The 262,400-nt window shown below is 36.4% G+C and overlaps 7 protein-coding genes and 1 pseudogene across 8 annotated transcripts; 5 read left to right on the plus strand and 3 right to left on the minus strand.

Moving 5' to 3' along the window:
• Positions 1 to 3,901: 3,901 nt before the first annotated feature.
• LOC138316042 (enhancer of mRNA-decapping protein 4-like) lies at positions 3,902 to 69,217 on the minus strand. Its single transcript, XM_069257515.1, has 29 exons — positions 68,978 to 69,217; positions 67,268 to 67,313; positions 66,980 to 67,078; positions 66,618 to 66,753; positions 63,309 to 63,414; positions 62,679 to 62,865; positions 60,651 to 60,816; positions 60,196 to 60,300; positions 57,701 to 57,810; positions 57,381 to 57,464; positions 55,616 to 55,711; positions 54,368 to 54,476; positions 53,841 to 54,018; positions 53,326 to 53,422; positions 51,495 to 51,589; positions 50,109 to 50,126; positions 45,643 to 45,775; positions 43,789 to 44,514; positions 43,284 to 43,472; positions 42,366 to 42,422; positions 39,108 to 39,183; positions 37,946 to 38,198; positions 37,536 to 37,691; positions 33,972 to 34,087; positions 26,427 to 26,592; positions 25,958 to 26,144; positions 25,280 to 25,496; positions 23,764 to 23,927; positions 3,902 to 8,638 (listed from the first exon to the last, which is right to left on the minus strand). The coding sequence occupies exons 1-29, from the start codon at positions 69,069 to 69,071 to the stop codon at positions 8,458 to 8,460; spliced, it is 4,347 nt and encodes a 1,448-aa protein (XP_069113616.1). The 5' UTR covers positions 69,072 to 69,217; the 3' UTR covers positions 3,902 to 8,457.
• A 196-nt stretch (positions 69,218 to 69,413) lies between these two features.
• On the plus strand, positions 69,414 to 104,040 carry LOC138316043 (DNA repair-scaffolding protein-like). Its single transcript, XM_069257516.1, is given in 20 exon segments — positions 69,414 to 69,509; positions 70,056 to 70,266; positions 71,598 to 71,854; positions 75,659 to 75,748; positions 79,649 to 79,845; positions 80,141 to 80,241; positions 80,520 to 80,712; positions 85,274 to 85,464; positions 85,808 to 85,878; positions 86,401 to 86,514; positions 86,517 to 86,617; positions 86,845 to 86,997; positions 89,957 to 90,317; positions 94,481 to 94,537; positions 94,975 to 95,167; positions 97,609 to 97,782; positions 100,700 to 100,787; positions 101,328 to 101,436; positions 101,723 to 101,773; positions 102,575 to 104,040. Coding segments are annotated over 20 exon segments (2,865 nt in total). The 5' UTR covers positions 69,414 to 69,482; the 3' UTR covers positions 102,701 to 104,040.
• A 1,905-nt stretch (positions 104,041 to 105,945) lies between these two features.
• On the minus strand, positions 105,946 to 111,183 carry LOC138316044 (ankyrin and armadillo repeat-containing protein-like). 2 transcript variants are annotated; one of them, XR_011207587.1, is made up of 4 exons: positions 110,997 to 111,183; positions 109,048 to 109,167; positions 106,658 to 108,421; positions 105,946 to 106,337 (listed from the first exon to the last, which is right to left on the minus strand). XR_011207587.1 is itself a non-coding variant. In XM_069257517.1 (3 exons), the coding sequence occupies exons 1-3, from the start codon at positions 111,128 to 111,130 to the stop codon at positions 108,124 to 108,126; spliced, it is 552 nt and encodes a 183-aa protein (XP_069113618.1). In that variant the 5' UTR covers positions 111,131 to 111,183; the 3' UTR covers positions 106,634 to 108,123. The 2 variants fall into 2 exon arrangements, 1 of the variants encoding a protein (XP_069113618.1); XM_069257517.1 differs by lacking the exon at positions 105,946 to 106,337 and having other exon boundaries at positions 106,634 to 108,421.
• A 9,570-nt stretch (positions 111,184 to 120,753) lies between these two features.
• LOC138317030 (uncharacterized) lies at positions 120,754 to 124,789 on the plus strand (annotated as a pseudogene).
• Positions 124,790 to 154,010: 29,221 nt separating this feature from the next.
• LOC138316740 (uncharacterized) lies at positions 154,011 to 155,282 on the minus strand. The gene has a single exon (XM_069258400.1). The coding sequence runs from the start codon at positions 155,280 to 155,282 to the stop codon at positions 154,011 to 154,013; it is 1,272 nt and encodes a 423-aa protein (XP_069114501.1).
• Positions 155,283 to 225,471: 70,189 nt separating this feature from the next.
• On the plus strand, positions 225,472 to 227,736 carry LOC138317032 (probable G-protein coupled receptor 139). The gene has a single exon (XM_069258661.1). It carries the CDS (start codon positions 225,473 to 225,475, stop codon positions 226,715 to 226,717), a length of 1,245 nt encoding a protein of 414 aa, XP_069114762.1. The 5' UTR covers position 225,472; the 3' UTR covers positions 226,718 to 227,736.
• A 21,823-nt stretch (positions 227,737 to 249,559) lies between these two features.
• Positions 249,560 to 251,731, plus strand: LOC138316741 (adhesive plaque matrix protein-like). Its single transcript, XM_069258401.1, has 4 exons — positions 249,560 to 250,081; positions 250,166 to 250,608; positions 250,759 to 250,938; positions 251,245 to 251,731. Exons 1-4 carry the CDS (start codon positions 249,560 to 249,562, stop codon positions 251,729 to 251,731), a joined length of 1,632 nt encoding a protein of 543 aa, XP_069114502.1.
• Positions 251,732 to 253,190: 1,459 nt separating this feature from the next.
• LOC138317033 (probable G-protein coupled receptor 139) lies at positions 253,191 to 254,961 on the plus strand. Its single transcript, XM_069258662.1, has one exon. The coding sequence runs from the start codon at positions 253,258 to 253,260 to the stop codon at positions 254,449 to 254,451; it is 1,194 nt and encodes a 397-aa protein (XP_069114763.1). The 5' UTR covers positions 253,191 to 253,257; the 3' UTR covers positions 254,452 to 254,961.
• The last annotated feature ends 7,439 nt before the right edge of the window (positions 254,962 to 262,400 follow it).

A 262,400-nucleotide genomic window follows, 5' to 3' on the forward strand; every position in this document is an offset into this window, starting at 1 on the left:
AATAAAGAATTTGAATTAACTGCTTAAGCATCCTGTATGATTTACAGCAAATACAGAATTTGAATTAATGTTAGTTTGTTGTTGTTGACCTGTGATTAGGTCTGTATTGTACAGGTCAATGTTGAGATTTTGTTATATTTAAGATAAAATACAGAGTGATGAATTGGTTAGCATGCTTTTCTTTGGCTGCAATACTGTAGCTCAAAAGACTAATAGAAAGACAATGGTGTCGGCTGAAAGGCATATTCGTTCTAGATTTTCTTAGGCCTGAACAAACATGATGTTCTTAGGCCTGAACAAACATGATGGAAATTATTATGAAGTCGTTTGATACGCAGATGAACCTACAAATGGATAAATTCCAGGAGGCAGTGAATGAGATAAAGGCTCAGAGTCAAGAAAATATGTGGTGTCAGAGTGAGGCTTGGGATAAATGGATGCATGAAAACAAAATAACAGCTGAACATCAACGCCAGCAATCAGTGCACAGTTTCGGTGAGGAACTAAGGGTCATCGAGGATAGAGGGAGGAGATACACACCTTCGTTTGGTGGACCGCATAATGTTTAAAATGAAAGTCTATGTGGCATATATGATCTTTGCAAGAAGGATTAAGAAGGAACTATGCCCATCTTAAGGACAGTCTTGTGAAGCGCTTTGGAAGACGGAACCCTCCAACTACAGCCATAAATAAGTTGCACGAACGGCACGTCAAAATAGCTTCAACAATGATGAATTTGGGGAGGTACGTAAGCTTAACCTGGGGTTGACCTCCCATCGAATTGGTGACTGCACAGGAACACAACTTCTGCGCCACTGTTGGAAGAGACAAAGAGGGATGGCGGGAGGACATTCACGGCGCTATGACAGAGGATGAAGAAGTGTTACGTACAATAGAGTCGAGTTGCCTAGCTCCTCCACCGTCCAAGCATTTGAAGCTAGACTTTAAGAACTGGAATCCCTGGTGAAGAATAGTTCTCTGGAATGAAGGTTTCGGATTCAACAATATCAGTAGACTAAATAGTAGAAGTTAGTTCTACGAGGCCTGCAGTGGTCTATTCTTCTGATTTACATGGACGATGTCATCGTTGCTTCTAAATCCTTCTCGGAACACCATTACCATCTTCGACAGGTGTCGTACTCGTTTTCGTTCCCACGGGTTGAAGCTGAAGGCTAAGAAGTGTAGCTTGCTGAAAACGGAAGTAGTTTTCCTTGGTCATGTGATAATTATAGAGGGAATTTCCACCAACCCAAAACAGGTATCGGATGTGATAGACTGGCCAACTCCAACGACAGTGCGCGAACTTTATTCCTTCCTAGGGCTGACAAACTACTACCGAACGTTTTGTTCTTGGTTATGCAGAAATAGCACTCTCCACTTTATGATCTCATGAAAAAGGATGTTCGATTTGAATGGAACAATAGGTAGACTGAAGCTTTCCAAACACTGAAACGACCTAAAACCAGTGCATCTTTCCTTTCGTATCTCACAGAGGATGTTATTTTTATACTTGACACGTATGCGCCCAATCAGAGTATTAGTGCCGATTTGTCTCGAGTTAGAAATGGAAATGAAGTGGTGGTTTCCTACGCAAGTAGACGGCTGACCCCGGCTTAGGAGAAGTACTGTGTGACACGACGAGAGCTCCTAGCTGTTGTAGTCTTCTGCCATAATTTTAAGCATTATCTGCTAGGAAGAACATCCCTTCTTCGGAGGGATCACAGCAGCTTGTCATGGCTCTTCCGCTTTAAGTCCCCATAGGGACAACAAGCTAGGGTGCTTGAAGAACTGAGTCAGTTTTCCTTCACCATACAACATCGGGCAGGAAAACAACACAGTAATGCTGACGCCCTTTCAGGGTGCCCTACAGAGGAATCCTGTGACTGTTACTTTGCTGGAGCATCGGTAGCTTCTTTGTTGTGTGGAGGAAGCTTACATTGTTCTAAACTACATGAGTCGTGGGAAAGGTTTGAGAGCGATGTAGATGACATTCTTCCGATCGCAATACACAATCTGAAGAAACGGTTGAGTGTAATTGGATGGATACGATGAGCCTTCAGGAAATGCAAAATGCTCCGAAGGAGAATGAGGACATTGCTTTACTGCTTGAAGTTATCCAGGGAAATACCACGTTCTCCAAAGATGAAGCTCATGGTCAAAGCCCAGAGTTCCGTCGATATTTGCTGCTCATTTCCCAGATGCGAATAGTCAACGGTGTCCTTTACTACGAATGGGTAGGGGATGCGGGGCAGAAGTCACTGCGACTGCTGGTACCACATAGAGTTAGGAGGAATATCATAGAGTTTTGTCATGAAGCAGCATTCTCAGGGCATCAGGGAGAAGGGCGAACACTTGAGCAGGTAAAACAATGATACTTCTGGCAGCTTGTCGGAAATGTGCAGCTTCCAAGAAGGACTGTCGGACTAAAAGAGCGCCTCTGCAGAACTACACTAGTGCAGTGAGACAGAAAAAGATCTACGACATAAAAATGATTGAATGACAGTACATCGAGGGTGATTTAGTCTTTGTTCGAAATGAAACCTGTAAAGTTGGAGTTTCGCCAAAACAATAGTCAGTCTTGGAATAACGCAAAAGCTTGACCCTGTGGTCTATGAGGTAACTGGGCGGAAACGTGTCGTCATCATTCACCATGATCGCTTGAAGCCATACAAATCCAATGTGATCCCAGGTTTTGTGAAGAAGATCACATAGCCTCACATCCAGGCTTGATTCTCTACTGGAAATCCTGGAGGACAAGGAGCAAGAAGATCCAGAAATAGTCGCAAACAACAAAACAGACAAACAAGAGGCCCAGAGGACCTGTATCGCTCACCTGGTTTGTAATACCAAGTTCTGTTGTGAATATTGGTTCATCATTTCTTTTCTGAAGGAATTTGAATATTTACCTTTAATTCCCCTATTGGGCCCCGCCCCTCCTGCCCCCGGGGAATTTATACAAGTTCTGTTCCCCTTCCCCCAAAGATGTTTGTGGCAAAATTTGGTTACAATCCATGCAGAACTCTATGACTAGTAGCTATTTAAAGGAAATATTGACGGACGGACGGACGACAGACGTCGCGCAAGATATAAGCTTGACCAAATAGCTTAAAATAATCAACCAGATTCTGAAGGAGTTGACAAACCCCCACTCGAGGACGACGATTATGGAGGTTACCCCATAAATGAAGAGATTGGGTTACTGTGACCTTCATCTGGTCATTACGGACGTTTGAGGGAAAAACCAGATCGGCTTGACCTTAGAAGGGACTCAAAGGACCCTAACATTATATTTCACAGTTAAATTGTCATTTCTAGATATTCCAGCTCCGGACCTTTTTTTATGTTGTTTGGTGTATTTCCTTGTTGAGTTTTGCCGCGAATAAACGCAGTTTAGCAGAACTCAATGATTTCTCGTCTCGTTTGAGCTCTGCCAACCATCCTGATACAACAGTATTAATTCATAATCCGCCTGATATCCTGTGACTTAGCCAGTGTAATATTTTGCATATGTCATGAGTGTAATATGACCAAGCGCTGGGCAGGATATCCATTTTGATGACATGATCCGTACTCCACAACGTTAAGACAAAATGTGTGGATTTAGGGTCCTAGGGGAACCTAGAAATGAAATTTGAGAAAGATCTCTTCAGTACTTTCTGAGAAATAGTGGTAACAAGAATTGTTAACGGATGCAGGAAGGATGGACAGACAAAGGACCACGGACGAAAGACGATTTGAATAGCCCACCATATGATGATGGTGGGCTAAAAATGTTAACTGTTCTACTGATCTGAAGATGTTTTAATACAAATAGTTTAGAATGTAAAATGTTGATGATTGCATGATGGGAGTGGAGCCTACCAACCAAACCATGTTTGAATGATAAAGGCCAACACAATAACTGTTTGTATTCTTCACTTGACACCTTGTCAGTATTTTTAATTACTTATTTAGTAAATCAATACACATACTGGGCACAGTTAGCTTATACAACATCCATACTACAGATTTACTACCTAATGCAATATAAAAGTATACCAATACAAAATAATAGTTTTCTTTGCTTTCTTCTTGTTACAAACTTCAGACCCTCAGTCTCACTTTTGTCTCCTGTTGGATATATCAATGCCCCTCTGCTTATCTGTCTTAGCCATCAGTCATAAACAGTTTTATTATGTTCTTAAAACTTTCCGTTTGTCAATGCAAAATTTAAAACAAAATCTAGATTTGCTGTACATGTCAAATTGTATGTAAACATTAATGACTTTTTCTCATTGCTATTTACTGATCAATGCAGAAAATGTGCATGCACATAAAAAAATGGGAAAATCAATTTATAGCATGTACTACCATGCTTCAAAACCTAACAAATCAAATAAACAATACATGTGGCAGTGAAAACTGGAACTCATTACTATAACAATGGTATATCACTTGATTTGATGTAAAGACATCCTTCTACACGACAAACATCTGTCTACACTGTAACCAAATAATGGTCTCACCCCAGCCACAACACATGCTGGTCATTTTATATGTTAACCATATTTAAAATGCTCAGTCTTTTCCCTAATGGAATAAGCAGTCTCACAAACAAAAGCTACATTTTCCAATTGCATCACAAGTATGAGTAATTGAATTGAGTCTGAACAGCTAACAGTTTTATAGAGACTGACGAGAGAAAGTATTCTCTGAGATGACTTACATAATCCATTCATTCAAGGCTTTTGTATTATTAGTTTATATTTTTGAAGAGTCACTCTCAATTATACATACCTAATCTCCTTGGGAAGTAATAGAATATTTACTACTAAGACCTCCCTCTAGCCTTTCTCTAAGACTTCCCTCCAGTATTTTTCTAAGACAGAGACCTCCCTCCAGTATTTCTCTAGACCTCCCTCCAGTCTTTCCCCTAGACCTCCCTCCAGTCTTTCTCTAAGACCTCCATCGAGTATTTCTCTAAGACCTCCCTCCAGTATTTTTCTAAGACAGAGATCTCCCTCCAGTATTTCTCTAAGACCTCTCTCCATTTTAAGACCTCTCTCTAGTCTTTCCCTTAAACCTCTCACCAGTCTTTCTCTAAGACCTCCCTCCAGTATGTCCTTCAGACCTCCCTCCAGTATTTCTCTATGACCTCCCTCCAGTATTTCTCTTTCTCTATGACCTCCCTCCAGTATTTCTCTATGACCTCCCTCCAGTATTTCTCTTTCTCTATGACCTCCCTCCAGTATTTCTCTATGACCTCCCTCCAGTATTTCTCTTTCTCTATGACCTCCCTCCAGTATTTCTCTAAGACCTCCCTCCAGTATTTCTCTATGACCTCCCTCCAGTATTTCTCTTTCTCTATGACCTCCCTCCAGTATTTCTCTAAGACCTCTCTCCAGTATTTCTCTAAGACCTCCCTCCAGTATTTCTCTAAGACCTCCCTCCAGTCTTTCCCTAAGACCTTGTCTGACTCCCTCCAGTCTTCCTGACCTACAAATGTACATGTAAAATAACTGCTTTGTACCCCCCAGGATTTTAGAGACTTTAAGGATCTAAACCCGACTTAAACATTATTTATTTACATTGAGTATCATGACATGCCTTTGTGCTCTTGGAACAATTCAATTTTGATCTGCAGGGATGCAATTATTAAAAGTGCATCAGGTTTAATAATGCATTTGAAACCTAATTTTCATTCTATGTAACACTGTGGAGGAACACTTCGACTAATTATATTTAGGCTTCCATCTGGCAACAGCGACAATAGTTACAGTGATTTACCTCCAAGCGGAGTCTCTCCTTGTGCTAATGATTCTATAGAAATGCTGTGTGGTGACTGTTGCTATCAGATTATCATCATTCTAATGATTTGTGTACAAACGTTAGTAAATTTTCATGCTGAACAATTTGGAAGAGGAAAAAATCAGATATTTTCCACAGATATAATAGATCTATAGTGCACATTCTTAGAAATTAAAAAGATTATCCTTTCTCAAAAATGCCCTAAATGTTTTTTTCCTGCAATGTGCATAATAGCCATAACCACCAATTCCGAAGCCTTGACCACCAAACTCTAAATCCTGTCCACCAAGTCCTCTAAGTCCTAAGTCCTGACCAAGTCCTAAATCCTGACCACCAAGTCCTAAGACCTGACTACCAAGTCCTAAGTCCTTATCACCAAGTCCTAAGCCCTGACCACCAAGTCCTAAGCCCTGACCACAAAGTCCTAAGCCCTGACCACAAAGTCCAAAGCCCTGACCACAAAGTCCTAAGCCCTGACAGCCAAGTCCTAAGCCCTGACCACCAAGTCCTAAGCCCTGACCGCAAAGTCCTAAGCCCTGACTGCCAAGTCCTAAGTCCTGACCACCAAGTCCTAAGTCTTTATCACCAAGTCCTAAGCCCTGACAGCCAAGTCCCAAGCCCTGACTGCCAAGTCCTAAGGCCTGACAGCCAAGTCGCAAGTCCTGATTACCAAGTCCTAAGCCCTGATTACCAAGTCCTAAGCCCTGACAGCAAAGTCCTAAGCCCTGACCAAAAAGTCCTAAGCCCTGACCACCAAGTCCTAAGCCCTGTTAACCACATCCTAAGCCCTGACAACCACGTCCTAAGCCCTGTCAACCAAGTCCTAAACCCTGACCACCAAGTCCTAAGCTCTGACCACCAAGTCCTAAGCTAATCTCCAAAATCATTAACCCATCCTCCAGTATTATCCTAGACTGATTAAACTGACCCTTATACTATTAGTCCTATTTGATGTTCCTTGAGGATAACATGATAGTCACTTAGATATTGTCACTTGGATATCCAGCCTAACCAATACATGATTTTGGACTATAGAAAGGTCAACACTCAGTAATTGGTATACAGACACTAATCTATATTAATGCTTTCTGTACATCATCCTGTTATGCTGACAGCATCATTATATAGACAACCATCTGTTCTGATATTTGATTCCCGACAAGGGTATACGATAATCACCTTGACACGGCGACATGGACAAGGCAGAGAGCTTAACTAATGCAAATATTCTAACGTGTGACACAGTCTCATCCTTTTAGACCTCTAATCCTACATGCAGTATGATGACAGAATTAACATATTTCACTGAGAGGGCAGACAAGACCATAAAGTACATGTATTAACAGGGAACACCATATAATTTATATGACACACAGTCACACACATTTTATCCGGAGAAGAACTTTTTTAATGTCATGTATAGTCCACATGGTGAGTGTAGTCCGTGATTCTCTGTAACATTAATTACAACATGGTGATAGTACACAACATTTTAATCGCAAATTTCTCATGAGACCACTACGATAAGACATGATTAGATGACAGTCTACATCAAACTTCCAAAATCAACATTTTATAATATTATGACAAATTGTATACAACTCCAGAATGGTACAGGGCAAGGTTAATTGATCATATAAGCACCTTTATTAAAGATGGTTAAGTTTTTTAACCAATAGACTTAACCAGAACAAATAAAAGGAAAATATACATAAATGTTTGAAACAGACTAGAGTTACTTTCCCATAAAGTCCTCTAACTTTGTCTTCTGATTTCAAAATGATTCTAATGTGGAGGTATATAATTATCTAACTTGTGAAAACTTTGATTTTATATCATTTGAAGAATTTAGATGCAATGTTTATTGCTTTTACACTTTGAATATGTTTACTTTTTCTATATTTTGATAAGAAAATAAAATAATATGGTTCTCAAATGAAAAATACATTCAGCCAACAGGGCTCCTACGTTAAGACTATCTGGCAGCTCCAGACAATTTTAGGCAGCTCTGGCCTGCCGGGCTACTGTTAGTGTCAATCTCTATGTGTGGTAGTTCTGCATGACCAATCTGAACAAATTCAAGCTACAAGAGACTAAATCTGCAATTTAAAAGAAAACTAATTAAAGAGAACAGAACAAAAATAATTTTCACTCACTAGAAGTTCTTTAAGACATATACGCCCCATCCTCTGTATGGATTTGGGACAGGATTCGACAAGTTATGATGGGACAGGATGGGACGAGACAAATTGCCATGTGTAACACTACTGGTATATGCCTTCAACATTCATGGCTGCGGTATGGAAGAGCAGTAGTGCCCTTATTATATAAGTTAAAGCACTCAAACGGATAGGACATATTTTGATCACATAGTGCACAAAATTGTTGAAAGACCTTTCAAAACATCACTGAAAATACAACACTTGATGACATTTAATAAATTCTCTCTATTCTTGAAGACAAGAGTACACACTTTTCCTGATGAGAGGGGGAGAAATCTGCAGTGCAAAAGGACGACATGTCATGATACTGCAGAGACTGGCGATGACAGGTCCACAGTTTTTGATGACATAGAACACATCTCTCACAGAGACCATTCTCTGTGAAGACTCTCTGTATTAATCATGAATGCCACTGTCTACACACATTTCCTATCACTAATAGCACACTCTATTTCAAGAGAGATTCTGATGCCATCTGCAGCATCTTTAGAGAGCGAGTGGTTTTTGCGTTTGGATGACTTGCTATGTAGGTCTTGAGTTTCTGTATCAGTCCATATAATACTCCCTTTAGGTGTTCTCTAGTTACACTGTTGGACATGTCCAAGTTCATCACCGCCTCCTCTAGGTACCTGGAACACCACAATATACAAAAGTTAACTTTGTGTTTTTAATTCATTAACATACATACAGCAGATGTCATTAAATGCTTTACCACTGTGACCTTGAAAAGAATGTCTCGAGGTCACACATCTAGACACTCCTAGAATGAATATACGTAACCGGCCTACTATACCTTTCTGTCAGGAACAAATTGGTCCCTATGTGTCCTAATAGAGCAGTGCCTCCGAAAATCACTCAGGCACAATTTTCTATACTTGTTTGTAGGTTTCCAATTATTTTTTTGCGTATACAAGCATTTACATTATATTTTTGTCCAAAACAAACATAGCTGCCGTTCTTAATATCTACTGTATCGCTCACAAGAATTCAAGTTCACAATTTGTAGACTTGCTGTATACATTCCCTTCGAAAAGACCTTATATGTATATGTAAAGCAAATAATGTCTCGCTGTGAATTTGATATTTTCTACGGTTCAGTTTTACCTCCTAGTCGGTAAGTGATATAAAACTAGCACGATAAAAAGCATACAAACATGAAATAATGTTTTCCATGATCATTGCTTTGCTCCATCAGCAGTAATAGGCACCAATTGTAGCCCTAAAGACGACACCATTTTCTATCTTAAAGTCTTTTGAGCTACAATACTGCAGCTAGACACTCCACCAACAAAGAATGTTATGTCAGTTGAGCAGTTGCTTGATTAATTCGCATTGTTATTTTTTGGACTCCCAATTGCTTTACACAAAGTTAAGTTTATCATATTGCATGAATTAATTAATTGCATGAATTGCATGAAACACAAAAACATCAAAGAAACAAATATAATGTGGACAGAATCAAATGTGAATTTAAGGTTATTAACCCCCTGGGGAGGTGAGTAACTTAGAGTATATTATGTAAACATGTTGGATACAGACAGTACAAAAGGTATTTAAAAAGAAGAGGGAATGACCGTGAAGCCTGGAATGTCTTGTAGAAATGTGATCAGATTCTACTGCATCATGTAACACAACTTAATCAACTTGGCAGACACACAGTTACACAACTCAAATTCTATCTTAAGTATTTTCCATTTTTGAGGTTGATTACCAAAGATACAGTTTCCAAATAGCAACAAATGAAACTTTACTAGTAAGGCTATTCAAAGTTGATTCTCTGGATTTCAAAATTTCTAAATTGTAGCGAGAAAAATGTTTTCTAAAAGATTTTGTACAATTTCATGTCCACTTCATAGAAATGTCATAATAATTAGTTACGGCAGTGCGAGACATTGAAATAAGAATTTTGTTGGTTTCTAATTGTCTTCATCATTTATAACTTTATCAAAGAATAAAGATGTAGAGAATCAGTTAAATATCAAAGGTGTTTTTTGAATCTTTAAAGATATACTAACATACATTATATTTCCATGCATGGTGCCAATAGTCACTAGCTACATAGGTTTGTTTGTTTGTTTGTTTGATTAATTAACGGCCTATTAACAGCCAGGATCATATAAGGACGGCCTCCTATGTATGCTGTGTGTTGTGTGTATGTGTGCAAGGTGCATGATTTGGGAGACTGCGGCATGTTCTTGTTGTGTTCTCTTGTATAGTGGAACTGTTGCCCTTTTTATAGTGCTATATCACTGAAGCATGCCACCGAAGACACCAAGCAACACACCCCACCCGGTCACATTATACTGACAACGGGCGAACCAGTCATCCCACTCCCTGTATGCTGAGCGCTAAGCAGAAGCAGAAACTACCACTTTTTTAGACTTTGGTGTGTCTCAGCCAGGGGACAGAACCCAGAGTCTTCCTCACAGATGTGACTCGCCTGGTAGTTTAAGCAATTGGCTACTACAATTGGACAGACAGTCTCAAAAGGACCCCTTGTTAATATGGCTAATAAATCAATAAACTTTAATCAAATCCATTTTACCTTACTTTTGGTTTTCTTTTCTTTTCATCCTGACCATCGGGTTCCTATACTGTGATGGTCATTGATAGGTAAGATCACCAATTGAAATACAAAACATGAACTTGACCTTCAGCTTTTGATATGGATGACCTTGACCTCTAATAAAACTATCACTACTATATGCTTAATGCGGTGAAAATTAATTTGTAATACTGATCATGTGATTTTTTTAGCTTATTCTGTCAGAAAACCTTGACCTTCAGCATTTGAAAATCATGAACTTGACATTTTTAAGTGGATTACTACAATCAACTTCTCCATACAGTCATAACAAACCAAAGATAATGAACTACCATCTAATTCTGTACATGTTGGGATTATATCCTACTATTTATCATTGCCAGGTTTAATATTTTATGTAACCATTCTAATTAGTTATATGTATAAGCTTTTTAAGGCCCTGATCAAGTGGATTAAATACCAGATATATATAGGAGCAATAATTGGCAAGAACTGGGCCCCCATAGGAGAGTTCACTGTAGCTAATGGCCTTTACCTAAAGGTTATAAATCCAACATTAGAATATCCATGCCCTTTAACCTACTAGCTTCTATTAGCATAAGTAATTAGCAACAACAAATGAAAAATGCCAGATATAGAATGCCAGGTAAAACGAGAGTACTGTGGTGCACATCTTGTAATCAAACGAAAAGTTGCAGCAGGACAATCAAAGTAAGCTAATTACATTGTAAAGACATTAACCCTTTGGTGTAGAACTTTCACAGGAGTTGGAAATCACAACCTCATGTCATGGTGATTATTATGTCTACCAAGTTTGAAAGGAGTTGGATGATTATTTTCTTTTGCATGAAATCCAAAAGGAAGTTTCTAAACTTGAACCCTGAAATTGTTGCCTTTATTTTTTTCACAATAATTTTTTCTTCAATTCATTTTTAATTTCCAAAATAGGAGTAGTAAATCTGAAACAAAAATTAGTAAGACCCCATGAAGAAACATTTGATGCATAAAACCATACTCCATTTTTTTTTTAAATATACCTTTTTCATATCATTGAAAATATTAGTCATACAATGTGAAACAAGAAACACAGAAATACACCATATACAAATAACCCAGCCTAATAACTTGACCATCATCTAAAGTAATGGCTGAGTTCCTATCAAAGTGTGATGAGGAGAAAGCATTCATTTTATTGATAGCTTTGTTAATTGCTTGCTGGAGTACTGAAACCTTAGATTTGATGAACCCTAGTGAACTTGACCTCTATTCCAACATTTCTTAATGATCAATAAAGACTTCACCTGTTACTAAAATCTGGGACAGGGAAGTAATCTAGATTAATTAAAACAGTCAAGATTCATCGTTAATCTAAACACGAGACCTAGTTCATGTGCAATAAATGAGACCCCAGTTTTAAACTCAAACAGCTAAAACAATTCTTTAATCAAAATCTAGGGCCATTTTCCTTGAACAATATCCTATAACTGTAAAATGTCTATTCAGATGTCTAGTAAATTCTGAATCACATTCATGGTCACAACATAAAGTCTTATTTAATGTTAGGAAATTACAAATCTCATTTTATTACCTTAACTAGAGACACATAGGGCCAGGATTTGTCACATGGCTGGTGGAATACATGTAACAGTTCCAGTTTATACAATCTGCAGCTCACGTACAATTAAGGTTTCTTTAAGGTCATCTGACTACCTTACAACACAAACTCATTCATACAAACATCAGTGCTGCAATGAATACTGAACACTGGAAATAACAAACAATAATTTGTGGCATCATTTGAGCTTATTTAAGCTAAGGGTTATATTAAAGGGCATTTATTTTAACCAAATTGGTTGGAGTTGATGCTAGAATACTACAAAACCCAATATCAGGTCAGAGAGTCTCTTACTTTATGAAAATAAATACATGTAGTTTAAAGATTTAAACCTTTAGTTACCTATGTGACCTTGAATGAAGGTAAAATTCCTTAATTTGAACACACATGGTAGCCCTTCATACAAGCATACTACAGACCTAAAACAATTAATTATAAGGTCTATAAATCCCTACCTACCGCTGAAATATATAGGCCATGGGCTAGGAGGGTCCCACATACACCCCCCAAACCTCCGAACCAATATTTTTCTTAACCCTTATGACCCACTGATCACAAATCAAAATGTTAAAATTGCATAAGTTGGGATGAACAAATTTTACTAAAACATGAAAAATAGTCATAACATTGACATTTTTCAACCGTAGTAGACAAATGAGGTATCAAAATGACCACAATAGAACAACCAATACATATCTGGACCAAATTGGTGATTTGTAAGCAGGAAATGAAAAAAAAAAAAGATTTTAAGCTCAAAAATGGTGATTTTTCAGCAAATTTTTCCTATTTGCCTTGATGCAGCAAAAATGTTTTCCAACAGCAAATTAATACTTCTGATCAGTTTTTGACCACTTATCAATCAGTTCAAACTACAACATCAACAAAAACCAATGTTTACATTGTATAAGTTCAGGTTACGACATTATCAAGATGGCCGCCATCTCGAATTTCACTAAAAAGTGAACAAGAGGCCCAGAGGGCCTGTATCGCTCACATAGTTTTTAATGTCAAGTAATGTTCTGAGTACAGATTCATTGTTCTTTCCTGAAGGAAAATTTAATATTTACGTCTACTTCCCCTATTGGGCACCAACCTTTCTGCCCCCCGGGGGTCAGAGCCAATATTTATACAAAGGGGGTCAGAGCCAATATTTATACAAAGTCTATTCCACTTCCCTTAAGGATGTTTCTGGCCAAATTTGGTTTCAATCCATGCAGAACTCTAGAACTAGTGGCGATTTTGGGATTTCCCTCTATTTCCGATATTGCGCCCCGCCCCTCCTGCCCCCGAGGGGTCAGAGCCAAATTTTATACAAGCTCTGTTCTCCTTCCCCCAAAAATGTTTCTAGCCAAATTTGGTTTCAATCCATGCAGAACTCTAGAACTAGTGGCGGTTTATAGGATGTACCTCTATTTCCCCTATTGCACCCTGCCCCTCCTGCTCCCGTGGGGTCACAGCCAAAATATATTCAAAATCTGTTCCTCTTCCCCCAAGGATGTTTCTGGCCAAATTTGGTTTAAATCCATGCAGAAGTCTAGGACTAGTAGCCATTTATAGGATTTACCTCTATTTCCCCTATTGGGCCCCATCCCTCCTGCCTCTGGTGGTCAGAGCCAAAGTTTACACAAACTCTGTTTCCCTTCCCCAAAGGATGTTTCTTGCCAAATTTGGTTTCAATCCATGCAGAACACTAGAACTAGTAGCGTTTTATAGGGTTTATCTCTTTTTCCCCTATTGGGCCCCACCCCTCCTGCCTCAGGGGGATAAGAGCCAAAATTTATACAAAATCTGTTCTCCTTCCCCAAAGGATGTTTCTGGCCAAAGGAGCAGATACGATAGGACTAGTATTTGGCCTTAATTTTTCAGGCCGAAAAATATTAACTCTGATCCACATCAATTTCACATCAATAAATACTCTCATACTTGCCATTCATCAAAACATAACTTTTTATAACCCTGTACACGATGTGCTCTACCTATGACGTCATCAAATTGATGATTTTCCTCTTCTCGCCAAATTTTGCTAGAAATTCATCATCTTTAGGTTAGAAAAGGCTTGAAATGGATTTGGCCGCCACCTTGGAGCAACTTTATATTTTGCATGGATATGAGTAAATACACGATACACAACGTGTGAAAATCTCTTTCTGCTCCACGAAGGCAGCCACATTCATTTTTAGAGAAAACCACTCAAAAAGTATGATTTTTCAAGGATTTTTGTGAAAAATGGCGGGAAACTGCATGTTGATGACGTCATAGTGAACATAATTGGCACATGCGGGATATTTTCGGGATGTAATGCGTTAGCAAATGTATTCAACCGCTATATGGCAAAATATGTTGTTCTTTACAGGAGAATTAATTTTGCGGCCATATTCGAGTCTTAACGTACCTTCTCCTTTGGTTTCAATCCATGCAGAACTCTAGGACCAGTAGCGATTTATAGGATTTACCTCTAAGTTTATACAAGCTCCGTTTCCCTTCCCCAAAAGATGTTTCTTGCCAAATTTGGTTTCAATCCATGCAGAACTCTAGAATTAGTAGCGATTTTGGGATTTCCCTCTATTTCCCATAATGCGCCCCGCCCCTCCTGCCCCCGAGGGGTCAGAGCCAAAATTTATACAAGCTCTGTTCTCCTTCCCAAAAGATGTTTCTTGCCAAATTTGGTTTCAATCCATGCAGAACTTAAGAACTAGTGGCGATTTATAGGATTTACCTCTATTTCCCCTATAGCAATCCGCCCCTCCTGCCCCCGGGGGGGTCACAGCCAAAATATATTCAAAATCTGTTCCTCTTCCCCCAAGGATGTTTCTGGCCAAATTTGGTTTAAATCCATGCAGAAGTCTAGGACTAGCAGTGATTTATAGGATTTACCTCTATTTCCCCTATTGGGCCCCACCCCTCCTGCCTCTGGGGGTCAGAGCCAAAGTTTACACAAACTCTGTTTCCCTTCCCCAAAGGATGTTTCTTATCAAATTTGGTTTCAATCCATGGAGAACACTAGAACTAGTAGCGTTTTATAGGATTTATCTCTATTTCCCCTATTGGGCCCCACCCCTCCTGCCTCAGGGGGATAAGAGCCAAAATTTATACAAACTCGGTTCCCCTTCCCCCAAGGATGTTTCTGACCAAATTTGGTTTCAACCATGCAGAACTCTAGGACCAGTAGCGATTTATAGGATTTACTTCTATTTCCCATATTGGGCCCCGCCCCTCCTGCCCCTGGGGGGTCAAAGCCAAAGTTTATACAAGCTCTGTTTCCCTTCCCCAAAGGATGTTTCTGGCCAAATTTTGTTTCAATCCATGCGGAACACTAGGACTAGTAGCCATTTATAGGATTTACCTCTATTTCCCCTATTGGGCCCCTCCCCTCCTGCCCCCGGGGGGTCAGAGCCAAAGTTTATACAAACTATGTTTCCCTTCCCAAAAGGATGTTTCTTGCCACGTTTGGTTTCAATCCATGCAGAACACTAGAACTAGTAGTGATTTATAGGATTTACCTCTATTTCCCCTATTGGGCCCCACCCCTCCTGCCCCTGGGGGATCAGAGCCAAAATTTAGACAAACTCTGTTCCCCTTCCCCCAAGGATGTTTCCGGCCAAATTTGGTTTCAATCCATGCAGAACTTAAGAACTAGTGGCGATTTATAGGATTTACCTCTATTTCCCCTATAGCAATCCGCCCCTCCTGCCCCCGGGGGGGTCACAGCCAAAATATATTCAAAATCTGTTCCTCTTCCCCCAAGGATGTTTCTGGCCAAATTTGGTTTAAATCCATGCAGAAGTCTAGGACTAGCAGTGATTTATAGGATTTACCTCTATTTCCCCTATTGGGCCCCACCCCTCCTGCCTCTGGGGGTCAGAGCCAAAGTTTACACAAACTCTGTTTCCCTTCCCCAAAGGATGTTTCTTATCAAATTTGGTTTCAATCCATGGAGAACACTAGAACTAGTAGCGTTTTATAGGATTTATCTCTATTTCCCCTATTGGGCCCCACCCCTCCTGCCTCAGGGGGATAAGAGCCAAAATTTATACAAACTCGGTTCCCCTTCCCCCAAGGATGTTTCTGACCAAATTTGGTTTCAACCATGCAGAACTCTAGGACCAGTAGCGATTTATAGGATTTACTTCTATTTCCCATATTGGGCCCCGCCCCTCCTGCCCCTGGGGGGTCAAAGCCAAAGTTTATACAAGCTCTGTTTCCCTTCCCCAAAGGATGTTTCTGGCCAAATTTTGTTTCAATCCATGCGGAACACTAGGACTAGTAGCCATTTATAGGATTTACCTCTATTTCCCCTATTGGGCCCCTCCCCTCCTGCCCCCGGGGGGTCAGAGCCAAAGTTTATACAAACTATGTTTCCCTTCCCAAAAGGATGTTTCTTGCCACGTTTGGTTTCAATCCATGCAGAACACTAGAACTAGTAGTGATTTATAGGATTTACCTCTATTTCCCCTATTGGGCCCCACCCCTCCTGCCCCTGGGGGATCAGAGCCAAAATTTAGACAAACTCTGTTCCCCTTCCCCCAAGGATGTTTCCGGCCAAATTTGGTTTCAATCCATGCAGAACTCTAGTAGTAGCGATTTATAGGATTTACCTCTATTTCCCCTATTGGGCCCCGCCCATCCTGCCCCCTGGGGGGTCAGAGCCAAAATTTATACAAACTATGTTTCCCTTCCCAAAAGGATGTTTCTGGCAAAATTTGGTTTCAATCCATGCAGAACTCTAGGACTAGTAGCGATTCAAAGGAAATGTTGACGGACAGACGACTGACGCCGCGCCATGACATAAGCTCACCGGCCCTTCGGGCCAGGTGAGCTAAAAATAGTCATAACATTGACATTTTTCAACCGAAGTAGAGAAATGAGATATCAGAATGCCCACAATAGAACAACAAATACGTATCAGGACTAAATAATCCTATATATGTATTGATTTGTACGCAGGAAATGAAACAAGGGGCCCTGTATCACTCACCAGGTTTGTTATGCCAAGAAATGTTCTGAATACAGGTTCATTGTTTCTTTTCTGAAGGAATTTGAATATTTACCTCTAATTCCCCTATTGGACCCCGCCCCTCCTGCCCCTGGGGGGGGGGGGGGGGGGGTCAGAGCCAAAATTTATACACGCTCTGTTCCCCTACCCCCAACAATGTTTGTGGCCAAATTTGGTTACATTCCATGCAGAACTCTAGGACAAGTAGCGATTTATAGGATTTACCTCTATTTCCCCTATTGGGCCCCGCCCCTCCTGCCCCCGGGAAGTCAGAGCCAAAATTTATACAAGTTCTGTTCCCCTTCAACCCAAGGATGTTTTTGGCCAAATTTGGTTACAATCCATGCAGAACTCTATGACTAGTAGCGATTTAAAGGAAATGTTGACGGACGGATGACGGACGCCGTGCCATGACCACAGGTACTTAGCTCGCTGACAAAAAATATATATATATAAGTATATATAAGAGAAAGGTATGGAACTCCGAAATCCGTAAATTTAGGGTATGTCATTTCAAACGACTGTAACATGAAAAATTGTCGTTGTATATCTGAAATCCATCTAGCATCATGAAGATGATGAATTTATCTTTGAAATGAGGTATGAAACAGGTCTGTAGCTCCACGATAAATGTCCGAATGCAACCCCGATTCACAGAAAACATCTGAATATTGGTTGGTCGGACACGAGCTCGTAACACGATTATCTGAACAAGAGGCCCAGAGGGCCTGTATCGCTCACCTGGTTTGTAATGCCAAGTAATGTTCTGAATATAAGTTCATTTTTTCTTTTCTGAAGAAATTTGGATATTTACCTCTAATTCCCCTATTGGGCCCCACTCTTTCTCCTCCAGGGGGGTCAAAGCCAAAATTTATACGAATTCTGTTAACCCCAAGGATGTATCTGGCCAAATTTGGTTACAATCCATGCAGAACTCTAAGACAAGTAGAATTTTTTAGGATTTACCTCTATTTCCCCTATTGGGCCCCACCCTTCCTGCCCCCGGGGGGGTCAATGCCAAAATTTATACAAGTTCTGTTCCCCTTCCCCCAAGGATGTTTCTGGCCAAATTTGGTTACAATCCATGCAGAACTCTAGGACAAGTAGCAATTTATAGGATTTACCTCTATTTCCCCTATTGGGCCCCACCCCTCCTGCCCCCAAGGGGTCAGAGCCAAAATTTATACAAGTTCTGTTCCCCTTCCCCCAAGGATGTTTCTGGCCAAATTTGGTTACAATCCATGCAGAACTCTAGGACAAGTAGCAATTTATAGGATTTACCTCTATTACCCCTATTGGGCCCCGCCCCTCCTGCCCCCAGGGGGTCAGAGCCAAAATTTATACAAGTTCTGTTCCTCTTCCCCCAAGGATGTTTCTGGCCAAATTTGGTTACAATCCATGCAGAACTCTAGGACAAGTAGCGATTTATAGGATTTACCTCTATTACCCCTATTGGGCCCCGCCCCTCCTGCCCCCGAGGGGTCAGAGCCAAAATTTATACAAGTTCTGTTCCCCTTCCCCCAAGGATGTTTCTGGCCAAATTTGGTTACAATCCATGCAGAACTCTAGGACAAGTAGCGATTTATAGGATTTACCTCTATTACCCCTATTGGGCCCCGCCCCTCCTGCCCCCTGGGGGTCAGAGCCAAAATTTATACAAGTTCTGTTCCCCTTCCCCCAAGGATGTTTCTGGCCAAATTTGGTTACAATCCATGCAGAACTCTAGGACAAGTAGCGATTTATAGGATTTACCTCTATTTCCCCTATCGGGCCCCGCCCCTCCTGCCCCAAGGGGGTCAGAGCCAAAATTTATACAAGTTCTGTTCCCCTTCCCCCAAGGATGTTTCTGGCCAAATTTGGTTACAATCCATGCAGAACTCTAGGACAAGTAGCGATTTATAGGATTTACCTCTATTACCCCTATTGGGCCCCGCCCCTCCTGCCCCCTGGGGGTCAGAGCCAAAATTTATACAAGTTCTGTTCCCCTTCCCCCAAGGATGTTTCTGGCCAAATTTGGTTACAATCCATGCAGAACTCTAGGACAAGTAGCGATTTATAGGATTTACCTCTATTACCCCTATCGGGCCCCGCCCCTCCTGCCCCCAGGGGGTCAGAGCCAAAATTTATACAAGTTCTGTTCCCCTTCCCCCAAGGATGTTTCTGGCCAAATCTGGTTACAATCCATGCAGAACTCTAGGACAAGTAGCGATTTATAGGATTTACCTCTATTACCCCTATTGGGCCCCGCCCCTCCTGCCCCCTGGGGGTCAGAGCCAAAATTTATACAAGTTCTGTTCCCCTTCCCCCAAGGATATTTCTGGCCAAATTTGGTTACAATCCATGCAGAACTCTAGGACTAGTAGCGATTTAAAGGAAATGTTGACGGACGGACGACGGACGGACGGACGGACGGACGGACGGACGGACGACGGACGCCGCGCCATGACATAAGCTCACCGGCCCTTCGGGCCAGGTGAGCTAAAAATTACTAATGAGTAGCGATTGTTTCGCAGTACTTACGGTAAAATGTTACCTACTCACAAAAACATGAACAGAAGTTTGGTTATTTTCTTACTTTAGCGACTCCTTGGATATCCCCGTGTTGGTCCTCATAGCGATTATTTGAACTGTAGTAAGTGACCCAAGACAAAACCGGCCATTTTGCATCTCTCGAAGCAAATATGATACGAGCAATATGATTGGTTCTTAAATACATACGGCCTTCAACTTAGGTTTCTTTCGGGAATTCTTGGCGTTTTTTCACGATAGTCATGGTAAAGTCAAGAGCTTTCTAATAATAGCTTTGAAAATGAAAGTAGACTAATGTAAACACATGTGCCGAAGTTAACTTCAATGAAATCACGTCAATCGAGAACGTGTACAAGGAAAGATGATTGCGTTTTCAACACATTGTTATCACTGATTGTATTTGGAACTATAGTTAGATGTGACAACCTCCTTTTATACAGTTCTGTATGCATTATATAGTGATATATAATATACGTATATAGACAAAATAGAAACTTGCTCAAAAATTTAACATGGAAATATGACAAATTAACAGACTCAAAAAAACCCTAAAGGGCCCCAAATTGGTTGTATTATCACGTTCAGCATCCATACACATTAGGAAAATAAAATCATAAACATTTATGATGACTTAAGCTTAAACAATTGACGAAACAGAAACTTGCTCAAAAACTTTAATGTGAAATGGGACGCCAACGCTGACGCCTACGCTGGGTTGACAACATTAGCTCCCCCTATTCTTCGAATAGGCGAGCTAAAAACTGATAAGAAGTAATAGTTTGCTGTTGGAAAACATTTTTGCTGTATCAAGCCAAATATGAAAAATTTGCTGAAAAATCATCATTTTTGAGCTTAAAATCCATTTTTTTTCATTTCCTGCGTACAAATCACTACATATATTGGATTATTTGGTCCTGATATGTATTGGTTGTTCTATTTTGGTCATTTTGATACCTCATTTGTCTACTTTGGTTGAAAAACGTCACATGGAGCACATGGGTTGCATGTGGGACCCTCCTAGCCCATGGCCTATTTCCTTGTTGACCCCTGTGACCTTGAAGGCGAATTCAAAATTAATTCATTAATATAAGTTTGGTAGCTTTTTTACCAGCATTTTACAGATTAAAAAATTAGGGATCTGGACTTTTTTCTTAAAGATGCTCCACCGTCGACAGAGCATGAATGATATTCAACATTTGAACAATAATTGGTGTTTAATTGTGTATATGTATGTCTAATTAACACAAAAAAAATATAAAATAATTTATTTTGCCTTTAGTACATGCACAATCAGTACTTCATTCCTGAAAGGATATAGTGCCACAGAATTTTTTTTGGATGCATTTAATTATTTTTCATATTTTTAATTTAAAAACTCAAACTTTTCAATGGTGGAAATGATGTAAAGTAAGTAACTTTTGTAACTGAAGAAAAATACTAAATTGTCTGCTCCTGTTTTTGATAGTGAAAATACCATTTATCGGCGGTGGAGCATCTTTAATAAGATGATAAATGACATTGTATTAACTGTATAAAGAATATATAATTGTCGCCTATTTGATCCTATGGCCTTGAATAAAAAATGGTCATGATCATCTGCTTGGAAAAAAATTGATGGACAATGAATGAACTTCCACCTGGACGCTGCCCAAAGAAAAACAAGAGGTCCATGGGCCTTAATGGTCACCTGATTTTTTTTAGAATGAAACAAAGACATATAAACATTATATATACTGACCCTTGAAGTCAATCAGTGATTTTATAAATTTGACTTTTAAACTATGAAAAGTATTTGAAATATTATCCACCAAATCTGTGAACTCAGAAGATTTTTTTTTATAATTTTAAGTCATTTTGACCCTGTTTGGCCCCGCCCCTCTGGTCCCCCAAGAGGTCAGTGAGGACTGATATGGATGTTAAAAGATCATATCTCAGGTTAATAATTCTAATAAAGTTTGACTCATTTCCTATAAAATTGAGCAAATAATGTTCATAAATGTGTTTTTCATATATAAATTAATTAAAAGTAAACTTGACCCCCTTCCCAGGGGGAAAAACGTGAGACCCTAGGGGCATATAATTCACAATTTTGTAAAAGACCTTAATACCTTTCCATCTATGAAGAGTATATGATTCTACCATTTCCAGAATTTCAGAAGAAGATTTTTGAAGTCTAAGCCTATTTGCCCCTTTTGGCCCCGCTCCTCTGCCCCTAGGGGGGTCGGCCAGGACCAATATGGATATGATATTAAAATGCTATCTCAGGCTAATAAATATATTTATAACCAAGTTTGACTCATTTCCTATGAAAATTGAGCAAAAAATGCTCATAAATGTGTTTTCCCTTTATAAACTATAGTAAATTGACCCCCTCCCCAGTGGAAAACGTGAGACCCAAGGGTCATATAATTCACAAGTTTTGTAAAGGACCTTAACACCTTTCCATCTATGAAGAGTATTTGATTCCACCACTTCTGTGAGTGGAGAAGAAGATTTTTGAAATTTTAGTCAATTTTACACGTTTTGGCCCCTCCCAGTCCCCTGGGGGGTAGGGACCATATAATTCACAGTTTTGATTGGCCTTATGCCTTAGAAGGTTTGTGCAAAATTTCATTGAAATTGCTTCAGCAGTTTTGGAGAAGAAGTCGAAAATGTAAATTGTTTACGGACATACAACGCACGACGATGGACTAAAGGCGATTAGAATAGGTCACTTGAGACTTCATCTCAGGTGACCTAAATATACCAAAACACTATACACGTAGTCATGTAGTCTGTATATCCTGTTTAGTATCTGTTGCAGTCTATACCACCAAAGAATGTTATCTTAACTGATCATGTCTTTAAAACATAGAAAGGTCTTCATTGCAAAAATGGCCGTCAAAGTGTCTGCTAACTAAAGGTTGTTTTTAATTCTACTAAAATGGTTATATAAGTTTATTTTTGATGATGATCTACACGGGATAATGTACACATCAGGTACAGTAGAATCTTAGATCAAGGGGGAAATTTGGGACTGCTTGTTTCTTTTTCCTCCAAGACTTTGCAGCTTTCTTATAGCTTTTTGCTGAAAATGTTATAGTGTGGTTGGAAGGGAGGCAACTCTCACTGACAAGAGTCAGAATGATTAAAATTATGTGCCTGGTCTGCTACACTCACGTGTAAGATGGAGAATGCATCTATAGACAAAATAGATAGATAGATAGAAAGACATACAGCTGCAATAAAAATGTTCTATATTTCTTACCTGTATACTGTAACACATCTCATTTTTACAGAGAAAGAGAAGGGTTTCAAAAATTGACTTTTTACTTTCCCTTTCCTGATACCACCCTTCAGGCCAGTGGAAACCATGTATCGTAGACTATCTTTGGATAGCAATATAAATGAATACACAAGGAGGGATCAGAGAAATAGAGTCACCTATATACAATGTCTGTACAACAAAAGAATGTAATTAAAACTCTTATAACGACTAGTGATTCAAATCAATCTGACTTTATTTGGCCCCAATTTTCTTGTCCCAGAATGGTTAGAATAAAAATTTATAAACAAGAGATTCCAGAGGGATTTTGTCGTCCACCATAGACCTTTATCTGTCAAATGAAAGATGGATCTTTTCATGCTTTTCCCCTTTTTTACTTTTCTATTAAAACCTTTGATAACATTAGGATTCCACACATATACATATTGCATATACAATTTTGTCAAAACTTCCAGATTAGAGGTATCTGGATTTTTCTTTTCCACCGGGAGGTATTTGCAATGGAGAACCAAGGAAAACCTACAAATGCAATAATGCAGAAAATCTCTGAAGCATTTTTTGAGAAATAGCAGAATAAACTTCAGTTGTTAAAATGGTGCATGATTGAACTCTGCTCCTCTTTCCCCAGGGATTTGTCACCATCTCAACAAATCTGTTCCCCCTCCCTAAAGATGTTTCTGACCAAATTTTGTTAAAATCTATTGAGAACTTTAGGAGCAGTAGTATTTTAAAGGAAATGTTGATAGATATAGGACAACAAATACAGATATTAGATAGAATCTTGCATGCCTTTTTAGTAGTACTTACTTGTGTTTGAGTTCGGTACTGTTGGCCAGATCTGCTGAGAGTTGCTGTATGAGGGACAGAAGGACAGGTTGGTGTAGAGGACACGGTGTTTGGTTAAATACTTGCTGAGGATTTACTGTCTCACAAACAAACATCACTAGGTCCAAATTAGATGCTGAGAGCGCCTGTGACAAAAAAAAACACACAAAATTTGTATTTATTGAGTTAATTATTCAGCACTTCTGTACAAAAATCAATTACCTTACAAACAAGAGGTCCCAGAGGGATCTTAGCGCCCACCAAAGACTCATCTATGTCTGACAATTGATAGATGGATCTTTTCTTTTCTCTACTTTTCAAAGTTCAACATCAAAATCCAATATGGTGGCCTGTTAGTCATCTTGTTGACCGATTGGTCCCAAAATGCACTATGCACAACTAGGGCCCAAGGGGAACCTACATATGTATGTAATTTAAAACAGATCACTGCAGTACTTTCTGTAACAAACTTCAGCTATTAAAATCCCAGATGGCGGCCATCTTGTTGACTAATAAATCCCAACACGCAATATGCACAACTCTGGCACAAGGGGAACCTACATATGAAATTTAAGAACAATCCCTTCAGTACTTTCTGAGAAATAGTGGTAGCAAACTTCAACTGCCAAAATCTAAGATTATTGACCATCTTGTTGACCGATCAGTCCAAAAATGCAATATACACAACTAAGGCCCTCTGGGCACATACCGATGACATTTGAGAATGGTCCCTTCAGTACTTTCTGAGAAATAGCTATAATAAACTTCAATTAACAACATCCAAGATGGCGGCCTGTTGACCCTTGTTTACAGTCCCAAAACGCAATATACACAATAAGGGCCCAAGGAGCACATACATATGAAATTTTAAAATGATCTCTTCAGTACTTTCTGAGAAATAACAGTAACAAACTTCAATATCCAAGATGGCGGCCTGGTGGTCATCTTGTTGACAGGTCAGTCCCTAAATGCTATATGTACAACCAAAGGCCCTTAGGGAACCTACATATGAAATTTGAGAATGATTCCTTTAGAACTTTCTGAGAAATAGCGATAACAAACTTTAACTTTCAAAATCAAAGTTGACCGATCTGTCCCAAAATGCAACATACACAACTAGGGCCCTAGGGTAACCTACAAATGAAATTTGAGAATGATCCCTTCAGTGCTTTCTGAGAAATAGCGATAACAAGAATTGTTGACGGATGGACGGAAGGATGGACGCCAGACCACGGAAAAAAAGCCATTGGAATAGCCTACCATCTGATGATAGTGGACTAATAAAATAAATCAGTGATCATAGTGAAATCATGAAATTGAGAAAAGTCACATTATATTTTCTGACGATGGAAGACCAAACCAGAAATAGCGTAAATTTATCATATAGTGATCCTCCAGTTTTAGAAATATGTAAATATCACGTATCTTGAAGATTGGCTTATGCAAGCAGAATTTTAGCACCTTCCAAAAGCAGTATGTCTAAGTTAAGTTGTTGTACCTCTTGGAAAGCAGCATTCAGTTGACCTTGACGAAGCAGCTGTAGTATTTGTGTCTGGGCCTGGTGAGGGTCAGGGGTCACCTGGATAGGGGTCACAGCCCCTGACCTCATCGCGGTGAGCACACTGTCACTGATGCTGGCGCCCTGCTCTCTAACAGCTATACTAACTTCCTCTTTGACAGCCTGTCGCACAAACTGGACCACTTGATCCTGCAAACTGTAGACAACATGTGTTGTTGAGTCAATAGTGTATGTAAAAGACTTTTCTATTGCTTGACATGTGGGAAGATTTCATGGTAATCATAACAATAGTGGAAAATGTCTTACTAAGAGGAGGCAAGTTCTGTGACAAACAAAGCAAAACAGAAAAGAGTTATGATAAGAGAAGACAACCTGATTGGTCTGTATCTCAGCTTCCCCAAAAACTAAAGCCATAATAACAAGATTATAAATATCTCAGCTTCCCCAAAAACTAAAGCCATAATAACAAGATTATAAATATCTCAGCTTCCCCAAAAACTAAAGCCATAATAACAAGATTATAAATATCTCAGCTTCCCCAAAAACTAAAGCCATAATAACAAGATTATAAATATCTCAGCTTCCCCAAAAACTAAAGCCATAATAACAAGATTATAAATATGGTAAATCACAGTGTTAAATAAGATTTAGATGTACCTGGACATTGATCTCTCCATATCAGTGTGTACTTGGCTCTGTAAGGTGGACAACACAGTACTTTGCATGGACTCGGCTGAGGTCCTGAAGGAGTCGGTCAGCTGTTTTAGCTGCCCTACCACAGGGTCACGGGCCTCTTGGTGTTTCTGTTGGATCTGACCTAAGTGTGTGTCTAAATGTTTCATATCTGAAAGGGATACAAAAGTCTTAATATTGACTCTATAAGTAATTACATACAAACTTCTTCAAACTTCATATCATTTTAGTGCTTCTATTTTATGCAATAGTAGTGAATGAATAGGGTTAATGAAAGTGGAAGTAGAAATATTAACTAAACCTGTTAGGAAGCTCACATTATAAATATTAACGCTTTAAGTGAATGGATAATTTATAATGAATTGTTCCTTGGTCTTTTAACAAAAAGTGTTACCATAAGAAGATATTATTGTTCATCCTAAAAAATATTTACATTCCCGGGATCCTTTCGTGAAAGTCTCGTTGATCTGTTGTAACATGTTCTGTGTGGTACGCTCAAAATTGGGAACGACGATATTCTGGAAAGCTTCTCTATAGGCAACTTGTATCGGAGTTTGTAGAGCATTACCAGCTGCCATACCTATAGCATCTACAGTTTGCTGAAAGCAAAAGAAAACAAAAATCTGAGCTGTGCTTTTAGTTTATGCTTTAAACTGTACACATATAAACGTACATATTTTAGTATTATTATTTTTGTGCTTTTCCTCCTAGAATGCTTCCCATAAAATTGCGGTATCAATCATATTTTCTGAATACCATTCAAATAGCCATAATAGTGATTGCAGGTTTTCATCATTACCCTAATCTATAATAGATTGTTTGTGTACTAAAATATGATTGTTCCAAAATAAATACATTAACAGTAAACAGACAAATGTTAACTAAGCAAATGTATGGTATAAAGGATGTAATGTTGCTACCATTACTTACCCTAGATCACATCATCTTGTATGGTATAAAGGATGTAATGTTACTACCATTACTTACCCTAGATCACACCATCTTGTATGGTATAAAGGATGTAATGTTACTACCATTACTTACCCTAGATCACACCATCTTGTATGGTATAAAGGATGTAATGTTACTACCATTACTTACCCTAGATCACACCATCTTGTATGGTATAAAGGATGTAATGTTACTACCATTACTTACCCTAGATCACACCATCTTGTATGGTATAAAGGATGTAATGTTATTACCACTACTTACCCTTCACCCATAGATCACACCATCTTGTATGGTATAAAGGATGTAATGTTACTACCATTACTTACCCTAGATCACACCATCTTGTATGGTATAAAGGATGTAATGTTATACATTACCTAGATTACCCTAGATATGTTACACACTACATCTTGTATGGTATAAAGGATGTAATGTTACTACCATTACTTACCCTAGATCACACCATCTTGTATGGTATAAAGGATGTAATGTTTACCATTACTTACCCTAGATCACACCATCTTGTATGGTATAAAGGATGTAATGTTACTACCATTACTTACCCTAGATCACACCATCTTGTATGGTATAAAGGATGTAATGTTACTACCATTACTTACCCTAGATCACACCATCTTGTATGGTATAAAGGATGTAATGTTATTACCATTACTTACCCTAGATCACACCATCTTGTATGGTATAAAGGATGTAATGTTACTACCATACTTACCCTAGATCACACCATCTTGTATGGTATAAAGGATGTAATGTTACTACCATTACTTACCCTAGATCACACCATCTTGTATGGTATAAAGGATGTAATGTTATACCATTACTTACCCTAGATCACACCATCTTGTATGGTATAAAGGATGTAATGTTACTACCATTACTTACCCTAGATCACACCATCTTGTATGGTATAAAGGATGTAATGTTACTACCATTACTTACCCTAGATCACACCATCTTGTATGGTATAAAGGATGTAATGTTACTACCATTACTTACCCTAGATCACACCATCTTGTATGGTATAAAGGATGTAATGTTACTACCATTACTTACCCTAGATCACACCATCTTGTATGGTATAAAGGATGTAATGTTATTACCATTACTTACCCTAGATCACACCATCTTGTATGGTATAAAGGATGTAATGTTATTACCATTACTTACCCTAGATCACACCATCTTGTATGGTATAAAGGATGTAATGTTATTACCATTACTTACCCTAGATCTCACCATCTTGTAAGGTATAAAGGATGTAATGTTACTACCATTACTTACCCTAGATCACACCATCTTGTATGGTATAAAGGATGTAATGTTACTACCATTACTTACCCTAGATCACACCATCTTGTATGGTATAAAGGATGTAATGTTACTACCATTACTTACCCTAGATCACACCATCTTGTATGGTATAAAGGATGTAATGTTATTACCATTACTTACCCTAGATCACACCATCTTGTATGGTATAAAGGATGTAATGTTACTACCATTACTTACCCTAGATCACACCATCTTGTATGGTATAAAGGATGTAATGTTACTACCATTACTTACCCTAGATCACACCATCTTGTATGGTATAAAGGATGTAATGTTATTACCATTACTTACCCTAGATCACACCATCTTGTATGGTATAAAGGATGTAATGTTATACCATTACTTACCCTAGATCACACCATCTTGTATGGTATAAAGATGTATGTTACTACCATTACTTACCCTAGATCACACCATCTTGTATGGTATAAAGGATGTAATGTTATTACCATTACTTACCCTAGATCACACCATCTTGTATGGTATAAAGGATGTAATGTTACTACCATTACTTACCCTAGATCACACCATCTTGTATGGTATAAAGGATGTAATGTTACTACCATTACTTACCCTAGATCACACCATCTTGTATGTATAAAGGATGTAATGTTATTACCATTACTTACCCTAGATCACACCATCTTGTATGGTATAAAGGATGTAATGTTACTACCATTACTTACCCTAGATCACACCATCTTGTATGGTATAAAGGATGTAATGTTACTACCATTACTTACCCTAGATCACACCATCTTGTATGGTATAAAGGATGTAATGTTACTACCATTACTTACCCTAGATCACACCATCTTGTATGGTATAAAGGATGTAATGTTACTACCATTACTTACCCTAGATCACACCATCTTGTATGGTATAAAGGATGTAATGTTACTACCATTACTTACCCTAGATCACACCATCTTGTATGGTATAAAGGATGTAATGTTACTACCATTACTTACCCTAGATCTCACCATCTTGTATGGTATAAAGGATGTAATGTTACTACCATTACTTACCCTAGATCACACCATCTTGTATGGTATAAAGGATGTAATGTTATTACCATTACTTACCCTAGATCTCACCATCTTGTATGGTATAAAGGATGTAATGTTACTACCATTACTTACCCTAGATCACACCATCTTGTATGGTATAAAGGATGTAATGTTACTACCATTACTTACCCTAGATCACACCATCTTGTATGGTATAAAGGATGTAATGTTACTACCATTACTTACCCTAGATCACACCATCTTGTATGGTATAAAGGATGTAATGTTACTACCATTACTTACCCTAGATCACACCATCTTGTATGGTATAAAGGATGTAATGTTACTACCATTACTTACCCTAGATCACACCATCTTGTATGGTATAAAGGATGTAATGTTACTACCATTACTTACCCTAGATCACACCATCTTGTATGGTATAAAGGATGTAATGTTATTACCATTACTTACCCTAGATCACACCATCTTGTATGGTATAAAGGATGTAATGTTACTACCATTACTTACCCTAGATCACACCATCTTGTATGGTATAAAGGATGTAATGTTACTACCATTACTTACCCTAGATCACACCATCTTGTATGGTATAAAGGATGTAATGTTACTACCATTACTTACCCTAGATCACACCATCTTGTATGGTATAAAGGATGTAATGTTATTACCATTACTTACCCTAGATCACACCATCTTGTATGGTATAAAGAATGTAATGTTACTACCATTACTTACCCTAGATCACACCATCTTGTATGGTATAAAGGATGTAATGTTACTACCACTACTTACCCTAGATCACACCATCATCTTGTATGGTATAAAGGATGTAATGTTACTACCATTACTTACCCTAGATCACACCATCTTGTATGGTATAAAGGATGTAATGTTACTACCATTACTTACCCTAGATCACACCATCTTGTATGGTATAAAGGATGTAATGTTATTACCATTACTTACCCTAGATCACACCATCTTGTATGGTATAAAGGATGTAATGTTACTACCATTACTTACCCTAGATCACACCATCTTGTATGGTATAAAGAATGTAATGTTACTACCATTACTTACCCTAGATCACACCATCTTGTATGGTATAAAGGATGTAATGTTACTACCATTACTTACCCTAGATCACACCATCTTGTATGGTATAAAGGATGTAATGTTACTACCATTACTTACCCTAGATCACACCATCTTGTATGGTATAAAGGATGTAATGTTACTACCATTACTTACCCTAGATCACACCATCTTGTATGGTATAAAGGATGTAATGTTACTACCATTACTTACCCTAGATCACACCATCTTGTATGGTATAAAGGATGTAATGTTACTACCATTACTTACCCTAGATCACACCATCTTGTATGGTATAAAGGATGTAATGTTACTACCATTACTTACCCTAGATCACACCATCTTGTATGGTATAAAGGATGTAATGTTACTACCATTACTTACCCTAGATCACACCATCTTGTATGGTATAAAGGATGTAATGTTACTACCACTACTTACCCTAGATCACACCATCTTGTATGGTATAAAGGATGTAATGTTACTACCATTACTTACCCTAGATCACACCATCTTGTATGGTATAAAGGATGTAATGTTACTACCATTACTTACCCTAGATCACACCATCTTGTATGGTATAAAGGATGTAATGTTACTACCACTACTTACCCTAGATCACACCATCTTGTATGGTATAAAGGATGTAATGTTACTACCATTACTTACCCTAGATCACACCATCTTGTATGGTATAAAGGATGTAATGTTACTACCATTACTTACCCTAGATCACACCATCTTGTATGGTATAAAGGATGTAATGTTACTACCATTACTTACCCTAGATCACACCATCTTGTATGGTATAAAGGATGTAATGTTACTACCACTACTTACCCTAGATCACACCATCTTGTATGGTATAAAGGATGTAATGTTTACTACCATTACTTACCCTAGATCACACCATCTTGTATGGTATAAAGGATGTAAGTTACTTCTAGATACTTGTGGTAAGAGTATGTTACATTACTTACCCTAGATCACACCATCTTGTATGGTATAAAGGATGTAATGTTACTACCATTACTTACCCTAGATCACACCATCTTGTATGGTATAAAGGATGTAATGTTACTACCATTACTTACCCTAGATCACACCATCTTGTATGGTATAAAGGATGTAATGTTGTTACTTACCACTACTATACCCTAGACTACACACACCATCTTGTATGGTATAAAGGATGTAATGTTACTACCACTACTTACCCTAGATCACACCATCTTGTATGGTATAAAGGATGTAATGTTACTACCATTACTTACCCTAGATCACACCATCTTGTATGGTATAAAGGATGTAATGTTATACCATTACTTACCCTAGATCACAACCATCTTGTATGGTATAAAGGATGTAATGTTATTACCACTACTTACCCTAGATCACACCATCTTGTATGGTATAAAGGATGTAATGTTACTACCATTACTTACCCTAGATCACACCATCTTGTATGGTATAAAGGATGTAATGTTATTACCATACTTACCCTAGATCACACCATCTTGTATGGTATAAAGGATGTAATGTTACTACCATTACTTACCCTAGATCACACCATCTTGTGTATGGTATAAAGGATGTAATGTTATGTTACCACCATTACTTACCCTAGATCACACCATCTTGTATGGTATAAAGGATGTAATGTTATTACCACTACTTACCCTAGATCACACCATCTTGTATGGTATAAAGGATGTAATGTTACTACCATTACTTACCCTAGATCACACCATCTTGTATGGTATAAAGGATGTAATGTTATTACCATTACTTACCCTAGATCACACCATCTTGTATGGTATAAAGGATGTAATGTTATTACCACTACTTACCCTAGATCACACCATCTTGTATGGTATAAAGGATGTAATGTTACTACCACTACTTACCCTAGATCACACCATCTTGTATGGTATAAAGGATGTAATGTTATTACCATTACTTACCCTAGATCACACCATCTTGTATGGTATAAAGGATGTAATGTTATTACTACCATTACTTACCCTAGATCACACCATCTTGTATGGTATAAAGGATGTAATGTTACTACCATTACTTACCCTAGATCACACCATCTTGTATGGTATAAAGGATGTAATGTTATTACCATTACTTACCCTAGATCACACCATCTTGTATGGTATAAAGGATGTAATGTTACTACCATTACTTACCCTAGATCACACCATCTTGTATGGTATAAAGGATGTAATGTTACTACCATTACTTACCCTAGATCACACCATCTTGTATGGTATAAAGGATGTAATGTTACTACCACTACTTACCCTAGATCACACCATCTTGTATGGTATAAAGGATGTAATGTTATTACCATTACTTACCCTAGATCACACCATCTTGTATGGTATAAAGGATGTAATGTTATTACCATTACTTACCCTAGATCACACCATCTTGTATGGTATAAAGGATGTAATGTTACTACCATTACTTACCCTAGATCACACCATCTTGTATGGTATAAAGGATGTAATGTTATTACCATTACTTACCCTAGATCACACCATCTTGTATGGTATAAAGGATGTAATGTTATTACCATTACTTACCCTAGATCACACCATCTTGTATGGTATAAAGGATGTAATGTTACTACCATTACTTACCCTAGATCACACCATCTTGTAAGGTATAAAGGATGTAATGTTACTACCATTACTTACCCTAGATCTCACCATCTTGTAAGGTATAAAGGATGTAATGTTACTACCATTACTTACCCTAGATCACACCATCTTGTAAGGTATAAAGGATGTAATGTTATTACCATTACTTACCCTAGATCACAACATCTTGTATGGTATAAAGGATGTAATGTTACTACCATTACTTACCCTAGATCTCACCATCTTGTATGGTATAAAGGATGTAATGTTACTACCACTACTTACCCTAGATCACACCATCTTGTATGGTATAAAGGATGTAATGTTACTACCATTACTTACCCTAGATCACACCATCTTGTATGGTATAAAGGATGTAATGTTACTACCACTACTTACCCTAGATCACACCATCTTGTATGGTATAAAGGATGTAATGTTATTACCACTACTTACCCTAGATCACACCATCTTGTTAGTATAAAGAATGTAATGTTACTACCACTACTTACCCTAGATCACACCATCTTGTATGGTATAAAGGATGTAATGTTATTACCACTACTTACCCTAGATCACACCATCTTGTTAGTATAAAGAATGTAATGTTACTACCACTACTTACCCTAGATCACACCATCTTGTTATGGTATAAAGAATGTAATGTTACTACCACTACTTACCCTAGATCACACCATCTTGTATGGTATAAAGGATGTAATGTTACTACCACTACTTACCCTAGATCACACCATCTTGTATGGTATAAAGGATGTAATGTTACTACCATTACTTACCCTAGATCACACCATCTTGTATGGTATAAAGGATGTAATGTTATTACCACTACTTGTATGGTATAAAGGATGTAATGTTATTACCACTACTTACCCTAGATCGCACCATCTTGACAATGTTATCCTTTAGGAGTGAGTCTGTAGTCGTGAGTTTCTGTGCTAGTTCCTGTTGTAATTGTTCCTTTAATGGTTCTAACACTTTACTCACGTCTACAAGATACAAACAAATATCATCAGAAAGAAAAGAGCTGTTGGAGAACAGCAAAGCTCGCCTATTCAGAAGAAGTTGATGTTCAAGTATTTACGATTTAAACATGGAAATATGGCAAATTAACAGACTCTAAAACCCCCTAAAGGGCTCCAAATTGGTTGTATTATCACGTTCAGCATCCATACACATTAGGAAAATAAAATCATAAACATTTATGATGACTTATGCTTAAACAATTGACAAAATAGAAACTTGCTCAAAAACTTTAACATGGAAATATGACAAATTATTAAATAACAGACTCAAAAACCCCCTAAAGGGCCCCAAATTGGTTGTATTATCACGTTCAGCATCCATACACATTAGGAAAATAAAATCATAAACATATATGATGACTTAAGCTTAAACAATAGACAAAATAGAAACTTGTTCAAAAACTTTAACATGGATTTTTTTTATGACAAATTAACAGACTCAAAAACAAGAGGCCCGGAGGGCCTGTATCGCTCACCTGGTTTGTAATGCCAAATAATTTTCTGAATACAGGTTCATTGTTTCTTTTCTGAAGGAATTTTAATATTTACCTCTATTTCCCCTATTGGGCCCCACCTCTCCTACCCCCGGGGGATCAGAGCCAAAATTTATACAAGTTCTGTTCCCCTTCCCCCAAGGATATTTCTGGCCAAATTTGGTTACAATCCATGCAGAACTCTATGAGAAGAAGTGATTTAAAGGATTTACCTCTATTTCCCCTATTGGGCCCCACCCCTCCAGCCCCCGGGGGATCAGAGCCAAAATTTATACAAGTTCTGTTCTCCTACCCCCAAGGATGTTTGTGGCCAAATTTAGTTACAATCCATACAAAACTCTTGGACAATTAAGTAGCAATTTAAAGAATTTACCTATAATTCCCCTATTGGGCCCTGCCCCTCCTGCCCCGGGGACCAGAGCCAAAATTTTTACAAACTCAGTTCTTATTCTCCCAAGGATATTTCTGGCCAAATTTGGTTACATTCCATGCAGAACTCTATGACTAGTAGCGAATTATAGGATTTACCTCTATTTCCCCTATTGGGCCCCACCCCTCCTGCCCCCGGGGGACCAGAGCCAAAATTTATACAAGTTCTGTTCCCCTTCCCCCAAGGATGTTTCTGGCCAAATTTGGTTACAATCCATGCAGAACTCTATGAGAAGAAGTGATTTAAAGGATTTACCTCTATTTCCCCTATTGGGCCCCGCCCCTCCTGCCCCCGGGGGGTCAGAGCCAAAATTTATACAAGTTCTGTTCCCCTACCCCCACGGATGTTTGTGGCCAAATTTGGTTACAATCCATGTAGAACTCTAGGACAAGTAGCGATTGATAGAATTTACCTCTATTTCCCCTATTGGGCCCTGCCCCTCCTGCCCCCTGGGGGTCAGAGCCAAAATTTATACAAGTTCTGTTCTCCTACCCCCAAGGATGTTTGTGGCCAAATTTAGTTACAATCCATACAAAACTCTTGGACAATTAAGTAGCAATTTATAGAATTTACCTATAATTCCCCTATTGGGCCCCGCCCCTCCTGCCCCGGGGACCAGAGCCAAAATTTATACAAACTCAGTTCTTATTCTCCCAAGGATATTTCTGGCCAAATTTGGTTACATTCCATGCAGAACTCTATGACTAGTAGCGAATTAAAGGATTTACCTCTATTTCCCCTATTGGGCCCCACCCCTCCAGCCCCCGGGGGGCCAGAGCCAAAATTTATACAAGTTCTGTTCCCCTTCCCCCAAGGATGTTTCTGGCCAAATTTGGTTACAATCCATGCAGAACTCTACGACTAGTAGCAATTTATAGGATTTACCTCTATTTCCCCTATTGGGCCCCGCCCCTCCTGCCCCCGGGGGGTCAGAGCCAAAATTTATACAAGTTCTGTTCCCCTTCCCCCACGGATGTTTGTGGCCAAATTTGGTTACAATCCATGTAGAACTCTATGACAAGTAGCGATTTAAAGGATTTACCTCTATTTCCCATATTGGGCCCCGCCCCTCCTGCCCCCGGGGGGTCAGAGCCAAAATGTATACAAGTTCTGTTCCCCTTCCCCCAAGGATGTTTGTGGCAAAATTTAGTTACAATCGATGTAGAACTCTATGACTAATAGCGAATTAAAGGATTTACCTCTATTTCCCCTATTGGGCCCCACCCCTCCAGCCCCCGGGGGGCAAGAGCCAAAATTTATACAAGTTCTGTTCCCCTTCCCCCAAGGATGTTTGTGGCCAAATTTTGTTACATTCCATTCAGAACTCTATGACAAGTAGCGATTTAAAGGATTTACCTATATTTCCCCTATTGGGCCCCGCCCCTCCAGCCCCCGGGGGGTCAGAGCCAAAATTTATACAAGTTCTATTCCCCTTCCCCAACGGATGTTTGTGGCCAAATTTGGTTACAATCCATGTAGAACTCTATGACAAGTAGCGATTTAAAGGATTTACCTCTATTTCCCCTATTGGGCCCCGCCCCTCCTGCCCCCGGGGGGTCAGAGCCAAAATTTATACAAGTTCTGTTCCCCTTCCCCCAAGGATGTTTGTGGCAAAATTTAGTTACAATCCATGTAGAACTCTATGACTAGTAGCGATTTAAAGGATTTACCTCTATTTCCCCTATTGGGCTCCGCCCCTCCTGCCCCCGGGGGGTCAGAGCCAAAATTTATACAAGTTCTGTTCCCCTTCCCCCAAGGATGTTTGTGGCCAAATTTTGTTACATTCCATTCAGAACTCTATTACAAGTAGCGATTTAAAGGATTTACCTATATTTCCCCTATTGGGCCCCGCCCCTCCTGCCCCCGGGGTGTCAGAGCCAAAATTTATACAAGTTCTGTTCCCCCTCCCCCAAGGATGTTTGTGGCCAAATTTGGTTACAATCCATGCAGAACTCTATGACTAGTAGCGATTTAAAGGAAATGTTGACGGACAGACGGACGGACGGACGGACGGACGGACGGACGACGGACGACGGACGCCGCGCCATGACATAAGCTCACCGGCCCTTCGGGCCAGGTGAGCTAAAAACCCTAAAGGGCCCCATATTGGTTGCATTATCACGTTCAGCATCCATACACATTAGGAAAATAAAATCATAAACATTTATGATGACTTAAGCTTAAACGATTGACGAAACAGAAACTTGCTCAAAAACTTAAACATGAAATTGGACGCCAACGCTGACGCCGGCGCCGACGCCGGGGTGTCAGCCCCAGGGTGACAACATTAGCTCCCCCTATTCTTCGAATAGGCGAGCTAATAATACAATTTTATTTTAGACTTTGGTAAATCAGATGAATTTTTGTTTGTCGTGTGATTATTTTATTTCTGAAATTATGGAGAGCAAAACAATGCAATGATCCATCAATCTTATTGGATTACGGGGATATTGTTAGGATTTTGTATAAAAAACAAAGAAGTCCTTACTAGGCACTACAGTATTCCTTATCTCGGCCTTGACCTGTTTTTCCAGGTTATGATGGACTGCTTGGTTGACAGTCTGTGTGATGGCCTGCTGTAACTTGTCCTGTCGGTGCTGGTCACGACGCTCTGTCTGCTGTAATAAATCCTGTACCCGCTGGTCTAGCACACGATTAAGGAAGGGACAGTCGCAAAATAACTCTAAAATTCTGCTTTGCTCTTATAATATCTTATGAAAATGATCTCATTCAAATTTTAATAGAATATTATTATGTCATTATCTATTAATTATAAATATATTAAGCCAAACTTCATGTGACCAAGAATGAATGGTAATTATAACTATTTAATGACTGGGAGACTTCTCTATAACATTAATAAACATTATAACTATCTAATTTGTTATTAAAGGATACTTTCTTTCATTGCGTGTTGGCTGAACATTCTCTCCACACGTGACGTCACTATAGACTCTAGTTTGCCGAGATGCTCCTCTATGTTTGGTTGGGGTTGCTGTTTGTCCATCTGTCTGAGCTGTTCCATCTCAATCTGCTGTCGCTGTAACTCCGCCTGCTGTTCCTGTTGTTCAGCTAACTGATCCTGTAACCGCTGTATCTGATTGTTCTGAGCCTCCAGGGCCACCAGAATGCTCTGTAAGTTGTCTTGTAACTGTATAGATAAAAGATACAACATTTAAAAGCAAGGGTTCAATGGGCCTGAATCATTTATCACCTGCTACCTGGATTTCAGTCATGCTACTAAAAAAGGCATTTGGTCTTTACATTAAAGGAATCAAGCATACCAAATCTTTGCAAATTTAACTCAAAGTCATGCAAAGGGTTTGATTATATTAACGTCCTATTAACATCCATGGTCTTGTAAGGACGGCCTCCTATGCATGCAGTGTGTAGTGTGTGTGAAGTGTGAGGGGCATGTTTTGGGAGACTGCAGTATGTTTGTGTTGGGTCTTCTTGTATAGTGAAACTGTTGCTTTTTTTATTGTGCTCTATCACTGAAGCATGCCGCCAAAACCACCAAACAACACACCCCACCCGGAGGAGGTGTTTATATGCAAATACCCAATTTGACCCCTTTTGGCCCCACCCCTCAGGCCTCTTGGGGTGGGGGTCAGCCCACCTATTTGTAAAATTTTCATTCAGTAGCCGATAAGGATGCTACCAGTCAAATTTTGTTAAATTCCGGCCAGCGATTATAGAGAAGAAGTCGACTGTTGACAGACGGACGGCCGGACGCCGATGCTATGATATTGCATAAGCTCACTTTGGTCCTTCGGACAAGGTGAGCTAACAACTTGGTAGTCCTTTATCTTAGCATGCTACAAGTCTCTTAGCTATTGGCAAGACATTCTCCGAATAATTTAGCCTATTTGACCTCTGTGACCTTCAATGATGGTCAAGGTCATTTATTTAACAAATTTTGTAGACAAGCACGATACAGGCCCAATTCCAGGTCTCTTCGTTGCTTGATTTCCCATTTAACATCAAAATGTTCACTATTAACAAGTTATCAGGTTTGTAAAATCAAAAAGGTCACAATGTCTCCAGACATAAAGCCTACCTCAGACAAAGCTTTCTTGTCTATGACTTCCCGGATTGTTTCTCTGTGTATTTCTCGTACAGGCACAGGAACATCCCTGTAACCAAATCAAAATAATTGAGATTTTTTTAAATTAAAATAACATATAAACATCTTGGTATTCTTAAAATTAATCAGTATCAATAAGTTTAATATATTTCAGAACAATTATGCCCAATTATATAGTAGAATTCATGGGTAAAAAGCAAAAACATGGGAAACAAGAGGCCCATGGGCCTTAACGGTCACCTGAGTTCAGATACAGAATGAAACAAAGACATGCATATAAACACTATATATTGGCCCATCAGGCCCTTGAAGTCAGTCAGCGATTTTATAAATTTGACTATTTGATCCCTTTTGGCCCCACCCCTCAGGCCCCTGGGGGTCAGTTGTGGAAAAATTGTTAATAGGATTCAATGGCCTTTTCATACTGATAATTCTGACAACATTTGACTTATTTCCTATTACAAATGACCAAATAATGCTCAAAAATGTCTTTTCCCTGTATAAACTATAGTAAACTTGACCCCTTCCCTAGGGGGGAACGTGAGACCCCAGGGTCATATAATTCACAATTTTTGTAAAGGACCTCAAGACCTTTTAATCTATGAAGAGTATTTGATTCTACCATTTCTGGAATTTCAGAAGAAGATTTTTGAAGTTTTAGCCTATTTGACCCCTTTTGGCCCCACCCCTAAGGCCCCTGGGGGGCTGGGACCATATAATTCACAATTTTGGCTGACCTTTGGCTATGGAAGGTTTCTGCAAAATTTCAACAAATTTGGTTCAGTAGGTTTGAAGAAGAAGTCGAAAAAGTAAATTATTTATCACCATTTCATTTTTTGACCAAAGTCAACGAATTTACATCCCCACGAAAATATATATACCTATACCAATGTCATGTAAGTATATGCGTTCATACATTGTAGGATGATTAGTACCTCACAACATGTACATACAAGAGGCCCATGGGCCTTAACGGTCATCTGACTATTAGTATAATACAACATAGTCGTTTAAAGATTTTAGCCTATTTGACCTCTGTGACCTTGATTGAAGGTCAAGGTAATTCATTTGAACAAACTTGGTAGCCCTTCATCCAAGCATGCTACATGCCCAATATCAGTACCCTTGGCCTTCTAGTTCTTGAGAAGAAGTCATTTAAAGATTTTAGCCTATTTGACCCCTGTGACCTTAAATGAAGGTCAAGGTCATTTATTTGAACAAACTTGGTAGCCCTTCATCCCAGCATGCTACATGCCCAATATCAGTACCCTGGGCCTTCTGGTTCTTAAGAAGAAGTCATTTAAAGATTTTAGCCTATTTGACCCCTGTGACCTTGAATGAAGATCAAGGTCATTCATTTGAACAAACTTGGTAGCCCTTTATCCCAGCATGCCACAGGCCTAATATCAGGTCTCTAGGCCTCTTAGTTATTCACAAGAATTTGTTTAAATGATTTTAGCCTATTTGACCCCTGTGACCTTGAATGAAGGTCAAGGTCATTTATTTGAACAAACTTGGTAGCCCTTCATCCCAGCATCCTACAAGCCAAATATCAGTACCCTGGGCCTTCTGGTTCTTGAGAAGAAGTCGTTTAAATATTTTAGCCTTTTTGACCCCCGTGACCTTGAATGAAGGTTAAGGTCATTCATTTGAACAAACTTGGTAGCCCTTCATCGAAGCATGTCACAGGCCCAATATCAGTACCCTGGGCCTTCTGGTTCTTGAGAAGAAGTTGTTTAAAGATTTTAGCCTATTTGACCCTCGTGACCTTGAATGAAGGTCAAGGTCATTCATTTGAACAAACTTGGTAGCCCTTCATCCCAGCATGCCACAGGCCTAATATCAGGTCTCTAGGCCTCTTAGTTATTCACAAGAAGTTGTTTAAAGGATTTTAGCCTATTTGACCCCTGTGACCTTAAATGAAGGTCAAGGTCATTTATTTGAACAAACTTGGTAGCCCTTCATCCCAGCATCCTACAGGCCAAATATCAGTACCCTGGGCCTTCTGGTTCTTGAGAAGAAGTTGTTTAAAGATTTTAGCCTTTTTGACCCTCGTGACCTTGAATGAAGGTCAAGGTCATTTATTTGAACAAATTTGGTAGCCCTTTATCCCAGCATGCCACAGGCCTAATATCAGGTCTCTAGGCCACTTAGTTATTCACAAGAAGTTGTTTAAAGGATTTTAGCCTATTTGACCCCTGTGACCTTGAATGAAGGTCAAGGTCATTTATTTGAACAAACTAAGATTTTAGCCTTTTTTACTCCTGTGACCTTGAATGAAGGTCAAGGTCATTCATTTAAACAAACTTGGTAGTCCTCCATCCCAGTAACCTACAGGCCAAATATGAGTACCCTGGGCCTTCTGGTTATTGAGAAGAAGTCGTTTGAATAAAAAGTTTACGCACGGCGGACGGCGCACGACGACGGACGGTGCATGATGACAATAGGTCATCCTGACCCTTTGGGTCAGATGACCTAAAAATCTATTTCGGGGACAAGCATGACAAGTTCAAAGTTTGAAAATATTGTTCAAACAAAGATAGTTTAAGAATTTCATAGACTTCATCCACATGTACCAACAAATAATTGATTGAGTATATCATGAATCTATCAATGTGACACGATAATTGTTTGTTGGACACATCTGTATAAACACTAGCTGAGTACCGACTCTTATTCTATTATGGCCCTTTCGTGAGGGAACTGTTCTCCTATAGTGTTGTCTGGCGAGGTATAGTCCCCGAGTCGAAGACGAGGGGACTATACCTCGCCAGACAACACTATAGGAGAACTGTTCCCGAGGGAAAGGGCCATAATAGATTTAGTACGTCACATGACATTCATTGGGACGTCATATATTTGGTCGCGTGTTCATTCCCGGGGGACTATACTTTGGTATAGTTCCCGTAGTCAGGTATAGTCTCCCGTAGCCAAGAAGGACAGGGAACTGTCGCAAAATAGACCATGGCTGTTATCCAATCGCATTCCTAGTAATTATCATGTGATGTACTAAAGCTTGTGATTGTAACTGTGTTGTGTGGTAGAGCTTAGTTCCGGTTGAGTGATCACACAGTACATGTGACAGTGTCGACTGTGTATTTTTAACAGTGATGTGTAAATAAGGTCTCCTCCACGAATTTAAGTGCCAACGAAATTGTAAAATTTTAGAATCCACGAAAATTGAGCCCAACGAAAATAAATGATTTCACAGTATTAAAATAACCCTGTTACCTTGGCGATGAAATGCTATGTCGCTCTGCTGCCTTCAGCACTGGCGCTTCCTTGGGGCTACAAAGCAGGAGGATAATTTGAAATCAGTGTAAAGCATCACTTACTAGACCATGTTAGCAAATGTCTCCAAATGTAATAAGAGGCCCATGAGCCCTAAAGGTCACCTGAGTTCGGATACAGAATGAAACAAAGACATATAAGTACTATATATTCGCCAATCAGGCTCTTAAAGTCAATAAGTGATCATATCAATTTTGCCTTTTAATCTACATTTTGTATGAAGAGTATTTGATTCAATTACATGTTACATTGCATATGAAAATTGAGCAAATAATGCTCATAAATGTGTTTTCCCTTTATAAACTATAGTAAATTTGACCCGCTCCCCAGGGGAAAATCTGAGACCCCAGTAATTCATAAATTCTGGAGAGGGCCTTAAGACATTTCAATCTATGAAGAGATTTGGTTCCATAAAATCTGTGAATTTAAAAGAAGATTCTTGAAATTTTAGGCATTATTACCTTTTTGACCCCACCCCTCTGGCCCTTGGGGGTCAGCAAGAACCTATATGGAGATGTTAAAATGATATCTCAGACTAGCAATTCCAAAGTCGTTACGGATTGTAGCCTTATTTGATCCTTGAGAACTTGAATGAAGGTCAAGGTCAATAATATGCAAAAAATTAGTAGCACTTCATCACAGCATGCTATAGCCTCAATATCAGGTCACTAAGTTCTTACTTATTGACAAGAAGCCATTTAAAAAGTTTGACTCCTTCAAAAATCATTCATTTGAACAATCTCTACACCTTTTTAGCTATTGACAAAAAGTTAAAAGATTTTAGCCTGTTTGACCCCTGTGATCTTGAATGAAGTTCACCATCATTCATTTAAACAAATTTAGTAATAGTTATAGTACCTGTTGTGATCTGAATCCCCGGAAGGTCCTTCTATCTGCTCTTCTATTTCCTCACTACTCTCATCCTGCGTTTGATTCTGTGAGTCTCCTTTTCCTTGACGGCTGATTTCAGCTTCCTCTTCTTCTTCCTCACAGATTTCCTCTCCCTCCACCTGGACATCATCGTCTCCTTCTTCTTCATCTCCATAGCTACATTAACACAACATAAACTTGTACAACACAGCTACTCATGCAGCTAGAATAAAACAAACACTGGAAGGAGTCAACCACATTCTGCATGTGTACATTTACTTAACAAATAACATACTGACAAAGAGTGATGCTGAATGACTGATTATTATAATGTAGTAAAACCTGTATTGTTTTGGATAAATTCTGATGCATTCTGATTCTTTTTGCATTCCATAGATCCTAGATCAACAATAAGACCCCAGATGTGTGTCAAACAATGGTAGCATTACCTAAATCCTAAATCAGCCAATGCAACATGTCCCTCTGTACTTACCTCTCCTGTTGGTGTGGCTGGGTCTCAGTGTTGACGTCCGGTGGTCGTGGCCACGCCCTCAGCACTTGTTGACCCTCACTCTCTCCCTGTGAAGATTGTGTACCTTGCTCTACAAACGGCTGAGTACCTTCCATCATCTCCTTCTCATCCTCCTCTTCCTCCTCAATTGTCTCCCCTAGAACCTCTGCAACCTCCTCATCATCCTCATCATATTCCTTAGAACTTGAGTGTTTGGGACCCACAATGTCATTCACATCAAAGCCAGTTGTACTGCTAGTACTGTCGAAGGTCCTCCCAACAATTGGTCTGCCTGAACTATCTTGAGTATCAAACAGATCATCAATACACACATTAGCCAATCTGTTCTCAGCTTTTGGAGTTACCTCCCCTGAAGAATTGAGTGACTCTTTCGACTTTGGAGTTTGTAGCTCCTGTTCCTCTGAGTTGGTAATTGGCGGCAGTGGAACTGAGCCGGGAGTGAGTTCTGGGTTAGCTCGTCCCGGAGTAATCTCACCATTGACTCGTCCAGGGGTAAGTTCACCATTCACTCGGCCAGGTGTAGTATCCTTTGGTGTTTGGGTGGGCGTAATATCAGACTGATCTCCAGAGCTCCGTGGAGACAAAAAGTCATCATTGAGACCAGTGACATGGGTGAAACTGCTGGTACTGGATCCAGCACTGGTTCTGATGGGGTCAAGGATACTGTTGTCAGTGGGGGTGACCTTCCTACAATAGGTTCATATACCAAAATACCACCATTACTTTTTAAGTTACTTACAAATATCAAATACAGAACAAAATCATATTAACATACCAGTAATTAAGGCTGTATTTAATGTGTCATTGAGCTTTTACTCATTCAAGTTATTATGTTCACAAAGTCCAATGAAACTATCATACAACTGTGTAAGTTACTGTAATTTCCATGTTAAAATCTTTTCAAGGTTTTACTGATCTTAGGCTACATACAAAGTTTCATGTTAAGCACATCATGCTCACAATGTTCAACAAGAGGCCCAGAGGGCCTGTATTGCTCACCTGGTTTGTAATGCCATGTTCTGAATACAGGTTTATTGTTTTTTTTTCTAAAGGAATTTAAATATTTACCTTTATTTTCCCTATCAGGCCTCCTGCCACCCGGGGGGTCAGAGCCAAAATTTATATAAACTCTATTCGCCTTCCCCAAAGGATGTTTCTGGCCAAATTTGGTTACAATCCATGCAGAACATTATGACGAGCAGCGATTTTTAAGATTTACTTCTGTTTCCCTTATTGGGCCCTGTCTCTCCTGCCCCCTGGGGGTCAAATTTATGCAAACTGTTACCCTTCCACCAAGGATATCTCTGGCCAAATTTGGTTAAAATTCATGCAGAACTCTATGACTAGTAGCGATTTTAAAATTTCGATGGATGGACAGACGGGCGGATGCCATGTCATGACATTAGTTCACCGGCCATTCACGCCAGGTGAGCTAAAAATGATAATACCATGACAGGCAATAACTCTGTAAGTACTATTGCATAAGTTTGATTAATGGTAACATAATTAATGCATTCTTGCCCTTAAAATGTTTTAAATACAGGTAAAATAGAAGCTTAGGAGCCTATTAGTATACCGCAAAATAAATCAAAGTGAAATTAGGTTGGTTAAAAATATACACTTTGTCTTTAATTACTACGAAAAATTGAATACAATGTACTGATTTACTTTCCATGTGAAGTACTTGTTTTAAATTTGTACAAGTGTACCATTGACAAATTAATATACACTGACTTTGTTTTCAACATTTTCACATAACTTTTGATCCCTATTGACATTTTTCATACCCAGGACTACAATGGTTATTGTTCCTACCTCGGACTTGCTTTAAACACATCAGGAGTTAGCAGGACAGGAGCGGGCTGTCCAGATACGTCTTTACTGCTGTCTATGTCTGTAATACTCATCTCCAGACTGACACTCATGTCTGACAGGCCATCCTGTATACCTAGAACCCAACAACGTTACAGTCAAGGGATAGCTATAGGTCAATCATCCCATAGTAACTATAGTCTTTACAACAAAACCTTCATACCTCAAAAGTGATGGAATAGAAATGATTTCTTATCTGTTATGAAACATGATGATGTCTTAATACAATGGTTGATATGTTAGCTACCTGAAAACACTGGAACAAAATTTCAATGCTGCTGAATTTTATTTTCTAACTGAATGTGCTTACCAGAGCAAGATTTGTTAAGAATAATGATGTTGATCGGCTATTCTGACTAAACCACTTTATTTTGGAGACTTAAAATCACCATTGGTACAACACAACATCGACCAAATAAGCACAACCGAATTTAAGTATCATATACTGTACTCCAAATTAAGCCCCAAATCCCATGAATTGCCTTTTCCCCTTTTTTTTCTGACTAACCAACACTGCAGAAAGCTAGATGTATATCATGCTTATTTTTGTTAAAAGCAGAGTTTCTTTCTTTATCATTTTCTTTTTAAAAAAGGACAGCCTGCAAAGCGATCTGTTTCCGACATTTTGTTAATGCACAGCTGAGAGTATCTATAAACAGGAGAGGATATTAATACAGTAGCAACCTTTTACAAGTTGGTATATCAAATTCCTTGGGAAGGTGTAGGTTTGGATTGGCAAGAATTTACACATATAGTGGTGATCCAAACACACAGACTCTGGTGACAGACGTGACCAATCAGGGATACATAGGTTAGATGGAAGGTTAGGGACCCACAGATATGTTTTATCTATAGTGAGGGGATATGGGGACTTTTTTCTCTTACCCCAAGCAAGGATATCCACAATTTTACCAGTGTGAGATTTTTCTTTCTCATCCTAGGGTAAAGACAAGCTACACGAGATCTTTGCACGTGCTCAACAATTGCATGACGTCACGACAACAGTATTATGACGTCGCAGTAATAGTATCATTATAACGTCACGACAACAATGAAATGATGTCACTAAGACGATGATTCATTGAGGTTAAATCATCCTCGCTTGCATATATAAGTGAAACGTTTATTAAAAAACTTAAAGTGGTACACAGGGTAAGAGAAAAAGAATCATTCACCGGCCGGCCCTCTTTGGGGTGAGACAGGAGATCTCAACCCTCGGGATAGAATTCTTTAGCTGTCAAACACTTGGCAAAGCCTTGTGTTTGACAACTTAAGAATCGTACCCCTCGGGTTGAGATTCTCCTGTCTCACCCCAAAGGGGGTGAAAGATTCTATTAATCTGAATGTCTACAGTGAGGGGACATCGGACATGAGGGGCTTTTATCTGAAAGTCCAAAGTGAGGGGACATCAGATATGGGGACTTTTATCTGAGGGTCTACAGTGAGGGGACATCAAACATGGGGACTTTTATCTGAGGGTCTACAGTGAGGGGACATCGAACATGGGGACTTTTATCTGAGGGTCTACAGTGAGGGGACATCGGACATGGGGACTTTTATCTGAGGGTCTACAGTGAGGGGACATTGGACTTGAGGACTTTTATCTGAGGGTATACAGTGAGGGGACATCAGACATGGGGACTATTATCTGAGGGTCAATAGTGATGGGACATCGGACATGGGGACTTTTATCTGAGGGTCTACAGTGAGGGGACATTGGACTTGAGGACTTTTATCTGAGGGTCTACAGTGAGGGGACATCAGACATGGGGACTTTTATTTGAGGGTCTACAGTGAGGGGACATCAGACATGGGGACTTTTATCTGAGGGTCTACAGTGAGGGGACATCGAACATGGGGACTTTTATCTGAGGGTCTACAGTGAGGGGACATCTAACATGGGGACTTTTATCTGAAAGTCTACAGTGAATAATATCGGACATGGAGACTTTTATCTGAAAGTCTACAGTGAGGTGATATCGGACATGGAGACTTTTATCTGAAAGTCTACAGTGAGGTAATATCGGACATGGGGACTTTTATCTGAGGGTATACAGTGAGGGGACATCAGACATGGAGACTTTTATCTGAAAGTCTACAGTGAATAATATCGGACATGGGGACTTTTATCTGAAAGTCTACAGTGAGGTGATATCGGACATGGAGACTTTTATCTGAAAGTCTACAGTGAGGTAATATCGGACATGGGGACTTTTATCTGAAAGTCTACAGTGAGGTAATATCGGACATGGGGACTTTTATCTGAAAGTCTACAGTGAGGTGATATCGGCCATGGGGACTTTTATCTGAAAGTCTACAGTGAGGTAATATCGGACATGGGGACTTTTATCTGAAAGTCTACAGTGAGGTAATATCGGACATGGGGACTTTTATCTGAAAGTCTACAGTGAAAGGACATCGGACATGGGGACTTTTATCTGAAAGTCTACAGTGAATAATATCGGACATGGGGACTTTTATCTGAAAGTCTACAGTGAAAGGACATCGGACATGGGGACTTTTATCTGAAAGTCTACAGTGAGGGGACATCGGATATGGGGACTTTTATCTGGGAGTCCATAGTGAGGAAAGTGACGAACTTAACTCAGTAAATTCTTATCTAATGGATCACATGTTAATTTCATCTGAGAGTACATTAAGAATTTATCAAGCAAATACTTTGATTTTATGGACATATGAAAAATACATTAGTTCATAAAACATTAAGATGTAGTAACAGCAATGTTTGGAAAAATTCCTGTTGAGGAATTATGCTGTAGAAAAGGTTGAATTGTTGAACCTTGCTGTTTCGTTTATACACAGCTAGAAAAACACTGACTTGCCAGGTCATTTTGAAACAGGATCTCCTTCAATCGGCTGATGGCTATATGCTATCACAACAAAGGCCCATCACATGCTATACTCTGTTGTGTTAATTAGACAACATTAGCGAAGTCGAAGCACAGACCACACTGCCAGTTCATTTTTCACAAATAACACCTCGTGCTTGAATATATTGCAAAAACATAACAGAATTCTATTGGCCTTAGACATTGGTTTTATACTGTTGCATTACCTGAAAAGCTAGAATACCAATGCATTATCTGAAAATCTAAAATATTTCAAACCTTTCTTCAATATGAACAGTATGTAAAGGTATAGGAAGGTCATGTGCAGGGGCAGCAAGGGTGATGTGAAGATGGAGGGATGACAAACACAAAGTTATGTACATCAAAATCCCATGACTTGGACCACTAGAAACCTGTTATATACTGTAGGAGGCAGAAACCTTTTGTGAACTTACACTAGTATAAATTATATGAATGATCAAAATTAGTTGTCGATCGCGAGGATTCAGATGATAACATCTCAATAGAATACATCCTTTTCCTTAAAATTTTGAAGAATTATAAACAAAATGTTGTGATACAAAATGATGAAGAAATGAGAAATGAACAACTTCCATCCTACAACATCACAATGAAGGAGTTTAACAATATTCTTTGTATGTCATTATTATCTTACTGACCATGGCCAATTATAAGTAATGATATATGGGTGAAAATGATTTTGTTTAAAGATGCTCCATCGCCGACGGACCATAAACAATATTCATCATTTGAACTATAATTGGTGTTTAAATCTTGTATATATGATGTCTAATTAACACAAAAAACAATATGAAATAATTTATTTTGCCTTTGGTGCATGCGCAATCAGTACTTTATTCCATATAGGACAGAATGCCACAGAATTTTTTCAGGATGCAATAAATTATTTTTAGTATTTTTATCTTGATATAAAATTAGAAGCTCCAGCTTTTCAATGGTGGTAATGGTGTAAAGCAAGTAACTTTTGTAACTGAAGGAAAATACTAAATTGCCTGCTCCTGTATTTGATAAGAGAAAAAATACCATTTGTCAGTGGTGGAGCATCTTTAAATTAATCGGATCACAATCCTCCAGGGTAGATTTTATAATCTTTTTTTTTTTTTTTTTTTGAGTTGTCAAATTCTGGTTTTGAGTTGTCGAATTCTGGAGGTAATATATTTAGACAATGATGTACGTTCTAAACTACAAATGCACACAGCCTACAATGTATTAGCAACACAAAGCAAGGGCTTTCCTGTCTTAGAGTATTGCCATTTCTGAAGAAAATCAGGTCAAAAAATCATCTTTATGAAAGCTTAAAATCAAATATTAAGTTCTTTTTTAATTTGATTGAAGCTATTTCATAATATGGTTTCTATTATCAAAAAGTTTTCCCCTTATTGCTTACTTTTATTTCATTTTTTGTTTTAGTTTTTTTGTTGAAAAATTTCAGAAAGGAAATACTGACCACATTTTCAAAAATCGGACTAATGAATAGCAGACAGGAAATCCCCTGTATATCTACAAGTGTGAGATTACCCTTCATTCTACGCTTTCCTGTCAAAAAAAGTTCACACAAAAAATGGTATCATGATCATGATCTAGTGAGCTTTTCAAAATTTTCAGCAATTCACAAGTTCCACCTCTAACATTGCAAACTAACGTGAGATATTACTAATATCATAGTTTGTATTTGACTAATGGTAGTATTTATTATTAATTGAAAATTAAATTGATAATCTGTTTGAAACTATTATCCAATCAGTTGTCAGTTAGGGATAATCATAGAATTTTCTTTCACATATTAATTTTAGGTCATAAACAGAATGTAGAAATGACATTAAAATTTGCATTGCCATATTTTGACAACATATGGAGATTCCATCATAGAGTATCATACTACTCTATAGATCGATAATGAAACAACTAAATCAATGATGGGATCAGTTGAGGTAACAAAATTTAATGAGAAAACAATAATAGTAATAGAAATTCTTTGGCTCTACAGTTACTGTTATATCACACTTACTTAGTTTCAGTTTTCTTCTCTATGTCTTTAATCAAACATGTAACAGCATTTTTTTAATTCAAAATCTTGAAACTTCTTAATAGTACAAACAATCTGGTTTATACATTTTCTTTTTTCCCTTTAAATCTATTTAATAGAGTATTAAGACTCTCTCTAATTCAAAACACTTGACACTTTGTTTAGATATGTGACGTCATTATGATACAGCAATAGGAAACAGGTTGACACCTTATTTGGATATGTAAAGTTAATGTAACCAACACAACAAAATGTTGTTTCCATACACTTGTCAATAAATAGAAGTGATAGCTGTTGGAAATTTATCTAAGTTCCCACTGTTATACTACTGTCAGTTAGTCTTACAATGATAGATAATAAAAGTTGACTTGAAATTAAATGTAGATGACAGATGTATCAAATGTATATTATCCATGATAATATAGGTAGAATGGAACATATGAGGTTCCAGGATTTAGTATGGAGTATAGACCTACAAGCAATACAGACAAGCTAGGAAAGAAATGGGTGGCAAAGTTAAGGATATATGCTACATAATTGTGCATTTCGATGTTCTGAGAAATTTCCAATACAATGTAAGGAATTAAAACCAATAAACAAGTTGAAGTTAGTGAGAAAGATTCATTTATCAAAACATTTTTTGAAAATTGACAATTAAATGTATCGTACTCAACGAAACACTGAGTAATGATTTTAAAATTCAAAGGGAGGTAAGTCTTATTATAAAAGCAGCATACAACCTTAATATAAACAAACTGTATATTTTTATGTAGCTAGCCTTAAATCTCTGTAAATAATGCTTTTATCTAAGAAACAGCCAATGATCATGATTGGCTATAGGAAAATCAACTAGCTACACTTTCTGTTATCATGGTTACCTGTGTCGTCATGAGAAATGGTGCTAACTGACGGTGTCGGTAAAGGTGGTGCTGACGATTCTGGGCGAAAGCGGATCTGTAGCTCTTGTAGTGTTCTGGAAACGAAAAGCATACATAACAAGTTTAGATAACATACAAGAGAGATTAGCAATTTTTTGCATTCTGTTGTACAAGTATGAAAAACTTTTTTATATATCATTAAAAAACAAAGTTATAATTTTGGCACATGTTACAGTCACATTCTATGTTTGAATGTGGGTTCCATCTTGGACATTTGGTCCAAAAAATGGGGATGTACAAATATACTACCTAGTTCTTAGGATGAACAGTATACAGATTTATCTGAGTCGGTAAATAAAGACTACCCGGTACATCAGACAATACATACTTAGGGTGTACGGTATACAGTCTTATCTGAGACGGTAAATAAAGACTACCCGGTATATCAGACAATAAGATATACATACTTAGGGTGTACGGTATACAGTCTTATCTGAGTCGGTAAATAAAGACTACCCGGTATATTAGACAATTAGATATACATACTTAGGGTGTACCGTATACAGTCTTATCTGAGTCAGTAAATAAAGACTACCCGGTACATCAGACAATACATACTTTGGGTGTACGGTATACAGTCTTATCTGAGTCAGTAAATAAAGACTACCCGGTACATCAGACAATACATACTTAGGGTGTACGGTATACAGTCTTATCTGAGTCGGTAAATAAAGACTACCCGGTATATCAGACAATAAGATATACATACTTAGGGTGTACGGTATACAGTCTTATCTGAGTCGGTAAATAAAGACTACCCGGTATATCAGACAATAAGATATACATACTTAGGGTGTACGGTATACAGTCTTATCTGAGTCGGTAAATAAAGACTACCCGGTACATCAGACAATAAGATATACATACTTAGGGTGTACGGTATACAGTCTTATCTGAGTCAGTAAATAAAGACTACCCGGTATATTAGACAATAAGATATACATACTTTAGGGTGTACGGTATACAGTCTTATCTGAGTCGGTAAATAAAGACTACCCGGTACATCAGACAATACATACTTAGGGTGTACGGTATACAGTCTTATCTGAGTCGGTAAATAAAGACTACCCGGTATATCAGACAATACATACTTAGGGTGTACGGTATACAGTCTTATCTGAGTCGGTAAATAAAGACTACCCTGTATATCAGACAATACATACTTAGGGTGTACAGTATACAGTCTTATCTGAGTCAGTAAATAAAGACTACCCGGTATATTAGACAATAAGATATACATACTTTAGGGTGTATGGTATACAGTCTTATCTGAGTCGGTAAATAAAGACTACCCGGTACATCAGACAATACATACTTAGGGTGTACGGTATACAGTCTTATCTGAGATGGTAAATAATAAAGACTACCCGGTATATCAGACAATAAGATATACATACTTAGGGTGTACGGTATACAGTCTTATCTGAGTCGGTAAATAAAGACTACCCGGTACATCAGACAATACATACTTAGGGTGTACGGTATACAGTCTTATCTGAGTCGGTAAATAAAGACTACCCGGTACATCAGACAATACATACTTAGGGTGTACGGTATACAGTCTTATCTGAGTCGGTAAATAAAGACTACCCGGTACATCAGACAATACATACTTAGGGTGTACGGTATACAGTCTTATCTGAGATGGTAAATAAAGACTACCCGGTATATCAGACAATAAGATATACATACTTAGGGTGTACGGTATACAGTCTTATCTGAGTCGGTAAATAAAGACTACCCGGTATATTAGACAATCAAATATACATACTTAGGGTGTACAGTATACAGTCTTATCTGTACACCTGATGTAGTACTGCTCTCCACTTTAAAATCCCCATCCTCATTCTCCTCTCTCTCCAGTTCACCTAAAAAACAAAAAACCTTCATTGTATTTATGAACAAAAACATCTCTCCTCAATAACTATCCAAGTCATTAGTCATAGGCAAGGAATCAACAAAATTCTGTATAATCAGAGCTGCTTAAAGATGTGTAAAGGCATGTGACACAAGGTCTAATCATTCAGTCATAAAGGTCCTTTGTCAGTAATGGACAGATAAGATAGGAGTTTCGAAATCCCAAAATGACATTGGTAAAGTATGAATTACGGTCGATTAGTCCCACCTTCCGGCGATTATGACGTCACAAGAATCCCGTAAAAAATCTGACATCACAATCACCAGATGGTGGGACTAATCAAGTGTAAAACGTACTCGCATCGTTTTGGGATCTCGAAGCATCACTAAATGTCTCACAATTAGACTGGGTTTTAATTTCCTGGATACCTGTGGTGATATCGTCCAGGTGAGAATCGTCCTCCTCAATAGATTTCTTGAACTTTTTCTTGCTTGCATCCATAATAGCGAAACTGAGACAAGGTTGAGCTAGCAGGAATTCTGACACAGAACTGACATGAGCCGCATTTGAATCACTTTCCTGATGTATTTGTAACACATACAGCACCTAAAGAACAGAATAGTCTGGTCAAAAGTACAAATACAAAACCATTGAAATCAGTAAAATAATAAGTCTTATCTATCAAAATTCTCACAGACATCAAAATAATTCATGCATTGTCAAGAAGAATTGCCTTCATTTGATGAAGACATAACAGTTTAATCAATTTTGACCCTAAAAACCAGCAACATAATGATGGATCATTGAAGAGAATTGCTTTCTAGCTTTAATATCTGACATAAATAAGTGATATTGTAGACCAACAGCATTGTAGAACTGCCTCATATAAGCTATCATTATATGCATCTCACAAGCTCTTCTTGAGTGGAAGGGGTGTTTATACAGTATAGCCTACCTTTCTCCTGATATCAGATAAGACCAGATACTTGGCACTCAGATCTAATGTAGCTTTCATACAGGGATCCAGTTGGAAATTTGAAGGTAACCCAGGAGGACAGGAAAACCTTGAAAAAGAAGACAATTGAATAAAACAAAAGAAGAATGGTGATCAACATCATAAAGTTACAAATCACCAAATCCAAACATTGTTCTCAAAGCAATTTGTCATATCATAACTTATTTTTAAAGGAAGAGATAATAAAGTGCATGATAAGATGGATTGTCTTTATGACAGTTATTTCTTTATGACATATTTTATATAGGGGACCTTACATGAGTGACTATATATATATGTAATATAAAATTTACCAAACGAGTTCAATAATTTGATAACCCACGAGCCTTAGAGATGCTCCACCGCTGACAAATAGTATTTTTTCACTATCAAAAACAGTAGCATATGATTTGGTATTTTTCTTCAGTTACAAAAGTTACTTACTTTACACCATTACCAACATTGAGAAGTTTCAGCTTCTAATTTTACTTCAAGTTAAAGATATGAAAAATAATTAATTGCATCCCGAAAAAATTCCATGGCACTATATCCTATATGGAATGAAGTACTGATTGCGCCTGCACTAAAGGCAAAATAATCTGTTTTATTTTATTTTTTGTGTTACTTAGACATATATATACATGATTAAACACCAATTATTGTTCAAATGATGAATATCATTTATGTTCTGTTGGCGGTGGAGCATCTTTAAAGTGAGTGGCATATCAGAATATTTAACAATTTTCGTCACAAGTGTATTAAGATTCTATTTATCAAATAACTTTTATAATTAGAAATATATTTTTATTATGTGAAACTTTAAATGTCATTTCTCTATAAAACAGTACATATCCGGCTCGGATGTGACGTTTCTGTCTATGGAGACAATCATGCAACGTCATATATAGATTATGACGTCAAATCTATATGTGACGTCATAATAGTGTTTGACATGGCCATATGACATGGCTGAATGGGCTAGTTATGTGATAAAGTTGTTAAATAGTGTTACATTTTGTATTCACTTGACTGAGCATACAAACTGCTTGTTATAAATCTGATATTGCTCATGTTTATGGTAGATTTATCTGAAGTTGTTCAAGAATGTCTTCTTACATTGATCAACTTTCAAATACATTCAGTCAACTACGACATTTTTTTAACTTCATAACCTGATACATATTTAAGTAACAAAGATGTTAGGTGTACCTGATAGTCTGAAGACAGGTCCAAGATTCACATGTCCAGATCTTTAATTCTTGATTATTCATAGCCCCTGTGACAGCAAACTTCCAGAACTGGGCACTGTAATCAACATAAAGGAAAACATATTAAAGGAGAGTGCAAGCTGCATGGCTGGTGAGGTTTGTGAGAGGCTTGAAAGGGTAGGCGGTATTTAATTTTGTTTTATCTTAGTTAACCTTTTTATATCATTAACTATTACTGTTTCATTAAATTGCACCTTAATACTCTGAATATGCTTTCAAACAAAATTCAAAGCAGTCTTAATTTTTGATTTTAAAATCTGTTGGGGGGGGCAATGAAAATATTCAGAGTTGTATGGAATCCATGTATTTTAATAGTTGATACACATTAAAATTCATGTAAGCAAAACCTTCATGTACAATCTATCTGTAAGAGGTGACACTTTGGGGAATTAATTTCTGTTGACAAGAAAGGAGTTTTCAGGACACTGTTATTCATGATATTTAGATGTAATGGGAATTGGTAATGTGATAATAAAATCATGGTATGGTTGTGTGGTATTACAATGGTTCAATAATATATAACACACACAGAAATTCAGTAAAGAAATGGTGGATGAAAACTCTTATCTGAGACAAAGAATTAAATTTTTGAATCAACACATTTGATAAGAAAATGTTAGGATACAAACTACTTTTCATAAAAAAACATCTTGGCTTTGATGATTTCAAAATATTTCAAAAACATTTTTTTTAAAGATTAGGTAACAGTAATATGTGGCAAATATCAAAATACAATTTGACCTCAAAGCACTGTATTTTAAATATTTCATTGTCATCAACTTTTTGTTTGTGACAAATGTACAGACAATTTGTGTATAAACTTCAAATCAATTTCTATATGACAACTCTAGACACATACTGTAGATAGATATTAAAATTACACTAAAAGCATGGGTACTCAACCTATTAAAATCATATTTTTTGTGTAATTTTGTGTGCATGAACATCCAAACGAAAATTGAATTTTGAATTGTAGTTTAAATGTATAAAATGAAAACAACAAAGTTGATGATTTCACGCGAATGTGACACAATTGAGGATAGCTATCCTACACAACAGAGAACATAAAATGGAGGGAAACACAGGGTGCTTTGTGCAGTTACCACGACTTCTTCAACGGATCAGTTCTGAAAAGTTAACCATATCCTGTCAAAATCCTTAGTTCTATCATAAATATCGGTCCCAAGTTCCTCAAATTAAACTTAGATGATATTTTATCTTTGTTGATACATGGACAAAAAGTTAATAAAATTCTGGTATCACCAGTAAAATATGGAACATTTCTGATCTCAAAAACCTTTCCCTTTAAATTTATTATTACTCAACTTAGAGAAATGAAACTACTTATTTTAAAAGCAACCTTTTCAGTATCTGGCATATGAGCACAATGACAGATTAACTCTGGTATCCTTCATTACTATATTGATACTTTTAAATCAGCCCTTTTTTGAGCGCCAAACCTTACAGTAATAATTAACAACCATTACTAAAGAATTTAAAGTTCAATTTTGATTAACATATCAAATCTAGAAGCCGCAATGCTATGCATAAAAGAAATTTACAGCTATTTAAATCTAACAGAAGTTTGACAAAACTGCTGCTCAGATGTATTAACCAAAGATATTCAGATAGACAGTAGTATGATATCTGGACCTCTCACAGGTAACCAGGACTAGATAACAACCTTATCATCACAGGTGACTTACTCAGCACTGAAGTACTTGTGGTCGTCGAGGAAGAACAAACTAGACAGAGGTTTACCATCATGTGGTTTCCACTGGTGTAGGCATCTGTAATACAAATAACATAAAACATCATATAGAAATGTTGACAGATTTACAACCATGTCAATGTCGTTTTATTCAAACATTGATCTTAAAATATTTGTTTCCTCTATTTATAATCTTATTTCTAACTTTCAAATTACAGTGAATTTGTCTAAACCGGTCCTTGATTGGTAAATCTGGGTTACTGTCTATTCTTGCTTTATAATTGTACGATGTTTTCTTTAAAGTTAATTACTGACCTTGGTGAAGTATTCTCTCCCATGTTCACTTGAAAGAACTTGACTTCTCCATCCAGACTGGCTGTGGCTAAAGCTGTACCGTCAGGTGAAAAGGCAGCATCCATGATAGGCTGTGTATAATTTAAACATAAATAAATACTTTAACAGCATAGGAGTTGAGTGGGGTGGGCTATGATAAAGTTCACATTATCTATGAACACATATAACTTTTTCAATCTAAATACAATTTTGGGGATGACCACTTCTAAGTGACGTCAATCAAGTTTAGGCTAATAGTAGATCAATCAAATATTTAATAGCATGAAGAAACTTCATATAAAGAAATTAATATATCAAGTCAACTATTAGTCATTTATTGAAACTTTGTCCAAATTCAATGACCATCTGTTAGTCGTTTTCTTTTCTTTTTGTACTAAAAAGACCTGAAAGACTAAGCAAACCAATGTTTGCCAACTGTAACATTGATACAAACTTACCTGCTTGTGACTGTCTATCTGGATAAGACCAAACTCCACATCCTCTGCCAATAAAGGACCACTGGAATACTCTTTGGTTACCAGATCCACATTCCAGATCTCCGCCTGTTAAATACCACAGAAGAATCAACATAAACAAAGTAATGGTTGTGAAGGCCAGGCAAAAATGTTAAAATAATGTGTTTGTTGGATCGGTAGCATGGTAAAACGTTCCCAGCTTGTCTAGACAAAGAATTCAGCTAACAATATCAACCTATAATAGTAAAAACCATGGTCTCCTTTATGTTACATAAAAAATTGAAATAGCTTGAAATATATATATACCTATCAAAAAGTACATATCCAGAGAAAACAAAGAACTTATGTAGTTTGGGTATGCTGTTTTCCTGTAAGGCTGTCAACATATAGATTTTTAGGCATGTACTTATGATAGGCGACACAATTAAGTTCAGTACCTTTTCCTTGTGGGTAAGAACGAGGACCCGGGAGGCATCTTGTGTGGAGGACTCGGTCACACTACTGTCATCAGTGTCATCAGGGATAAAGGGGCACCAGATGAGACGATGATACTCTGTGTGGGGGGTATCTTTATCACGAACAACATGAAGGACAAGATTAATTCTGAAAAGGTTAAGGCTTAATTAGCTGTCATTTTGAGTGTTGTTCCAACATCAAAGTTGTAATACAGGATTCTCATACAAATCAAAATACTCTTTTCCATACATGCAAGACCTTGGCCTAAGTAAGATGTAATACTGTATCAATCATTTCTAAGTACTTTCAAATTCTTTAGTACCTATTAAGATTCAATAAGAAACATCAAAGCATTTTTACTGTTAAACAAGAGGCCCAAAGGGCCTTAACGGTCATCTGACTACCTTGACAATAGTAAAATTAATTATATATGGTGTCACATTGTCAGGATCATGTCAGGATCATTTTCAATTTCTTTCAATAAATTTTATTTCAAACAAGAGGCCCAAGGGCCTTTAAATAAAGGAAATTAATTAGATATAGTGTCGTGGTAGTCATCTTCGATTTGGGATCAACCAGAGATGTAACAACACTTTGTCGGGACCATGTCACGATCATTTCATGCAAGTTTCAGCCAAATCGCCTTGGTTTAACTTGAGAAGAAGTTCAAAATGTGTTTTCAAGATGGCGGCTGTGGCGGCCATCTTGGATTTCAGATCGACCAGAAAAATAACAACACTTTGTCGGGACCATCGTCAGGATCATTTCATGCAAGTTTTAGCCAAATCGCACCGGTAGAACTTGAGAAGAAGTTCAAAATGTGTTTTCAAGATGGCGGCTGTGGCGGCCATCTTGGATTTCGGATCCACCCGAAAAATAACAACATTTTGTCGGGACCATGTCAGGATCATTTCATGCAAGTTTCAGCCAAATCGCACCAGTAGAACTTGAGAAGAAGTTCAAAATGTGTTTTCAAGATGGCGGCTGTGGCGGCCATCTTGGATTTCGGTTCGATCCGAAAAATAACAACACTTTGTAAAGACCATGTCAGGATCATTTCATGCACGTTCAGCCAAATCTATTCTCTCCCATATTCACTTGAAAGAACTTGACTTCTCCATCTAGACTGGCTGTGGCTAAAGCTGTACCGTCAGGTGAAAAGGCAGCATCCATGATAGGCTGTGTATAATTTAAACATAAATAAATACTTTAACAGCATAGGAGTTGAGTGGGGTGGGCTATGATAAAGTTCACATTATCTATGAACACATATAACTTTTTCAATCTAAATACAATTTTGGGAATGACCACTTCTAAGTGACGTCAATCAAGTTTAGGCTAATAGTAGATCAATCAAATATTTAATAGCATGAAGAAACTTCATATAAAGAAATTAATATATCAAGTCAACTATTAGTCATTTATTGAAACTTTGTCCAAATTCAATGACCATCTGTTAGTCGTTTTCTTTTCTTTTTGTACTAAAAAGACCTGAAAGACTAAGCAAACCAATGTTTGCCTACTGTAACATTGATACAAACTTACCTGCTTGTGACTGTCTATCTGGATAAGACCAAACTCCACATCCTCTGCCAATAAAGGACCACTGGAATACTCTTTGGTTACCAGATCCACATTCCAGATCTCCGCCTGTTAAATACCACAGAAGAATCAACATAAACAAAGTAATGGTTGTGAAGGCCAGGCAAAAATGTTAAAATAATGTGTTTGTTGGATCGGTAGCATGGTAAAACGTTCCCAGCTTGTCTAGACAAAGAATTCAGCTAACAATATCAACCTATAATAGTAAAAACCATGGTCTCCTTTATGTTACATAAAAAATTGAAATAGCTTGAAATATATATATACCTATCAAAAAGTACATATCCAGAGAAAACAAAGAACTTATGTAGTTTGGGTATGCTGTTTTCCTGTAAGGCTGTCAACATATAGATTTTTAGGCATGTACTTATGATAGGCGACACAATTAAGTTCAGTACCTTTTCCTTGTGGGTAAGAACGAGGACCCGGGAGGCATCTTGTGTGGAGGACTCGGTCACACTACTGTCATCAGTGTCATCAGGGATAAAGGGGCACCAGATGAGACGATGATACTCTGTGTGGGGGGTATCTTTATCACGAACAACATGAAGGACAAGATTAATTCTGAAAAGGTTAAGGCTTAATTAGCTGTCATTTTGAGTGTTGTTCCAACATCAAAGTTGTAATACAGGATTCTCATACAAATCAAAATACTCTTTTCCATGCAAGACCTTGGCCTATGTAAGATGTAATACTGTATCAATCATTTCTAAGTACTTTCAAATTCTTTAGTACCTATTAAGATTCAATAAGAAACATCAAAGCATTTTTACTGTTAAACAAGAGGCCCAAAGGGCCTTAACGGTCATCTGACTACCTTGACAATAGTAAAATTAATTATATATGGTGTCACTTTGTCAGGATCATGTCAGGATCATTTTCAATTTCTTTCAATAAATTTTATTTCAAACAAGAGGCCCAAGGGCCTTTAAATAAAGGAAATTAATTAGATATAGTGTCGTGGTAGTCATCTTCGATTTGGGATCAACCAGAGATGTAACAATACTTTGTCGGGACTATGTCAGGATCATTTCATGCAAGTTTCAGCCAAATCCCTTCGGTAGAACTTGAGAAGAAGTTCAAAATGTGTTTTCAAGATGGCTGCTGTGATGGCCATCTTGGATTTCGGATTGACCCGAAAAATAACAACACTTTGTCGGGACGATGTCAGGATCATTTCATGCAAGTTTCAGCCAAATCGCACCGGTAGAACTTGAGAAGAAGTTCAAAATGTGTTTTCAAGATGGCGGCTGTGGCGGCCATCTTGGATTTCGGATCCACCCGAAAAATAACAACATTTTGTCGGGACCATGTCAGGATCATTTCATGCAAGTTTCAGCCAAATCGCACCAGTAGAACTTGAGAAGAAGTTCAAAATGTGTTTTCAAGATGGCGGCTGTGGCGGCCATCTTGGATTTCGGTTCGATCCTAAAAATAACAACACTTTGTAAAGACCATGTCAGGATCATTTCATGCACGTTCAGCCAAATCGCACCGGTAGAACTTGAGAAGAAGTTCAAAATGTGTTTTCAAGATGGCGGCTGTGGCGGCCATCTTTGATTTCGGATCAACCCGAAAAATAACAACACTTTGTCGGGACCATGTCAGGATCATTTCATGCAAGTTTCAGCCAAATCGCACCGGTAGAACTTGAGAAGAAGTTCAAAATGTGTTTTCAAAATGGCGGCTGTGGCGGCCATCTTGGATTTCGGATCGACCCGAAAAATAACAACACTTTGTCGGGACCATGTCAGGATCATTTCATGCAAGTTTCAGCCAAATCGCACCAGTAGAACTTGAGAAGAAGTTCAAAATGTGTTTTCAAAATGGCGGCTGTGGCGGCCATCTTGGATTTCGGATCGACCCGAAAAATAACAACACTTTGTCGGGACTATGTCAGGATCATTTCATGCAAGTTTCAGCCAATCGCACCTGTAGAACTTGAGAAGAAGTTCAAAATGTGTTTTCAAGATGGCGGCTGTGGCGGCCATCTTGGATTTTGGATCAACCCGAAAAATAACAACACTTTGTCGGGACTATGTCAGGATCATTTCATGCAAGTTTAAGACAAATCGCACCTGTAGAACTTGAGAAGAAGTTCAAAACGTGTTTTCAAAATGGCGGCTGTGGTGGCCATCTTGGATTTCGGATCGACCCGAAAAATAACAACACTTTGTCGGGACCATCTCAGGATCATTTCAGGTAAGTTTCAGCTCAATCCCACTGGTCAAACTTGAGAAGAAGTTCAAAATGTGAAAAGTTAACGCACGGCGGACGGCGCACGACGACGGACGAAACATGATGACTATAGGTCATCCTGACCCTTTGGGTCAGATGACCTAAAAAACTGCATAAAAAATATTCTCCAATAAATAATATTGTCTACATGGTAATTCTAGAATTCTTGACTTAAATACAAAGGATACACAAGTTTATCCTGATCCATTTCCTTTAAACTGTACACAAAAAGATTTCCCATCTCATCAACAGCACCAAAGATGACATCGTCAGTGTGAGCAAAAGCTATGTCTATAACTCTGCCAGTGAAATCCTTTAACAAGACTCGCTCAGCTGTCCTGCGATTTATAATCCGCACAATACCACCAGATTTCCCTGTAAAAATTAAACATAATAGTTTTTATGTGTCTGACTTATTTTCATTTAGAGAAACAATAAATAATGTTTTACATCATTTGTTGAATCAAATGCAGGTTTCCAGAGTGAACATGATTAACCTAGAACCTAGGAGCATGTTTAGTACTGTCAAGTTGCTAATATTCGCAAAGGTTTTAATTGTGCTAAATTTGCAAAAAATCCATCCCAATTCACAAAATTTATCAAAATCATGGTATCAAATATTATAGCCTATCATATGAATGAAGCTTTCAAATGCTACAAAGATAAATTGAGAAAATAAACCCCTGCAAAAAAGTTACAAACAGTAAATCACAAAATTTAACACAGTAGAATGTTCAGTGACTGTCTGTGATTGTTACTGATTTACTGTAAAATCCTTATAATGTAGATAATCCTCCTGAGATCATTAATATTTTTACCTCTGAGAGTGTACGCTGCGTGTAAACTGTTCTTGTGGATGGCCACTAGGTTTCCTATGTAGTGAATTGGTTCCCAATCATACTTTACCACTGGTGTAATCTTCACCTGTAGTACAAAACAACACATAAACTGACGAAATTTAACCACTTCTGTCTTCATGATCTATCACAAGTACACATTATTATCTCATTGAGATAACTTTAAGTGCTACATTGTTATCTAACCAATGCATCACTCCAAATTTCTGTATCTCATTTGTCCTAGTAAAATTCAAAATCACTTACTGCAAACAGTAAAATAGAGACTTTCCCTTATTTGCAAGTTCCTTGATATTTTCAAAAAATATCCACTTCAATTATTGCATCAGAAATTGGATCTCTACCTATGAGATCAATATTTTGTTATAAATCTTTTAATTCTGACTCTGTAGGAGGCTTGCTTCAATTTTTTATTCTAAAACATAAAAAGATCAAAATATGAGAAGGTAGCAAACCCTATAACTTTCAAATCAAAAGATCTTAAGCAAAATATCAGCAAATCTTTCAAAAGGGAAAAAGCATGTTAATTATGTTTATGTTGAACTTCAAACTTCAGATAACATTGTTTGATTATATCTTATTTCAGTATAAAGTTTCGTGCGACTACTCTATTTTGTGGCCTGTGACATACCATATTACTACCTGTCGTGGCCTGTGACATACCTTATTGTCTGTCGTGGCCTGTGACATACTTATTACTATCTGTCATGGCCTGTGACATACCTTATTACTATCTGTCGTGGCCTGTGCTGTTGGCCTGTGACATACCTATACTATCTGTCTGGCCTGTGACATACCTTATTACTATCTGTCGTGGCCTGTGACATACCGTATTACTACTGTCGTGGCCTGTGACTACGTATTATATCTGTCGTGGCCTGTGACATACCTTATTACTACCTGTCGTGGCCTGTGACATACCTTATTACTACCTGTCGTGGCCTGTGACATACCTTATTACTACCTGTCGTGGCCTGTGACATACCTTATTACTACCTGTCGTGGCCTGTGACATACCTTATTACTACCTGTCGTGGCCTGTGACATACCTTATTACTACCTGTCATGGCCTGTGACATACCTTATTACTACCTGTCGTGGCCTGTGACATACCTTATTACTACCTGTCATGGCCTGTGACATACCTTATCTCTACCTGTCGTGGCCTGTGACATACCTTATTACTACCTGTCGTGGCCTATGACTTACCACCTGCTGTGGCCTGTGACATACCTTATTACTACCTGTCGTGGCCTGTGACATACCTTATTACTACCTGTCGTGGCCTGTGACTAACCTTATTACTACCTGTCGTGGCCTGTGACATACCTTATTACTACCTGTCGTGGCCTATGACTTACCACCTGCTGTGGCCTGTGACATACCTTATTACTACCTGTCGTGGCCTGTGACATACCGTATTACTATCTGTCGTGGTCTGTGACATACCGTATTACTATCTGTCGCGGCCTATGACTTACCACCTGCTGTGGCCTGTGACATACCTTATTACTATCTGTCGTGGCCTGTGACATACTTTATTACTACCTGTCGTGGCCTGTGACTTACCACCTGCTGTGGCCTGTGACATACCTTATTACTACCTGTCGTGGCCTGTGACATACCTTATTACTATCTGTCGTGGCCTGTGACATACTTTATTACTATCTGTCGTGGCCTGTGACATACCTTATTACTATCTGTCGTGGCCTGTGACATACCTTATTACTACCTGTCGTGGCCTGTGACATACCTTATTACTACCTGTCGTGGCCTGTGACATACCTTATTACTACCTGTCGTGGCCTGTGACATACCTTATTACTACCTGTCGTGGCCTGTGACTAACCTTATTACTACCTGTCGTGGCCTGTGACATACCTTATTACTACCTGTCGTGGCCTGTGACTAACCTTATTACTACCTGTCGTGGCCTGTGACATACCTTATTACTACCTGTCGTGGCCTGTGACATACCTTATTACTACCTGTCGTGGCCTGTGACATACCTTATTACTACCTGTCGTGGCCTGTGACATACCTTATTACTACCTGTCGTGGCCTGTGACATACCTTATTACTACCTGTCGTGGCCTGTGACATACCTTATTACTATCTGTCGTGGCCTGTGACATACCTTATTACTATCTGTCGTGGCCTGTGACATACCTTATTACTATCTGTCGTGGCCTGTGACATACCTTATTACTACCTGTCGTGGCCTGTGACATACCTTATTACTACCTGTCGTGGCCTGTGACATACCTTATTACTACCTGTCGTGGCCTGTGACATACCTTATTACTACCTGTCGTGGCCTGTGACATACCTTATTACTATCTGTCATGGCCTGTGATATACCTTATTACTATCTGTCGTGGCCTTTGACATACCATATTACTACCTGTCGTGGCCTGTGACATACCTTATTACTACCTGTCGTGGCCTGTGACTAACCTTATTACTTCCTGTCGTGGCCTGTGACATACCTTATTACTATCTGTCGTGGTCTGTGACATACCGTATTACTACCTGTCATGGCCTATGACTTACCACCTGCTGTGGCCTGTGACATACCTTATTACCACCTGTCGTGGCCTGTGACTAACCTTATTACTACCTGTCATGGCCTGTGACATACCTTATTACTATCTGTCGTGGCCTGTGACATACCTTATTACTACCTGTCGTAGCCTGTGACATACCTTATCTCTACCTGTTGTGGCCTGTGACATACCTTATTTCTACCTGTCGTGGCCTGTGACATACCTTATTACCTGTCGTGGCCTGTGACATACCTTATCTCTACCGGTCGTGGCCTGTGACATACCTTATTTCTACCTGTCGTGGCCTGTGACATACCTTATTTCTACCTGTTGTGGCCTGTGACATACCTTATTTCTACCTGTCGTGGCCTGTGACATACGTTATTATTACCTGTCGTAGCCTGTGACATACCTTATCTCTACCTGTCGTGGCCTGTGACATACCTTATTACAAACTGTCGTGGCCTATGACATAACTTATTACTATCTGTTGTGGCCTGTGACATACCTTATTTCTACCTGTCGTGGCCTGTGACATACCTTATTATTACCTGTCATGGCGTGTGACATACCTTATTACTACCTGTTGTGGCCTGTGACATACCTTTTTACTATCTGTCGTGGTCTGTGACATACCGTATTACTACCTGTCATGGCCTATGACTTACCACCTGCTGTGGCCTGTGACATACCTTATTACTACCTGTCGTGGCCTGTGACATACCTTATTACTACCTGTCGTGGCCTGTGACATTACACCTGTACTTGATACAATGCCACTACTGCCCTTGCTTGCCATGATATCCACCTCTCGTCCATACACGCTGAAACTATTCACTGTGTCGGATCCTTGTAAAGTGCTGTGTAAAAAGTATGTGCATAAACAGATGTTAAGAGGCAGTCAAAATAATATATACGTTAGTCAGTAACAATCAGAATGAATCATTTATACTTCATGCGCAGGTAAAATAAAGAAACAAAAGTAGGTTTTTTTTCAAACTTCTAAAATCATTACAAATTAAGAAAAAATATCTCAGTAACAAAACAATGATTCTATAAATAAATAATCTATAAACAAAACCTTACATTAACTGGCGAGGAGCTGGACTGTCATATATGGTCTTCATCAACTCGGTCAAGGTTGGGTTTCCGGTGGTTCCGTCACCAGAGTTACCTGGGTCCACACTGTAACAACAATAATGACAACCTGTTAGGATCATATGAATGTTGTTAAAATGGAAATCTGCTCTTTCAAATTGAAGTATCAAAAATCTGGGTACCACATGAACATATACAATATCTTATAGCAAAGATATAAAAAGTCATATAATGGTAAGAAAATAAAGAAATACTGTTTTTCCTTTCTATAAATACCTTTCGTGAATTTGTAGTGATCCAGTCACATTCCCAGAAGACATAACTGAAAAGAAAAGGAGAATAGATCAATATAAGTACAACTTACAGTCCATATAATATATGTGTACATATACATTGCTTTCTGATGTAATTTAGACAAATTCAGGTGATATCAACAAACAACGAAGAGTGTATATAATATGTTGCATCATATTGCAATATTTCATGTTATACTTTTGGAAAATTTAAATGGCTTTCTTAATTAAAATTATATAACATACTATGTCCATGGTAATTACAGCTTAGTTTCTTATTCAGTGATTTAATGACATAATTCTGAAGCTGTATACACCCTACTAGGGTAAGCAAATGAGGATTTCAAATTTAGGTTAACTATATAAATCTTTGAAATTTATTTAACTTTATTTTGTTTTGAGAAATCAGGACCAACTTCCTATCCATGACACCACAGGGCATCCAGTAGGCCCTTGAGAGCATGTTTTTGACTCCCAAAAATCAGATTTCAAATAAAATCTGTTTAAAGTCAAGGGTCAACTGGATGCCCTGCACCAACTGAGTGAACTGACAGCACGGCATCCACCATATATCATCTACATAATTAATGTACAATGCAGTTAACCATGTAGTCTGTGGCAGTTTTTTTTTTTTTTTTTTTTTAACTATACTGGCAAGTGACCAGTTCTCGTCGAGTACGAATTCTCGCCATGGCATCTGGATCTGTGATTTCCATGCAAATTTAGTCAATAAAGCCTTCTTCTGATAGAAGACACTACCATGCTGGTTTCCACTAAAAATTGTCTCAAAATTCGTCTGAGAGTGTGATCATGCCAGGGATCAATCTAGCTCTGATTTATTACCGTTTATGGGTAAATTTAATTTCCCCTCAAGGAATGAATTCCCCTCTGGCCTAAAATTTCCCTTAAGATTTAAAAAAATACCCATTTGAAGCTAAAAAATGACTGTTTTGTAACACAATTTCCCCTGTGACTTATTTTTCATTAATTTTTTTATACTTTAGTTTGCAAATTTCTTCATTCTTATCATATAGCTACTGCCTATTTTGTGATAAACTCAAATTTTTTATTATCAGGCTTAAAATTTTGCTTTACTAAATCTAAAAATAAAATTAGTTGTTTTACAGTACTTTTTCGTCAAAATGAATATAATTTTGGACATAAATAAGAAGATTCAAATTCCCCTATATTTCGTCAATCTTTTCCCCTATTTTGAAAAAAGGGTAGTTTCCCCCAAAACCAAGATTGATCCCTGCATGCAAGTATATATTTTGCTATGGTGAGAATTGGTTCTCGGTGAGAACTGGTCGCTTGCCAGTACTGTACTATTGTATATTTTAGAAATTTTAATGTATTTTTTTTTTAATCCTCATCAGAAATCAAAGTTGACAAACATAAATAGCAAAATCTCGGATTTGTGTGCAAATAGTTGACTGTAAATAAGACACTTGAGCTTTTTTAAACGCACTCCACTCAATTTTGTACGCCCATAGGAACTTGAGAAACAGAATACACAGAAAGAAGATGCCGCGGGAAAGAGGTCTTTTTGAAAAGTTGCAAAATTTTCCAAACATCAAATTCCGACCAACAAATGTCCAATGAATATGTTCATATACTTATTTTGAAATAAAAATATTTTTAATAAAAATACTCTTCGAAAGCAGTGATTCAATAACCAAAATTTATAACACACCGTGTGATTTTTGCAAGTTTATTAATTCTTGCAAGAGGTGGCCTGTATCCCCAGTTGTCCCCAGCGAGGATGTAGTGCTATCTGCTGGATCCATGGCTTCTTAAGTAGATTTAAATTAAGAATATATAACACACAATAGCTGGCATCAGACCAAATGACATATGGTGTCTAATTATTCCTAAATTCAACGTTTCTTGGGTTGTCTAGAACGCGAACCTGCTCGTCGTCCATCAAAATATGGCGGCTGCCATGCGATATCGCAAGTTCGAGATTTTTTAGTTTGGCAGAATAAATCGACTGTATAGCACATATATAATTAAAATCAAATATGATAGCAAATGAGGTCATATTTTGTGTAAATTATTTAAAATAGAATAAATAAAAATATCTAACATTATTTTGGAAATCTTTCGTGTGTAAGTTAAAAAATGTTATATGTAAAACCGCGGGAACTTAGAAAAAAGCCTGCTACAGCCACATCCCACAGTCACATATTGTCATAAAGATGTCGCAGTATTTAGGAAAACGAAAAGTATATAGATCTAATTATGACATATGGACAATAGTAGATTTAAGAAAACCGAACAGGAAATAAGTGTTAAGACAATCGTATAATACAGCATGGCACATTAATAAATGATTCATTAAGAATCATTAAAGATGCTCCACCGCCGACAGAGCATAAATGATTTTCTTCACTTGAACAATAATTGGTGTTTAATCGTGTATATATATATATATATGTGTCTAATTAACATAAAAAATAATATCAAATAACATGTTTTGCCTTTGGTGCATGAGCAATCAGTACTTCATTCCATATAGGATATAATGCCACGTAAATTTCTTGAGTACTGCACTCATAACTAGAAGTTTTTATGATCACTAGCTGTTAGTTACTGGTTTATCACCTACATGACTGCGGCTGTAGGATACGAATTACTTTAAGTAGTAAATATAGGGCAAAGAAGTAATTCTAACAGTGTGATTGTCAAATTTTCAAGGCAATCTGCTCCTTTGTCAAGACACTTTAATTATAATACTTATGATGGTAGCTGTTTCTATTTAATTTTTTCAGTTAATCTACAGTCCAGAGACAGATGATGGCTGTTCTTATTCACCAAAGACATCAATGCAGGATAAAAGGAAGTCCATTGGTGAATGGCAAAGCTTTGGGGAAGGATTTTCAGGATTCGGTGGAGTTGAAAGTAATAATCCAGCAAAGCGGAAAAGAACACCACTAAACAAAGAAAAGATAGCTAACACATTTAGAATAGACCCTTTCAAAGGTTTGTTTGCAAATCATGTTGGCCAGATGCAGTGATCAATCTACAAATATTTTTCATGGGTCGTTTTTTATCTACATGGCCAAAATAATGGCTCCTAGCTACTGTTTTAAACTAACCAATTTCAAAAAATAATATAGTTTATTTAAAAATTTCTTGAGTACTGCACTCCTAACTAGAAGTTTTTATGATCACTAGCTGTTAGTTACTGGTTTATCACCTACATGACTGCGGCTGCCTATATTGCTAGCTTTTATCTCACCGCCTATAAATTCTGTTAGCGTACTGTCATTTTCAAATATGAATCTTGATCTATATACCTTTAGTTACCACTTTTATATTTATATCAATCGATCATTATCATAAGGTCAGTGTTTTCACCATCCAACACCAGATTTATAATGATGTTGAAATAACTCAAACGGTAAGTTATATAGAGGTTACACAATGAGTTGTTGTTAAATATTGAATTTATTCCACATGTGAGTTATGTTTTAAAAGTCACAAAAGACACAAGCTTTAGCGAGTGTCGTTAGTAACTTTTAAAAAATAATACGAGTGTGGAATAAATTCAATATTCAACAACCACAAGTAGTGTGACCTGCATGTTTCTACCACAATCATATTCGATTTTAGCCGTAAATACGCCAGGGATACGGTAATGTGTATTTACCGAAATATGCAAATAAGGTGTAGTAATATTTTCATCAGCAAAAGGACACTAATTAGTATTCAAAAGTCATCGTTTGATAAAGAACACATTGATATAAAATTCTTCCAATTGTGAACATCTTTAGGGTTAAATTATACTCATTTAACGTCTTATTGAGTTCAAATCTTCATAGTTGCTTCCAGAAAATAAAACTCAATGTCGGACAACATGTATACATGTGAAATCATTTGCACGACACAACACAGCATTTCCCGCCAGATAATCATCAAGCCATTACCATCAAGATCAAGTTCGTTTCATACACGTTAAATCTATGAAACTCATCAGTAAAATTCTTGTCTGTCAATAAGTATTATTAGTACTGAAGGTCAATTTAACATTTATCAAAAATGTCATGTATTTTGACACAACGACCACGACACATACGCTTTCCAACAATAGTTTTGGACATCAAACAGCGATCACAACATAGAATGATGCCTATTGTGGTAGAAATCAAAATAATCCATTATTAAAGTTATACTGCTGATACACCATTTTACCATGTTAAAAGCTCATCCTTAAAATTTCAATTTGTTCACATTCCTACTAATTTAGTCTGTGTGCAGTGCACTGTGTGTGTATATGATAAATCCAGCTTATATAACTTAATGTATTAAAGCAGTTGACGATTCCATTGCTTGGAGCTCCAGTGATGATGAGGATTCCAAACAACCGATAAAGGAAGAAAATCATTTACTGTCGGTTAGAAAATCGGGTCACAGCAAGTATAAGGCAGGTGAACTAAAGAACCTTGGGATAACAGATGTTGTCATCAGTAACGATGAGTCGTCCTCTGAACCCAGCTGGAGTCTCTCTGGGGCGCATAATAAATATATCAGAAGTGACACAGAAAATATAGCAGGAAACCAATCTCAGGTACATGTACTTATCTCACTGCAGTTATACATGGGGTAGTTGAGTTGTCGGTCACCTCTGATCATTATAAAGGGCATCACCTGTGTAATGATCAGATCAACTTTTATATCAACTGATTTTAAGCAAAGGTCTATGATGCTTGTGAAAAATGTACATTTCTTTGATTTTTGCATATACAGTAAAACACAACAAATTCATGGTTAAAACATTTAGGTAGTAATATTCACCCATCAAGGTTCCTATAAGATGTCTGTTAAGTATATGTATAAAAAATTATGCTTATAATGAAGTGATTTTGTTGGTTCTCAGAGATTTTTTAATCGTGTTTTATTGTAAAAGATTTCATTCTGTTAACTTAGACAATGTTTTAGTTTCTTTGATTTAATGAGATACTGATTGATATCTTTGATTTAATGAGAGAGTGTTTGATATCTTTGATTTAATGAGAGAGTGTTTGATATCTTTGATTAATGAGAGAGTGTTTGATATCTTTGATTTAATGAGAGAGTGTTTGATATCTTTGATTTAATGAGAGAGTGTTTGATATCTTTGATTAATGAGAGAGTGTTTGATATCTTTGATTTAATGAGAGAGTGTTTGATATCTTTGATTTAAAGAGAGAGTGTTTGATATCTTTGATTTAATGAGAGAGTGTTTGATATCTTTGATTTAAAGAGAGAGTGTTTGATATCTTTGATTTAATGAGAGAGTGTTTGATATCTTTGATTAATGAGAGAGTGTTTGATATCTTTGATTTAATGTGAGAGTGTTTGATATCTTTGATTAATGAGAGAGTGTTTGATATCTTTGATTTAATGTGAGAGTGTTTGATATCTTTGATTAATGAGAGAGTGTTTGATATCTTTGATTTGAATGTGAGAGTGTTTGATTGATATCTTTGATTTAATGTGAGAGTGTTTGATATCTTTGATTAATGAGAGAGTGTTTGATATCTTTGATTTAATGAGAGAGTGTTTGATATCTTTGATTAATGAGAGAGTGTTTGATATCTTTGATTTAATGAGAGAGTGTTTGATATCTTTGATTTAATGAGAGAGTTTTTGATATCTTTGATTTAGAGAGAGTGTTTGATATCTTTGATTTAATGAGAGAGTGTTTGATATCTTTGATTTAATGAGAGAGTGTTTGATATCTTTGATTTAATGAGATAGTGTTTGATATCTTTGATTTAATGAGAGAGTGTTTGATATCTTTGATTTAATGAGAGAGTGTTTGATATCTTTGATTAATGAGAGAGTGTTTGATATCTTTGATTTAATGAGAGAGTGTTTGATATCTTTGATTTAAAGAGAGTGTTTGATATCTTTGATTTAGAGAGAGTTTTTGATATCTTTGATTTAGAGAGAGTTTTTGATATCTTTGATTTAGAGAGAGTGTTTGATATCTTTGATTTAATGAGAGAGTGTTTGATATCTTTGATTTAATGAGAGAGTGTTTGATATCTTTGATTTAATGAGAGAGTGTTTGATATCTTTGATTTAATGAGAGAGTGTTTGATATCTTTGATTTAATGAGAGAGTGTTTGATATCTTTGATTTAATGAGAGAGTGTTTGATATCTTTGATTTAATGAGAGAGTGTTTGATATCTTTGATTTAATGAGAGAGTGTTTGATATCTTTGATTTAATGAGAGAGTGTTTGATATCTTTGATTTAGAGAGAGTGTTTGATATCTTTGATTTAATGAGAGAGTGTTTGATATCTTTGATTTAATGAGAGAGTGTTTGATATCTTTGATTTAATGAGAGAGTGTTTGATATCTTTGATTTAATGTGAGAGTGTTTGATATCTTTGATTTAATGAGAGAGTGTTTGATATCTTTGATTTAATGAGAGAGTGTTTGATATCTTTGATTAATGAGAGAGTGTTTGATATCTTTGATTTAATGAGAGAGTGTTTGATATCTTTGATTTAATGTGAGAGTGTTTGATATATTTGATTTAATGAGAGAGTGTTTGATATCTTTGATTAATGAGAGAGTGTTTGATATCTTTGATTTAATGTGAGAGTGTTTGATATCTTTGATTTAATGAGAGAGTGTTTGATATCTTTGATTTAGAGAGAGTGTTTGATATCTTTGATTTAATGAGAGAGTGTTTGATATCTTTGATTTAAGGAGAGAGTGTTTGATATCTTTGATTTAATGAGAGAGTGTTTGATATCTTTGATTTAATGAGAGAGTGTTTGATATCTTTGATTTAATGAGAGAGTGTTTGATATCTTTGATTTAATGAGAGAGTGTTTGATATCTTTGATTTAATGAGAGAGTGTTTGATATCTTTGATTTAATGAGAGAGTGTTTGATATCTTTGATTTAATGTGAGAGTGTTTGATATCTTTGATTTAATGAGAGAGTGTTTGATATCTTTGATTTAGAGAGAGTGTTTGATATCTTTGATTTAATGAGAGAGTGTTTGATATCTTTGATTTAATGAGAGAGTGTTTGATATCTTTGATTTAATGAGAGAGTGTTTGATATCTTTGATTTAATGAGAGAGTGTTTGATATCTTTGATTTAATGAGAGAGTGTTTGATATCTTTGATTTAATGAGAGAGTGTTTGATATCTTTGATTTAATGAGAGAGTGTTTGATATCTTTGATTTAATGAGAGAGTGTTTGATATCTTTGATTTAATGAGAGAGTGTTTGATATCTTTGATTTAATGAGAGAGTGTTTGATATCTTTGATTTAATGTGAGAGTGTTTGATATCTTTGATTTAATGAGAGAGTGTTTGATATCTTTGATTTAATGAGAGAGTGTTTTGATATCTTTGATTTAATGAGAGAGTGTTTGATATCTTTGATTTAATGAGAGAGTGTTTGATATCTTTGATTTAATGAGAGAGTGTTTGATATCTTTGATTAATGAGAGAGTGTTTGATATCTTTGATTTAATGTGAGAGTGTTTGATATCTTTGATTTAATGATAGAGTGTTTGATATCTTTGATTTAGAGAGAGTGTTTGATATCTTTGATTTAATGAGAGAGTGTTTGATATCTTTGATTTAATGAGAGAGTGTTTGATATCTTTGATTTAATGAGAGAGTGTTTGATATCTTTGATTTAATGAGAGAGTGTTTGATATCTTTGATTTAGAGAGAGTGTTTGATATCTTTGATTTAATGAGAGAGTGTTTGATATCTTTGATTTAATGTGAGAGTGTTTGATATCTTTGATTTAAAGAGAGAGTGTTTGATATCTTTGATTTAGAGAGAGTATTTGATATCTTTGATTTAGAGAGAGTGTTTGATATCTTTGATTTAAAGAGAGAGTGTTTGATATCTTTGATTTAATGAGAGAGTGTTTGATATCTTTGATTTAATGTGAGAGTGTTTGATATCTTTGATTTAGAGAGAGTGTTTGATATCTTTGATTTAATGAGAGAGTGTTTGATATCTTTGATTTAGAGAGAGTGTTTGATATCTTTGATTTAGAGAGAGTGTTTGATATCTTTGATTTAATGAGAGAGTGTTTGATATCTTTGATTTAATGAGAGAGTGTTTGATATCTTTGATTTAAAGAGAGAGTGTTTGATATCTTTGATTAATGAGAGAGTTTGATATCTTTGATTTAGAGAGAGTGTTTGATATCTTTGATTTAATGAGAGAGTGTTTGATATCTTTGATTTAAAGAGAGAGTGTTTGATATCTTTGATTAATGAGAGAGTTTGATATCTTTGATATAGAGAGAGTGTTTTATATAGTTGATTTAGAGAGAGTGTTTGATACCTTTGATTTGGAAAGAGTTCAAGCTTTTGATATCTTTGATTTTGATATCTTGAAGGTATCTGAGATTACAGCAACCATTTGCAGTTACGAGTCAGAAGAATCAAGACAATCTCATTCACAAAAGAAAACTGATGGTAGAGCACAGGTTAGTTGTATCATTTCAGGTTCGCTGTAACTAAAATTAGATTACAGTCAGGTTCTGTATGACCTTATTACAAGTAATTTATTTTGCTTATACATGTATCTCTGTTATCGGTTATTGATTGATAAAAAAAGAGAGATTTATTTCAATATACAATGATATAGCCTTGAAAAACTACATTATATAAAGAATTCACATCCATTGAAATGCAGTATGATCTTTATTTCTACAGTTTACAGGCCATCTGCCTTTAAATAACAATTTTATTGCTAACCCTATCTTTATGACTATACAGTCGAGACTGTCTTATGTGACTTTCCAAGGGACTATTACAAAATGTCACATAAGACAGGGAGTCACTTAAGACAGTCCAACCGCAACATTACTGTTTGAAAATCTGTAGTTAATTGTCTTCAAATACATTCTTGTTTATTAATATATAAATTAACCAGATTTTCTTTTAAATAAATTAAAAATAATAAGTATAAATTTAAAAAAGATTTTTTTTTTATAAAAAATCAGTTGGCAAAAATAATACATGTAGATGCGCTTTTTTTAAATAAAAAGAAATTAGTTATAAATACAAGCAGATGCACGTACATTGATATTTGGGTTTAAACTGTGTGTAAGAGGAGAATTATATCTGGAGGGGGTGTAATTTTGGATTAAAAACACAATTTATTTTAAAAAAAAATTCTATTTAAACAAATATTTGATAACCATGGTTTAAAAAACACAAGAAAAAAACCACAAAATCATACCTGTCCTAAAATGACCACTACAAAACAATTGCAGATGTTGTGTAGATAAAAAAAAGAGTACTTTTGTAGAGGTAATATTTTAAGACCTGTGCTTTATTTTGCTGAATTTTACAAATATACTGTACACCGCTACCAAATGGCGGCCATTACCGAAGCCCAAGTCGTGTACATTTGTCTTTACAAGACTGACTGGCATTAGGCCTAGGAGAAACGTTTCAAGAAAAGATAGGGTTGCTGACTTCAGGATGGCAGTTATAATGACTTCTTACTCATATCAAGTAGTGAAATTATGTTTGGTCGTAAATGTCACGTACAAAACGAAAAGAGAGTCACCCACGCCAAGCCATAGATGATACGGTAGGCAAAATAAAACATGCCAATTTATTTAACGTGTACCGTTATTTATTGTCAATGTTTACCATTGTTTATTAAGGAGAAATATCTGGATGGTACCTGACCTATTTAATAGTTTTGAAGCCAAATATTGTGGAAAAAACGATCATTCATGATCCGTCAAAACTGGTTACACAGTAATGTACTCTAATCGTAGTCAACAGTCAATGTTTAGCTCGATGTTCACACACCTTTTTATCGATCATAATTAAAGTGTACACGGAATGGAAAATGATATTTAGATATGTTATTCTGTTTGATCTCCTGGCAAGAATGTTGAAAACCGCATCAAAATCGGCCGCTTCAGTACTGAGATACCGCCCTCCGAAGTGCTCAATTTTTACCTGTATATCAACTGCTAATCAGGGAATCGGCCGCTCACGCTGATTTGGGGGATAACCGGATGTGACATCACGAGGACAACGGCAGTGAGGTGTTTGGTCATATATGTATTCCTAAAATGGGATTACGAGAATTTTACAGATATATCTACAGTATACAGTTATGGTGACGATTTGATTATATATAAAATAGGAAATATTGCAACTGAAATCATGCTTAATACATAAGTAGATTAGCGGAAATTATAAGTTATTTATGTTTCTGGTATAAGCCAGGTGTACCTTGTATAAAAACTTTTAAGTAGAGATCTTATCTCTGTTTTAACAGCTTACTAAATTATCAAACCTGGGGAATAATCAACTTTCATATTGTCATATGAAAAGAGACGAATTCGAAAAATGATGGTCATATAATTATCCATTTGAATATGTTTCTGTATAAATAAAAATTCACTTGGCCTATGGATTTCAAGAATCAGCATAACGAAAAGAAAAGGTGTTAACTGTATTTCATAGTTCAATACACGTAAATATCATAGACATAAATTGGGAGGGGGAGTAAATATAAACAATAAACCACTTGAGAAATTGAATTTAAAATACATAATTCATTTATAGCTGTAACGAGTCTATCTTCCTTTTATAGCTACATGTACATGAATGAGAACGTGTTATTTTATATTCAACAGTACATTTATTGGTGATAGATTATCATTATTAGTATTATATAATGATCGATATTGACCAAAATTCACAAAGAATTGGATATCCAAAATCTAGCAGCTACGAACCAGAAATATCAAAATTCTGACATTGTGCATCATGTTTGCATTGTTCTTTCTCGACATGCCATTTGTAAATAATTTTGTAGTTTCTGTTATAAAAATACATATACATATAACTAGAAATATATATACGAGACAAATGTATACATTGGTCATTTTGAAATATACAATTATGTATACATCTAGTGATTTATACACTTGTTGTATGTTATGTTCGAACGATATTTTACTGTAAACTAAGGATTTATAAGTGTAAACAAATATGACATTATACAACAATTAAATGATGGGCCATCGCTAACTTACCTGAGATCTTACTTTTGACACCTGACGTGAGCTAATCAACGAAGCGTGACAGGTCACTAAACACCTTTCTTTCGTAATCTGGCTATTAGCCCCCTCATTAGTCTCGGCTGATCACGCGTTTTAGTTACTGCAGTATACAGGTAAAGAGATAAACGCAGCACGACATTGGCTATTCGGAAGTACAGTTCTGATTTTGTTCTGCACTTGATATCTGCAACTTGGATTAGACATAAACATCTTCAGTCTTTTTTTCATCTGACTCGTGCATGATTTATTTTTTCAATTAAAGACACTAATAAATGAACTTGAGCGAAATATCAACAAGTCGTCGGATGTATTGTATTATATGAAAGCTGAATGTATTTCGTAAAAAAAAATGGATCAATTTCAGATATAACGCAATTAGTAGACGCATTTACATATATGCAAAAAATTCTGTTTAGAATCATAACTTAATTCGTATGGGTAGGTTATATGAAAAAGTCAGAAATTTGTTAAGCGGGTTTGACCAGTACAACGACCCGAGTCGGGTTTTGGATAACATAGTCAAGAATCCTTTACATAATATTCATGTATATGTGGTTCCAAATACTGTAGATTTATAACGTACGTGGATTATTATACACATTATATTGTGTATAATTGTGCAGAAATCGCGCAGAAATGTTCATTTATCTATGACAGGTTCATCAATATATGCATGGTATAAATCCCTATTTTCAAGCGTATTCCAAACTCATATCTGTGATTGAGGATATATTGAATAGGTATGGACATGTACACAGGTACTTGTGTCTGTAAAAATCGATATTTACAAACAGATAGATGGCATCCACAGAAAATCGCCACTCTTTCTTATGCGAGTAGAGTAGGTCCCGTTGTCCTTGTGACGTCACAGGTCAGGGGTCCCGAATCGGGGTCAATGGCTTGGGGCTTCAGGTGTGTTCTAGAGAAAAGTCGCATTATCTCTAATACCGTATTCGCTATGAAACTCGTACTTTCTCCATTCTAAATTTTATACAATGACACATTTATCAAGCCTTATATACCAAACCATTCCGTGTACACTTTAAGGCCGCAGGCGAAGGAAAAGTCGCTCAAGACAGACCTTTTTTAGTTTTGGGGTTGTAAAAACACGGTCGCTTGTCACGTATATAAGACAGGGAGTTGCTGAAAACAGACCAATTATATAGCAAATTACGTTGGGGGGTCTCAAGTAAGGTCACATAAGACAGGGAGTCGCTACATACAGGGGGTCGTTCACACAGTCTCGACTGTACTTTAAGTTTGTCCCATATTTTACCTTGGATATTTAAGGTTTCTTCTGAGGTATCTCAGGATATAGAGAGTATGAAAAGTGAATCTCCTGCTCCCAGCCAAGCATCTTCAAGTTCAAAGGTCAAAGCCAGTGATTGGGTGAAGACTTTGAACTTGAAAACACCTTCTAAAGACTCGCAGTCTAGTGATATTGACGTTTTAGAGGATTCGGCGAAAAAGAAAAAGAAATTTAAAAGGTACTTTAAAATCAATACATGTTTTTAATCAACAAAATCAATAAATTATAGTTTAGACCAAACATAAGATATATTGATTGGAATTTAATGGCCGTCTCTGAGAAATTTTGTCTCCTTGAAATTTTAAGGATATTAATTTTATTTAGCAATTGTTTATTTTTCACTTTCCTGATTTCATTAGAAAACTATTTTTTTAAATCAGCTGTAACCAGCTTAAAGGTAAGATGAATTAATTTTCAAAAAACTTATTTTTGTCTCATATTGCATAATTGATTTGTGTTTGTGTATTTGACAGAGGAGGCTTTGCTGATCAACTTAACAGAGTCCAAAAGAGAGACCGATCATCTTTGAGAATATGGTCCCATCAACAGAACTCTGGAGAGACTGGTGTCCAAAGTAAGTCATCAATTGGGATTGGTTTTTGTTTATGAGAGGCTATTACTTTCTTTAACTCCAGTGTTAAAGTCTGTTTCTTTTGAGATAAAGAAACCAATTGAAACTATTAATCCCAGGTCGTACAGCTCAATAACTCAATTCGTATTTCCATGTTCTTGAGTAAACTTATTATCTCCCCTGCTTTTAAAACCATATGCCAAACTCTATGATACAATGAATGCTAAGATACTTAAAAATTATTAGGATGTTTTCTAAATTTTCTGTTCTATTTTCACCAGAAGCTACATCCACATCGAAGATAGTCACCGTTGAAGTTGTAAGCTTTGAGTTGCTCTACTCTGTCCACCTAGCCCGCTGTGACGTTTTGGCGGGACCAATGGAGACTGGTCAGATTTTAGTGCTATTTTCTACCGCTGTAGTCCAACAACACAGCCTACAGGAGGGCAGTATTGTCCTCATCCATCCACCATGGTAAATTATCCTTGATCATTATCCAGTTTTCATAAAATAATCTACACTGTAGTAAATTTTGTTTGCATCAGCCTGCTTGAAGAGTGACTGGTGTAAATGAAAAGTATTTTATTAGGTCACCTGACCATAGGTCATGGTGACCAATTGCAATAGTCTTTTATCCGTCGTCGTGCGTTGTCCCTTAACCTTACTTTGTAAACACGATAACTTGAGTAAATATAAACTGAGCTTAATGAAACTTTGTATGTGGACTCACATTGGAAAGATGTCGGCTGAGTTAAAAAAATCAGCTTGATTCGATTGTAATTTATGGAGTTATAGCCCTTTGCACTAATGGTTTTTATTAGATCTTTGTTGTGAACATGATAACTTACGTAAATATTCACCAAAATTAACGAAACATTGTAAGTAGACTAACATTAGAAGAAACAAGTATGAGTGTTCGTTAAAACCAACCGATATTGATTGTTAATGGGAATGTTATCACAAAAGAGAGAATCATACGTTTAAAAGGAATGGATTACAGCAAACTTGACTTTGTTACTGCTTATAAACGTATTTTAGTTAGTTAGTAGTTGCGTGAATGTTCTTGGGGATGTTCTCGTCTGCAACCTACATACATGTACGACCGATCGCTTCCGGTTACGTCAAGAATCAAATTATATGGTCTAATTACACGATGATCAGTCGATGCCGGCCATTATATGACATAGTCATTTTCTAAAACAATACATTGCTTCGGCTTCTTCATACAGATAATTTATGTTATCCGACAACTACATATGTAAATAAAAAAAAGTGTGATTTGAATACGAAACTTTCTCTTTAAATCTAGCTCTGCTTGTTTTCCTACAGTAAACAAACCGCGTGCACATGGTAGACCTTCGTTAGATATCTTAACAATAGACATGATTAAATAATCACACCACGATCTCGGGTATAATTACCGTGTACCTATAGCCTTCACATCTGTATACATGCCCCAGGACATGTCATGCAACAACTATGGTACAGGTACGTGTGTATTTCACGGTCGGTTGATCAGACCTCAATTCAATCTATCGGTGTCGCTCAGGTAAGGCCGGTTTTCAGAAGTGTATTTTAGTTACATTTGACTATTCCGATCTCAAAATCGGTCCTGTATTCGGAATTGGGAGGGATCAGTTTTGGGAAGTTTTTATATACTATTAATAAAGAGGAATTCATTCCGTACATGACATCCATGTTCGGTTTCTAGAGGTGATCGGTTTTGAGAAGGTTCGGTTTTCGGAGATTCCACTGTAGTAAATACAATGCTATTTAAAAGAAAATGCGCTATGAAAAGTAGCCCGAAGTTGAGAGAGCCAATCGGAATCAACAGATTTTGGAATTGACCAATCAGAGGCGCCGTAGGTGTTTACACACTGGAGTGTGTAAACATAAACGATAACCAACTGCTATGCAATTTATCACATCAGTTTTCCATTGTGAAACATGCATAGTTATGGGATAAATGTTCTTATTCCATCATAACTGATAGAGTTATTTTCCCTTGAAATAGTAATTATTATTTGAACTTGTGAATATGATAACTTTAGTAAATATTCACTGAACTTAATGACATTTTGTATGCAGACTAGAATACAAAAGATCTTGGGCCAGTTTGAAAATTGGTTTGATTTGATTTTAAGTGAAGGAGTTATTGCCCTTTGCAATAATAATCATTACTGGAAGTTAAAATTACATCCAGTTTCTCATCAGTTTCTCATCAGTCCAACATCCATGGAATGTCTTACAGCTTGTAGTGATGTACAAATGTATTGTAATACATACATATTTACAATAATGGTAAAAAGTTTTAAAAAAAAACCATCCATGATAAATGAATGAATTTTATTTTTATGTTCTTGATTACAATATGTTATGTAAATAGTTTGATGTTCACAAAAAATGTTTCCTATTTGGTGAATTATTTTGTCAAAAGGAACAAAAGACATCAGTTGGTTAGTAAATAACATAACTTAATTTGTATCAAATATCAGGTGACTGTTAAAGGAACAATTCAGTCAGGCTTATTCTGTTACATAACCACTAAGGCATAAATGTAATGTTCTACTTTCCTTATGAAACATTGAACATAAAATATTGACAAATTGCACGTCATTGTTAAGTATTTTAATTGATACCGTTGAAATTCCAAATGGTATAGCAATACGATTAAGAACACAGGGACCTGGCACGAAAATTTTTAACCAATAGTATACATATATAAATATTATAGTATCATTATGAACTCGGCGGTCGAGAAAAACGGACCTATTTTTTTAAAACCGTGATTATTTTAATAAATGGGTTCTATACAACATTAACGGATATCTTACCTAAAAGAGAAATAATTTATCTTTCCGAGAAGCGTTCCGAGAGAACAATGAACATGGCGGTGACGGTTAAAGTAAGTGAGCTATACAATGTTTAAATGGAGTTTCTACAAAGTACGGGTCATGAAACCTCCAAAGGGGATTGTGGATGAACACAGTTATGAGTACTGTTTACCACCACAAGCGTAGATTTTGTGATTTTGGTTTTTTTTTTGAGGTACCCATTAGAGCCGAGACAACATTTCGACCGTACAGGGAAATGTCTACCTAGCATATTTTTCGTAAATTTCCCGATTCATCAAGCCATAACTTCGTCAATACTTGGCCAATTTTGTTCATCAAGCACTCAATGGAAAGATAAATTATTTCTCTTTAAGGTAAGATATCCGTCAATGCTGTACAGAACCCATTTATTAAAATAATCACGGTTTAAAAAAATAGGTCTGTTTTTCTCGACCGCCGAGTTCATACCCTTGATACTATGGTATATATATATGTATACTGTTAGTTTAAAAATATCGTGCCAGGTCCCTGTGATCAAGAAGGTATAATATATACTTGGTACCAATACCCGAGCCAATGTCACCTATGTTAAACAAATGAAATACAGAACCACTGAGGAGTTTGTGAAATGATTTTTAGGCAACGCAATTTACCTAATAATGTAAAAAAAAAAAACACTATTGTAAGAGCGTTTTAAGTAGTTCTAAATGAGCAAGGGCCAGGGTTCGGCATGCAAGACGTCCGACTGCATTGTGTAATGGAGGACAGCGAGCGGGTTTGAACATTTCACATACATTTCACCATAATGGACTTTTCTGGCATATCAAAGTAAAACCAGCTAAACTTATTTCCATTATAATTGGTTTGTTTTGGATGTATGTGCAAATTTCACTGTTCTCTTAGGCTGAAAGGCCCATGGGCGTCTTTTTTATGACAGATTCGTCCTTTCAAGTTTGTGTACAATAAGTGGTTGTGAAGTTTGACCTGTTGTTTTGATAAGTTTTAAAAGTTGCAGAAATTATTAAAAGTCAATGACAAATATGATAAACATTAAAATATAAGATTAAACTTGATTATACAGACTACACACAACGTGACAAAAATTTTTGCTTCTAGAGTTCTATGCTCATATGAAAATGTGGAAGTATTCTATTTTCAGTCACCAACAATAAGCTAGAGCTTGGTTTCACAGCTTTAATGTGTGTACCATTTACTGCACTACAGACATTAAAGATGCTCCACCGCCGACAGAGCATAAATGATATTCTTCATTTGAACAAAAATGGTGTTTAATCGTGTATATATATGCCTAATTAAAACAAAAAATAATATAAAATATTTTATTTCGCCTTTGGTGCATGCGCAATCAGTAGTTCATTCCATATAGGATATAGTGCTACGGAATTTTTTCGGGATGCAATTAATTATTTTTCATATTTTTAACTTGAATTAAAATTAGAAGCTCAAACTTTTTAACTGTGGTAATGGTATAAAGTAAGTAACTTTTGTAACTGAAGAAAAATACTTAATCGTCTGCTCCTGTTTATGATAGTGAAAAAATATCATTTGTCAGCGGTGGAGCATCTTATGCTGCTCCACCGCTGACAGAACTTAAATGATTATTATCATTTGAACAATAATTGGTGTTTAATCGTGTATATATATGTTTAATTAACACAAAAAGTAATATAAAACAATTTATTTCGCCTTTGGTGCATGCGCAATCAGTAGTTCATTCCATTTAGGATATAGTGACACATAATTTTTTCGGGATGCAATTAATTATTTTTCATATTTTTTAACTTGAAGTAAAATTAGAAGCTCAAACTTTTCAATGATTGTAATGGTGTAAAGTAAGTAACTCTTGTAACTGAAGAAAAATACTAAATCGTCTGCTCCTGTTTATGATAATGAAAAAATACCATTTGTCAGCGGTGGAGCATCTTTAATATAATTAATAATACTGCAAATCTCATTATTATGTTTTATTTGTCTTTGGAAAAGTAAAACCTATGCATTGTAATTTTGTAATTCTCAAAATGTGGATAAGATTTGGTTGTAATTAACAAATGTCTAATATAACTTTTAATATCTTGATCTAAAATGTCATTGTGCAAGATATTTGCCAACAATACATGGAGATCAACAGAAGAAAAAGAAAAATGGGTGCTGCAGGCTTTTGTGGCCTTTTGTTTTGATAGGCAGCAGATGGACCTGAAACAGACTCATCAGAAAGTGTTGTTGTGTACAAACTACTGCAAAGTAACCCAAAAAGCTGACCTTCATAGTTTGGAGTCTCCCAAGGTCAGCACACAGTCCAAGGTCAAGGTCAATAAACAGTCACATGATTTTATCAAGGTCAAGGGGCAGTGGAACTGCCCTTGTACAGCAGGTAAGGTTACTTATATAGAGGTTTGATATCTTAAGGTTTCTAAGTTTTTACAAAATTAATATTTTTGTAAGGTCAGTTTAGCATTCAACATTTTTTTTCTCAGTTTTGCAACTTCTATTTTCTTTGTGCTTTCTGTTTCTTTTAAATATTGTTTTGTCAAAATATTCACACATCAATGAACACAACATACATGTAAAGCTATGGTAGCTATAACATCATATAGTATTGTGATAACTTAGTGGTATTGAATTTATTCACCTAGAACATAAGAAGATATTTAATCTTTAGTTATTGGATGTGATCTCTAAATTAATTTAATTTTTTCAAATTTGAAATGTTCCAGACCTAGTGAAGTCCTACCAGTCCTGCCCTGCTCATCTCCTGCCCTGTTTCCCGGCCCTGGCGGTTACCACCGTAATAGTCTTATGTCTTATTTTGTTGCTTGCCTTGAGCTACACTGCTGTAAGATGTACTTGTGACAGATTTGTTTTTCATTTGTCAGGTTTATCACACTTGAACATTCCGAGTTATTTTCTCGTTGCTGATGGCAACCAAGGAAGTAAATCACATCCTATCTACAGGAGATATTTTGTTTAAAAATTTGTTGCTACTGACCATGCAGTCTCTTTCTAAGCTTTTCCAATTAGTATAAAGCCACTTAGAGCCACTTAGCCAGGGGATATGTACTCTTTATTTTCCTTTGCAGTATGCTTTAGTGAGATAAAACCATAAAAAACAGCAATTCCTAAATTGCCTCAACTTAGGACATCAAGTAATACAAGGTCCAACCTTCTCATTGGTATTATGATTACAAGGTCTTCCTACAGGAGAAAAAAAAGGAATTTCTCTATTGATTTCACAGCATGCACACATAACTGTTGTGAGGTACCTGTATAATGTTATAAAATATAATGACATGATAATTTTATTTTCTAGGACACTATATGTAGTGATAAAGAAAGAGCCAGCGACAGCTCAACACTGACAGTGGTAACGTCTACTGAGGCAGTAAAGTCTTCCACAACTGGTACTCCCTCACAAACAATCCTGGAGAGAGTATACACAAACTGGGCTCCAGGCAGGGGGGTCAAGGCCACAGCTTTGTGGGACTGGTACATAGAGTAGTACAGAAACAGATGGAACAGAGGTCAAGGTAATCTGATCAGTATTTTACTTATCACAGCATCTGTTAAAGTTTGATTCATTTGCACCAATTTATATCTTGCAATATGAACTTAGATTCCAGTGCAAATGATAGCAATTTCATATTCAAGCACTACATGTTTCATGTTTCCAATTGCTGCATTTCCTTGCAAAAAGCTGACTACTTTTTGTAATTTATTAATTTTGAAACATCATCCAGCTATTTTGATTTGATAGATGGTGTGTGCTTGTTGAGGATGGCCACGGTACTATGTGTGAAGTGATCCTGCCAAAAGACAGACTCCCAGTGTGCGACGTAGTGTTACAGGGAGAGGGTAAAGTCTTCTCCTTCACAGGACTCACCCTCCACAGTAGGACCAACAGGGAAAGGTAAGTCACAGAGGGGAAAGTAGGTCACACAGGGAAAGGTAGGTCACAGAGGGGAAAGTAGGTCACACAGGGAAAAGTAGGTCACAGAGGGGAAAGTAGGTCACACAGGGAAAAGTAGGTCATAGGGGGAAAGTTGGTCACACAGGGAAAGGTAGGTCACAGAGGGGAAAGTAGGTCACACAGGGAAAGGTAGGTCACAGAGGGGAAAGTAGGTCATACAGGGAAAGGTAGGTCACAGAGGGGAAAGTAGGTCACAGAGGGAAAAGTAGGTCACACAGGGAGAGGGTAAGGTGTTCTCCTTCACAGGACTCACCCTCTACAGTAGGACCTACAGGGAAAGGTAAGTCACAGACGGGAAAGTAGGTCACACAGGGAAAGTTAGGTCACAGAGGGAAAAGTAGGTCACAGAGGGAAAAGTAAGTCACACAGGGAAAGGTAGGTCACAGAGGGGAAAGTAGGTCACAGAGGGAAAAGTAGGTCACACAGGGAGAGGGTAAGGTGTTCTCCTTCACAGGACTCACCCTCTACAGTAGGACCTACAGGGAAAGGTAAGTCACAGACGGGAAAGTAGGTCACACAGGGAAAGTTAGGTCACAGAGGGAAAAGTAGGTCACAGAGGGAAAAGTAAGTCACACAGGGAGAGGGTAAGGTGTTCTCCTTCACAGGACTCACCCTCTACAGTAGGACCAACAGGGAAAGGTAGGTCACAGAGGGGAAAGTAGGTCACACAGGAAAAGGTAAGTCATAGAGGGGAAAGTATGTCACACAGGGAAAAGTAAGTCACAGAGGGGAAAGTAGGTCACACAGAGAAAAGTAGGACATAGAGGGGAAAGTAGGTCACACAGGGACAGGGTAAAGTCTTCTGCTTCACAGGACTCACCCTCCACAGTAGGACAAACAGGGAAAGGTAAGTCACAGAGGGGAAAGTAGATCATAGAGGGGAAAGTATTTCACACAGAGAAAAGTAGGTCTTAGAGGGGAAAGTAGGTCACAGAGGGGAAAGGTAAGTCATAGAGGGGAAAGTATGTCACACAGGGAAAGGTAGGCCATAGAGGGGAAAGTATGTCACACAGGGAAAAGTAAGTCATAGGGGGAAAGTATGTCACACAGGGAAAAGTAGGTCATAGGGGGAAAGTATGTCACACAGGCGAAAAATAGGTCATAGAGGAGAAAGATAGGTCACCTAGGAAAATGTAGGTCCTGCAGGGGAACAGTAGGTGATAGAGGGGAGGAAAGATAGATCACAACGGAAATGTAGGTCACACATAGGAAATATAGGTCACACAGGGGAAATGTAGGTCACAAGGTAGATCTTCGAGGGAAAGATAGGTTATACAGGAAAAATATAGTTTGTACAGAAATGATAGGTCATAGGGGAAATGTAGGTCATAGGAGAAGTATAGGTCAAACAGGTCTAAACTAGGGATGTCACGGTTCATGTTTTTTCAGCTCGGTTCGGTTTCAACTTTTTTTGATCGGTTTTCGGTTTTTTTCGGTTCGGTTCAGGCAAATCTCAATTACACTTTTTAAGTCTATTTTCTATCAAAAGCAAGTTCTGCTTTAGATTTAAAGATGGTATATCACTTAAACAAATGGTTTTTTTTTCTTTATCAAGATTTCACTTCTAATTAAAAACATAATTTATTGCGCCCTGAAAAATAATCCACAGCACTATATCCTATATACATTGAAGTTCTAAAAGTGCATGCAGCAAAGAAATTCATTAATTATTCTATATCATTTTGTGTCTTAATTAGACATATGACACGATTATAATACCAATTTTTGTTCAAATATTGAGTATCATTTATGATCTCTCAGCAGTGGCACATCTTTAAAAAACATAATTGAACATTTTCTTATCTTTTTAACTCTTTCAGTACTATTGACACATTAATCAGTCACAGAGAGATATATGTCCTCGTATCCTTTATGATACATTATTTCGCCACTAAAACTTTTCTCGTATCCTTCATGACGCATTATTATGTGATGATTGACATGTGAAAAATCGTTTTACCGCAAATCAATACATCGGTATTATCCCAGAAAAAGTGTTTTTTAAAAAGTATTATGCATTTGAATTATAATAGAGATAAAACATTATTATGTACCAGGTGCATGTTCAATCGTAAAATGGTTTAATTCACGGAATATTGGCCGCGACGGAAACGCGATTGTTTACAATCGGCAACACAATATGGCGGCTTGATTTAGCTGCCGATATTCTGCGGGATTAATGTTATCGGAAAAATACATAATAAAAAATTATCAATTATAAAATATCAAACATTTAGTGAAATATATCATTTAGATATTATGTATGTGAAAAATCATTGTCCGCAGACAGCAAAAAACGATCTTCTGAATGACTGAACTTGCACACGTGTTACACATATATGTCGGTCAACAGGTGTATTTCTCGGGATTCTGACAAACAACTTCGCCGTATTTTCAATGAAATAATCTGCAATACAGTTTATACACGTAAATTACAGGTATTATAGGACAGTTATTTTTTTAATGAACCGAACCGAAACTTAGAATTATCGTACCGAACCGAACCGTACGGTTGAATTTTTCGGTTAACCGTATTTTCGGTTAACCGTGACACTCCAGGTCTAAACAGGTGTTATACAATAATGAAGTGGGTAGCATAGACATTAAAGATAAAAAAAAAAGTACAAGAATTATTTTAAATCTTCCAATCTTTGAAATGATTTAATGATTTCTCATTAAACTGCCAACAGATGTGTAGTCATCAAACACATGTGGGCAATACAGGCCATTTGGGCACCTTAATTGCTCAGCTAAGATTGCTTGAAAGTGATTAGTGAATACAACACATTTGATAAAGACAGATTAATGCATTTGATAGGTTAACACAACTGGAGTAAATGACTGAGATTAAGTTCTTTGATTTGACTTTTAGACTTCTTATTCTTGTGTTTCTTTACAGGGACTTTGGCCTGTTCAGTTTAATTGATTCAGTTTGGTCTGGTGTTGTGCCAAATTCACAAAGTCAAGAGAGTGAACAAAACTTATCAGAACCGAACATTTACTGTGAAGACAGCGTCCACACAATTTCAAAACCAGCTAGAATTCTAAGTGAAGGAGGCATTCAAACATCCAAAGGAAATGACAGTGATCATCAAGCACTTCCAGGAACCAGTTCAACATGGACAGTGGAGCCACCTGGGTTTTGCTATATAATGAAGGGAAACAACTCTGTTGTTGTTGAATTAATTCCCAGGGAATCCTCTGGCTTGTTGTCTCGGTATCGCCCTGTTACACTCACGAACTTGTCAAACAGTTGTAAGGTAAGTAATACAGGGAAAATTGTGTAAACTAGACCCTCTGCAAACCGGAAACTTATCCATACCGATTAATTTTTCTGGTCACAGCATATCTATTAATAAATTAAAGTACCAAAAACCTGTATAATCTAGAACATGTCTACTCTAAAGACAAACTTATCTTGGTAAAATTTCTCTACTTTTCTTTGCAAAATTAACTTGGACAAACCGGCAACAATGTTTTCACAACACGTAGCAATCAAAACAAAAACTATCTATCCACGCCTTTGATTCAACTACTACCATGAGGCGCCTACAGATATTTACCTATTCTGGTACATGTACGTGAGATTTACCTATTCTGGTACATCTACGGGAGATTTACCTATTCTGGTACATCTATGGGAGATTTACCTATTCTGGTACATCTATGGGAGATTTACCTATTCTGGTACATCTATGGGAGATTGACCTATTTTTGTACATTGTTGGGCAAGACAGCTAGTGAACTTTTCACTTGCACATGTATTTGTGAATAGTTTTCACGTAGAACAGATAATGATACCCTGCCTCCATTCTGTTTCTGACAAGGTCTGTGACAAGTTATACTGTACTGTGAACTTATTGTTAATTGGACATGTCTTTGTTATGTGTCCCGTGAGGTATGGGAGGAGTTGTTTTCCCAGTGTAATTTGGTACCTCCTACATTCAGTAGGACTCATCTGTTAGCATGTATAACTTATAGCAATACAATTGTTATAAATTGATATCAATAAGGATTGCATAAAACTTAAGTTCAAATGTTCCAAACAACCGAGGTGATTAAAAGTTGAATTGTTTGGTCAGTTTAGTTATATTCAAATAAACCACTTCTCTGTAACTAGTGGTAGTATCCTTCTGAGTACAAATAAACCACTTCTCTGTAACTAGTGGTAGTATCCTTCTGAGTACAAATAAACCACTTCTCTGTAACTAGTGGTAGCATCCTTCTGAGTACAAATAAACCACTTCTCTGTAACTAGTGGTAGCATCCTTCTGAGTACAAATAAACCACTTCTCTGTAACTAGTGGTAGCATCCTTCTGAGTACAAATAAACCACTTCTCTGTAACTAGTGGTAGCATCCTTCTGAGTACAAATAAACCACTTCCCTGTAACAAATGGTAGCATCCTTCTGAGTACAAATAAACCACTTCTCTGTAACTAGTGGTAGCATCCTTCTGAGTACAAATAAACCACTTCTCTGTAACTAGTGGTAGCATCCTTCTGAGTACAAATAAACCACTTCCCTGTAACAAATGGTAGCATCCTTCTGAGTACAAATAAACCACTTCTCTGTAACTAGTGGTAGCATCCTTCTGAGTACAAATAAACCACTTCTCTGTAACTAGTGGTAGCATCCTTCTGAGTACAAATAAACCACTTCTCTGTAACTAGTGGTAGCATCCTTCTGAGTACAAATAAACCACTTCTCTGTAACTAGTGGTAGCATCCTTCTGAGTACAAATAAACCATTTCTCTGTAACTAGTGGTAGCATCCTTCTGAGTACAAATAAACCACTTCTCTGTAACTAGTGGTAGCATCCTTCTGAGTACAAATAAACCACTTCTCTGTAACTAGTGGTAGCATCCTTCTGAGTACAAATAAACCACTTCTCTGTAACTAGTGGTAGCATCCTTCTGAGTACAAATAAACCACTTCTCTGTAACTAGTGGTAGCATCCTTCTGAGTACAAATAAACCACTTCTCTGTAACTAGTGGTAGCATCCTTCTGAGTACAAATAAACCACTTCTCTGTAACTTAGTGGTAGCATCCTTCTGAGTACAAATAAACCACTTCTCTGTAACTAGTGGTAGCATCCTTCTGAGTACAAATAAACCACTTCTCTGTAACTAGTGGTAGCATCCTTCTGAGTACAAATAAACCACTTCTCTGTAACTAGTGGTAGCATCCTTCTGAGTACAAATAAACCACTTCTCTGTAACTAGTGGTAGCATCCTTCTGAGTACAAATAAACCACTTCTCTGTAACTAGTGGTAGCATCCTTCTGAGTACAAATAAACCACTTCTCTGTAACTAGTGGTAGCATCCTTCTGAGTACAAATAAACCACTTCTCTGTAACTAGTGGTAGCATCCTTCTGAGTACAAATAAACCACTTCTCTGTAACTAGTGGTAGCATCCTTCTGAGTACAAATAAACCACTTCTCTGTAACTAGTGGTAGCATCCTTCTGAGTACAAATAAACCACTTCTCTGTAACTAGTGGTAGCATCCTTCTGAGTACAAATAAACCACTTCTCTGTAACTAGTGGTAGCATCCTTCTGAGTACAAATAAACCACTTCTCTGTAACTAGTGGTAGCATCCTTCTGAGTACAAATAAACCACTTCTCTGTAACTAGTGGTAGCATCCTTCTGAGTACAAATAAACCACTTCTCTGTAACTAGTGGTAGCATCCTTCTGAGTACAAATAAACCACTTCTCTGTAACTAGTGGTAGCATCCTTCTGAGTACAAATAAACCACTTCTCTGTAACTAGTGGTAGCATCCTTCTGAGTACAAATAAACCACTTCTCTGTAACTAGTGGTAGCATCCTTCTGAGTACAAATAAACCACTTCTCTGTAACTAGTGGTAGCATCCTTCTGAGTACAAATAAACCACTTCTCTGTAACTAGTGGTAGCATCCTTCTGAGTACAAATAAACCACTTCTCTGTAACTAGTGGTAGCATCCTTCTGAGTACAAATAAACCACTTCTCTGTAACTAGTGGTAGCATCCTTCTGAGTACAAATAAACCACTTCTCTGTAACTAGTGGTAGCATCCTTCTGAGTACAAATAAACCACTTCTCTGTAACTAGTGGTAGCATCCTTCTGAGTACAAATAAACCACTTCTCTGTAACTAGTGGTAGCATCCTTCTGAGTACAAATAAACCACTTCTCTGTAACTAGTGGTAGCATCCTTCTGAGTACAAATAAACCACTTCTCTGTAACTAGTGGTAGCATCCTTCTGAGTACAAATAAACCACTTCTCTGTAACTAGTGGTAGATCCTTCTGAGTACAAATAAACCACTTCTCTGTAACTAGTGGTAGCATCCGTCTGAGTACAAATAAACCACTTCTCTGTAACTAGTGGTAGCATCCTTCTGAGTACAAATAAACCACTTCCTCTGTAACAAGTGGTAGCATCCTTCTGAGTACAAATAAACCACTTCTCTGTAACTAGTGGTAGCATCCTTCTGAGTACAAATAAACCACTTCTCTGTAACTAGTGGTAGCATCCTTCTGAGTACAAATAAACCACTTCTCTGTAACTAGTGGTAGCATCCTTCTGAGTACAAATAAACCACTTCTCTGTAACTAGTGGTAGCATCCTTCTGAGTACAAAAAAACCACTTCTCTGTAACTAGTGGTAGCATCCTTCTGAGTACAAATAAACCACTTCTCTGTAACTAGTGGTAGCATCCTTCTGAGTACAAATAAACCACTTCTCTGTAACTAGTGGTAGCATCCTTCTGAGTACAAATAAACCACTTTCTCTGTAACTAGTGGTAGCATCCTTCTGAGTACAAATAAACCACTTCTCTGTAACTAGTGGTAGCATCCTTCTGAGTACAAATAAACCACTTCTCTGTAACTAGTGGTAGCATCCGTCTGAGTACAAATAAACCACTTCTCTGTAACTAGTGGTAGCATCCTTCTGAGTACAAATAAACCACTTCTCTGTAACTAGTGGTAGCATCCTTCTGAGTACAAATAAACCACTTCTCTGTAACTAGTGGTAGCAACATCCTTCTGAGTACAAATAAACCACTTCTCTGTAACTAGTGGTAGCATCCTTCTGAGTACAAATAAACCACTTCTCTGTAACTAGTGGTAGCATCCTTCTGAGTACAAATAAACCACTTCTCTGTAACTAGTGGTAGCATCCTTCTGAGTACAAATAAACCACTTCTCTGTAACTAGTGGTAGCATCCTTCTGAGTACATATAGAAGGAATATGAGGTTTTGTGATAATGAATCAACCAGGCTTGTTTCCTTTCAAGCTCAATAATAAAAGATCAGTAAAAAATGCAATTGACGACTGTTTAACTGTTATACAATCCTGAATTGAAGCATGACATGCAAATGATAGACAAAAACAGAAATGTAAAATTAATATGATTCTATTTTTCTATCCAGAAGCCAGGAGGAAAAAGATTCTGTTTTGTTGCCAAGGTTTTATCTATTCTCAATATGGTAAGTGAAAGCTTTTGACTGAAATATTAATATCAATATAAATAAATAAATGATGATGATGGTGCCATCGTTAGTGATATATATCCCAAATCATGAATGCACTACATTCAATAGTCTGCTTAATTTTATGTTTCTGCCATAAAATGGGATTGAGGATAAGTAGTTGATGTGTTTACCCATGTCCAACTCATTGGTTAAGGATATAGTGCAAGTTTTGTTTGGCTACCGTATTTTCTTAAAACAATTAGCATTGTTAACAAAGTATTGACAGAAAAAGGGTGATATCACTGGATTATTTTCAATATAATAGTAAGTCTCGTAAGCTTATCTCAGGTCTCAAAACACATTATTTATTGAAAAAAACTAGCTTTATTATATTGATCTTAAATAAGTGCCGACATGACAATTTTTAGCTCAAGTTGATTTTTTTTTCACAGCCTTCAGACAATAGAGACGCTGATGGAAGTCAAGTGACGACATCACCCAGGAGACGGCCTCAGTCTTACCTGTATGTTTGGACTGGTGAGGCTATCAATGGTGTGTCTCCTAGTTCAGTCAGGGTGGCCTATGGAGTCTCTGACAGTGTTTCTGGTCAGGTCATGTTCTTCAAGGATGTCTTTTATCATAAAGGTTGGTATCAAAGCATTAAAGAGATCCCTACAATGCATTTGGTCTTTTGTTTTTCCATCTTTTCCTCAACACATGAGCTTCCTCTAGTTTTATTTCTGACACAACTTGTCACTCAAACTTCATTGTAACATTAAATCATGAGATGATCTTGGTAAGGTAGTGTGAAGCATTTAAAAGATATATGTTATATAAATATCAATCTGTTTTCAGGTGGATACGGTGAGTTATCAACCCAAGTAAATGATATATCCTGGGGCAAAAGGCCGAGGGTTATATCATTTTCGAGGGATGATAACTCACCTCATCCAGCTGAAAATCGGTCAATAACTGTTTTATTATATGACATTTACAAGATATTAATACGGGTTTTCAAAAGACTTTACTACAATAAACAGGATGATATTTGCAAATGTTCTTATACAAAAGTAGTTTATCCATTACATGTAGTATATGGTAAATATGCAAAGGCATCGTGCTAATGTTTTAGACTGGTAGAACCGGAATATTTTATCACTGCACAAACTGCATTCTTGAACGTTTTCCATAAATGGAAGTTTGCATTTGATCAATGTTGATCCTAGTAAACTTATATAACGTCACAATAGTTTATTCTGACGTCATTGAATATAGGGAAACTCCCATTACCCTATATTTGGGTACAAATCAATGTCAAAAGTGACTATGACATCACATCTAAAGGGAGTTTCCCTTGATCTATTTTTGACACAGGTTACTGGACTCGCAAGAGGTTTCTAGACCGAGTCCAGTAACCTCGCGTGCTTTTCGCCCCCCGATTTGGGGGTTGATATCACATGTACAGTTGATGAATACTTCTTTGAAATGTATCGGCCAATTAAAATACAGCAAAAACACCAGTCATATAATGAATGTAAATGGCCCTTTGACCTTCTGTACTACCTATTGATAGAACTGGTCATGAGTTCACATTTACACCTTTGGCCACATCAGGAAAAGTTTGTCTTAATTGGCTCCACCTACCAAGCTGGTGGCCACTTCATGGTGGACAGTAATTTGCTGTATTGTCTTGGTTGAAATTTTACCTAGTAGTTTAAAGTAGGATTCAGTGCTGTTGTAAGGCTTCTCTTTGTATGAAGAACGGGAAGGAGTCATTGATATCTATTTTGTTAATAGTACGTGTCAAATATATAGATATACAGTAAAACATGGTTATAACGAAACTCTGGGGACCAATATAATCAATTTGTTATAAGCATAGTTTGTTATAAGCATAGTTTGTTATACACATAATACATAACGTCATTGTACCCAAATTGATACCAATACACGTAGATTTCTCTTATATGACAGTTGTTGCTTGGTGTGCTTCACTTTTTTCTGTTTTGTTTTCAAAAAGAGCATACAAACTTTATTTTGATGCTTTGTTTTTCTTATTACAATGCTTATTTTCATTGTTAGAACGATTTATATCATATGTCTCGAAATTTCTAGCTTTGTTACATAATGTGTACCCAAATTGATACCCAGCCAAAAAATTGTATAAAATTAAGAAAAATCAGTTTATATAGATTTTTGTGATTTTACTTTATAAAGGGGACGTAGTTGCGTTTAGTATAAGGAGTTATACTGAATACAGTTATACATTTTACTGTAAAAAATGTACAAGTGTTTTCACAACGGTACCTGTGCTAATTTGGTACCTGGTAACACCATGTAATGACTTGTGTGATATTTCAATGATTTCATTTCAGTTTTCTGTGGCATTCACCTATGCCTATATAGTTCCAATGGGTGTATATGTCAAAAGACCACTACCGGTATCAATTATTTTTATTGATTGTAAAAAAAATTCAATGTAAAAAAACTACAAACATAATTATAAATCAGTCAAGTTACAAAACACTTGAATCTAGTAACAGTTTTAGTAAAAATTAAGATGGAGAAATAACGCTATACAAAGAGCATTTTGAATGTGACTAAATAAAAAAATAATGTGTGGCAACTATATTTTATCTATTTCTGTTAAGTGTTTATATCTTAAATTTCATTATTTAAGAAAATTTTCTTTAAGGAGGCCTTACGCTTTGAAAAAACACTATAATAGTACAAACAGTAATTGTCGCACGGCCACATTTCTAGGGATTAACACGTTTCAGACCGAGTTATCAATTTCAAAGTTATCTTTCAGAGAAAATAACAGAAATAGTTACATAAAACGAAGTGTAATTATCAATAAATAATGCATCTTTGGTATCACCACTGAGAAATGAAGTAAACTTTAACAACACAAATGTGAAGGTATTTTTTAATAAGGACCTTGGTGGGGAATGAAATTCTCTACATTATAACCACGAATTCGTTATAAACATGTTTTACTGTAATCAGACCAATGAGCATCCAAGCAACAAAGATGAAATTGTAAGAATTGGTTTAAAAGGTTTTTTTATCTATTGATTCCTTAGACCAACTTTGCTGTGATGTCTTCTCACAAATACTGCCTTGTGCATCTGTACCAGAGAGGTGCCTGACTTCTAAGGCAGAACTAACAGAAGCAGAGAGGAGAACTCATCAAGGGGAGATAACTATTCCAAGTTTATCGTGCGAGCTTCCTGAGTTGGCTCTCTGTAAAGTGCTAGGTGAGTTACAGATGAAGTAAGATTTCACAGTACCAGTGGAATTATTTTGTCTCTGCAAAGAATTGAGGAGCTTTAAAGGGTAAATATGGATCACATCCAACTTTAGTAAGTGGATAGGTGATCTCTCACACATTTTAGTTTAATCAGTATAATGTAATGTTGTAAGTAATACATACATTCGTTTTAAGATTTTGCAACATGTCATTTTTTCTCTGGACTTTTCTTGCTTGCCTTACAGAATGATGAAGATACCATTCAATTTTGATATGAAGGAACAGTTACCATGAGAGTATATGAGAGTTGGCATACTCCTGTAATGTTTGTATATGTTTATATTTACATTTACTTGTCACTTCTACTATAAATTAACCAAGGCGAAGTGAAGTATATGACGGTGTAACTGACACCCAAAACGTGACCATTTTAATGTCACAAATGTGGTGACGTCAACTGATCACCGTCCATGGTGCTATCATGCATTATGAAGATTGTATGCAAACCTCTGGCATCTATATAGACCATAGATGCCAAAGGAAGATAGTTTAATGCTTAAATATACACACCTGATATGCCAAAGGGTCAATTGCGCTCCATTGTGCTGCTAAATATTTGTCTAGTTTCATTGTCCCATATTACTGTTCATATCATAGCATATTATGTAATCGTGTTCGTTTTGTTTGTCTTGAGGGAGATCGCCTCGAAAATATGACTTTTTTTGTCTGCACAGTTGGAATTACTTTCCATATATGTTTATATAGATATAAGCCTGTTCTGTTTTGTAGGTACAATAAGTGGAGTAGATGAGAGTTCGGTGTACTCCTGGGATGTGTGTATATAATTATATAGATATGATCTTGTTCTGTTTTGTAGGTAGTGGAGTAGATGAGAGGTCGGCGTACTCCTGGGATGTGTGTATATAGTTATATAGATATGATCTTGTTCTGTGTTTTGTAGGTAGTGGAGTAGATGAGAGGTCGGCGTACTCCTGGGATGTGTGTATATAGTTATATAGATATGATCTTGTTCTGTTTTGAAGGTAGTGGAGTAGATGAGAGGCCGGCGTACTCCTGGGATGTGTGTATATAGTTATATAGATATAATCCTGTTCTGTTTTGAAGGAAGTGGAGTAGATGAGAGTTCGGCGTACTCCTGGGATGTGTGTATATAGTTATATAGATATGATCTTGTTCTGTTTTGAAGGTAGTGAAGTGAGAGGTCAGCGTACAACAAATGTGAAGGTATTTTTTAATAAGGACCTTGGTGGGGAATGAAATTCTCTACATTATAACCACGAATTCGTTATAAACATGTTTTACTGTAATCAGACCAATGAGCATCCAAGCAACAAAGATGAAATTGTAAGAATTGGTTTAAAAGGTTTTTTTATCTATTGATTCCTTAGACCAACTTTGCTGTGATGTCTTCTCACAAATACTGCCTTGTGCATCTGTACCAGAGAGGTGCCTGACTTCTAAGGCAGAACTAACAGAAGCAGAGAGGAGAACTCATCAAGGGGAGATAACTATTCCAAGTTTATCGTGCGAGCTTCCTGAGTTGGCTCTCTGTAAAGTGCTAGGTGAGTTACAGATGAAGTAAGATTTCACAGTACCAGTGGAATTATTTTGTCTCTGCAAAGAATTGAGGAGCTTTAAAGGGTAAATATGGATCACATCCAACTTTAGTAAGTGGATAGGTGATCTCTCACACATTTTAGTTTAATCAGTATAATGTAATGTTGTAAGTAATACATACATTCGTTTTAAGATTTTGCAACATGTCATTTTTTCTCTGGACTTTTCTTGCTTGCCTTACAGAATGATGAAGATACCATTCAATTTTGATATGAAGGAACAGTTACCATGAGAGTATATGAGAGTTGGCATACTCCTGTAATGTTTGTATATGTTTATATTTACATTTACTTGTCACTTCTACTATAAATTAACCAAGGCAAAGTGAAGTATATGACGGTGTAACTGACACCCAAAACGTGACCATTTTAATGTCACAAATGTTGACATGGTGACGTCAACTGATCACCGTCCATGGTGCTATCATGCATTATGAAGATTGTATGCAAACCTCTGGCATCTATATAGACCATAGATGCCAAAGGAAGATAGTTTAATGCTTAAATATACACACCTGATATGCCAAAGGGTCAATTGCGCTCCATTGTGCTGCTAAATATTTGTCTAGTTTCATTGTCCCATATTACTGTTCATATCATAGCATATTATGTAATCGTGTTCGTTTTGTTTGTCTTGAGGGAGATCGCCTCGAAAATATGACTTTTTTTGTCTACACAGTTGGAATTACTTTCCATATATGTTTATATAGATATAAGCCTGTTCTGTTTTGTAGGTACAATAAGTGGAGTAGATGAGAGTTCGGTGTACTCCTGGGATGTGTGTATATATAATTATATAGATATGATCTTGTTCTGTTTGTAGGTTTGTAGGCGGCGTACTCTAGTGGTTATATAGTAGATGAGTAGTTTGGCGTACTCCTGGGATGTGTGTATATAGTTATATAGATATAATCCTGTTCTGTTGGTATTATATGATATTCTGTTTGGTTGGTAGTGGAGTAGATGAGAGGTCAGCGTACTCCTGGGATGTGTGTATATAGTTATATAGATATAATCCTGTTCTGTTTTGTAGGTAGTGGAGTAGATGAGAGTTCGGTGCACTCCTGGGATGTGTGTATATAGTTATATATATATGATCTTGTTTTGTTTTGTAGGTACAATAAGTGGAGTAGATGAGAGTTCGGCGTACTCCTGGGATGTGTGTATATAGTTATATATAGATATAATCCTGTTCTGTTTTGTAGGTAGTGGAGTAGATGAGAGGCCAGCGTACTCCTGGGATGTGTGTATATAGTTATATAGATATAATCTTGTTTTGTTTTGTAGGTAGAATAGTTGGAGTAGATGAGAGTTCGGCGTACTCCTGGGATGTGTGTAGCTACTGTGGAAGTGACAAACTTGTACACCAACAAAGGTGACTTTCTCCGAAACAGTTCTGTAGTAATAACATAACTCTTGTCAAATATTTTTTTGAAAAATCTTTTCTGTTTCTGTAGCAAAATTTATACATGACTGAGTGAGGGCAATCTTGTTGAATCAAATGCATGCAAAAACAAAGCAGACACTTGTTATGATTGAAATTGGCCGTTTATAAATATAAACGACAGACTTAAAAATATTACTTTCAAGCCAATATCAAAACCAATTGACACCACAAGACATCATTTGGATCTGGGGGGGGGGGAGGGGGGTAAAAAACGCTTGTTGTGATGTAAATCTGCTAAATCTTGACCAGAAATAGTGTAATGTCTCAAAATGAAGGACTGTTCATTACAAGTAAACACGGTACAGGAAAATATGAATCTGTGCTTTGTACACATTATGATCAACTTGCAGCTATCTTTTAATAATTTTAAATTGGAACCCAAAAAGGAAAGAAACATTTTTTTACTTCAAATTATTGTTTATTCTCTAATAAGTCAAATAAAAATCATGTGTATAATCACCAATACAGTGAACTGCATTGTCTGGACTGTGGTCAGTCTGTCCTGGAGCCGGTCAACAAGATGACCATGGATGTCCATGTAACATGTGATGGAATGGATATGCCTGTCACAATCAGTGTATGTATATCGGGGTCAATAGGGGATATCAATTTTGTTGGATTATGACAAGATCATAAATTAAAATCAAGGACACAGTGGTCACAACGTTGTCATATTGGTTATTAGAGAGAACCTACAGTGTATAGAGCTAATTGGCTCACATATTTTGTTTTTGAGGTTTAAAAATCACATCCCTGGTATTTAGATAACCTTTGCCATAAAGGACTTGGGCATATTCCTGCCTGATTTTTTCACATCAATTACATTGAACTTGACTGCAACAGGGTTGTTTTGTATTTTTCAGCTCCTTCAGGATTGTATAGAAAAACTGCTACCTGAGGATACAGCTGAAGAGGTGAGAGTAAATTAAATTATATTGTATCAGACTTTATAGCTAACATCTGCCTCTATTTGATTTTGATAGTTAAAGTTTGTTACCTTATTTCTCAGAAAGCACTGAAGGGATCTGTCTCAAATTTGGCTCTAGGGTGTTAGAAATCCCTAGCTATTTACTCTAGGGTGTTAGAAACCCCTAGCTATTTACTCTAGGGTGCTATTTACTCTAGGGTGTTAAGAAACCCCTAGCTATTTACTCTAGGGTGTTAGAAACCCCTAGCTATTTACTCTAGGGTGTTAGAAACCCCTAGCTATTTACTCTAGGGTGTTAGAAACCCCTAGCTATTTACTCTAGGGTGTTAGAAACCCCTAGCTATTTACTCTAGGGTGTTAGAAACCCCTAGCTATTTACTCTAGGGTGTTAGAAACCCCTAGCTATTTACTCTAGGGTGTTAGAAACCCCTAGCTATTTACTCTAGGGTGTTAGAAACCCCTAGCTATTTACTCTAGGGTGTTAGAAACCCCTAGCTATTTACTCTAGGGTGTTAAGAAATCCCTAGCTATTTACTCTAGGGTGTTAGAAACCCCTAGCTATTTACTCTAGGGTGTTAAGAAACCCCTAGCTATTTACTCTAGGGTGTTAGAAACCCCTAGCTATTTATTTACTCTAGGGTGTTAGAAACCCCTAGCTATTTATATATACTCTAGGGTATTAAAAACCCCTAGCTATTTACTCTAGGGTATTAGAAACCCTAGATATTCATGTGAATATGATGTATTATAACATTATGCCATTTTATAAATAACGTTTTTGTTGCAGGGATATGAGATAGAAAGTGTTCTTGGGAAAGATATTGGAACTATCTGCTGTGTTGTATGCTCCAAACCCAACAAGGAAGGGCATTTACAAGGTGTGAAACTACAGCAGGTAGCTGTGGTGTTATAGTGACAGTCTGTTGGTACATTCAGCTTATGTAAGCTACGTACATGTTCATGTTTTCATTTATTTGGCTTCTTCAAAAGCTACAGTTAAAGATGCTCCACCGCCAACAGAGCATGATTGGTGTTTAATCATGTATGGATATGTCTAACTAACACAAAAAGATAAAATAATTTAATTTGCCTTTGGTGCGTGCACAATCAGTACTTCATTTCATATAGGAAATAGCACCACTGAACTTTTTGGGGATGCAGTTAGTTATTTTCAATATTTTTATATTAAAAGTAAAAGTAGAAGCTCAAACTTTTAAATGGTGGTAATGGTGTAAAGTAAGTAACTTTTGTAACTGAAGACAAATACTATTTCGTCTGCTCTTGGTTTTTTTATTGAGAAAAATACTATTTGTCAGCGGTGGAGCATCTTTAAGTATGTAATTATCAAGTTTCTTTAAAACATTTTTATTGACAGCCTGAGGATTAAAGAAAAATGTTAATATAACACTCCTAATTACAATGAGGTTAAGGATTTGTGTTAATGTTTCATTTGTTTGTGATATTTTACCGTCTGTGAGGTTTTGGATGTTTGAAGTAATTTTTTTGTGATATTTTACTGCACACAAGGTTTTGGATGTTTGAGATAGTCATCTTATGTCATGACATGGTATGCGTCCGTCAAGATTTCCATAAATTGCTAATCATCAAGTACTGAATGTATTTTGACCAAATTCCTTTATTCCTTTTGATTGCTATTTAAAGTCGTAATACCCTTGATTGACTTTAACCAAATTTGTTCAGAAATATCCTACGAGAAATGAAATCATTTTTTGCATTTAAAATGATGACTCTGACCCCTTGGGCCGCGCCTAATAAGGAAACAGAAGGAATTCCCTTAAATTTCTACTAATGGTAAAGTACTGAATAATTTTGAACTGAATTTGGTCAGAAATGTCCTTGGCGAAATGGATCATATTTAGCATAAATGGTGACTGAACCTCGTGTAACTTGATGGCCGTGTTTAATAGAGGAATTAAAGCAGTTGTTGAAAATCCTTCTTCCATGTGAAAACACAGAGTCAATCCCAATTGAATGTGAAGCATCCTTGGATGAAGGGGAATCAATTTTGTATAAATTGTGCATCTGACACCTTCAGAAGCCCAGTAGGGAAAATATGTAATCAACTTCATTGAAAAGTTTTTGATGATATATTCAAACACTGTTTGTTGCAAATTAGCATTGAATCAATTGCCCAAAGGAGAAATTTGTCAGAAATAAAATGTCGCTGAGAAACAGATACTAAAATCGAAAAAAAAATTCTAATATATATATATATACCAGTGCTTTTTATATGCAAATCACTGAAAAGCAAGGTGAGCAATACAGCCCCCATTTACCTCTTGTCTGTTTGTGATTTGTTTCTTCAAAAGTAAAAATAAAACAAGATCATGACATGCTTAGATTTTTGTTTTAATGATACGGTATAATGGTACATGATTGTCAAGATAGAGGCAAGTATGCTACATTATCAGACAACATTTTATCTGTACGAGAAAAAAAAATACATATATCACCTGCACAGCCAGAGACAAATACAGTAGAGTTGTGTTTTTTGTGGTAGCTTGTGGCTAACTCTCAAGCTGGAATAAGCCTACTCAGGCAAACAGTAAAGAACAGATTTTGATTTTGATCAAAGTTTCAGAAGGGAACAATTGATATCCATATACATAACATATAACATGATAGCGTTGTGTAATTTTTGGAAGGTGCAATTTACACAGTATACTTTATAATGAAAACAAAATTAAATTTAGAACATGAAACAAAAAATGAAAAAAAAGGAATACAAAAATTGGATTGAAAAAGGAGGTAATTTCAAAGTACATGTACGAGTTTTACATAAACCATGGTAATGCTAAAGAGCTTAAGATTGATAATGAAGCTATATTACTGAATTGCTTAATTGGATGAAAAATAATTCTTTATTGTGTTGTCAAAAATATATCAGTTGATTTAATATCATGTACCTGGTAATTGTTTTGTCATCAAGGATCAGTACAGTGATACTTACAAATGGTAAATATTGCATTACATTTGCTTCAGTGTATTGAGAATGGAGTCTTAGAATATTCAGATGGAAATTCATGTAATCAATGAAATTACTTGATACATATAGATAGAAAATTGATATTTTAAAGTTCAAAACGGGTGGTCTTTTTGTACTGAATTAAAATTAATAAATATAATAATATATAAAAATGTACATAAAGTGAAATTTAAAAAAAATATGCACTATTAAAATTGATATTTTAAAGTTCAAAACGGGTGGTCTTTTTGTACTGAATTAAAATTAATAAATATAATAATATATAAAAATGTACTTAAAGTGAAATTAAAAAAATATATGCACTATTAAAATTTACATAGAGAAAAAAAGTTGAATAACTCATTCATCCCTGAAGACACATTTGAACTCTGATTCAAAGACTGGAACAGTTCATTATGAAGGAGTTAAATAATCAGTATTGAAACAATATAAAAGTAAAAAAAAAAAAAAAAACTACTAATCTATGATGAGAACTATCAATAGTAATAAAAATATTAAATAAAAAATTACAATAAAAAAAACTTTCAAATCAATAATTATGTGCAAATTTACTTAGCACTCACAATTGAAATTATCACAGATTTGTTGTTTCAACATATATGTCTATTATTACGATATTAACATGTACACGTATAATGACGAACATCTACATATCACATTACATTTACAAAATATATTAATTTATTAAGTACAATAATTTAATCATTGGTTCATGTTAACTATGGGCGATGGATAAAAGGTCTCACGCAATTAAATCAGCCAATCAGCACGTGTTTCATACGAAAGTACTCTGGTGAGGAAATGAAGTTCCCTATTTTAAAGTCCACCGCTGACAAATGGTATTTTTTCACTATCAAAAACAGTAGTAGACGATTTAGTATTTTTCTTCAGTTACAAAAGTTACTTACTTTACACCATTACCACCATTGAAAAGTTTAAGCTTCTAATTTACTTCAAGTTAAAAATATGAAAAATAATTAATTGCATCCCGAAAAATCCGTGGCACTATATCCTATATCGAATAGAGTAATGATTGCGCATGCACCAAAGGCGAAATAAATTATTTTATGTTATTTTTTTGTGTTAATTAGGCATATATATACACGATTAAACACAATTATTGTTCAAATGATGAATATCATTTATACTCTGGTGAGGAAATGAAGTTCCCTATTTTAATGGGATTAGAATAAAAGTTTTGGTGTATTGATGTCATTTCTTATATATATTTGTAGTATATATTTAAAACTATCAGAAACTGCTGACTTTGTTATACTGAGATGTTCTTCCTGGCGGATACACACAGGTGTAAAACGACCAGGTTTTTCCCCCAAAATTGCACCGGTTGTGCTTGTAAACATGCAGTTTCACAGCACTGTCACACTTTTAAATGGCTTTGAACCTGTCAGTAATTGGGTTTTATACTGTGTATCAGGTTTGTATCTATGATTCCAGGCATATTTGACATTAGTTAAACTTCAAATTAATTATAGACCCAAATTAATAGTAATAGAATATAGTAGCTGATTTACTTGCGAGAGACCTTAAATCAATATTTCGACAGAGTAGAAATGATATTCATCATTTGAACAATATTTGGTGTTTATTCGTGTAGAAATATGCCTAATTAACACAAAAAAATAATGTTAAATAATTTATTTCGCCTGTGGTGCATGTGCAATCAGTACTTTATTCCATATAGAATATAGTGCCACGGAATTTTTTCGGGATGCAATTAATTATTTTTCATATTTTTAACTTGAAGTAAAAATAGGAGCTCAAACTTTTCATTGGTGGTTATAGTGTAAAGTAAGTAACTTTTGTAACTGAAGAAAAATACTAAATGATTTACTTGCGAGAGACCTTAAATCAATATTTCTATGATTTATGAATTTAATACAACTACAGATTTTTCCTTTCATTGTAACTTACAAAGAAATATTTGTCTTTTGATTAGTTTTCTTGTCGGTAGCATTTACTTGAAAACTAAATGCTTTTTACAAAATTCTTTCATTGTATGATCATATAAATAAGAAAACTGACTAGCAGCACGAGTTTCAAAAGTCTTAACCAAGTGAAAAATGGAATAGATTGCAATATTAAAAGACTTAAAATGAACAATTATTCAACCTTAAATAGAATTGATTAAAAATATACAGACTTGTTAGCAGAGCTTTTCTTGAAGATTTGTAAACTAAAAATGTATTTAAAAATGACAATATAATTTTCAATACTGAAAGTTTACTATCTAAATATTATGATAACTTGATCATTTACCAACACAAGAAAGTAATTTGTAGTACATGTATACAATTTAATTAACACATTAATTAAAATAAGCACTGCACTTTAGGGGCTTATTTTTCCCCACTGACTTGAAACCGAAGCTAAAAATATCTTAACATACACTTTATCAAATTTATCCACCGTTTTGATTTTAGCTTTAGCACTAAACCCAATTAAAAAAAATGTCCTACATTATTATATTATGTATTCATGTCCATCATTTGGCACGGTTATCAAAGTGAATAAAGAAACAAGTGATTTTAGAACATATAAAATCTCTAAACATATTTTTCTGATGTTCATAATTAAACATAAAACAATACACATAATGTAATCAAAAGTCACCATTTTCTTCGTTATTGTCTGACAAATGCAGAAGATATTCATTTTTTCATATTGATGAAAAACCTACAAATGATTTATAAAGCAAAATGATTAATCAGTACCTAGATGATTTTACTTTTCATAGCAATAAAATAAATTCATGCTCCTCTTCAGATTAACCCTGTTTCTCCAGATCATTCTCTACATATTTAAATAGCTAAGGGAATTATCTCCCTTCTTAACATTATTCTTTTATAATTCAATTTTGCTTGTTACGAGCATTTTCATTGGTTTATTTAGAGTACACTCAGATTTTTGTGTTATATCTCCATAACATAAAAAATATATTCAAGTTAATCCTTATATAATTTGAAATATAATAATTATTGCTTTCTATTTAAATACAATAAGTTTCCAAATCAAAATATATGATAAACCAGACAACCTGTAAATTTATCAACAAACTAGATATCATTTTCCTGTGATACAAGGTATTTGTACGTTTTAAGCTCAACAACAGTATCGACAACTGTGTAAATTGGCACCACAGAGTGGGCATGTATACCATGGTCAGGGTATAAAATAACACATATAAACATACAGCGATTCAAATCATTCTCTAAATATCTTCATTATTTCATGCACAGGTTCCGTTAACTCATTGAAAATCTTCCCAAAAAAATTGACTTAAAATACACATTAGATATTCCTCCAAATGACTACTCCGCAGCTAGCACTTCCTGTTGCATTAGAGAGTTACTGGATTTCTGCGAGTCTAGGGACATCTGGCTGGCACTAAGGTTGGCTTCGATTGGCTGTAAAGGTGTGTTGGCCATCCGCGGTGTCGCAGCAGTGTTGGTCATTCTTGATGACCTCCCTGTGACCCCTCCGTCATCTGCCATTAGGTTTGATAAACTCCTCGTGTTGGCATTTGATTCATCCAGACTGAGCATTGTAATTGGACGGTTCTCATTAATACCTTCAGGCTTGAATCCAATCAAACTTGGTCTTCCCTCACTGAAAATAAAGAAAGTTTCAATTATATATAAGCACACCAGGATTATATTCTTATTTGAAATCCATTCATTTAATGTTCCCTCCATTATAGATATCAATTGAGATCTACATGACAATTTGGTTCTTATCCTACGACATGCTACTCGGCTTTTTCCAATGTTCATTTTCATAATTATTTGTTTTGTTAAAAAATCTGTGCTAAATTGACAAATACTTTATATTACATTTAAGATGTACTACAAGTACAATCTAAAACTGATTAGATTGATTCACTTTTGAAGATCCAGTGTATCATGCTACTACATTAGAGAGTTATGGAATTAAGTTATCCAGTAAGAACAAGTTATCTCTTAGTCATCATATACTGTTTAGCCGCATATTTTAGCGGGTATACATATGTAATATTTTCAGATTTCGCGGGACATTGCTATGATCCCAAAAATTTGATCCGCGAAGTACTGAGAAATGGTTGAACATACCCTTAAATCCATATCGCGAAAATTGGATTTTCTCTTTTTAGATCAAATTGCGAAAATTTTGGTTCGCTAAAATAACCAGCTATTCAGTATAAATCTTTTAAGAAATGTATAATGCTGACACACACCACCTAATGACAGACAACTTACGGGATAGGTGGCAGACCAATCTTCTTGTAATGTTTCCAGCTCTCCAGGAAGGCCGGGCTTATCTTACTCTGCTTCGTGTAGTACAAAAGGACTCGGATCAGGTATGGATTGGAGCGACACCTACAGGCAAACACAAAATTTTAGATCAAAACAGCAAAATGTCACTGATACACAGGTAATGAACAGTGCTGATCATCAAAATATGCAGGTAGGAATTATTTTACAGCACCTGTCTTTTTTTTAATGTGATCACATTTGTTTTAGTATTGATCTAATTAGTAGTTTATATTTTGAAATGGGTGCATCAACAACTTCAGATTAGAATAAAGCTACAAAAGCTTGATGTTGTAAGTATATAGTTGGTGATTACTAGTATATAGTTGGTGATTACACCAAATAATGTACTAAATTCTCGTCAAAGAGACATTTTCATTTTCGATATTTTACATGAGACCAATGAAAGAAGATATTCATTAATGGTCTATCACAGTGTATGTGGCAGGGTAATTAATTATGTAATTAATTAAGTTATTAATTAATTATGTAATTAATTAAGTTATTAATTAATTTATGTAATTAGTATTAGTGTAATTATGTATAGTTATAAATTAAGCTGCACCCCTGCACTACATGTATGTGTTGTCCCAGTACTGTCTATATGCCACTGTCTTGTTTATCTGTATACCTTTATATTACCTGGAATGAGAGAGTGCATGGATGGATGAGCACATTCTTTGATTATAGGTGTGGGTAGGTACCAGTCAGGTGACTTACCTGGCTGGTCAGCAGATTGTTTTTATTGATTTTATTGGTTTATAGATATAATAATGTATGTTTTTATTGGTCAAACTTTCCCTCCAAAATTCTATCTTTGGAGAACTTTCCTTTGTCTGTGGGCAGTTCACAGAGAGAGTTAAATGAGAGCAGTTGTGTTTTGGTTTCTCAGATATTTTGTGAAATTTGGATTTGTCTAGGAGGAAATTCTTCTACTTCTGTAAGTCTTCTTTTTCTATTTCTTACTAATATTGTATATCCTGTGCAATGTTCATAAAGTAAATTATTTATATTTATTTGCCTTATTTTGGTAAAATTATCAGAATGTATTAAACTATTTTTGAATAAGTTAAACTGACTTGAAAGTGTAAAAGCTTAAGTATGTATTTTAATTTAAGAGTAATTGTCTATTTATATAGACAATTTGATATAAAGTGATATGTATATATTGATCTCTATTATAACCGTCATAGAGATGGAAAATCAGTGTTTTATATGGAGATATTTTATCAGTTTAGACCTTTTTGTGATATTATGTATTTTATTCATGTATAGGACCCTGGGTCGAAAGATCAAAATGTAACAAAGATCGAAGCCTAATTGTGTATTAGAATATGATGTAAGTAACGCATTGATAGTGTTATATGTTGTAGTGTCTAAGTGGGTAGATTATCTCCCCTTAGACGAGAGTAACTTATTGTATAGTTGTAAAGGGGCGAATTGTCTCCCCCTGATATTATATGGTATAGAGGAGACAGATTGTCTCCCCTGACTTTAGATTATAGAGGGAACAGATTGTCTCCCTTTGCATTGATTATAGATAGCAGAAGCTATTAGTGTAAAGCCTAATTTATAATAGTTGTTCTAGAGTTTATAAATAGATTAACTCTAATGTTATTTATATATATTGTGAATCTGATGTTGATATACTGTAGGCTACACAGGGATCTTGTATGTATGTATGATTAATATGAATGTTATGTTATTATGTATAACTGAAATGTGAACTTGTACTAAATGAGTCTTGTTTAATCTTGTTAAAAACTCTACAGATTGTGTTATTATTTTCTAACAAACTACCCATCTGTAACCACTGGGACCTAACCCAACCCAGCAACATGTACATTGTCAGATAATGATGTTACTAGTTGTACATCCCTGATATTAAGCCTTACTTATTGAGGAGTTGCCTCTCAGCCAAGTGGTTGTAGGAGAGATACCCAAGAGCGATAGCAGCATTGCCTCGAACCTGTTCAGCCTTGTGTTGCAGTAGGGTACTGAGATATTCTACAGCTTGAATTGACACCATAGCCGAAGGTACACCTGTTAATCAGATATTTGAGGTTAATCAACTATTCATTAAAACTTTTCAATTTTATATATTTGTACAGACATCTTAGCAAGACCTATACACTACCAGATGAGAGTTGTTATGTTAGATACAAATTGCTTTATAATACTCCATAATGATGTAATATTGTCTAATTTTATATTTTAGAAAGAAAATTATATTAGCCTCTACACCTTTTTGACTGATGTTTTGAGAATTAAACCCTTGAGTAAGAAATATGTGGAGGCCCACATTTTTGAAAAGTTGTCCACACCTTCTTGACCAGAATGATGTTTTGGGAAACAAGAGTTATTGTGTGAATGTTCATGTGCTAGAAATTTGTTTTTTTTTTACTTGATCCAAATTTGAAGATGGCCGCCATCTCAAAAAACACATTACCCTCCGTATATAATATTGTTCAAAACAATTGCATGAAAAGAAATTCACAAAACCATATTTAAAAAAAAAAAATGGTTCAACCCTTCAAATATGTGTGAACAAGACAGTATTTATTCAGAAATCTAGGAATTTAGAGCCAAATCAAATTATCTAATTCCACCCTAACGTTTACACTAAACAGTTACAAATTGTGTTTGCATGATATAAAAAAAAGGAAAACAAAAGTACATAATTATACACAATAAGAGCTAAAAGACTAAATAAGATATGTGTATACATACTATAATGGAGTACATGGGAGCTGATGACTTATTCTTTTCTATGTTTTGCTTTGCTTTTTATTTCTTCAGAAAATCAATACAAGATGATAATGCTACAGTTATAGCTATAAAACCTAATGTAATTTAAGCTTAAACTTATTTAAATTTAAATATATTCCTCTTTGTCAGTAGGAGTAGGGCATTATTAATGGTAATTACATATTCAGCTTTACGGCTTCAGTGTCTAATTTTCTCTAAATAATGTATAAGGCTGTATTGATTACAGAAAATTAGTAGACACAAACTGACCAATTATTTCCAGACCAGATCTATCTAGGCTTTTTTTTCTGAATTAATGTATTTAAATTAGCATGGTTTCCGATGTATACAACTCCATTATTAATAGTGAATCTCAATTGCATCACGAGCCTGGATTTAATATAACAACAGCCAAAACATTGCTCTTTGCTTAGTTTTACGTTCTTTTAACAGCCATTGTCATGTAGCCAGGTTCGATGGCGGAGGCAATTGAACCGGAGTACCGGTGTCATATAAAATTTTGACCCCCCATTAAATATTGACCCGGGTCAATATTTTATGCATAAAATATTGACCCCCCCTATAAAAATATTGATCCCCCCTAATGCAGTATAATCATTGATAAACTGCACCCCTAAATATATACATTGTAGTCCTGAGAAGTAATATCATCAGTACCTATGGGTTTGCTCAGGTAATACACAAGGTGTCACACTTACCTGTAAGTGTGGGGATGGCACCCTGGGGCTACATGTATATACCTTTATATGACTGGACTCCAGACTGGACACTGTATATCTATATACATGAATAGGCCTGCCCCATGTATCATTAAAGGTGACAAGTTGAAAGTATGGATTAATTATAGTGTTATCATGGGACTATTAATACAGTTTTTGTTGAATTTTTATGTTGTTTTTAAAAAACAAAGTATTTATAAATATACATATTATATACAAAGCATATACATTTTCTGTATAACTGGGATTTACATGTACACTGTGTATTTAACATTGCAGTATAAATGAAATGTGATATTAGGGAAGAAATAATTTTACATGTTATTAAATGATCATAATAATTAAGAAAATGTAAAGCAAAAAACAAAGATTAAATAAAGGTGTTAATTTGTTAAATGAAAACAGAAAACAACATGTTAATTCATGTAAAAGCATTATAAACCTTAATTATGACGACATGTTAATTTTTAAACATATCGACATCCTCGATACTCCATGGATTACTATCACTAACGTTAGTATCAACGTCACTGCTTCTTTTGAATCGAAAACATTGTGATATTGAAACAGAAAAACAACATATTTTAAGAATAATTTTTAAAACTATCGTGGCTTTTTAGCGTGTCAATATTTTCGCGATGTCAGTCTCAAACAGTTCGCGGTGAATAGTAATGTCTACGCTGTGTATCCAAAATCTTCCAAGTCATATTTTAAGATTTGCACGATCGGATGTATTCACGGGAATCAAATTATAGCAAAATAGCGCGACAATTTCAACACCGCAAATAATTTCATTTCTGCAGTAATAGCTAGGCCCAACAATCAAACAATAAACAGTTATATAAATAGCATTTGGATTTGAGAAGGTCTGAAAAAACTCCTAGCATATAGGACGTTGACTTTTTTTTTATCTGGGATTAATTGATTTTGTTAATATTCTTACTTATTAATACGGTCAAAGTTAGTGGCATACTAGTATTTAAAGGCCTGATACCTTTCCGAGACGGCTTTTATTTTTTATATGACTGTAAATAAAACGAGATCGATAATTTTATAGAGTCGCAAAAGTTATTAACTTATCGTTAATACTATACACTTGTCATCACATTCTGAACATTTTATTTCAAATAAATAAAAAAAAAAATCTATAACGCGGGTCGTCTTATGTTTCCTACCGTCGCCCTAAGTACCGCACGGTAGTTGACTATCACACTGCGTCAGACGACAAAAATTGAATACGAAGGAAATCTTGCATATGTTTGGTGTGGTAACCACATCTTAGGTCATTGATATGTATTTTTCTTATGATATTAATGATTTTCAGAAACCTTTACATTTTTGCTCCGGAAAGGTAGTGGCAGTTATGTATACATATGTCAAAAATGTTTTTAAACCGTTTTAATTAACATATTATCTCTGATAAACGTATGTATTTTAATGACATGTATAAATTACGTTAAAAGTGGGTTAAGTGTGTTTACGACATTAATCCGTGTTAATCCGTTAAAGCACGATGTTAATCCGTGATTCCTGTTTGAGATTGTCGGAGCGTTTTGACTCAGATACAAATGTATTAATGGCACTAGTAGTATTTAAGAAAATACATCCGGCATTTGTTTATCCATTGGTATGTAATATTTCTCCAGCTTTTAATTACAGACATGTTAATTAAGTTATGTGTAATTAAAATCGCTGTTTGTTAAAGATCTCTTGTGCAGTAAGTGGAGCGTTGGATTAACCAGATTAATATTAATTTGCATCGTATATAGTTACAGTTTCATATTAACTCTTACAGGTTAAAGTCCTTAGATCATATTCTGACATCATTTTTGCTTTTTTTAGTTCTATATGTGTATGTGGGTGGGATAAGATAATCAAAGCATACCTCAGAGATGGCTTCATCAGCTCATCAGTTCTAAAAACTTGTGCCTAATCTCTTTGTACATATTAGGTCATTGAAACATATTTAAAGTAAAAAAATATGTTTTCGCCGAATTTTTTTTATCTGGATCCTTCAAACGAATGGAGGTTAGGGAGAGGTCCAAATATATGTAAGGTGTTACTAATCCTCAAGTCCCTGTGATCTACACGATATGTATCGGTGCTGTATGGTACAACTGTTACTTATCCTCAAGTCCCTGTGATCTACACGATATGTATCGGTGCTGTATGGTACAACTGTTACTTATCCTCAAGTCCCTGTGATCTACGCGATATGTATCAGTGCTGTATGGTACAACTGTTACATTATCCTCATGTCCCTGTGATCTAAGCGATATGTATAAGTGCTGTAAGGTACAACTTTTACTTATCCTCAAGTCCCTGTGATCTACGCGATATGTATCGGTGCTGTAAGGTACAAACTGTTACTTATCCTCAAGTCCATGTGATCTACGCGATATGTATCGGTGCTGTAAGGTACAACTGTTATACTTATCCTCAAGTCCCTGTGATCTACGCGATATGTATCGGTGCTGTATGGTACAAACTGTTACTTATCCTCAAGTCCCTGTGATCTACGCGCTATGTATCGGTGCTGTATGGTACAACTGTTACTTATCCTCAAGTCCCTGTGATCTACGCGCTATGTATCGGTGCTGTATGGTACAACTGTTACTTATCCTCAGGTCCCTGTGATCTACGCGCTATGTATCGGTGCTGTATGGTACAACTGTTACTTATCCTCAGGGTCCCTGTGATCTACGCGCTATGTATCGGTGCTGTATGGTACAAACTGTTACTTATCCTCAAGTCCCTGTGATCTACGCGCTATGTATCGGTGCTGTATGGTACAACTGTTACTTATCTTCAAGTCCCTGTGATCTACGCGATATGTATCGGTGCTGTATGGTACAACTGTGACTAATCCTCAAGTCCCTGTGATCTACGCGATATGTATCGGTGCTTGTATGGTACAACTGTTACTTATCCTCAAGTCCCTGTGATCTACGCGATATGTATCGGTGCTGTATGGTACAACTGTTACTTATCCTCAAGTCCCTGTGATCTACGCGATATGTATCGGTGCTGTATGGTACAACTGTTACTTATCCTCAAGTCCCTGTGATCTACGCGATATGTATCGGTGCTGTATGGTACAACATGTTCTCTCGTGACATCATGTGAACTTTTAATGCATAGTAATGAGCACGTATGCATGTCTCCAACCTACCCTAATAATATTAGATACATGATATTGAGAAAACTTATGATATGCAATGTCCACGATTCAAAAATGTCTCGTCCCTGTGTCACGCCTTCAACCTTGATTTATAATAAATTCATTACAATGGTTTGAAAAGCATCCTACCAAGTTTTCACTGTTCTGTTATACATATTTGATTCAGACTCTTTTTTTTATTAGTGTAAATGATATTAGAGAGGAAGTAATGTACAAAACGAAGAGAACACAAGCACAAGAGTTATTCCCCTTTAATCACGATATGCTTAAAATATTCGCGCTTTGTGGCAAGACTCGTATACGTCCCTTGTACATATGTAGCCTAGCCACCATATGTTCTGTGCAGGAAGAGAAAGTATATAACATCGCTTGTTTGTTTAATCCCTTTTCAATTTGATTTAATTGAAATAAAATTTTGCTGGAATTAAATCTTATGTAGCATTGTAAATGTTCCTCCTTCGAAACTGTACTTACGATTAATACTAATTTTACTACTGTTTTAATTTAAAAAGAAATATATCTAAAAACTTATTTGACATGATTTGCAGAAAAATGTTAAGAGTTTTCCTAACGCAACAGGCTATTTCAATACACTTGATCCAAAGATCTGTCTTCAAAAAGGTCGGGCGGGAGAAGGGGATTGGGCGTTGAGGTCCAAATAAGCTAAAGCTATATTGTGAATTTAGTAAAATGATAGGAATACACACTTGCAGAAAATACTCCGAATTAGGTTTCCTGTAATTCACGGCACGCACGCCTTTTTCGATATCTTTCAGAATAAGATAGCAGACAAATATCGCCATGAAGCAGCCTTAGATGACCGATAAATGACAGATAGGACCCAGGTGAAATCTAATCCCACGCAGACTAATGAACGAAATCGACATGGAAAATCAGATTTCAGTTTAGGTTACTGATGCCGGAGTGACCGACAAATCTTATTTGCTTACTAATGTCCAGAGAGACATGCTTTGGCCATCAATGATCCACGGACACCTCTTAGAGCTCTCATTGGTCATATATATATAGAAATCTTCCGTCCGTCCGTCCTTCAGAGCTACGTCATCGCAGCTAATATATATGATGTCTGACTGTTATTATTAAGAAGGGAACCGTATTTTGCTAACGTTCAGGATTTGCTCAATCAGGCACATCCAACATCAAGAGTGATGATTGGTAATATTACTTGACGAACAAACAAATTATGAGACATAGGTAAAACGTGCTGGGCACAATTTTATCGTTATTCATCACAGGGGGCACACTCAATGAAAATGGATGTTGTCATAATTTTTTTTTGTATTTGGTGGATGGACTGATGAGTACGGAAGCGTATTAGGCTCACGTACGAAAATATTTTTTAGGATAGCGAAAATGTTTTATTTGGCGGCCGCCAGATAATTAAGTGGCGGCCGCCAAATAATTATCTGGCGGCCGCCACTTAATTGATCTGGCGGCCGCCACTTAATTATCTGGCGGCCGCCACTTAATTTATCTGATAATTTTTTGGCGGCCGCCAGATCAATTAAGTGGCGGCCGCCAGATAATTATATGGCGGCCGCCAGATAAATTATATGGCGGCCGCCAGATAAATTAAGTGGCGGCCGCCAGATAATTAAGTGGCGGCCGCCAAATAAAACATTTTCGTTATCCTGAAAAATATTGTCGTACGTGAGCCTAATACGCTTCCGTAGATGAGTATATATGACAGTAGTGATTTTTTATTTTTTTTTTTTTTTTTAAATACGAGATTTCAAAATATTAAAAATTCTGGATATTTACTATAAAACATTTTATAGTAAAGATCCCGATTTTTTAATAATGTTTTAAATCTCGTATTTTTTGGAAAAAAAATCACACGACTGTCATATATATGCTCACCAGTCCATCCACAAAATACCAAAAAAGTATGACAACATCAGTTTTCATTGAGTTGGCCCCCTGTGTTCTTCATTATGCTTAAAATTCAATTAAGTAAACGATCTTTAATAAAAAGCAAAATTCCTCAAATATTCTACAATTTCAGTAATTCGGGGAGGACAAAGTGGGTTTTTAGTTTTCATATGCATATTGTTATACATCCTTGATACCCCAGGAGTTACTTTCACTGTCGTTTTTTCGCACACAGACCATTCAGCTTTGATAATCTACAACATAGGCCAGGGGTGACTATAACATGGTGAAAGTAACCCCAGAAGTATCGAGGATGATTGTTATAATATCTACATTACATCTATTTATCGACAAAATCTATTTCATTGTAAGATTACCAAATTAATGTTTGTGCTATTCTTCGTCGAGTTTAGAAGTGTAATTTGATTATCTGTGTCTTCAATTCATTGTGTGTGACCTTCACAGACTGCCAAGGTCAAGACTCTGGTTGTATCATTAAGTGATCATTATAATTACTTTACATGAGGCACCGATTTAATTACCAAAAATCAACCATGCTTTTATTGATTCTTCGCATCAATGACGAATTTCTCAAATCTATTTTTCATTCTTGGTTTTAAATTTAAAATTAGATTCCCACTCCTTTCTTGAGGATCGTACATAATTGATGATAACATTTACTGACAGATAGCGAACTCCCCTCGGATCCGAATAAACGAATGATGTATGCGTTTTGCTAAGCGAATTAAAACGGAAGGTATTCTTTTAAAGAAAATTACGCAATCCAGATTTCTTATTGCAGTAAGGCCACGCGCCTGCTAACTGATTTTATCAATTTTGAAAGCCCTTAAATGAAGTCCGGGTCGCCGCCATCTTCCCGCTGAGATGAGGGAGAAATTCACCTCACCACATCCTCAACCATCTGTCAATGTTTTGTTTGATTCCTAAATCGGGATTTTATTATTAGACATGGTGCATGCGCACGCTGCATTTGGTGTCGGGTTACTTTAAAACTTAAGAATAGTGTTTCTTTGCATTTGCTGTGTCTGCATGTAAAATGCTGCACTTTAACAGACCTTCTAAAATGTTGGTAGATTATCTCCTTTGTTTTAAAGCTTGAAACAGGTTCACATATTTAAAATGTCTAAATCATAAATATCAATTTTTGATAATATTTGCATGCTTAAGACTGGCTGCTAATTTAGGAACGAAAAAATGAAGACAGAACCCCAGACCTCCAAACTCTGGCCGGATGCTCAACCAGTTGGGCTACCATGTAGTAGGCTCCATTTTTTTCCAAACAAAAGTGCAGACTTAAGTGAAAACATTTTTTGTCTCCTCATGTAAACAATTTTGAATTAAGTCATTTTTGGCATAAGTTTGTATCAAGAAACCGAGGCCTTGTCGCCGCGATCGTTACGATACACGTTTTTTATTGTAATTATAAATACATGGTTACTTCCATATGTGTATGATTGACCCAGTTCTGTCTGTGTTATTTAGAAGGGAATACCTGTGCATTTGGAAGAAATGTGGTGCCGTGTCCAGGATATGACAGTTTAACGAGTTGGTACTTCAAGTCTATACAACTATGCGTCCGTAAAAACTTACATTGTCACATAAGTACATGTGTTCTTTATTTAGTTCTATATTTATATACTGTATTTATATGACTTTTGTAATGTAAAAACGGTACTGGATTTTACCGGATTTTAAATGCTAGAATGACGGAGAAGGCAACAGTACATTTGGCACTGCGAAATTGCACTAGATTACATGAAATGTGACCGTCGCATGTTGTTCAGTAATGTAGAAATGATCAATTATTATTGGGATTAGGGGCTCTGTTTCAAAATTAGCTGTATACGAAACATGTGTGAAATTTTCAAATTGAAATATCAATTATCGCATCTGTCCAACATACACTCGATTTTCGAGTTTTGAGGGAGATCGTAATTCATACATTAGTTGCTATAACTCATTAAAGAGACAATACACTCAGGCAAATTCTTTTACATAACCAATAAGCAAACTATAGCATAAATGTATTGTTCTACATTTCTTATGAAACATATAACGTAAAAACATTGACAAATTCCACAACATTGTTAAGTATTTTAATTAATATCGTTGAAATATCAAATCGTTGATCAATACGATTAAGCAGGTACAATATTAACTCTGTACCCATACCCGAGCCAAAGTCACGCACGTTAAACAAATGAACTACATAACCACTGAGAAGGTGATAAAATGATTTTTAGGCAAGACAATTCACCTAATAAGGTAAACACACTACTGTCAGAGCGATTTGAGCAGTTCTAGCCAAAAGTTGCATTACTTTACGAGCAAGGGACAGGGTTCGGCATACAAGAAGTTCGACCACAGTGTGTAATGGCGGACAGCGAGCAAGTTTGAATATTTCACACACGTGTCACCACCATAGGCGTTTCAGGCATATCACAGTAAAACTGACTGATGTAATTTCCATTAGAAGTTGTTTTATCTGATATATATATACAAATTTTAATGTTCTCTTAGAATGAATTGTCCCTTTAAGATAATATACAAATATCATCTGTGGATACATATAATTCAATTCTAACTATGTTTACCAATAAATTTTCGTATTAGGGCGAAGCACTATACATCATCGTTATAACTAAAATCACACAATATCCGTATTATCTATATTAGACTCACTGGCGACTTTGTCAAATTACATTAATAAAACAAAATAATAAATGTTTCTTTTTTATAATTATCGATAATCATTCTTACAATAATTAACATTACAATTGTGATAAATCATTACGATGCGCTGAAATATTTTTAAATTCGCGTTATAGATCGGGAAAATTCCTGATATCTTTACATTATTATTTTCAATTATATATTCTCGTAAAATCTGGAATTGTGTTTTTTGATATTGTTTTCGCCCTTCGAAGAATTTTATTTGATTTGTGTGTGTCGTAAAGAAAATTCGGGCGCCATGTCATTTCGTAACGTTTCGTTTATAATTCGCGACCGCCAGCTGTTGGAAAACTATATCAACAAAGGGCATGACGTCATAACTTTGATGACGTCATAGATGCTTCACGCAACAATTAACCCACAATTCTTTCCCTGGCTACCAGAAAAGAACAAAACGAAAATATTTGCTCTATCAACATTCGGTCATATCTTACTCAACGAGAATGATAAACCATCCTGAAAGCAACGAGAAATGCGAGATGACTTCCCTGAAGACCGGAAAAGATGCGCAAGAGAGGAAGTTTGGAAGAAGCATGACTGAGACAGACGAACCAGCTCTCATCACAGCTAAATTACCTTCGTCAGTGATCCTCGGAAATGGCAGGAAACTGACCAGCGCCAACACCCCAGACTCCGTGAACAGATTCGGAGACGTCACTCCATATTGGCACAGTGTTGGTAAGTGTTTTTTTTACTTATAAGATAGTATCAAATACATTGCATCTTTTCTAGATATTTCCTATCATCCGGCCATGTTTCATCAACATTTATAACATAAGGAATACCTTTAAACTTAAACTTCTCCACAGAAATGCATTAAGAACCCTAAGTTAAGGTGCTCTCCTAAAATTTTGTAATCAATGCATTCCTATTGAAAATTTTAAGAAATGCTGATGAAGCTCTGCCCTGGCCGCTTCCTGTTTGTCAAAGATAAAATATGGAACCAGTTTATATTCTTATAAATGACCTTCAAGGCGATAAGGCATCTCCAACGTCACCGCCTTGCAGATCGGAGAAGTAAGACCCATTCCAGTTTGTTGGTTCCAAACAAACAACAAACATCTTGTCCCAATGTTCAGCCATTCTAGACAATCTCGCCAAACCTTCTAAATTATCTCATGTAGAAAATATGTTCTTTATCAAGCTTATGTAAACTGGAATATTATTTTCTCTTTCTCCTTCCGCACCGTAATGTTCCTCTTTTTCTCACGTGTTTCCCATTCATTCTACCTACTACAAGCACAATCACATTATTACATAATGTATTGTGAAATATGTTATCAATCTGTAAAAGCAGAGTACGTAGAACCGTACATCATATTATTTTTATAGAAAGAAGTGGTTCTTGGAAATCAGTCAGCGTCCATGACTTAAGTTCTTTTTGTTCTACTGCAATGGATCTTTGGTCTTATATGGTAAATGTACATTATTAGAGAAAGTACGGTCATGAGTATTGCTTTGTGGGAGAGAGGTTTGGAGGGTAAAGCTATTTGATTCCTGTTGGGTGCCCCGACCAGGAATTCCGGTTTGAAAAACTACGGCTCTGCCGACTGAGCCAAAGAAGCATGCTCTGTTAGCTGAGTGATAGAGGCCGTATTTAACACAATGTACAAACCACTCCGACCCGCTCATTTTACAATACTACAGGCTACATGTCCATGCCAGTCTATTTCATACCGCAAAAAGCTTTTATTGTAATGAGTTTGCTTGCAGAAGTCAATACATGCAATACTTACCAAACCATCCTAAATGTAATGTCATCATGCGTGCATTTTAAGTCCTGTTTCTCAAAACGTTTAGTATGATTCATACCTTCCAAAGTTGAATTCCTTTGATATAGACAATCTACTATGAAATATATTTAGTTGCTTTATTATCCATTAACAGTTGTCAAATAGCATAAATGTCACCGCGGCCTATTTGCACCTTCACGATGCCTCAACATTTCCATGATGTTTCAAAATCCCGATTTACAGCCATGTAAAACTGATCGTCTGTTGAAATGTATCTACTCCATTTTCGTAACAAATATTTTTCGCGAAATTTTATGCCGCGAGGTACGCGTATGTTAACGTTATTTGCACTAAAATTATCTAATTTACAGTATTGCGTGGTCAGTTTTTGTATTTGAAATAAAATATGTATCGAAATTTGTATAGTGACCAACAATGATTTTGTATGTTTCCAGATCTGAGATTGGGAACCAGAAGGCCACCGAACATCAAAGATGACAACTTTCCGCCCGGATATAACGGGATCCTGAATATGGATTTAAGACGAAGGAGTGCGGAAATGGCCGTCAAGCTAAACCTCCACCAAAGAGACTTTCCTCAGAGGCAAACATCCCATAATACCGGCACTGACCAGACAAAGCAAAAAGAACTCACAGAAACTGGGGACGCACTAAAAGAGAAACGCAAGACAAAGACGGTCGCCAAAAGAAGAGAAGAGACACAAAGGCCGAGAAAATTGAAAAGGCAGAGATTTCCGTTTTTATTGAAGACCGCGAACACCTCACTCCTGGATTATTCGCTAAGGGGAAACCAGCACCGGCTGTTTATAGAGAGAACAGACAACCCGAAAGGAAACCGGAAGTTGTCAACGATGGCCAGAAAGCCTGCGCAGACTATGATTTGAAGAAGCACACAGGCGCTACACGTGATGCTGGTGTTAACAAGCTCCTGACAGAAGTTGATCGAAAGAATGAGGAATTCGAGGCTTTCAGAAAGAATGATATCTTCTCAAGAAGATTCGATGGTGACAAGGTTACCATGGATACTAGTCTGGAAGACATAGATTTGGCAACCCAGAAAAAGGATGTCCTTCCTCCAATAAACGGAAATGCTGTTTCTCTCGGCAGAAGGAAAAACAAGATTAATATTATGGTGAACCAGACAAACTGGCACAAAATCGAAAGCAAGGAGACCCCTCTCAGACAAGGAAACGCCATGAAACTGCCACCTATCAGCACTCCAACAAAAGTTGAAAAATCAAGCCTGTTTGGTGTAAACATCGTAAAGGTCAGAGGTCAAACACTGCCCGAGAATCTCTTTATGAATGATAACAAAAAGACCAAAGGTCAAGCAATTCCAGATAATCACTTCATGAATGATAACGAATTCTGGCACAGAACGGAAGTCCCTGCACGGAACAGCGCTGCCATGGCTCTTCCTCTCCGTCACAGCTCCCAACCGACACTTCCGCCCGTGTTAAATGTCAAACTTCCACCAATCACCGGACTTCCGGTCAAACGAGCAACAGACGGAAAGAAGCGCAAATCCAAGAGGTTGGGTTGAAGTATTATATACAATAAGATATCATTTTTATATTGTTCTTTTGGGGATATTGGCAATTCTTGATGACTAATCGGAGCATTCATGTGTGCTACAGCACTTGGATATTTTCTGTGATGATAACCTATGAATGCGCATACGTGATCACTCGGGTTTATTGAAACATTTTTTCTGTGATATGTTATAGAAACATTGAACTTTTTGTATGATTATTACAATTCATGTGAAAGGAGCAGTTAAACATATTTGTGTGGACGCCAAGCTAGCCCTTACCAATTGGAAAATATGTGATATCAAAGAAAATATTATTGCTAGAAAAGTATTTTGAACCAAATGCACATTCCACTTGATGAGAAAAAGACACTTCTATGTCAAACTGCGATTGTTACTTCGGAATACACGTCAGCAAAGCAGAGCGTATTTGCACGAGACACTTCTGTTAAACAATGTGTAAAGATTCGGAAAAAATGGCAATCTGTCAACTTGAGTGAACCATTCGAAAAGGATACGTCTGCCAAACAGAGTGAATCCATTACGAAAATACTGTGCGGCCAGATAAATTTCTGCTTCGGAAAAGATGCATCTGCCAAACAGAGCGAACCCACCCCAAAAATACTATGTGGCCAAATAGATTCCTACTTCGGAAAACACGCATCTGCCAAACAGAGCGAACCATCCACAAAAAATACTATGTGGCCAAATATATTCCTGCTTCGGAAAAGACACATCTGCCAAACAGAGCGTACTCACTCGGAAAATGCACATCGGTCCAAGATGTACCGATTCGAAAATAGACATTTGTCAGGGCATACCGACAAGGAAAATACGGGTGCCGATTCCAAGAGGACAACTATACAAAACAGGGTAAACGAACTAAAAGGAGTATGAGATACTTTCATAGAGCGTATTTATTCGAGAAGACACGTGTGAAAAACAATGCGTATCTATTTGGAAAAGACTTGTGTTAAAAGGGAACGTATTGATTCAAAAAGGAGACGTGTGTCAAAAATGGATTACTGATCTGAGAGGATTAGAAAAGATGCATGTTTGATAGAGCGTACCGAATCGGAGAGTGCCTGTTCTGAGTGCCTGTTCTGATTCAGGAAAGACTAATTTAATTCGATAATATTGTTATTAACCCAGAAAAGAAGAAAATCAAACTGACGTAAACGAATATGTCAAAAAAATAAGCACCCTGGCAAATCGATGTTAAACCTTTTTCACCATTTCATTGCAATTAAATGTTCGCATGTTAAATATGTAAGTGTTGTAGTTTTATCTATATTCTTACATTGATGCTTTGCTGATATGGTTTCGGGAACTTCCGGCGGCGGGAACTTCCGGACGAGTATTTCCGCCGGAAGTTCCTACAACACCTCGAGTCCAAATTATTCTTCCGCTCTATTACATTTATATATCGGCTTTGGGCCAACGAACATTTAAAAAGAAAATCAAAATACGATATATAGAACGGCAGAATAATTCGGACTTATTCGCGCGCGCGTATATCTCCTTGCTATTATAAATTATGGATAAGAAATTTTGTGTGTGCTATCTTAATAAGGAGCGATTGTTGTTGGGTTTTTTTCCAGTACATGCATATCTCAAGAAACCGTCAATTGTTAAACAAAAATATATATCTATCCGTCATTGATAAGTAAAAACAAATGATAAGATATCAAACCAGACATTTTGGGATCCTTCCTTGTGGGTGATCGGTCCAGAATATTTTGCTGGATGTCACTGAAATTCTATTGACATCTTATTTATTTTATTACAAAAGAACTCATGTATATTCAACAGACACCAAATAAGAAAATGCCGATTTGGATGGAACAGTAAAACGCTGGTCTCCTGGGTACACGGAAGTCGGCTCTTGTTAAGTGTTTCAGTGTTAAGTTTGTATTATCTCCTTCGCATGCCAAGATCGCCATGTATCGTAATAATTTCACTGAAGCAATTACGAAGACAAAAATCGATCGTTCGACTAGTGTAACTATACTGCGGAAGCTGAACCACGCGGTACAGAAGCTGAATGAGTTTCTCTCAGTAAGGCCAAATCCCGCCACGGATCACACACGTCCGGTGACACGTGCTAACTCACGAAATGGACGTGCATACCTCGTGATGTATGGACGATTTGAAAGAGTCTTTTTCTGTCATAGCGTGACTGTTTTTGGAGGTTTCTTGTGATATTAGACAAATAATATGACTTTGAAGTCCTGATGGTTACACAACATGTGATGTTTTGGTCGGCTGACGGAGAGAACACCGTAAGTACAGTCAGAGAGTCAGTGCTGAGTGGGGGAATCAATATCAGTATGTTTTCTTATTGGAGCTAAATATCTCCGGTGATATAAAGCGGAATGAAATTAGATTAATCCAGTCTCGTAAAAACTGGATATTTCTGCTCCATTCGTTTTAATAGTCAGAACAGTATATGTATACATACTGTTTGCAAAATCTGTACGCTTCGGCGAGCTTATGAGAATATCCAGTTACAATATTAAGTTATATATAAATCTGTATCGTAATTCAATTCAGTCAATCTGCTTTTATGGCATGCTTTCATAGCAAAATTATTCAAGAAGTCATACCCTGATTTGTTTTCATTTCCGGTGATTTGATCTTTTTGAAACTAGTGTTGCGCCAAACCACACGTCGAACCGATCAATGATTTTATCATATAAACCATTTTTATCGCCACATTGTGTTGTGATGTCAAATAAGTTCGGATTTTTGTCTTAATTGTGGTTTTTAACGGGTACATTCACGAGTTGGGCAGAATATTGGTTGTTTTTTTATACAATGTAATCGTATATGTATTATAGAGGAAAAAAGGCACCGAATCAATTATTTATTACGTTGACTACAGTTAAAATGCTTGCATTATAGAATATACACTTTAATGAATATATTAACTTAGAATTCTCCTAGGAAAGCATTACAGAAGTTCAGGAAAATTCCTTAACGTAATGCTTTTATATTGAATTTTTGTTCTTGTTTCCCATTTGTTTCTGTACACCTTGTATTTGCTCGGTAAATCTTTTTTTTTTAATTCCTTGTGTTCTAACGGAGATGTAGATGTTTGAAAATACCCGTGTGCTTGCGGATCGAGATGTAAGATCGTACCAATCATAGATCGATTTTTGACCGAATTTCCGGAAATGTTCTTGTTTTGGTTCATCTTACTACCGATGACAGGATGTTCCTACGCAGCGTAAGAATATACTCAATCATCAGTTCAATTTACACACCATGATTATAAGAGTGCTTCAGAGATTCGGGGTCTGTAACATAGACAATAGATAAATCCATGTTTTATTTTAAAAAAAAACAAGCGTCCTTGTGAACTTTTCCTTTAATGTTTGCAGTTTACTTGTCAAAACCGGCACTTGTCTAGTCCGGATTCCTGTGTATTCCGGTAGTTGTATGACATTTTCCTATAAATTTTTGGCAATTAAAACCTGTATAATCTGGAATTCTGTCTATAGCGGTCAAGCTATGCTAGAATCGATGGCATCTGCTTTAGACAGGTTACGCTGTATTTCTCTACTAAATGGTCCCTTTCTAACTTAAAATTACTAAGCAATATAGTTAACAATACATGTTTTGTGTTTAAACCCGAAATCTAATATTTAATAATGACATTTGCATGACACCGCTGCAGGCGAATTCGGTGTACCAGTTTCGGGTGTAACCCGGGAATAGCGTTGCTCATAATTGCAAGGTCGACCTTCCAGGTAACGCCTGTTCTCTACGTAACCTCATCGAATGGTGCTGTACAGAGTTAATTTGGTGAGTCATGACACTCTGAGGTAAACTGACCTGGGAAGACAATGCTAATACTTATAAAACTAACGATTTCCGTTCCCGATCGTAATAATAGCGCAAGTATCCGATATGTATCCAACAAAGCAGCTCTTGCTAGAAGACTGGTTAGCTTAACCATAACTCTTGAGAAACACGCATAGAACATGTACGCATTAAGCAAAATGAACAGCTTGTTTTCATAAATGAAAACACAAGTTATGGTGAAAAACATTATATCGTTCATTTCACCCGATTTACCACTGGAGCTTAGTCTAAATCGGCGTGTTGAAGTTAAAGGATTATCTTTTCAAGATGACTAAGCTTTGTGGAGTCGATAGGTGCTTGTTGTTTGCGCTCGAGATTTATTGATATTAGTGATCGAAGTAAGCCTGGTGGAGTAGTAAAGGTATGCGTGGCTGTAGTTTACACGTCATCAGATGGAAACCATACCTAAATGACGGAGTTTAACGATGAATAATTCATAACATGAATCATCTCTTAGCTCGTTAGGTTTTACCTGTAGATTATTGATATTAAAACCTAACAGTTCATCGGCGACAGGTATGAAGATCCCGGAGCCAACATCGTCTGCTTGAACTGCAAAACGATGCATCATTAGTCATGAGCGATCGAATTGTTCCCGTGTGGCCGCACGACAGTTTCCCGCCAATTTGATGGACTCGATCAGCTCACGTGCGACACTGCAAGATCTGCATCAGACATGCACAGATGTGCATCTCGGCTACGTCTCACCGACTTTCCGCCAGAAATCGGACAAGATCACGACCAGAGCATGTGTTAGGTTGGCCCGGGGCACTGGATCTCGTGCCTATCCTACTAAAATCTGTCCCCATCGGGGCTCTGATTCTCCTTCCACATGGATTTTATTGGCAGGTTATAAGATTAGACTGAATGCAACCGGAGCATGCTGGCGTGCATTTCTCTATCTGCAAATGAAATTGCATTACGCTGCTGTAGTTGAAGCATAATTAATTCTAGGAAGTATAAAAAATATAATAAAATCTGCATCTTCTCGCGTAACGCCCAGCAGGAAGTGCGAGAGGTCCGAACAATTCGTCAAGCCAATAACTCGACAAAGGGCGGTAACAATGAAAAATCTGTCTGAACCCATTTCATCACCGGCGCCATATTTTTCATTTAATTACTAACTTTCTTTATTTTTTATATTTCAATTTGTCATTCTATTGTTGAAAAGCGTCATTAAAAAACGAATTTAGTCTAAAAGGCTGATTCTTTAACATGGCTCTCAGCACATCGATCTATATATAGCTGATTGTACAATCATATGTGACAAACATATTTTGATTGATAAGAACTGTTTGTATATATGCGGATTTCATAATGATATTCGAACGCAAAAATGGTAAAACTGATGTCTTACTCTTCAAATGCTGTCAATAAAATTGTTTGAAACTGGAGACGAAAAGCAATAAAAGTGTCAGATTTACTGCATGAAATGCAAGCACGCGCGATATTAATATGCATATTAATACGTTCTACGAATATTGTCAACATTCTCCATTTCTTTCACGCGCTGAACCAATCAACACTTCTGCGAGACCAAATACAAGTGTCCAGTCGCCGCAGCCTCGGGGTCGGAGAACGGTCAAAGCGTCCAAGACTAGAATCTGTTCTGTTGAACTTGACCATTACATTTAATTGCTATATCTGATCTCCTCGGGTCGCTTGCGTCGTACCAAAAACACTTTGGAACCCTTCCTTCCGGTCGAGCACTTGATTAAACGCCATGATTGGAAAGGCAAACTTGTGGTGCTCTCAGACAACACGTCAATTATTAGATGTAGGGCATTGTTGTTCATTGTAATCGTAAATGAAATGGACATGTGTAAATATACTTGTAATCACCACACAATGAAAATGAAAGACTGGCATTTGTGTAAATGATACTAATTTGCCAACCGGTTTAATCACATATGTACAAAAAGCATCTTCGCCAAATCATAAATTTAACTGCAAAAATTATGTCGAAAAAGTTACCGCTATTATGGACACGCAAATCCAATGTGGGGCATTTACCAGAAACTAACCACAGACCGGCTATCTATCACCAGGTACTCTGACTTTCCTCCGCCAACTTATACTCCACATTTTAGATCAAACATGTCAAGCCAAACCCAGATGACATTTATATAAATATATTATAGCGTGGTTTAAATCATTCTAAGGGACAATTACTTCGATTTATCTCCCTGTCTCTGTGAAAACCCTCGTCAGAATTCTTCAAAATATAACGTTTCCATGTTCACAATTTGACATTTCACAACACGATAGCAGGAGTTTGTCTATCCAATGGTACTCTCGTTGACATTAGACGCTGGGAAGACAAATCCCTCCAAAGAGGAGCATGATTGATATTAGGTGTTCACATACGGGCAATCTATATTAACAAATAGGAAAGCTAAATGTCAAATAAGATTTCCCTAATGTCCTGGCACTTGTGATAGTCATGAAAGATGCTCATTTTGCAAAAAACTATACGAAAACTAAGAAGAAATGTAAATGCTCTTTTATTTTTTTTTGATGCAACATCAGTATAATGTTGAAATGTCATTGAATTCCTGGAAGTTAAGCTTCTTCTCAACTATACTTCTGGGAACTTCGACAGAAACTTCGACTATCTGGACCCAAATCAGAGACATCTTAGACCACATAATCATGATGATATTATATCCAATATGCCATTGGTATGCTCTTTTCGAAAAGTTTGACTTTTTGTGTGGGCTGAATTACCTGCCTTAGTATCAATTGTCTCCGCTAGACGGCATTTATTATAATACTGTATTATGTGTTTTCAAAGTGAAGTCCAACGGAGAGTGAAAAAAAAGCAAATCTACTAAACGCGGCATTCTGTCCATCGAAAAACCTCGTCCAATTCTAAACTTTCCAACTCATAGGTTATGTGAATAACAAGAGGCCCATGGGCCTTAACGGTCATCTGACTCATTGCACAAAACAACAAAGTCACAGTATAAAGTATTGGTTAACGATTAATATAAACAATACAAGGAAATCCTTAGTTGAATATGTAAATTTCTGAAATATGTAAATGTCATTTGTTGAACAAACTTGGTAGCCCTTCATCCATGGATTGATATAAGGAGGAGTCAGATTTTAAAGCCAAATTTCAGCAAAGCTTCAATTTTGGATATCCGCCGTACTATCCCCATGGGTCTTAGCTCGGTCCTTTATAAAATATGATTGTCCTCACCTAAAGTTCCCCCTTCTGAATCAATTAAAACCCCTATAGACCAATTTTCCTTGAGATCGGAGACTGAAACCTGAAAACAGGAAGTGGGCCAGCGGCCATCTTGGAATACCAAAATCTTAACGAAAATGTTTGCATGTTGTTTGGCATCAATTTAAACCCCTATAGACCAATTTTCATTGAGATCAGAGACCGAAACCTGAAGTGGGCCAGCTAAAATTAAGAAAATTTGCCCTTTTGGGGCCCCACCCCTCAGCCCCTAGGTGTCGGACCAGGCTCATTTATATAAAATATGATTTTCCATCCCCAATGATGTTTCACACCAAATATGGACGAAATCCATCGAAGGATGAAGGAGGAGTAGGATTTTAAAGCTAAAATTAGGAAAATTTGGGGCCCCACCCCTCAGCCTCTAGGGGTCGGACCAGGCTCATTTATATAAAATATGATTGTCCTTCCCCAATGATATTTTACACCAAATATAGATGAAATCCATCCAAGGATGAAAGAGGAGTAGGATTTTAAAGCTAAAATTAAGAAAATTTGCCCTTCTTTGGGCCCCATCCCTCAGCCCCTAGGAGTCGGACCAGGCTCATTTATATAAAATATGATTGTCCTTCCCCAATGATGTTTCACACTAAATATGGATGAAATCCATCCAAGGATGAAAGAGGAGTAGGATTTTAAAGCTAAAATTAAGAAAATTTGCCCTTTTGGGGCCCCACACCTCAGCCCCTAGGGGTCGAACCAGGCTCATTTATAAAAAATATGATTTTCCTTCCCCAATGATGTTTCACACCAAATATGGATGTAATTCGCTCAAGGGTTAAGGAGGAGTAGGCTTTTGTATAAATAGTCTTACGCACGACGCACGGCGGACGGCGCACGGCGCACGACGACGGACGAAACACGATGACAATAGGTCATCCTGACCTTCGGTCAGATGACCTAAAAATGTGACATCGTATCCCCGATTAGAAACGGAATTGACATTAAAGTTTTCCCTTCACAGACCAGATATGTGATTTTCAACAAACGATATTTTTAATCACAATGAACTTTTTTCAGATTATATATATCATTTCTTTTGCATGTTATGCCAGAAGTGGGTTCTGATATACAACGGATGTTACGACTATCGCGGAGCCACGGTGACCGAGTGGTTTAGATATATCGACATATAACCACAAGCCCTCCACCTCTGGATCGCGAGTTCGAATCCCATGTGAGACAATTGCCAGGTACTGACTGCTGGCTCGTGGTTTTTTCTGGGTACTCCGACTTTCCCTCACCCACAAACCTGGCATGTCCTTAAATTACACTGACTAATAAAAACGACCATTGGACGAGCACATCAACAGGCTTTTGGCTCAATATAGAGGTGTCCGTATAGTACTCATAGAGACAAATGCCTGTGGTGTCTATTCTTTCAATCCCAAATCCATACCAAATACAATCAATATCAATTCCAGAGCTCGCCAAAAATGTTTCTCCAACGTCTCTAAAATAATACTCCACGAATAAGAGCAAATGTACAGAAATTATCAATAGTTGCGTCTTGTCAAAAGGTTAGCTTGATTGTATGTTTGGCTTTATATTAAATGGTGACTTTCAAAATGATTTGAGTAAATTCAGTAATTCCAATCAAAGGAGTAATGAAAATAGGAAAGTGTTCTATACGGGTTTATTCCCTATAGACGGTTTAATAATTACTTCCAACCTGTGATTCGTATACTTATCTTGAATTAAATTGAGGAGTCTGGGTGACTTTATTTATTTGGCATAAGTCTAAACAAAAATCGAGAAATACAAACGTCTTAGGAAAATTAGATTTTTAAAAAAATCACTGAAGAATATGTATACCTAACGAGATTGCATGGAAGCGAAAGTGGCAAATGCTTAAAACAAATTTGGTGGTGTTATTCAGCAGTACTACACTGTGTACATCTGTACGGACGGTATCGTTCCTCTAAAGGTTACGAAATCAATAGTGATAATAAAACAGGAAAGCATTAGTACAATACTGGCTTCCATTCTTTTTTGACATTTGTTATACATGGATAGATGTTGGTTTTATTGAACCCCTCTGACATACAGCAGGAATGTACTTAAGCGCCGTGCAACCCTACATCAGCAAAATTCAGTAAGTGGTTGCCCTTTCCGGAACTCTCCGGGAGATGAATCCGAGAAAGTTCAACATGACAATGGAACGTTGTCCGTATCCTAAAATTACGCATTGATTCCATTATTTGTGAAAACCAAGAAGACGTCCATTTCGAAAGAATCGACAGTTAAGAATATATAGTTGCCGCAAAGTTTCGATCGGACATTGTCAGTCTGAATCACAGTTGGGTGGTTGGAGTGTGGCATATCTGACATCGATAGCGCCCGATAGTCGCTCAGACATAAAAACGAGGCTCATCTTACCACTGTGACGTCATATAATGGCGACGTTAGAATCCCACAGTATATATCGCTACGGTCATTAGGCCCTATACATGTTCTGCATAATTCGATAAGGTCAGAATTGATATACATTAGGGTTGGAGAAACCTATGATATCAATTGCATTAAGATTAATATGGCGAACAAACAGCCAAGAGCACTGGTGAACTAGTGTTAGTTACTATCGTTAGGTGTAAGAGGGTCGATACACAACAAGGTTGGAAATTATTCCTCAGAAAGCACTGTTTGCTTGCCTCGCGTAACCGAACAAAACAAAGTTAACCATATATTGTATACTAAGAATTGTCGTCAATGATTTTCATACTGTTTAACCTGAAATATTCGTGGGCACTTTCTCTCGTGGTTTGAAGCTTCCTAATTATTTCGATCCCTAATAACGTATTCGTGGATGAGCAGTATCCACAAAAACAAAGAAAATTTCTACTAACAAAATTTTCATGTTAAGCAATATTCAGAGAAACTTGATACATGAACGATTGAACCCCTTTCCATTTCGTTCAAAGAAATCATATGTCAATATATCATGAAAATTAGATGATTGGGAATTCTTTCTAACATTTAGTGTCCATACTGGTGCAATTATCATTGTGGTCAAAACAAAATTAAAAAGGAAAAAAAGCTAATCAAAACATCATGCATAGCAATTACGTCTTAGCCATATAGTTTGGCGGATGCAGTTGCGCAATTGGATCGATATTTTAGTCAATTGCTACCTTGAGTACAAACGCTAAATCTCGCGGAACATGAGTCACTATATTTATATGAGAGAGGATATATAAAGAAGACAAGCAATAGCAGTGGAGATACAGTAAGGTATTCCAACTCGCCTGGGGGATCTCATCACCATCACATAGAATGGGTATAATGAGCGTTCTCGGAGACGATGAGTGTCAAGGTCTCCATAAACTGACGCCGTTCCAGCCGCGGGCTTTCCAAGGATATTCCCGGATTTCCATAGAGGCAATCTGTACTTATCCGGGAAAGTCGTCCACGCCCTGTCTCGTTCTAATGACATGGCCTTCGTCTTGATGTAAACATGTTTGTTTTCTTCGTAATTATCTAAAATCCTTTACATTTAAATCTCGTTAACTCGATCTCGTTTAAATCGAAGATATTCTTTAATCAGAAGTACTTCGTCGTCCTCGAATGAAAACACTACACATGCATATTCACGTACACTCAATTGAATGCTCGGATAAGTCGAAACCACATGTCTGCGGACTTTGAGTTAACGATATCTGGCTGTATTTTTGCTGGTTATGTAGAAATAATTTTGAGACAAAATTTTGCTACTAAATCAACTAAAAGTGTGTTATTCCCTGGTATTATTCGAGGATTGAAAGGATATTCGACGAATTGGTGTTGGAGCTTGATTATGTAGTAAAGTGTGATATATAAGGGTGTTGTCGGGATGGTGCAACCAGTTCGACGAATGAGAGGTATTCGAGGAATACGAATTCGAGTGAGAGGGGTTTAATATAAAGCAATATTGTTTGATTACTCTTCTTGAATGAACTATTCGTAAAAAGTAATGCTCTTCCATCGCTTTTATTAATTTCCAGTCGTTTTCTCAGGCAATCGATGCATATAAAATTTGTGACAAATTCTGCTGTCTTGGTTCATTGTCTTTGGGAAACTGTCAAGTACATATATGGGCTTTTTGGAGCAGCGGCATCGGAACCAACATGGCTTATCAACATAAACGACTTGAAATTGGATTCAGTATTGGTACATGTATAAAACTTTAATGTCCTTTCTTGAAATAAGCATTTTGATAGATAAGTTAAATCAAGTTTACATCCTAAAGTGTTTCCTTGTCATTTTACCATGAATAGCAAGTTAGAATCCAATTTAAATTGAAATTGCTTCTAAATGAAATGAAAATACTGGTATAAGACAAATTAGAATAGTTTACATTTAACCATTTTGCTTACTTAGGATAGGCAATTATGTTGAAACAAGATAACGTATAAGGCTCTGGTGTGGTGGTTCAGACTATTGGGAATTAATATTAATTTTCATTTTGATGCTTACAACAATATTGCCAAGAAAACATATTCTAGGAAATTAACCATTTCACAAGAATGAGATAGGAGTGAAAAGTGTTCATATCAAGAGGCAAATAAAACGCCATATTTATGGGGAAATATTTTTTTTTAAATGTTCGGTTATTGCTGTAGTGCTACATTGTATTTCAGCGTGATTGCTATCTAGGGGTGTACGAAAATGACAGAAGTGAGATGTGCTTAATAGTTCTCAATAAATCTTGAAAACGAATTACTGTTTCGTGATAAGATTCAAAGCAAGCTTCGCTGTAGCACATTCATTTAATAGGAGAGTCAAAGTATTTTTATATTCTGCAAAATGGTGTTTTACGTGGAAATAAAAAACCGAGAAACACAGGTTATTATCTTGTTTGGAGAGAGAATTCTTCAAAATTTATTGATTGATAGAAATTATGTCTGGTTTTGAAGAGAACAAATACTGCGAGATGTTTTTTGGCGGTGCTACTTATGTGATGTTCGCACGAAAGATAAGTTCGTCTTGGTGGTAATTTACGATACACGATAAAGTCTTGGAGAGAATCGCTTAAATATTTATAGCCGCACGCGAAGAAAATCCAGCGACTTTCTGTAATGTGTTCTAGTGTGAACGTTCAACAGTTTTACCCTTACAAACTTCATCGATCGTAGGGAGAGCTCGATTTATCAAGGGAAAGCCAGCTTTTATGAATAGTTATTAAGTAGGGAGGGGGGATAAAACAAAACAAATATTCAAAATAAAATAATAGGTTTGGCTATGAGTCAGCACCACATTATTTTTAGGGCAATATATTCTAATTAAATTGTCCCAACGAGGATTAGATTTTTTATTGTGCTCGCCACTTAAAATTTTAAATTGTCTATTGTAGGAGATTTAGATTCTTAGTTCCTGTCAATTTAGTAAAATCTAAATCAATTTTAAGAATAAGGGTTGCTTCCGGATTCTATGGTCCATGACGGGTTCTTACAATTATAAATGCCCCAACCAAAGTTTCATTGCAATATATCTTGATGTTCATTTCCGGAAACTAACGCGACAATCGCATGATGTATACTCGTTCTGTCATCAGAACGAGGCTCAAATGTAACATCGGACGCACATGTTTCTTGTTAAATATTCAAATCGGACTCAATAAATTCCAAACAATTTTGAAAATAATTTGAGACTTTTACAGTTGCCATAACATCATAAACTAAAAAGAATGACTGAAATCACCTAATTCTTTGAAGTTCTGCAGTAAGATATTGATGTAATATTTAGATGGGTTGTCTTAAGAACAAACTTCATGGTTAGTTTTTGAGAAGTAAAGATTATTCTGATTTAGTAAAACATATGAAATTTGAATTAAGGATGAATCGAAGTCTAATCTCTTTATTGTTCAATGCGAGTTCAATTGTGCTTATCTCTGCTTCAACAATAAATTACTCACAGGGACCTGGCACGATTTTTTTAAACTAACAGTATACATATGTATATATTATAGTATCCTATGATATATATATGTACACTATTGGTTAAAAATTTTCGTGTCATGTCCCTGTGAAATTACTACTTGGGCCGGGAATAACATCTGACACCAACAAGACTACAAATATGTTGCTATAAGCTAGATGCATTGGGTATTCGTTGTTGCTCCTTCTAAAAAAACTTAGTAAGAAATATTCTATCATAGGGTTCGTTCTGCGGATCATGGGCCGCGGTGGCCGAGTGGTTAAGATATCCCGACATATTACCACAAGCCCTCCACCTCTGGGAAGCGGGTTCGAATCCCATGTGGGGCAGTTGCCAGGTACTGACCGTTGGCCGGTGGTTTTTTCTCCGGGTACTCCGGCTTTCCTCCACCAACAAACCTGGCACGTCCTTACATGACCCTGGCTGTTAATAGGACGTAAAAAATAAACAAACCAAACCAAACCACAAGACCTCCACCTCTGGGATGCGGATCATTCCAGGAAGGTTACTTGCCCCCGAACCTATCCACGTGGATACAACATGGATTGCATCAATGTTTAATTTCAAACTTGTCAAGAAGAAAATGGCGTTCAGATAATATCGCCTACGTTGTAGAAACAATCAAAATACATGTATCTACATGTATATCGCTATTACTGAACATCTGTATGACATTCTCGTTGGATAAAAATAACAAAATTGCAATTTCATAAATTTTAATTGAAAACCTAATAAAATTTTAGAAAAATGTGAAACATATTAATCATCGAAGGTTTGTATGAACTTTACAGTGTGTCAAGTTATTAATAATATTGCCAATGAAAGTATGTATTTCATTACACGATGAACTCAATATGACAAGTTCGGGTGTTCTGTTGAATGTAACTGTCCGAATGCCCTATCATTACAAATGGACATTGATGTATGGTGTATCATGTTAAATTCTCAATTGGCGTTAAAGAGTGTACTTAGGTAATTAGCATGCGCACAGGTGCTTGTGGAATAAGTTGGGGTTGCCAACCTTTAGAAATGTGAAAGAGGAGGGATATTCCAAGGAATTTGTTCGAAGGTTGGGAATTTTCGCGACACCATTTTCACGATGTAAAACTATATTATTGTATACAGTACTTCCATCATCATTACAGTTCTTCCTTCAAAATGCTTGAAAGTGCAACAGAACAGAAACGATTTCTTTTTCCTTCTCTAGTATAGTACAACGTTTGTGATGTTCAAATATTTTAATGTCGCATTTTCTAACTTTATTTGACTGGTGACTTTACAGCCAGAAAAAAAGCGCCAGTGCTTTTTTTAGGAATTTGCATAAAACTGGGTGAGAAATCGTGACCTTTTGTCCCATGTTGCGTGAGACACGCTTTCGTCGGGAATGGCACTGAAAATCGTGAGTCTCCCACTAAATGTATCGGAGAGTATAGGCAACTCTAAATTAGGATGTCTATGGTGTCTACAAGGTTAGCACTGTATCAACGTCCTTCTGATTTGTCGCTGTTGTTTTGTCTTATGGTTTACTGCAGTGAGCGCCGCCTAGCGGAAACAAATTGTAGTGAGGCAAGTAAACCAGACGTATAAAAGTCACATATCCGTAAGACCAAGACAGTTGCAAAACCATTTCTCTTGCCGCATGAATCCATTTTTCAAATGCCAAACGGTACTTGAATTTCATTTCCGTCTCTATGCGACCATGAAAGGAGTTAACGATACCCTCATATCTTCGTGCCCCTGTGATAAAGACCGTGCCCCTGTGATCATGCGTGGTTTTTTTAATCATCGGGGAATATGATTGGAGCTCAATTTTGTTTGGAGATGATGCTTCCGCTCCATCATATATTCTATAAGATGTATACATAATGGTGGACATTAATAACGAACCAATATAGCCGTTTGATGGACGTCCCCCGGGAGACTTATACATGGTTAACCAATTTTAAAGGTACTCGTGGATGGTTGTAACCCGTGTATACATCCCAGACAGGATAATAAAACCCTATATTAACCATACATGTAGATAACTGTGCTTAATATATATTTATATCTATCATTTTTTCGTGGAATGTGTATTTGTCTGTGTTGGAAGAGTTAATTTATGACGATTCTTTACGACTATCGGGACATTCTCCGGCCGATATCTAATCCGATATTCTTAAACATTATACTTCGTAATGGGATATATTTGCTTATTCAGCAAATTTGATCGATTTGATTTTCTACGTGTGGGCATGTAAGTTTTGTGCAGTCGAAATAAGCCAGAGGACTACTAGCAAATCCGCAGATTTCTGTGCTTTTCTGAACGGGTCTTGTCACGTCACAGTTGACTACATACAACATGTAGGATACTTGTAAAACGAATGGTCTTATTTAGCATGAGAATAAAAGGGAACTGTAGGTTTTATTGTATTTCTCTACGTTATTAAACCATAAATTTGCAAAGTAATTACAAAACGGTTTAGCGCGTTTCCTTTCCATTTTGACAGAATAAGGCTTACCAGTTTCGTTTAGATTTTAAATTTGAATTACCTCGATTGTGGTGTGTATTTGTCATGGTATTCTCCCCCTATAAAGCATTTTTATCACAAGGAATTGTGTGATGTTTTTCTCCTACAACTGAGATTTGCTTTCACTACTATTATAAAAAAGACCATCACAGGGGACTGTATCATGTTTTTTCTCCACAACTAATGCACTGAGAAATCACTTAGATCTGTAATAAGTGTTTGTCGAACTACTATTATAAAACATACCTACCACAGGGGACTGTATCATGTTTTTTTTTCTCTTTCACTACAAGTATAAACACATCCCCATCACAAGGGACTGTATCATGTTTTTTCTCCACAACTAATGCACTGAGAAATCACTGAGATCTGTCATGTGCGTTTGCCTTCACCACAAGTATAAACACATCCCATCACAGGGGACTGTAGCATGGTTTTTTTTCTTTACAAGAAATATCAGGGAAATGCATTTGCGATTCATGATAGAAATGATTTTGATTTTACTTTGAATTTATTATGGCCTTTTATTTCGGATTATTAATATACTAGCTTTATACCGTTTTTGCCTCATTACGATTCATGACTGTTTAAACTATAACGCATACATAGCAAACACAAGGATAGTGGCAATTCTAATGTGGGAATAATTGAATTCGTCACAATCAAAGTGAAAATCTAGGGAATCGGGGATCAGGCGACTTATTTTGAATAGTTTTCAAAATATTATATATTATATGCAAACTTTTTCGTTGAATAATTGTATATGTATAACTAAAACGGAATGACAAGGGAATGTAACGTAAAAAACGAAATATCGGGTTGCAAGAAAAGGTGGAGGGTAGGGGTAGAGGATAGAGAATGTGGGTACAGGGTAGGGGTATAATGGTAAGGAGTAGGGTATATGATAGGGGTAGAGGTTATAATAGGGGGAACAGGGTTGACGGAGAGGGTAAAGGGTACAGGTTTGATGGAGAGGGTAGCGGGTACACGGTTGAAGGTAGAGGGTAGAAGGTACAAGGTTGAAGGTATAGGTAGAAGGTACAAGGTTGAAGGTAGAGGGTAGAAGGTACAAGGTTGAAGGTAGAGGGTAGAAGGTACAAGGTTGAAGGTAGAGGGAAGGTAGAAGGTACAAGGTTGAAGGTAGAGGATAGAAGGTACAAGGTTGAAGGTAGAGGATAGAAGGGTACAAGGTTGAAGATATAGGTAGAAGGTACAAGGTTGAAGGTAGAGGGTAGAAGGTACAAGGTTGAAGGTAGAGGGTAGAAGGTATAAGGTTGAAGGTAGAGGGTAGAAGGTACAAGGTTGATGGTAGAAGGTACAAAGGTTGAAGGTAGAGGGTAGAAGGTATAAGGTAGAAGGTAGAGAGTAGAAGGTACGAGGTTGAAGGTAGAGGGTAAAAGGTACAAGGAAGAAGGTAGAGGATAGAAGGTACAAGGTTGAAGGTATAGTGTAGAAGGTACAAGGTTGAAGGTAGACGGTAGAAGGTACAAGGTTGAAGGTAGACGGTAGAAGGTACAAGGTTGAAGGTAGAGGATAGAAGGTACAAGGTTGAAGGTAGAGGGTAGAAGGTTCAAGGTTGATGGTAGAGGGTAGAAGGTACAAGGTTGAAGGTAGAGGATAGAAGGTACAAGGTTGAAGGTAGAGGGTAGAAGGTTCAAGGTTGATGGTAGAGGGTAGAAGGTACAAGGTTGAAGGTATAGTGTAGAAGGTACAAGGTTGAAGGTAGAGGGTAGAAGGTATAAGGTTGAAGGTAGAGGGTAGAAGGTACAAGGTTGAAGGTAGAGTGTAGAAGGTACAAGGTTGAAGGTAGAGGGTAGAAGGTATACGGTTGAAGGTAGAGGGTAGAAGGTACAAGGTTGAAGGTAGAGGGTAGAAGGTACAAGGTTGAAGGTAGAGGGTAGAAGGTATAAGGTTGAAGGTAGAGGGTAGAAGGTACAATGTTGATGGTAGAAGGTACAAAGGTTGAAGGTAGAGGGTAGAAGGTATAAGGTAGAAGGTAGAGAGTAGAAGGTACAAGGTAGAAGGTAGAGGGTAAAAGGTACAAGGAAGAAGGTAGAGGATAGAAGGTACAAGGTTGAAAGGTAGAGAGTAGAAGGTACACGGTTGAAGGTAGAGAGGTAGAAGGTACAAGGTTGAAGGTAGAGGGTACAAAGGTTGAAGGTAGAGAGGGTAGAAGGTATATACGGTCGAAGGTAGAGAGTAGAAGGGTACAAGGTTGAAGGTAGAGGATAGAAGGTATACGGTTGAAGTAGAGAGTAGAAGGTACAAAGTTGAAGGTAGAGGGTAGAAGGTATACGGTTGAAGGTAGAGAGTAGAAGGTACAAGGTTGAAGGTAGAGGGTAGAAGGTACAAGGTTGAAGGTCGAGGGTAGAAGGTATAAGGGTAGAAGGTAGAGAGTAGAAGGTACAAGGTAGAAGGTAGAGGGTAAAAGGTACAAGGAAGAAGGTAGAGGATAGAAGGTACAAGGTTGAAGGTACAGGGTAAGGTACAAGGAGAAGGTAGAGGTAGAAGTTAAGGTGAAGAAGGGTAGAAGGTAATTGAAGGTGAAGGTAGAGGTAGAAGGTACAAGTTGAAGGTGAGAGTAGAAGGTAAGGTTGAAGGTAGAGATAGAAGGTACAAGGTTAGGTAGAGGATAGAAGGTACAAGGTTGAAGGTAGAGAGTAGAAGGTACAAGGTTGAAGGTTAGAGAGTAGAAGGTACAAGGTTGAAGGTAGAGGGTAGAAGGTACAAGGTTGAAGGTAGAGGTAGAAGGTACAAGGTTGAAGTAGAGGGTAGAAGGTATACGGTTGAAGGTAGAGAGTAGAAGGTACAAGGTTGAAGGTAGAGGGTACAAAGGTTGAAGGTAGAGGGTAGAAGGTATACGGTCGAAGGTAGAGAGTAGAAGGTACAAGGTTGAAGGTAGAGGGTAGAAGGTATACGGTTGAAGGTAGAGAGTAGAAGGTACAAGGTTGATGGTAGAGGGTAGAAGGTATACGGTTGAAGGTAGAGAGTAGAAGGTACAAGGTTGAAGGTAGAGAGTAGAAGGTACAAGGTTGAAGGTAGAGGGTAGAAGGTACAAGGTTGAAGGTACAGGGTAGAAGCTACAATAGGCCATGGGCTAGGAGGGTCCCACATGCACCCCCCCCCCCCCCAAAACCTCCGAACCAATATTTTTCTGAACCCTTATGACCCACTGATCACAAATCCAAATGTTAACATTGCATAAGTTGGGATGAACTTCCGGTTATGACGTCATCAAGATGGCCGCCATCTAGAATTTCACTAAAAATTGAAAAATAGTCATAACATTAACATTTTTCAACCGAAGTAGACAAATGAGGTACCAAAATGACCACAATAGAACAACAAATACATATCAGGACCAAAAAATCCAATATATGTAGTGATTTCTACGCAGGAAATGAAAAAATCGGATTTAAAGATCAAAAATGGTGATTTTTCAGCAAATTTTTCATATTTTGTTTGACGCAGCAAAAATGTTTCCCAACAGCAATCTATTATTTCTAATAAGTTTTTTGACCACTTGTCAATCAGTTTAAGCAACAAAAACAACCAAAACCAATGTTAACATCGTATAAGTTCCGGTAATGACGTCATCAAGATGGCCACCATCTCGAATTTCACTGAAAAATGAAAAATAGTCATAAACATTGGCATTTTTCAACTGAAGTAGATAAATGAGGTATCAAAATGACCACAATAGAACAACAAATACATGTCGTGACCAAATAAGCCAATATATGTAGTGATTTGAACGCAGGAAATGAAAAAAATAATATTTTAAGCTCAAAAATGGTAATTTTCCAGCATTTTTTCATATTTGGCTTGACGCAGCAAAATTGTTTCCCAACAACAAATTGTTATTCACAATCAGTTATTTGACCTCTTATCAATCTGTTAAAAACAACAACAACAAAAATATATAGAAATGCAAAAAAAGAATTATTGTTATACCCTCAATTTGATAGATTAGCAGCGTCTCAAAAATAACACAACACCTACTGATAGCGTAACAAATGTAACCTAAGCTAAGCCTGTGTATCCATTAATATCATTAACAGTTCCCAAAGCGTTTGTGTCTTTGAAAATGAGCACATTCATTGTTTATTTCCTATGCATAGCATAAGCAAAATGCCATATGGTTACTACAATATCACTAATATGTCTTTCACTGGTTCTCAATGATAACCATTATCATTGTGCGTGCTTTCTCGCCTCACTGACCTATCCACTGAAGAGACGCGGCATATCTGGTAGCTGGTACATGCAGTCCGAATCAGAGTACTCGAGATATCAGTATTCAATTCGTCGAAATGTGACACTGCATAACCAGTGTTGTTCTAGCCTTTTATGACCCATCCATGACCAGAGTTCATATCAGGAACAACAGGTTCAGGGATGTGGGATCTCTTTCAGATTCTAACATATCGTACGTATATGCTGTTTCAGACTTCTCCGGCATAATGGAAATTACACCAGATGCACATTCTTCCAATGGCAGAATTGGTTCTCTTAAGCACATAACTCCATAATTCGTATGAAGTACTATTCATCAATCTTGTGGACCCTCGTGCAACCATAAATGGCACTGGTGATATCATCGAGGTCATTAATGAGGGCATAAATGTTAAATGTTTTTTCATTGGTCTGACTTTTCCCACTCCCTTGAAGGTGCTGGTTGTGTCACATCTGGTGTATGCGCAAAGAGACCATTGAAGACTCTCCAGTAAAAAGTTCTCTAAAGTGATTTCCAGAATTGGCAAAGAGAGAAACTTCACTGCAGACCTCATTTATGACCTCAAAGAATCCACCTGTGCCACCTATGGTCACTGAGGTTCACAAGAATTAGGAATTGTGCTTCATACGAATTAAGGAGAACCAACTCAACCCTCCACAGAATGTTGATCTGGTGTCTTTTCCATCATGCCGGGGAAGTCTGGAACATCATATACGATATGTGAATCTAGGTGAAACTAGGTTGGAAACAGGAAGAGCTCCCACATCCCTGAAGCCGATGTTTCTGATCTTAACTCTGACCATGGACAGTTGACAAGTTAGAACCACGATGCTAACCCGGTAATGTAATGTCACATCAGGTCACCGAGGTCGAAGACGACACTCTGGCGAGAAAGCACGCACAACGAAAATGATTAGCATTAAGAACTAGTGAAAGAAATATGTGACACTGTAGTAACCATCTTATATCTTGCGTTATACACAGGAAATAAACAATGGATGTGCTCATTCTAAAAGACACAATATGTTTCGAAAAGTGTCATGGTATTTACGGAACTTTAATTTGATACCCTATAGCTATTAGTTAGCGTTTTGCTGTAATAATTCAGTTTGAGAGGCTACTAGTCTACAAAATTTCGAGCATGAAAATGGATTATTTTGAAGTCCCACTTAGATATTCAGCCAACTTTAAATTCAAATTTGTTAAGATATAAATCGTCAATAGCCAATGTTATATTCAGGAAATTCCAATACACCAGGAAACTGTAGTGTTAGCGGTTTGGAAAAAAATAACAATCATATGCCGCATCCAGTGATGTTTTGTAAACCAAATGATGGTATAACAAATCTCTGTTGCATTTCTATATATTTTTGTTGTTGTTGTTTTAACAGATTGATAAGAGTTCAAATAACTGATTGTGAATAACAATTTGTTGTTGGGAAACAATTTTGCTGCGTCAAGCCAAATATGAAAAAATGCTGAAAAATTACCATTTTTGAGCTTAAAATATTATTTTTTTCATTTCCTGCGTTCAAATCACTACATATATTGGCTTATTTGGTCACGACATGTATTTGTTGTTCTATTGTGGTCATTTTGATACTTCATTTGTCTACTTCAGTTGAAAAATGCCAATGTTATGACTATTTTTCATTTTTCAGTGAAATTCGAGATGGTGGCCATCTTGATGACGTCATAACCGGAACTTATACGATGTTAACATTGGTTTTGGTTGTTTTTGTTGCTTAAACTGATTGACAAGTGGTCAAAAAACTTATTAGAAATAATAGATTGCTGTTGGGAAACATTTTTGCTGCGTCAAACAAAATATGAAAAATTTGCTGAAAAATCGCCATTTTTGAGCTTTAAATCCGATTTTTTCATTTCCTGCGTAGAAATCACTACATATATTGGATTTTTTGGTCCTGATATGTATTTGTTGTTCTATTGTGGTCATTTTGGTACCTCATTTGTCTACTTCGGTTGAAAAATGTTAATGTTATGACTATTTTTCAATTTTTAGTGAAATTCGAGATGGCGGCCATCTTGATGACGTCATAACCGGAAGTTCATCCCAACTTATGCAATGTTAACATTTGGATTTGTGATCAGTGGGTCATAAGGGTTCAGAAAAAATATTGGTTCGGAGGTTTGGGGGGGGGGTGCATGTGGCCTATTATGTATACCTGCCTTTGGTATTATCTAAGTAAGTTTGTTTAGCAAAAAGACATGCGAGTCGTTTTCATATGTTTAATCATCAATTATGTTGGTTTTTGATATTTCGACATATTTAAAAAAGTAAAAAGAATTTTCACGTGATCATGGAATAATAAACAACTAGTTTTTACTAATGCAGTTACATACTTTAGTGTGAAATAAACTAGACATATTTTTATTTCAAGAAAATGTCCGAGATGAAATCCAACATTATACTCATAAGATTCATATGTTTTGTTCAATTACTTTACATCACATGAATAGCAGACAGCAGTGCACATGTAAGTTATATTACGCCATCTTTTCAAAATATTATAGCTCCTGTTGTTTTTTTTTGGTAGATACACTCTGCTCTGGGATATGAGTATAATGAGTATAATAACTGCAGACTAAATGGCTCCTAAAATGATCTCCAGCATAAATCTGGAGTATATAAACCACGTAGATTTACGGTACATTGTAATGTATACATAAGCTTTATAAATTAATTTGGCTGAACGTTGGTGTTGATGTTGCAAAATTTTATCGAGGGTCTTTGGTTTGTCTCTCTCCTACAGCGCACTGGTCTTTGCAATGACCAATCGATTTTTCCAGTAATTATCTACGTAAAATTGAAATATCATTGTCTATATGCACAAGAGAAAGCAAGCGTTTGTTACCCTCCGAATCTTTTTTGTTGTTATTTCGCCGTTATTCGTATATGATTTTGGAGATGGTTTGTCCTTCAAAATTGGCATATTGTCAATATTAAGAAAAATTAAACGTCTGGAGTTTGCACGGTGCATGATTTATTTCATTGAATGCCAATCCAATCCGTATAAAATATACTCATTTCTTTGACAATTTAAGTTTGTTTTATCACGAAAGCTTATCATCTCTGTCTATTTCCAGACAAAATAAAGTGCTGTGGAGAATCAAGTGTCGCATCTCAATCCCCCACAACTAAATATACGTCTATCCATGGCTGCAGTCTGGGCTAAATGTATTGCTTCATTTATTTCATCAGACTTAATAGTTTTTACAAATGAATGCTGTCAACGATATTTCTGAAATATAAATAAAGTCAATACATAGTCCATCAGAAATACATCTTGAAATCTTGAAAGTCTCCATGAAAACGTTGACACATATTGCAATTGTGATGAATTTCCATGCCTAACCAAACAGCTTGATTCTGTATTTCTATCATCATGTCTACTACTTTCTTTGTCCATCCATTGTGACGCTAGTCGTACTATTCTTGTCGTTGATAGCCACTATGACGTTATAAATGAAGATTGATTTATGGTATATACTAAAATACTGTTTTCATCACCACGTCGGGCGAGCGCCGACGTTACCGAGGGATAAATAATCGCCCCTTTCCTATTTTTTTTATTTACAATAATTATATTATCAAATCTTTAACTAATGACAAAAATTGTTTGCAGATAGCACATTTCTCTTAAAAGTAATGAACACCACGACATCCATTAGATACCGTTAACAAAGTTAGAAATATTGATAAATGGTCCAAAAATTTACAACTTAACACATCTGTATTTATAACTTTTAGTACCAAGAGCAAAATGGTTTGTACTAATATCATACCGGTACTTGACACAACATATACACATCTGGGTGTGGTTTTCTCTGTAGATGATAGATGGTGTTATCACATCATTTATATTTATGATAGAGAATATAATTTGCTTAAATCAAAAACATTAAAACACCTATAATGTTGTATAAAACTAACCATTTGTTTGTTTGTTTGTTTAATTCAATTAACGTCCTATTAACATATTAATAGCCAGTATCATATAGAGACGGCTTCCTATGGATGCGTCGTGTTGCGTGTGTGAAGTGCCGTGTGTGTATTTTGGGAGACTGTGATAAATTCGGTATATAGCGGAACTCTTGCTCTTTTTATATTTCTGTATCACTGAAGCATGTCGCCGAAGACACCGAGCAACACACCCCACCGGTCACATTATACTGACAACGGGCAAGCCAGTCGTCCGACCCCCTTTATGCTGAGCCCTAAGCAGGAGCCGATACTACTATAGACTATAGTGTATCTCGGTCAGGGGACAGAACCCAGAGCTTTTCTCACAGAGGCGAGCGCCCAACAGAAGGCTAAACGTGTGGCGGTGTCAAGGGAGACGTTAGGAAGAATAAAGTAAGGTAGGAAGAAAGAAAAGATAAGATCCTATTCATATAGCATTCGAACCTTTAGAGTTCTGTATAGGTATATATTTTTTGATATATGTAATGAAGAAAAAGTAAATCTTCTTGAATCGAGACAAGTTGGATGGTTGGTTCATTTCCGTGCTATTAACATCCAATGTATTATAATAAAGGTCTCCCCTGTATACAATGTGTATGTGTAAATGTTATGCATGTTTTGGGAGTCTGTGGTAGGTTCGTGTTGTGTTTCTTTGCAATAGTAGAAACTCTATATTATAGTTCTGCTATTCTACTGATACATACAGCCAGACCCAGGAAAGCACACTCTCGGTCACATTGTACTAAAAATGGGCTATGGTGTGGTTCAACCAGGAGAATGAACCCAGGGGCGAGCACTCAACTTAATGTCAAAAATGAAGCGGTGCCAAGGAAGAGTTCTCTGGTAATTAACAACTCAGTCCGGAAGAAGAGTCCAAATAAGTTACAAAGTTTAGTCACCTTTTTACGATTCATGGAATTGGCACTGTAGGTACAATTTTAACCTTCTGTTATGCAGGACAAATGTATATAAACGCATTGCTACCTGTAGAATCTAATAAAAACCCTGCCTTGCTTATTGTTTGATTTTTTGTTTTATTTGAAATGAATTTGATAAAATAAACCCGCTAGGTAAAATTAGCATTATTCCTGGGATAACGTCGAAGAAAGTGTGCATTGTTATATCAACCGAATGGAAAAACCTTTGTGGCACGCTCCAAATTAAAGATGATTTAAAGTACATGTAGAGGGTTCACACCAACTACATTTCTAGTTAGTTTTCTTTCATTGGTACTTGTATCTACCAAATGTTATCAAAATGTTATCATTTGGTAGTCACAAGGGTCTTTTTACCAGGAAAACTAAAAACATGGAAAAATATAAATCCTTTAAACAGGATAGTTTCTGACAATCCAAACGTGTAAGGTAACATACAACCTGAAGTCAACATTACCTGAAGATAACCTTTTTTCACTTTTTATTATTCCCACAGCAAAATCGGAAACCCGCACATAATTGCTAATGATGACGATTCACAGTTTCAAAGGTGAGGTTGCGAAATCCGCCCACGCTCCGATTTTTTTTCCTTCAAATTTTGCAGTGTTAAAGGGCTAACTACTTTATATGTACTTTTTATCTATTTTGATTTTTTTAAAGGCATAAAGGGTCTAAAATGATGTTTTCTTACCATACTTTGGGCATGTGTCCACCTTTTGAACACATTTTTTTTTTTATTATTTTTGTTAATAAAAGACACTCATTCTTTATTTTATACCCATTTATAATGATAGTTACTAATTATTTTTGTATAGGTTGAAATGTAGCCAGGATTGTTTTCTCTAAAAAATCAGTTTTTGCCCTAGATGACTGTAAATTCAAAATTGATTATAGATAACAACAATTAGTGATAAAATGTTGTAAACTAACATTTAAACTTTACAATTTTACAATTAGTGCATTTTATACTTGTATTTTCCCTAACAGTACAAAAAGCTCAACAACTAGATGTGCTCTTGGGTGAAATAAATATGATTCAAGTTTCTTTTTAAAATCAGAAATCAAATAATTATTGGAAACAACTATATTCTCGTCAGCAACTCAAATCAAAAGATACAATCTGAGATTATCCACCCCTCTTATATAAATAAAACTATTTTAACTTGAATTAAAAATGACTAAAGAGGTAAACAGAGTTACATTTAATTTTCAAATAAAATAAGTTTAATCTAAAAACAATACTAGCACTACTAGTTTTGACCAATCAAGGGGCCATTATTTCGTTACAAAGAAGTGTTGCTATCTCATTCGGCATACCACATAACTTAAATGTATCAATACTTATATTCAAAAATATCTAAATAAATAATTTAGAATATTTAACAAAGGCCTATTTTGGCATGTTTGTGAAGGTATTTTTTAATGAAAATGAATACGAAGAATTCAGGCCCTTTAGGCCTATTCAAAACCACTAAAGGAAAAAGTATTGTCATTTTAAAGGGAAAACTAGTACATTTTTGTAGTACTTTCGATATTCAAAGTTTCAAGAAAATTGTTTCTATTGATTTTTAACATTAGCTTGAACACCACCTTTTAATGTTCTGTACTTGTCCAATGGCAGTAACTGTTTGAAAGCGGGAGCGACAATAGATGTGTCGGAAATTGAACCGGGCGATAATATAATTACCTCCCCTAGCGGGTACTCCCTCGCCCTAAGATGTAAGTTTATTAGAACCTGTTTTATTGCACACAGAACGTCTATAGTCCATCGTTCATACCATTGTTTTAACAGTGACACATAGGACCACGTCTCTATAAACAATTATCGGTTCTGCTGGTGAAAAGATTAAAGTGTCTGACGTTCGACAATAAGCCCTCTATTCTAGGACTGCGCGAGTTTGTGTCCAGAATGAAATATTTACCAGGTACTAACCGTTGGTCAATGATTAAAATTACTACTTTTCGCCGTCATTTAAACCATAATACATCCTTAACGAAACAAACGAGTTAATAGGATGTAACAAAACAGTCAATTAATTGTTTTTGTTTGAACATTTTTTTATTTGGTTCAGTGCCCTGTTCACAGCGAAGGTCAATAAAGGACGGTCCCCCATGTATGTAATTTGTTGACGTGACAGTATGTGAATGTCGGTATGTTTTTGGAATCTGCTACATATGTTATGCCTTCTTGTGATAATACAACTCTTACCATTTTATATATGGCAAAATGTTTTATTAATGATAAATTGTTAAGGATGAGAACTTACAACCTATTAACGAAGCAACTTTTGCCTTTGATATGAACGTTAAGATTAAAAAAAAAAAAAAAAAAAGGATTTTCATTTACATTTCAAGAGATTCTTGTCAATCTATGCTACTCATCAAAAACTTCTGAATCAGCTGTCCTATTATCTATATATCATACCAAGGTAATACCAACAAACAAGATAGAAATACATCCTTAACTAAAATATGCTATAATCAAATAAATAACATCAAATAGAAGTTAGAATGAGGATAAGGTAAGTATTACCACACCACAACTTTTATTACTACATCCATGCATCTGAAGTGAAATCAGAGATTATTTTATTAAATGGTGAAAATATATGTGGTATTTTTAACAATCAGAACCTATATATTTAAGCTACCCGTTTATGGAAGGTTAAATGTAAGAAATACACACTAATCAGCAGAAGAGGGAAATGTAAAATGCTGAAAATACGGCTATACTACGATCAGCTGTCTGATTGTATTTGTAACATGGCTCCAGAAAACAAAGGAGAAGGTGTGATGAATGTATATCTGCCGTTATTTACGGTAAAGTTATATCCCAAGATAGTTTGAAGCGATGCCTGAATGGCTGGTCTCTATTCTGATTAGAACCACTGTAGTCAATATGTCCTTGAAGACAGAAATACTGGTGGAAAAATAGACGCCATTTTATCTGCAGGACGAATGTTCTGTCACGAAGGGCGTGATCCTCGTAAAAAAACCATGGTGGCACTTTTTCCGGCTATCAAATCAGATTGGCTCTACAAACGTTTTAACTTATTAAGGTTTTCAAGGCATAGTTTGCCCAAGCTAAGATTGGCTTCGCAAATACGCCATAAAAGTAATATAATGTACTTTGTTGTAATTATTATCTTTGAAAGATGAAATAAGTATCGCATTTGATGAATTTTTCCTTTTTTTTTTATAATTATTCGTATTCCTGGTGGCGTTGGTGACGTGAAGAATATGTAATAGTCATATACTTATGTAGCTCTTACTTTATGTGTATCATTTTATAAAATAATACTTTTAATCGTTCTGGCATTTTGTAACATACATTTAGAAAAAATAGAGTAAACAATGTGAAATAGGTAGATACAAAAAGCGCACCAAATATTAACTTAAGTATTTGAGATAAAATTTCAGATTAATAAAACAAATCAGCTCTAGAATGTCGTATGTAATCAATAACAGTTTTAACAATACACAGATATTGTTCCGCCATTATAAAACTGTTTGTACTAACATTAATTATGTTACTCTGTATATGTTTATGAAGATTCAGTGTTACAGAGTTAAGTTAGTTATTTGTGCCAGTTTGCATATGTGATTTGAAAGAGGGTTACAATACATATGTCGAAATTCACACGAGAAAATGATTTCCTTCCCTTCCTTATGGTCACACTGTCGCCCCCAGAAGTAAATTCGTGAGAACCCGTTTCACTAAAGGAAAATCTCATGCTATTAATGCTTTATCTAATGAGCACAGGCATGCACATCTCCCGTGTGATAGTCACCATTGGTGTGACTCTATACAGTCTAAAGCTAGTTTACAAAATGTGGGTGGATACCATGCAGGTAGAAGAGCCTTCAGTAAACTGTTGTTCCCATGGTATGACCGGTTGAATGGCAGAAATATACTATCTTTTCTATTTCATACCTCTTTTTATCTCTAATGACGTCTCGCTTTGATATTTAAAGACATATTCCGTTTTATAAGAAAAGGTGTATTAAAAAAAAAAAGAGCAATCTTAAATTTTGCATAGGCCGAAATACTATGTAAATATATTCAGATTGACCGGAAGTTCTTTTTAAAAAAACTTTATCATGTCCAAAAATAAATAAATTGACTCAGATACCAAAATAAAACATTCAAAAACTGAAATATTTGTAAACATAACATCCATTTTCCTTTCCAACTTACTGGTATTAAGATTCAAATGAAGAGGTGTCGATTTCGTAAGGCAGTACTATAACTCATCCCAATGACAACATAATAAGAAAGATTTGTTTTATTACAGCATAGTCGATTATATTTCCGGGTCAAAATAATCAAGATTTCAACAAAAACTCTTTTATTTGGGGGCGATGACTGAAAAAAGGAGATAATACTGATATAACGATTCTGGTCGGATCGATAGCCGCCAACCAAGCCGCTTGGTAGCTTGGTAGAGCATCCGGCAAGAGTTTGGATAGTCCCGTGTTTGAAACCGTTCTGGTCGTGCATTTTCTCGCTCTTACCACAATAACCATGTTAGTGCTTCATGGAATTTGCCTCTGTCCATTTGGTATTCATACTGGCTATGAATGCCAACTGAAAGACGTTCAATGCTTAATTAACAACCAGGGTCATTTAAGGACAGCATCCAGTGTAGATTGTTTCTTGCGCGTGTGAAGTGCGAAGTGCGTGTTTTGGGAAACTGTGCTATGTTCGTGTTGCGTCTTCTTGTAAAGTGGCAGTTGAACTCTTTCCGTTTTTATAATATAGTGCTATATCACTGAAGCATGCCGAAGACACTAAGCTACACTTCCTACTCGGTCACATTATACCGAAAAGTTCACAACGGGGAGACCAGTCGTCCCACATCCTTAATGCCGTGCACTTAGCAGGAGCAGTAACTACTAGTTTTATAGACTACACAGTGTGTGTTGGCTAGGGGATCGCCCAGAGCCTTCCTCACAGAGGCGAGCGCTTATCTGAAAGGTCATGTGCAGGAGGACTGTGTGTCGACCAATAGCGGGACAGAATTTTCACAACGGAAATAACGTCGTCGTTGATATATCTCGATTAAAAGTATGAAATTCAAAGATGCTGAATAATTTTCCAAATCTGATTTTTTTAATGATAACTACTACTACTAGAATTCTGTATTTTTCGGAGTATCCGAAAATCGATCCGTGCCGTTCAAGCTCTCCACCTTAACTGATTACAAAGTACAACACATATGATTATATAATACAAACACAAAATATTAACAACTGACATTTAGAACTCGTCTCACTTGTCAGTGGTCTTGCAGGTGAATTAATTAACTTGTCCATTGTCCTGGGGATAAGTGTCATACCTAGTTTGACCGGTGTCCTTAATACTACTCAATTTACACCTAAAGGTACATAGATACACTTACTAAACAGTTAAGCTGACAACAATAAATAGCATAATTATGAATAACAATATCAAAAGTAAACATTTGATCAAAAACTTTCATTACTACAGTAACATACATTGTAACATATCAAAATGATTTAAGCGAAATTGTGGAATTAGCAATTTCGAAATATGTAAGAGATCGTATGTACATAAATGTTCTAACAAGCACCTTTTCCTTATGAAAGGATCACCATATTCGGAAGGCATTATAAGTTGCTTCACAAGTTCGGATACTTTCTGTCGGCTCCTTTGGTCCAGGTCTATCATATATCATATATCCAGTTGATGGGACACTTTCTGTCGGCTCCTTTGGTCCAGGTCTATCATATATCATATATCCAGTTGATGGGACACTTTCTGTCGGCTCCTTTGGTCCAGGTCTATCATATATCATATATCCAGTTGATGGGACACTTTCTGTCGGTTCCTTTGGTCCAGGTCTATCATATATCATATATCCAGTTGATGGGATACTTTCTGTCGGCTCCTTTGGTCCAGGTCTATCATATATCATATATCCAGTTGACGGGACACTTTCTGTCGGCTCCTTTGGTCCAGGTCTATCATATATCATATATCCAGTTGATGGGACACTTTCTGTCGGCTCCTTTGGTCCAGGTCTATCATATATCATATATCCAGTTGATGGGACACTTTCTGTCGGCTCCTTTGGTCCAGGTCTATCATATATCATATATCCAGTTGATGGGACACTTTCTGTCGGCTCCTTTGGTCCAGGTCTATCATATATCATATATCCAGTTGATGGGACACTTTCTGTCGGCTCCTTTGGTCCAGGTCTATCATATATCATATATCCAGTTGATGGGACACTTTCTGTCGGCTCCTTTGGTCCAGGTCTATCATATATCATATATCCAGTTGATGGGACACTTTCTGTCGGCTCCTTTGGTCCAGGTCTATCATATATCATATATCCAGTTGATGGGACACTTTCTGTCGGTTCCTTTGGTCCAGGTCTATCATATATCATATATCCAGTTGATGGGATACTTTCTGTCGGCTCCTTTGGTCCAGGTCTATCATATATCATATATCCAGTTGATGGGACACTTTCTGTCGGCTCCTTTGGTCCAGGTCTATCATATATCATATATCCAGTTGATGGGACACTTTCTGTCGGCTCCTTTGGTCCAGGTCTATCATATATCATATATCCAGTTGATGGGATACTTTCTGTCGGCTCCTTTGGTCCAGGTCTATCATATATCATATATCCAGTTGACGGGACACTTTCTGTCGGCTCCTTTGGTCCAGGTCTATCATATATCATATATCCAGTTGACGGGACACTTTCTGTCGGCTCCTTTGGTCCAGGTCTATCATATATCATATATCCAGTTGATGGGACACTTTCTGTCGGCTCCTTTGGTCCAGGTCTATCATATATCATATATCCAGTTGATGGAGCGTATGCAGCAGATGGGACTGCACACATGTCCAAAGGTGGTCAAGGTAGACATTTGGAAGAAACAAGAGGCCCATGGACCTCAACGTTCACCTTAGTACGGATATATAATTGAACAAAGACACTATATACTTGCTCTTAAACTCTGTCAGTGATTTTATAAAGTTGACTTTTAAATCTATGAAGAGTATTTGCTTCCATCAAACCTGTGAACTCAGAAGAAGATTTTTTGAAATTTCAGTCATTTTGACCATATTTGGCCCCGCAGCAAGGACCGATATGGATGTTAAAATTAATTATCTCAGACTGATGATTATAATCAAGTTTGAATCATTTCCTATGAAAATTGAACAAATAATGTTCATAAATGTGTTTTCCTGTTAAACTAAACTTGCTCCCCTTCCCAGTGGAAAATGTGAGATTCCAGGGTTACATAATACACAATTTTGATAAAACACCTTAATAAGACCTTTCCATCTATAAAGTTTTTGATTATACCATTTTCAGAATTTTAGAATAAGGCTTTTGAAGTTTTAGCCTACTTGACCACGCCCCTCTGCCCCCAGGGAGTTGGCCAGAACCAAGAAGGATATGATGTTAAAATGCTATCTCAGACTAACAATTCGAACCAAGTTTGACTCATTTCCTATGAAAATTGGGCAAAAAATCTTCATAAATGTGTTTCCCTAGATAAACTATGGTAAACTTGACACCCTCGCCAGGGGGAAACGCAAGACCCACGGGTCATATAATTCACAATTTTTGTAAAGGACCTTAACACCTTCCCACCTATGAAAAGTATTTGATTCTACCATTCCAGAATTTCAGAAGAAGATTCTTGAAGTTTTAGCCTAATTGACCTCTTTTTGCCCCGCCCCTAAGGCCCCTGGGGGTTACCCATGGACAATTTGTAAATATGATTCAATGGCCATCTCATATTGATAATTCTGACAACATTGGACTCATTTCCTATTAGAAATGACCAAATAAAGTTCAAAAATAGCCATTTATTCCCGTGTTTTCCCCTACATAAACTAAAGTAAACTTAACACCGTCCCCAGGGAAATGAGAGACCCCGGGGTTATATAATTCACAATTTTTAAAGGACCTTAAGACATTTCTGTCTATGAAGAGTATTTGATTCTAACACATCTATGAATGGAGAAGAAGATCTTTGAAAATGTTACCCCTTTTAACATTCTCAATATCGTGTCTTTAGGCCTCTTAATTATTCAAAAGAAGTTGTTTAAAGATTTAAGCCTATGTGACCCCTGTGACCTTGAATTAAGGTCGAGGTCATTCATTTGAAAGGACCAAATAAAGTTCAAAAATAGCCATTTATTCCAGCATGTCACAGGTCTGATTTTATGTATCTATGACTCTTAAGTTATCCATAAGAAGACGTTAAATATTTTAGCCTAGTTGACCCCTGTAACCTTAAATGAAGGTCATGGTCATTCATTTGAACAAACTGGGTAGACATTCATCCTAGCATGTCACAGGCCCAATATCTGTACCCTAGGCCTTCTGGTCCCTCCCAAAGCCTTCTGGAGGGTGGGGACTATATAATTCACAATTTTGATTGGCATTATGCCTTAAAAGGTTTGTGCCAATTTGTTTTGAAATTGCTTCAGCAGTTTTAAAAAGTCGAAAATGTAAATTGTTTACTGACATACACAAAATGTACGACGGACAAAAGTTTATTAGAAAAGGCCACTTCGTCTCAGGTGACCTAAAAAGTTATTGAGGACAAGGTCTATGGGCCTTAACGGTCATATGACTATTAGCACAATACAACACCTAAAGAGTATAGTAGTGGCTAATAAATAAGGCAATACAAAATAATTATTTTATTAGAAGAAATTCAGGTTCTAATATATTCGATGAATTAGACCATGAATGAAGGTCCTTTGATCCCCACCATGCTACAAATCCAATATCCAGTCTCTCAGCCTCTTGGTTAATTACAAGAAATCATTTAAAGATTTTAGCCTATTTGACCCCTGTGACCTTGATTGAAGGTCAAGGTCATTCATCTGAACCAACATGGTAGTCATTCTTCCAAGCTTGTCACATGCCAAATATCAGGTCTCTAGGCCTCTTAGTTATTCACAAGAAGTAGTTTGAAGATTTTAGCCAATTTGACCCCTGTGACCTTGAATGAGGGTGAAGGTCCTTCATTTAAACAAATGGTAGCTCGTCATCCCAGCATGTCAACGGCTCAATATCGTGTCTTTAGGCCTCTTAGCTATTCACAAGAAGTTGTTTAAAGATTTAAGCCTATGTGACCTTGAATTAAGGTCGAGGTCATTCATTTGAAAGGAAAAAAACTTGATAGCCATTTATTCCAGCATGTCACAGGTCTGATATTATGTCTCTATGACTCTTAAGTTATTCATAAGAAGACGTTAAATATTTTAGCCTAGTTGACCCCTGTGACCTTAAATGAAGGTCATGGTCATTCATTTGAACAAACTTGGTAGACATTCATCCTAGCATGTCACAGGCCCAATATCTGTACCCTAGGCCTTCTGGTTTAAGTCTTTGAAACATTTTAGACTAATTTACCCCTGCGACCTTGAATGAAGGTCAAGGTCATTCATTTGAACAAACTTGGTAGCCCTTTATCCCTGCATGCTACAGGTCAAATATCAGTACTCTGGGCCTTTCTATTATTTAGAAGAAGTCGTTTGAATTAAAGTTTACGCACGGCGGACGACGACAATAGGTTATCCTGACCCTTTGGGTCAAATGACCTCAAAAAAAGAAAAGATACGATATAAGAATTAGTCGTCTTCAAGGAAAATTGAGAACATCACGATAACATAAGTGTAAAAATTGCCCCATTATGCTCTTTATGATTCATTTAACTTCCATATTCGTTATAAGTTTATTTCTTATACCTGTAACCTCACTGAATGTCTCTCTAGAAGTTCGAAACAGACGGGAACTTCACTTGCATTGTGTTCAATATGTTGTGGACAATTATGTAATGCCTGCCTTGACACCGTTTAAGCCCTTAAACAAGTTAGGTGCAATTTGGTTACAATCCCATTCCAGACGAAACTTCAAAAAGTGTAAGAAAGCTGTGAAATGTGTAAGGTCACCTTTTTGTGTGTAGTCGAGTTAAATGTCACCGTTCGCCAGCTCTGACATGATACATTAAGGTTTTTCTTGTTGTTTCTAAAAATAAGGTTCGACTGCAGTGGAGCTTCCGTCATGTCATGATTACAATCGCACTTTTAACGCTATTTTTTCCCTTTGTGTGTGTGTGTGTGTGGGGGGGGGGGTTGTAAAAGTAAAAAACGTTGTTTCCTTGTAAGTGTAAAAACTTTGTTTCCTTAAAAATATAGTATACATACTGTATGTGACAATTTCAAGTTACCCAAAATGTACTTGCTCAGCAAAATCCTTCAGCTTCTGACCTGCACCAGCTCGAGTATTGTTATGTTCTCTGTTTTGGTTATACCGAATCGAAGTCTAATTATGTTTTTGTTGGTTTTTTTGTAACGTCGTAAACGTCTAGCACTAGAGCGCATGTTATTTAAAAAAAACTAGAAGCCATTGATCACTACATGTCGACTTAAGGCCTTTTAGCATGTGAACATTAATAGTAAAAATTATCGGACAGGATACCAAAGAAATCGATGTTTTCCACTTAATAATGTCAAAATGCTGATGAAATTATGTAATGGCAAATTAGGGACTTTTTATATCTCATGAATCCGGCATCTAACTTCCCCTAATATCGCCACTCGTTTCAGAAAATGAGACCAAGCTTGCTTCGGAATGCAGCTCCTGGGGCAGTGTTAAGAAGGTAGTTAATGTCTAGATAACGCCATTACAAGCCTTTAATCAAGAGTTATACCGGTTCGGCGAACTATTTTACCGACACTTCTATTCCATGTTTCTATATAAAGACTGCGTAACGCGTTAATGAAGCATAAAACACCATTCTTAACATCAATTCCAAAGTTAAATTCTGATCGCCTTAAACTTTGAATTCTGCAGACATTTGGAACAATATTCAGTTCTGAAAATTCGAGTAAGATTATTACGCGTACAGTAGTAAGTTCTACATTTAGTAAATACATCTCACGCTGGTTTTCTGTTTTTGTCTTAATGTATATTGAATGAAGCCATTGTGAAATATAAAATAGTGTATTAACTATTAGAGAAGTGTTTCAACAGTCAAATTACATCATTGAAGCGTTAAATGTTTTATTTCGATTAATGAACTTAACAAAATCACAATGTAACTTTGTATACATCAGTGACAATCATCAAGGTGACACGAATAATGTTAATATACTTGGTTTGGTTTTATTAGTTTAACGTCCTTTGAACAGCCAAGATTATTTAAGGACGTGCCAGGTTTTAGTGGATGAAAGCTGGAAAACCCGGAGAAAAACCACCGACCAGCGGTCAGTACCTGATAACTGCCCCATATGTAATTCAAACTCGCGACCCAGAGGTGGAGGCCTTGTGGTGATGTCTGGACATCTGAAACACTCGGCCACCGCGGCTCCATGCTAATAACAAACTGCTTCTTCTGTCATTAGTTAACTCAATAAGAATTTCTCTTGTATAAGACCGTATCAAAATAAAAAAAAATCATGATCATTGGAACGTTTTTGTCATTTTATTTAACATTCGATGTTAAAGTGTTTAGTATTATTTAGTTTCCATTATCAACTGTAAATATTCGCATGTTGGAATTCTCGTTTATTTCTTTTTCATCAAATCTCCGTGATTATACATTCACGTGCGAACATATTTTCATGTGTAAGATTTTTATTGTATCGTACAGAGAAACAGATAGTATTATATAACTGAGGATGACATTAACTGGCGGGTTTATTGTAGCAGACACCATCAGCTGGCAACATTATATAATCTGCGATATAAAATGGCGGTTTTTTTTATTACTGAGTTGTCATGAGAATGATTCCCCGATCATACGATCAGTTTTTTTTGTTATGATATTTCTGTCATATCACTGGCTCTAGATACAGGTAATACTAAACATTATAGTGTATGTAATTTACACTTGAATTACGCTTTGTTCACCGATTTTGCAACAATAACTGGCACACATTGTTCTTTACAGCTACGGTACTGTTTCGACAGATAAAGACAATAGGGATATATTTATAATTATAATTACTTTGGTATATTTCCGTGTGATTTCTCGTGCCAGCTTTACTAATGAATGCATTATGATGGACTCCAGAGAGATAATGTCAATAATGATTAATTACTAGACATAAAAAATGTGCGACCAGACCCAACTATTCTCAGGTCCAGACAGTCTTCCATTTCATCTGATTATAAAGACTTGTTTATGACATCTTTGTTAATATAACTAGTAAATTGTGTCACGTGATATCCTATTAGAACTAGTGTACCGTTATACTGTTCTTTGTGGCTCGATACTTAAGTCACTTTGATGAACGACCCCTTTCAGCAGTTTCTGTTTAGGACTTTCAGTGATGCTATGACCTCATAGATTGGTAATTTCTAAAAATCGTTAAGATACAAAATAATTACTGGAATACGAAATCCATAACGTATTTTGGTATTTTAGCATGCGTTATGACTGATATGCTAGCAATAATGATCTAATCCAGCCGATCCGCTACTACTCAGACGGATGTAGATCGAGTTAGTATCACAGAGGTGACATTACGGTTCCCCCTTAGGGTTTTTAGACAGAAACAGTTGACAGGGTAATCGTAATGAGTTTGGTAGATCACGTTGAATCAGTCTCCGTCTAGGACCCAGATTTTTACTTGACAGAGATTAAACATATTTAAACAGATTTGAACTACTGATGTACTCAAAGACGGATATCTACAGTCAATGTTATTTCGTTTTTTAAGTAATCATACAGTTCCGTAATGCAAGGTTAAATATGCCATTTATATACAATTCCAGATCAAGTACCTTATGACGTTTCAAAAGCTTGCCACATTATATTATATCGCCAAGACATTTCAAACTTAATGTTACTGTTTAATAATGAAATCGAAATACTTTATTAGATCACAATTGTGGGAGAAAATGCGTTTTAAATGAGATAAGTGATATGATAATGCATTAAGTTGCATTAAAGTGTGTTTTTGATTAACCGGCATTGAAAACCTTCCTTGTCCTATATTCCTAGCAAAACCTAGCAGAGACATGCATACTCTTCTGTTTAATTCATCGATATATACCGATTCGATTCAAACCGTGCAATTGTAAAAATAATGACTTAAGCCTTGTTAAAACTTTTCGATTTTTCTTCCATCATGTGTCAACAATCACTGAGAGCATTTTGGAGTTAATTCTACAAAAATTGAACGCACAACAATAATACGTTTAAAACAATTACAATAACTGTCCAAGCAGATTTACATGACCCCACAGAAAAAAAGAAACCTTTGTTCGCTTCGAGGAATCTACAAGGATTGTTAAAGCTGAAAGTGTTTAAACCATGCTGATTATTATTTAACAATAACTCCATCCACTTTTCAAGTCATGTTTAAAATTGTTATTTTCCTTTGGAGATTCCGTCTTTCTTCCTCCACAAATACCTTAAAATTTCGTTAATGAACATAGCTGTGGAAAGGACGTCAAATGAAAAAAAAACAAAAAAACAAGTGTAATTGGCCTACTCAATTGTTAATATTGTACCAGTGACACTTCCTAATCTTATTCATGCACTCAGTAATGACCATTACTTGACAATTACTAAACATATCAAATTAACAAACATATATTGATGTTCCATGAGACTTTGTTCTCGAAAGGCAATAAACCACTGGCTTAACAACTCAACATTAGGCTTCCACTCATGGTCCAAAACAATGCGGCACCAAGGCAGACTTGTAGGAACAACAGAAAAGACAATATCCCATATTTAGTTGCCTTTTATGCATACAATGGGACTGCACGATATCGTTAAAAGAATTCTATTTTTTCTATTAATATCTATTATCTTTCTTCTTCTTTAACTCTCCCTTCACTGCCTCACTTTTGACAGTGAGATGAACGCTACACAGAAAAGATAATATCCTAAATTTAGTCGCCTTTTACGATCATGCAATAGGATGTTATCTTTTTTGTGTAACGTGTACGTAGTGTACAGTGTGTGTTTTAGGAGACTGGTATATTCGTGTCGAAGACACCAAGCAACACACCCTATCCGGTCCCATTATACTGACAACGGGCGAACCAGTCGTCCCACTATCGGTATGCTGAGCGCTAATCATGAACAAAACCTACCACTTTTATAGACTTTGGTGTATCTCGGCCAGGGGACAAAACCCAGAGTCTACCTCAAAGGGGCGAGCGCTCAACAGAAGGCCATTGACGTTTTCTCTTAAATGAAAATATTGTATGAGCTGTGAAACGGTTTTTCCATTGTCAGTATAATGTAGCAGAGTGGAGTGTGCTCCTGTCTGCTGCAGTGAAAAAGCGCTATAAAGAGAACAGAGATCCACTTTTACAAATAGTCAAAATATTAAAATGCTAGTCTCCGTTAATTAGTCTCTAACTTATCAACCCAACAGTAGCTCAATGTCAACAACTCCTTTTTTGTAAAGTCACCATTATTGTAAGGATGCTATATTGTAGAAAATTACCATCAAGCAATTAGGTTATAGTACACATTGTAACTACACTCAAATGGCTTACTTTTCGAGTAACGCTCATCGGATAAAAGTTGCCTCTTCAACCTAATTGGCATGGCATTTTGTCTGAGTGAAGGAAGGTTTAAGGCTGAAATACAGAAATACAGATAGTGTAAGTGCATACAGTTTAATTTATCAAAAGATCACCTTTCTCACGTCGCACTAATTGTTCTGATTTAGTGGGTGTTGGGTTCCAACACATAAAAGGTCAAAGAGATCCAGAGCAGTAATAAATGATGTCTCTACGGCGGTCTTACATTACCAGTTCTGGTATTACCCTAACGAAGATAAATAATCACTTTATCGATTTATGAAGATAAATACTCCACCGGCGAATCTGGTCACTAGAATGGTTGACCGAAAGAATTGGCTGACCACAGTCAAATAACAAACTTTGATAGATGTGTGCCATGGGGCACTGTTAAATGGTTCAGTGACAATGAAGATAATTTAGACAAACTCATACAATTAAATAGTACCTACGCTTACTCTAACGACGGAAATCACGTTGAAATCCCAAACATATACTCATATTACATTGGATGTTTCATACATTATTTAATATTTGAGGGATTTTGTTCTCTATCCATCGTGTTTTGGTCGTGTTTTAAATATATGCGTCTGTATAGGTAACTGTCAAATGTATATCATGAAAAGTTGTAAGCAAATCTAATTGATTGCGAATATTTTTAAAACCTATTTTGTGACTCTAACGCAAGAATCTGAAAGTTTATCGCTGATAATCGAATCTTCCAACGTCTAATCGATTTTTAACCACATGCACTTGTAACAAACACACGAGGCAGTAAGTTTCAATTTACCTAAATAACATGTTACTTGCACGAGGAATGCTGGCGATGGAGGCGACGAGGTGTTTAGTTCCATATCGTAATTGAATTGTGGTTGACATGTGAACCTCTGTCGCTTGTATGCTTGATTGGTCTCCCGGGAATTCTCTTAAATCGGCTATCCTGGTAATGTTTGTGGATATACATTGACGATTACAAAACCTCTTAGTATAGCTATCAAATGTGTTGTGGTCTAGATAAAGGTAAATGTCTAGACAGGCTTCTTGGTAATGTTAATGCTAATGCTTAACATTAGCTCTCAAAAACACAATTTGTGCTGCCTCGCGTAACAAGAGGGGAAGGGGAGAAAAAAGGATACCTGATGAACTGTACTGATTAAGACAATGGAAAATGAAACTGTCCTAATAATGATGTGTAAAGCGTTTACTTCTATGCTGATATGAAGTCAAATGATAATTTCAGCATAAGGTCTTTGTTGTCTAATTGTTGTAGAAGACATCACCTCAACTCGCCTAATTTCAACACTGAGGTAAATGTTACTCTATTTAAAGCACATCATTCTTTAATGGATCAGATATTCTATTCCTATCTCTTTTTGTTGATAGCTCGTGATTGAGACCAACGTATGGCAGTCGCCGGATACCGACCTTCGGTGATCAGTTTTATTTCAGTAAGTCTTTCATACTCCTGACACGGCTTTAAATTGTCATAACATATCGAACAAAATCTTCATAGCATTTACTATGGAAACCAATGTTATTGAAAAAGATGAGATGATCTATAATGTTTTGATTTAAACATATTTTATTGCGTAATTGTTATATATAATAGGATTAGGAACAAGCTATCCAACTGATATGAAGCCTTCTCCCTTGACCTATCACGGAATCAATGGTTTCATATGACATCCAATAAAGGATAAATACATCGCTATCCTAACTGTTTACTGTACTTTGGGTACTGCTGTTTCCAGAATGAATAACGTCTTGACATTTTGACATTTATTTTAGTACTTTCGTTCCATCTTCTAATTATGAATGGCCGTAAATCAACAATTGCATCAGAAACGGTGTTTTCGAACGCCATCTATTGATTTCAAGTTTTTGTTAATTTTAAATAATATCAATAAAAGTATTTTACAACTAATGAGCATCACTATAAAAGATTATTTAATTCAAAATTCATTTGACAAAACGCACTTCTTAGCTGATAACATTTATAGAGATATTTCACATTAAAAGTTTTAATATCATTCGCATGTCATCAACACGTTTTTTAGATTCAAACTAGGTCAAGGAGGTGTTTACGGTCGGCTTTCGGTGGAAGCAGTAAATAACAGAATAAATTGACAGAAAACGATTCCACTGAAAGAAAATAGCAATTACTTGTTTTTGTAATATCTTGGCAACCCTAAACGTGGTAATCTATGTAGATGTTTGATAATGAAAACGCCAAAAGGAATTAGAAAAAAACTGGCTTATGAACATTCCTTTGCTTGGATGATGGTAGTTAGAATTCTATTCCTATGTAGACCATTCGTTTATGTGATAAGTGTATCAAATGTATATCACCATTGTCACTTCGTCAAATAATGATGGTTAAAAATAATGAAAAATCTCAACAGTTCCACTTTTCACTTTTTTTTTCCAAATCTAAGCAAGGAACGGGTTTATACTAATGAAAAGTTATACCAGACGACTTGCTGCTGTATGTACTATATTCCACTGTATAGCATTGTCATCATAAGGAAATGCTATGAGACAATACAGCTCTCCCGATGAGCCACTATAGGTACAGTACATCACACCCAAATGAAATTAGATTTAGTACTTTATTCTACCTTAGAGAGGTAACTGGAGTTCACCTTTCCGTTCCTTTCTTTTACGTTAATCTCAATAGAATTTGCTATACTATAATGTGTTCCTGTGCGATTTTGGGGAATGTGACCCTGTTATGGCCATATTGATATGCCGAGTGCCGTTAGGGCAATGGGATTGGTATGAAAAGATCAGCAATTCGCCTAATTCACAGGAACGCTATCCGAATGTTCGTGGCGTTTTGATAACGATAGTTGTCGTCATTGGACCTGCTGTAAATGAAGAGCGAATACGTTGTACACACTACGATGGTGGGCGTGTATGCTATGATTAAATAATGAGACGGTAAATATGTTGACATTTACAGTTGTGAATCCGTGAGCCACAAACGCACCACAAATGCAAGAAAGATTTGCAAGCACTAAAATGGACCCCCGAATTTGGTCAATGTTGGTACGTAGACAATATATACCGCTGAAAGTAGGGCGAGGATTGACCACGGCTTTTAGAACATCTGTCTACTTGTTTTCTGATCTTGTGTACAAGACAGATGATAATATTTATTCTGATCTTGTGTACAAGACATGATAACTTTATACTGATCTTGTGTACAAGACATGATAACTTTATTCTGATCTTGTGTACAAGACATGATAACTTTATTCTGATCTTGTGTACAAGACATGATAACTTTATTCTGATCTTGTGTACAAGACATGATAACTTTATTTTCTGATCTTGTGTACAAGTCATGATAACTTTATACTGATCTTGTGTACAAGACATGATAACTTTATTCTGATCTTGTGTACAAGACATGATAACTTTATTCTGATCTTGTGTACAAGACATGATAACTTTATTCTAATCTTGTGTACAAGACATGATAACTTTATTCTGATTTTGTGTACAAGACATGATAACTTTTTCTGATCTTGTGTACAAGACATGATAACTTTTTCTGATCTTGTGTACAAGACATGATAACTTTTTCTGATCTTGTGTACAAGACATGATAACTTTATTTCTATCTTGTGTACAAGACATGATAACTTTATTCTATCTTGTGTACAAGACATGATAACTTTATTCTGATCTTGTGTACAAACATGATAACTTTATTCTGATCTTGTGTACAAGACATGATAACTTTATTCTGATCTTGTGTACAAGACATGATAACTTTATTCTGATCTTGTGTACAAGACATGATAACTTTATTCTAATCTTGTGTACAAGACATATAATTTATTCTATCTTGTGTACAAGACATGATAACTTTATTCTATCTTTGTACAGTATACTTTGTGTACAAGACATATAACTTTATTCTATCTTGTGTACAAGACATGATAACTTTATTCTGATCTTGTGTACAAGACATGATAACTTTATTCTGATCTTGTGTACAAGACATGATAACTTTATACTGATCTTGTGTACAAGACATGATAACTTTATACTGATCTTGTGTACAAGACATGATAACTTTATTCTGATCTTGTGTACAAGACATGATAACTTTATTCTATCTTGTGTACAAGACATATAACTTTATACTGATCTTGTGTACAAGACATGATAACTTTATACTGATCTTGTGTACAGACATAACATGATAACTTTATTCTGATCTTGTGTACAAGACATGATAACTTTATACTGATCTTGTGTACAAGACATGATAACTTTATTCTAATCTTGTGTACAAGACATGATAACTTTATTCTGATCTTGTGTACAAGACATGATAACTTTTTTCTAATCTTGTGTACAAGACATGATAACTTTATTCTGATCTTGTGTACAAGACATGATAACTTTATTCTGATCTTGTGTACAAGACATGATAACTTTATTCTGATCTTGTGTACAAGACATGATAACTTTATTCTAATCTTGTGTACAAGACATGATAACTTTATTCTAATCTTGTGTACAAGACATGATAACTTTATTCTGATCATGTATACAAGAGATATGATAATAGTTATTCAACATCTATAGATAGCTGTGCAAATAATCATTTGTATCCGCCACTTTCAACGAAACGGGGGATATTAATTTGTGTCTCTCCGTCTGTCTATAACTTGGTCACATGGTTATATATGGTAATGTGCAACGGATGAGTTTGCTTGGCATTTTCATTGGACCCTCTTTGGCGGAGTTATGGCCTTTTGATTAACGAAAAACGCCATTACACTTTGTTTCCGTGCAATGACTACCACAAATCGTAAGCGATTTTTTTTTGTAACTTGGCCACATAGTTATCCATTGTCAAGGGCTAGAATGAGTTCGCTTGACACTTTCATCGGACCCTATTTGGCGGAGTTATGACCCTTTGATTAACGAAAGCGGGGGATATAAATTCCACGAATTTGCTTGTTATTGGCTATGCTTTATACTCCGATTACCTTATCGTCAATAATGTTTGTAGTATTCCGATACATTGTATAGCACACTTTTCAAACATATTCAGGCCACAGGTATTAAGTTATATAGTTTGGCGTTTTGATTTATCAAGACTAGTATTAAGAAACCATTACATTTATTAGCTATCATGCTTTGTAAGAAGAGTTATGGTATCTCATTATGGCTAAGCGCTAATGGTTTTGTAACATTCGACCATCACAGAGAACATAATGGTCACGCTACTGTATATCATATAGCAATATGATGTACGCTTATAATGACATTTGCACGATTTATAAATTGATTTCACGATATATTTTATGCAATCAACGGTGCCATATTCCGACAAAAAGCAACGCTAATGGAGTGATAAAGAGTAATGTACTACAAAATAAGGAATATTAATAACATAAAAAGGCGTAAAACAAGTGATATAGTTACGAAATTTATAATCGACAATAAACTCAATGTGATAGTATTTCTTTATTTTATTACTACATTTTAAGAATGCCAGACAAGAAAAAATAATGAGAATACAAGGTGCTCGTATCAAAGAGAGTCAGATATATTTGTTTTTATTTTTAATGTTCCTCTTTAGCGAATTACCATGACATCATGGTGAGTGTTTTAATCCAAAGATTCAAAGATTTCTGGACAGAAGCTTATGCCGGAAAGCATTGCATTCTAGGTACTTTATTCATACCCCTGAGTTACATGATGTAAGTTACGACATTTTCGTTCACAAAGTTAGTGCCCTTCCTCTAGTCAACCCATCGGTTTGTTTCCTTAGGCATGACGTCACTTGTATTAACGGTTAGACCTTATATATATATAGATATTATCTTGTTTACATCAATGTTCTTCATTGAATATGATGACACAAAATAACTAAAAAACGTCTGACGGAAGCCGTATCAAGTTGGGGTCTGTAATCAAGATGGACAGTTCTCCGTCAATTGTAATGCAATACCAGTAAACAAACTGTCACATGTCCAATGATTATCGGCCGAAGAGCGTTAACTTAGAACATGTAAGTCTACTTTTATCGTAATTAGATCAGTCCTGGATGTTGGCCATTGGATTGATTTCATTATCTTCATAAATCTAATCATTCCCCTTAATGTATCTCAGAATGACGGATTATCAAATTGCTTGCGCCATTTGATTAACTGAAATATCATTACATTATATCTCTTTTTGGTAAAGTCGGAAAATGAATTCAACATACGATCTTTGTCATCGGTAGTCTATATCAATATTTGGACCAACGAAAACCGATATATCAGCATAGTAAATACTCGTCAGTCCCGTTTCAAATAGATAAAATAGATTTTGTGATTTTCAAAACACAATTGTTTATATTTGTAGCCGATTGCCATATGAATGTGTCAAGAATTTGACTATTGATTTTTGCTGATTTTATAAAGTTAATAGAATATCCATATAATGGCCGTTTTTAGAAATATGTGCTTCATGCGCTTTTTAGAGATGCAATTTTTATCTTCAAAAAATTCAATTTAATCACAAATACGACAAGATATTTTAACTAGATCAAGTTCATTTTTGCTGTAACTAAGTGTGATGTTCTTCTGCCGAGAAGGAAACATCTCCCGTATTTTAGTCTCGTAAACGTCCCTAATCAGTACAGGATTTATTGTGTTAATGAGATATAAATCGCGTATTTCTCCAGCTATATCATGTAAATGGTTTTGTTTCAAGTAAAGCACCATTTGTTAATACATATGTATATCATATTAATGATGTTGTTTCACCACGTTTTATAATTTACCCATTAATGTCGAGGTGTTCCCTGATGACGGAACTGATTAGTAATCAGTCCATAGTTTCTGTAACAAATTGGACCATATCGTGTTTGTAATGTACTATCATGTGGAACCACCCGCAATATATCATCATTATCAAAAATCTTATCAGATGAAAGTGTCGTATCGCCTGGCCAACGGACAAATACTATTCCTACAACAAGATGAAACTGTGTTTGCTTCTATAATGGCTGTTATCTTCTACTGACCAGTGACCAGCTAATAATTTGATAATGTTCTGTGATTGTTTTGTGCGATATGAAACCACAAAATGAGTATGATTACTTATCGACTGGTGTTACCGTTGAAACCAATTATATGTGTTTTCAAAATCATAAATTAGTGAATGGTATTTAAAATGTAACACAAACAATGATAGTGAATAAGGCACATTTAAATCTCCCCAGTGTGTGTCTATCGTATAGTGTATTAAAATGGAATCTTATGAAATGATCGACATGAACATAGTGCTGCTGCTAAGGTTGGCTACCTGGCCAGTGGGATTAATGTCTGTTTGAGCGCTCCTCCTTGTGAGGAAGGCTTTGGATTCTGTCCCCTGGCCGAAACGCACCATAATCTATAAAAGTGGTAGTTTCTGCACCTGCTAACTGCCTTCTTTGTGTCTGCGGCGGCATACTTCAGTGCGGTAGCACTACAAAGGGCAACAGTTCCTCTATTAAAATGAATTTGGGGAGCCAAAGAGGACTCAAGCCATACAAGCCTTTTGACTTTCTATAAAACGCAACAAGATATTCAGTTTCTATATGATCGCTAATTTGGTAATTTCTTAAATTTTTTCCATGATAAATTTTTAAACTACAATAGATAAAAAAGAGATATTTTTATATGGCAGCTTGCTACGAATACAGACAATTATTCTTTGAAAATTACAAAATCTCTTTGATCGAGGTTAAACGAAAATAGAAAAGGTCCTTGTGTGAATGTCAACAAAGCAGTTTAACTGTCGAAGAACTATCTCAAAACGGAGTGTGCTGATCATTTTAATACTCTATCCTCAGACTCAAAGTACACTAAATCTGCCCAAAGACATCTTTTTGTGGAGGTCAATTTGAATTTTAAGTGAAAGAAAAACACTCCAGACCCAACATATTACACTTATAACAATAGATAAACAATTAAATCACTGACAGATTGTTTTTCTTACAAGATCACTTTACAACAACTGAATATCCCGTGGATAGAAACCCTGAACAATGCATGAAGTATCTTCCTTATTCCTGTGAAAGGAGCATGAATTCGCCCAGACTTAATGTAATCAGTTATGGTAAAACTAAGATCGATTGGACTAGAAGAATGAACTGGCAGCGAAGAAATACCTAACCATATTGTTGAACCGACCGTGATTAGGACAGATAAGTTTGGTCCTCGTTAACTAAATACACTCTAAATTGGATTACTAGTATTTTATTGGTTTTGCCAATTTTACACCAAACGTTTGCACTCTATCCACTCGACTTTTGTTTTATAGCTAGCAGACTTTTCCACGATTTAAGGCAATGATACTCGAGCATTACTACAAGTAGGTGAACAATTCAGAAAAGTGTCGTACTGAATGAGGCAGTTATATCAATTACATATTCGGCTCTGACGACCAATCATATCAGCAAGTGCCGTAAGTTCGAGAAATAATGCCATATACAATGAAAGCATATTTGGTTTCACTTAAAATCTTTAACCGGTGAAATATTTCCATTCGAACGCACTTGATACCGTAATAATCACCGCGTGCTAGTTATTTTTTTATCCGAAATGCGTTAATGGCTTTGACGTCAAGCTGGGTTTCCTCTCCAAATGGATTCAGATAGCATATGACGACAAATAAATGAGTCTCTCCGACAAAACACCACACCAGAGGAATGTCGATGATTAAAGCGATTGAATGTGTACAATGCCAAACATTAATGAAAAATGCTACGTATTTCGACATCGTCCGCTTTCAACAGCACCTTTACATCAAGAGTCGTCCATATTACAGCAGTGTGACGTTGACAAACGGATCCAGATCGTTTACCCAGCAGTACGTGGCCTTTTGTGTAAGTCATGCGGTGTTTGGTGGCAAACTACAAAGCCATGTCCGGTACCCGGGCGGATTGATTGAAAGTTTCCATGTCCGGTACCCGGGCGGTGTGATTGGAAGTTTCCATTTCCGGTACCCGGGCGGTTTGATTGAAAGTTTCCATGTCCGGTACCCTGGCGGTTTGATTGAAAGTTTCCTTGTCCGGTACCCGGACGGTTTGATTGGAAGTTTCCATGTCCGGTACCCGGGCGATTTGATTGAAAGTTTCCTTGTCCGGTACCCGGGCGGTTTGATTGAAAGTTTCCATGTCCGGTACTCGGGCGTTTTGATTGACAGTTTCCTTGTCCAGTACCCGGGCGGTGTGATTGGAAGTTTCCATGTCCGGTACCCGGGCGGTTTGAATGGAAGTTTCCTTGTCCGGTACCAGGGCGGTTTGATTGGAAGTTTCCTTGTCCAGTACCCGGGCGGTTTGATTGGAAGTTTCCTATCCGTCTATTATACGTCTATAAAATGTCTTACGGATAACGGATTTTGTATGTTGTACAAAATTAAGTTCAAATGGAATGTTAAAGCATAGGAAAGGGTTCCTTGACACTTTAATCAACAAAGGCGGCAGACATATAAATCTATTTTATTGTATCACCTTCGTCTTTTAGTTAAAAAACTATCTTCCAAAGCTGAGATTATAATAAAAAAAATACATTAAGAAGTTGTGATGCTATTTTTCTTGCAAAATATCTTCACCTTATTAGGATGTTTGAAAAAGTGAATCAAAGCTGTTAAACTATTACTATGGTGATAATGAAGTTAAACATAAATATCGGGGCATTTCTAGGCACCTTCTTAGCATGGATTGGGGTTGTATAAATACTATTTATATATATTTACACTTGCTAGCCTTGGTCACTATACGCTAATACTAGCCGATTTTGTTTACCATAACTGCATGGTAACATTGAACTTTGAACTTGCGTAAGGAAATGTTCTGTGCATCGTAAAAGGACTACTTTTTAAAAAAAGAAACACATGGCTTTGTTTACATTTTGACGCAACATTACGTGTATATTGTTGTTTTTCATAGAATTTTGGAAAAATGTAAACAATATATACATGTTTTATATTTATATATGATTCAAACAATTTTTAAATTAACAATTGTATAAAGAAACGGAAAAATATCCCGACCGGGGCGACGTGCTTTCATTTTTGTAAAAATGATGGGTGTCAAATGTTAACATTACCTCTGTGCCTATGTTCGTCCTACGATCGAGCCTTTGGGGTGGACGGGTGTGAGACCCTCTGATAGAGGTCAGTTATAAACATATCCTCTTGTCTTTGTTCTTTGAGTATTTAATCATGTGTATTATAAAACATGCACCGCTAATAATCCACGTGTTGACAGTTCCGCGTCACCACAAATACATTGTATCCATCGAACACAAGTGAATTTGTTTCATCTATCGATGGCGATATGGATGTAAGCGTAGATTATATAATCACATGGCTCCCAAGGATGTAATATCGTCAAGTCATACGACATCTCAAACACACTGAGCTACTTGAAAATCGGTGTTTTGACAACTTCGGCAAACTAAAGTGTGTAAGCATGCGTCAGCTTCGCCTCACTGCACAATAACGGTCACCGAGTTCACACATGTGGCCGTGTACAAATTCTTTATGTTATTACGCTATATATTAACTTTTAGCAAAATTGAATATATATTTAAAGTTCTGATCTGATTAAATAAAATTATCTCTAAAATTTACTTTGTTTGTCATGTTTATTTAACACTAAAATATTGAACTTTTTTGTCGTCGCGGATGAATAATTCTACCTTACGTGAAGCGTCATCATTCGCTGTTCAATTGAGTAAGCTCCTCCCACTTTTGACCAACTTTTATTGAATAATTACGTCACTTTCAAATGACGATTTTATTGCAAAAAATATAAATAAAAAGTCGTGTGAGTGTAAATATAGGGATTGGATTTCGTTTTTATGTTAACCATGCTTGTATGGAGCAATTCCTCTAAGAATATATTCAATATGGGGTAACGCGCCCCATAGAATATATTCTTAGAGGAATTGCTCCATACAAGCATGGTTAACATAAAAACGAAATCCAATCCCTATATAAGACAAAGAATATATTGAGCATTACACATGGAATCTGTTAAAAATTAAAAAAAAAGAAGATACTTTTCTGAGGTTCATTGTTTTGTTATATGCAACGACGCCTATAATACAGGTTTTGCGATTTAAGACAATTTTGAAGCAATGTCAGCACAGTGATTAATTAAACAAAACACAAAAGAAAATATTGTCAGCGTATCCTCGGTACTCAACAATTAGTACCTTTACTCTGCTTCTTCACAAGGACATTCTGCATATATTTTTCGAAAATATAGTTATGTATGTGTATACAACACTTCCATGCTACACTGTAGTCTGACATGCTCAGTATTGTGGTTATTGCCCGATGATCGGCGATGCCCTATTTTGATCAAAAATGCGAAGAGACGGGGAATTTCTTGTGTCTCTTTATAGCCATGTTACCGCATTTGAATTTTGCTAAGACATGACCAAGGGGTCTAGGTCAATCAATAAACGGCAAAACTCATACTAGTATCACAAAAATATGTTTATGTAATGTAAATGTGAGCTTTTATTTGTAAGCAATATGTGGACTGTCTAAATAAACACAAAACAAAAAAAAATTGCTACAACGTAAAATCAACAAAACATCGAAAAAGAAATATACGCAACCAACAGATAAATAAACCTCTGATGACTTCACAAAAATATGCCGAACAAATAATGGGACATCAATTAAAATTTCATTATTTTATACAAAATTAGGTTTTCATAATTAAAATGGAAAAAAAATACAGAAAGGTTTTGATGAACGTTTGACATACGCATGGCAGCTTCACATGTTTTAGACATGCGTCAAGGTGTGAGATCATATAAAAACAATATGAAAAATATGGGTTAAATATATTGCTAAGGTTTAAGACCCTGTTTAAACTAGTCATTATTTGTATGCCTATATATCACTTCTTAGGTGTGTTTGAAAATTACTTATTTGATATAAAGTGTCTAAGCAACCGTCCGAACCTTAGATATCACTGTTGACTCGTAGATTGTGGTGTTGTTTGTTAATTTTGCCAAAGTATGCAAAATTAGTACATTTTTTTTGTTGTAAGTCTACAGGGATCAGTACATATTTAACCCTAACCCTAACCATAATGAATAGGTAAAAACATTTGAATTTCAGGATTTGTTTAGTGCAAATTGTGCCTGATTTCAACATGGGTACCCTGGTTGGAGTTTGAGCTGAAGAACCCAAACTTTTTTTCAATCTAGTGTTATATGAGAACCTAGATTTTACTTATACAACACAATAGCTAACTAAAATGCCTTTGTTTTAATAATACATTACAAACTTTAACAAACTTTAACACTGCGGTCTATGTAAAAGTTTGTAGTTCTCTAAATAACCATGCCATTCTGTTTATTAGTGTATATAGATTGTAGTAGGAGCGATGGTTTGACCGGATTCGACTTTACAAAGGCATACTCATCTAGTCCTTTTTGACCTTTTCTAGCAATACAAATCCGACGGAGAACAACGTACAGTAATTATTCTTTGCGAATTCAGAAAATGAGGCTGTGATGTTTATCATTGCTGGAAGCAATTAAAACAAATGTATTGTAGATTTCATTTCCTCATAAATCCGGATATTCTAAACCATTTTCGTCGTGAAATTGTAATACACCCGTTTAAATTTTCTAAGTCAAAACGTGGAGTACTACCAATCCAATCCGACGATTTGATAGTGATGGTGGTTCGAGCACTCGAGGGAAATTGGCATGCATAATGGGTTTCTCTTAGAAATCCATTAAAGTTTGAACCTTTACCATGAGAACAACCATACTTCCTCGATATTCACTGTAGGTTCCCTGTTTCAATTTCCTCTTTTATATCCGAGATTTACTGATTACAATGCTCTAACGTTATTTTTGTCTCACAGTAGGGATTCGGCTATTACTGATAAATCTATATAAAGCTATCACTTGTTTATATTAGAGAACATAGAAACCAAATACCACACTAATAAAACACTCTTTAACTGAACATGACACAGTGGACTAGTTTAATTTCTGTTCCTCAGAAACTCCAACAGGTAAATCAATTACAATCACATACAAATAAAGCACATAAGTTAAGGAGGAAAAGTGAATACTTTACTTTAAGAAAATATGATTACCATATGATGGCATGTCACTGGATACTATGATCAAACATTTGAAAAGTGACGCTTGAACAAGGAACCATGGAGTCCGGAATAGACGGCGTCCCTCAAAGTACAAATCAATATATGTACATTCTGGATTAAACAAACGGGTTTTTACAAACGAAAGATATCACCAATGATACCATTAGTCCAGTAATGACGGCATACGGTAAAATTATCCTATGTAAAATCGTCCTTTATTGATCTCAAACTTTAAAACAGCTAAACTATTTTCATATTGAGGGAATATTAGTGCATTTTGGCGGTATCATCTTATTAAGTAAGTGGTGATATTGTAGATTCGCGCTTGTCTCTGTAGGAAACGACATAGATCACAGAAGAATGTTTTGGTTGTTGAGGATGGGTTTGACTGATGCAATAAGGTCGTAACTCATTAAAAAAAAGAATGGTAGCCTTTTCTAGCGTGTTGTTACCGTGGCTTATATGTGCGGATTCCTATTTTTACCTCCACTGAAGTTGTTTCGGTGTTTCCCTAGTGACATTAGCAAAGGAAGATTGAATTGCTTGTGTCTCCTAACATCAATACACCTAATGAGGGTGTGACTAGGGGAGAATAGCTTCTTCACTCCACACTGTTATAACCTCGCACACCATTAATCAAATATCATGACCGGATGTCGATATGACAGCAAACCTTCATCAGCATAAAATGACACCCATATGCTTAGAAAGTACATATTAATTATATAGAAGAAAACGTCATTTCTAAACCCGATCTACCGTTACGGCAATCAAATATCGCAAACGGTCTTTATTTTATTACTACTAAAATGAAAAACAAATAATGTATTTTATGTTTGTCTTTAGATTCATGTTTTATTTTCATTCGTGAATCATATAATTACTCTGTTTTTAAAATTACTCCTTAATATGTTATTTTCTAACGAAATATGATAATCATATCATTTGATAGATGAGTGTATTTATCAACAACCACAATACTTACATTCGTTATTCGTTAATGAAATTTTCAATTGGACGACATCTAAACTCAACAGTTGATTGGATAATTGATGTTCCCGGGCACTCCATTGGACGAAATTGTGTTATTTTGCAGTAGCACATTGTATGATGAACTGCTGTGCTGAGGAATTTGATTGGACGAAATGCCACCGGAGGGGCATATTCAATCTATCCAAGAAACAAAATTATCAGCATCATATCACTTGTATATAAAAGTTCAACTTCAGATTAGCATATCATGGGGCATGCTTATTTGACTTAGAAAAAAAACCCAAGTTCATTAGATTGTTTTACAGGGATGATACGAAAACATTGGGTCCATGAACAATGTCGAATTGTGCGAGACAAACTAATCCCATCTGCTACCTTTCTTGATTCAGGGGCTTTATAGTACTGCTTTTCTGGTTCACGTTAATTCAAACATGTGAGGCTGAAAGCTCTCCGTTCGAATTAATTTCATAAAACATCTACTTCATCACCTTGATTTTATCCTCGTCGCTTACAAATCGCATGCACGCTATATTTGTTTAAAGGATCTCGCCTGTAAAAGTAACAACACAATCAATCATAATGTCATCTTAAGGAGCTGTGCGCGGACACCTTATATCAAAACTGATATTAAGTGCGGAAATTGATATAAGATGACACCTAATATCATAATTGATATTAGGTCCTAATATCATAATTGATATTAGGTGGCTATGGGTAGCTGTCTTGAACATGTCCTATTCTTCTCAAACAACCAAATGCCGATTAATTTGCTAAAAGTGGAATAAACACTGACATCATCATAATGACGTTATTTCTGAAAACGTTTAAATACCAATCAAATTGTATGGATATTCATATCCATATTGCCTGTAATTGATACCTGGAACTTTCTGGGTGTTTGTTTCATTAAGGATTAAAGTCGGGATATGTTTTCTGGAACACCATGTTTGTTTTGACTGCGGTGAATTGATAAAGTATGTTAAAGAGAGATAAAAGAAATTAATGGTATCATCATGTTCTTTTGTTGTATTAGGTTTTGTAATGTATTTGAAATTATTGCTATGAGTGTAAAAGAATTCGGTGTTGCTGTTATTTCTGGAATGTCCTCTATCGTTTTACCTGCTGCTTGTCGAGAATGGTAGATAACGGTGACGTTAGTGTACAATGAAGCCTTCACATTCTTATCTTAAACCTACTGACATATTTGATTTTTATACTGTAATGTAGTATGTAATAACAGGATTATAAACCAAATCCAATACCTGATATGTTACCAGTCATATTATTCCAATGGTCACAAAGGTAGTAATACCCAAGCCTTGTCGAGGCTTTTACTTTTTCTGATCTCGAGAGTAGAATATCCCTATCCACATATGAAAAAGTATTTTTCGTTCATACATCGATAATATTATTACAGATATTCCTCCATTTTGATTTTCTAAGAAAACTGCTACTGCAAATCAATTATCAAAACATGAAAATTGCAATATCATTTAACCGAAATTCCTGTTTGCGTCCTTTTGATAATTCTCTCATGGTTTCTGAAGTTGACGTTCAGTTTTTGCCGAGAAAACAACCTTTATGTAGGTGCCTTGACGTCACAAGGTTGCCATGTTATACAGTCTCGGACGGTATGAGTATATTGCATGAGAAGAAGCAGTATTACACCCGTAGGTATGAGGGAAAATATGGAACCAGTTCCTGCTGCAAGTAAATACTTAAACATAAATTGTGCCATGTATTACTTTAATGTTAGTGACATTCTATATCTTTCTCATTTCGGCCCTGCAGGTAGGGCGTTAGAATTACCGTGACGTTACGAGGTTGTATTGCATTTCATGGGAAACCAGTACTACACCCGTAGGTATGAAGGAAATATGCAACAATTATAAAATGCACGTTGGTTTTGTTAAATTTGTTCATAGGCAAAATTCAATGGTAGCTGTAACAGGTCCTTTCTAAATACGTTAACATTTCATTTCTTTGAAATTATACTATTTGAAATTTTCATGAGGAGGGTGTTATGTCCAATAATTGTATCCGATTTTAGTCGATAACATCATGCAACCCAAAATGGAACGCTTTCCTCAAATTACAACACATTTACGACATTTGTTACAGATCTTTATTTTACAATAACTCATCTGGAAAAAACGTAAGTTGCTAAATAGTAATCGTGAAAAAATATAACCATTCCAGGAAATGACGTTATGAAATCTAAAAACGTGTTATCTTTTAGAACAAGAAAGTGGTTGCTAAATGGGGTTTTGTAGACGGACATTCGACTAGAGTCAATGAAAACAAGAACTTTTCTTCCATTAGTTCAAATATTTGTATCATCTCTGTATCTATATTGCGGTGTTCCATTTTGGGTACTCGAACCTGTTGAAATAGGGCTGGACCAGTCATACATCGAATACAGCTTTATACATATATGCACTGCTGATATATATGCACAAACAAAAAAATGTAATGAAATATGATGGCATCTAGTTGTAAAACTGCTCGGTATAAAAAAAAGTCATGATTCAAACGCTATGTAGAAAAAATTAAAACCGTGTTCCAATTTGGTAACATGACCAGAATAGGATAACTGTATTTGCCAACAAACGCAAATAAAGTGTCAGTAGTGATATTTTCACTGGAAAAAAGGCATTTACTAATATTTACAAAATCATAAATTGATAATATCCATTGGTATTTTTATAGATACTTAAATAATATACTTCTCCCAGACTATATACACTGTACATGCATTTAATGGTACGCTATCATCTATTTACCACCAAATAATCATCTTATTGTGTTTAAGTTCTTCTAGTCCTGGTCAGTTTAAGTTTTTACCAAAGTCGTGGGTAATCGTATGACAATACATAACACCCTGGTACGAAGGCGAGTCAAGATATTTGTTGGTTTGATTAACTCACGTCCTATTAACAGCCAGTGTCATTTAGGGACGACCTATTGCGATGTGTAACGTGTATGTAGTGCACGGTGCATGTCTTGGGAGACCGCAGTATATTCGTGTTGTGTCTTCTGGTATAGTGAAACTGTTCCCTTTTTATAGTGATTTATCACTGCAGCAGCATGCTGCCAAAGACACCAAGCATCACACTGGTAACCGTCCTTACATGAACACACTCAACCCGGTCACATTATACTCACAACGGGCGAACCAATTGTCCTACTCCCTGTATGCTGAGCGCTAAGCAGGAGCAGAAACTACCACTTTTATAGACTTTGGTGTGTCTCGGCCAAGGAACAGAGGCTACCACACAGAGGCGAGCGCTCAACAGGAGGCCAATCATGAGACGGTGTCAAAGAGACGTTAATATGAACAACGACATTAGATGTTATGAAGAAAGACGCCAGGAAGAAGAGAAAAGATAATATCCTCAATTTAGTCGCCTTTTACGATCATGCAATAGGGGCAGCAGGAACAATTTAAATGCTCTACCTTCAAGATATTGATTTTTTAGCATGGCTAGTGATGCAAAGGTATGCGTTTCATCTAAAGCTGAGTACCATGCTATAATATGCTTTTATTTAAGAGGTAAAACAGACCAGGAAATCCACGGCGAGTCAGCCGATGGTTATTGGTCTTCTGCATCACCTCCGCTCAGGTTAAATTCTGAGTAGGGGAATTCAAATGCGATAAAAACTCTTTAGAAGATGACACCAAGTCTGGACTCCCACTGGATCCACCGAAGAAGAAATACCAAAGTTCGGGATATGGTATACACTGCATTGTTTTAAATCTTGTGACAGAAATAGCTCAGGTAATAGACATTTCACATGGTAGCGTTTCGACAATTAATCTTACATGATAGTTTAGATATGCCCATACAAAAATCACGAGCAAATGATGAATACGCCAGTTTGAAGTGTTTAAGGTCAAACGATGTTTTGTATTTATGTCTAGCGACTGCAGACAAATCTCTGGTTCGTTATTATGAGCCAACCAATCAAGCTCATAATCGTCACTCTGTAGGACATGGGAGTCCCGAGGCCAACGACGTTCAAGATGCATCCATCCGCTGGCAAGGTGATGACGAGTGACTTAGTATATTGTTGTTTTACACAAGAAAAGTACAATTACTGGAGTGTTCTATATGTTGTTATCATTAAATCGTTTCCTTTCACATTAAAATAAGGTAAATTCTTCAGAACGGCATTGACTCATTGCTAAATATTATCTAAAGTGAGAAATCAGAAATACATCTCGAAAGAGTCGTTGTACCATGGAGGTTAACGAGATGACTTATCATCCTCTAGACTGTTAAAGCTATAAACATAATTGGAGATGGAAAGGTTCCATGGAATATTCATTTGACTGCACAAAGTATAATTATCGAAAACAATCTTTATGATACCCCAGCTCCAGTTCACGTTTTATTACCAGACGATTCCGATAAAATAGGACTTTTTGTTGCTGTAAAGAGAAATGCACTTAAATCATTAAGTTGGTTTGAATGCCTTCAAGCTTGTTGTTATAACGTGAATCCTAGTGTGCCAGCGGTTGTTGCAGTAAATCAAAGCCTACTTTAAGTAAAATAGAAATGTTGACTTTGTCATTTATTACCATTCAATGAATTCTGCAAAACACAAAGACCAACACATGCCTGAAAGCTTGGATAATATTCGATTATAAAGACATTCATGGATTATTGAATTTGTATATATTAAGTAGGTTATTCAGGAGGTAGATAACTTAACGATTTGTTTGTTATGTCAGTTCCGTGATCATGTTTGTCTATGTTAGATTGTAATTTTTATAATGCTATCATACTCTCTCTGATAACAATGTAAATACCACTAAATAGAAAACCATGTTCATTTCCGGTTATCATGAATGCGTATAGCTTTCTCCACAATGCATGAGTTTGTTCATCTATTCCCAAATTCGCTAAAATGATCACAAGAGATTAAAGCCGAAACTGATTTATAGTCCTTCGTTGTATATGTGCATGTAGTTTATATCGATATAAACCATTTGATTGACGCGCCTATATAAGATATTAATTAAGGTGTTTAATGACTTCGAACGAAATAGCATGGTAACAAATTGAATGAAATATTCCGTTTTTCTTTCTTTTTAATTTTTTTTCACCGCGTACAGGCATCCACACAGAGTGCTAATAATAAGAAACAATGCCATTAATAAAAATATACAACGATTTTTCATAAGAAAGGAAAGTAAATTCCTCGTCGCTAGTGAGCCCACGAGCGTTTCTCAATTAGTGTGGAGACAGTATCCAGTGATTTACCAATCATATCCATAGTATTAGATACGTCTAACTCACATCTTACAGGATATTAATCTCAGTTGGATGGTACGGTCGACAAAACATTGGAATAATGAAACAGTTATGGACGTCAATACTAGTAGTTGGTCTGTTGCCCTGATAACTTTTTCAAAACCTATTATAAATCGGTAGATAAAAGGTTGGATTAGACATCCATAAAGTTCCAATACAATACGATGCGGCTTACCGTATCGTAAACACAATTAATAAATAGAATATCGATAACATTTTAATGACTCATTTTGTCTCTTTGTCATCTTTCGAAAGCAGAAAATGATTCCCATGTTTTGATGTTTCAGAGTTGAGATAAGAATGAACTCTTTGATATAAGTTGTCGGTGATTCTAACCAATGTATTGAAATGATTAGTGTTTCCAGTGATACGAGAACCTGGTAAATAAATCCCGAGAACATCAAATAATTACCCAGAATCACTGCGGACGCGAATCAGTGTCCACAAACACCATCGGCTACATACATCAATAATTTTCACGACATTGTTACATTAATTATTTACAATTGGTTGGGGGTAAACATTCTGTGTATACATAATTGTCCGGCTCAAATGTCGCGTGGACGTATAAAGTTCACAGATGAACGACGACATAGATTACCATTCTTGGTATCGCCATGGAAACCGACGAATCCTATATTTTAGGAAATCTGGTCATCTTGACTTTTTTTTTTTAATTATGGAAGATATCTACATTCATACACATTTTTCACATATTACATTTGTTTAAATGATTTTTGAGTTAGACTAATGGCTATATATATGATAATCTGAAAATGTTAATGTATTTTTATAAGAAAACCATGCAACGAAAATATATACGTCGTCAGGTAGGCAACGAGAACAAGACATTTCATTAACGTGAAGTTATACTGTAGATATCAAACTCCTTTAATGTACATTATAAATCTGATATAAGTTGGTTCGTCTGTTCTGAATACCGAATGACAACATCAAAGTCATTCGGTATGTATACCTACAAATGTACCGTGATAGAACATACGCTAGAATAAGCCTGGAATACAATTCCAAGGCACGGACAAGGGAGACACTGTTAACAGTCGAATACTTGAGTAGTTCTTAATGATCCAGACGATTGTATAGGCACACCTATATTTAGCACACATCACAAGACCCCTAATACAACTGTCTTTAATGTTATGGAGCTGAGGTATTGATGATTGCTGATCAAATCAACAGATCACAAAAAGGCTATGATCACGTGAAAACAAAAACAATCATTTAAGAGTTGCGGAAAATCAACAAATTTGATACCTTTGATAACTTTCAAGAGAACCTTCAATGATGTGAAGGATTTTATTTTTATTATTTAAAAATGTAGTCTCGTGGTAGCGGACACAAGTCATGGTTTTTCAATACAGACGCTTGAACTAAGACAGAGGCCTCAAGCACTTCAAGCATTTGAATGACCGCGATTTAATTTAATAACCATTTGCTGAATATTTGTATGTTTAATGTTATGGTTACATTAGTTTATAAGATTTTAAAATAACCCCATCAACCTTATATTGCTGTTTTATGTTAAATCATTTTAAGGATAAATATATTGACGACATCTAGATTATATTATAGAAGAAAATTATCTAGATTATATTATAGAAGAAAATTATGCAGTGAACGATAATATGACTGAAGGCAAGGCCTTAAAGGGCGCAGCCAGTTGTTTTAATATGAATCATGCACGACATACGAAGAGCGAAGCTCTATTTGTTTATTTTATTTTCTATTTCATGTAGAAGACACAATTTAGAAATAAAATGACGCACTTTAAACTAAAGAAGTATATGATGTAATAATTGACTAGCATAAACTCAAAGAAATGAACTCAAAGATTCGGATTTCTCTGTGTCCATGCGAATCTTATGATTTCGCGCCATTTGTTGACGTTATGTGACGTCATGATTCCTTTTGCTCATCTTCGCTTCGTGGATATTTTAACTGCTTCCAATAGCTTTTAATTTTTGAAGTGTTATTATTATTATTTTAAAAAATAAAAAAAAGGTTTAATTACTCCTGTTATATATTTCCATTAAATAAATATTCCGTCTTTACATATTACAGAGTTAGCTCCCTTGCGGCTAGGTATCGATTGTTACGTCATTATTTTGTGAGCGCAATTCACGTCGTTTTCTCCGAAACGTATGATGTTACGCTCGCAAACAAATGAAATCACAATCAATACCTAATCGCAAGTGCAGATAACTCTGTAATATGCAAATTCGGAATATATTACTGGGGTGAGCAGTACCGGAGCAACGCACAACCACCCCATATATATGACAAAATGGCGGCCACAAACTGAAGCTGTCAGTGTGTAGGATTGAATTTTGGAGATTTTGCTTTTTCTTATATTTTCGTGTATCTGTTACCATAGAAGTGCTTCGCACTTCGTGCCTTTAGGGCACGAAGGGCTGCGCCCTTATTATCAATAAGAACTTACAGTTTTTATGGTGCAAAACAGTTTCTGTTGAACTTGAAAATTTGGATTGATTTTTCATTTTCTGAGTATATATTTCAATTTTGCTTGTAACAAGCATTTTCATTGGCTTAAAAATTTACTTTATCAACCCATAAAGGAAAAAATGGCGTCGCCGTTTGTAACGTCGCTTCTGATTGGCTGATATAACGGCGTAATGATTTCATAGAAAAGGGGTCCCAAAATGAATTCGGAAGTTTGAATAGATTATCGGTAGTAAATTGAATTAGAAGGATTAATTTGAATATATTTTTTATGTTATGGAGATATAACACAAATACCTGAGTATACTCTCATCATAAACCGCTTCGCGGTTTATTCAGAGTACACCCATAACATAGAAATATATTAAAGTTAATCCTTAAGTAATTTATGAGCATCGTTTTTACCTCATTACTATCAACAATTATCACCAAAAATTAATTAATAAGGGGGAAAATTGAATATTTCAATTTGCTCTAATGCAGAAAGCTACTTGACTATGACTATATGACTATGCATTTTTCTTTATTACGACCTTAATTCAGTCTTAAAGAACGTGATATCAACATGGTATTTACTATTCGCAGTGTCTAAAACCACAAAACAGATTACCTATATTTCTTAGGGAGGCTGAAGTTGGTTCCGAGTTCCGAGTTCCGAGTTCCGTTTAAGTAAAACGGAACTCGGAACCAGTTCCGAGTTCCGTTTAAGGATTTTGTTTTTTAAACAAAATTTTAAAAAATTCAATTTATGTAATTTGAACATATAACAAATGTTTTCTGTTGTGTTTTTTCATGGATAATTTGTGATAGAGCTAGTTTAAATACGTTTTCAAATAACATCTATTTCCGTTTAAGTAAAACGGAACTCGGAACCAGTTCCGAGTTCCGTTTAAGGAAATTCTCTATCTTTTTAGAAAAAAGTTGTCAATGTGCTTTGGACATATTAGAAATGTTGCCTGTTGGCTTTTTTAATGGATTAATATTGGTAAATCCTCTTTAATTTAGTTTTCGATCAACTCCCATTTCCGAATTCCGTTTAATTAAAACGGAACTCGGAACCAGTTCCGAGTATCGAAAACTGAATTAAAGTTTATTCATCACTAGTAACCCATGAAAAAAGACAACAGGCAACATTTCTCATATGTCTTAGTCATATAGAATGATTTTATCTAAATAATAGAAAAGTTCCTTAAACGGAACTCGGAACTGGTTCCGAGTTCCGTTTTACTTAAACGAAACTGGGAAATGGAAGTCGATCGAAAACTAAATTAAAGTGGATTTGCCACTAGTAACCCATGAAAAAATGACAACTGGCAACATTTCTCATATGTCTTAGGCATATAGAATGATTTCATCTTAATAGATGGAGAATTTCTTTAAACGGAACTCGGAACTGGTCCCGAGTTCCGTTTTTCTTAAACGGAAATATATGTTATTTGAAAACGTATTTAAACTAGCTCTATCACAAATTATCCATGAAAAAACACAACAGAAAACATTTGTAATATGTTCAAATTACATAAATTGAATTTTTTAAAATTTTGTTTAAAAAAACAAAATCCTTAAACGGAACTCGGAACTGGTTCCGAGTTCCGTTTTACTTAAACGGAACTCGGAACTGGTTCCGAGTTCCGTTTAGCTTAAACGGAACTCGGAACTCGGAACTCGGAACCAACTTCAGCCTCCCTATTTCTTATTCCTGTCGATATCAACGGCGAAGGCATAACATTGGAAGCTATATGTTAGAATGGCGTCAGGAAAGTGATGAAGTTTCAAAGGGAAACTTAAGGGCGTCTCGGCGCCTGAACATTACAAAGCCATGCATGTTAATACCCAGACGGACGGTTATATGATCAGGACAGTTTCTATCTCTTTATCATCAGCCAGTCAGCAGCGATACACCTTTTCTGCCCGGACGCTTCACACACGGCGACAGACAGTGTACTTCAACATACGCTGGGTTTTTTTGACAAGCAGAGTAAACTACCATCAATATCCTAATCGATAATTGTTATTGGAAAGTGAAGCGATTTTTTTAATTAAGAGTTAATTAATCATGACTCGATCCTAAGTATACCTCTTCAATCGGTGTTTGAACCAGTTCTTATTTGAGATTGTCACATGAACTTGACTTGTATGGTAGACTTTATTTATGACGCAAAAAAGATTCTCTTGCAGAGCGTTTGGATAAGGTCTATATATATAGTTATTCAGAATTATCCTAAATGTTTGTGGAATAATCCTATGGTTAAAATTGGTCCTTGTTATAAAACTATACTATTGTTATCATGACAATGCTCGTGATGTTACGAACTAAATCCACGTTTATTAATACTTGGACAACCAACAGGAATAGTTAATTCTATTTAATAACCAACAATTACGAATTAAATATTAATTTCATTTCGTCCGTTCTTTTTAGTCTCTCGTTAATTAAATCTGTTCGTGACGTCACATGACCTGCTAATGGGATTTATCAATGCGTACGTAGTGTGTTTAAATATCATTGACACACTCCTCCTAAGTCTGCCTATTACTGGATGTGTGAGCAGTCACGACGGCTCGCTGCTGGAGCCACCACTTACAGAGGTTTGGTTCCATCGACCGGACGACGCCATAAACTGAATTTAACGCATACTTCTGAAAATCACTGTGGAAATAATTTGCGGTGTAAAGCAGCCAAAATAATCAGTGGTAGCAAACTCGTCTATTTACCTTTAATGTTGGTTTGTACTTCAATGACACTCAGGGAGCCCAAATTGTCTTGGAATGAGACAGACATTTTGTTATGATTTCCGTGTAATTGTAAAAATCCATGCCAAAAGGAAATATTCAAATATGATTGTTTTTGTGGATTTAAAGTGAAGAAATCTTCTGAAAAGGTAAGTGGATATTTAAAATAAAAAGAGTATTCATAAGATCGAAATTAATAAATAAGTTTCGGTAGTTTATGAACATATCGGTATTTTTCTTAAGTTTTCTAATTTGTTTCTTTTCACTTAATATGATTTAACTCTTTTCTTTAAGTAAATGTATAATGGTTACGATGGCAAGGTCATTTTTAAATAACTTTCATTGATAAATAAAATAATATATACTCTACGTATGAAAATCAAAATGATATAAAATTCTACATTCACACTGATCGAAGCGATACTTAAGATCAATAGATGACAAACGTGTACATATTTTTTCTTTCGCTGGTAACAGCACGTGTCACAATCGAAACAATGAAAGGAACAAATTGTTCAGATTGCGTATACTACTCTAGGTACGCTCAGTATGCACGTTATTTTACATGCTTCTCTTTGTTACTGATTCTAATATTTCATACTTAAAGAAATACTATTTCGTTATATCCTCGCCGCTGCTCGTAGTCACAATACCCATAGAAATATGTAAGTCATATCGTGATAGTAACGGAAAGGTAATTTTCAATTTAAATATTTCGCAGCCATCACTAAATAGGTTTATTTTTCGTGTGATCCCACGTGTTTGACAAGAGATTCTGATGACGGTCTAACGTCGGTAGATTCGCGTGCCCTGCCATAATGCACGTAACATTGTCTAATTATAGATCACGCGAGATCTAAAGGTTCATAGTAGATGATGTAGCGCTCCAAACATTGAAAACTCAACTGATGTCAGAAAAAAAAACGTGCCAAAGGGAAAACATTCAAAACAAAGGAAGCATCTACATAAAAAGTAAATTTAAATTCCTGACGTCGATAAACTTCTTTGATTTTTGCATTCAATCTGGGTATATTTCAGGACGATTTTATTTATTACTTTTCAAGCTTTCAAGTTTGCAAGTGGCATGCAAACGATAGCTTTAGCACATATTGTCAAAGAGGCAGCAAGCGCAATAAACAAACTAGGTTCATAACGTAACGGGGAAATTCTTTACACTTCTATCATTTACTCAATTAGTCTAGTACTCAATCTGTTTGGGACATTTCTTCAATTGTAACATTTTATATGCCACGAGTTTAAGCGCTTGTACCTTTTATATAAATCATCAAAAAATGATGTCAATAATACATTATTAAAGTTTTATTTGTTTTCATACTAAATCCGACTTTTAGAACAAAACAAAAAAAAATAATCGAAAAAAGAATGAAATCTTACGTTTAAACGTTGTTTATGTTATAAAGTAGTCTGAAAAATTAATTATAAGCATTGATGTTACTGTTTTTTTTTACTTCATCGGATCCACACAGTTTGCAAACAAAATTCGTTTCTTACCCCGATGAAGTTAAAAAATAGTTACATCAACACTTATCATTATTTATAACACTTTCTTCATAACCCGACGAATTTTGTTTTAAAGTGACATAAATGCTTGTACATTTTAAAGACTATTTGACTAAATAAGGTTTTTTTTAAGAAATGGTCATCAGCTACTTAATATCTTCACTGTCATTTTAATAGACTTGGTTTTAAATGGTTTTAAATGAACATAAATAACGGAGAAAGAAATCCCGAGTACAACAGACGATGAATAATTTCAGATTTTTTAGTATGTCTTCGAAAAAAATAATGATTATATATAACGCTTCAAAATATCCCTTAAAGCATCGTTATATTCATAAACATGTCATGATTTAAATACAAAAATATATGTACATTGTGTTATTACATTGTCAACTAAGGCTTGAATTCGACTGAAACTAAGATGATTTGATTTGCAATACTCTTGTTGATGCGATTTGTGCCGGGAGGTACTGACGTTTACTCTTATCTTTGTGATTTTCATGTCAGCTCATAGTGTAGTATGGCGATTAAATTAAACAGCTTACTTTCCTGGAGTGCCTGGTCTATTTATTTTTGTTCTACTTTTGTAGTATCATTATATGTCTAACTTCCCCGACTGATGTATTATATCTATTTATATTGAATTTTGAGTTTTAACTATCATTTCATTATTTTACTTCCATTATTTGTATTTAAGAACCAGAACATATAGTTCTGGGTAAAACTAAAGATTACCAAAACTTATTTTGCTCATAATTAGAACCAAAAATCAAATGAACATGGTACAGATATTCTGGAGGAAATCACCTCAGACATTTAACATTAAAACAGATCTGATACACAAGTACGCCGGTACTGACCACAGCCACAAATATTGAGCCTTGTGATGTACGCTGTGGGTTCTGTTCCCTGGCTGAGACACAACATAGTCTATAAAAGTGCTAATTTCTGCGTTCAACATAAAAGGAGTGGGACGATTGGTTCGCCCGTTGTCAGTATAATGTGACAGGTGGGGATATTGCTTGGTGTCTTCGGCGGCATGCTTCAATGATATAGCACTATAAAAAGGACAAGAGTTCCACTATACAAGAAGGCACAACACCAATATATACCACTCTCCCAAACATGCAAGAACGTCGTAACTGACCACAGCCATGGACATTAACGTCGTTACTGACCACTGCCACATATATTAACGTCGATACTGACCACAGTCACAGACATCAACGTCATAACTGACCACAGCCATTGACATTAACGTATATACTGACCAAAGTCACAAACATAAACGTCGTAACTGACCACAGCTATGGACATTAGTGTCATAACTGACCACAGCCACATACATTAACGTCGTAACTTATCACAGTCTTGAATACTGTACATTTTATATGTTCGACCACATGTAAAAAGAGCCTTTGACTCAATGTGCAATCGAATGAAAATAAAGTCAATTATTCTTATTATTATAGTTATGGTCATTAACGTCGTTACTGACCATAACCACATATATTAACGTCGTAACTGACCACAGCCACATACCTTAACGTCGTAACTGGTCACAGCCACATACCTTAACGTCGTAACTGACCACAGTCACATACCTTAACGTCGTAACTGACCACAGTCACATGCATTAACGTCGTAACTGACCACAGCCACATATATTAACGTCGTTACTGACCATAACCACATATATTAACGTCGTAACTGACCACAGCCACATACCTTAACGTCGTAAATGACCACAGCCAAATACATGAACGTTGTTACTGACCACAGCCACATACATTAACGTCGTTACTGACCACAGCCACAGACAATAACGTCGTAACTGACCACAGCGTGGAACATTAACGTCGATACTGACCACAGCCACATACATTAACGTCGTAACTGACAACAGTCACATACATTAACGTCGTTATTGACCACAGCCACAGACAATAACGTCGATGCTGACTACAGCCACAGACAATAACGTCGATACTGACCACAGCTACAGACAAAAACGTCGATACTGACCACATCCACAGACATTGAGGTGATACTGACCACAGACATTGACGTCGATACTGACCACATACAATGACGTCGATACTGAACACAGACATTGACGTCGATACTGAATACAGACATTGACGTCGATACTGACCACAGACATTGACGTCGATACTAACTACATAAATTGACGTCGATACTGACTACATAAATTCACGTCGATACTGACCACATACATTGACGTCGATACTGACTACATACATTGCCGTCGATATTGACCACAGACAATGACGTCGATACTGAACACAGACATTGACGTCGATACTGACCACAGACATTGACGTCGATACTGAACACAGACATTGACGTCGATACTGAACGCATACATTGACGTCGATACTAACTACATAAATTGACGTCGATACTGACCACAGACATTGCCGTCGATACTGACCACAGACATTGACGTCGATACTGACCACATACAATGACGTCGATACTGACCACAGACATTGAAGTCGATACTAGCTACATAAATTGACGTCGATACTGACCACATAAATTGACGTCGATACTGACCACAGACATTGACGTCGATACTGACTACATACATTGACGTCGATACTGAACACATACATTGACGTCGATACTGACCACAGACATTGACGTCGATACTGACCACAGACATTGACGTCGATACTGACCACAGACATTGACGTCGATACTGACCACAGACATTGACGTCGATACTGAACACAGACATTGACGTCGATACTGAACACATACATTGACATCGATACTAACTACATAAATTGACGTCGATACTGACTTCACACATTGATGTCGATACTGACCACAGACAATAACGGCGATACTGAACACAGACTTTGACGTCGATACTGACCACAGCCACATACATGGACGTCGATACTGACAACAGTCACATACATTAACGTCGTTACTGACCACAACTACAGACAATAACGTCGATACTGACCACAGCCACAGACAAAAACGTCGATACTGACCACATACATTGACGTCGATACTGACTACAGACATTGACGTCGATACTGACCACAGACAATGACGTCGATACTGAACACAGACAATGACGTCGATACTGACCACAGACATTGACGTCGATACTGACCACAGACATTGACGTCGATACTGACCACAGACATTAACGTCGATACTGACCACAGACAATGACGTCGATACTGACCACATACATTGACGTCGATACTGACCACAGACATTAACGTCGATACTGACACATACACAATGACGTCGATACTGACCACAGACATTGACGTCGATACTGACCACAGACATTGACGTCGATACTGACCACATACATTGACGTCGATACTGAACACAGACATTGACGTCGATACTGACTACATACATTGACGTCGATACTGACCACATACATTGACGTCGATACTGAACACAGACATTGACGTCGATACTGACCACATACATTGACGTTGATACTGACCACAGACATTGACGTCGATACTGAACACATACATTGACGTCGATACTGACCACATACATTGACGTCGATACTGACCACAGACATTGACGTCGATACTGACCACAGACATTGACGTCGATACTGACCACAGACATTGACGTCGATACTGAACACAGACATTGACGTCGATACTAGCTACATAAATTGCCGTCGATATTGAACACAGACAATGACGTCGATACTGAACACAGACATTGACGTCGATACTGACCACATACAATGACGTCGATACTGACCACAAACATTGACGTCGATACTGACTACATACATTGACGTCGATACTAACTACATACATTGACGTCGATACTGACTACATAAATTGACGTCGATACTGACTACATAAATTGACGTCGATACTGACTACATACATTGACGTTGATATTGAACACAGTCATTGACGTCGATACTGACTACATACATTGACGTCGATACTGACTACATACATTGACGTTGATACTGAACACAGACATTGACGTCGATACTGACTACATACATTGACGTTGATACTGAATACAGACATTAACGTCGATACTGAACACAGACATTGACGTTGATACTGAACACAGACATTAACGTCGATACTGACTACATACATTGACGTCGATACTGACCACAGACATTGACGTCGATACTGACCACAGACATTGACGTCGATACTGACCACAGACATTGACGTCGATACTGAACACAGACATTGACGTCGATACTGACCACATACATTGACGTCGATACTGACCACAGACATTGACGTCGATACTGACTACATACATTGACGTCGATACTGACCACATACATTGACGTCGATACTGAACACAGACATTGACGTCGATACTGACCACAGACATTGACGTCGATACTGACCACAGACATTGACGTCGATACTGACCACAGACATTGACGTCGATACTGAACACAGACATTGACGTCGATACTGACTACATACATTGACGTCGATACTGACCACAGACATTGACGTCGATACTGACCACAGACATTGACGTCGATACTGACCACAGACATTGACGTCGATACTGACCACAGACATTGACGTCGATACTGACCACAGACATTGACGTCGATACTGAACACAGACATTGACGTCGATACTGACTACATACATTGACGTCGATACTGACACACATTGACGTCGATACTGACCACATTGACGTCGATACTGACCACAGACATTGACGTCGATACTGACCACAGACAATGACGTCGATACTGACTACATACATTGACGTCGATACTGAACACATACATTGACGTCGATACTGACCACAGACATTGACGTCGATACTGACCACAGACATTGACGTCGATACTGAACACAGACATTGACGTCGATACTGACCACATACATTGACGTCGATACTGATACAACAGATCACAGACATTGACGTCGATACTGACCACAGACATTGACGTCGATACTGAACACAGACAGTGACGTCGATACTGACTACATACATTGACGTCGATACTGACTACATAAATTGACGTCGATACTGACTACATAAATTGACGTCGATACTGACTACATAAATTGACGTCGATACTGACCACAGACATTGACGTCGATACTGAACACATACATTGACGTCGATACTAGCTACATAAACTGACGTCGATACTGACCACAGACAATGACGTCGATACTGACCACGTACATTTACGTCGATACTGAACACAGACATTGACGTCGATACTGACCACAGACATTGACGTCGATACTGATCACAGACATTGACGTCGATACTGACCACAGACATTGACGTCGAAACTGAACACAAACATTGACGTCGATACTGACCACAGACAATGACGTCGATACTGAACACAGACATTGACGTCGATACTGACCACAGCCATTGACGTCGATACTGACCACAGACATTGACGTCGATACTGACTACATACATTGACGTCGATACTGAACACAGACATTGACGTCGATACTGACCACATACATTGACGTCGATACTGACAACAGACCGTTAGACGCTATAGAGAACCTAAGTTACTTCATACGCTTTTAATAACGCACCAGGCGGCCGTGATTAAGGATTCACTTGTAATCAGCTTGGGTAGATACGGAAGGAAACTGTCCATGTATATCATATAATAAGCTTTTCTATTATTGATTTTAGGTATATAATTTGCCTCAACGTAAAACCATTTTCTAAAAGTGCCTTATCATATTTCCAAGTCTGTTCCTTATATGTATCACATAGGTTGCCGTTATGTCTGTGCGAAGGGAGAGTTTCCGGTACGCTAAACACCGCGAGGATATACCACATAGAAATAATTACTTAACAGTGCAATATCAATATACTTATCAGTACACTTTATATTGGATCCGCCGGCCACGGGAGATAATTATTAAATATCAAAATCATACAGCTGCTGATCTGCTGATTGATTTGTACTTGTCTTTGAGTGCTTTTCGTAATAGGTAAAATCCACATGATTGATATTTGTAAATGAGATCTTTCCGAAATCGGTAGGGTGAACATCTGTCTCGCGCCAATTATCAGGGGAATTCAGCTGTATCGGTCGGCACACTGGGCCGCGACACAATGATCTTGACCTCTACTCATTCAATTTTATAGTAACTACTGTCTCGTCAATACGCTGTAAACGAAAGTATTTTGCCTAAGTCAACCAAAAACTTTGATCGCAATGTACAAGGGATGTTAGAAAAGTATATTGTCTATTGTCCTCTAGCTTGATATGCACATGACGCACGATTAAAACCAATAATACCTGTATAGAGTTATTAAATACCCATATGGTTGGTAGAAGCTTACATAAAAGCTCGCCTCGCTCAAAACTTGGTTGTTCTTTAAAGATGAGTGCTACATCTGTTGACTAACGAGCAAAAGAGGCAACTGGTTAAAGTGGCCATAAAGCTGTTTCAAATGTTTCCAAACTATGACAAAAATTAGTTTGTCAATGTCGTCACAGGTGATACTGATGAAACCTGGGTCCATTATTTTGAGCCCGTAAGCAAGGTTAGCAATAACACCTTGACCACTATACACAGCAAACGCCTAATACTTGCAAAACGGGTTTTTTTTGTATAAATATATGCAACCGTCTTTTCTGCTGAAGAAGTCGCAATAAAAGTGCGGCTGAAAAGGGGCAAAAGCATCACCGGAAAGTACCACAAAGACGTAGTGTTATCAGAAACAACGCCCTGCCACTAGTTTTAAACATGTCCATCTTCTACATGACATTTCCATCGCTCATACCTACGCAATGGTTACGGCGTTTTTTAAGAAAGAAAAAGTAACTGTTTAACGCACCCACGTATTCTCAAAACCTTGTCCCATGTGTTTTCTTTTTGTTTCCATATTTGAAAGCATTCCTTATTGGGCAGAAATACTAGTCCCGACAGGCACTTTGGTCGGCTTCCATCATTACCTTATTACTGCGCCTTCAAGAAGTGGATTCAAATCAATGTGATTCAATTACTCTCCGATATACATTGTACATATATATAACAAACTGTCATTTAAGCTTTGAATGTCTCTCAGTTGGCATTCATAGCCATTATGAATGCCAACTGAACAAAGGCAATTTCAATGAAGCGCTAGTTGGATTTGCCTCTGTCCAGTTTGAGCGATTCATGTTGGATTTGCCTCTATCCAGTTGATATTCATATTGGCTATGAATGCCAACTGAAAGACGTTCAATGCTTATATTTACATTAGGTTACAATTTTGTGTTGAAATAACAAGAGACTTTGCATCTATACTGAATGAATCATTTGTTATCGTCAAGGATAGAACAGCCATTTGAACAGCCGTTTTCCGTGTCGCTGGCACGACAATTGTGACGTCATAGTGATTATGTGATTATGACGTCATAATAAGCGATTTAAGTTCATAGTCTATATGACTGACAATTGCGCTTGGTAAGGTTACATAGTGGGACAGCAGTGAAAATGTAAATATACATGTATGATTCATTTATAGCATGACCCGTATCACCCAGAGTCGGGACTACTACCAACGAAAACCATTTCAAAGACGACAGTATGCAAGTGCTAGCTATTTCAGAACAGCCGGTCATGTTATAATTGTTCCTAGCGCTTTTTTTCATCTTTGGTTCCACGCATGTAGGACTTCTAAATTTTGGTTTGGACATATTCTTCCTTTATGCTATTTAGACAGACACTCATATATCAGGATTTTATTTGAAATTAGGCCAAGATAGAATTCGAACAGATCAATAACATTAACTTTATGTCATGAAAGTAATCCCTTTTAAGTACGTTCTCATCTGATCAGATGTGTAATCTGATTAATCATACTTATTTACTAATAGCAACCTAATATATCATTGACCCTCATTTCCTTCACTCCTGACTTACACGTACGCATCCTCCCTTCTGTGACTGTCTGTTCCGTTTGACGACCCACTGGTTCACCCTCCCTTCCCTCAACTGCGTTATCTGTTCTAGTTTTCTAGTCACCCACTGTATCACATGTCCACCATTGTTTATCTATAAGTTTATTTGTGACTGTTTTACTTCCCAACATCACATCTTCCATTCTATCAGTTTATCCCTCTACCTCTAAGAACCCTATCTATCATGCGTCCAGCCTCCCACAAGTGCATCTAATACTACTTTTAACCATCCAATACATCACGCACCGTTACATATGTACATCGTAATATGCTTACAGATACCTAATATATCTCCTGCTGTCCCTTCTACCATTTTGTCGGTTACCTGTTTACCATCACTAGCCCAATCCGTAACACGCCATCCCGTCGACCATTTCATCCAGATTTCCATTGAACAAACCCAAATACGGAACCGCCCTCATTAAAGCATAATATTCGTTATTTTTATATTTACCATCCTAACCTATCTCACTCCATTATTTTTCAAGCACCTTTATCTACCACACGCCCTCCATTCAACCAGTTCATCGTTACAGATTTATTCCCTTCCATCAAATTGGTCACACGCCATCCATTCAACCAGTTCATCGTTACAGATTTATTCCCTTCCATCAAATTTATCACACGCCCTCCATTCAACCAGTTCATCGTTACAGATTTATTCCCTTCCATCAAATTTATCACACGCCCTCCATTCAACCAGTTCATCGTTACAGATTTATTCCCTTCCAGCAAATTTATCACACGCCCTCCATTCAACCAGTTCATCGTTACAGATTTATTCCCTTCCATCAAATTTATCACACGCCCTCCATTCCACCAGTTCATCGTTACAGATTTATTCCCTTCCATCAAATTTATCACACGCCCTCCATTCCACCAGTTCATCGTTACATATTTATTCCCTTCCAGCAAATTTATCACACGCTCTCCATTCAACCAAGCCATCGTTACAGTTTATTCCCTTCCATCAAATTTATCACACGCTATCCATTCAACCAGTTCATCGTTACAGATTTATTCCCGTCCATCAGATAATTTATCACACGCCCTCTATTCAACCAATTCATCGATACAGATCTATTCCCTTCCATCAAATTTATCACACGCCCTCCATTCAACCAGTTCATCGTTACAGATTTATTCCCTTCCATCAAATTTATCACACGCCCTCCATTCAACCAGTTCATCGTTACAGATTTATTCCCTTCCATCAAATTTATCACACGCACTCCATTCAACCAATTCATCTTTACAGATTTATTCCCATCCATCAGATAATTTATTACACGCCCTCCATTCAACCAATTCATCGTTACAGATCTATTTCCTTCCATCAAATTTACCACACGCCCTCCATTCAACCAATTCATCGTTATAGATTTATTCTCATCCATCAGATAATTTATCACACACCCTCAGTTCCACCAGTCTATCTCCTTTACATATTTTATAGTAGCATTCAAATTAATTACATTGTATCTATCCAATCTCATTAGCTCTTTAAGCCGTTACATTTAGTGCCTGTGTTTGCGATTCTATGTCATTGTGCCGGTCAATTCCTGACTTGATAACCCAATGCCTGTCTGTAAAACAGAGATTGGTACTTAATTACAACAAGGTAGTGTTGTTGTTATTATCTTAGAAGCATTATTACATTCAAACGTTAGGGATATTAAACCAAAACACAGCCATCCGATAAATTACTTCTTATTGGTAGTTTTCGTCACGTCATCAATATGATACATCAAACACATTCGGATGGCTTTACGTAATTCTTAAGTTCACTGTATGTGTACAATGAGGAATAACCAGGCTATTGTTGTCGACGATATTACTACTGACAGTCCGGTGACAAATTAAACCTACGGTTCTGTTTTAAAGCTATTACATTATCAGAACTGGTTCGCCCTGGGATTTTCGTCAACCTATAAAATAAATTTATTTTATAATTGTGCACTATCTAGCAAAGTGGCCTTGGGCTATTGTTTCCTGAACAAAATGACTACATGCAATTGCTCACAGCTTACAAAGGATGAAGTGCAGGATAATCATCTTTATGAACGTTCAGCGCAGACAAGGATATTCAGTTAATTCGTGCAATGTCAATTTTCATGCCTTCGAAGGTAGAAAGGTATGGATACTGGCCGCCAAAAGTGAAAATCAGACTTGAGGAGAGCATGACAGAAAACATACAACATACTTAGCAATTTCCGACCAAATCCAGAGAAAAAGGGCATTGTGACCTATTTTGTCTCGTAATTGATGTACAACAGGGATTAATGTAGTAAGGATCAGCTAGTTACCCCATTATTTGTATAATGTAAAAACACTATAATCCACACAACATCTTTACATTATAACAAGCAGACACTGACTTGCGACATAACACTTCTCACTTACCAAGAGACCCCTGGGCCTTAACGGTCATCTGACTCAATGGCACAAAACAGTTACAGTATAAAGTAGTGGTTAATAATTACACGTGTGGTACTTTTGCTTGTGTAATATAAGCAATAAAAGGAACATCTTAGTTCAATATGTAAGTTTCTGAAATAGGTAAAGGTCATTTGTTGAACAAACTTGGTGGCCCTTCATCCTAGTATGCTGAAGGCCAAATATCAAGTCTCTAGAATCCACTCAAGAGTTAACGAAGATTAGGATTTCAAAGCCAAATTTTATCTAAGTGTTCCATTTTGAGCCCCAACCCTTTGTTCCTAAGAGTCAAATCTGGCTCATTTACATAAAATATTATGGTTGATATTCACTCAAACATTAAGGAGAAGAAAATTACCCCTTCTGAGCCCCGCCCCTCTGTCCCCAGGGGTCGAACCTAACTCGTTTATATATAATATGATTGTCCTTTCCCATTAATGTTTAACACCAAATATGGATGTAATCCACTTAAGGGTTATGGAGGAGTTGGATTTTGAAGCCAAATTTCATCAAAGTTCCCCCTTCTAAGCCCCGCCCTCTGTCCTCAGGGGTCGAACCTAGCTCATTTATATAAAATATGATTGTCCTTCCCCAATGATGTTTCAAACCAAATATTGATGAATTCCACTAAAGATTATAAGGAGGAGTAGGGATTTTAAGCTAAAATTAAGAAAATTTCCCGTTTTGGGGTTCCACCCCTCAGCCCCTAGGGGTCTGACCTTACTCATTTATATAAAATTTGATTGTCCTTTGCCATTCACGCTAAATATGGATGAAATCCACCCAAGTGTTAAGGAGCAGTAGGATTTTAAAACTAAAATTAAGAAAATTTCCCCTTTTGTTTGCCCCCCCCCCCCCTTTTTGCCCCTAGGGGTCGGACCTTACTCATTTATATAAAATATGGATGTAATCCACTCAAAGGTTAACGAGGAGTAGGCTTTTGTGTAAATAGACTTACGCACGACGCACGGCGCACGACGATGAAACACGATTACAATAGGTCATCCTGACCTTCGGTCAGATGGCAGAAGGTCAGATGGCATAAAAATAGCATACAAACAATCGCATATCTTTATATGACTAACTAACTGAAGCCAGTCAAATAAGGACATCAAATAGTTGGAGACTTTTAAAGTAACGATGAAAGACACCAACATGTCTACGTTGTCAATAGTCGTGGTAGTACGAGTCGCGAAGGGACTAGTGTCGGGTGCGTTGTGCTAATGACATATAACTGGTGGGATTCTTACGTACTTCGATTGACTGTAAACGTGCCCGTATAAGTAGTGATAGACAAGATAATTAGATGTGCGTACTTTCATTTGTTTAATTGTTATTTTACTGACAAAAATGTTAATCTGATCTGGGTAGTATGATTCAAAATGTGAATTCCATGTTCGATTTCAAATACATGTTTTTTGCATTTAATTAGTTGTAATTTACCTTTAAGATAATGCATTTTTCAATTTTATTTCAATTAATTGCGAAATTTTACTTTATCGGATTGCTTGTTGGAATTCATTAACATGAAGGGTTTTGATTAACGATTCTCTGGCTTGTTGGGGCCCCAAACAAATATATGCATTTTTATAATGATTCTAGTTTAATCATTTCAATTTAGTATAATCTGTATTAGAAATATTTAATATTTCTTTGCGAATAAATTCTTGTCAATGTATGGAATCACATAGTATCACTGATAGCAACATTGGTTTTTTTCTTTATTGATAACGTGTTTTAAGTGTATTTTTCATTAAAACTTTTAATCTTTCAACCTTTTTTGTAAGAAGAATGATTTAAACTCTTTATCATACGTATTATATTCATAAGGACTTGCCAGTGTTTCCATGGAACACCTCCGTAGAACAGATAATGATGATATTGTAACATCTTCGATCTTCTGCACCCAACACATCTAGCTGGAACAACTTGTAATGACGCTGAATAAAAGACGTGACGATGTGAACATAACTGAATTTTCCTTTTTGGAATATCTTTGTACGAAATAAGATTTATAATCGTTGATATACAGACTTGTGTTCGCTGCGCCATCATTTCGCAATGAAGACTAATGCACTAAAACATTTTCTCTGCAATTTATTTTCGCGATGTTTTACTATATGCCCAATACGCACAGCTTAATCGCATGCTAAATGAAGTTGATTCCGACGTGATCATATACACTATTCTTTAGAAGTGACCCGATCGTCGGCGAAAACGACGGTAACCATTCCGGAACATCGATGTTTTCCCGTTATAAGTACCCAACATTCGTACTGCATAAACCTTTGTTTTCATCTATTTAGAGTAATTTTCATGGTTTAAAAAGTCATTAATCTTGATTGGCTTTGTTAAACTTTATTTGTAAATTCTAAATGGCAAGGTATTGAAACAAGCGTAATTTTTACTATATCGTTTTTAATTTTCATATTTACGTTTATATCTATATATAGCACCAGTATATCATTGATAGGAAAAACTTAACGGAATTAAATCAATAATGTTCGATCCTGCAAAATTGCAAACGTACATATTTTCAGAAACCAAAAATAAAGTTTCAACAAAAATGCAATATCACAACATTACCAAACAATGTTGCCGAGAAAGTTTTACATTTATCGACAGATGATAGAACCTCAAACTGGTAGAAAGTTGAAAGAACAAAAATGCAATCGATCTTTTTTCATACTCTTGGTTAACTTAGGGAACGACTGATTACAAAACATAGAGATGTTTGCAGGGTCTAGGTTCGGTTAGTGTTTAGTAAGGACATCTATACAGGGAAATGCAACTCTGTTTAACTTGAATGAGATCACCAACCTCTCCTTGACAGCAACTGCACTGGCAACGTGCAAATTAACTATATCTAAATAAGGAAGGTGTAAAGAACAAGGACAATGTGTTATACCTACTGTTTGATTTTAATGCACCTGGTTGTACAAGGTTTCGAACAAATCCTTAATTAAAAAATAAACATCTTATTTTATCTTTGAACGTTACGCTAAAACCCGAAATTCACTGGAAAATATTTTCTTCTGAAACGGTTAGGGTTGCAGTGCAGTTAGATCTAGGGATGTTTTGCATGGCTATAAATCACTTCTTAGAAACAGGTGAACAGAGCTCATATGATCAAAAGTTCATATTCATACATCATGGCTAACCGTTGGGTTGTCAGTTGACATGCAATGTATTGAGCTGCTTGTTAATTTTGACAAAATATGAGAAAATTAGTACTAGTGTCAGGAAAATCGTTAAGTATGTCTAGATATTTCTCTCGCCAAAACAAAAAAAAAACCAACAACTTGCTATTATGATTACTAGTATCTATACCAGCCAACCCCTCCCCCACCCCTACTGGTGTTATCTGTCCACCTCCTACAACCATGTACCTTAGCTCTTCATGTTGATACTGACGAATATATAATCAGGTTTTGTTCAGTCTTATTAATAACGGTTCCTATGCCGTATGTGCCTCTCCAACATTTGTTTTTTATATTTTATGTCTGAGGACATGCTTGTTTGATTGTCAACCTCCAGACAGAGCGGTATAGCGTACCACAAACAGACTGTACCAATTATCGCCGAAGAAACTGTTTATTTTCCATCCCTTTAAAAGCATGAACAATTAAGTTGGGATAGAGTTAAGTGTTTATTTCGGTCATTGGCACGGCAAAACAATGTTTTCTTATAAAAGTTAAAATCAAAGGCGAGTCAATGTTTTGAAGTGCTACCATGCAACAAAAACAAATTATATTTCCATGTGTAGATTGATTATAAAGGTTTACCTAGGTTATTATTAATGTTACCTAGGTTATTGTTTATGTTACCTAGGTTATTGTTAATGTTACCAAGGCTTTTGTGGATGTTACCTAGGCTATTGCTAATGTTACCTAGGTTATTGTGGATGTTACCTAGGTTATTATTAATATTACCCAGGTTATTGCTAACGCTACCTAGGTTATTGTTAATGTTACCTAGGTTATTGTTAATGTTACCTAGGTTATTGCTAATGTTACCAAGGTTACTGTTAATGTTACCTAGGTTATTGTTAATGTTACCTAGGTTATTGTTAATGTTACCTAGGTTATTGTTAATGTTACCTAGGTTATTGTTAATGTTACCTAGGTTATTGCTAATGTTACCTAGGTTATTGTTAATGTTACCTAGGTTATTGTTAATGTTACCTAGGTTATTGCTAATGTTACCAAGGTTACTGTTAATGTTACCTAGGTTATTGTTAATGTTACCTAGGTTATTGTTAATGTTACCTAGGTTATTGTTAATGTTACCTAGTCTATTGTTCTTGCTTCCTAGGCTATTGTTAACTCTTTTTGGCTAATGTTAATGTTACCTAGGCTTATATTCATATTACCTAGGCTATTGTGGATGTCACCTAGGCTATTGTTAACGTTTCCTGGGCTAATGTTAATGATACCTAGGGTTATATTAATATTACCTAGGTTATTGTTAACGTTTCCTGGGCTAATGTTAATGATACCTAGGGTTATATTAATGTTACCTAGGTTATTGTTAACGTTTCCTGGGCTAATGTTAATGATACCTAGGGTTATATTAATGTTACCTAGGTTATTGTTAACGTTTCCTGGGCTAATGTTAAAGATACCTAGGGCTATATTAATGTTACCTAGGCTATTGTTAACGTTTCTTGGGCTAATGTTAATGATACCTAGGGTTATATTAATGTTACCTAGGTTATTGTTAACGTTTCCTGGGCTAATGTTAATGATACCTAGGGTTATATTAATGTTACCTAGGTTATTGTTAACGTTTCCTGGGCTAATGTTAATGATACCTAGGGTTATATTAATGTTACCTAGGTTATTGTTAACGTTTCCTGGGCTAATGTTAATGATACCTAGGGCTATATTAATGTTACCTAGGTTATTGTTAACGTTTCCTGGGCTAATGTTAATGATACCTAGGGCTATATTAATGTTACCTAGGTTATTTTTAAAACGTTTCCTGGGCTAATGTTAATGATACCTAGGGTTATATTAATGTTACCTAGGTTATTGTTAACGTTTCCTGGGCTAATGTTAATGATACCTAGGGCTATATTAATGTTACCTAGGTTATTGTTAACGTTTCCTGGGCTAATGTTAATGTTACCTAGGCTTCTATTAATGTTACCTAGGTTATTGTGGAAACGTTTCCTGGGCTAATGTTAATGATACCTAGGGTTATATTAATGTTACCTAGGTTATTGTTAACGTTTCCTGGGCTAATGTTAATGATACCTAGGGCTATATTAATGTTACCTAGGTTATTGTTAACGTTTCCTGGGCTAATGTTAATGATACCTAGGGCTATATTAATGTTACCTAGGTTATTGTTAACGTTTCCTGGGCTAATGTTAATGATACCTAGGGCTATATTAATGTTACCTAGGTTATTGTTAACGTTTCCTGGGCTAATGTTAATGTTACCTAGGCTTCTATTAATGTTACCTAGGTTATTGTGGATGCCAGCTTGCCTATCGTGGACGTAGAAAATTATATTGATGGTGAGTGAAGATATGTATGTATCACTAATGACGAAATAATATAAACATTAGTATTAGATTTCTGATAAAAATTATGTTCTGCCTCTTGCCAAAACATTTTAATCTCAACATTATTTGTAGTCGAACATGTTGTCATTATAATGCATATGTGCATATTTTGAACAGACACAACATGAAGATGATTATCTGGCAAACCTCTTACATGCAATATGATCATATAGTCTCTCTTACAGTTTTGAACCTTTTTTTTGCTATGTTCATGATATTTAGAACTGTAATCTTACCACAAATACATTTTCGTAATGAGATTTTCGATTTCGAAGACCTCATTTTGCACCTTCCATTACCCTTAATTACAGTTTTATCAAACTAATTTAAATTTAAGGAGAGTCATAACGAGCATACTCTTAAAAAGGCCGTCTCTGAGAAAAAACTGCAGGTCAAATATTGTTAACGGTAGCGCGTTTTCCCCATTTGAGTCCTTCTATATACGCTTGTAATGCTTTATCTGTTACTCAAACATATATTGTTATTATAGTGATTCATAACTCGACAGTGTGCCTCAGGAATAAGACAGATATTGTAGTACAATGTACCAGTGACTGGTCAATGAACAATGCAGACACGGTTGGATGAACTTAGGATCCATGGAGTTTCTATAGATTAGACTGACTTAACATTTACCAAATTGTGTGTGTGTGTGTGTGTGTGTGTGTGTTGTGGATACTTTTATCTGAGAAAGCGAATGAAACCCAGTAAGCAAATTTATTGTTATGAAATTTGGTGTCATTGATGTTTTGCAGAACAGCAAAATGTCGATTCTTGCACAAAAGCAGCCAAGGTTAGTTTGGGAGTCTCTTGAGATAATTGAAACCTAATATGATAGCACGGCCTTCAAAGTATTTGTCCTTACATTCACCGCCTTCTATTGGTATCTGGTTATTCTCATAAGATAACCCGCGAATGTTAATTAGTTTTTGCTAGGACTGACGCTTATGTTCGTTCACTGAATGAAATCGAAGCTCAGTCCAGACAAGTTGTATTCAGTTAAACACCAAATATACAAATTAATTGATGTTTGAGATCAAAAAGTTCAAAGTTCTATTTTGTGAGCAAGTGTTCATATGATTACATTTGGGTATAATTCAGAGTGCATTTATAAACATATGATTACATTTGGGTATAATTCAGAGTGCATTTATAAACATATGATTACATTTGGGTATAATTCAGAGTGCATTTATAAACATATGATTACATTTGGGTATAATTCAGAGTGCATTTATAAACATATGATTACATTTGGGTATAATTCAGAGTGCATTTATAAACATATGATTACATTTGGGTATAATTCAGAGTGCATTTATAGAGTCAGTCGCTTTGGAAAAACTTCTTACTGTATATATTTGCCGTTTGGATACGATGACGATACAAGCTATGAGATTAAATACATATATCCATCAAGCGGGTGTCGTTGATGAAGTAGATGACGTTTTTCTTCCGGAACACCAGCTGTTTCATTTATTTCAGCTCTGACCAGTCTCATTTGCAAATCACTTATATTCTGCAATCATCGTGGTGATTTTGAGTAAAACAATAACAATATCAACATTCTTTTCTAAAAATTGTCTACTGTCTTACCATTGAAAATATTGTCATTGTCGTTTATCTAAGCAGCAATGTCTGCTTCCTCTCACCATAAGTGTGTTTTATCTATATGATCTGTAGATTAATTGCAACTTACAGCTAAGTTTGGATTCTCAGCAATAAAATATAATTTAGTGAGCCGACATTTTTACTTCAGTTTTCCTTCCAGCCCGGCTTCAGTGCTGCTGACTTGTGTTATGAGTACATATACACCAATTTGCCTGGTTTAACCACTTATTGATGATATTTAAACGCTCCAGCTTTTTTTTAAATTTTATTTAATAGATTTTATTTTTGACAAATTAAACGCGCCTTGTTATTCTGAATAGCTCATCAAGAATTCAATCTTGTTCCTTATTGACTATTCAAGTCAAAAATCAATGTAGGAAGAAAACCAGTCCTCTAACTTGTCATGCTGGTTTTTTTGTTTTTTGTTTTTTTCTATTAAACAAGTTTTCCTCGATTAAAACAAGTTTACAAAATTGTTTGGTTGCTTGTTTCTAAGGTCTAACGTTTTAAGGTCATCAAACGACAGCCCCCTGTGTGCATTGTATTGCGTGTGTTCCAAGGGTAAACACCTCCACTTATGGTAAGAGATCTTTTCGTTTCACTGCTTCTCCGGTGTGGAACAGTCTGCCAAATGAATGTCGGCTAGCTAAAAACTACAATTCGTTCCGCAGACTGCTTCACACCTGGGATACACAGATCTGCTCCTGTACCATATGTACACACCATATAGGATGAGTTGTTTCCCCTTTGGAATCTACCTGCTTGAAATTATACCATACATCCTGTAATATTTCAAACCTTTTCAAAGATCAGTACTTTTATAAACCTTAAGCTTATTGTTTTCTACCTATGACTTAAATTTCTATTTTTAATTCACACTATGTTAGTGTATATCCTGTAAATTTTTACACTTTGCTATATTACCATTTATGTACATTACACTTTAGTGTCTTAACGTATTTTGTGTAACATTTGTGTGATATACAGGTGTAATAATAAGTTATTACCTTTAAATTATTTTTTTTTTATTTCTGCTAAACTGCGATAGCTGTTTCTAACTAAACATTATGTATCTATTGCATGCTTGTTACGATTAAATTGTTGTCTGTCTATATATATATTACCTGTTTGTACTGTGATATTTTTACATATGTTTGTCTCAAGAATAGCACTACAGTGTCATTATGTTCCTCATGTATACGACTCTAAATAAAACTTCTTGACTCTTGACTTGACTTGTCTGTGTTTCAGGATACCGCCAGAAGGAGAAACGACCACTGTTAGGGGCGAACGCCAATTCAAAAACAAGATCATTTGAATGATGCATGTTTTTCTCTTAAAAGTTTTCTTTAATATAATACATACAGATCACAATTGATATAATTGCTTCATTTTAGCAATTTTACAAATATTATTGCCATTGACAAATCTGCACGTTTGTGTCTGATGGTATGTCTGTCTTACCAAAGGTTACGTTTGACTAATCCGGGGTAACCATTAGATAAAGGCACCCTCCTTTGTCGGCTCGCTAAACATGGTACATTATTATAAGTGGATTAGAAGGGAATATAATAATTGATAGTTTTGAGTTGGATACCATAATATAGTAAGTCTTATTTCACATTGTAGTAGTTGACTAGAGAAATGGAACCACGAGACCTACTGTATCTGTCTCTGATAGAGTATATTAGTGTAGTGTAACTATGAACGAATAATATGCAAATATGTAGTGAGGTTGTGATATGTCTCTTTAGGTATCATTCAGCGGCACAGTATTAGCCTTTTCAGTACTACTGATATGCATTTATATCACAGTTACCCAGTAGTGGATTCCGGTCTTGCACATTATAGTGTATATTTAAGTGCAATTTAAGCAAATCACCAGTCTTTTAGGAAATTCTGCGACATATACCAAATCAAGTCTTGTCATAAATAACATATACCCAATATGACACTTCAGTCAGACACATTATATTTCATTCAATATATTTTTATTAAATCAAAAGATTTAATTCTGGATCGGGCAGCAGGCATAGCCTATATATACCCTCTCCACATAATTGCATGCATGCATTACAAAATGTATATATACAATTTAGAAACATATTGCATCTTTTAAAGCATATTTGCACTGGACTAGATCTATAAAATAATATTAAATCATTTTGAGGCTTAACACAAATCATACGTATTACTGAAAATACTAATAAATTGTTATTTACATATAGAATTAGAAGATATTACATATAGCGATGAATAACATGCATATCTTATATTAAACTTCAATTAATAGCGGTATTATTTGATTAGTACTTGCTTAATCAAAAGATTCTGATTTTAGCTTAAATGGATTTTGATTATGATTATAGCTTATAACTTAAAACTCAAAACTTAATCTTAATCTCGACACATTATATTGGCCACAGGTAAAACAGTCGTCTTTTTCGGAGATTCTGACACTTGAGAGAAAATTCGAAATTAAGTGGTCTCTGTTATCCACAATGAAAGGTTCTCTAATTAACGTGGACAAACAACGACAAATTAGGATTATCCAAGCGCGTTTGTTTGTTTGTTTATATTAACGTCCTGTTAAAGCGCGTAATGTAAACCAGATTTCTTCCATGGCCATTATATTTCGCTATTTCCATTTCGAAACAAGTCAGCGAAGATAGTATTAGACAGACTTAGAAAATGAATAGAAACTCCTATCAATATAAATGAAGCAGATATTAATTCGCGCGATATATTTTCACGAATTGATATGGATTGTGAAATTCGCTTAAATAAATCACACACGAAAGAAAGTTGGTATACACTATGTATAATAAGAACCCGATCTCTAATAGTTATTCTATTCATAATTCCCCATGCTATATATAAATGACTGTCTCGGTAGCCGTAGGAGTACCATCAAAGTTTTGTCTCATCAATTAAAACGTAAATATCAGTTAGAATTACAGTAAGATTACAGTTAGAATGCTGTATGCGATTTAATATGTTCTGTTCTGACTCCTTTATAATGTTTAGACGGCGTAAGGGATTCACACTGTGCAATGATTAATCCCCAAAATGTTGCCGGTATCGTTAACTTGAATTACCCTTGGTGCGTGGAGGACATATATCGTGATCATGTTATCAGTATATCATTCTATCAGGTTTGGTGATATTTCAAAGATACTAAGGGTGTTTTTATCAATGTAAGGATAGACATTACATTACAAAACCTTCCACAGTGGCACATTACCAACCTCTTGAGATAACACTGGGGTAGGTCTGCCACCGAAATGTCATTCAAAGTAAGTTTATCCGCAGTATAGTATGGTGTAGTCTACGCAACAGAAATATATTATTTACTGATTTGTTGTATTAATATCACATGTAATTAACTAATGGACTATGGTTGGAGCACTTTTTGGTCCTCCACCAAGTTTTTAAAACGAGTGCCATGGTAGTCATCCGAAATGTGTATAAATTAAGCAAATTCGAACGTTTTGTCATATTTTGCCTATTTTTGATAGGGTTTGTTAAATAAGAGAAAGCAGATAGAGCGCAATTTAAAGCAAAATTCAAATTTTACTGAAAATATGTAGGCACTTCGGATACATCTTCAGAAGAAATGTAAAGTTTGTTCAAGTATGCGCTTAATTTTTTGCAGATGAAAAACATAGCATAATATGGTCATTTCCATAAATTTTCATAATTTATGCATGTTTAGGATGGTGGTCCTGCAGGTAGGGCGTTAGAATTGTACCTACTGCCCCTATTGCATGATCGTAAAAGGCGACTAAATTTAGGATATTATCTTTTCTCTTCTTCCTAACTGACTTTGTGTTTCCTATTGCCTCCCTTGGCACCGCCTCAATTTTGGCCTTGAGTTGAGCGTTCGTCCCTGTGAGAAAGGCTATGGGTTCTCTCGCCTGGCCGAGACACACCAAAGTCTATAATAATGTTAGTTTCTGCTATTGCTTAGCGCTCAACAAATAGGGAGTAGGACGACTGGTTCGCCCGTATAATGTGACCGAGTGGTGTGTGTTGCTTGGTGTCTTTGGCGGCATGCTTCAGTGATGTAGCACTATAAAAGCGCAAAAAAAGTTCCTCTATACAAGAAGACACAACAAGAACATACTGCAGTCTGCCAAAACATGCACCTCGCTCATCGCACACGTTACACACTGCATACATGGGAGGCCGTCCGTACATGTTAATAGAACGTTAAAATAATCAAACAAACAAAGGTTACCATAGCAACTGTAGCAGTGTAATAATACAGAATTAATGGTCAATCGTATCTATTATTTCAATCTGAATCTCCGAATTCATATCGTGGTTATCTAGGAATAAATACCTGTCAGAAAACATTTTTATTTTTGAAATTTATAATTAACCAGTCAATCAGTGGCCGGGTCAAAATTCTAACCTGGGCGTAATCTTGTATACACAGCGGCCATTTTGAAGGTCTTTTTCATTAAGTTGGTTGTTCCCTATAGTGTGGATGCTAAGGTCATTGCCCTATATGCGCTACTGCCTATTAGGCATCGTCTCCCTTATTAAGTATCATGTCAGTTTAAATGATATTTTTGTAAATGAAGTTTGTTCGGTAAAAGACATACATACTAACCCACTGAATATTTTAGACATGACAGCATTGTGACATTGTCCTCTCGATTAACAATTAATAAATATAATGTGTATTGCTATAAAACTGAAGTTAACCCTATAAATGCTATAAATTCTAAAGCTTCAATCTAACATAGTCTTATTACCATGATGACTATCACCAACTTTACTAACAAATCTTCCCCTATTCCCCCTCTTGTATCTAATAATCAAGTTTTTCATCATCCAGTAGAAAAAGCTGAAATACTGAACAATCACTTCGCTAATATATCTACAACCTCACCAAACCTTGAACTTCCCCAAACAGCAGAACATATACAACTACCACCATTCTCACTTTCAAATATCCAAATAAAACAACAAGATGTCCTTGACCAAATTAACACTATTAATGTTAACAAACCAGCTGGTCCTGATGGCATTATTCCAAAAATAATTTTAAAAAACTCAATACTTCACTTGCACTTCCCCTCACACTATTGTTTAATAAATCATTAGAATCAGGATCAGTACCAACTAACTGGAAGCAAGCTAATATTAATTCAATATACAAAGGAAATGGGTTCTGAACTATAGACCAATTTCAATTACTTCCTGTTTTAGTAAATTGATTGAAAAAATTGTTTTTAAATATCTCTATAACTACCTTGTCGATTATTCTATAATTACCAGACATCAGTCAGGCTTTACACCAGGTGACTCAACTGTGAATCAATTATTGTTTATTTATAATGAAATTGTTAGTAATATGGATCAGGGAAACGAGTTGAGGTTTATTTTTTGTTACATTAGCAAAGCATTTGACCGAGTATGGCACTAGGGTCTTCTATTTAAATTTAAAAAGTATGGTATTAATGGAAATTTGCTTAATTAGTTTCAAAATTATCTTTCGGATAGAATGCAAAGAGTAAGTTTTCTCAATTCAAGATTATTAATGCAGGGGTACCCCAAGGATCTGTTCTTGGCCCACTTCTCTTTCTTCTTTACATCAATGATATCATAGAAAATATCTCTACTAATATAAAGCTTTTTGCATATGATACTCTCTTTATGTTATTAGACAACAACCCAGCACGAGCGGCACAAGAATTAACATCTGACCTTACTAACATAAATGAATGGGCACACACCTTGGACACTTAATTTAACCCTACTAAAACTAAATCTGTAATCTTTTCCAGGAAAAGAAACACAAATCACCCTACAATAAATTTTCAAAACAGCCAAATCACTGACACTCATTTCATACACATTCTTCGCTACATAAAAACTAAAATCAGTAGGAAAACATTACTTTTGATATACACTGCATTTATTAGGCCAATTTTAGAATATGCTGACATTGTTTGGGATAACTGCACCCAACAATCTACTGAACTTTTAGAATCCATTCAATTAGAAACAGCAAGAATAATCACAGGCCTACGATCAGGCACTTCTCATATTAAACTTTATACCGAACTTGGTTGGGAATCTCTGGCTGCCAGAAGAGAGAAACACAAATACATCATGATGTATAAATTAATGCACTAACATTCCCCACAATACTTACAAGACACACTAATTCCTTTTACTAATAACCCTAATGAAAACCACTATTCTCTCCGTCACACTAGACAATTTAACCCCCCAATATGCAGGACTAACAGTTACTATGACAGCTTCTTTCCATTCATGTACCGCACTGTTAATACCTCTGATACTAATCTCTTTAACTCTCCTACACTTGCAAGATTCAAACTTTTATTAGATAAAGATAAAGTAACTGATATAATATCAGTTCAAATTATTAAATCAGAAGGGGAAAGGAGGGCAAATATCATTCTTACGCAACTTAGAAATAATTGTAGTGATTTAAATTTTGATTTACACCATAATCAACTAATTGACAATCCTTCATGTAGTTGCTCTAATCCATTAGAAACAGTTTATCATTATTTTCCTGAATGTCCCCTTAACAATGATTCCCGCAATGAATTACTCCAAAGCCTGAATAGGTACACAAATACACATAAATACAAATAGACAAATACTTAAAGATATTCATATATTCATAGGAAAGTCTCAACGTTTTAATCTTTATAAGCTATAGTATGCCTTTATATTGACCTTTGGACTTATTCATAGAATATTTTTCATATCAATCTAATTTTGTAAAATCCTTGAAATAGTTGGAAACTAGTTGGGCAATATTGCTGTGTTTCTGTGTTAATAAACTGATTTTCATTTATTTAGTTTGTGATTCTTTACAACAGTTAATAGGTTATCGTATCATTACATTGCTAAACTTCAAATAATTAATTATGTATAATTCAAACAATAACAGTTTGGATGGTTATGACCTGTGCAATAATGCACGTGGACTTTTGGTCAATCCACCTAACTGTATATTATCCCATAATAATGTTATGTCTATTATATATATATTGATATGATGATCGCTATGTCCTCATGTTTAGATTATAATTGTGTGTCAGGTGTGTGTTATGGTGTGTCCTCATGTTTAGATTATAATTGTGTGTCAGGTGTGTGTTATGGTGTGTCTGTCTGTGTTAAACCTGAGTTACCTCCCCTAAATGTTATTGTATTTTTTTCATTTCAAAAGTATTAATGTAACAATATATATATAGATATTACAACTGATTTATATATGGGAAAAGGAAGTAATTCCAACCGTGTGGAAAAAACAAAATTGTCAAATTTTCGAGGCGATCTGCCCCTTTATCAAGACATACAAAACGAACACGAACTGATTTATATATAAACACTCAATCCACCAATGGACAGAACTTATATAGGCCTAGCCTGTTGTTCCATCCTATTGACTGTACCATCAATATGTCTATAACATTTGTTGAAATGAAAAAAAAATGAAATTACCATGACGATAGAGAAGAAGCAATGTAACATGTGTTCACGATGTTGCCAAAGTTCAGTTTGTGTGCCGTTATTGCCTGTCTTTGAGAAATTGTATTTAATTTATTTTGTCGAACATTTAGAGATACATTTTGCTATTTTGGATTAATTGTACCTTGAACACGTTTTATTGCAGTAGAAAAAGTTATTCATGATATAGATTAACATTTATTTTTTTTCGTCCAATTTATTTAATACGTTATGTATTTAAGGCTGTCTTTTAACACTAGGTAATTTATACCAGAGAGTGGAGTGTTCCTATATGGAGCAGGTGTCATAAGGCTTATTTCATGTCCGACTAGGGAAGCTGTATTTCCTGGAAATGGTACCAGGCTTGATTGTCTTGATGTAAGATTTATATGACCATGGAACTGCTCAATTGGAAGATTTTTTAATATTAGATAACTGCCGGAATTCACCACTTTATATAGACGTATTGCGTTTTGCGGATTAGATCTGAGTTTTAAAGAAATCTGCAACGGTCGTTAATATAGACACGCCCATAGAAAATACAACTATGTTATTGTGTTCGAGTTCCCATCTAAGATAATATAATATATAGGTAATGGTATGATAACATGCTTGATCAGAAAGCTTGCTGCTGATTTTGCTCCAATGATGTCGATCGGCTACCTTTTGTTTCGGATAAAGTTTTTAATAATTTGTTGTACCAAATACAGAGGTATCAACTAAAACATTTTTCTACTCTATGCCCATGCCCAGGTATTATTGCTTAGTCATGCTATCATTGTTTAAGTTTGAACAGATTCTGTCTCAAGTTATCGTCCGGAAACGAAAATTTGTGAAACAAACTCTGTTTAGTAACAGTGACCTTTTGACTCCAAATTCAATCCCAAGCTAAGGTTTCACCTATGTTACCATGGTATAATGTTTGAACAAATTTCGTTGATGTGTTCTCAAGTTATCATTCGGAAACTAAAATTTGTGAAGAAATCTATTTTTAGTAACATTAACCTGACTTTTTGACCCCAATTCAATCCCAAGCTGTATTTTCTAATATGCTACCATTGTATGAAGTTTGTTCAAAATCCGTTATTTTTTTTTCTCAAGATATTTGTAGTTGACCTTTTGAGTTTAGATCAATTTAAGGCCACAGCTAATAAATCATACCTCTAAACGTCTTAAACTGATGACATCATTGCTGTGTAGTTACCAATTCTCTTTTTCAAATCAGCAAGCATCTTTGACAAAGATTTGATAAAAGTTTTAACCCGGCTTGACGGTATAGCACACTTCGAGCTGAACAATATGTCTAAGGACAGCATGTTCCTCAAGTGAACACCTACAGTCACCCATGGGCAATTTTAATCACATGTAATGTAAGCCTGGTTTGTACGTAATTATCCTATTACAACTTGGTTCCAGTAGATATTCAATACATTAAAGTATGCTTATTATAGGCCATACAAGGTTTTCAGGAACGATAAAAATCCGAAGATATTGGTGATAGCTCAACTTCACGTGACATTCACATTCCTAATTTGCATATTGCTTTTTTTGCAATTTTGTTTTGGAATATTTACTGTTGAAATGAAATATTCAGTCCAAGAACGAAAACGTGTAATGAGCAGTTCGTATCAGAGGACAAAAATACGTTGTTTATCAGCGAGAGGTATTTTCAACCTTTTGTTGTCATGGCGACAAGTCAGGATGTCGGCATAATAGCCAAATCACAAGATAGTTCGTGTTAAGCATTGATGTCCATATTTTTTTTAATTTTATCGGGGTATGCGGAGTCTCACAAAAGTTTGCAAACAATTTTTTTTTCATACCCCGATAAAATTTTAAAAAAGTGACATCAATACTTATAATTAATTTTATACTCTATTTAATAAAATGAAGTATGTTTAAATGTAACATTATAGTGGTTTTTCAAGGGACTCTTTTTTCCGAATCAATACGCAACGTCAATGTCTCTATTGTGACGTCACGATAACGTCGGGGTTTCGCACCATTCTCGGATTTTTTTCCATAGTGGTATGCAAAAAAATATTGGCCAATCCGAAAGCCAGATTTGGTATGAAAACAAAGAAAAATTAATTATTTAACAATGGTACTAGGTTAACTTTCACGGTATATCAATCGTTGTGTCGATACTTTTTGTCAACTTTGTATCAATATATTAAAATAGATATATTTCGCAATGGTAACTTGAGATGTAGAAGCCACGTGTGCTTATCTAATGTAGCATACACAATGCAAATTACAAACACACGTGCAGTACCCGGGCTGATTGGTTGACAGCTGCCGAACTGTCGATTATGTCGACTGGTCGAATTATAACTTTATATCTTGAAATGTTGAGTTCTATTAACGTAGTTGACTGCCATGGATTCCATAGTATTAAACTAAGTCGCCTTTTCATGGTTTTAGTTGACTTGCCGACATAATTATCTCAGCAAATCGTGTTATAACTCGACTGGTCAACAAAATTACCACTATGGCAGAACAACGTTTTCAGAAATATATAAGTATTATTTTTTTTACTTTATTTGATCCACTGCGGTTTGAAGGAAATGCTTTTTTCACTATCCTCCGATATGTTACTTCGTCAGACCAATCTCAGCTATACTCTTGCTATCACGTGTTACCTTGGCAGCATATAACTTATAACGTGGTGTAGGTCTGTAAAAACAAGTCTTTGATTTTTAATTGGCAATTTTATTGGCCGTGACATCCTATATCAACGTTATCCAGTTATTATTTTAATTACCTACGTCGCCCACTAACGCTTAGCCTAGTAAATTCTTGCAAACTCATGCAGATTTGTGGTGCCGTAAACTGAATAAGAGGCCCAATGGCCTTAACGGTCATCTGACTACCTTGACAAACATCACATAGGAAATTAATTAGATATTAGCCATCTTTAATTAGTGATCAACCAGAGATGTAGCAACACTTTGTCGGGACTATGCCAAATCGCACCGGTAGAACTTCAAGATGTGTTTTCAAGATGGCGTCTGTGGCGGCCATCTTGTATTTCAGATCGACCCGAAAAATAACAACACTTTGTCGAGACCATGCCAGGATCATTTCATGCAAGTTTCAGCCAAATCGCACCGGTAGAACTTGAGAAGAAGTTCAAAATGTGTTTTCATGATGGCGGCTGAGGAGGCCATCTTGGATTTCAGATCGACCCGGGACACTTTGGGTCAGATGACCTTCAACAAGAAAATGTTGATGTATGATGCTTAAAGAATTGAAATTTATTTTCTCCAAACTGATGTAAAACATGTTACAACATATTCTTGTTTCACTTAGAATTTATCTTGCGTGTTTGAAAAAGTTCAGTTTATTTTGTTTATTTGATCGTACAATCATCAATAACTTCGTTAGCCGTGTGTTAAACAACAACTGTGATTCCGATTTCTGCCATAATACGTCGTGTTACTCCAATTTCGAACAATTTATAAAAGTGCTGGGTATTGGATAAATATATTGATATTCCACTAGTCAAATAGAATATGACCATCTTTGTTTGTTTGTTTGATTATTTTAACGTTCTATTAACAGCCAGGGTCATGTAAGGACGGCCTCCCATATCATGCATGTATGCAGTGTGTAGCGTGTGTGAAATGCGAGGTGCGTGTTTTGGGAGACTACGAGAACTTTTGCCCTTTTAATAGTGCTATATCACTGAAGCATGCCGCCGAAGACACCAAGCAGCACACCCCACCTGGTCACATTATACTGACAACGGGGAATATGACCTTTTGATTTATCAATATTTCGAACATTGACCCAAACTATTTTTACAGGGCCGCGTCACAATTTGTTAACGTCATCGAATGACTGAACTGGCTGCATACTAAAAAGCATAATGTGTAATGTGTGACGATGTGGGATTCATTCACATTTTCTAATTCACATTGTAAAATATCGACTTAAAATTGTCTTTTGATTTGTGTTATATCGTTCAATACGATGACTATTCCAATTCAGATGGTTTTAAAATTGCAAATGAATAGATCACTGAATCTTATTTGCATACATTGTTCTGTATGTCTGGTCTGCTTGTAAGTAAATTCAGTCGTGGAAGGTCGAGGTAGAAGTAGCTCACACGATTCGAAGTTATATTTCGTAATACTCGTTATCTTCTTAAAATTTCAAATGTATCAAATAAATACTTAAAACTAACAAGAGGCGTTACATAAACCAATGTGATATATCACTACCCAAACGTTATTCGAGGCTGAATAGTGCGCGTAAAAACAGTATGTCTGATCAGTGTCATTAAATGTTATGCCCAAAGGCCTATTCTACAAATACCAGTGCATTATACATGTACCTCCGCTTGCTGCTGACCACTGAAACCATTACCTTAGCAACAACAAAGCCAGATAGATTAGTAAGTTGTGTGAAAGTGGAGTTTGAAATTAGTACGTGTGTCCATGTAAGATTTTGCTATTGTCATCAAAAATATCCAACATCAAAAATGAACAAACGCAAATCGGTACTCTGTTCAAAAGTTGGCGATGGAACAATGATAAATCAGGAGTTTTATCCGCCATACCAAGGCTATATGTATTTATTAGGATAGTGTGCATTTGTTTTGTTCCTTCATCAGCCCACTACCAATAGAAAGCCTTAATGGCTTGTAATGATGTATTATGATGTAAGTGTTAAACAAGTGTGATTGCACAAATATGGAACAGTACTATATTAGATATCAACGATAAATACATACATCCTAGGGTGTCATGCCGCCAAGCAACACAACCCACCCGGTCACAGTTATACTGACAACGGGCCAACCAGTCGTCCAACTCCCTGTATGCTGAGCGCTAAGCAGGAGCAGAAACTGCAACTTTAATGAACTTTGGTGTGTCTCGGCCATGGGAGAGAACCCAGAGCCTACCTCACAGGGGCGAGCGCTCAGGCGTGTCAAGGGAGACGTTAGGAGGAACAAAGTCAGTTAGGAAGAAAAGAAAAGATAAAATCCTATGTTTAGTCGCCTTTTACGATCATGCAGGTAGGGACAGAACATACAATTCTATAGCCCTACCTGCAGGGCAGATTATCAACAAGTCTCGAGAAGAGCTGTAACCTAGATATTGAATTAAAAAAGCCACAACCAACCAACCAACCGACATCCCTCATAGTTTAAATGTCTGCAAAAATAAATCATGAGTTGTGTCTCCTACCTTGAAACTACCATCTCAAATAAATCAATTACTTGTTGTCCCATTGAGGAGACAAACCGTTTTAAATTGCTGCGCCGCTATAACCGAGGTCTTGTAGATGCTTGAAGATTCAGTGCAGTTTCGTTTAGAACAAGTGTTTTGATGACCGACCTGTATAGTCCACAGAACCACCATCAAAAATATGGAAATATGAATTCCTTGCTTAGAAAACTTAAATTTATATCGGTATTACTTTAAATATTACATACCCTTAGTAGTGCTTCTGAGACTTTCCTTCCCTGAGACAGACGACGCAGCTACATAGTCAAATCCATTAAATCATCAACTAAATTAAATTGTTTGAGTATTAATATATTCAAAGAAAAATGAGTTTTTCCTTGATGAACAAAAATGTTGATATTTTCGGTGTTCAGACCATACAAAAAATAATTATTAAATTTTCCGAGATTTCAATACAAAGTAATTAGAGTTATTCAAAAAAATATGTATTGTATTGTAAGCACAGACTTATGGACGACACTTCAGGAATAAATTATACAATTGCATTGTTGTTAGCGAATGGTGATAAATAATTTATGAAATTTACAGACATCGCACAAAGTGAATTCGAAAATGTTAAAAGACGCGCACGATTATAGATATATGCTGCATTAAAATGACATCTAAAGAATATTTCGTTTGGTTACAGCTGTTAATCTAAAAGAAACGCATATTCAATCCTATATAATTATACATTAAACTAATTATGATCAGTTTAATGGAAAATGTTGCATATGCATAGATACTATTAAATGTAATTATGGTTTTCAATGAATAAATAGTCAAAGGTAAAACAGCCATGGCACGAATTGTTGCTGCTTTATATCTCAGAATAATGTCCATAATTCTCAGCGGCAATTCACATAGTCTGGAAGGTTTGTGTGGGACAAACAGACCTAGCAATAACTATACCAGTTTCTCATTGTCGTACAATCCACAGACACCTTATAAGGGATTAAAACTCTGGTGAGTTATTTCTATTTTTAGATGTTTCTTACAGAATATTTTGTTTCTTTGATTCAGCTGTGTAAAACTTCAGTGCCATGACGGAATGATGAAATTGAGACCAAAAGTTTTTACTAGATTTAGTCGTCTGTGATGGCGGTTCATATGGAGTATATCTTAAATTAATTCGTGTTTGTTCTTCATACGTACCTAATAAGAGAGGTATTTGTGTTTCAATTATTCTTCAGTCGAAAGATCCTATTAGTAGATCTATTGGTGTATTTGTATGTAATGGTGTTAAGAGGCATTTGTTTGTTTGTTTCATTAATTAAAGTCCTATTAACAACCAGTGTAATGTAAGGACGGCCTCCGTGTATGCAGTGCGTAGCGTATGTGAAATGCGAGGTGCATGTTTTGGGAGACAGCAGTGTGTTCGTGTTGTGTCCTCTTGTATAGTGGAACTCTTTCCCTTAGTGCTGTATCACTGAAGCATGTTGCCGAAGACACCAAGCAACACACCCCAACCGACCACAGTATACTGACAACGGGCGAACCAGTCGTCCTACTCCCTGTATGCTGAGCGCTAAGCAGGAGCAGAAACTACCACTTTTATAGACTTTGTTGTTTCTCGGCCAGGAGAAAAAAACCCAGATCTTACCTCACAGTGGCGAGCGCTCAACCAAAGCCCAAAAAAGTGAGGTGGTGTCAAGGGAGACGTTAGGAAGAATAAAGTCAGTTAGAAAGAAAAGATAAGATCCTAAATTTAGTCGCCTATTGCGATCACGCAAATGGTACAATTCTAACGTCCTGCGCAGGGCCATATTTAGAGGCTATAGACTATTTTATAATATGCGTTTATTTTCTGGTTAATATAAAAAGAGGTCCTAATAGGGTGTATTCGTCGTCCACATTTATGTTTCATTAGAAAAGGGGTATAGTTTATATGTGTCTAAATATGTGATTTAGATGACTTCTGGTAAGTCATTCCAAATCAGTGAGATACACATTTTGTATGTTTCCAAAGCAACAAGACAACATAAAATGGTAACTACGGGTGTTAAAATGGTATCTCTCTGTCGCTTGTAAGTAATGTATTTCTCTGGTTGATAAGCAAGCGTCTAGGTAAATCTGCTTAACTGGTGGCACATCTGTCGTTTGTTTTCCAAGCTACAATTTGCAATTCCCTTTTCCAGGTGTGAAATGTGTTCTTCTCTTTCTATTCTGAGGTCTACATTAATCCTTTAAAAAGGCTTATTCTACATTGTCTTCATTTAGAGCACGCGCATTTGATAAAGGACCGTTATCAAAGGTGCCATTAAAAGCGACTGGCTTCGCATGATGTTGGGAACTGATGACATGGGTCTGTATATCTCTAAGTGGATGCACAGTGTTGATGCATTATATCTAGGAGGACACCCACTGAGTTACGACTCGTCCATGGCCAATACAGCAGGCAATAAATCAATGGCCTATACACTACAGTGGGAGACATTCTCTCCTTGTAAAACAATCAGTGAATGGTGGGCGCGAGTAATATCAGCAATAGATCGCATGTCGTGTCCACTCCCATTCACTAACTGTCAATCTCAATTAAACAGCTCGTTACTCAAAGGTCAATAGAAAGAAAAGACTATATGATAAGTCGGTTGTTAAATACTAATGTCAAAGTTCAAAACACCTCCTCCCAGATAATATACTACTGTACAAGTACTTCTTGTAACGAAAATGTGAAAATCTGTAAATTACGATTTATTGGTGCGGATACAAATTAGTACAATTCGGTGATTCAATACCGGAAATACACATCTACCTCATTATGACACTGTACATGGTTAGCGTTTCAAAGACAGCGAAGAAAGCGTTAAAATTAAAGTATCAATTAAATACGTACGTTTACAGTATTTTATATATTTTCTGTATGGATATGGTATAGGACCAAACATGGTAGATTTAGATATATAAGAAACAAATGTATGTATTTTCTATCAGCGTTATAATGTGTTGTGTATCGTATAATATTTAATGCTTTGATAGACCTGATTCTACATCACATGAATGCTTAGGTGACATGATAATTTTATATTGTCTGTTTTCAACCAAATGTGAATACATGTACCATGTTGTGTTTAGGTTTTTCCAGTTTGATAGGTATTCTTTAAATTCTTATAATAATACAAATAATATTTAGGATGATTTTGGCTTTCGTCAGATATAAACGGTATGAGTTTGTTTTATACAAATACATATATCTCGTCTGCGGTATTCTGGGTGTTACTGTCACTCGGGAGAGAGAAAGGTTTGATGTATCAATTGGGATTATTATATATTATTGTATAAATAGTGAATTCTTAAACAGGATGTATTTGAAAGAGGGAACATCAGAAATGAAAAGTATCATCTTCGACTCCCACTAATGTTTACGTATATTTTGGCATTGAGGAAGATAAAGGAACATATTTACATATGTCCCTATATAGTCAACGGGAGGGGAGTTGCCTTCAAATTAGCGTAAACGCAACGACGTATGAATACAAACCCAGAGTAGGATCGGACTACTTCTAGTTCACGTTTCGGTAAGATTTTGCGTTATATGATAATCTAAATAAACTTTATTTACTTAATTTACATTTTACCTTTTCACAGATAACAGATTTGCTTTGAATTAATAATAAACTAAAAAAAAAGGATTTCGGTCTTCTATTTGTCTCGAGACTGATCCAGACAATATCATGCTCGTCATTAGCCTACTCGATTGGCCTACTGTTCGAAGTGTAAACAAAGTTTCCTCGTTGTCGGATTCAAAATAATAATAAAGAGTTGTTATTAGATCCAATTAAAATTAAAAATCAAAACAGAATATGTGCTCAAGCATTGTAACGGTAATAAACAACAAAAAGAATCGCTGGTCGAGGCTACAACCGGGGGCTTTCCTCACGAATGTTCGAGGAATTCCATAGTTATGTCAGTCAAACACCATGCAAACAATTGTCTATCATCGGTACAATAAAATAAAAGTCGTAAATATGAAGAATTTAGTCTATATCGCGTACGTAGACCGATTCATACATTACAAACATTAAGCAGCTCAACAGTCATACCATTTGATCAACAGACTATTTGACAGTTACTTTCATCGGTTGAAAATCAAATATGGCGGCTCGCTCCACTTCGCACCGCATCATTACCCTAACAACGATGATATACCGGTAGTCGTTCCGCCTCGGTTATCTCAATTTTTATTCGAAATGGACATTATTGATATATCATCAAATTGAAAAAAAAAATTAAAAATAGTTAAAGGTGTCATTGTTATATTTCAAATCAAACTGCAGCTATAACATTCAACAATCGGAATTATGTCTTCGGTCATCCTGACTACCGTAGTTACCCAACTTAGCAACCATCACCGTTTTAAATTTGACGTAAAAATAGACTTATTTATGTAAATATAAAGATTGAACAGTGTTTTACGCGCTACATTGAATATGGCTGTATCCCATTGCGTTCATACCACCTTTAACGCAATCAAAACACTGTTCAATCTCTATGCATCATCAACAAAAGGAGCGAACTAGTCGTTAAAATTTACAATAACTACTTTCAGTCTAAGAAGAAATATAATCGAAACGTTTGTCTACTTTATCATTATTATGAGTAACTAAACAAGGCATAGACTTTGTGTACTCTGGATGAGTTCGATATTTAATACAGACAAGACCAGTTATCGATTTTTTTATTTACACCTTCCTACGCAGCCTTCTGCAGATGTACTCTTATTAGGTTGAAGTCTCTTTAAAATCTCATATTTCCCTGGATCAAAGATATTTTATTTGGTTTTCAGATGGAATTGTCAATATTTGCAGCAAATCACAATGTGATACTCGTTTTAAAAATAAAGCATGTCTGTAGATTTTCTTACGCAAAAATACACATAATGACAAATGGCGCCGATTTTGAAAATATGTGGTTATCCCCTTTGCAGAGGAAGCCAAATGTTTAACTTTTTTCTTCGATTATTCAATAAAATAATCCGTTCTATGGAGCTTTATATACAATATTATTTTATCCATTTTAGTGTTTTATGCAAGATTATTCTTAATATTCAGGGGTGTACATAATTCAGTATCTAAAGTTTCGATTTCTGTCGCATCAAGAGATCAATATTTTCGTTATTTCTAAGGTGAAGTTTACTTATGCGCGTAAATGATGACTGAATTAATATTTTAACTAAAGGAGTGATGCACAAAGACTATAAACATACCAAGCGCAATGACTGGAAATGACAAGAGTCTTCTTCGACAACAGACACACTCGTGTGAATATGTTACATCAAACGCCCATATATATATCAAGTATTTCTCAGACAAATGTGAATAAGACTTTGTGTGGAACACAGACGTTACGGTGATAGGAATTCTTGATAATGCATGTTTCGATGATTTCAGGCGGCGCTTTGCTAGAATAACTGAGATACATTAATTCAATTGATTTATTAAATATATTTCCTGACATGTGTTGCCTTTTGTGATATTGTCTTTATGTTGTGCGCATTAAAGTCACACGTAACTAGCAGCAAAAACTCAAGATAGATTCTATCTCGATATTGTTAGTATTTGTAGATGTAGATAAAATCAAATTATATCAAGTAATATTTATAATCATTTCTTAATAACTTTGGTACAGCAGTTGTAGAAAGTCGATACTTGTAAACATGCCTTCATTTTAAACTGGTCGCCATAGATGTTATGATTGTTGTCGAACTAAAGTCAGAAAGTTCAGGACCCGTTCTCGGAAGAGTTCGGACAGACACTGATTTTTATTTATTTTATTTCTTACAAAACTTTCCAAATTATTATCGCTCATTTTGACTTATATTTAGTCATGTCTCTGCATGATTTACAACAGGATTTTTTTAAATAATTCTTCTGAATCATGAAAAAAAATATTCAGTATTCCATGTGAAGCACATACAGTGTCATGTTATGTGTAAACTATTTTTATGTTTTTACCATGCCTTTCACATTTATAATATTTTTGTTTCATTCACAGTAACGATATGATGGATACGGACAAGCAATCGACCATTCAGCAAATCTTATACCAGATACAACAGATGAACCAAGAGGAACGCCATCGCCTCATACTCCGCCTAAACCTTTCCAGTGAGGAACAACTTCTAAATTTCTTCGGAGAGCCCGTGGTCCCTATAGAGGACTTCACATCCTTCCGTGTACACAAGGTTTTACTTTTATACGTACCACCAATAATGGTTCTAGTTGGGACGATAGGCAACATCTTGTCCTTCACGGTATTTCGTACCAATACTGGTAAAGTTTCGACGTACACCTACCTCAGCGCTCTCGCTATCATGGACCTTCTCGTGCTGTACATTGGCTTGTTACGACTTTGGATTGCTCAGCTCTCTGACTTCGACATTAAGGATCAAGCTAATTGGACTTGTAAGGTAGTGGCTTTTCTAGGTTACGTATGCAGTGATTCCTCTGTGTGGCTTATAGTGGCTGTGACAGTAGAAAGATATATTGCAGTGTGTTTTCCTTTAAAAGCCTCTAATTTGTGCCGAATGAGAAAAGCTAGATATATAGTGTTCGTGCCAATCCTTGCCCTTTGCCTAGTGAATTTCCATTTTCTGTGGACAGTACAGTTGCGATTTGATGAAAGCAATACTACAAACCCAGTGTATATTTGCGATGCCGGTCCAAAATTTTCAGACTTGGTGAATGAAGTGTGGGTTTGGGTGGACGCCGGGATATATTCCTTTGTTCCGTTTGTGATTTTATTAATACTTAATGGGAGGATTATTCAAAAAGTATGCGTAGCCAAGAACGAACGGAAACAACTGATTACTGCAGATAGAAACGGCTGTAGTAACATCAGATCAAAACATTCAGGAACAGGGGAGGTAAGTCGGAAGCTTACGATGATGTTGCTGATGGTGTCCTTCACTTTCTTATTGACAACTCTTCCTATGAATATCATCCTGATCATGACGAAGTCTTGGAACGAACAGAACCAGCAACAAAGAGCAGATTTTTATCTGGCAAAGACAGTATCAGAACTGTTAATGTATCTTAATCATACCATTAACTTTTTCCTATATTGTATTTCTGGGAGGAAATTTAGACGTCAAATACTCTCACTTTTGTGTCGCGAGGTTCCCAATCACAATGAAGATACCACATTAGCAGCAACAAGAAATATAGCGTTATCTAAGTGTAACGACGCGAAATTCAAAGTGCTATATAGAAGTACAATTAGGAATAACACTCCGCCTTCTTCAGTATGAATTTGTCTCTCAAATATGTGTGATTTTTTCATTAGGATTTTTTTCTTATACAAATGATACATACTTGATATTTGAATTTGAAAGTTTATATTAACACATATTCAACTATACGGGATCGGATATTTTATATTTTGCTCAAATATTATGTATATTAACTGGGAACGAACTGTTTAATTATGTTTGATTTTTATGTTCTATCCGCATTCAGCACTGGTAATATAATGTATACTGCTACGAAACTATGCAATCAGCTTTTAAAATCAAATACTAGCAATCAAAAGTTCCGATTGGATCATTTACCTCGCCAGCATGCATTTGTAAAACACATAATATTTGTTGATATATTCTTTCTCTTTTCTTTTAAATATATTAAATGGTTGATTAATTATCGGTTTTTATTGAATTTGCATCCATTTGATCTCATGTACCGTCATTTTCATACTCATGAATCAAGAAGACGTTTAATATGTTGTTCACCACCAAAAATTTCCAGCATTTTGAGAATTACAATACTTATAATGTATAGGTTTTAATTTTACAGGTACAGATAAGGCCTGAAAATGGTTTTTGGCAGCACTGCTACCATGAAGTGAAACAATTACATAATATGGTCAGGCAATAAAGCAAAGTATTTGTCTACAATTTCATTTAACTTTTTACAGTGTTATTTGTAATTGCAAAGTGATTTCTGCAGGTATGTTTCCATCTAAACATATATAAGTCATCAAAATCAAGAATTTTACAGTTCAGAAATCCTGTGTTGTAACTAACGTTTATAAGACACCATACATATTTGTCCATTTGAATGATTTTTACAATATAATTCATCAAATCAGATGTTTATTTATATATTACTAAAGAAAAAAGAGCATGTCAAAATGTTTGTCTAATTGTGGCATATGTGACTTTAAGATAAACGATTCTTATAAAAAGTAAATAAATTGATTAGCCAAGTATATTTGAGACAAATTTTATTTTAAAAGTCAGAGCTTTATGTTGCACTAAATTTGCCAATGACAAGTAAGACTATTTCATTAAAATATAGAAAAAACATTATCACAAAGTTCTTCTTATATATTGACATTCAATATGGCGCTGCTTTTATTGTCACGTATTACTGTTCGTATTATATGCAATCGTGTTCGTTTTGGGTTTCTTGATAAACGGACAGATCGCCTCGACAATTTGACAATTTTTGTCCACACGGCTGGAATTACTTCTTCGTCCCACATTCAATTATATATTTAATATATATGGTGTCAAGGGAGACGTTTGGAAGAATTAAGTCAAGTTAGGAAGAAGAAAAAAGATAATATCCTTAATTTAGTTGCTTTTTACGATCACGCAATATGGGCAGCAGGTATAATTCTAACGCCCTACCGGCAGGACATGCTACCGAAGACACCAAACAACACACTCAACCCAGTCATATTATACTGACAATGGGTGAACCAGTCGTCCCACTCACCTTTATGCTGAGCACTAAGCAGGAGCAGAAATTACCACTTTTGCAGACTATGGCGTATCTCGACCAGGGGATAGTTCTAATCTTAAGCCTTCCTCTGGAGCGAACGCTCAACCGAAGGCCAATAGTGAGATGATTTGTTTGTTTGATTAATTAACGTCCTATTAACAACTATGGTCATATAAGGACGGTCTATAATGTATACGGTGTGTTGTGTGTATGTTGTGCGAGGTGAGCGTTTTTTGAGGACTGTGGCATATTCATTTTGTGCGTTCTTGTATAGTGGAACTGTTGCCCTTTTTATAGTGCTATAACACTGAAGAATGCCACCGAAGACACCAAGCAACACATCCCACCCGGTCACATTATGCTGACAATGGGCGAATCAGTCATCCCACTCACTGTATACTGAGTGCTAAGCAGGAGCAGAATCTACCACTTTTATAGACTTTGGTGTGTCTCGGCCAGGGGACAGAATCCAGAGCCTTCCTCACAGGTGCGAACGCTCAACTCAAAGCCAAAAGTGAGGCGGTGCAAAGGGAGGCATTAGGAAACATAAAGTCAAGTAGGAAGAAGAGAAAAGATAAGATCCTAAATTTAGTCGCCTTTTACGATCATGCAATAGGGGCAGCAGGTACAATTCTAACGCCCTACCTGCAGGGCCATGAAGCCAAAGGAAACGTTAGGAAGAAAAGAAAGATGAAATCCTAAATAGTCGATCATGCGATAGATTTAGTGGCAGCAGGTACAATTCTAACGCCCTACCTGCAAGGCTAAATTTCGAGTGTGAAAAATACATTGTATGGTTTACAGAATTCTTCTTGTGTTCGAGGTTTTTTCGTCCAAAGTTACTCAACTACTATGACTGCATTTTGCAAAGGAGTGATATCACTAAGTGTCGTTTTACGGCCACTTTGTGATAAACCATTCATTTGCATATTGTGTGTTATTCAAAATATCCTATTTTTTCTGGACACATGGGTACATTGTAATTTCAGAGATCAAATGATGTTTTCATTGTTTAAGTCCTAATCAATTAGATATTAAATTAGAATTAATATTTTTACAGGTTTTATGTATTTTAGTTTAGAACACACGACATGAACTAGGTCACAGTGATATAGTTAAGCATTAATAACTTCAATGATTTTGCTGAACTGAAAATATCAAACAGTATGAAAATATATTGGATTTCTGTCTCGTCCAAAATTCACTTGTACACTTTTCAGCAAATGTTGAATACATAATATTTGTTGTTGGAACAATGAAATAAAGATCCCAGATTTAGTCGCCTAGATCATGCAATGGGGCAGTAGGCACTTCCTTTCTGTGTAGGTGCTTAAGATTCAAACAAACTTAAATAACTTAAAACCTGCTTCAAACATGGAAAACCCAAACGATGTTTAGTTGACTAGAGGATGTTATTGATTGACTTTACCTAGGATGTAACTATCTTCACTAGATAATATCAGGATCTGCATGGAGTGTTTATCATCAATTTCAAGCGATTAAATGGTTAAATAATGAAAGTTTTCAGTAAAATATGAATACCACAAATGCTTAATCAAGATTTTCAAAAAGTCTCCATTACTTCTATATTAAAAATATGTGACAAAATAACTGTTTACAGAAATTTGTATACATGAAATTTCAGAAATGACCAAACTGGCGACCATTTTGAAAATAAAAATACATTTCTTATGCTTTGTAGGAAGGTAAAATTTAACTGATTTTTTTTCTCAGTTTTTTACTTAAATCGTCTGCGTGACGACAGTTTTAACTATGTCAGGTTCATTTTCGCTATAATTTCATTTTCAAAAACTATTGAAATATTTTGCGTTTTATTATAACCTATTGGATTTTCCATTTTATTGTAATTTGAATTTATAACAAGAAATGCTAAAAAAATAACAAATTTTGTAAGTTTTATGCCGGTTTTAGAAACGACAACAACCTGGTTTCTCTTGAACTGCAAAAGATTAGAAAACTAGCTATCTGAACTGTTTCTGTAAAGCTTTGAATCTGTTAATAAACGTCATATTTCCATCATCAACATTTAGGGGACATTGGTAAACCTATACTGCAATTCTGAGCAAAAAGAATAATAGATTGACCGTGTAATATTATCATTTACTTAAAGAAAACATTGGTTTTGTCAATTAAGCGAATATTCATATTTATTACACAACAATAAACACTGCATTAGTTTTTCGTTTGTATGATCAAAACTACGGAGCCCGCGAAGGAACATGTAAATATATTAAGCCATGCATCAATGACTCAGAAAGGACGATCTCAGTTTGTTAAATAGGGTTAATAACAACAGAAACCATGATTGAAAGTGAATAATGTCATTTATTTGAGTTATAAATGACGACATAAAATTCAACTTTACTTTTAGTACAAAAGTGTAAAGGTTATCTGTTGACATATATATGTAATAACATAATAAGAACCCCTTTTATACAAAGATGGGGCTAAAATAGCGCCTTCACAGTTATACAATAATGAGGCTCTCTTTACCAATATGAAATTACATCATACGTTCAGCATAAAACCAATGAGGAGTACTATACACTTTGTGAAGTATTAAAACATAACATATAAACAAAACATTATAAAAACAAAACTTGATCTCTTCAACTTTCAAAACTTCCACTGAAAATTTTCTCTGTAAACAAACAGTATGCGCATGCGCGGCCAAGTTACACAACTGTGACTTTGCATGTACGAGTTACTTCCCTTTTCACTTAAGCATAACCTCCTTACCTCCCTTGTACGGTGTGAATAATACAACAATTGATCATAGCTAAATACATTTATGTTATAATATCATAAATTACATTTTATTAATCCGTGCACACGGTTTGTGATTCCATCCGCACGGCTTGTCAATTTGATAGATTATCAAACCGCGACATATACATTGAACATTGAACCATCACCTACCTTCCAGTCAATGGATCATAGATGACACGGATGTTTCGGAAAGGTACATGTTGTGGGGTTTAAGTCAAACGGGATATTTTCCATGGATGAATTGTTGACTTTAAAAACATTGACTAATGATACACAAATGTATCGAATTATTTTACAAATAAAAGTGTACATTGATATTGTCCTTATTTGGCTACCTTTTCACATTTTGCTATAATTACAGTGTATGTATGTTGATCTGTACATATGAAAATATTTACATTAGTAATATTTAATTGAGTTGTAACATAGTTCGTCTTCCTATAGTGGTGAGATACATGTATAATAATCTTGTAATAAATAAACACAACATATTATGGATTCGTTAACTTTACAAACTGTGCAGTTGTCCTTGTACGAACGGAAAGGATATGTTGGAGCTCAAAGGCATCTGTTCATTTTCCATTCCCACGGTTTGGAGAAAAGCGGGAATATTTGTCTTATTCGTTACGGATATTACCAAGTGTTCTGGGCCAATTCGATTGGTTCTTTACGAAGCGCGTGCGGTACGTGAACGTGATAAGCGTGTACATGTGTCATTTTCTAGCCATTTTTAACACAAATTTTATGAGAACGGCTTTGCATATTTTGACAGGATCAGCGGGTTAGCACCAGGTCACATTATACTGACAAAAGGCGAACCCGTCGTCCTACTCCATTAATGCTGAGCGTTAAGCAGGAGCAAAAATTATCTCTTTAATAGACTTTGTTGTGTCTCGGCCAGGAGACAAAACACAGAGCCTACCTGAAAACACGACTAAATTTAGGATCTTATCTGTTCTCTTCCTCCTAACTGACTTTGTTTTTCCTAACGTCTTTCTTGACATCGCCTCACTTTTGGTCATTTGTTGAGCGCTAGCCCCTACCAGAGGTCGGTTCTGTGTTCTGTCCCTTGGCCGAGACACACCAAAGACTATAAAAGTGGTAGTTTCTGCTCCTGCTTAGCGCTCAGCATTAAGGAAGTGGAACGACTGGTTCGCCCGTTTTCCGTATAATTTGGCCTGGTTGGTGTGTTGCTTGGTGTCTTCAGCGGCATGCTTCAGTGATATAGCACTTTAAAAAGGGCAAGAATTCCACTATACAAGAAGACACAACACATACCGCAGTCTCCCAAAACACACATCTTGCACTTCAAACACGCTGCACACCACATATATGGGGGCCGTCCTTACATGACCCTAGCTGTTAATAGGACGTAAATGTAATCAAACAATCAACTTCTTACTTGACACAAACTTAACGATACCAGACGTATTGTTTGCACCTCTATATCTAAAATATCAACTATGAAACAGCGTGATTTCACCAGTGTCTGCTGTTTGATAGAAATTCTCTTCGCTCTCCACGGAAATAATATTACGAATTTCGTTTGATTTAATAGGTGCATTCGTCTAACTTACTGGGTGCATTCGTCTAATTTACTTAGTGCATTCGAATGATTTACTAGGTGCATTCGTCTGATTTACTAGGTGCATTCGTCTGATTTACTTATAGTGTATTAGTGCATTCGTCTGATTTACTAGGTGCATTCGTCTGATTTACTAGGTGCATTCGTCTGATTTACTTATAGTGTATTAGTGCATTCGTCTGATTTTGGTGTTTCTGTTTTGTTGCAGACAAAACAAGTTTGTTCTATTTCTACGATTGACGTTATATGATTTTCAGCCGGCTAGGGTTATAATTAGGTGCGTTTGTCTGAGCTACTGATGACGTTTGGACAATCCTTGCCAGCCAACCCGAGGTTTTTTATGATTTCAAACAAGCATAAAAAGGTAAAAAGGCGGTATAAAAAAACATCTCTCTGTCGCTTGTAAGTAATGTATTTCCCCGGATGGCAATTGTCAAGGAAAGTCCAGTCTGGTACCCCATCCGTCATTTATTTTTCTGAGGTACTCTCTGCAGTTTCCTTCACCAGTTGTGACATTTGTTTCACGAGATACCCTTTATTTCAATTATTTTCAACAAAATTCACTCTGCATCTTCTTCTTCAACACTGTTGCAAACGTACCGTCAACAAATGATGTTGGAAGCTGTTGAAATCACAATCTCCATAGTTTTATAAGAGGCTTGTTTATATCTGGGAGGACACCCGCTGAGGTACGTCTCGTCCATGACCAATACAGCAGTCAAAAAGCACAGAAACATCAATCAATGACCTATATACTACAGTGTGAGATATTCTCTTCTCCCATACTTCACAGGGATATCCCGTGATTGCTAGGGAAAAGATATCTCCATCTCACACAGTGGGGTGTAAGCTCACACGAGCTAGACAATAATGTGACGTCATCAATACATGCGGCGTAACTGCGCCGCGCATTGTAGATGACGTCATCAATTTTGACGCATAACGACGTTCCTGCGATAATGGCGCGATGAAAAAGCTGGAAACCAAGTGGAATCTCATCATTTTTTCTACTAAGTATGGGAGATATAGAATCTTACATGGGTCTGTAAAGTGGACAGGGATATCTCTGTCCACTTCACAGACCCATGTAAGATTCTATTATTCTTGTGTGTATAAATCAATTAGTGAATGGCGGACTCTTACTTGACTGTCGTGTATGAAACGCGAGTATAATGCCGTGAAGTGTCGCATGGCGTGTCCAGATCCATTTAGTCGATCCAAATGAAATAGGCGTCGTTAATAAGGATAAAACGTGGGGACCAGTCAGTTGTTAAATGCTGGTGCTAAAGTCACATAAAGACATGTGGCACCCTTACCCTCCTAATACACTATTTTAATAGCAATGTTTCTGTATTAATAATACACAACTGTACCAAGGGGGAAATCACGTGACTATCACGGAAAAATAGCGTCGAAAATGACCACATTGAGCGATTCATTTTCCTTTTAGAACAGCTAATCAGTTTAACAATCAATTCTTGTCATATATAACTTAAAATAATAGATCTATCTGTGTTGGTACACATATACGTATGTAATGTGTTCCATATCATAGCTTTTTTGAGATATTGTGCCACAAGGTTTACACAAATTAAATCTTGATTGGGTATGCTTCAAGGACGAAGCAGTACATGTACTTCCTTTTCTCTCTGCCATGGCATCTAAGGTGTATATTCTGCTATTTGACCACTATTCACTCTCCCAGGGTCTAAATTAGGGTATTAGTCCCTGTTTAACGAGATAAACTTCACATGCCTTCAAATCGCTTGTGGACTTTTTTCTGTTCGCACATCTTGCAAAAATGCACAAGCTAAACTCCAATATACGAGTCAACAGTTACAATGCATTCTGTAAGCAATGATGTATACACAGTTTTGTTCAAATTGATTCTGTTCATCAACTGTATCAAAACCGTGATTTACATCAGAACATATCACTAGTTCGGGCATAATACCTTATTCACACTGTAAACTTTTAGTGTTAACATAATCCATTTATGGTGTTTTTAACGTGTAACTTAACACCAATATCGGTGTAAAAAAAACGATAACACCATTCCTGGTGTAAAGTTAATCCAAACAATGAAAAGTGTATTGTTTTCCCTAATTTGGTGTAACTTCAATCCTAAGTTGGTGTAATTGTGTAACATTACACCAAAATGATGTAACTTTACACCAAATTCCCACTTGAAAGTGTAACGTTACACCCCAGTGGTGTTACTTTACACCAACTTTTCACTTGAAAGGGTAACCTTACACCACAGCGGTGTTACTTTACACCAAAACCTAATTTGAAAGTGTAACCTTACACCACAGCGGTGTTACTTTACACCAAAACCTAATTTGAAAGGGTAACCTTACACCTCAGCGGTGTTACTTTACACCAGATCTTCGTTTGAAAGGGTAACCTTACACCATAGTAGTGTTACTTTACACCAAATCATAACTTGAAAGTGTAACCTTACACCACAGCGGTGTTACTTTACACCAGATCTTCGTTTGAAGTATAACCTTACACCACAGTGGTGTTACTTTACACCAAATCGTAATGTGAAAGGGTAACTTTACACCAAATCCTAACTTGAAAGGGTAACCTTACACCACAGATGTGTTACTTTATATCAGATCTTCGTTTGAAGTGTAACCTTACACCACAGTGGTGTTACTTTACACCAAAACCTAATTTGAAAGGGTAACCTTACACCTCAGCGGTGTTACTTTACACCAGATCTTCGTTTGAAAGGGTAACCTTACACCACAGTGGTGTTACTTTACACCAGATCTTCGTTTGAAGTCTTACCTAACACCATAGTGGTGTCACTTTACACCAAATCCTAACTTGAAAGTGTAACCTTGCACCTCAGCAGTGTTACTTTACACCAGATCTTCGTTTGAAGTGTAACCTTACACCAAAGTGGTGTTACTTTACACCAAATCCTAACTTGAAAGTGTAACCTTACACCTCAGCAGTGTTACTTTACACCAGATCTTCGTTTGAAGTGTAACCTTACACCAAAGTGGTGTTACTTTACACCAAATCCTAACTTGAAAGTGTAACCTTACACCTCAGCAGTGTTACTTTACACCAGATCTTTGTTTGAAGTGTAACCTTACACCACAGTGGTGTTACTTTACACCAAAGCCTAATTTGAAAGGGTAACCTTACACCTCAGCGGTGTTACATTACACCAGATCTTCGTTTGGGGTCTTCCCCGAACACCAACTCTGGGTAGGGTGGGGTGTTTTCATAGGGGTTAAGGTGTGTTGATAGGGAGTTATAGTCTATCTCAGAATTGTTCTCAGTGCAAGATCACAGGTAAATCTCAGGTAAATCAACTCACCTGGTAGGTGATCAGCAAATCAGTAACTGTTATTGTCAAGATGCTGCAGAATGGTGTATAAAACAGAGGCATACTTCAGAAAAAATCATACTTGCCATGATATTTGAATAGAACGTTAACTATTCTAGATCATTCAATTTCATCATTTTCTTATACTTTCCGACTTATTTTAGTTTTCAGATTTAGATTAATATACACTTTGTAAAAACATCTGTACTAGAATTGTCGAATTTACAGTTTATTATTGATCTATACTTGACTGCATGTTATTTTTCAGTTTTCAAGGATGAGAATCTTCCTCTTTAATTCAGAGGATTTCTTCTGATTGGGCAATATTTAGGAGAAACAAATAATGTCAGATATGATCTAAAATATCATAAATTGACCCTTTTAAACACTTAGTGGAGGGATTTATCTTATCAGTGAAGATGTTTCCTCCCTTTGTTGATAGGATCGATCACTATTTTCATCTATTTTCTGTGTTATAAGCTTTTGATCGAGTAAGGCATTAAAACTTAATGTATAAGTTGAAAAATATGGTATTAAAGGTAAACTGTATGATTGGTTTGAAGCCTACTTATCTGACAGAAAACAACTCGTATTCATAAACGAATATCAATTACCCGGTGATGAAAAACCAATAAATGCTTGAGTACCGCAAGGTTCAGTACTTGGTCTTTTCTTTTCTTATTGTTTATAAATGACTTAACAGATAATGTAATATCTTACATAAAAATATTTGCTGATGACACATCTCTGTATTGATAATGATGATGACCTTTTACTGACAGTAATACATGCAGAGTTCTTGGATGATGATCTATCGTCAATTTCTTCATGGGCTGATAAAAAAAAGATCATGGTCGGATCACATCTTTAAAAAAATTTTGAAAAAGTTTCATCAAGACAGAACTTATTACGAACATTGAAACATAAACTAGATAGAGTCACCAAGAACTTTGTATCTCTCCTATATCAGACCAATTTTAGAAAATACAGACATTATTTGGGATACCAGAACGGAAACCATTGACTTGATGACATAAGCCGACTCATGATCAGCATCACAGCTGCTGCACCTTGCTCTTAAATTGGCAGGAACTATTTTGCATATCAATTCAATTAAAAATATTTTATTTTATATAAATTATACAAAATAGGATTGGGTAACAGGCAGTGCCTATATCAACCCTTTCCCTCTTCCACTAGTGTACAACATTTTATACAAATTAAACATTAACAAAACTGTAATATATCTTATGATGTATCTTATCATACCGTGTACATTTACGTACACAGAACTCGTATAATAGTTACAAACGCTAATTCGTTATATAAACCTTACTGGAACGATATCTTACAGGAGAATTGGGATGCATTATGTTCGTTTTATTTTTAACTTAGCGTATTTGATAGAGTAACTGTTTTATGTGAATATTTTGAAAGTATGTCTTCTGATAATCAACTTATCTTGTTAATGAATTGTGATGTTTTACAAGTTAGTTTTGCTAAATATATCTTTTCAGCGATGAGGAGAAGGCGATCTCTATAATAGTAATTTTGACTTATTTATAACTTTAACTGAAAATGTTGTTTTATTCACATATGTTGTTCATAATTTTAGTACATTCGTGTCTCGTAAGCCAATTAATGGCTGGGCATTTTTACTAATGAAGAAAATTTTTTTAATTGTAAATGTTGTGTAAAAATGTGTGACATTATTATGCATTATTATTATTATTATCTTATCATAGGTATGAGTATAAAAATTACCTGGTTGAAAAGTTAACCTGGATTTGGTGTTAGATTTTGAAACAGGACTATAACTAAACTTCAAAGGGTTCCTACATAAACACCTCCCTTTGTCTTTACCAGAGTTGGTGTTCGGGGAATTCGCCCTTCGTTTGAAAGGGTAATCCTTCACCACAGTAGTGTTACTTTACAACCAAATCATAACTTGAAAGTGTAAACCTTACACCTCAGCGGTGTTATATTTAGGGCATGTTCTGTACAAAATGGCGGCCAGCTCAAAGATCATTTGACAGAGAGGGAAATAACAACATCTAACAAAACTAAAGGGGCACTTTTGAAATTAGCCGAAGATGCCGACCCAGTTAAATTTTATCGTCTCTCGAAAAAACAGACGATTACGAAGAAACATCGCGAAATAGGAGAGGGCGATGGTTGTTGAATGCCGGATGTTTTTACGATATCAAGTTGCAAGTCGCAGCTACCCGATATCGGGTTTGGATATATCTTTGTGGATATCAGTAGTGATTGTGGTTGGGGGGGGGTCAAGACCGGATAAGGCATTATAAAGATGACAACTCATATAAACTTTTCCAACAGAACCACATCAGTAATATCGCGTTTCACCAGCAGCACGGTCATTATTAAGCCAAGTGTATACAAGAGACACGACAGAACGGGGAGCCATCGCTGGATACTTATGGGAACTAAAGGCTTTATCACAAGTCTGATGGTTGTATATGTGTTTCGTAAGTAGTTTTTTTTAAAACAACGTACAGTCAGTGACCATAATAATTTAATAAAGTACGCAAGTGAATTTTTTTCTATATATTATAAGTAATTTTACATATTTTTAATTGTTATTACTAGAGTAATTTTACATTCAATCGTAACAAGATTTTATGTACAGACTAAGATATTATCTAAAATATATTCCGTGCCATATTTATCGATAAATCGATCTTTTAAAGTGTAGACATGTAATTTTTATGACGCCATTTTACTATATAGATAAAGAAGGAAATGGCGGCGTCATCAAACGTTGTTTTAATGTAATCGTTCACAACTCACACATATTGCAACGGAAGAACATGTACATTATTTCAAAATAAACGTTAGATAAGTAGTTTTTATTTTGTCAACTTTGAAGTTTTTGTGATTTCAATAGATTTCTGGAGAGGAGTTTTAAAAAATGTAAAATTACTAATGAAATATAGTATTTAGAATCGCTTGCGTACTGTATTATGGTCACTGACACAGGGACCTGGCACGAAAATTTTTAACCAATAGTATACATGTTCATTTGTTCTTCGGAACGCTTCTCGAGTTTACTCACAAGCACAACACTATATAATTTGCATAATATAGTCACGATATGTAAAGTCGAGAAGCGTTCCGAGAGAAAATGAACATGGCGGGGACGGTTAAAGTAAGTGAGCTACTCGATGTTTAAATGGAGTTTCTACAAAGTACGGGTCATAACACCTCCATAGGAGATTGTGGATGAACACAGTTATGGGTACTGTTTACCACCACCAAGCGTAGATTTTGTGATTTTGGCTTGGTTTTTGAGGTACCCATTTAGAGCCGAGACGACATTTCGACCGGACAGGGAAATGTCTACCTAGCATATTTGTCGTAAATTTCCCGATTCATCAAGCCATAACTTCGTCAATACTTGGCCAATTTTGTTCATCAAGCACTCAATGGAAAGATAAATTATTTCTCTTTAAGGTAAGATATCCGTCAATGTTGTACAGAACCATTTTATTAAAATAATCACGGTTTTTAAAAAAATAGGTCGGTTTTTCTCGACCGCCGAGTTCATACCCTTGATACTAAATAATATATATATATATGTATACTGTTAGTTTTAAAAAATCGTGCCAGGTCCCTGTGGTCACTGACAAAGACAGTGATTTAGGTTTTGATGTTTAATACATCTACAGCAATTAAATGTACAAACATGAAAACCGTTAACTGTATACTATACAAACCTATTCTCATCTGTACATGTGTTAGAATGTATAAAAGTATACATGAACAGTACACGTAAATGTTTCCATAATGAACAGATTAATCAAATGCAGGTACATTGTACTATGACTCTCTGATGAATTTACATATCTTTTTTAAATCTACACAATCAATAAATAACAACAATTTTGGAACCATATGTACACTTGACAAACAGGAACATACAATGTATTTCATACCTAAAGATTTGCAACGACATAATGATATAAATAAATTTAACTCTTTGTTGTTTCATACTTATACGTATACCTTGAATGGGAATTTATAGACTTTTTATATAATCATATAAAGTTAGTCCCTTAAATGTGTTACATTAAATTACTAAGTGGTAAATTTTAAGAAGAATAAGATGCTTTGTGGTTTGTTTTGATTTTTTTCAGGATGTAGATGGTGCTATAAACACACGTGTACAGGAACCACCAATTTGGGAAGACGGTTACGCCGATCTTGAATGAAGGTTACACCAATGTGGGAAGAAGGTTACACCGATCATGGATGAAGATTACACCAATTTGTGAAGAATGTTACACCGATCTTGGAGGAAGGTTACATCGATTTCGGATGAACGTTACACCGATCTTGGATGAAGGTTACACCAATTTGGGAGGAAGGTTACACCGATATTGGATGAAGGTTACACCAATTTGGGATGAAGGTTACACTGATCCTGGATGAAGGTTACACAAATTTGTGATGAAGGTTACACCTATTTTGGATGAAGGTTACACAAATTTTTGATGAAGGTTACACCAATTTTGGATGAAGGTTACACCAATTTGGGATGAAGGTTACGCCTATTTTGGATGAAGGTTACACCAATTTGGGATGAAAGTTACACCTATCCTGCATGAAGGTTACAGCAATTTGGGATGAACGTTACACCCATTTTGGATGAAGGTTACACCTATTTTGGATGAAGGTTACACCATTTTGGGATGATATTACACTAATATGGGATGAGGTAACACCGATCCTGGATGAGGTTACACCTTTTTTGGATAAAGGTAACACCAATTTAGGAAAAAGGTTACACCTATTTTGGATAAAGGTTACACTTATCCTGGATTAAGTTTACACCAAAAAGGTGGCACCACAGCTGCCTCCTTTTTCAGTAACGTTACACCAAATTTTTAGGATTAAGGTTACACCAAAAAAGATGGCACCACAACTGCCTCCTTTTTTGGTGTAACTTAACACCAGTGGTGTAACCTAAAAATTTGGTGTAACGTTGCACCAAAAAAGGAGGCAGCTGTGGTGCCACCTTTTTTGGTGTAACTTAACACTCAAAAGTCTACAGTCCAGATGACACCCAATGCACAGCCAATCTATGACTCAATCATCGATAGAGTAGATGACCGAATTCATTTCAATAAATAGCCATATATTTTATTTTATGATAGATGATATTTACCAAACTTCACTTTTACAATTATCAATTCAACAATATACTGTTATTTCCTCTAACTTACCGTGACAATGTTTAATTTTCCTGTTATGTTGTGTTTGTGATATCTATTACTGATGTCCATGTCAGGCATATTATCGAGACCATAGAACTATATACACAACTATACGGCATACTATAGAGACCATAGAACTATATACACAATTATACGGCATACTATAGAGACCATAGAACTATATACACAACTATACGGCATACTATAGAGACCATAGAACTATATACACAACTATACGGCATACTATAGAAAGACCATAGAACTATATACACAACTATACGGCATACCATAGGGACCATATAACTAAATACACAAATATACGGTATACTATAGAGACTATAGAACTAAATACACAACTATACGGCATACTACAGAGACCATAGAACTAAATACACAAATATACGGCATACTATAGAGACCATATAGAACTAAATACACAACTATACGGCATACTATAGAGACCATAGAACTAAATACACAACTATACGGCATACTATAGAGACCATAGAACTAAATACACAACTATACGGCATACTATAGAGACCATAGAATTAATACACAACTATACGGCATACTACAGAGACCATAGAACTAAATACACAACTATACGGCATACTACAGAACTAAATACACAACTATACGGCATACTATAGAGACCATAGAACTAAATCACAACTATACGGCATATTATAGAGGCCATAGAACTAAATACACAACTATACGGCATACCTCAGAACTAAATACACAACTATACGGCATATTATAGAGGCCATAGAACTAAATACACAACTATACGGCATACTATAGAGGCCATAGAACTAAATACACAACTATACGGCATACTATAGGGACCATAGAACTAAATACACAACTATACGGCATATTATAGAGACCATAGAATTAATACACAACTATACGGCATACTATAGAGACCATAGAACTAAATACACAACTATACGGCATATTATAGAGACCATAGAATTAATACACAACTATACGGCATACTATAGGGACCATAGAACTAAATACACAACTATACGGCATACTATAGAGACCATAGAATTAATACACAACTATACGGCATACTACAGAGACCATAGAGCTATATACACAACTATACGGCATACCATTGGGACCATATAACTAAATACACAAATATACGGCATACTATAGAGACTATAGAACTATATACACAACTATACGGCATACCTCAGAACTAAATACACATCTATACGGCATACTACAGAGACTATAGAACTAAATACACATCTATACGGCATACTATAGTGACCATAGAACTAAATACACAACTATACGGCATACTATAGAGAACTAAATACACAACTATACGGCATATTATAGAGACCATAGAATTAATACACAACTATACGGCATACTATAGAAACCATAGAACTAAATACACAACTATACGGCATATTATAGAGACCATAGAATTAATACACAACTATACGGCATACTATAGGGACCATAGAACTAAATACACAACTATACGGCATATTATAGAGACCATAGAATTAATACACAACTATACGGCATACTACAGAGACCATAGAGCTATATATACACAACTATACGGCATACCATAGGGACCATATAACTAAATACACAAATATACGGCATACTATAGAGACTATAGAACTATATACGCAACTATACGGCATACCTCAGAACTAAATACACATCTATACGGCATACTACAGAGACTATAGAACTAAATACACAACTATACGGCATAATATAGGGACCATAGAACTAAAAACACAACTATACGGCATACTATAGAGACCATAGAACTAAATACACAACTATACGGCATACTATAGAGACCATAGAACTATATACACAACTATACGGCATACTATAGGGACCATATAACTAAATACACAAATATACGGCATACTATAGAGACCATAGAACTAAATACACAACTATACGGCATACTACAGAGACCATAGAACTAAATACACAACTATACGGCATACTATAGAGACCATAGAACTAAATACACAACTATACGGCATACTATAGAGACCATAGAACTAAATACACAACTATACGGCATACTATAGAGACCATAGAACTAAATACACAACTATACGGCATACTATAGAGACCATAGAACTAAATACACAACTATACGGCATACTATAGAGACCATAGAACTAAATACACAACTATACGGCATACTATAGAGACCATAGAACTAAATACACAACTATACGGCATACTATAGAGACCATAGAACTAAATACACAACTATACGGCATACTATAGAGACCATAGAACTAAATACACAACTATACGGCATACTATAGAGACCATAGAACTAAATACACAACTATACGGCATACTATAGGGACCATAGAACTAAATACACAACTATACGGCATACTATAGAGGCCATAGAAGTAAATACACAACTATACGGCATACTATAGAGACCATAGAATTAATACACAACTATACGGCATACTATAGAGAGACCATAGAATTAATACACAACTATACGGCATTCTATAGAGACCATAGAACTATATACACAACTATACGGCATACTATAGGGACCTTATAACTAAATACACAACTAAATGGCATACAATATAGACCATAGAACTATATACACAACTATACGGCATACTATAGAGACCATAGAACTATATACACAACTATACGGCATACTATAGAGACCATATAACTAAATACACAACTATATGGCATACTATAGAGACCATAGAACTATATACACAACTATACGGCATACTATAGAGACCATAGAATTAATACACAACTTTACGGCATACTATAGAGAGACCATAGAACTATATATACAACTATACGGCATACTATAGAGACCATATAACTAAATACACAACTATACAGCATACTATAGAGACCATAGAACTATATACACAACTATACGGCATACTATAGAGACCATAGAATTAATACACAACTATACGGCATACTATAGAGACCATATAACTATATACACAACTATACGGCATACTATAGAGAGACCATAGAACTATATATACAACTATAAGGCATACTATAGAGACCATATAACTATATACACAACTATACAGCATAGTATAGAGAGTCTTAAAACACAACTATACGGCATACTATTGGGACCATATAAATAAATACACATCTATACGGCATACCATAGGGACCATATAACTAAATACACAACTATACGGCATATTATAGAGACCATAGAACTAAATACACAACTATACGGCATACTATAGGGACCATTTAACTAAATACACAACTATACGGTATACTATAGAGACCATAGAGCTAAATACACAACTATACGGCATACTATAGAGACCATAGAACTAAATACACAACTATACGGCATACTATAGAGACCATAGAATTAATACACAACTATACGGCATACTACAGAGACCATAGAACTAAAAACACATCTATAAGGCATACTATATGGACCATAGAACTAAGTGCCTTTCCGTTACTTTTTCTGTTAAATGTTTCGTTAACCTAGGTTTTAAAAGCGGTATTCATCGACGTATTACTGTGGTCAGTAAAGTTGTTACCATACATTTGTGTCTGTGGTCAGTAAAGTTGTTACCATACATTTGTGTCTGTGGTCAGTAAAGTTGTTACCATACATTTGTGTCTGTGGTCAGTAAAGTTGTTACCATACATTTGTGTCTGTGGTCAGTTAAGTTGTTACCATACATTTGTGTCTGTGGTCAGTAAAGTTGTTACCATACATTTGTGTCTGTGGTCAGTTCAGTTGTTTACCATACATTTGTGTCTGTGGTCAGTTCAGTTGTTACCATACATTTGTGTCTGTGGTCAGTTAAGTTGTTACCATACATTTGTGTCTGTGGTCAGTTCAGTTTTTACCATACATTTGTGTCTGTGGTCAGTTAAGTTGTTACCATACATTTGTGTCTGTGGTCAGTAAAGTTGTTACCATACATTTGTGTCTGTGGTCAGTTAAGTTGTTACCATACATTTGTGTCTGTGGTCAGTTAAGTTGTTACCATACATTTGTGTCTGTGGTCAGTTAAGTTGTTACCATACATTTGTGTCTGTGGTCAGTGTAGTTGTTACCATACATTTGTGTCTGTGGTCAGTTAAATTGTTACCATACATTTGTGTCTGTGGTCAGTGTAGTTGTTACCATACATTTGTGTCTGTGGTCAGTTAAATTGTTACCATACATTTGTGTCTGTGGTCAGTTAAGTTGTTACCATACATTTGTGTCTGTGGTCAGTTAAGTTGTTACCATACATTTGTGTCTGTGGTCAGTTAAGTTGTTACCATACATTTGTGTCTGTGGTCAGTAAAGTTGTTACCATACATTTGTGTCTGTGGTCAGTTCAGTTGTTACCATACATTTGTGTCTGTGGTCAGTTAAGTTGTTACCATACATTTGTGTCTGTGGTTCAGTAAAGTTGTTACCATACATTTTGTGTCTGTGGTCAGTAAAGTTGTTACCATACATTTGTGTCTGTGGTCAGTTCAGTTGTTACCATACATTTGTGTCTGTGGTCAGTTAAGTTGTTACCATACATTTGTGTCTGTGGTCAGTAAAGTTGTTACCATACATTTGTGTCTGTGGTCAGTTAAATTGTTACCTATACATTTGTGTCTGTGGTCAGTAAAGTTGTTACCATACATTTGTGTCTGTGGTCAGTAAAGTTGTTACCATACATTTGTGTCTGTGGTCAGTAAAGTTGTTACCATACATTTGTGTCTGTGGTCAGTAAAGTTGTTACCATACATTTGTGTCTGTGGTCAGTTAAGTTGTTACCATACATTTGTGTCTGTGGTCAGTTAAGTTGTTACCATACATTTGTGTCTGTGGTCAGTTAAGTTGTTACCATACATTTGTGTCTGTGGTCAGTTAAGTTGTTACCATACATTTGTGTCTGTGGTCAGTTAAGTTGTTACCATACATTTGTGTTTGTGGTCAGTAAAGTTGTTACCATACATTTGTGTTATAGCCTCTGAGACACAGATGAGATTGTCAGGTCTTTTTGAAAATGTGGTATTTCATCAAAAGCCATAGTTCTTAAAAGTGTCGAATGACAATATAATTCAATTTATTACTAACAAATACAATTGTATGGAATACAAAAATAATTAAGAAACAAGTGCAAAAGATATTAATTGTATGCAAAAACAATCCAATCGTCTTTCTACCTTTTTGGCGTTCGCCTTACTAAGTCAAATAAAAGTTTACATTGAAAATGTAAATCTGGTTAACACAACAGCGTTATTCGACCTTTCATGGTTTTTACATTTTTATTTTTATTATTTTATTATTATTCATTTTTTGAAGATGTGAACGCATCTTGCCTGGAAATGTTAAATAAGATAAATTGTTGAACAGTTTACTTGATTATTTCAAATTATTTGCATCGTATTCGGTCACATTCTACTTTTTGATTATGCAATTTTTCCTATGTTATGGGATAGTTTTTGAAAAGGGCTGTATCACAGATAATTTTCACCACTGATATTATTACATAGTATGATGGCCAACGAAAGGCTATCATACTACACTGTATGTAATGATATTTGTGGTGAACATCGTCTGTTATATACCATTGTCTTTTTACTTTACTAACTTATAAACATAATATGAAGTAAGCAAGTCAAACTTTATCAACTATTGCAATGTCAGAAACCACAAGCAAGGTCAAAAAAACAAGTACACAAGGTCAAATGCCAAAAGATCAAAAGCCACCTACAGCATCAAAAACGACTTTCAGCAAGGTGACAGAAGGTCAAAAGTACTAATTGCAATCAAAAGCCACCTACGGCAAGGTGATTCCGTAGTGAACATTAAATTGCCACTTGCAGCTAATTCACCTGATCAAAAAACCACCTACAACTTATTTGACATGTAAAAGCAATGTTTTTAAAAAGCCCAAGCAGGCACGACATGAAATATGCATACAAAACATACAAATATGTCATACTAAGTACGAAAGTAGTCAGGAAATTATAAACGTTTGCCATACTTCATTATTATCATAGATACTTTAAAATGGGTAGAGTATATGGCATACTCAGGGTTCATTCAAACATCAATTAATGCTGACAAGATCTTTTTTTTTTTAATCCCGTGCATGTTCGCACCTTCAACGTTTCGGCATCTTTAAAGGACGTACTTCTGAGGTTGAATTATCATTGAAATCTTGTTTTTACTTGGATCAGAGGTTTGGTTTGGTTTTCAAAACGATCTGTCAATATAACGATAACCTACCGATTTATTATGAATAAACATCGGAGTCGTGCAATGATCGCACTTAGAACTACAACATCTTTCAAGTATGAATTTTTCTTGGGTTTAAATCTCTCTTTTTCTTGGATCAAAGAACATGATTTTCAGAAGGAGAAAAAACAATATGATAATTGCTCAATAAAGGAGATTTTTGTAGAATATCTACAAAATTCATAACGAAAATTTGGTGGCGCCCATTTTGAAAAGATGTGGTTCTTAGGGAAAAACCAAAATTTTCTCCATTATTTAATCAATGTCACACTACAGTATAGACTTTTAATGTCTTTGTACTTAACATGGTACAACTGGACAAGAACGGGAAGATGCCAAAACAGACATACGGTAACTTTATTTATTATTGTTGATTTGTTATAAACTTCCAATAATAAGACCTACGACATCTTTCAAGCGTGCTTTCTTCTGGAGTTTCGTAAAGTCTTTTTTTCTTGCATCAAAGAGCTTTGTTTTCAGAGGAACTTTCAATATTTGCAACAATCCCAATTTAATTATTTTTTTAAACATAATTGTTTTACAAATTATACCTGTTTGTAGATTGTTTACGTAAGAATCAACAGAAATGTCGGCCGTCCGTATTAGTCTTTCGTCAGTAAAATGATGAACAGATATCATAACATTTGACATGCGCCTAATTTGTAATTTCCAGTCAGATCAAAAGCACTTTCAGCAGGTCAAAAGGTACAGCAAGGTCAAAAGCCTACATAACAAGTGCAATCCAGAGGTCAAAAAAGGCAAGTCAAAAGACACCTACAGCAAGGTCAAAAGCCACCTACAGCAAGGACACTAACAAGGTCAAAAGTCATTAAAAAAAAGCCACCTACAGCAAGGTCAAAAAGTACATTTACTAAAAATGTCAGGGCCACAAAAATCAAAAGGTCAAAAAAAGGACCACTGTTTGAAAAACAGCCCTATAAGGTCAAAAGTATCTAAAAGCACTAAAAGGCACCTAAAGCAAAGGTTTTAAAAAGGTTTATGCATATAGCAAGGTCAAAAGCAATTTAAGCAAGTCAAAAGCCACCTACAGCAAGGTTTTTTTTTTTATTTTATTTTTTTTTTATTCACATGCAACCTAAAGAAGGTCAAGAAGCCTTCTACAGCAAGTCAAAAGGTCACTTATAGCAAGATCAAAAGCCACCTACAGCCATGGTCAAAAAAGCCACCTACAGCATGGTCAAAGCCACCTACGGCCAAGATCAAAAGCCACCTCCTACAAGCAAGGTCAAAAGCCACCTACAGCAAGGTCAAAAGCAAGATCAAAAGCAACCAACAGCAAGGTCCAAAAGCCGTACAGCAAGGTCTAAACCACCTATAACAAAGTAAAGGGCAATCCGATATCAAGGTCAAATACCACCTATAACCAGGTCAGAAGCCACCTACAGAAACCTCAAAAGCCGCCAACAGCAATGTTAAAAGCCATAAACAGCAAGGTCAAAAGCCACCTTAGCAAGATAAAAGTCAACATATAGCAAAGTCAAAAATCACCTAGAGCATGGTCAAAAAAAAGTCACTAACAAGGTCAGCAAGCCATCTATAAAGCAAGGTCAATAGCCACTTAACAAGGTCAAAAGCCATTGTCTATAGCAAGGTCAAAAAGCCACCTATAGCAAACTCAAAAGCCACCTATAAGCAAGTCAACATCACCTACAGCAAATGGTCAACAGTCACCTAAGCAAGGTCAAAACCATCTATAGCAAGGTCAAAATTCACCTGTAGCAACGGTCAAAAGTCAACTATAGCAAGTCAATAAGCCACCTATAGCAAGGTTAAAAGTTAACACCTAAAAGTCACCAAGCAAGATCAAAAGCCACGTACTGCAAGGTCACTAAAGTCACCTTAGACCAAGGTCAAAAGTCATCTACAGCAAGGTCAAATGCCGACTAAAGTAAAGGTCAAAAGCCACTTATACAAAGGTCAAATGCCATGTATAGCAAGGTCAAAAGCCACCTATAGCTAGGGCAAAAGCCACCTACAGCAAGATCAAAAGTCACATATAGCAAGGTCAAAAATCACCTAGAGCATGGTCAAAAAGTCATCTATACAAGGTCAAATGCCACCTAAAGCAAGGTCACTAGCCACTTATACAAAGGTAAAATGCCATATATAGCGAGGTCAAAAGCCACCTATAGAAAGGTCAACAACCACTTACAGCATGGTCAAAAGCCACCTACAGCAAGGTCAAAAGCCACCTACAGCAAGGTCAAAAGCCAGTTACAGCAAGGTCAAAAGCCACCTACAGCAAGGTCAAAAGCCACCTACAGCAAGGTCAAAAGCCACTACAGCAAGGTCAAAAAGCCACCTACAGCAAGGTCAAAAGCCACCTACTTGCAAGGTCAAAATCCACCTACAGCAAGGTCAAAAACCACTTACAGCAAGGTCAAAAGCCACCTACAGCAAGGTCAAAAACCACTACAGCAAGGTCAAAAGCCACCTACAGCAAGGTCAAAAGACACCTACAGCAAGGTCAAAAGCCACTTACAGCAAGGTCAAAAGCCACCTACAGCAAGGTCAAAAGCCACTACAGCAAGGTCAAAAGCCACCTACAGCAAGGTCAAAAGCCACCTACAGCAAGGTCAAAAGCCACTTACAGCAAGGTCAAAAGCCACCTACAGCAAGGTCAAAAGTCACTTGTAGCACGGTCAAAAGTCACCTATAGCAAGGTCAAAAGCCACCTAAAGCAAGGACAAAAGCCATCTACAGCAAGGTCAAAAACCACTTACAGCAAGGTCAAAAGCCACCTACAGCAAGGTCAAAAACCACTACAGCAAGGTCAAAACCCACCTACAGCAAGGTCAAAAGACACCTACAGCATGGTCAAAAGCCATTTACAGCAAGGTCAAAAGCCACCTACAGCAAGGTCAAAAGCCACCTACAGCAAGGTCAAAAGTCACTTATAGCAAGATCAAAAGCCATCTACAACAAGGTCAAAAGCCATCAACGGCAAGGACAAAAGCCACCCACAGCAAGGTCAAAAGACATTTACAGCAAGGTCAAAAGCCACCTACAGCATGGTCCAAAGCCACCTATAGCAAGGTCAAAAAAGCCACCTACAGCATGGTCAAAGCCACCTACGGCAAGATCAAAAGCCACCTACAGCAAGGCCAAAAGCCAACTAAAGCAAGGTCAAACCCACCTATAACAAGGTAAAAGACTACCAACAGCAAGGTCAAAAGCCACCTACAGCAAGGTCAAAAGACACCTACAGCAAGGTCAAAAGTCACTTATAGCAAGATCAAAAGCCATCTACAACAAGGTCAAAAGCCATAAACGGCAAGGACAAAAGCCACCCACAGCAAGGTCAAAAGACATTTACAGCAAGGTCAAAAGCCACCTACAGCATGGTCCAAAGCCACCTATAGCAAGGTCAAAAAAGCCACCTACAGCATGGTCAAAGCCACCTACGGCAAGATCAAAAGTCACCTACAGCAAGGCCAAAAGCCAACTAAAGCAAGGTCAAACCCACCTATAACAAGGTAAAAGACTACCAAACAGCAAGGTCAAAAGCCACCTACAGCAAGGTCAAAAGACACCTAGGGCAAGGTCAATAGTCACTTATAGCAAGATCAAAAGCCATCTACAACAAGGTCAAAAACCATAAACGGCAAGGACAAAAGCCACCCACAGCAAGGTCAAAAGACATTTACAGCAAGGTCAAAAGCCACCTACAGCATGGTCCAAAGCCACCTATAGCAAGGTCAAAAAAGCCACTTACAGCATGGTCAAAGCCACCTACGGCAAGATCAAAAGCCACCTACAGCAAGGCCAAAAGCCAACTAAAGCAAGGTCAAACCCACCTATAACAAGGTAAAAGACTACCAACAGCAAGGTCAAAAGCCACCTACAGCAAGGTCAAAAGACACCTACAGCAAGGTCAAAAGCCACCTACAGCATGGTCCAAAGCCACCTACAGCAAGGTCAAAAAAGCCTAATACAGCATGGTCAAAGCCACCGAAAGCAAGGACAAAAGCCACCTACAGCAAGGTCAAAAACCACTTACAGCAAGGTCAAAAGCCACCTACAGCAAGGTCAAAAACCACTTACAGCAAGGTCAAAAGCCACCTACAGCAAGGTCAAAAGCCATTTAAAGCAAGGTCAAAATCCACCTACAGCAAGGTCAGAATCCATCTACAGCAAGGTCAAAAGTCACTTATAGCAAGTTCAAAAGCCACCTACAGCATGGTCAAAAAAGCCACCTACAGCATGGTCAAAAGTCACCTAGAGCAAGGTCAAAAGACATCTAACAAGGTCAAATGCCGACTAAAGTAAGGTCACATGCCACTTATACAAAGGTCAAATGCCATGTATAGAAGGTCAAAAGCCACCTATAGCTAGGGCAAAAGCCACCTTAGCAAGATCAATAGTCACATATAGCAAGTCAAAAATCACCTAGAGCATGGTCAAAAAGTCATCTAACAAGGTCAAATGCCACCTAAAGCAAGGTCACTAGCCACTTATACAAAGGTCAAATGCCATATATAGCAAGGTCAAAAGCCACTTATAGCAAGGGCAAAAGCCACCTATAGAAAGGTCATTAGCACCTGAAGCAAGGTCACCAGACACCTATTGCAAGGTCAACAGTAATTTATAGCAAGGTCAAAAGCCACCTTTGCAAGGTCAAAAGTCACCTAGAGCAAGGTCAAAGGTCACCTAAAAAGGTAAAAAACCACCTATAGCAAGCTCCAAAGCCATCTATCCCGAGGTCAAAAGCCATGTATCCAATGGTCAAAAGCCACCTATAGCAAGGTCACTAGCCACTTATACAAAGGTCAACAGCCACATATAGTAAGGTCAAAAGCCACCTATAGCAAGGTCAAAAGCACATATAGCAAGGTCAAAGGCCATCTATCCCTAGGTCAAAAGCCACATACAGCAAGGTCAACAGAAAGTATATGCCTATCAATTTTATCATGTTTTCATCACGAATGTTTAAAACATATTTTATCCAAGCCTTAACTCTATCATGAACGTATCTTTCGGGAGTTATTTTTTATAAAAATTAATTTATAATTTCGTAATCTATAGAAAGGTTTAAATTATTTTACCTAGGTGATAACTACCGGTGTGAACAACATATACAAGCAACGTAATATATAAATAGCAAGTCATAGGCCTCATACACCTGTTAGAGCTGACAGGTTTTCTTATTTCATCTTATAATCTTGTGTTATTATGACACTATAAAAACGCAAGCCGAGCGACACGTTTATCGTTGTTATCGAGGTCCAGCGAGTCAAGAAAAAGTCTCAGTAATACGGATTTACAGCAAAATACATAATGTAAGTATTTATATTGTATCTATATACTACAAGACGACTATAATACAAATACATGTGTTTTACATGGAGGTACCATAAGTCACCAAATATACGATTAGAGGCATGTAAATAACAGTCTAATAAGGTGATCCATGGTACATATTAGGATTTCAATAATTAGTTTATTTGTTATCTCTTTCCATGCTGATGTGCTGCACTGCGCACTTAGTCCACTCTAAAAGCGTACCACAATCCATCAGCATCCCGGTATAACTACGAAGGTATAAATCATCATAAAGCGAAAACAAATAATTGAACATGTGTAAATTATCTTGCAATTGTCAGTATTTATATTATAATCTTATTCTAAAATAAACGATGTGCCAAAAGTTAACAGTTATCAAAAAGTGGTAAAAGCCCAACGCTGATTTACCATGAGTTTTTACACATTTTCTTTCCGTAAAGACGCACTGTTATACTATAGATGTCTGGTCAACCTTGTTAACTACATTTAATGTCTTTGTTCAATATGTCTAAATGTGTATATTTAAATGTGTCTTTTCTATTTACAGTTTGATGTCGCCAGAGACGTTCTCCACTATGGAGCGCGTTCTATACCACATCCGCCACATGAGTCAAGAGGAGCGCGATATCCTAATGCAACATTTCAACTTGTCAAACGAGGAACAGCTTCTAAACTTCTCCGGAGACCCAGAGGTCCCCATCGAAGACTTCACATCCTTCCGTGTACACAAGGTTTTACTTTTATACGTACCACCAATAATGGTTCTAGTTGGGACAATAGGCAACATCCTGTCCTTCGCGGTATTTCGTACCAATAGTGGTAAAGTGTCGACGTACACCTACCTCAGCGCTCTCGCTATCATGGACCTTCTCGTGCTGTATGTGGGCCTATTACCTCTTTGGATATCACAGCTTTCCGGTCACAGCATTAATGACCATGCTAATTGGACATGTAAGATGGGAGCTTTTCTAGGTTACGTCTGCAGTGATTCGTCTGTGTGGCTTATAGTGGCTGTGACTGTAGAAAGATATATCGCAGTGTGCTTTCCTCTGAAAGCCTCATTTTTATGCCGAATAAGAAAAGCAAAATACATCGTGGTTGTTCTGCTTCTTATTCTTTGTTCCCTAAATAGCCATTTTTTATGGACAGTTCAGTTACGACATGTGGGTAACAATGCGACGGCACCAGTTTATGTCTGCGACGCGAGCCCGAACTTCTCTGACTTAGTCAACCATGTGTGGGTATGGATTGATGCTGGAATGTATTCTTTTGTTCCATTTGTAATCCTGTTAATTCTCAATGCACGTATAGTCCATAAAGTATGGGTCGCCAAAAATGAACGTAAGCATATAACGGAAAGACGGATGAGCACGTGTAACGCGGATAAGAGCCCAGCAGGACTAAGGGAGGCAAGTACGAAAGTCACGGTGATGCTCCTGACAATTTCCTTCACCTTCCTGCTTACAACACTTCCCATGAATGTCATCCTTATATTGACAAAAACATGGAACGAGCAAAGCCAGAGGCAAAGAGCAAACTTTCATTTAGCAAAGACAGTATCGGAAATACTAATGTACCTGAATCATACCGTCAACTTTTTCTTGTATTGTATCTCTGGAAGAAAATTCAGACTTCAAATCATTTCAAGTTTTCGTAATTTATTCCATTCACGAACGAAACCTATTCCTTTGAATGAAATCAAATAAAGAATATAAAGACTAGCATACAGTACTTAATTTGATTACTTTACTTGTGTACGAGTGTAACTGTGTCTCGTACATCCAAGACAAGACATAAACTCACTTCCATTATTATATATATATATATTATATAGGAATGTATTCAGCATTTCAATGGACGTTAATGGGATCTTTCACATCGAATAGTTTTATTTCCGTAAGCCATAGTCAGGCTACAGAGAATGCTGCTGTATCAACGCCTCCCGTATGTTAACTAAATGTCTTTAATCCTTGCTTGGTCTGTTATTATTCGTCGAGTATTTTAATCATTGAGCAAATCGTTTACTATGTGCCATTTTATTTATGTGTTCTTAATAAATAAAATCGTTGACATCCAACGTCTCCAACTACTTATATTTTGCTTTCACATTTGAACGTAAACAGTTTATTTCTCCATCTCCATAAAATTAGACCAGATTATTGAAAACAGACGCCGACTCAGTGATCGGGAATAGTCAATTTTGTGCAGCCGGGTGAACAAATGGATATTGTTATAGCTTTTGGTGATTTCAGGATAAAATCCTTGAATTCGGCTTTGACAATAAGGTGATTTTAGAAGTAAATGTTTTTGATAGGATATTACCATCACGGTAGAAGAAAATCTTAACATTATTTTACATAGAAATCGTAAAAAGATATCAGTGATCAGATCTTTCCTAATAACGTTGATCTTAGCCTCGGCAATCCCGTTGTACCTACTACGAAAACTGTAACGAAATGGACGTTATCTTATAGCACCAAGAGGAAATTACTGACAAAATATAAGTGTTGGTAACTGCCGCGACCTATCAACTGATGTCGCGGCGGAGCCGATTCAGCAATCAGACAATTGAAGTGTGTAATCACAGCTATAATTTGTTGGGATAGCTCCGTGGGCGTGGCTACGATACGAAGAACAATCTTTCACAAGAGATTAAATTCAGAAAACTTAGAGTAACAACATACACACTGCCACATTTTTTCAATCGGTATTGCAATATACGATAATAGGTTCCGGATATTTTATCTAGCTCTGTGACTAATATTGTAATCTCCATGCTCGTGTAACTCTCCAGTGAGGGAGGTAATAAAAGGGGTTGGACTGGAAGCCATCTTGAGTGATTAATACATGATATGGTGTCAGAAGTGAAAATCTACGTTCATCCAGTGTCTGCGCACGAGCTGTGTGAAGTTACAGGTATAATGAAGAACTGAAAGATTTATTTGTCACGAACGACAACAATTTGAATGACAAGATGGCACATAGTGGCGTGAAACACTTGCCGGAATTCGACCCCGCTGACCCAAACACGTGTGCTCCAGAATGGGAACTGTACAAACGAGATTTCCTTGTGTATTTAGATGCAATAGGACTAGATGAAAAACCAGGAAAGAGAAAAGTTGGCATTTTATTGTCAAGTATGGGTCGTGAGGCGATCAGAATTTATGATTCGTTCATATGGGCCGGAGCAATTGAGGCAGACGAAACAAACAACATTGCCGCCGTACCAGCCGAGGATAGACACAAGTTACAGGACGTGTTCTCGAAGTTTGACCAGCATTTTGGCGTTCATTATTACCGTAACATTAAACGACAAGAATTCTTGAATACAAAACGTGGTAACATGACAATAATGGATTTCATTGCCGAACTTAAACTTAAGGCAAAGCGCTGTGAGTACGGAGATCAGAAAGAGAGTTTAATCTGCGATATGGTAATAAACGGTGTCCAAGACAACAAATGTTCAGAGAAATTGATGGAAATACCAGTCAGAGAGCTCACATTTGACAAAGTGGTACAGACGTGCCGCGGCGGCTCATTTAAAGTCTTTGGAAGGAGAAAAGGTCAACATTGCTAAGACTACAGGCAATAAAAACAATGGACCAAAACACAAACATTCAAAACTTGAGTACATGGGGAACTATCCTTATTGTGATAAATGTTGTAAACATCATGGATACAAAAACTGTCCAGCGTATGGTCAGGTCTGCCACACTTGTGGAATTAGAGGCCATTTTAGAAAATCACCTGTGTGTAAAGGGCGTCAAACAGGTCACCATCGCCGTGAAAATAATTATCATGACAGAGGTAGAAGTCAGGTGAGACGTGGAGAAAAAAACAGAGGTCGAAGGTCAGGGTTCGCACCACCAGAAAGGCGAAATGTAAACTATACTAGGAATACAATACTCGAGATAATGACATTGATAACGAAACAAAACAGGCATTCAACGCCGTCAAAGCCGCGTTGACGTCAACAAAGGTGTTGAAATACTATGACGTCAAGCAACCACTGAAACTGACTGTCGACGCATCCATGAAAGGGCTGGGTGCAGCAATAATTCATCAGAACGTTGTTGTGACATACGCTTCGAGAGCGTTATCACCGACAGAACAACGATACGCGCAAATTGAGAAAGAAATGCTCGCAGTCTTATTTAGATGTGAACGGTTTCACAAAATGTTATACGGGAAATCAGACGTCACCATTGAATCGGATCACAAACCACTTGAGAGTATAATGCGCAAACCAATCCATAATGCTCCAATGCGAATCCAAAGGATGATGTTGAAGCTACAGCCATACGAGTTTAATCTGGTATACACCAAAGATCAAGATATTGGACTTGCAGACTGTCTGAGCAGGTTACCTTTGGAGGAAATAGGCAACAAAACGATGGATGATGAGATGATGATACTTACCATAGACACATTGTCACACTTAAATCACAAGAACATTTAGGCAGCGACGAACACAGATAAAGAATTACAAGATGTAAAGCAAATGATTCAACAGGGTTGGCCAGAAAATAGACATGATGTCTTACAAAAGGCACTCCCATACTGGGATTGCAGAGATGAACTTTCCACATACAATGGAATAGTGTATAAAGGAGAAAGAACGTGCATACCAGCATCATTGAGAGCAGAAACCCTCAAAGTTATTCACAAGTCTCACATGGGGATGGTGAAATGTAAACAGAGGGCGAGAGAACTTGTATTTTGGCCCTCTATGAACAAACAGATTGAGGACGTAGTAAGTCGTTGTAGTGCGTGTCTGAAATACAGAAACAAACCACCTCGTGAACCTATGATAATACAGCCGATACCATCACTGCCATGGAGTAAGGTTGGTGCTGACTTGTGCGAACTGAATGGGAACAACTACTTAGTGCTAGTTGATTACTACTCAAACTTCATTGAGGTAGCAGCATTGCAAAGGGACACAACTACAAGATCCGTGATCAAACACATTAAAGAGAACGTTGCTAGATATGGGATCATGGACACATTGATAAGCGACAATGGGCCACAGTTTTCAAGTGCTGAATTCGCAGCATTTACGAAGTCATACAACATTGACCACATTACGTCATCTCCTGAACACCAGCAAGCAAACGGCTTAGCAGAGAAATCAGTACAAACAGTCAAGAATTTAATCAAAAAGTGTGCAGTGACAGGGGATGATATCTACACAGCGTTGTTAGATTTGAGGAACACCCCCAGAGATGATATTGGGTCACCTATGCAGCGTTTGATGGGACGCCGAGGGAAAACATTACTACCTATCACAGACAGCTTGAGACAACCCAAGCAAAATCACTCTCAGTCACCGTCAGTCTCATCGAAACTGATGGAGTATAGACAGACGCAGAAACACTATTATGACAGGGGGACTAAGGAAAGAGGAAACTGAAATCCTGGAGATGCAGTCCGGTTGTACTCCAACAAATCATGGATACCGGCCGAGGTAAAAGACAAAACAACATATCCACGATCATACATTGTGAAGGCATGAGATAGGGCTCGAGAGTATCGTCGAAACAGCAATGTGATCATGAAGACAAATGAAGATCCACATGTTGTCACACCTAAACACCACTACAGCCCAATGTTTCCTTTCGACAAAATCTCCAAAGAAACGACCAAGAGGCCAGAGCCTGCTAAATCTCTGAAAAAACCAGCGACCAACATTGAGAGACAGAACATTCCCAGGCCAGCGGGATCGGACAAACCATCTAGTGCTACAGATGAAAACGAACATTCCATCCGTTCCAAGTCAGGTAGAATGGTGAAGAAACCTAAATATCTACAAGACTTTATCACCTAAATTAAAGAGATGCATGTGTTCAAAGGGCATAATAATCCCTATGCATCTCGAGACCACATAGGTCTCATATTAGTTGTTGTTATAAGTTCATAGTTAATGTTAATAGTTTCAGTTTGTAGTTCTCTAGTCATATAATACTTACTTATTACATAGTATAATAAGTTGATGGACAATCAAAACAGTCATATCTCTAGTCAATAAACTATAGCTAGTCAAATGCTAATAATTCATAATAATACTCAGTAGAGTTATAGAAGTCTTTAAGTAGCCTCATGAACTGTGCAGTGACTTTAATTGAAATTTGGGCTACATATTTCTATTTAGCTGTATCCTATCTATTTCATCCTGATAATTAATTGTTTGTTTGTAAATAAAGAGGATGCAATATACGATAATAGGTTCCGGATATTTTATCTAGCTCCGTGACTAATATTGTAATCTCCATGCTTGTGTAACTCTCCAGTGAGGGAGGTAATAAAAGGGGTTGGACTGGAAGCCATCTTGAGTGATGGATACATGACAGGTATTATCAAACGTATCTGTATACGTCTCAGTCACAACAGTCTTTTCCACAGTAAATAAATTCACACGTATCCACATTTCTCCCAACAGATTAAGAAGAAATGAATCTTTGATTTGTAAAGTTTTAACTGCGTTATTCAGCAAAGTCGTGCGTTAGCCGTGGGTTTTTCTGTAATCCGTGTCTCATGAGTCGAAACATATATTCCGCTACATTCAATCTAGATACTGATATTTATAAAACAGCTGGCTCCAACAACGAAGCTCTAAACGACGAACGGAGGATTTCTGACAGATGGTCGTCGATCGTCAGAGGTTTGATTCCGTCCAATTCAGCGTAATGTTGCAAAACATCCAGCGGTGAAAATGATACCATTCACGTGTGTCATGTAAGTTTTCAATTAACTTCAACAATATCCAACATTTTTAAAATAAACTTATTATCCTTTGACCCATCTTTATGTCTAAATTGTGTTTGTAATCACATTTCGACTCGAATCTCCGACACGGTTCACTTGGCCGCCATGATGATTCTCATTAGCCTACTTTACCATATTTTGAAAACCTAACTAACTTGCACACAATTTTTTACTACGAAAGATACTTTCACACAGTTTTTAACTTCAGTTTGAAAAATTATTCTGGGTAAAATCCAAATGATAAATGGTGTATCACAATGTTTATTCTGAGTTTGTTGACTGTTTTAAACTTCAACTCTTTGTACCTGTTGATTGTTTCATTTCGTCACGGTTTCCGGTAAATCAAACATGGCGGTGTATTTGAAAAGAATTATGTGTTGTGCTTGCCTTGGATTTTGCCACTTATAGTTGACGAAACATTATAATCAGCAGATTAGTTATTTGAAATTGATCATACGTGTTAGTTCAATACATTTACATATAGGTATTATCCGAGAAATGTATTAGTGCAGAGCAAAGTAACATATGCCCCGCCTTTTAGTCGCCGCGATAGCCAATGCGAGACCCTGTTACTTATGGCGCTGGGTACCTCACAGCATCATCCACATCCACCTGTTGTGTGACCTACTGTCCTAGCGAGCGGGCTATTACATCTTGTCAGTAATATAGCTTATGATTACGACCGACATGTACGGAACAGCTTAATTCCCCTGGTGTTGAATGACCGTCGTGTTACATACCAGTCTATAGTTAATCAGTGTGGATTACAAGAAGATATATAACAGGGCTAGTTTTGGACCTCAGACAGTCAACACAAAATTACAAGGCACCTTAAACTTGGTTTTTTACTTATTGCTCTGTTTAACTATTTCTGCTGATTAATAACAATATATGGCTGAAGCCCTCCCTCACCCCAGACAACTGAAGACCGTCTGACGAAGTCAAGCTGTCGTTCATACTGTAGTATATATCATACGTTACGATGAAAGTAATGGTATTGAGACGTTGGCTATAATAGAAGAAATATCCATCTGCTGTATACTAGAAGACGTTAATCTTGTCGGGCCAGATGAAAGCTTAATCATCACTTGCAGTAGGTCTTATTGAATATTAACCTTCCACGTCTGTCTGTCAGGATGGCGAACGTCGGTCGTCAGTGCTACATGATCTGGCTGTGCACGTCTTGGTGTAAACTCAATTCTTCGGCGTTTCTGGTCAAATGATAGTGTTTGTTCCTTTCTCAAAGAGACGCTAACCTGATCATTGCATCCTCTTCCGAAGTTCAAACAAAAATATATCGTATTTGTATTTGTATCGTGAATGCTTAGACAGTTTGTTAATGTCCATTCAACGTTTATAACAAGTGGACTGATTATATGAAGTCTGTAGCACATCGGCAACTTTATTTTGCTGATAAAATTTTGTCATCGATAAAATCAGATATCTACAAATTATTCCAAACCACATGGTGTAGATAAAATACAAATAAAAGCACAAAAGCAAGGCCATATGGGTCTTAATAATAAAACAAGAAATCCTCATCAAATTTGCATGCATGTGTGCAAATTACTTGCTTTGTCAAATTTCTGGATTTCTAAATATTCATTATTTTTTAATACTTATTATTATAAAACTGAAAATATATTAATGGGAACCTATGCAGTAAAAAATAATGCAAATAACAATAAAAAATATTCCTTTCGTCTTTCAAATAGCAAAATCCGTGAATGTTACCCGAGAAGTAGTAGTAACAAACGTCCACTGTAAAATCTATAGTGGTTACCGTGTAAGTATCCGATCAGTCCCAAAATATATCTAAAAGGAATATACATATGAAACTTGAGACTGATTCTTTCAGTAATTTCTGAGAAATAGTGGTAACAAACTTCAACTATCAAAAACCAAGATGGTTTATTGCCGGACATCTTGATAACTGATCAGTCCAGAAGTACAATATATGCAAAAACCAAGACGACTGACTTCCAGTGTAACGTTGAAAATGGACCTCCGTTGAAAATTGACCACGGGTCATTTTTCAACGTTGAAAATGGACCCCGAATGCCGTTGAAAATTTAACATGCCGTTGAAAATTGACAGCGTCTAGGGTCAATTCTCAACGGCGGGTCTGTTGAAAAATGACCGTTCAAAAATGACCTTGGCAAACTCTCAACGGATGGTCTCTTGAAAATGACCTTAGCAAACATAATTCTCGAATTCTGTTATCGCCATTCCTAATATAAGCCATTCTTCTTTGCCGGTATCTAAATTACGTAATCATCGCGACTTTTGATTTGAAATATTTGTATTGTTATAATCGTTGTGTTTTGTGTTGTTGTGTTATGATGTGTGTTATTGGTATCTAAAGTGTGTTGGATGCTGTGTGGCTGTGTTTTGTGTGATGTTGTGTTGTGTTTTTGTTGTGTGGTTGTGATGTTGTGTTGTGTTTTTGTTGTGTGGTTGTGATGTTGTGTTATGTTGCTGCGTGTTGTGTTGTTGTGTGATGTGTTGTGTGATGTTGTGTTGTGGTTTTGTGAGGTGTGTGGTTGTGTTGTGTGTTGTTGTCGTGTGTTGTGTTGTGGTTGTGTTGTGTGGTGTGTTGTTGTTGTGTTTTGTTGTTGTTGGGTGGTGCTGTATTGTTGATGCGTGGTGTGGTTGTGTTGTTGTGTTGTGTGATGTGTTGTTGTGTGTTGTTTTGTTGTGATGTTGTGTGGTGTTTTCGCGTGTTGTGTGGTTGTGTTTTGTTGTGTTGTGTTGCTGTTAGGTGGTGTTGTGTTGTTGTTGCGTGGTTGTGTGTTGTGGTGTGGTTGTGTTGTGTAATGTGTGATGCTGTGTTGTGTGATGTTGTGGTGTTTTGCTTTGTGTTGTTGTGTTGTGTGTTGTTGTGTTGTGT

Source organism: Argopecten irradians, chromosome 2 (genome assembly GCF_041381155.1).
Source record: "Argopecten irradians isolate NY chromosome 2, Ai_NY, whole genome shotgun sequence".
Taxonomy (NCBI): domain Eukaryota; kingdom Metazoa; phylum Mollusca; class Bivalvia; order Pectinida; family Pectinidae; genus Argopecten; species Argopecten irradians.

Coding starts and splice junctions, on each gene's coding strand:
- LOC138316042 (XM_069257515.1), bottom strand. CDS start 69,071: ATGGATCCAGCAGATAGCACTACATCCTCGCTGGGGACAACTGGGGAT. Junction 55,712..57,380: donor CACAAGTACTTCAGTGCTGA/GTAAGTCACCTG, acceptor TGTTGATTACAG/TGCCCAGTTCTGGAAGTTTG. Junction 53,423..53,840: donor CCTGGACGATATCACCACAG/GTATCCAGGAAA, acceptor TTTGTTTTTTAG/GTGAACTGGAGAGAGAGGAG.
- LOC138316044 (XM_069257517.1), bottom strand. CDS start 111,130: ATGGTGTCAATTCAAGCTGTAGAATATCTCAGTACCCTACTGCAACAC. Junction 109,168..110,996: donor GAGAGGCAACTCCTCAATAA/GTAAGGCTTAAT, acceptor GTTTGCCTGTAG/GTGTCGCTCCAATCCATACC. Junction 108,422..109,047: donor ATTGGTCTGCCACCTATCCC/GTAAGTTGTCTG, acceptor CTTTATTTTCAG/TGAGGGAAGACCAAGTTTGA.
- LOC138316740 (XM_069258400.1), bottom strand. CDS start 155,282: ATGTGTGCAGTCCCATCTGCTGCATACGCTCCATCAACTGGATATATG.
- LOC138317032 (XM_069258661.1), top strand. CDS start 225,473: ATGGATACGGACAAGCAATCGACCATTCAGCAAATCTTATACCAGATA.
- LOC138316741 (XM_069258401.1), top strand. CDS start 249,560: ATGCCATATATAGCGAGGTCAAAAGCCACCTATAGAAAGGTCAACAAC. Junction 250,082..250,165: donor CAAAAGCCACCTACAGCAAG/GTCAAAAGTCAC, acceptor AGCCATCTACAG/CAAGGTCAAAAACCACTTAC. Junction 250,939..251,244: donor TCAAACCCACCTATAACAAG/GTAAAAGACTAC, acceptor AGCCAACTAAAG/CAAGGTCAAACCCACCTATA.
- LOC138317033 (XM_069258662.1), top strand. CDS start 253,258: ATGTGTATATTTAAATGTGTCTTTTCTATTTACAGTTTGATGTCGCCA.